This window comes from Nothoprocta perdicaria, unplaced genomic scaffold, assembly GCF_003342845.1.
Source record: "Nothoprocta perdicaria isolate Ctin4 unplaced genomic scaffold, notPer1 scaffold_132, whole genome shotgun sequence".
Lineage (NCBI taxonomy): Eukaryota > Metazoa > Chordata > Aves > Tinamiformes > Tinamidae > Nothoprocta > Nothoprocta perdicaria.
In genome coordinates this window covers 1,424,680-1,680,008 of record NW_020454450.1, presented here as the reverse complement: position 1 = coordinate 1,680,008, position 255,329 = coordinate 1,424,680, and the positions used below count along the sequence as shown (strand labels likewise).

The window sequence follows — 255,329 nt, the reverse complement described above, 5'->3', positions numbered from 1 at the left end:
AAAGAAAGAAAGAAAAAAAAAGAAAGAAACAACCCTCCTGTTTTTTTTTTTTTTTTTTTTTTCTTTCTTTTTCTTTTTTTTTTTCCAAAGGATCTGTCTCAGGAATTTAAAGCACATTTAAGACACACACACACTCACATAGCATAAGGAGGGGGGGAAAGCCTCTTCCCCTCCCCTTCTTGCAGAAAGCATGGAAGAAAGCTCCAGTTCTCCTGTTTCCCCTGTGGATAGCTTGGGGACCAGCGAAGAGGAGCTGGAGAGGCAGCCAAAGAGATTTGGCAGGAAGAGAAGATACAGTAAGAAATCCAGCGAAGATGGCAGCCCCAACCCAGGGAAGAGGGGGAAAAAGTCTAGCCCCAGCTCCCAGTCCTATGAAGAACTCCAGAGCCAGCGGATCCTGGCCAACGTCAGAGAGAGGCAGAGGACTCAGTCGCTCAACGAAGCCTTYGCAGCCTTGCGGAAAATCATCCCCACCTTGCCCTCCGACAAACTCAGCAAAATCCAGACCCTCAAGCTCGCCGCTCGGTATATAGACTTCCTCTACCAGGTGCTACAGAGCGACGAGATGGACAGTAAGATGACGAGCTGCAGCTACGTGGCCCACGAGCGGCTCAGCTACGCCTTCTCCGTGTGGAGGATGGAGGGCGCGTGGTCCATGTCGGCCTCCCACTAGCCACCGCCGGCGCACGCGAGCGAGCGAGGCGGCCGCCGGAGGGGTAGGTACCGCTGTCCCGCACCCCGGGGCTGCGGCACGCGGAGCCTTCGCGCCGGCGCGTGGGGCTGGGCGCCACGGGCGCGTTTGGGGATTGGGGGGGGACTGTGAAATTTGCCAGAAAGTGGTGCTTTGGGGAAGGATTTCTTAATTTTGTTCGGGAAAAAAATATATAAAAGAGGGATGGAAATGCCAAGGGTAGGAGAGCCTGCCAAAGGGATCCGGATCAGCTGCCCTAAGAAACCGAGTGTCGGGCACCCGCATCCTCGGCCGGCGGCCCCAGGGCGCTGGAGGGGGACCCGGTCCCCTCTCTGCTGCCTTCCCTTCGAGGACACGGGCTCTGYGGGCACAAAAAGCGACCAGAGGCAGCAGAAACCCCCCGTCCTGTTTCCGTCCCCTGCAGTTTCCCTTCCCCAAAGGCTCTGCTAGGCTGCACTGGGTTTCGGCTTTACTCCGAGCGCTCGGCTCTTCCTCATCCTTTTCCACTGCCGGAAAGCGACTTCCTCTTGGGCTGCTGTTTTAATGTGCTGGGGGAAAAAAAGAGGGGGTGAAAAAAAAAGGCTATAAAGCAAAGATTTTAACGACACCTCCGGCTCGTTAGGCAGAGCAGCTCTGCAGTTCATCAGGCGGCGTTGCGCCCGGTGCCTGGCTGGGGCTCGCGCGTGGGGCAGGCGCCGGCGCCCCGTCCCACACGAGGAGCGCGGGTTGCAGCTGCGGCCCCGCTACCTCGAGCTCGCCTCTCGCAGCACAGCACACGGCGCAAAAACGAGGCGAGTTCCTCGTGCGGGGGCTCAGTGCCTTAAAGCCGAAAGGAAAATTCATCCCAGCCCATCGGCCGTTTTTATAGCGTGTGTTTTTTCACTTGTGAAGAGACAAATCCATCTTTGTTTGATCCAAAATAAACGGCCCCCGGTTAGGAGCCTTGACACAATAACCGGGGGTTATTTGAAAAAAGCCAAGAAGTGTTTGAAAAAAAAATAGAAAAAGGGACTTACTGCTGGTGTAAAATGCCAGGCTAAAAATTATTCTGGAAACCACTTAAACACATATTTTTCACTCGTGTCTTGAATCATTCTGCATTTTAGGGCTGCAATAAAAGTTTCTGTGCATTCTTCTAGGAAGTCCCCAAAAGTTTAGTTTAAGTAAGAATAATAATAGTAATTACTCTAGCCATTGCATGCTTTCAGGAAATTAAAACTGTCTGCTACTTTGTTTTGTTTAAATAGGTGACTCTGCTGGCATTACTAGCGTTTTTATGGGCATTTCTAGCATTACCATTTTCTTGCACCCCATGCCCTAATTTCAAGTGTAAAAAGACCAAGTCAAGCTGCTTTTCCGAGAGATAAACTCCCTGTTTATAAAACTTAGTGCCTTTTCCCATGCTAATCTGGCTAGAAAGGCTGCAGCAAACAGATTAAAAAAAATACACGCACACAAAACCCAGGCTTCTTGTCAAAAGACAGATGTAAAATGTCCCAAACACATATTTCTTCAGTAGTTTAGATTGGCCGCATACTAAAGTGCTGTGATGGAACAACGCATTTATTCTGTTGTTTCCTAAATGATGTGCTGCCATTAGCCTTAGCATTCATTTTTTTTTTATTATTTTTTAATCTATTATCTGATACATATCTGTTCTTCTGTTTCAGACAACACTTTAGGGGCAAAAACCTGCTTTTTTTTTTTTTTTTTTTTTTTCCTAAGCACTTTTCAGAGTCACTGTCAATGGGATTACAACCAACACTGTCCTGACAAGGTGGATGTTAAATGTGGACCCTGGGAGACAGCTCCTTCATAAAAGAAACTCGGGGCAATGTTTTGGGGCATGTGAAAGCCATGAAAGAGGGGCAGACCCRGACGTGCTTTCCGCCTGCCCGGTGGGAAATTGCTATTTGGTGCCTTTTCTGAAGCACAGCTCCCAACCCGCTGGATGGAGGTGTGTTTTCGCGGGGTGTTTGCCCTCCCGCTTAGGGAGCGGGGTGTCCCCTTGCGTCACCCCGAGCCCCCCGATGTGCCCCGCTCACCTCGTCGTCCTCGGCGCCCGGGCGCGCGTGCACCGCGCGTGCGGTCGCGCTGTTGAAAACGCTGTTGACAAATGGCCTGGTGCGGTGCGGTGGGGTGTCAAATTCTCTCGCCTATGGCAGTGGGAAGCGCGGCCGCCGGCGGGGGAAAAATGGGTGAGAAACGCACGGAAAGGGGTGAGCGGTGTCACGGGGGTGGCCGGTGCTTCTGCACCCAGCGGCGCCTTTGGGAGAGGGGATCTGACCCTGGCTGGGGTGGCAAAAAATCCTTTAGGAAGTGGTTGCGTGAATTCAGGAATTCCTGCGCTTCTTAGGCATCGGCAAATGCCATGAATTTGGGGTGCGTGCAAARCAATGGGGATTTCCTTGGGGTTTTTTTGGAAGGAAAGTGGCAAGGGAGGATTTCTCTTGGACGGGGCTGTCATTGCCATTCAGCCGAAAAATCAGAGCAGCTCTTTGAGTAGAAAAATCAGAGTCTGGGAACTGGTAAAACACTGCCCGACCTCCGGCAATGCTAGTAGGCAACTGGTGCTCACCTCTGTGCAGGCAGAAGCTTTCCTGTTCTGCCCTGGGTAGGTAAAGACGCCCTGAATCCTGCTGTTTCYAGAGGACAGGCACAACTCCTCACTTCCATTCGCGCACCAGGCGGTCAGATGCTCCAGCGAATGCCTCCCCGTGCTTCTTTTCCCCRTCTCTGCCTCCTCGCCTCCAGCACCTGCGCTCCTTGCCTCGYAGCCGCCCTTTCCATTCCCTTCCGTATGTTCAAATCCTCTCAGCTGCACAAATATCGGGATAACAGAAAACAGGGATTTTGTCTTGCCTTGTGCCCCGCACTAAGGAAAAGCCGCCTCTAATCAGGATGCCAGGGACGRCGGGCGTAAAAGCCGGCACCAGAAGGAGCAAAGCTGCGGAAGCGGCAGCAAAGCGCGAATAGTGACGGAGCACGAGACCGGCCGGGCCAGCAGAACCCGTTTTCCATTTGCGCTGCTGTCCGTAGGCTTTGCAAGGAGCTCTAGGCTTTCCATGAGCTGGTACTTGGGTAAATTTTGCCATCGTTCTGCCTTTGGGGAGGCGAGGGCAACGCACGCGTGCGGGATGCGGCGTTCCTAGAACCGTYCCTTAAGAGATCCAGGGCCTTTTCCAGAACAAAACATTAGCATCCTATTTCATTTTATCCTCAAAGAAGCAAACAGATGTTATCTTTGCTGGCCCTGGGAACAACCTAATTCTATAGTTTATGAGAGGACTAGAGTTAGCTGGGGGTGTTGTGACACTGGAAATAAGCCCTTTTTTTGTCCCCAAAGCCCTATTTTTTTATACGCATCCTTCGAAAATGTAAATATGCTTCCTTGACTGGAAGGATTGTAAAGTTTGGTATTTACATTAATAGGTTTATAGCATGGGTTTCTTTCTTTTTTTTTTTTTTCATCTCAGTGCATTTAAAAGCCCAGCAAAATGCATTTCGGATCTTCTGTTTACGTTCCTGTCTTTTCCTGGGAAAGGATAAATCTGTCGCACAGCGCACACCAAACGCGTAGCGCTCAGCCAGCAAAAGCTCGAGCTCAGAGACCCTTGAAAGAGAGGGTGCAAGGAAAATTCTCGAGAGGAAACCCAAATGCAAAAGGCAAATCCGCTATGGACTATAGGCACATAAACTGATTGCCGATCGGAGGCGGTTAGAGGCACGCATGGAGCCTGAAACGCTGGATCAGAACTAAAGGATCATGCAGAGGAGCGGCAGAAACATGTTGTTACTTAATGCGCCGCAGCCAGCGCGGTGGTAAAAGTCCTGTCGTGACAGATGTGCATTGAAGGGTCATTAAGGGAACAGTAAATGCATACATTTTAGCTAAGTAGACCTAATTTGTCTCCAAATTAGTCATCTCCACGCTGGTCGCCTGCGCGGAGCAGCTCCAATTCTAAGAGCTTGGGAGCTTCGGTGTTAAAATCAAAGGGATGGTTGCAGCTCCTTCTGAGCAGCCACTGCCCTTTGCATCCCTACGTATAGGGCGTCAGGTGTATTTTACACAGGCACAAGTAATGGTAATAAATTAGCCTTAAAGATCTACTACAGCTTCTTACAGAGCAGGGACAGACCCTGCAACCACAGCTGAAATCTCTTCTGGGGACATTCCTTGTCACTCTTTCCTCCTGGCAATGTAATTATTTTTATAGCCATACTTTCTGAGAATCATTTCCATGTGGTTCGGCAGGACTTTGAAATCCCCGAGCCTAAAGCCTGCAGAATTTATGCCTCGCTGCAAGCCTTAGGAGCAGTTTGATGAGGCCGTGAACATGTAAGGGAACGCCACGACAGCGCCGAGCACAAAGCAGGCTCCGCATGCAATCAGGGAGTTACAGCTGCTGCACGGGCAAAGCAAACATTTTTGGTAGCTTTTTTCCCCCCATCCAGGCTTCACAGAAGATTAAGGGCGGAGGGAGGGGAGGAAATGATTAAAAAAATACCGTGCCATGAAAAGTGTGCTGGGTCCGATCGGCTGCTGGCTTGGAGCAGCCCTGCTGGTAGTCACTGGCTGCTGGTCCCACCAGGCATCTCAGTGGGTCACTTGAAGAGGCTTGGAGAGCGCTGCACACCAGCGCTCCTGATTCACTTCTTGGATGCAAGGAAAAACACCACATCCTCCAGCTGCATCCTAACAGCATCGCGCTAATTAACCACTAGGTCTCAAGAATTAAACTGTAAAAATATTTGCCAGAGGGGAAAAAATAAAATAAAATAAAATAAAATAAAAGCCCTCTGGGCTTGTCAGAGATGACCGCTCAGCATCAACAGCTGATCACATACGAGTAGATTAACTCAGCCAGCCAGCAAGCCCCAGCACCACGGCCCTTAACCGTGCTCCTCATCTCCCTGTCCTTAACCGTGTCCCCCAGGGACCCGCAGCCCCCAAGAAGCCCCCAGCATTCACAGTGGGTCTCCCAGGCGGCATCGCCGTGGGGCTGCAGCACTGCTGCGTGAAGAAAGCGGCGCCTCCAACTCCGTTTTAAGCCCCACAGAGTTTGGCCACTGCTCTAGTCCTGGTCCTACTGTGGGGCTCCTCTGGCCACAGGAGACTCCTCGCGTGGTCAAGGCTGCCCGATCTAGGCCAGGTTTTGTGATGGGCACGTCCTGCTCTGCGAGGGGAGCCCGTCTTGCCTTCCTCACTGCGCCAGGACGGGGCTTCTGCTGGGCAGAATCCTGTAGAACGGGGTAGCTGAGCAGAAAACCCCCTCTCCTCCAGCAAACACCCTGGCAGCTTCTTGTTATGTTCCTCTCGGTCTCACTAGTGTCACGGGTCCTTGCGTTTTCTCTGCACAAGTGTGTCCAGGAGAGAGCAGGGTGACGCTAGGCTCTTGTGTACATGTATCTTCAATGTTACCAAAGGAATTTGGGGGGGAATTTGATTTTAGTTTCTTGCGCTATGTACCGCAATGAGAGAAAAATAAAAAAACAAGGAGCATTTTGACTTATGCGGGGCAAATCCACCTTTCCCCCCTAAAAAGACGTTCGGCATAACCGCCCGGACCTCGCCAGGCAGAAGGCTGGGCTTCTACAACCCCCTGTCCGTCAGCGGGCGCTTTCCCTGCGCAGGGCTCGCGCAATTCGGGTGCAGCCTGGCCACGCTCGGAGGCGAGCGGCACCCTGCTCCTCTCGGGACACMTTCTGCAGCCATTAAAGCAATCTGCAATTATTTTTCTGGCTTCTGCCGCGTCTCCCTTAGCTCAAAGCGTCTCACTTGGGCGGGCTGCAGCGCAAGCAGCACCTTGGAAATCCTTGCTGCCCAAGGAGGCGGCCGCTAGATCGGCCCTGTTCCGCACAGCTTGCAAAAGTGACTGGACATCAAAAAGAAAATAACCCTTTTGCCCTGCACTATACATCGGAGCTGGAAATGAGCAATAGTCCCTCCTCTCCCTCCCGTTTCCTTCTCCTCCCAAGTTCTTCTCCTTTCCATCTTTTAACCACAGCTTGGAAAGAAGAAAGAGGGGGAAAAAAAAAAAAAAGAAAAAAGGTCTACTCGTTCAGCTTGATATATATTTACTGGAAGAGGTCCAGTGAGTCTGCACTAGCTTTAATTGAACTCTTARTAAGATAGTTTGCCTTTTTAACTGCTACCCCCAAGAAGAAACTTTACCATTTCCTTAAGAGATATAAGACTTGCCAAACGCATGCTCTAAAAATATATGAATTAGGCTTCTGATGATTTTGGCCACCAAAAATCCTCATGTAGTCGTTTATGTGATTATGCCTCCTCTTTAAGCGGTTCGGACCTCCTTGAAAAATCATATGTTTGTGCTTAAATCTAAATAAACCTAATTGCTGCAGCTAGGAGAGATGGAGCGATCGCAGCTTCCCTAGGACTCGTGGGAAGTGTCTGCTCCCCGAGCTTGGAGCACTTGGCAGGGGCAGGGGAGGTTGGACGGAGCAAGACGCGGGTTTGACGCCCAGTGTYGGAGTGCGGCGTTTGGGGCTGCTCRGGGGCAGACGGGCACCCAGGCAGCCCGACGCCGCCTTCGCCACGCTCGCGGGGCTGCCCCGTCCACGTCTCCACGGCATCCTGGYCGCTCGAGGTAACCCTGCCGGGCTCAGCAAAGCCCCGGCGGTCCCCGAYGGAGCTCCTGGGCTCTCTCGATGCTTCTTCCCTGCCTCCCCAAGGAATTTCAGCACCAGCTGATGCTGCGTGCAGTAGTCCCTCCACATTAGCCTCTTGGAGGCATCGCAAAGCGAGGAAACCTTCTACGCTCGCATGAGCACAAGCAAGCCCGGTTCCGACTGACCACATTCGATGCGTCCCGTGCGATCTCGTGATGTATCCTAGCAGCAAGTTGGGGCTCCCAGGAAGAAATCCCCAGTCAGGAAGAGATGCTAGGAAAGTACCATGGTCAYGTTACGAGGAAAGGGGAGTGGGCACACGGATTTCTTTACTGATTCTCTGTGTTTTATTGCTGTCCTGATGGCCTGATGCCTGATTCCTGGCTCATGCCAGCTTGGGACAGGATCCCCATTCACAGGCAATGTCTAAACTAACCCTTATTCTGAGCAGGACTGCTTTTATAATCTATGTCACTATTGCAAATGTAGCTGCCGTAGCAGAGGGCCCCTGCTGCAATGCGCCACGTCCAGGCGCGTGGGGAGCCCGGCGGGCCGAGCTGCAAACTCCAACGCGCGCATTTGGACGGCAAAGGGAAAAGGAAAAGGTGCCCTCAGGCTCCCCCGAGCAATCGGCACGGCCCAGGAAGTGCAGGGTTGCAGGACAGAGCCCCAGCATGGCACTTCGCTTGCTTCTGCCGGGTTGGCTTTGGGCTACACACCCATTTGTGGTGGGATTGCATTAGGAGGGCCGGTGGTGGCCTCGCAATTCCAAGACAGACTCTGTCGTAGAGCCCTGAGACCCCTGAGACTCCTGGTACCTAGTGCCACACGAAGCACTCCGGCTGATCTCACTCAACGCCTACAAGCATCTGATGCTGCCCAAGTGTTGGAGATGCCCCCACCCAAGCACGGCTGCAGACCAGGGTGCCGTCTTCCAGGGCAGACCATTCCTAAAGGCCAACAATACAGCCTCATCTCGGCAAACCTGCACGCCCAGTGGGGTCACTGCGAGAACGACAGTTTAGGGGCGCAACCTAATGTCCAAGTGAAAGAATTAGCCTAGAGGAAAGATATATTTTCAGCATGCCCAGCTCATCTCCCCTCTCTTTGTTGCTCCCTATCTTGCACAATCCTACCCTGATAACCAGACCCACCTTGGTGCTTTCTGAGCGACACGCACACAGGTTTCCATCACCCAAGTACCTTTTGCAAACTCTTGCCAGGCATTAAATCTTTTTTTCCTCTTCTGATGTGCACCAGCCCCGCGGGCAGCAGCTGTAGGAGGCAGGAAAGCGTCAGGCTACCTCTGTACGGGGTGGGTGATCTTCCACTGAGGTGCCATGGAGCATTCGAGACCATCTGCAGGGCACGGGAACGGGCGTTGCAAGTGCAGCATTGCTGTTTGGAGGGTCAGGAAAAAGCACCATGAACATTTTGCAAAAAGATACTGAGCCATAACATGATGCAATAAAATCASAGCAGACAAGATATATTAGCTTAAATAAATATAATGTATATTTATAAATATATATAATTCTAAAATGCGTTAGTATATATTTTTATTRATTTTAAGTGTGGAAAATGGGTATTCCACATGCACTAAGGCAATTTATTATTTTGTCTGAGGAGCTCAGGAAACTTCTAATACCACCTAGGTCCATTTTGCTTTAATTGTTAGCACAAGACTTCAGGCACAACCAGGCAATTTCCGTGCTCAAAGCTCTCCCCCAGCTCAGTGGGGTTTTACACACTGAGCAACCAGATATTTTGCAAGAGGTTTTTCATCCTTTGCCACRAGAAGGGCTGTTTAATAGATTCCTGTTATTACCAACACTAAATAATCTCTCTACTGCGTAGGTATCTGAAGCGTTCATGGTTGGGAGAGGAGCTGGAACACAGCTCAGGCTCTGCTTTCCAACCGCCTTCCCTGTAGGGAAGGAGCAAAATTGTACTTGTGTTTTGGTGCCACGAGGTGGTTGAGAACATCGGCGTTTGAGGCGCCCAAGCTGCAGTTTATGTCCCAAGCAAAAATAAGCTCAGGGTCTCTCTTCCCAGCAAGCAGCCCTCAAAAATTTTAAACTCACAATGTAGGGATCTACATCAGCACAATAACTAAAGGCGTGCGTGGTAGTAGCTCCTCGCTGGTTTAGGTCTTCATGCTGGGGAAATGACTGCGCAAGAAGACCCTATTGCCCTCAAATACATTTCTGATGGCCACTCTGGCCAGAAAACATTATCCACCTAAGCTGTGTGCGGGCAAGTGGGAACATCGGGCAGCATTTTCAGAATCAAATCGGGAGCTGAAAACGCACTGCAATGGGACTGAGTTAATTTGAAGGCTTTTTTCTTAAGTGTTTGGGTTTATTTATTTTATATTTTCTAAATCAGGCAATACCTTCGTTCCCAGAAGGCAGCAAAAAATAACTACTTCAAGGTGACTCAGTTGACTAAGGACAGACTCTCAAACACGTCTTTGATGCTCTTGAAAATTGCAGTCCTTGATTCTTAACAATAAATTATTTCAGAATTCAAGAGCAATATCTAGTTTAAAAAGACATAGTCTTCAAATGCATTTCTATGTGAATGTTCTGAAATAAGTCAAGCTCACAGCCCATTTTCTGGACTGTTTCCTAGCTCCACAACTTCCCCAGCCGTACAAATGGGCTGTGTTGCACTTCTGCTCCTCCGTGCCCTTTTTTTCTTCATCTTCACGTTTAACAGCCCTTGCATGCGCTTTCTGTGCGACGGCGCCTGAGAGATATTTGCATTTTTCCTTTCTTTCTAATGCAAAAGCTCTTTCTAGATAGGGAAGCCAGGAATCACCCGCACTCCGCCACCGCACCGCTCACCGCATGTCAGGCCTTGCTTATTTCAGGAGCCTCCCGAGAACAGCCTATGGAGCCCAAGTGCTCCAAAGGGACCAGAAAAGCAGGGCCAGGACGGGTGCCTCTCCCGCACCTCCCAAGGGCAGGGGGCAATGGGTGAGGGAGGGACCTGTCTCCTGCACAGCCTCAGGCTCCTCCACAACCTCGGCCGCTCACGGCTGCAACGCCACAGGACTTTTATCCCAGCAGGTCCAGAAGTTCTTGGAGAGGGCCAGCGGGCAGGCGAGGCCATTCCTCCAAGCTTAATTTTCTTAGGAAACTAAGCAAAATTAAAAAAAAAAAAAAGGGAGAGAGGAAGAAAAATGATATTTGGCAGCGCGCGGAGGGCGGGGATCCCTGCCAAGGCCTGGACAGCTGTACCTTCTTCGCTAGCAAGCTGTGGGATCAGCTGAAGGCTGCGCTCCACGCCAATGGGAGTTACCATAGCTGCCACATCGCACTGCGCTGATCCTCCCGCTGGGAGACACCTTAAAGAAACAAACCCAGCCTAACGGCTAGGCGAGCGCTCGCGCTTTGCAGTGCGAGCGCAGGAAAACTATGAGTGACCTCCTAGATGCTGCTTTTTTTCTTCTTCTTCTTCTGCTTTGCAGCCTCCCCTTTCCAAATGGCAGCRTTTGACGGCTGATGTCTCACCCAAAAGAGGGGCCAGGGCGGGAGGCGGTTTCTCCTGGGCTTGGTTTTGCTCTGCGCAACCCCGCTCACGTCGGGCCCCCTTCCCGCTCCCGGCTGCGGCCGGCTCCCTTCCTGCCGTCCCGAAATAGCCCAGGAAATGGTGCAAAGGCGCCGGCAGGCTGCGCGGGGCCGCAGCGGGCACCGTCCCGCGCCGCGCGTCCCGCTCCGAGGCCTCCCGCGCTCCTTGCGCAGGGACCCGGGAGCAGCAGGGAGGCGACCRGCGCCACAAAGCCAGACGCTCCCACATGATGTCTCTTTAAGCAGCTAAAGAAAACTGTCCTTATGTGTTTTTCAACAGCTTATTTAGTGTTTTCGCTTCTTTAGCTATTCCTCACCTGACATTCAAGCAGTCTTCTCGGGGCTCCAAGATTTTTCGCTTTCAGYAGAACCCCAGAAGCTCAACAAGAACCCACTGTGCGGGTTTTTGTTCTCCTTATGATGCCCGTTTCCCTTGAAGCCCTCTCCCGTAAAGACTTACGGRCGAGCCGTGCTTCTCCTGGGGCCCCCTGTGAGGAACTTCCTTGGGAGCAGGTCTGAGACATCCTGGCTGCTTTCCCCAGTGCCTCCTTAGGGCTCTTTAGGTGCACGATGCACAAACGGAGGCGCAGGCATCCCACTGACCAACGTATCCAGCTGCTCCCGGTTTTCCAGCAGCTCAGCACGACGTGCTTGCCCGGCTTGACAGCCCAGCAAAAGAGTCCGCTGGAGGAGCGAGGCTGGTGGAAAGCCAGGTCCTGCCCCGGGATCCGGCTGGCCCAGCACCTGCTGGCACTAGAGGGCAGGACACACTGCAGGAATGAGGGCCAGGCTCCGAGATAGCATCCCAAGGGCACATCAGCCAGCCGRGAGCAAAGCAGCCCTCATCCTGCCATCCTCAGCACAACAAGTTTCCCTGTTGCTTGGTTTAGGGTCAGGCTACCAAATGTCTCCTGGGGTGGGTATACTTTTGCTTTGTCTTTTTTTCTTTTTTTTTTTTTAATTAAAGTATTTCATTACTTTCTGCACCTCTGGCATTTTTCTTCTTTGTTTCCAATTAAGCCTCTATTGCTCTCTTTTCTTAAGAGGAGATTTTAGAGCAGCTCCCAGCAGAACAAGGAGAGATATTCTCCATTCCCGTAGCGGCAGCCACTTCTGACAAGTAGTCGGTATTTACCCATGTCGTGATAGGTGTCCTAGAGCGGCGCTCAGTGTGCAATGCTGCCACCAGCAAAATCCAGACAGGGATGGCTTGGGGAGAAAGGTAATCCTGTGGCTTGAGCAAGAAACCTCCTGGGATGTCAGGGGCCCCRTGCAGCCAGGCGCCGATCTTGTGATGCACACGAGTGTGGAAAACACTGCGGGCCGGCAAAGAAAGGTAGGGGAGGCAGCCGGCCCCAACTGAGGGGCTGAGCTCCTTTCACATGGAAGGATGCGGATGGATGCTGCCCACCTGAGCACCAGAGAGCTGCTGCGCCCAGCTGATGTGCTGCACTAGTGCAGCCCGTGGCCAGAGCCAGCGTGCCAAGGAAACTCGGCATTTTGGGGTTGAGGGACCTAAAAGCGGCTTTTGTGCRGCCCTAGGAGAACCTTTCAGGACCAAACTCAAGCAGGAAAGGACAAAATCCAAATATGCCAGTTCAAAAAGTTCTTATTTTGTTTCTTTTGTTGTTTTTGTTGTTTTCAACTGCACTTTGAGGATGGAGCCATCTTAGCTGTGTCGCTAGAGAGGAAGGGGAACGTCTGTAGCATCATCCTCAGCTGCCAGGAAACGGGGTCTTTCAAAGGATGGCAAGTTAGGGATCCTCTGCAAAATCGTTGGTTAGCGAAGAAGCTCCCGTGCTTGCCCCTCTTTGCCAAAATTCCCGTCTTTCCTGTGCTGCTTCAGCCTGGCTGGAGCAGGCTGATGTCGGAGCACTCCCTGGGTGCCACGGGGATTTTYGTCTAGTTTGGGGCTGGCAAGCTAAGGTTGGTTGCAGCTGCATTCCTTTTGTAGCAGATGTGTCCTAGGTGAGGGAGACTGTTCAGACCAGACTTGTGCCTGCAGCTTCGGGCAGCGCTTGGTGCCTCAGTTTCCCCGCCGGCACAGGGGAGCTGCTAAAGCTTTTCCTTCCAGTGCTCCTGTTTGCCTGCGCTGCTTGCAAGCTCTCCCTGAGACAAGACCTTCCTTCCTGCAGGGGAAATGTAGAAAAGGGACCCTACAGGCAACAGTCAGGTTTTATTGGCACTGAGCCCCGTTTTTCTGCTCAGACCTACGCCTTACCAGACAGAAAGTCCTTCTTGCTGAGTGTCCTTCTGTGGATAAGGACATTCCTGTGTATTTCTAGGTGCCTTTTGCAGGATCTGAGTCCTGCCAAATGGAAAACCGCTCTGCACCAGGGCCAGTCTCCGCGTAGCCTATCTGCAGCAATTTATATGCTTTTCACAGCTTCTCATTTCTGAAATCTAAATTACAGATGTGCACTTCAGATTTGGAGGGAGACAAAAAGGAAGTAAAAAGGTTAAACAGCTCTGTGAGTCACTCCAGTACGCAAGTTACTGTTGATTTAGAAACCTACCTCGGCAGTAAATACAGAATGAAGTTCTCTGAACTGTTTAACCTTTTGTATTCTGGCCAGTAAAACAAATAAGAAACCCCTCCAGAGTCAGGAAAGCAACAATCTCCAAAACACTACAGCAAAATTAGTACCGAAGAGAGCGTGACCTGAAATGAGTGACCTAAAGAAGCGGGGAGGAAAGAGAAAAGAGCAGACATGAAAGGCACGGAGACGGGCGGGCACACGAGCGGAGCAGATAGCGGAGTGAACGCCGAGTGCAGGCTGTGCTGATCCCCGGGAACGGGTCCAGCCAGCACAACGCAGCAAACAGCATGAGCAATGACTTTCCAAACAAGTGGAGGGAGACCGCACAGCCAAGCGTCCGTAATTTACGGCACCATGAAAAACAAAAAAAAAAAGCAAAAAAGAAAATACGGCCCCAAATCCTCCTTCCTGCCGACGCGCGGCTTCCATGCGAGAAGCGCAGGCACCCACTGCGCGTGAGGGGGCTTCCCTGGAGCTGCACAGACTCAATCCAGAATGCCCAGTACAATCCCGGATTGTTTGCTCAATTATTTCAGCTTTCTCGGGGCTAGAAGCACCAGGCTGAAGGGAAAACAAGCCTCAGCTGTGTAGCTCGGGAAAGGCTCCCTGTGTCACTGCAAACAGGAGCACAGTGCAGGCTGATGAGAAGCTTCGCTGGRGAGTTAGCTCCAGAGCACACAGACAGGCAAGACTTGTTATGCGCAGGGCTGCAAATGCGTTAGTGCTGAGGAAGCTCTGCAGAGGGCTGACACTAGATGCAGGGCAGGCTGCGCACTGGAAATGTCCTTATCCCGGGTTTTTTAAATTCTTGCAATTTTGGAAGACAGCTGGGGCGTGCAAACCCCGAGATCTCATTCAGTCTCTCAGCTTCCGTCTTCAAAGCACAGGGTGTAGCAACGGAAGGAGAGCTTTCCCTGGGATTTGAGGCTCTGAGTGGGAGTTTAGAGAAAGGCCAGCATCTGCTGATCTCAGGGTACCACCAAGAGAATACTGCACAAGGATCTCGAGGAGTTCACTTGGGCCGGAGCCATCCCGAGGCCGCCTGCTGGAGCAGGATTTCACTAAAAAGCCACACGAAGTGAGTGGAGGAGCCGAGGGCGCTTGAGAGTCCCAGCAGTTTTATCCTCCACCCGTCCCAGGGTGTTGGGGAYGTCTGGCTGCCTAAGAACTGGCCCCACATCCCCTGCACTTCCACTGTATACAATGCATGGTAGCAAATAGGTTGGGGCAATTGGGAGGATCCCTGACGATCAAGCCTTTAGAACGTGAGTTTTAAGGTTTCCTTAAATATTTGGGCATTTACCACAACAGGCACCATTTACCCACTGCAGCTGGGCTCTGAGCCTGCATCTGCTCTCAGGATAGGGGAGCGTGATAGTGAGGATCAAAGCTTGACAGTGCACCAGGGACCCAGCAAGAGGGCTTTTTGATGGGATGAAGCACAGAAAGGACAAAGGAGGCATCAAGGCTTTCAGATTAAAGGTGCTCTTGTGCCAGCAGCATGTTCCAGATCTGTGATTCTGTACCTTTGTCTCCCTGTTTGATTTGTTCAGGGTTTTCTTCTGTGCTGTAGCTCCCCTAACAGGGCAGTATTTACACACTGCAAAGAGCAGACGTGAAAATGTAGCCCGTTTTCTGCTGCAGCCCCGTACCAAGCGTGGTGAGGAAAGACGTGTTTTCCTGCAGTGCAACTATAGCAGAGAGCAGTGGCAGAGGGGAGTCATTCCTGGAGAATTAGGTGCCAGAGACACCCTGGGGAGTAGATGGGATAGAAGCAACAGATTCTTCCTGGGCAAGACAAATCTGCCCTGATTGCAGGGCAGGGTGAGTTTCCACAGCAAACATTACAGTGTTTGAAGCCTTGCGTGCGGGGAAGCTTTAAGAAATGAGATTAGTGAGATTGAGGGTGGGCACACAGGTAAATCTCCTTATCTGTATTAGTTGCTGGTATTTAGTTGAGCCTGACAGACAGCAAGGACCCCAGAACCAGGAGACAGCACAAAGTGGAGCTGGTGGAAGCTGAATGGAGAGCTGGGATCATCTCCTGCACCCTCCTCTTCGCTGCGCGATGGAGGAAGCACAGGGAGACGGAAGGCATCCTGCCCATGGCTCTGCACACGTGCAATGGGGCAAAGCTCCAGTCAAGGCAACAAACAGAGCTGCCCTTTGGTTACTGGTGTGTGGATGGAGCCATCCTGGTTTATATTGGAGACACCTGGGAGCACCAGTGCCTGGGTGTAAGAGAATCCCATAAGCAGAGGTGAAACAGTGAGGTGATGGCAACAGAGAGGAGGGACATCTCTGGGAGGAAAAGCGATGCCAATGATCCATTGTTGTCCGGAGCTGCTGTAATATTCCTTATTTCAGCCAGCTTTCTTACACCACCCTACTCGGTTTTGGTGGGGGGAGGAGGGAGGACAAGCAAACATTTGTAGATGAGTGCAAGTCATTTGTTCATACACATTAGGATGCTTTTCCAACATAACCTGCTCTGGAAGAAGAAGAAATCTTGTGGAATAACCCAGGACCATTTGCCAAAGAGGGAGTAAGGGGAGGGAAGCAAAGGAAGAAGAAAGTATTTAATAACTCCCAAATCATTTTTTAAAATTCATTAGCTATTATTTCAGCTGTGTGACCTCCTAAAGGGACTTTCTAGAGGTTCAGATTATGCAGTCGACTAAAAAAAAATAATAATAATAAAAATAAGTAATCTGTTCCCCCTGAAAGGGCAGAGATCTCTTTGCTCGGCCAAATCGCGTGGGATGTCGGGTTAGGTTTCCCGCAGGGGGCATGTATGTCCTTCCAGGACACAAATGTGGCCAGAACGCTACAGCAGCCTCAGCAAGCGACACGGCAGGCCCTGGGCATGGCACGAGAGAGAGAGAGAGAAGGAACAAGCATTTGCATTTATGCAGCGTGCTCCATTTGCAAGCGCTTCCTGCCAGCCCCATGGGGACTGAAGCACATCGCAAGGCCCCACAATTTCCATCTTCAGCTCAAGTGGGCTGCAACTTCAAGCATTTTACAGAGACCAACTTTCAACCAAGCATGCTAAGGGGCTTCTTYCTTCCTAGCTGAAATATTTGGGTAGGGGAAACTCTGAGGAAACTTTTTTCCCCATTTGCTTTTTTCCTATTGCTTCCTCCTCTAAGAAGAAGACCCTGTGTTCTATGAACCAGCCAATCTTCCTGAGCCATATATAAATATATACATATACACACACATCAACAAATATACATATATGTACATATACAGGCGAATGCTCTAGTATGGGTATATACAGGCACCGCTGAAGGGAGCGGTGTATGTATAGATATTCAGGCTGAGATGTGAGCATCTCATTCAACATGAGCATGCTGTCCAGAATAACTCCTTATAACAACAACTGGAGTTCAGCAGCTCCAAAAATATGTTCCTATTTATGAACCGGTGCAAACGGTAGTGGAATGAAAAAAGATCAAGTTAAATCACTCTACGCATTCTCTATTTCTCCATATCTATAGTGTATTAATACATAGAACTATGGCATCACAAATGTTGTATTTAGGCAGCATGTGTTCATAGGCCTGCATGCACAAACACACACACTTCTCTACACAGATGCCTAGGCTGATGCTTTTCCTATACAAAATCTGCAACTAGATTTCTTACTGAGCCTTGATTTCAATCACTGGACATGATGACCAGTCTTCCTCACTCGTCACAGACGGATATGTGCAATTTTAACGTGAGGCACAAGGAATTTTAGGTTAAAACTTTAAATTTCTGCAGCATTGCAAGAATAAGCTGCAGGTAGAATGCAGCTGTGGACAGCAGAAAAGCTTTTCAGTGTAAGTCACAAATCGGGGGCAAAGAGAGGAATGAGAAGCAGGATGGCAGCTATTTCGGTGAGAGGACCTGGTTCAAGGAGCACAAGCTCAGGTCGAGCACATAGTCTGCAAAGCCAAGGGCACTTACTGCTGTTTGGAGAGGAAGAGCATTGCCYAAATCAAAGCACAAAGTCGTTGCTTTGTGCACATACAGGAAGCTCTTCTCCCTCCCCTACCAAGAAAAAAAGAAGTTTGTGCCGCTGCCACAGTAATAGAGATTATTAGCTCATTGGGAACCTAGCAGGGTTCGGATTCAAAGGTTCAAATAAGTCCAGCTTGCAGCTGGCAAACCTAAATAAGACCAGCCAGCTGGTGTCGAGCTGAGTCATCCACAATAATTTGACTGCAAGTGTTGATTTAACACATTCATTTAAGCACCCAAACACAATAAAAGAAATCTGACAGCTGGAGTCAGGAATATTTACATCTGCCCTTTACAGAATGACAGGCTGGAAAAGACCATGGAAAATAACCTTTTTTTTTTTTTTTTTTTTTTCCTCCAAATAGCCTTCTGTGTGTATGTTGCTTAAATTCAACTTCTCAGTAGTCATTTGTGAGTCTATTCTGAATCAGCAAAGCATRCAACACATCTTAATGTATACATTAAAGCTCATTGACTTCAGCGGTATTAAGACACAAAGTTGAAAATCAAATGTGTAATCAAGTACTTTGCTAGAGGGAGACAAGCTGGGGACTTACTAGCTTCCTTCACTGAACTGCCCCTTTAACAAAGATATTTCATTGCAACCATGAGATCGAAAATTAGTAGCAAGGGAATCATGAACTTTTTTTTTTTTTTTTAACTTCTTACAAAGCTATAAATTCTAGAAAAGCTGTGGAAATTGAAATGAGAAGTCTAAAATGTCCTCTGGATAGCTTCCTTATACCAAAAAAACATGAAACATCAACATACAAAGGTGCTAGACAGCAACCTGAAAGTAACACCTCCCATGTGTGCATTTCCAGCCCACTGATGCCCATGAAGCACCATGTAGTAGTCTCCAGTGTAAAGGAGATTAAAGCCCCTAAGACTGCAGCTGGAGCAGGGAGAACTTGTAGCCGTGCAGCCCCSCGGAGCAAGTCTGGCTAGGATGGGGCAGCTAGCGGGCCAGCAAGGGCTCGCAGCACCATCTGACCTGACAACATGTCTCCAAAAGCRGTTCTGAGCAAGATTTTTCCCATTCCTGCTTCCCGTTACTTGCCTGCCCTCTGTCACCCCRTTAACAGCTTTAGGAAGGCTTGTAAAGCAGCCGGCCAACCCAAATCCAAATTACAAGCAATGATGCTTGTCTTACAAGTCTTGGAAAAACAGTGAATCACAGTTACTCAGCGCATGGACAGTGACTGGTGGGATACTATTATCTCTTCAGGAAACCATTCTCCTTGGGTAGGACGGTGACATCAGAAACCGCAAGAAAATAAAGATAAAATATTTCACCCGTGACGAGTCCATGAGGGAGATTAATAGCCATATTATTCACTGCAGCCACTTGATTGCTCCCYGCCTCTCCAGAAAGTCCTGTCATTGCCTTAATTAAGGTTCCTCTAGTAAACACCACAGCCCAAGGAGCATAAACAGCCCCAAGAACAACACAGACATGTACACATCTATGGGGCCAGAGCCAGCAGAGGCCAAGAGGTTTAAAGCAAAGCAAGCAACCCTGCTGAAAACTAGTGCAAAGGCAGACCCTGCAGGTGCTGGACCCCTTTTTGCTCTGCAAGTCATCTTACCTTGTGCCRCTTGTCCTGGGAAGGTCCTCCGATGCAAGCAGCAGCAGGATGGCCTGGAGGAGAAGGTGGCATCAGGGCTGCTTGTGAGCACCAGCGAGGTGGTGTATGTCAAACGTAACTCCTTCTGCATAAGGACAACACCCTATAATCCATATATTTTAAAGAGCAATTCTTGTCATWAAAAAAAAAAAAAAAAAAAAAAAAACAGAGTAGCTTTATTGAGTTCAGTGGAGTCAAGCAGGTTTATTCCAAGTGAGAATTTGGCCCCTTGACTTCCATGAATCTGCATAGATTAATCCCATATGGAGAGCTGGCCTAGTACAACCTCCTTAAAAGCCCTAGGAGATTAGTAACACATATAGTGAATCAYTGCTCGTTACTCAGAGTCTGGGTGGTTATCAAAACCCTGCACCTGCTGGGGTGCAAAATGCTGCTTGGCTTGGGCCAGGCAATTGAGAGYGCCGACTGCAGGGACCAAGGTGTGGTGAGCGAGGGCACATTCTTCTAACACTGCCTCCTGTCAGCAGGAGAGGTGCCAAAGCACCGCTCTTCTCCTCTGCAAATGTTTGTGTCAGTGATTCAGGATGCAAGTCCCCAGCTTTGCCAAAACCCAGGAACAGTGACATGCAGCTTGCTGCGCAAGCTAGCAGAAAAGGAAGTAATTCTCCGTCATGTTCTTGGCTTCTTGGGATGCTCTGTGAAGGACCTTCATGTGAAAATGGAGAGTCAAATCCTCAGGGTTCTGGGGAATCTGTCTTGGCACCACTTTGCCACTTTTGAAGAGGAAACACAGCTTCTTTCTTCACCACTCTAATACAAAAGAAAAACAAACAAACAAACAAACAAACAAACAAATAAATAAATAAATAAATAAATAAATAAATAAATAAATAAAAAGGGGGTGTTTTGCAGCAAATACCTCCAAGTCTTTCGCATGGCAGGCAAAGCTTCACTTCTCAGTGGCGTAGGAACAAGTACCAATTCTTTTTTGGGGGAATTAATCCATTTAAAGTTAAAATCACTTCACTTACATGACTGACCCTTTGCATGTGCACACACAAACACACACACACACACACACGTGTGCCTGTGGAGAGAGTTTTAAGCAGTTCYTTGTGTCGTACGGTTTAAAAACAGCAGAATAAATCTCTTCAAAGGAGGATGTTGATTTCTTTTTTAATTAAAATTTTAAAATTTAGATTTTGAAATGCAGGGTAAATAGTATGTATCCCCACACATTATTTGTGCAAAAACCTTATTCATGAACATGGGATGTCCATCCCATGACTGGCTGGAGCAGCCTCTCTTCGGCAGTGCTCTTGCACAGGGCAAGGTGACAGAAGAGAGCTCAGCATTGCGTGCAGAGGAGACACAGCATCAGTGTCAGGGTAAAAGAAATGCATAACCTTGCAATTCACTCACTCCAGATCTCTCTTCCAAGCCTTTCTGAAGTCAAGCATCTGGAATGTGATGTAATCTGAAGATTGATCATCAGCAGCACACATACAGCTGTGCACATCTGGTGCACAGGTGTTTCAGCTGCTATCTGTCAGTAACTGTATCAAACATTAAAAAGCACCCTGGGTTCATAAGGAAATCATACCTGTCCCACAGATTGTTCACAGGAGCCCATGAAATGCCATTGATTTTATGCAAACTGTCTCTGTTTTTTAATGGGTGGCCTCTACTTTTTTTTTTTTTTTTTTAATGGAATTTAAACCAGAGATGTTCTTTAAGAAGGAGGTTTCTTGCCATTGTTATTAGTTCTGCTGGCATTAGTCTCTGTAGTCTCTGTAGTTGAGCCGGTCATAATGGATGGCTGGCATCACCCATTTGCTGATTTACTCTCAGGTGCCAACCATACTACAAAGTCTCTGGGYTGCACTCCGGGCTAAAAAAAGGCTGAGACTGGTCCTCTCTGTGCACAACTATCTACAGACACATCAAGACTTGTTCCCATCCCCAAAGTACTTGATTTAAACAGGGCATGGACTGGAGGAGTGGGGAAATCAGCAAGAAGGGCCCAATCCTGAGCCAGTAAACGCTCCTCTTTCTTCACAGAGGGATGTGGTCATTCTTGAGGCTTGTAGATTGTGTTTGAATACATGCTGCAGGCAGGAAAAATACGCAGAGCAGAGCTGCTCGGTGTCAGAGGAAMAAGTGCCAGTGCTTTGGGGAAGAATAAATCCATTTCAAGTTAAAATCACTTCACTTTCACGACTGATCCTTTGSTGATGGTGCAACAGCTGAAGGCCATGTTTAAGCAAGTAGATYAGAAGCTAGAAGGGCTGTGACTCATGAAGCAGAGATATACGAGAAGGAATGTATTTAACATGAGCAAAATGACTGCACTCATCTTTGGCACTCACCTCGCTAGCGTCAGGACTATAGTTTAAGGACAGGGATGTATGTGTGCTACTCCTCCTCCCCCATCATGCATATATTTTACCTGAGGTGCAYGAGATGAAAATCTCATTCCCTTTCTTCTCCTCCCTCTTTCCTCCTTCGTTACATACTTTTCTTGCAAAGTTGAGGTCACGTTTTAGTTTATAAAGCAGCACCCCTGCTTCTGAGGAGAGGAGGAGAGATGAACACAGGGAAGCCTGTCTCAGAGGTTTCCTGTCTTTCTCTACTGCTCCATCAGCTGGGAGGGCCAGAGGTGGCCAGCTCCATCTCAGCCCCCTGCTCTGTGCATCCCGRGGCTCTCTTGTCCACTTGTCTCCCCTAGCTCCTCTCACGGTTGGGAGATGCTGCAGATGTTCCCAATTCTCGTTCTTCAGAGCCACGCGTGAGGCGGCTGCGTGGAGCCGAGGACAGAGCCTAGCYGGTCCTTTCAGATGCTGACACAGCCCTGCTTTGTCGTGCTCCAACTGCTCATTAACAGCTTCCGGCTTTTGGCAATTTCTAGACGCGCTTTCAGTGATGTCCTGCCAAGATTTTAACAAGGGGCTCCCACAAATCTGCCTCCTCCTCCGGCTGCTACGAACCCCACCGGCCCAGAGAGGCCAAYGCGTGGACTGTGGAGGAGTGCAGGGATGGGGGAACTGTTCCTTTGGGGGGTTCTTTCCTGTTTAAAGCTTTTTTTTTTTCTTTTAATTTCCTGGCAAGGGAGGGACACAGCACCTTGAAGCAAAAAAGCTTGTAGGTTCCTGTAGAGAGACAGGACATAACACAGAAACATTGGGAGTCCCAGCAGAAAAATACTCCCACTGCAGAGCTCTCCCTCCTGAAAGGCTTATCCCTTGMAATTGTTATATTTGGACTAGAATAACCAGCCACTCGCCAAGAGGCAAAAGAAGTGGTTTTCTCTGAGCATTTGGGGACCCGAAGGGGCAAGGTCCTCTGGTGGAAGTGATTGACCCCACCAGTCTATGTATATATGACAGAGGCAACCTCAGCTTTCAGACCCAGATTCTGCAGCGACATCTGCACCAGTTGGTTATGCTGATTAACATCAGGGGCAAAGCTGGTTTTGCACCATGAGGGCACCTTTGAACTTCCAGGCATTTTGTGGCTTTCAGCTTGGACTGCACCAGCCCTTCAAGCATGATCTCTCTGGTTAGCTGGGGTCGATCAGTTTGATAGAGCCTTTCAAAGTGTTATATTTCTGAAAGGTTTTTCCCCMAAAATTTATGTCAGACAGTGGACTGCTATCCCCCACCTCAAGAAAACAGTATATTAAAAAAAAAAAACCAAAAACCACACACCTCCTTGAAAGTCACATGAAATTACCACAATCCCTACTCCTTTCCAAGCGCAAATGGCTCATGTATCATGACATACTCAAATAAAGCAAAAATTAACAYGAAAAAGAACTTCCTTTTAAGAACTTAATTAAGAACTTCTTTCCTTCTTTTCTTAACAACTACTACCAGGACTATCAGGAGCCCAAGCAAGTTTYGAAACCAGAGTATGTCAGGTGTCAGATTTGTTGCGAAAGTCTTACCCTGCAGAAGTACAAGGAGATGATTCTTCCATCCGCAGGTAGCTGGGATTTGCAAGCAGCACACTTGAAGATGGGAAAACAGGAGAGCTCATTTTCCAGCTCATTTTCCAAAATCATCCCACAAAATGGAAATAAAAATAAGCAATGACAATTATTTTTCGGCATTATAAAGCTAGGCTTGAATACCTTCCAAAGCAGGCAGGTCTTCTTGAGCATCAAGCATTGCCATCTGCTCCATAGAAATAATCTATACAAGGCAAAAGGTACCAAGGAGCCTTTCTGGAGGAGAAGAATGGAAAAAAAAATCATATTTAAAGGCAGATTAATTAATTATTTTAATTAGTGCGGGTTATTTGCAGACTTTTTTTCCCTAATTTGAATCCTCTCCTTTCCTTTTTATAGTTATTTATGACAAGCACTCGTAACTTCTTCAGGCTTATCTTAGCTTTGAGTAAGGTATCAGCTTTGGCAGCTGTGCTGGTCTCAGGATTTACCTATGTCCTTCCTCCTTCTCCACTGGCTCAGACAAGAGATGGTCAGGAAGGACCAAGCTCGTGAGCTCTCCTTCTGTTTTATTTGCTGCTGTTGYTGTTTTGAGGGCCGTTTTWCACCYCTGTTTGTGCAGGACAGTGAGATGTGAGCAAGCCACATGCTTTTCTTGACAGTTGTCAGACCAGCTGCCAAAATGATTAAATCTCCTTCTAGATGGGCTGTACTTCCTCTTGCACATCCCCTTCAAACTGTTAGTTACCCTCACATTAATGGAACTGAATTACAAACCAAAGACCTTTGGGACACAGGGAGGATGTTTTGCCTTGGAGCAGCAGTGGGCAGAAAATCCTTTGAGGTCTGAAAAGCATGAGGTAAATTAGAGCAGGGGCTTTGCTCTGGCTGGTGGTGACCATGTGAAGCAGGGGGCACATGTGGCAAAAGCAGGGAGGGCTGCAGGCTCTGGACTGAGCAATTGAAATGAATAMGTTTTTAAATGGTTTCCCAGCTGTAAGATGCACATAATTGTGGCTTTCCTTCATCTGGGAGGCTTCAAGAGCGGATGGTTGATAAGGGGTTCATACCAGCAAAGGCAGAAAAACACAAGGCAGGGTATCTGGTTTCAGTCTGTCCTTACCCGCAGCATTAGATCTGATTTTGGCCTTCTCCCCCACTCCATGCACACAATTATCTGAATTCCTTTCTCCGCTGCTTCCTCCCTTCTGAAGTCTTGCAGACAGAGCCTTGTGCCTTTTACGCAAGAGCTGCAGTCACGGGTTGCTCTAGGACCAGCCGCCAACAGRAGCCTTCTCCTTTCAGGTCCACCTCTTGCCCAAGCAGCTATCTGTGCCACAGCCACAAAACCCAGCACTTTTGGGAGGGCTGGAAGCAGCCATGGCTCTCAAATAAGCTTCTCAGTCCTCCCCTTGGATTGTCACTCACTGGCTTTTCCCCCAGGAAAGTGCATGCAGCTCCTTGCTAAGAGAGGTCTTGCTGCTGCTAAGAGCTATGGTCCTTATCTTCAGAAAGTTGCACTCGGGGCCAGCCAAATAGAAAAATATTTTAAATCTCAAAGATATGCTATTGTCTACCTTGGCTCTGGGGGCAGCTGACAAATCCTTAAGATAATTTGAGAATATCCCTCTGCGAGGTGCTGATCCAGCCAATGCCTGCAGCATGTGTAGCTTTGYGTACACTGTATGCATAACAGCAGGCCCTTTCTCCCTTTGCCTTTGCTATAAAAATACTTGAGCATATAGAAAGTATGTGTAAACACACGCAAACAGAACTTATGTGTGCGTGCAGCGTTTTCCCATCCTTAAACAGAACAGATTGAAGTTTTCATAAACACACCTAAAGATTTGATAAATTCAGTTCAARCTTTCTGAGTGTTTCAATTTGATTTTAACCTTTTTGTGATAAGTTACATTTATACGTAAAAAAAAAATCAGTGTGGAAACTACAGAATTGAAAATTTCTCTGATATCAAGCCTTATATTCCCCTTAGTGGCAACCTGTTGATTGACACAGCAACAGTTTCTCTAGAAAATTGTTGAGGAGGGGTCTGTTTACRTACCTGGAAGCAAGAAAGTGATCAAATCTGAGCAAAACCAGGTACTGTTGTGGTCAAAATTTTCTGTTAGGAGATACATTTCCCACAGCTCATATTTGTTGCAGCTAGAAGCTAGTGAAGAAGGGTTGGCTGTTAAAYGTGTCTTCTGAACTGAGTTGCTTCTCATGCTCCAAGATCTTAAAAAATTAATGGSGTAGCCTGGGAAGGACAGAGAGGTCCTACATGATATGGTGTGTTTCTTCAGGCAGGAGAGAGGCATCCCACTTGGGGAGCTAAGGAGATGTGCTGGTTTGCGCTACGCTGGCAACACGGGCTCCTACCACGCTTTGAGCAAGCCTGGTTTATTTGGGTGCATCTCAGCGTGCTGCTCGGGAGTCCAGTTCCCCTACAAGAAGCCACCACGCACCTTGCATCCACCCTAGCACATTCCTGCTGCTCCATAGCGGCTGGAAGATCAGCTGGACGTAGTGGCACTAGGATAAAATCCAAGCCAAAACAATTCCTTATGCTTCCTGCCATAGGACTGCTTCATATGGCTCACAGAAGCGCTCGCCCTGTGCATGATTGGAAGACGAATTCGGGAGGCTCAGAACTAGGTCAAAACAAACTTAATTTCCTCCAGGTCCAGGTGGGATGCTGCTTTTCCAACYAGGCAATTCACATTCCGCCTTTCAGCTTTCAACCCGCGGCCATGGCAGCCTCCAACGTGCAGTCCAAGGGAAGTTTTTATCATTTTGGAGAGAGGCTGTTTTCCACTTCCCCCTGCTCCAAAACAGCTGGGCCGTTTTTGCGTAGACTCCAGAAAACAAAAACAACAAGAAAGAGGAATCACCTTCAGGCATGGAAAATTTTCAGCTCAAAAAGCACAAGTTTCAAAAGGTTATGAGCAGATAAAAAATAAAACACAGGAAGCTGGAAGGCAAAGCTTACAACCTGACCCTTAATATCATGCTTGGTACTTGCAAGATGCTTTTTAGAAGCAGCCACCGCAGAGACAGCTGGAAGCAATGGTCCCCATTCCACTGAGCTCGGAATTGGGCGAGCCTAAGGGCTGTTTTTGGGGTGCATGGTGGTAACTGCTAAAGCTAAAGCATCACATGTAGGCACCATGACCATGCTGGTAACCCCACGTTAGCCAGGTTAGATGATTTCTGTGTAACCAGCATGTCTATCCCGAGTAGCTCTGRGCCCTTCATGTTGCCAATTAGGCCTTAGTGCCCTTGGCTGGCAAATCTGGGGCTGAGCTGAATCCCAGGCCCTGGGGAGAGCAGGGACACGCTCTCGTGAGCCCAGGTGTCAGCCCCAAGCAAACCCCTGGTAACCAGGAGGCTCTTGTGGCCAGAACTAGGCCGAATTCAGGCCTTCTAGCCAAAAAATCAAGACTCTGAGATTTGTTTTCCCCACCAGATTGCCATTTCCTAGCCTAAAAAAAAGAACAATCAATTTTCAGGAGCTGTTTGCTTTAGCATTTCAAAAATTCACGTCAGGGCATGCTGACCTTTTCTCTCTGGAGGCACAAACACGKATGTCTCATGTCATGTTTTGCACTGCTTGCTCTTGTGTCCCCAAGCACAGCAATACACAGGCAGCACAAGCAGGGAGGTTGGGCTTACTGCGGGCATGACATAATACAAAAGTTCAACTCGCCACATTTATTTATTTTGGAAATTAATATGGGCAGTTGCTCCTTACTGCTGGCTGAAGCRCTTTACTGCTTTTCTGGAGCAGAGCATCCCCTTTTGTGCTGAAATCTAGTGGGGTGGACTGGGCTATTCCAAAATAACTTGCCTACATCACATCATGCCTTCTCTTTAAAAACATATAGAGAGGCTCCAGTGCTGAAAATAATATATGTAAAAACAGCTAGAGAAATTGCTGCCTCACGTTACAGAGAACCTGACATTTCTTATGCTCTGAGAAGGGGAGACTAGCTGGCCTTTATACTAGGGTGTTATCTCCAAGCCCCAAGACTCAGAAGCGTTGGTCATAAGAATCCTCAGGTGAAACCTGCTTCCTAATCCAAACAGTTACACTCCAGACACCATCAGGAAATAGGGACAGGGACTGACTGGGAGCAGAAAGCCCTGCAGCTTCTCCTAGGGCAGGCAAATTGAGTCCTGAGCTGACAGTCTTCTGGAAGGAGAAAATACTCCTACTAGTCCCTAACAGCATAAGGTCTTGATCATCAGCATGACCCAGATCTACGATGAACTAAGTAGTCTTTTGTCCTATGTTTTCCTGCATTTTTCTCTTCTGCTTAGTGTCACTTTGCAAGGATGAGCTTCCAGGTGATGGTGATGGGGACAGCAGGCTGAGTTTCTTTGGGGCTTTCTCTTGGTCTGGTTTAACATATGTTTCTTTGCTGCATGTTTAGTTCCTGGGAAGGAAGAACAATCTACCTAATCACATTAGGCATCTCTACTGCTCTCCATCCTGGCCCATGGGTACCCTCTCCATGCAAGCGACCAGAGTGTGTAGAAAAGCAGCCTCTGAAGTAAACATCTCATTAAAATGAATGGTTTGGAGACACTTACAGAGCATCATCAGCCCTTGGGAATAGATGGSAATCCCCTTGCCAGTGTGCCAACAGACAGGGATGAGGTCTCAGTTTTGATTCGTACCTTGTTCCTCTTCCCCAAGATTAAGGAGAACGAGGAGGAAACAGTCTATAAACTCAGTGACTGCAGAAATCAGTAACAGCTGATGCAGGGGCCCTGGGTGACCTGGAGCCTGGTGGCAGYGGTTTGGGCTAGCCAAAGCCTGTGTGGGTCAAGGGAGGCCAGGTCCCTTGCCCCACGCACGCCCAGCCACCCTGCAGCCTCCACATGGAGCTGCCTGTTGGGGACCCTGCTCCTCCAGGAGGTCCTGGGACCTTCCCTTGGGCTGCCAGGAGCCCCTGAGGGAGGTGCCAGCACTTGGGTGGATGCTGGAGCTTGGGCACCGTTCCAGGGAGGCAGCTGCCAGATGGGGACTGCTGCAATTCATAAAACCGGCCTTAGGCACCTCAGCTCTGCTGGGATGACATTTCAGGCAGCRGGATCCTCCCTGTACCCTGCCCGCTACCCACTGGATTGCTGGAAGCAATCTCCCTGAAAAAGAAGCTGCTCACCACAAATCAAGCATGACAGGCTTTTCTACCAGAAATAAGGAATAAGTATTTTTGACATCCCCTAACTAACTGAAAAAAAAAAAAAAAAAGAGAGAGTTTTTTTTTCTTTCTTATTCCTCTTGCACTCTTGACCATGTTATGGAAATGATTTAAACCCCTGTGTAACCAAACCCAGACCTAATCCTGTATAAGTGAGAACCTCAGGGACCTGTTGCAAAATTTCCTGTGATCGGGTCCCCGCTGTTGCTGCCGCTTTACATCAAGTCTCCTGCTCTCAGTTGCCGTGATTTCCATGCTGTTCGCCAGGTTTGGGGACCAAAGCAAAAAAATGAAGAGTGGCAGGCTCTCAATTTACTACACATGGGTCTGTGCCACCACAGAAAACAGAAAAAAAAAACAGAAAAAAAAAAAAAAAAAAAAAAAAAAAAAAAAAAAAAAANAAAAAAAAAAAAAAAAAAAAAAAAAAACACCAAACCTGTACGTGAACTGGGACTAATAATGAGTTATCAGCTCCATCCCAGCCGGTCAACTTGGAAGAGAAAGGGCTTGGAGACCAAAGGTACTCCATTTGTGGGAGGCTTTTCGCTCAGCATATCAGAGAATATTATAATTTGGAGCACATAGCAGTCGTACCTACATGGAGGACACAGCAGTCATAGGCAACTGTGTTTACAGCCTTGCAGAGCTGTCCCTCACCCCTGACTTCAGGCAGGCTTCCTGCCATGCAAGCAGGCCGCCCCCCAGCTATCGTCCCTCTCCCCACAGTGAAATCTGCTATGGGCTGTGCTGTACTTTCTTAAGAAAGCTGCCCATAAATCCATTCCTAGTCACTTAGCTGTCATAGAAAACCCACAGCAGAGCCACAACTGAGCCAGGCCTGCAGGATTTCGTTACGAAACTTGTTTGGGTCCAGCTCACAGGAGCAGAGCTGAGAAGTGCCTCAGGAGTAGCTGCCAGCTGAATATATTAGCAGGCTTTGAAGAACGCCTTGCTGAGCTCCTCTGGGATTAAAGGATCATAAACATCAAGCATGACCTTGGGAGGGTCCATCAGAGCATGAAAATAGTACAGAAAAGCTCTCTATAATTTAACAGTGCATGAAGCCAGAAGGACCCAGTTGATTCCTTTTTATAACTTCTGAGATCAACAGAGCAGTGCTTGTCCCCTTGCTGTACAGGGAGTTGGGAGATTAGAGCCAACAGGTCTGCGTGCAAGGCACTGGGTTTGTTGAGACACGTTGAGTTTGGCTTCACTCCCTACTTCTGGGCATGGCCCCCATTGCTGTAGGTACAAGTGCCCAGCTCCTCTGCCTTGAGTTGGCCTCTTCAGAAAGACAGGGCAGGAGGAAGCAGCCACTGGGAAGAATTTGCAGTGGTGCTGGCAATAGGCAAAGTGGATTAAAGACCATATTCTCAGGGCAGCATCTCTCCCCCTCATCTGAGTTAATCCTCCTCCTACAAGACTCAAAAACCGAGTCTTGCGAGCAAGCCCACACAATATCAAGGACCAGGTTTGTGAGAATCACAAGTCATATTCAGAGCACAATTTCTCCAACATACATAGCTATCTATGAAGCAAACTGAGAAGACACTAAAGTCCTCTCACCTTACTAAGCTCCATATGGGATCAGCAAAGGTTTCTAGCACTGTACTCCTCTATCTGAGGCATCTAAAGGGTGTAACTAAGAATGAGGATGGTGGGGAGATGGATGAAGACACCACTCACCTTGTTATTTCTCTGTCCGCCATCATAATCCACACCTCTTGCCATCAATGTGTGTTCCTCATGCAGCAAGGAGATGCCACCAATGCCACCAACATCTCTTAACCATTTGTGTGTTTTCAAAATTGCTGCTTACAATCAGATTCTCAGAAGAGGTCAGCATGCAACATCCTTAAGGCCAATGTAAGAAGAAACACAGGTAGTACTTCGCTGTTCTCAGTTGTGACTTCAGGATATGATTCACAAACGTACACACCAAACCCCAAATCCAAACCATACTTTCACACAGAGCAAAAGATAGAGGAGAGCAAAAGTAATAAAGGAACATTTAGCTTATTTTTTGTGCAATTATGATTGAGTCCTGTCTAAGCACTGCTGCACAAGATGGCATGTAGATCAGCTGCACCAAAAGCGAGTGGCTTTTGGGCTATTTTAAGTAATTTCCAGAGGATCTTAATGATTCCACACTATAAAAGGAGCAGAAGATAATGTTGCTTGGTCTAATTTATTAACTGCATATCACCAGAAGAAAAATATATATATAAAAAGAATCTTTCCCCGAGAGGCATATTGCCTGAGGACTCTTATCATTTACTCCCCAGGAGTATTTGATTGCATCATATCTGTTTTGAGTTAATCAATGCAGACSGGGTGCTCCTAGGGACAACAGTTCTGATTACTTACTGTGAGGGTGGAAATGACTTCCAGTGGAGAAATGGCTTTTTATTATTACTATGTACTTTTTTTTTCCTCCAAACAGTTTTTCTTTCCCCACAGTTTCACCCACAATGAGTGCACCAGTCAGCTTCATAAGAATGCAAGGTCATTTTCACAAGGAATTGTGACAATTCTGAGAGGTCCAAGAGGACAATTAAAAAAATTAATCTACACAGTTAGCAGCAGCTTGGCAGTTTGTCTCAACAGAACTGATCAGCCTTCGTTTTTGGCAGAGTTCAGTGCTGGCTCCAATTTGTGATGACTTGCCCTGCGGTCGCGGTGCAGCAGGGACCAGCAGGCCAGCAGCGCCRTCTTGGTGTGAAGAGGGCTCCCTCGGCCCAAGACAGCAGGGAGGCAACARCAAGGGCTGATCACTAGACGTTATCCAAGAGGAGACTAAAGAACAGGCACATCTGCCCACGYTTTTGCCCCTGGCAGGGCTGGATTGAAAACTTGAATTATAGGAGGAGACCTAGGAGAGCCAAGCCAGTGCCCAGGGGCCTAGCAGTAATGCTCTTGCCAGGTACACCATGCTCATTCATCTCACTGTAAGGGGGAGGCCAAAATTCCCTTTTAGCACTGAGCTACTGTGAAATTCCCATTTTTCCACTTGGCCAGAGCCAAGAGAACTGCTCGGGAACAGAAAGGAGCAGTGAGAACCAGATGCCAGCATTAGAGTAGTGGGCCAGACTCAGGTGTCTTACTCGAGGTTAAAGACTACAATTTGCAAACTGCCAGCTTTGCGCTAAGAGCAGCCTTGTCCCAAGCAAGTCTTGGATGGGGCTTTAAAAAAATTAGGAGAAATAGGTCAGCTAACTCTTAGGGCAGTTTTTATCCAATTTCAGCTTGTTTGATAAGGCAGACAGATTCAGAAAAGATCAGGACACAGCAGTTTGTTGTGCAGTTGATGGGGAGCACCTTCTCCTCCTCCTTCTTGTTGGGGAGGATTGTTTAATCCCTTAAGAACTACTGAAGCAAAAAAATCTTTTCCTGGTATCTTCCTCTGACTGTTGTCTTTCCTGAATGCCTCTCCTAGAGCTGCAGCAGTGTGAGCATTAAGAAAGGGCCAGTCGCCCATCGGGCGTGCGTATGCACAACCAGTGCTGCTCACACACAGAGAGCATTTAAGCTTTCCTAAGTGGTCCTGGGCAGCCTGTCAAGCCCTGAACTCGTCTGCAGAATGTGGTTGTAATTAGATAATTAATAACTTCGAGAAGGAAACGAAAGGAAATAAGCTAAATGGAAGCTTTCCTTAGTGGGAGGAAATAATTATATCTCCTTTTTGATATATGAGCTGAGCTGGTTTTCTGAGGGCAGAAACGGCATCTTGCATGAAAAGCCATCCCACCCCCAAGCTAGCTGGGACATCCCATGGGTGCTGCTGGGTTGCAAAGGTCCCACCAGCCCACAAAGGAGCAGCAGCAGGTTGCTGCAGACGATCGGAGCAAGCCTTGCAAATATAAAGGCTCCCAGTTGTGTAGCCTGAGTCTTGTCACATCCCAGTGAGCAGAGCRGAGTTGGAGAGGAGTGGGCTGCAAGAAGCTATATGGAAAACAGGGAGTTAGCAGAACTCAGGGGGGTCAAAGAGGCAGCTGGAAGCACATGGACTTTTTGACAGATGCGGCTACACATACAGAGCTTGAAAGCAATTGTTTAGGTTATGTTTTGGTGGGTTTTCTTTTTTTTTGGACGTGCTTAGTGTTACCCCAGGATGGAAAGAAAACATATTCATTTCCTGTGGGGTTTGCCTGATTTTGCAGGATGGGCCGAGAGCYGCTGTGGGTGGGATTTCCTGCACTGCCTCTTGGACACCTCACTGGGCTCCACGGGAGTCGGTGGGAGCTCCGTGCTAAGCGCAGCGCAGAGCTGGCAGCGCCGCTAGGACCCAACAGCCCATCTTCCCATTTTAGCTGCTAAGGAGGCCACGTGGGCTGTTTCTGCTGCTTTAGGGCTTCCCTGGCTGCCAGGGAATGAGGATGGCACAACAGGCCTTCAGCTCCACACCGAGGCAGTGCCGAAAAGCACGGCTTTGGCACCAAAAAAGCTTTGCTTTAGAAATGGCAGAGAAGGCACACGCGGAGGTCTAGCACTTACAGGGGCGAGAGAATAACTGCGCTTTTGCACATTCATCAAAAGGGAGACCTGATTTTTACCCTGTGCCTACACAGTGCTGTGACCAGGGGCAGGTTTTAGCACTCAGGCATGGGCTTTCCCAAACCGTGGCCTCAATCTGTACAGGAAAGGCGCTTATGAGAAAAGGCCGCTCAGAAAGATGTCCACTATATTTATTTTTCTTTTCTTTTCCTTTGTTTTCCTCCAGACTGTCCAGTGTCTGAGACTGAAGTGGAATTGGGATGTATCCAAGCTTGTAGCTTCTGAAACCTTAACAACCTCAAGTAAACTGGTCCAAAAGACCCCTCTTGACCTCCCGAGCTCTGAACTCCTGCAGAGCACTCAGACTGAGCAGAAAAGCAGCACCGACGCTAACGGTCTGAAACTTTGCAACATCTCTCCCCAAGTGACTGACCAAAGAGAAAAGAGAAGCAACATTCCTGGTCTTCGTTGTTGTTGCGTGTGTTTTTGTCCATGTGTTTGGTTTTATTTCTATTTCTTTTTCTGAAAAATCTTAATTCAGGAATACATTTAAGAGAAATCTTTGGGTTCGGATTTTACTTTTCCTTAGCTGTATACTTTTTTTTTTCCTATTTTTTTTTTAACATTAAAAACCTGATTTCCTGTACAGTAATGTCAAAACTGGACCAAGGCTCTCAGAGAGAAAAAAAAAAAAAAAGAAAAAAAAAAAGGCAAAGGAAAAACCCATGGTGTCCCCAGCTCCCTGCATGATTTGTTTCAAGTAAAGCCTGGATTACAGACTACCCTCCACACTCTTCCTCTTCCTTATTGCTCCATGACTTGCTACCGCTAACTCCCCCTTTTTCTTTTTTTTTTTTTTTTCCTATTCCAGTGTATATGTTGCTTATTTGTTTTATTTATTGAGATATTTTTAACGAGCTAAGAGACTGCAATGTCGCTGTGTATACTGCTTCTCTTGCCAATAAAAATAAAGATGTCATGCAGCTACTGGGGGTTATTTGATTTACATTCTGACTGCAAAGCTCGGAGCAGAAGCCGCGGAGCAAAGCGACTTCCATACGCCCTGCCAACGTTTAAGCACTCACTGAGTTGACCAAAATCAACTTCCCAGGTAGGGAATGGTGCATAGCAGCATGGTGCATATCTAAAGCATATTAGATCAGATCAGCATCATTTTCTGTGCTCAGGCCTCAGCCCATTTTCAACCACGGTCTAGGGTGAGGTGGGAGTAATTGGTTCCTTGACTTGCATCACTGCTAATGAGTGATGAGGGAGTGCTGGGGGCAACATTTGCCATTCTGCAGCACTGCTGCCCTATGCCAAAAGCAGAGGGTTTTAGCTAAGCAGAAAGCCATGTTCCTCAGTGCACACGGATCCACAAGGAATCAGACAGCAGATATAAGAGAAAACAGATTTGCTGCTCTGCTCTTCCTTCCCACTCACCTTGCACCCTGGTAACAAACACTGTGGGCTCCTCTCCCGCTCGCTGACCTTCCTCCAGCGCCTTGCAGAGGCTCTTCGGACTGTCGGTAATACACATGCTGAAGCCAGGTTTCAATTTCCAGGTCATAAATAATGTGCTTAAAAAGAAATCATTCTGAAAAAGAAAAAAAAGTCCTTTAAAGAACAATCGTTGTGGATCTGGAAACATGGGGATAAATTATCCTAAATGACCTTTTGTTCTCACACTCCTTCCCTGCCGGATTAACAGCAGCCCCAGTTAACTGGAGAGCATCTGGGTTGAAACACGGGGGTGACAGAGAGAGATTGATTAAACAGCTGGCCCCTCGCGAGGGCAGTTTGGGAGCCTCCCTGTCCCCTGCAGGAATTATCRATTCCACTTTGCAAAGCGAGAGACAAACCAGATCTTTGGGAGAAAGATCCGCTCAGAAATTGGCAGGAATGAGGAATGGGAGGGCGGGAAGATGGTGAAGAGTGATCAGCGGTGGGAAAGCAAGCAACACTGGGGGGTCTGAAGCCATCAGAAAATAAATTGTATCACAACATTGAAACCAGCATCAGAGGAAAAGCATTTTAACATGCCAAACTGAGACCGTACATGTGCATATTAAATGCATTAATTGTGTGATAGGATTCAGAACTCAAAAGCCAAATGTTGCAAAGGGTAAAATAGATCAGCTCCATTAGGAGCCTTTATTTGGCTCCAGCAGAGCCAAAAATACCATTGGGGAAGGTGAATTTAATATATGTCATGCAGAATCACAGTGAACAGAACTATTTTCCTGGGGGGAGAGGGTAGGGGACATACAGCTTCTGTAGATTCTGCATTTTTGTGAACCTTTAATGAAGCTCCAGACTGCACAAGGAATGAAATTTTCCAAACATGGAAACCTACAYCCAGCTTTGGCTGCATTAGTGGCATTTCAGAGGAGCCCATCATGCTAACTTGCTCCCCCAGGACTTTCCCAGAAGCAGGAGGAGATGGTCAGACCTGCCCAAGCTACAAAGTACTTGTGTTTAGCTGCCTCTGCAATGGTTGCAGCGGAGCCACCTCACATCACTTTAGCTATCGTGTGCCTCCCTCAATGCTATGGCAGGTCATCTCAGTGCTCTGAAGCCGTGAATTTAAGGACATGTCGTGGTGGATTAAAGCATTTGCTCTGTCCGTAAAGTGCTCTCTGGGTGAAGGGCCGTAACAGAGACTCCAAATCTCTGCAATTCAGGGCACCAAAAGCCACATCCATCACTCCAGGCAAGCCTCCTCTGTGCTTCCTTGGGACATCAAATCAGGCCCCACCTAACTGGCCAACATACAAAGCAGGTTGGAGGAACAGGYCCTTCCCTTGGGGACATCCTCTGTTGTTTTCAGCCAGATGAAACCACCTCCAGAGCTGCCTCAGGTCTGCTGGAAGGCGTGCAAGGCAAAAGGGAAGACTGAGCATGGCAGAAGGCTCTGTTCCACCACCCATTCCTTCATTGCTCACATATTCACAGCACATCAAAAGTCACAGATTTACRTTGTCTCATCTTTAACCATTTATCCCACTCTTAGCAAGAAACMAATAACCATAACAATGGTATCCTAACTTCCCTGAGAGGAAAATACCATACATTGACAGAATTTCATCCATGTTTCAATTCAATAATTCAGACTGATGTAGGTTTTTCAGCTGTATCTTGATGCTTTTTGTGGTTTTGATRCCATTCTGCTTGCCTTTGTAGTCTCAGAATTTGTTTTGAGTATGGTAAAGTGCACTCAGCCTTTTTATGATTTCCTGTCTTGTTTCAGAGCCTTGCACTGAAAGACTTTAGTTGCCTCCTAAATCTTTTTCCAGAAGTCTCCTGTCACTTTAAATATTGGCCAGCATTTTGTTAGCTTCAAGACTTTGAAATAATATCAAAGTAAACCTCAAAGGAAAATAATGCCGTAAAGGGTAAGGTTGGAGCTTAATTCATATTTAAATAAAGATCTTTCACTTCATCTTGGGTTACCGTGTAAAATGACTGGGAGCAAATGGAGCTTTTAAAGGCCTTATTCCTCTGGGGCTCTATTTTAAAATGATTGGTGAGCCTACTAGGCAAGGAATGAAATTGCCTTCCCATTAAAAACTCTCTACCACTGGGAAAAAAAATAAGAGAAGTTCTCGAGAATCAAGATAGACTTTTTTCTTCCTCCCTTCCCAAGCTGGAGCCCCGGATGACATTTGTAAATAGGGCCCTCTCCCTGCAGATAGACAGGAATATTGGCATAGCCTTTACAGAAGGACACTAAGAGATAGTGGTTGATTTGCAGGTAAGAATATAGGTGCTTCTTTAATAACTTTTTTTTTTTTTTTTCTGAAATGAACAAAGAACTTCTTGAAACCTAAACAGGAAATTCCCTTCTCTTCCTCTCAAAATGCTACATTYTGGGAAAGAAAGAAGGAAATGGATGATGGTTTGCAAAAAAACTGTGCACCTGACAGCTCTTCTTGTACATTACCACCCCTCAGCCTACCCTGATCCACCTGGGGCGGTTCTGTCTGGAAGCAGACAGAACCAGAAACTGTCCAGAGAACTTCATTGCTTTTATAAAGTATTTGTACAAGGCCACAAGGACAGTACAGGCAAGATAAGTGCATTTGCAGAAGTAGCCAGGCACAGAGCTGTGTTTGATTCAGTCCAGGGAGTGTGCTTGAAATTTGCCCTCTAGCTTCATATCCTGTCTCAATAACAAGGATAAGTGGTGGTAGATTTAGCCTTCCACGTATCCCCTGCCTTTATTTCTTTATTTTCCTACTCAAGCCCCAGGAACACTGGGCGGGAAGGCTGCTTCTGCTAACGCCAGCAACTTGAGATCTGCCAAAACCCCAAACAAAGCCTGTGAGAAAAATATTTCTGCAGGAAGCATTTGCTGAAACATGATTCATTTCTTTAAGATAAGTAGTATTTCCTATGGCTAATAGTATAAAAGGCATCGCCTCCCTTACCCATATTTCAGCCTTGGTGAGTAAGGCTTAAGCAAGTGCATCCAGTTGAGTCTTTACAGTGTTGCTTTGCATTCAAGGACATGGCAGCCAAGCCTGAGTTCCTCTTGTGGCACCAAGTCATGGTGCTGGTGAAGGCTCTCCCCGCTCTTTACAGCAAGCTTTTCTTTCTCCAGCTCCTAGAAGCAATGGGCTCTGTGGGTCATTTGCAGTTCATCGTGTCTTTGAGCTGTCCGGGTAGTCACTTGAAAAAACGTTCCTGCTTAGCACATGGCCACAAGATACATAGTGAAATTTCCTAACATCCCCTATTTCAGAGACCTCTTTCAAGAGCGGTCTGCCAGGCAGTGTAGCTGCCGTTCCCGAGTTAGTGATCTGGTGGAAACTCAGCAGAGGGAAAAAAAGATCTCCTTTTTCCCTCCTCTTCCTCACCCCTCTGAACAATCAGCGGATGTTGGGGACTGTCCAGTCCCCAMCTGGACCAGTTGGGGGGGTACAAGAGGGCCCAGGTACAAGAGGGCTCTACTTTCACCAGCTGACAGGGGAGGTCCTGTCTGCAAGATCATGCTAAAGTCTCAGGCAAGGAATCTCTAAGCTGAACGAGCTGGGTCAGCCCTGGAGATCGTCACACTCAGATCAGGATGCTGTCACTATCGCATCAAGTGCCCACTGTCTGCTGCTGATCATGCCTAAGCAAAGGTGTTTTGTGCTCTCGGAAGAAGACTGACTGAAAAGAGGAGAAGCACTGGAAGGGGCAGGTCCTTCAGTGTTGGGGAAAGCAGGCTRTGCAGGAGCAGAAGGGTGGTGATAAATTTCCAGCACAGAAAAATCCTGATTTTCTGCCCTCTGAAGGGCAGAAAGGCACAAATGCCCTCTGCAAGCCCTGGCACCACCTCAGGTACCCCGTGGCCCAAGCCAGAGCAGTGATGTTCATATGGACGCAACTTTCTTCTACCCTCACAGCTCAAAACAAACTGGCAGATCTCTGTCACGGGGCCATTCAAGCATCCTGCTTACTCAGGTGCAAGTCTCATGCGCAGCCTTCCAGAGTTTCTCTATTTGGTCTGTGGGTTTTTTTTTTTTTTTTTTTTTTTTCCCTCTCTAGTTTTTCCCTAGGCACCTCTATTCCTCTCTGGTGGTCTCTACCAGATCACATTTCCTTAGACCTTTCTGCACATGAGCAGAGTTTCATGAAAACTCATGACCTATGCCACATTACTCACAGCACTCACCTGCCCCTCCTGTCACTATGTTGCTCTCCTACCAAAGTCCTTCCCATCAGATGGATGTATAAGACAAGGTCAAAACACCCAAGTGGGCTTCACGGTCTTGAGGAACATGAGGAGAACCTGACCTTAAGAAGATCTTTGAGATTTGTTGGGGATCATGCAAACCAATGCACCGCAGACAAGGTGGCCACGTGATCCTCCAAACAACCCAAATGCAACAGCTGGGATGCTGGTAAGACATGCTGATATGAGGCAGAAGAGAGAAAAGAGCATTCCTGCTCTCTTCTGCCTAGTATTCTGGCAACCAGGGAAGGGGGARTGAGGAAACAAGCACAAGTGGCTTCCAAAGCTCTTCCTGCTGCAGTGGTGAAGAACTGGGAAACTATGAAATAAATGCACATGGATGGATTCCTGCCACCCCTTACCTTAAAAAATAAAACACTTCAAGGATTAATCCTGCSCCTTTTACCACTCCTTTCCTCCTGGGGTGCCTGCCTCGATCTGTTCTCTCACAGTCATGGTTAGAAGTGGAATGGATCTGGTTTACAGAACTGCCTAAGTGCCTGCACTCAATTTTTGACATCTTGGCCATGAAGCCTGGTTAATTTCCTTCTTACTGATTTTTTTTTTCAGGGATAAATGAAAGAAGAGTTGAAGGCTGCAGAGATGTTTATAATTAGTTATCACCTGGGTCTCCATGCCGGCACGCCAAGCTCCAACACTACCCATGATGATGAGCCACAGTGAATCCACTCCTTATCAGGCCTCCATGTCCACCACCCTTGGCAATGATAGGGTCATCTTATCAGCTGTCAGGGTAAACCAAGATTTAGTAGGCAGTGCRGAAAGGAGGGTGAACAAAGACCCGCATATTGTTTGGACTGTACATAAACACTTCAATGTGTTTGCACTTCCCCTCAGACCCAATACAAAATATCATTTTCAGGTTATAATCTTATCAAACTAACCTCTCTRCTTGGCAAAATTGGGACTTCATCGCCGCCTTTGTAACCCCATGCCTTTTAATACCTCATTAAAAAATAAAATTAAATACTAGTTCATTTAGAGAAAAGAAAAATCCAAATCCAGTATTTTTAATGCAAACTTCAGGAGCAATATGTTCCCACCAAAAGAGTGAGATGACATATTATTTAAAACTGCTCTTTCCTGTCAGTCATTTGCTAACAGGAGAAATCTCCATTCCTAGGCTTTCCTGGTCCTAGAGGAGGAGAGACTTAGGGAATTTGATCCCAACCTCAGTATATAGCATTGGCCATTTTACTGCTGGTACTGCTCTGATGGCTGTAATCAGATCTTACCTTGCTGAGCCTCATGCTGTGACATGTTTATATGACCAGCCCTTTCCCCTTCATTAGTACTGGGGTCAGGAGAAGCCAAAGGTCAGGCTCAAAGCCGATGAGTTCACTTCTAAACAAAGCCATCACCTCTCTCTACCTTCCTCCTCAAAGAACTTGTCTCACAARTTTTCATTTAGTACCACTGAACTGTTTTCTTTTTTTCTCCTCCACAATCACTTTAACCACAAGGATATTTCATGCACCCAAACCAAAGCATAAACTTCTCATAAACTTACCCAGTACTTCAGCATACAAAGCGACAGGCAACTATCATGTCCAAGTACTTCCATTTACCAAGTGCCGGTAAGGATTGCTAGAAAAACACAGGTAGCAGAGATTTGATAAATGGCTCCACACGAGCTCTAATTCACCTCTCAGCCATCTTTTACCACATCTGTAATCCCATTTCCCCGTTTTAATATCTCTACCACTATTTTTTCACAGCATCACAGGCCTGTTTGACATGCAAAGAGTTGCAAAGGAGCAAATCCAAACCCCAGCAAGTCCTACAACTGTCAAAAAATGTATATACTTGCTTAGCTTTGAGGAAAAGCTCTGGGAAAAGAAAAAAAAAAGGCAGAAAATGCAGCCAGCTTTAAGTTCTGCTAGTAGATATGTTTTGATACTTACACTCAATGACATCCTGTAGTCCAGCTAAAGCTCAGCAACAAAGAGTAAACCAAATCCCATATGTCAAAGACCAAAGCATCTATGTTTCATTGGAAAACAGCAAGTCCAGAACAGTAATGCCTCTTGCTGCTAAACCTTTCTCCTCCCTTCAGGCAGGGATGTTTGAGTCTCACAAAATTCTTGGCTTTCTATTGCTTTGTAAATCCTGCATTCTCTTACCCTACCTTTTCAAACACTGCAGCAGTGCTGGTTCTTGGTACTTAATCTTCTAACATCATCCTCCTGTTTCCAGGGAAGTTTCAAAGGTGAGCTGACATGGGAAAAGGAGTTGCCATGTTGCTTTGTCCAGAAGGTTGAATGAATATAGCAACAGAGAGGCAAGCGTCACCTATACGTTACCCATCCTGTGATAGCTGCAACTGCTGACAGCAGACCTCCAAAGGGAGTTTTCCCACATGCTTATCTAATAAAAGCAACAACAGTTGAGATAAAGATCTCCCCTATGCTTGAAAGTTTAGAAGATAAAGTGAAGGGTGCCATACTTCTATTTTACCCATTGGTAAAAGAATTTTCCATTTACTATTGGGGAAATGAGACTAGAAAGCACAAAAAAAGCATCATATTTCCTCCATGACTTTTAAGACTGCTTGCCCTGATGGCATAAGCAAACTCTTGCAAAAGTTTTATCAAGGAACCTGAAGGAAGATTAGGCAGCAAATTTTGGCTAATGGCACAGGGTGGGTTCTTCACTCGAGGCTCACATCTCATGCTGGAAGGAAGGCGCATACAGTTCCCAACCTCCAACGTTCTTGCAAAACTGAAAAGCAATCTGAGCCTGGATAAAAATAAAGGGTCCATGGGGCCCTGCCACTCTGAGGTCAATTGGCGTAGTGGACGTGCAATCAAAGCTCCTTCAYGTAATCTTTCCATTGCCTTTTTCAGGCTGAATCTGAAACAGAGCCAAATGACGAGCAGGGGGATAAAGAATCATGAGTCTGGGGTTTCCTTCATACAGTCAAAATCCCAAACCAAGTTCTGCTGGCCAGGACATTCCCATCATCTGTCAGAACAGAGCATTGAACTTGGATAGGCTTCGTCCAAAACTCCATCCACAGTGATGAAGAGCAACCTACCCTGACTCAGCATTTCACACCTTACAGGAGAAGGTGGGGGAGACGAGATCTGTTCTCACAAGAAGGGGAGGCTTCAGCCAGGCGCTCCTCAACCTCCCTCTGTTCAGAAGAGTCAGTTGTGTCTCCGTGCCGACCTCCACACGTCTCCCCCACACTCTGCGCCTGTCCACCCTTGTCATGTTTTTGGCTTCTCTTAGGTTCACGCTGCCAAGATCTTTTGTCCTGGCTTTGCAAAGCATTCATAGCATTGGAGCAGAGTGACTTCCCACTCAGAGGCACTCAATCTCTGCCAGGAAGGCTCTGGAGGGGCTTTGGATCTCAGCTTAGGAAGAGCAGGCCACTGGGGACTAGCTTGGATGATGTGCGAGGGACACACAGGTGGCCAGCACACAGCCCTGAGCACCCAGACAACCCACCCTTGTGCCACGCTGGTTGYTCTGGATCAGGCCACCAGCCTGCAGCTACAGGTGGGAGTTTTTTGGTGATTCAGTCTCACTGAGCATCAGGGCACATCCACCCTTAGTTATCTGGCGCCTTGTTTGAGCCAGGTTTTGCAGCATGTAGATGATTGCATCCAAGATTCATTAATGACCCAACCCCACGTTGCTGTTTCAGATTAAATTGTTCCCAACGCTGCGCATTGTTATTTGGGAAATGTATGAATTTTTCCCATATGTCTTTGACCTATAAAATGGAACATCCCTCAAAACTGAAAGGTTATTGCCAACTACGACGTGTTTTCATTTCTGGTCTTTAAGCACATTTCATGGTTTGCCAGAACTTTTTAGGAGGCTGAAACTGAAATCCTTGACTCAGGAAAGCACTTCAAACTTGTGCCAAGTGGAACTTGCGCGCGCACTTACATTTAAGCACATGCTGCAGGCCTGAGCTTAGGCCTGCAGAGCTGAGCTGAGATGTTTTCCCAAATTGGTGCCAAAAGCATCTTCCTATTCACTAACGCCTAGATTCTCAAATTGTGTTCCCAGCCTTACTGACTATCACCTACAGGTGAAATTTGGCTTGCAGATGTGGAGGTCTCAGACTGCCGATGGAAGCTAATTATTTGGGGCTTGCTGGCTGGAGCTCAGAGAAGCCATAAAAAACATATTAAGGATAGCTGGGTGATGTCTCTCAAATGGATTTAAAAAAAAAAAAAAAAAAAAAAAGACACTACATTTTTTTTGCAGCGGTTTCACTGAGTGGTTGGTTTTGGTTTTAACAAAATTCTCACAGAAAATCAAAAAGACATATTTCCAGACTTTCTAAACTATAATACTGAAAGAATTTTAAATGAAAAAAATCCCTTGAAAAATTTTCAATCTAAAATATTCAGTGTATAAGTAAAGTATTTAATTGGGCTGACTGAAATATTTTTCTTAACTGAAGAATATGCTTTTTTTTTTTCTTTTTGGTTTGTCATAAATTCCAAAAATGTCATTTTCTGTTTATCCCAAAAGAATATTTAAAATTTTTGAAACTTCCCTCTTGAAAGACGTGTGTAGCTCCTGAGATTAATATCTCAAAGCTGGGTCCCATAAAAAAAAAATAGAAGTCTCCTTAAAATTTGTATCTTCCGTCTTTGGAAAATTTCCGCCTCCAACCTTTTTTTTTCTCACACAYGTCCTCAAGACAGAACTGAAAACAGAGCTAGACAAACGATGTCAAAGGGAGATTTTGAATTTTTCTTTGAGAACTTGCAAGTCACCCGGGAGGAATCCAAGCAATGGCAGAAACCAGGGGTATCAAAATGCAAGCAAATCTTTACTCAGCTTCCAGGAAATAAATATTTAACAGTTTCAAGGAAAAATACCAAAAGGGAACCAACTCCCTCTGAGCTTTCATCATTCCTATGTACAATTCTAAATCCCAGTCTCAAACTTTTAAGTCCTAGCAGCAGAACCCACTGCATCAAAGAAATCCCATGTTCTGTTTCAACATATTTCTGACATACTCACGTCACTGTGTTCCATGTGTGTCACACTGGACCCCCACGATGAGCTCCTTGAGGGTGCAGCCTCCCTCTTGCAAGCAGCCCTCTGCAATGGCAAGAGCAGGTCTCAACCCAACACAGTAGACAACCATGGCAAGCAGACCTTGTTTATCCTTCCCAGCTATAGAGAACACATATGTAAGTGTAGGTAGCTAATGCCCATTCCCTCCTAGTCCTATTGCTGGACCCCAGAAAGGCTGTAAGACAAAGGAGGAGAAAACGTCCAAAGCAAAAAAAGCAAAAACTTTTTTTGGTCCCTAAAAAGTTTGGACATTCCTGAAATCAAAGCTGAAGATGTTTTAATGGGAATTGAAAGCAGCAGTGAGKGGGTCACTTGTTTTTATTCTTATTATCAAATGCTAACATTATTCTCCTAATTAAGATGTCAAAAGCCTGTGAAGGAAACAAACTCCCAAAGCTCTGACTTCCCAACACCCAATCACCCATGAGATGTTCATGGACACAAGGAGATGGGCTGCACAAAGCTTGTACAGAAAAATAAATCTCCCTGAGAAGGAATCTGCCAAATTTAAGGAAAAAAGAGGTTACAAGTATTTGTGGGAAACAGTGCTAAAAGGGAATGATAAAAAAGAAAAAAAAAAAAAAAAGAAGAAGAGGAAAGAGCAAAGGGAGAAAGGACTAGGGATAGGGCTGTGCCAGTCAGGAGGGATTTGGCCGGATGATGGTTTTACTGCATTTAAATGTGTAAGATACACTTTGATTAATTTTAGTAGACTACACCAAAGTCATACATGCAAATCCCAGTGCGCTAATTAAGGCGAAGAGGCGGACAGTGACTCATGCTGGAAGCTGCCCAACTTGCAAAGAGGAAAAAAAAAAGGAGGAATCTCAGTGCTCAGGCAACCAAGATCATCTCCAGATCAGCGCAGAGAGCTGGGAGAAAGGTCAGGGCAGGCGCAGGCACGGGGAAGGAGGCTGCGGCTGAGCCGTTCCCAAGGAGGGCTGGCACGGGAAGCACCCGCAGGAAGTGCGGGACCATCTGAGGGGGCGGCAGGGAGAGGTCGGGGCGTCCGGATCTGTGGTTCGCTCTCCTGGAGCAGCCTTTGTAGTTCTGTTCTCTCTCACACCGTGAAAAAGGAGCTGCAGGAGGCCCGGGGCTGCKTGGATGCACAGATGTGGGTTACGTGGGAACGCAGGGCAACCTGCAAGATGGGGTTTCAAGCCAGATGCAGTAGGCTTGGATTTGGGTCCCCCACTAAGCCCTACCTTTTCCTTGGCCTGTGCAGGCAGGACAGTTCTTTTCCCCCAGTGCCATTTTTTGCCCAGTGGGAGCTCTCCCAGGAACCTCATTAGAGGAATGCTCCTGTACCAGCATGGGAAGACTTCAACAGGCTCTGCACTAGGCCCTGGGGAGGACATTTCTCCACCTAGATACTACGGGAAGTTAAAACCTCAGTGCAGGTATCTCTCCTGCTCCTCATCCACAGAGATCCAGGGAGAGAGGGACCTCAGTGAGGCGGATGCATTCAGAGCCCCGCTCAGCATCCCGGCCTCTGCCACATGCTCAAGCACAGTCAAGAGAGATGGGCTACAAGTTGGGCATCTTCTCCCATCTTCAAGCACCRCACTATGAATTCTCTGTTCAGGTGACCAATTCCCAGGGACACTGAGGTCCCAGTGGTTTGAGGTACAATGAGGAATGGCAAGTCACTCACTCGACCTTGTTTCTCACTCCCTCCTCTCTCACAGAGAAATTAAGTCAGTCTCATACCTCCTCACAGAGGTCTAAACCCAACTGAAGGACACAATGCAGAGAGTCTCACCTTGGGCTGCAATATCAGAAAATACTGTCCAAAAGAAAAGATCTGAAAGAYTGTGGCCGAATCACCAAAGGAAAAATAAAGTCACCATATTAAACTTCAGGGAACCCACTCAGTTTCTTCCTTGTAAAGAGCTCCCTCCCCTCTGTCCAGRCAATATTTAGCAAGGACACACACAAACACACAGATGTTTGCTTAGCTGTGATAACCACCAACTCCAGAACATCTCTCAGGACAACAGGGGAGAAACTAAGGCAGGGGGAAGAGAGGGGTACTTGCCTGATATTTATTAGCCTATCCCAACACAGAAGGCTCCATTCACATCTACTCATTTTTAACTCACTGAAAAGCTGACAGCATCAGCAACTGAAGCCAGAACATCAGATTAACAACATCTTTCTTCTTCAGTCTTTCAGATACATGTTTGAATTAGTTCAGGTCAAAAATAAAACCAAAAGCCCTTCATCTTATAGGCCTGAGATAGAGGCAGAGACGGGGGAGAGGACAGGTTTGAGGGGTAACAGCCAATTGCAAATTGATTCTGTTATCTTAGTTAACTAAGTCTTTTTTAAAATTATTTTTTAATTAAATGATTCAGCAAGAAATGAGACTGCATATCTCCTTCACGCTAGGTCACAAATCAAGCTGCAGCCTGGGAAGGCTGGAGATGCACTGCATGTGCCTGCCTTGCAGGAATGAGCCAGCCTGCAGCATCTCCACAACCAACACTAAAAATGAAACAACGGATTAAGGAGACACCACACTCAAATGCTGTGAGAATCTCTGCCTCCCCAACACTGATGTGTGCCCCGCTGGCTCCATAACCACTAGAGGGGGGTGGAAGGTAACTAGTTGTGGAGAAGATTTCCTCCAGCATGTCCTCCTAGGAAATGTGGACACCAGTGGGCTGGAGAGCTCTGTACTTGGATATTTCTCAAGATACGCCTCCAAGAGAGGCTAAGCTCAGGCTATCTGTGAAGCACGATATACTCATCCACTACACTGACAGTCTGCAGCATCTGGAAGAGGAGATATAGCACCAGCAAGCTGCTGAAGCATTCCTTAGTGTGCAAGAGCTTCATGGGCTGTCAAGCTTGCTCTCCAGAAAGGGGTCTCACAATGCTAACTTTCCATCTTGGACATGACACTAATGCAGGCTGTAGTTGGGAAAACACTTGGGGCTCAACCCCTGAAGAGGGAAGATTATCCAACCCACAGGCTGGAGACTTGTGAAAACGGCTAGAAAATGCAAAGACAGAATAACAAAGATGATGCACGAAGGAACTAAAAGCTTCCTAACCCAAAATGTGTGTGATGGCCATGACTCGGCCCAGCTCTTGAGAGGCTGCAAAACACTGGTTACATGCAAGCAGGCCTTCCTGCACAGCAAGGCTGTGGCAAGGCATTTTGTGAAGAAGGTTATTTTGGCAAGGCTCATGTTTTCTGGGAGGCAACAGAGTTAGAGAAAGCACCCGGTGGAGGGAAAAGCACTTTTGGGCATCAGGAACCAGCCACAGGGCTGGGAAAGGATGAAAGGTTGGTTCTCATTTGGGCTCACTTTACCTATCCTCCTTTGAGTGACCTGTAACAGGCTGAAGCACTAAACAAAGGAAGTCTTCTAAGAGCAAAACAAACCATTTTCATATCAGAAAATGGATCTTTTCCACATGAAGGGAAAACTTCATTAGTTCTCCCTCTCATCCAGTGGCACTGAGTAGCATCCACATAGCTCTGAATAGTGTATCAGAGACTATCACCTATGACCATATGTCTCACTAGCAGGTCTCAGCAATGCCAAGAGTCTCCATACAGCTCTTTCCCACACTGGGGAAGAGATGTGGCCTCTCCTGTCTCACTCTCATGTTAGTCAGAAGTTGTCCTAGACCATGACCACTAAGAGGAACTGAGGGACTTTGCCAAGACAGTTGACAGCAAGGGGAAGCTGGGATGAAAGTTCTGGTCCTCTCTCAGAGCAGTCACACATACAGCCCTGTGTCCCTCAGCAGGGAGGCTGTGACCAAAGATGGACAGGCAAAGAAGAGAATTTTTTCCTGAATTCAGATAGGCGATATGCTCCTGCTCTGTTTTCCCTTTTCCTGCCTTTTCCTGGTTTTCCACCTTGCTATTGCAGCTGTGGGACGGAGTGCTGATGAGACAGTATTAGGTCCAAGTCCAGACAGTCATTTCCCAGTATTTGGTTTGGGTTACCAGAGAACATACAGCAATGTTTTCTTGGGTCGCTGTTGAGTCAGGTTAGTCTCCTAACCGCAAGTATGCTGGGGAAGAAGGTGACACCAGGGTGCATGAGGTACTGAATTGTACAAAGGTAGCTCAGCTTCCTGCTCTGGAAGAAAATGTCCTGCTTTGTACAGCACTTCTGTAGTGTTTCAATCACCTAACAACATCTGCAGTGGCTGTACTTTTGTAGCATTATGGGATGTAGGCCCACAATTTCAGTGGGCTGCTCGAGTTCCTGATTTCCCAACCAACCACACCCTTGCTAACACCAAATATTCATAAGACTGTGTGTTTCCTTAAGCTCTTTGAAGTTTCTTGCAACATAATGGTGTAGATGCTACAAAAATGTGATAAAAGGCACCGGTGATTATGCTGTGCCAGCAGCCTCTATCATCTGACCCAGTCTCTACTAACCACACTTTGCATGTAGGATCATGTGTTTTATCCAGATTCTTTAAACTATGTCGTCCCGTAAAGACAGCATAACATACCTCAGTTTAGCTTTGTGCCATCATGTTCCTGAGCCTGGGTTCGAGTGAATGCCCCTTTGCCAAGGGAACTAGTGGGCTCTGGGTAGGAGTAAGACACTCTGGCTCTCTGAAACACAACAAAACAGAAAATTGTTGAGACAAGGAGAACAGAAGCATTACATAAAAGAAGCTTCTCATGGCATGTTTCAGGTGATATCCTACAGCTCCAAGCAGAGTTGATCCATGCATTTGCTCAGTCAGTGGGGTTTTGCTCCTACCTGGGGTCTTACTATAATAAATCTGCAATCTGGCAAGAAAAAAATAATGCAAACCTCAACCATAAGTCCAGCATGGAAAGCTAGTATTGTACACATCACAGGCCTTCCTTGGATCAGCAGCAATGCTCTAGAGTTGTCTTTGAGTGACTGTGTCTTTCCCAGCTAGGATCCTGGTAAACTAAGCTAGATGATGAAACCTGTACTGGAATGTATCTTATTCTGTAGATATAGGCTCTGAAAATCAAGGTAGCAAATGTACCATCGATGACTAGACATGTCTCAGAAGGATGCATTGATTACAATATACATTTTTATTAGCTGGCCACATTCAATGCTTGCTTCACTGGGATCCCAGGTCCCTCTGGATCCCAAGCAGCCTCAGTATAAAGCTGTGAGGCCAGGCAAGGTGTGGGTAACCACTTCTCTTGCGTAGGGAGAAGCAATGTTATGCCTCATAACGTTGATTTGCCTAGGCAAATTTTCATAGAATCATAGAATGCCGAAGGTTGGAAGGGACCTCAGAGGTCATCGAGTCCAACCCCCCTGCTCAAGCAGGGTCACCTAGAGCACGTGGCACAGGGCTGCATCCAAGCGGGTTTTAAAGATCTCCAAAGAAGGAGACTCCACAACCTCTCTGGGCAGCCTGTTCCAGTGCTTTGTCACCCTCACAGTGAAGAAATGCTTCCTTAAGTTCCTGTGGAACTTCCGATGCTTCAGTTTGAAGCCATTTCCTCTAGTCCTATCCCTGCCCACCACTGAAAAGAGGCCGCCCCCCTCCTCCTCACTGCCTCCCTTGAGGTATTTATACACGCTGATCAGGTCCCCCCTCAGCCTCCTCTTCTCCAGGCTGAACAGGCCCAGCTCCCTCAGCCTTTGCTCATAGGGCAGATGTTCCAGGCCCCTGATCATCCTGGTAGCCCTGCGCTGGACTCTCTCCAGCAGCTCCACATCCCTCTTGTACTGGGGAGCCCAGAACTGGACGCAGTACTCCAGATGTGGCCTCACCAGGGCTGAGTAGAGGGGGATGATCACTTCCCTCGACCTGCTGGAGACGCTTTTCTTAATGCACCCCAGGATCCCGTTGGCCTTCTTGGCCACCAGGGCACACTGCTGCCTCATGGTCAACTTGTCGTCCACCATGACACCCAGGTCCCTCTCTGCGGGGCTGCTCTCCAGCAGGTCCACCCCTAATCTGTACTGGTGTCCAGGGTTATTCCTCCCCAAGTGCAGGACCTTGCACTTGCCCTTGTTGAACCTCATGAGGTTCAACAATTCATAAATTTTGAGCATTTAGTCTTCTACTTTTCTTTTTAGCATCATAAAAAGGCATGTTTATTGAGTGCTAATTCAGCTTGGAAGCCCTTGGACTACTCTGTCTTTCTCTACAAACAAAATACCCCCGCCGCCCCAAAGACCATACAAACAAGGTCTGCCACTTAGCTCAGTGGAGAGCAAGTTTGAAGAACTGCTTTAGAAGAAAATAATGCTCTGATGTTTCCTACCAGTGATCTCACAGGAGGGCAGATAGGGTTTCCAGATATTGCTCTGGGTGGGCAAGCACTGATCAGCAATCCTGGCAAACTGGCATTTGTCAGTGCCCAACCTCGAGAGGGAAAAAAATCTTTGTCCCTCAAAAACAAACATAACCCAATGAGTTTGGGTCCACAATTTCATCATGTTTACCCCCAGTTCTTCACTTCAATGTACTCTATTTCCAAAGCAAATCACTTCTGTAAAGTTTTTTCCCCAAAAGATATTAGCATATGTCTCCATGTGTCCAAGTTGGTCCAAGCATTCCTTCTTGGATCGCAAAGCACAAATCACTTAGAAATGTTAGGGGCAGTGGGGATCAGCTCAGAAGATCTGTAATATATATAGGCAATTTACTCACTGCCAGTTCAAGTGACATAAATATTATTTCTGTTGCTCTTAGTGGGAAGTAATAATTTACTGACTTGATATGCCTGAGAATCCCCAGCCCATAATAAAGCAATCATTAATGTGCTGTGCTATTAAGATAAGGAACAAGTTAAATAGCTCAGTCGCAAAAAATGAATTAGGGAAGGGAGCTATCCAATTAACACCGTATTTTTCTGTGCCACTGCAAAATGTGGGAGCAGTTCTCATTGGAGCAACACRCTGGCACCACAAACTCAGCAGAAGCAAAGACAACAACAGCAACAAAGACAACGCTGGAGGTGGAGGAAAAGGCAGAGTTGAGTACCTGTGAGACTCCTTCCTTTGGGGAGGGTTTCCAAGAAATAAACTTTGCCTCAGAGTGCCAAAAGGTGCTGTGCTTGCACATCCCTGTCTCTGTTGATCTCCCAACACACTCTCCTTTCTAAGAAAAGCTTTGAGGAACCAACGGAAACCTCCTGGGAAAGTCAACCACAAGGAATGCAGTATTTCATGCATTAATTTTTGCATACAGACCTTTCCATCCTCCTACAGAGGAGAGGGTGCTCTTTGTCAACAGTCATGCCAGAAAGGACGTCCAATAAGGTGCTTGACTTTACCTCTGCCAAATAGGCCCATAGTTTGCGTGTGTGTGTGTGCATCCCTTGGGTCACCAGAGCATTTGCCCTACACTGAGTTTCTAGAGGTCCTGAAGAACAGCCAGCCATCCTGCTTGGTTGCAGTAGCTCAAAGCTGTGTCTTTGCAAACTACGGTATTTATCCACCCCCTGCAAAATACTCTATATATCTTCTCAAGGAGATTGGCGAGGATGCGGGTCTAATCAGACAGTTACTCCTTTTATCTCTTCCAGATCTGTCCAAGTAGCTCTGGAGTCTGTTAGCCCTGTGATGTCATATCTTGGCGCAGTGCTCGTGTGTTTGATTTTTGCCAGTATTAATCCCGTAAACACTTGCAAGAAATCACAGCGAATCCCTGGGGAAGCGCTTTTTCCTTCTGCCCTCCCTATGCTCTGCAGAAACTGCCTGTCCTGCAGCGCTCACAAGGACATGGAGCCAGGGAGGGAGAGCAGGAAAAGGGAGGCTGACGAGAAACCAGCAAGAAAGCTGGGGAAGGAGGACTCCGTACTGCTTTTCTTTTCCTGGAATGACAGAGCAGCGAGGACAGCTTCAATAGACATGGAAAATAAACAAACCCGTGGATAAAGGCGCCAGCTGGGTTCTTTGCCAGTTAGTTGATTTTTAATCCTTTATTTTCTCTGTTTATTGATGCATTTGCTGAAAATGCTTTTCCTTGATGTGTCAGTATTGCAAAGCACAGGGCAGCCAACACCCAGCTGGGACCAAACTTAACCTAGCAGTCTTGGTCTTGTTGCTTAAGCGAATGAGGCTTATGGGATTACAAGGCATGTATGTGTCTGGTTGTTTCTTTCCCCCTGCCCTCCAGATAACTTCTGATCCCATTCCTTGTTCACTGAAAAACATAATGTGATTTTCTTGAAAAATACTCCAGGAGGTATACAGGTTGTCTTAGCACATGTAGAAGGGAGCTGTCTACAGCTTGAACCCCTTGTGCGTTTTAGACACCAGAGAATCCACAAACTGCCCAGCAAAGGAAACTCCTCAGCAAGGTTCACACCTTATCCCCATTGGAGAACTCAACCAGTGTCAGCCTCAGGACACAGATGGGTCCCCACTGAGACCACCTCAGCCTCACAGCCTGTTTAAACATAAGCAAAAGTTGCTGGATGAGCAAACTCAAACTGGAGCTYTGCTCAGGTTCCTGGGGTCTGCAGGAAGTTCAGAGCAGTGTCATAGCCAGTATTCCCCACATTCCTCTGATCCCAATTGCACTTACACTACCAGGAGATGCTGTAAYGCACAGATCCAGTATTAACGATTGGAGAACCATGGTTTGAAGATGGCATAAATGTTATTCCYCAGGATCATGGCAAAGGCCTGTGGTAGAAAAGAAAGGGAAACACCAAGTCTACTGAGGCTGGAGAGACCCTGTGAATTCTATAGGACGGTTGCTTTAAGCTCCCATCCCTCCAAAGCCCTGCATGCAACCATCTTGCAAAAAAAAAAAAAAAAAACCTTACAGCACTGTAAAGATTTTATTATAAACAAACATCCTTGAGCACTTTGGGAACTGGGATGATTAACATTCCTTAACGAAGGAGGGAGGGGGGAGCAGGCATTGGAGGAGGGGAGGCACAACACCCTCCTGCAGGTCCCACCTTCCCACCTAATCCCTGCCTTGCCATCTGGCAGATTTACTGGCCCCAGTAACGTCGCTCCCACTGATATAATGAGGAATTGCAGCCTGTGCTATATTTCCTCATGAATTTCACTTCCCTGCCAGAAAAGTTCAAGGCTGGGTCAGGTTTTTATACATATTTTTACATAGAAATGTACATACATATTTCTTTTTCTTCTTTTTTTCTTTCCAGGTGATTTTCACTTTTTCCCTATCTAAGCATCCATTCATCCTCATCTTCCCTGCTTGTTTGAASCGGCTCCAAGAAAATCTCCCAAGCAGCAAAGGCTGCAACTGCCCCGTTYGGGGTTGTCTGCAGCAATGGGCCACGCTGCTGCTCTCTGCAGAAGGTCTCCGTGTCCTGCTTGCAGCCTGTGTCCCCCTGCCACCATGTAAAGCCGGGCAATGCTCACTCAGTCAAGTTCAGCCCTAGCCTAGTGGCTTGAAAAGGAGAGACACGGCTGGTTTTGGACTTCAAGAGGTCCTCTGCATCCTCCCCAACCACAGATACGGCCTGCTTTTACAGGGTCAGGATCAGAACGGGACATGGCCTGACCTCTTAAATCACTTGTTTCTTGGCCTCTACCGTGCTGACTGATCTAATGCTGGCTTTCCCAGCCCCAGACAGCCTGTTGAAAACACATGCTGGAGATTTACAGGGGATACCTGTCATCACGTACCTGCCTCTCCTCCCAGGGAAAAGCTGCCACGTTGACACTGCAGAAAGGATGGCAAACAGCCTCTGTTTCCCAGGTGTGGGGAGGGAGAGGATCCTTGGAGAAATGGATTTGCCACAGACAGACAACAAGTTATTTACCCTGCACCAGCTCTGCAATTGCTCCCTGCTGCTGCCACCACGGCTCCTACTTGGGGCTGCATGTGCCTCTACGATGAGAGGGGAGAGGAAGGAATTTCTTCTCCCCTCACTGGGATGTGGGACTGACACGCAGGGGGAGCAGACACCAAACACTGAAGCCCTCAAGGGCAGAGTGACAAAACCCTGGAGAAGCTCTGCGTGGGCTCTGCGAAGGCCCTCCCTGCGCCAGAGCAAATCATGTCTCGCATGACTTGCTCTGTGCTCTTGATTAAAACATCTCGTAGGAGGAAAGCAGACAGAAACAGGGAAGCTCACCCTGCCACTCAAACCCTGCTTCCCTCCCCACCAGCTTTGCTGTATCTACCTTAATCTTGCTTCTTTTACAAACACATTTCCCTACAAGCTACTTTTTTCCCTCTTTTCGGGGGGGGATGGGAGGGAAGCAATTATCCATGTCCAAAACATTGCTTCTCCTGGCTTCCGGATGCTAATTGGAGGCACATCCTGTATGGGAACATGCCATCCCACTGTCTAGGACGTTCCTTGCCAGTGGTGGGTATCCTAGGGCATCCTAGGTGGATGACCCTATTTTATAGCTGGGAGCGACCATTCATCAAGGAAGGCAGTTGATACCCAGGGGAAGGTGAATTCCCTGCGTGTACAGAGAGGAACATGAGACCATGAAACCAGGATAGCGCCTGCTCTGCCACGGAAGTCCAGGGATGCTCCAGATAACCCCACACAACCCCTTCCATATCTATTTCAAAAAAAAAAAAAAAATCTTCCTCTTAATAGCTTTCCTCTCCTACCTCAGCATTAACTCATTAGCTCTGAATTACTTATATTCCCTTTCCATGCTTTAGAACAGCAAAAAGAGCAGCTGAAAGCAAAATGCTCACGCCTCTCCTGCTGGTAACAGGTGATGGTGGGTTTGGGTCAGCAAGGCCAGTAAACATGTCTCATCCCCCAGGATATTTCTTGAAATCAGGAAATAAAAATGCCTGCATGATGCTAACAGGGCTTCGGCATAGGAGAGTTATAGACATTTGCAGATAAGTGTGTAATAGAGAGTGTGCTGGGAAATCAGATCTGAGCCTGCTTTGAAGCTTTTAGTCCTAATGAAGTTATGATCAACATGCAGAGCAAATAGCTTGCATACTACCCAGCTCTGCCTGGTGCAGGGATGCACGCTTATCCCAGAGGACTTTCCCATTTAAGAGCCTGTTTTCTGAACACAAACAGATTTTTGAACCTGCCTTGAAATCATCCAGAAAGGAAGTGAATGGTATGCCCTGCCATCTCACATGCAGTTCCCCTGATGGAGCTAGAGAAGAGAGAGACCTTCACATGGGATGAACATCCCACGTGATGGATGTGTCTGGACCATATCTATGCCCAGCTCCATCTCCCCACTGGAGAGCCCCAAATCATCCAACTCCTCCTGTTGGATGATTGGACCTTGGACCTTCACCCCAAACCAGTTCAACCTTGAATGCATGAGCAAGAGACACAAGACTGGAGCTTGAGAGATATTTGGTGCCCCAACAAGATGCAGCACACCGGCACTCTAAAGGTCTGGAGATCATTTCTGACAGTCAATGCTGTGCTCAGACCAACGGAAAACCTCCAGGAGGTGATAAAGGACTGTTCATGGCATCTCCTTCCTAGCACTGACACATGCTCTATTGCTGCTACCGCAGCTCCTCGCAGCACATGGGGAAGGGTTGTCATTTTGCAGCTGGGGAAATCGAGCCATGGGGCAGGGACATGTCCAGTGCAAAGTGAGAGAGGAAATCAAAGACCAGAGTTTACGGCTGGTTCCCTGGGGTAGTGTGGAAAGCTGGATCACACCATTAAGGAGGGGAAGGAAAGGCCCTGCTGTTCTCCAGCTCCTTCACGGGAGAGAGGCTTTTAAAGACACTCTTGTTAAATACAAAGCCACTCCCTGCAAAAAGCTGGAGAAGTCTTTGCCTCCCCAGACACCATCCCTGAGCAAGCCACACACCTACTCACCAAGGACTGGCTCTAAGCTGCCTTTTCCCACAATTTCAGAGGAGTTTTACAGTCAGTGTTCCTCATTTTCCATGTCATTAATCTCCATGCATCCTGGTTCCAAGCAGGCCAGAAGCCAAATCCTGCCAGACAGGTTCCAAGTGAAATCCAAGTTGTCTGGARAAAAAAAAAAAAAAAAAAAAAAAAAAAAACCACGTGAACTGAATGCTCGCTCCCACAAGCTACCCAGCAGGGCAAGCATAAGGCTTTCCAAGCCAATGGATACTTTTAGTGACAATCCCTGTATCTTCTTATCTTTTCCCACTCCATTGACTAGTGATCTCTCAGGCCAATGTATTTTTCAAAACATTTTTGCAAGGATTTTTTCATTTCCTCCATTTGGCAATTGTCTGAACTGCTCTGTCACAAAACTCTGGTTCCCCAAGGTTCCAAAGCTGAGAGAGAGGCAGACAAAACCTAACTCTCTTTCAGTCAGGGAAAGGCAAAAGTGAAAACCTGTCCTGCAGTGAGACCTTCTTATGGAAGCCAGAAGGGACCTGCTTGTGGAATAATAAAAATGCTCTCCTTCTCCCGAGGATCCCCAGAGATGTCACAGTTCCTTCCAAGACAACCATCTCTGATGCTTCTGCTGTTTGCCCAAGCCTAGAGACAGTTCGACTCTGCTCTGGTGGACAAGGCTCAGCACTGCATGGAAAACTAATATTGATCTTCCTCTCTCCTTCTGCAGGTGACTCACAGCTTGCAAATTCTTCTTGCAATTGCTGTAAATTGGAAATTTATTTTAGGCAGGAAACCTACCTGTCACTGGGAGGTCGGTCATTGACTCTTGGAGACTTCTTTACGGCAACTCCACCACAACGGGTTGAACCTTCATGTTGCAGTGTAGGATTTTTTTCTCTTTTCAGGCTGTTTAACACATGTCAAGATAAATTGGATAGCCTGGCCAGCAAGGCCAGCTACTTTTCAGAGAGGAACATATAGGCTACCTGCTGGCTGCCCTGCTAATGAACTCAGGAAACTTGCTACCCTGGACCCCAAGACAAAAATCAAGTCTCCATGTTTTTAGACTAGTGGGAGGTTGGGAGCTGTGAAGTTGCATGTTTGTATTTTTTCTCCCTCCAGAAACAAATGCCAGCACAGTTTAACTAGAGGAGTCTTATGGCACCGCACCAGGAATAAATTGTTAAACAGACCAGCAGCACCAGCACTGTGAGCTGGGATCCTTAGGAACAAGGGCTCTGACAGACCGTAGCGTGATCCATAGCATCTCCGTGCCAGCTCCCTTTGAGTGAATCTGAGATGCACTTAGGAGGGATCCTAATGAAAACTGCAGATATTTTACCGCTTTGGTTGGACTRCTCTTCCACCCCTACTCCCCCAGCCCTTCTCCCCCCTGCTCAAAGCCCCTTCAGCACACAGCTTGGAAGCAGCCTGTGACACTTAAATGCTTAAGWCCTGCCTTTCTCGACTCATAAAGGGAACCAAAAGGAATTGTTTTGAAATAACAGTGCAAATCAAATTATCCGTCACAGATAAGGGGGAAAGAGGTCAAATATGAAAAGGCTTTAGATGAAAGAAGAATTAGCCTGCAACCCACAAGGAATAACTCAATTCAAGTCTCATTTTCAGCACCCCCAGAATCTGGCGCAACAGAGGTCCCTAATGAAGCCCAGCAGATAAACCTGGCCAAGACAATTTGTTATACGGCTGAACACAGAGCCATTTAACCAACCACATGCTAAGCATCAACCGTCCCATAAAATAGGAAAAGTATATTAACATATTAGAAACCATCATCAATCAGTACAGAGGAAACCAAACAGCCCTGATCGGGTTCCAGGMCGAGCTATGGGAAGCCACTCTGTGGTTTGAGTTCACAGATATTCAGCAATCTTGTGCACATCTCTTCCCCAGCAGCATCTCTTGGAGGTRGAGGTTCAGGTCCAACTGGAAGGCATTCTCAAGGCAAATGGGCTGAAAAGAGATGGAGGGTTTGCAATGTTCTTGCATGGACCCTTTTCTGCTGCTGCATTTGCCCAGTACTCCCCACACTTGGCCCGATTTTTGATGACCTTGGGACATATCTGAGGCTCCCAGTGGAGCTTTTCCATGGCCTCCACTTCAACTTTCCTCCCTTTTGCACAAAATTGTTCTCTCTGACTTTCCCAAAGATGTATTTATCCTTTTGAGCTGGAATCTTTGCTCTCCTTGTTCTCCTGGTGTGCAGCAGAAAACAAGTGGAGACCAGAAGACTCCTCGGAGTTTTACCACATGGCCCTACCATGACTGGGCTCATAGGCTGGGCTGGGACCCTCACCATTGACAAGACCCACCTCCTGGATAAATAGGATCCAGAGCCACCCAGAAATTCCTGTTGCTTGCCACAGGATGAACCAAGCTGGCTAAAATGCAGTTATTAAGTTTGCACTGGCTATATTATTCACGGGGATTGGAAAGGATTTCAGAAACTGCTCTGCACAGCCGGAAAGAAAGTTTGCTTTTCCTTTCCTCCTCTTTTTCTTTCAAACTAAAGCACATAATTGAAGAATGACATTTTGAGAGCTGTCTCAAGGACTCTGGAKGTTTAATCCCCTTTGAAATACTCAGGAATTGCACCTTTTTCTAATTTAGTGGGAAACAGGTCCCTTGTTCTGACAGGACCATATGGAAATCTAAAAACTGTTGACCATATGATAATTGGGCCCTGATACATCGCAGACACTAATACTCTGTGATGTTGGTAAAAACATCCCCACATCCCCATCTCCTCCCAAATAAAGTAAAAAGCTTTTTTTTTTTTTTTTTTTAAATCTTTGTGGTCGGTGTATGCTGGTTCTGTGCAATCAGAACTGCACCAAGAGAAGTCTTTTCCCCACAGTCAGTGTGAACGTGATGCAGGGGAGGGCTTTGGGGAGTGTTTCTGCTTAGATATATGTAAACTCCCAGCAGAGTAGCAGCTGTGTTGCAAGACACTGAGCTACCGCAGCCGAGGAACAGCACAGGCGCTAACATTTTGTCAGGACGTAGCCCATTGCATCGTACCATTGCAACTGAACAATTCAGTACCTGTTGACTTTAGGGGAGCTGAGTGCAGGCGAGTTCAAATCCTAAAGACCCTTCACCGTGTTCACCAGCCTCAATAGCAACTGTGCTCCTCACACATGCAGCCAGCCCCAAGCCGAGCTTCAAGGTGGATAGAGAAGCACTCACGGTGACTTAGCCAGGAAAGCAGACTGGTGTCAATTCCATTGACACTGTCCAGTCCCACCAGAGATCAGGACCTTATCCTGACTGGAAACCAGAGCCTGCTAGTCCTAACTCTGAGGTGCTATGATATCTGTGTACATCTTGGTCTCACCTCCTGTGGTCCGCTGGGAGAGACAGGGACTTTTTTTGCTTTTTCAGGCCAAGGGCTCCAATGACCGCTTCAAACCTTGTACCCTCACACGGGGAGGGAGCTGCAGGACGTGTCCGGGCTGTGCTCATGGCCTCCCCTCTGCCTGACGCAGCCAGTAGGGCCATTGATGTGGGAGCCCGCRCAGCCCCGGGAGGAGGAACAGGGCAGCCCTCCACTCCTTCCTGTGCTCAGCCTCCTGGCCCCATTTCATCTCCAGCCCCATCTGTTTTCCTTTTGCAGATAAAATCTATTTTAAGCCGAAAGTATGCGTTCCGCGCTGCCTGCGGCCCGCTCCTCCGGGAGCGGGGAAGGCTGGAGCTGTGGGTGGCTGCAGCTGCGTGCTCCGGCTGCGCTCCGCTTGTGGGACCCGCGCGGGACCCGCGCTCTTCCCCACGCAGGTGGCAGAGGAGCCTCGGCCTCCACCTCTCCCCACGGTCCCTCTCCCCRGCCCTGGGGACTCGCAGGGACCATGCCAGGCCGGCCTGCTGGCAGCCCACACCTCCTGCTTCCTCGTGGCCCACTGCTCTAGTGGCTCCGGATGGGATATTTTTAACAGGGCTGGGCTGGCTGCAGACCATCACTCCCTGTATTGCTTTTGCAGGCAGCTTGTCCTGGCCAAAAAAAAAAAAAGGAATAAAAAAAAAAAAAAAAAAAAAGGTTGAAAAAGAGCTTGCATGTGAGGAGCAGCACCTTTGTAACACATCCAAGTGAGACCACCTGAAGGGCTCAAACAAACTGAGGACAACCTACGGGCTGAATTATAACCAGCCTGAGGATTTATAGGAGTCTGATTTTGAAACACTGGCACCCAGCTGGCTTCCCTGAACTCTTCATGCTGAGGAGACCAGCCTTGGCTGGCTCTTCTCCCCACACAACTAGGAGGAGGCCTCTGGGTCACTGCTCTGCCCCTGTCATGACAGGGCCCAGTGTGGTAGCAGCCAAGTTCCTCAACACTCCTGAATATCCCAGTGAGTCTCCTGGTAGCAGCCATAGCAGCATAGGCCTCACCCCACTGGAGATGACAGGCCCAAGCCAAGTGCAAAGTCCTGCCCACCAACATGCTCATGAAAACCAAGATAACCACGCACACAACACCTACCTGACTCCAGTTCTGAGCCGGCTCCTAAGTCTGCAGGTGTGGCCCTTTATGAGAAGTCTTCTGGTCAACCTCTGGTCACCTCTGCTCCAGGTCCCAGGCACTCTGGGCTTTCTTGGCTTTGAGTAGCATATGAAGGAGGATATTGATGTCTAGAAACAAGCCTCTTGGCAGAGAAGGACTTGACTGTACACGTGACACAAATAAAGGTTGGAAGATTCAGTTGTCACTAGGCTGCAAGGAGAAAAAAGTATCCCATCACAGCAAGGCATGAGGAAGTAACTTCTGAAAACACCATTTTCTCACAGGTTTTCATAGAAAGATCCCCCCTCTAAATGAGATCAAGAGTAGTAGTCTAGAMAAGACAGTCCCTAAAAGATATCACAAAGTATAAAGGGTCACAGAGTAAAAGTCATCCATCTTTGGTGCAGGTACTGGTCCAAATTGTGGATGGGAGCACTCTCTGTAGGCAACATGGGCATGCTCTCTCGGGCTACYACCCTGGAGAAACATTGGAGAAATCAGGATAGCCTCCCACAGGATCCAGGCTCACCTCCCAGGTGGCTTCCCAGATTTCCACATCCTTATAATTATACAAAAAAAAACCATAGTCAAAACCTATAAGCCCCTCAGTAAACATGGAGACCATCCCTTTTGCTCAGAGAACCTGTAATTAGATCTTCTAAGTTTACGTCTTCCCTGCAGAAGCCTTTAATTAGTGTAGCCTGTGACACATAACACTTGTACAGCTGTAACATTTGTACAGCCATGAAATATGAATATATTCTGAAACCGTGGCAGGAATTGTTGGCATTGAGTTATGCTGTCATTGTAAGTCTGACTATCATCGGAAATTGTGCATCTCTGCRTCTCTATATCTTCCACCAAATTCAGGCCAAGCTCTCCTGTTAAAAGAAAAAAAAAAATTGGACACGAGAAGGGAATGGAGAGTGACAGCTGCTGTTAAAACCCTTGTCTGCAGACAGGAGAGGAAAGCTCATTGTGAGTTTGTTTATCACCMTCTGTAGTATCTAAATTTGGGAGAGCTCAAGGTAGTTCTGGCCACCTCCTTTCCAAAACTGACAGACTCCAGCCCCACCTTGAGGGAGGATTGTAAATGCCTGATAGCACATGGAGTTGTGCAGTCCCAGAGAGAAGATGGTCTAGATCTCTTTGATCTCTGGTGGTGGTGACTATGCAGTTCAAACTGGGTGTCCCAAGACATGGGAGTACAATTTGACTTGTAAAAAGCATAGTTTTTCAAAGCTGTGAGCAACTATTGGCCTCACAATTCTGGTCACACTGAAAATCAAAAGTGCCTTGAGATCACCAATGAAAACGTTGCGCTGAATGCTTCCATAGGTCCATGCAGAGGTAGGGCTCTAGAAAGAAGCATTTTCCAGCACAAAGTTGCCTCTTCTCTGGGTTTGGGTTGACTCTAACCCTAAGCTTCGGCTATGAAGGAAAAGAAGATCACACGTGAAGAGTTGGCTGGAGTCCTCTTGCTCAGTTGACTCTCTCAACCTGCTCTAAAACATCTTATCTGGATCAGAACGACTAGGTGGTCTTGTTGAAACTCTACACAGTAACTTACCCATGAAGGAGGCTTTTTTTAAAGCTTTTAGCTCTTTCACAACTATTGAAATACATTCTGTGTTATCCCAGAATTAAAGAGCATAGCRCAGACCTCCTGAGGAGCTCTGTTTTCTGTCAGTCTCCAGAGCTTTGCCAGCTTTTGTTATTCCCCAAACAGCTCAGATTGATAACCGCACAGTACATTTGTTCAGGAGGCAAAATGACCTTGAAACTAGTAARACTGAAGCAGTCCAACCCCAAGATGCATTTCCCCACACTTCATAGGGCYGACCACTGGGGCACCTGAGTCCTAAACTGCTCTTTTCTCCCCCTCCTTGTTTGTCTGTGCTTAATCCAGCCTTAAGAGCGTCGTCCTGGGTGCTAGATGCAGTGACAAGGGCAAACTTTCGTTCTCATGCCGAAGAGCCTACCTGTGTGCCAGAGAGCTTCCATAGTGGCTTGCGAGCGCAGCTCCACAGAACATGTTTCATCAGCACCTGGATTTGTCTTGCAGCCGTGTGCCCAGAGGGATAAATGCATTTCGACTTCCTGGGATCCAGGTGACCAGTCACAGTTGGATAAGGTGACTAAGGACTGGGTTTTACATTGTCACGCATGGTTTGCCCCAAGGAAGGAGTGGAATTCTGCCAATGTGCCCGGGGTCTGTAGTTTATGAGTTTTCATAGGCTCAGGGCTTCACATTCTTCTCCCCGTCTTTGTCTGCTGCTCCTTCCATTGCCAGGAGCAACTGTGCTATTATAATACATCTGTGCCTTGGCATTGAGCCCTGTGTCAGACTGCCACCAGGCCTCCTGCGGGAACAGATTTCCTTTCAAGGATGGCTTGCCACCCATTTCCCCTGCTTTTCCTCCTTTCCCATTTTGTCTTGCAGTGCTCATTAGTGAACATTTGCTGCCCATCAGAAGTTGTGCCCTCAGTGATAGCAAGTCTTGGGCAAGCTGTGCTAAACCCACAGCAAGCAAGGCAGCATGGGCAACTCCAAACAACACACCAGGGAGTGCTGCACCAGCTCAGATGGCTTCCCTGCTGCTTGCAGAAAGCGGGTCTGAAATCTGATGGTCTCTTCCCTTCCCATAAGCCTGGAGAGCAGCCTGAAATCATGAGGTAGTTCATGTGGTTTGTAGTGAAAAGGTCTCTCCTCAGCTTCTACTCCAGGCTGGAGGAAATGTTCTGTATTTTCTTCATTTTTTTTCCCTGTTTTATTTATTTTTGGTCTATGTACGCTGGTTCTGGAAGGACCTGCATACTTCTGGCCATTAAACTGTCTCTGACTTCATGCTGTTATACACCAGTGTGATCTGATCACTTCCACACATGGCCAGCTTGAACGTTTTAGTCTAATCTCTGTAGTTGAGGCAAACTTGGAAAGCAGGTGGGTCTGTTCCTGAAGATTCTGACAGTCCTCACAGAGCAAAAGACTTGCCTGCTTGTGGTTCTTCATCTTGCACAATTTATTCTTGGGGTCATCTTAACTTTTCTTGAAACTGCCGCAGGCTTGTGGCATCMACTTCAGGGATGTTTTCCACATCTCTCCTAGATCTGTTTTTTAATGTTGAGCTGGAGACCCTGTTTTTATTCTCAGGTTCCAGAATTTTCATGTCATAATACTCTTCTAAGAAGTCAGCAATATAACACCCAAGACTCTTTCTATATGGAGGACTTCTCCATCAGGTTTCATCACTGGTTGGAAAACAAGTATTGAGTTTTGCAGATAGSCTTAAGGTTTTTACAGTAGTTTAAAAAAAAGAACTAGAAGCTTCTATGCTAAAACAGGTCTATGCCCAGGCTTGGCCAGCAGGACTTCTTCACTCCAYGTGGGAAAAACATGCATATACAAGAGCGGCTTCAAAATTATTTCAGACTTCTCCATCAAGAACCTCGCAAAACCTATTATAAAACTATTTCTCCCTCATCTAGGTCCAATAGGACTTTTCTGCAGTTCCACACAACACCTTCCTGTTTTTATTCAGTCTTACATGTGCTCAGCACCGTTCCCATGCCCATGTGCTGCACACCCCCAAGACTCTTGGCAAAACAACCTTTCCGCTAGCACCAGTGCCTGCCCATGGTGTCTTTGATCCCAGTTGGTCACTGATACGTATTCACCAGCATCCAAAACTTATCTGCAACCTCTCTTGCTGTTGGTGACATACYGGATTCCTAAGCAAAGTCAGGTAATGTGGTTTCAGAGATACCAATTGCTTCAAGAGCAAAAGTTTTGCAAGGTTTGGCCCAAATGCCTTGAATCTCTGTATGGGCTCTCAGGGCTTTTCCAAGATTTAGTGATTTTAGCACTCATGAGTACCTCTCCCAGTTGCCTGATTGCTCTGCTTGTTTTTATTGCTCTTGTTTTGTTTTGCTCACGTGCTTGTTGTATGAATCATTTGCCCCTGCTCTARCATCAGGAAGTACCCAGTTTCAGAGTGACCAATATCTATCATTATTCATCTCTTATCTTTAAATCTTTTCCTATTTGACATTTCCAYGAGGTTGAACTTGCTGGGAACAGATTTCACGCGAACCACTGCTGCCTGCAGGTGAGATAAAATCAACATCAGCATCGCCCTCCACCAGCCACCCACGTGGCTGATCTTTTTTGGGTTTGTTTTTTATTTTTTTAAATCCAACCCTGCTTCCCTCCCATGGTTTCTCTGGGTGGTCTAAAGAACACATCCTTGCTAAAATAGCACCTGCCTGTTTTGGGACAGGACTCTTGAACGCAATTCAGCCACCACACACAGGCACTGCTGTGATTCTGCCTACGTAGGATGTTGGACTGTTACTTTCCCCCAATCCTAAGCAAATCACAGCAGTCCCACCCATGGGAGCAGATTTGTGCCACCTTGCCCAGGCTGTAGCTTCTCCTCCTGTGCTCCAACAGGTATCTCCTAATTCCCGGGCACAACTTCTTACTTCTTAGGTATCACATTTTGCTCCTGAGGAAACAGCAGGCAGCACCTCCTGGCCGCCTCTCCCCACCACAGGGACATATAGTCACCTTCCTGCYCCACCTGCTGTGGGCAGAGCCATTTCCCAGAGCATCTGGCTTCTGGTGCACACACTCAGCTGTTCTGTTTTTCCAGTGCCATTGTCACCAAATCTATTTTTTTCTCCTAGAACTCCTATTACTACTTCAAGGCAAGTACATTTCAGTTCTCACTTACTGAATTTCGCTAATAATTCTTACTCTCTTAGCAACGGCTATTTTTACAGAGGAAAGCACTAAGCTGAACTTTACCTGGAAAAGAACATCCATGCCTGGTTATTTTAATTGCGTGTAAAAAGAGAGTCTTTCTGAAATACGCAGACATTACATGCAAGCCCACCTCAATCTGAGAGCAACTCGGCACTTGAGACAATTCAATAGTCAATAGTCACTGATTTTAGTCCAGACTTGTATTGGAAGTACCCCAACTACAGGTTTTATCCAATAGTGAATTACTCCCCAGTTATGGCACACAAATATTGCCCAGACATCCCTGGAAATGACTTTTTTTTTTTTTTTTTTTCTCCTTCCCCCCGTCCCTTTCCTTCCCAGTCTGCTCCAGCAGTTCCCTCTCCTCCTTGTATTTCTATCAGCCCGTTCATCCCACCTGAACCACTCACAGCCCTCCTTCCCCAGGGAAGCAATGGGGGAACAGAGCTGGGGAATCCGAGCCTCTCTTCTCCATAGGGCACATCTGACTCGTGCACGTTTGCAGAGCAGCAGGAGGGCTGAGGGCACGCAGGGCCCTGTCCTGGGGTACATGGTGTTTTGCGCGCTCTATCCAGGGCTGGGAAGCCTGGGAAGGCTGGTGACAGGCCCACAGACTCGTGCTTAACTTAGCACAGGGGATCATCTACCTCAGTTACRGCTGCCTGCCCTCCTGCAACCAGCAAAGTCATTCCCTTCGCCTGGGGAAGAAAGCAAATGACTTTGCAGGGCAGCTTTGCAGGTTATATTCGCATCCAGCCGGGGGGGGGGGAACAAATAAAATCCCCACTCCCTAAACGGGCCTTCGAGCAGCCCATAAGAGCATCAAGCATGCACCATCCCTGGGAGAAAGTTTCCACTCAGCAGAGCTCCAAATCCCATCAGGAAACATGGACATATTGTTGGCACTGGCTGAACTCTCGCCCCCTGTGCACTCAGGCTATATATTTAATACTGGACCTTATTCTTTCCCCCTGCAGCATTCCTAGCCCTAGAGAGACATTCATTTAAAGCCTAAAGCCTTGACTTCTTGCCCAGATTGAGAAACAGCCTTGTTCTCCTTTAAAAAGAGAGAAAGAGAAAAAAAAAAAAATCAAATCTCACTAAACCCAGAAAAGCCCAAGGAAATGACTTCCTTCCCCACAGAGCCAGCACCCATCCTCCAGACAACTGCAAAAAATCCCTGGCTCGGCAGCTGCCCTCTGCTCTCTGCCCAGGCAAAGGGGGATCGCAGCGCCCTGGGAACTACCGCGGAGGCTCGGGGGCACGTTAATATCGGCACAACGTTATTATCTTTAGGATTAACAGACACCGAGACATAAAAATTTCCATGGCCAGAACAACAGCTAGCGAAACCCGTTACTTAGCAGGCAGCYCCCAGGCTGGGTTAACCCTGCAGGAGACCTTTGGTTCGCAGGCCGCCGCGCACGTCGGCGCTCGAGGCAGGCAGCTGCACGCGCGGAGCGGGACCTGCAGGTCGCAACGGGGCGGCTGCCTCTGCCCAAAGCGTGTGGGAGGTGCGAGGGATGCACCGAGATGCTGCTYGTCCCAGCGCCTGCCGGACAAGCCCCCCGTGCCTCATTTGCCMGTGGTGCTACTTGCGGGTGGGTGGTCACAGCCGGTAGCTGTCCCCGCGATCCTCACGCGTCCCTGGAACAAGCGCGATGCCCTCCAGGTCTCCCTGAGCTCCGGGCTTGGGCGCTGGGACCTGATCTTCATGAAGGCAAATAGCAAGTTACGCACCGGCGAGCTCTGCCACAGAGCACCCGTGCCCCGGCGCCGCGTGCGTGAAACCACCATGTCCAAGGGGAGCAGGGACCCGGCCGTTCCGACCTTACCTGCTGCTCTGAGGGCAGGGGACTGTCGCCCCCGCTCTCCTCGAAATCCTCATCTGGAGAACTTCAGCCAACAGCTAAGGAAGAGCTAACTGCAAAAGGCAGAGTGCAGGGAGACAGAAAACGTCAACTTCTCCTCTGCATTTTCACAGCTAGGGCACTCAGCGAGGCGGGGAAAGTCCAAGGCCAGCTCTCATGGCCTCGCTGGTTGGGAATTCACTCCCCATGAGAAATCACGGGTTTTTTCTACCCTCTCCATATGCAACTCCCTGTAGACAGGCACATCTTAGAAAGGGCAGGGAAATTGTGCAGAAGGACCYACAATTTTCCCACTGGGATGAGCATGACAATAGCATGGGAATCTATTGACCACGAGGTGGTTGAGTCCCTCTCGAGTCCCAAATCGATTACACCAAGAAACTCTCCTCTTCAAAGCACGCGAGGCATCAGATGGTCAGTGCCAGGAGCGCAAGCCAGCTCTGAGCACTCACACCAGGGGCATCGGATGGACAGATCAGCGACAGAAACAAAGATAGTACTATAATTAACTTTTTTCTTTTTATTTACACCACAAGAATAACAAGTTGTCATAATGTGGTACAAAATACTGGACTCCTAATAAAGTTGAAATTGAAGTCGGTACTGTCAGAGAAAGACACCATTGGCCAGTAAAAAAACAAACAATCAAAAAAAAAGTAAAGAAAAAAATGAAAAAAAGAAATGAAACAAACCCAAAGAAAACAAACGTAAAAACAAGAATGAAAAAAAAAAATATTCCAACTCCACCAAGTAAAAGAAAGGACCATCAGAAAATTTAGCACAAAGAATGCTACCATCACTGAAAGTAGGGTCCATACAATAAGAGTGAAACTGTGTCTAAATTACATCGTAAACCGGTAGCTGCTACCAATGGTGACGTCATACTGAGCATGTATAGGTATAAAGTAGAATATAATATAGTTACAACTTTTTGATACTACATATCTGTAATAAGCTCTTGGGTGAATAATGTTTCAACCCCTCCCCCCACTTTTATATATATATTATATATATAAGTTTGTAATCCTCATAAATTGGAAAATAGCGCCTCCACTATGGAGCACAGAAAAGTGTTAATTTATTTTCTTTCAATAGGATACTTTTTCATCAATATCAAAGACAAAGTGAAGATGAGCTGAGAACGAGCTCAACTTCATGACAATGAAGAAACATGTTTTTCCTTTTTGATGTAAAGTCTCATTTTAAACCACAGTGTTGCACAGTACAGGACTGTTTAAAGTGAAACCTACCAATACATCATGTAAAAGCAACTATTTTCATTTTTTTTAAAAAAAAAGTTAACACAGCTGTGCTGAAGAGTTAACTCTTTAAAGTCCTTGCTGTTGATCTTCGCAGAATTCATGACTACATGTGTTGACAAAGAGTTGTGTCCAACCTCCCCACCCAGTGAAGAAATTAAAATACCCAACCAAATTAAAAAATAAACATAAAAAATGACACAGGCAGTTTACTGTGTGTGTTCTGCGTAGTTTTCCCTAAAAACACTGTTTCCACATAAATACAATAAACTCTATTATTGGTAAGTCACAAGTGCTAGATAAACTTCTTTTTTTCTTCTTAAATGAGAAATGTTTAAGTAGTCCTTTTTATTTATTTTTTCTTTACAATAAAAAGCACAATTTCTTATTAAGTTCAGTAAGACGCAAAAAAAAAAAAAAAAAAAATCCCACTCTCCTTCCTTTTGTGTGTATTTGTGTGAGTGCATGTGTGTTTGTGACCGAAAAACGTCCCAACCTTTGTCTCCGCAAATGCCACGAGAGGAAAAAGAAAAAGAAAAAAAAAAAAGACAATTTTTTTTTCTTTTTTTTTTCAAAGCTGCCAAGTTTGGCGTGCAAAATCTGTATACAATATAAAGACATGCCAACCTTACAGACCATGCAACCTCAAGGTGTAGGAAACTTAAAAAAATATATTCATATATATTTATATATATATTTATATATATCAATGCCCATAAAAGATGTGGGCCCAAAAAGTTTACAAAAGGAAGAATGGAATGAATACATGACGGCGACTAATAAAAAAAGGAATGTTTTGTATTGAAAGTAAAGGGGGAAAAAAAAAGGAAAAAACAAGGGAGAAAGAAAGATTAATCACGTACTGCAAACACTGGGACTCGCTTCTCTAGCCGACGATTTCCGGATGTTTTCCCTTTCCAAGCCAGGAGGAAATAATCCCTGCCACCGTGCGCCCGGCTGCTCCCGGCGCGGCGGCCCTGCAGCAGCGTCGGCTCAAGGAAGAAGCTGCCGGCTCCAAAAAGTGGGGAGAAAAAATTATAATCGTAAAGAACAGCAGAATAAACCCAGGGATCCTCTGAACGAGGGGGCCCCTTTGCTCGCCCCAGCTCCACGGCAYGCAGCCCTGGCACGCGGGGAAGCCCACCCGCCCCGGCACGGATGGCAGCAGGCGAGCGTCAAAGCCAAGGGAAAGGTGGGCGCAGCCTCCCCAAAGCAACGCGCCGGGCAGCCGCCGAGCCCCCCGACTCAAAGGGGAGCCCAGGTCGCTCGGGTGATTCCTCGGGAAGGGAAAAAAGCGTCTTCCGCAGCCACGCCGAAAAAGGGCGACTGCCAAGGAAAGCCTGCGCCGAAAGCCGCGGAGACGCGGCTGCTGCCCACGTCCTGCACAAGGCTAAGGGACTAGTCCTAGCTTAAGGTCACTAGAGTCTGGATTAAGGAACGAGACCCGTGGGGAAGCTGCGAGAGCCCCCAGGACGGCTCCGATGGCCAAAGCCAGGTGCAAGCTGAAAAAGAGCCCGGCTTTGCGGAGACGGCAGCCCGTCTTAGTGACCGCGGTGTCTCCGCAGCGGCACAAGGCCCAGCTCCCCGCACTCGCTCGTGCGGGCGGGATGCTGCAAGCTCTTCCCGCCAGGAAGCTCCGAACCGAGCAGAAAGAGACCCGGAAAACAAGCTATGGAGAAAAATAAAATAGAAGACTAATAAGAAAGGCCCTGTAGGTGGTCAGACCAACAGCACAAAACTAAAAACGTACCCCTTGGATGTGGAGACGAGGGACATGTGCTACCCTACCTCAGGGTTCGAGGAGGTTCAAGAGGTTGCACGTGTCTATTCGGACGCCTGTGAGCGACCCGGGGCGGCGCTGCTTCTCCTCCGGGCTGTTTGCCAAAGGCGACATGGGCGAGAGGGAGAATGAAAAAACCCCAAAACCACCAAGGCTGGAGCCAAAACTCGCTCGCTCTCTGAAAACTGATTTCGGAACAAGCTCTTCAAATGGCTGAAGTTGCAAATCCAGCAGTCACGGCCACTCGGAAAGGGGAGAGAGCAAGAGAGCGCGCGCGGGCACAGGAATCCTCGCCGCAACCCACCGGGAGGATGAAAGAGGCTCCCGCCGCRGGGAGGCTGCTACGTGGAAGGTAAGAAAATGCCTTAGTTTCCTTAACAGAGCTACGAGACTGCAACGGAGGAAATATACACTCGCGGGAATCACGATACAAAAGAGCCCATTGCGTTTCCCTCCTCTCCGCGAACCGCGCGCGTCCCAGAAACAGACTCCGATGGGCTGCCACAAGGCCTCAYGCCTGCAGAAAGCTGCTCACTGCACAAAAAGATCTTGTTTTGCTTTGTTTTTTAAAAGAAGAAAAGAAAAAAGAAAGAAAGAAAAAGGAAAATAACGTATAAGCAAGAAAAATTAGGGAGGAAAAAGGTTTAGACACTGTTGCCGTTCATTAAAAAAAAAAAAAAAAAAATCCACCTAAAAAAACCCAACTGCCAAATGGAAAATAAATGTCAGATCCACACAAACAAGGCTTTGGGAGGGTTCTGTGAAACATTGATATAAAAATTAACAGCAAATCCATAATCTTCGCTATAAAAACCTCATTTTGTTTTGTTGTTAGAAAAGGATCACAACTAAAAACCTTAACTTAAAATACAAATGTTTAGGGTAGTTGCCTGGTGGCTACGTGTTGGCGTTCTGAAAGCTTTCCAAAACTGTAGTTTGAAAGTACTCAAGTTTCAAACTGGATCCTTTTCCAAAAGCACCTTTACATTCCAATTCACAAATCTTTCCCTAGGGAGCTTTCAATGGCTACTATTATAGTATGCATTTATTATATATATTTTTCTATAAATGCATTATAAATATTTTATCAATAATTCATAAGAATCAGGTTTCTACGCTTGGAATACATTTGGAATATACATTATACACAATATATATATTTATACCTAACAATTTAAGCAATATCTCATGCTAGTTGCTTTTTATAAAAAGCATTCCAGTCTTAAACCTGCAGTTGTGTCTAATACATGCTTCAACAACCAAATCGAGAAGATCAATTGCTAGATAATGTAGAAGAGAAAAGGTTTGAAAATTTGCTTGAAAAAAATGGTTAAATTTCAAAGACCCAACAGTATTTGCCACTTTCTTGGCAACTACCTTAAGTTTTTTTTTTCACTTTTTTTTTGTTGTTTTTGTTTTTTTGAAACAGCAATGAAAGAAAACAAAAGAAATCCAAACTTGTAGACAGTTTTTGGAGACGCTCTATTCAGCTGATGCCTGCTTCCCACAATCATGCCAGCACAAGCCAAAAAAGTCTTCCTTCCTGATGGCAGTTCTTGGCTTTCCCAAACAGAGGAAAAATATTCACGAACTGCTGTGTTTCTTTTTCCTTTTTCTTTTTTTTTTTTGTGTGTTTTGTATTATTATTATTATTATTATTTTACTTAAGGCATTGTTCCTCAAACTTCAGAAAATCCAGCTGCACCAAATCCATCAATTAAAAAAAAAGGCACAAACTCATCTTCAGATGGCTTTGGAGATAGTAAAGCCGACTCCATCTGGGCTACCATTTCCTCTTGTGTTTCCCYCCCCCCTCGCTTTCCCTTTCCTTTAGATATAAGACTAACCTCTTTCCCTGTCCTTCCCCATTAAAAATACACCATCTCACATTGTTCTGGTTTCAACAAGAATGTCTTTGACTCACAGGCAGGCAAAAGCCATTTAAAAAATCCAAGAAAAACGAAACTACAAGATGGGTTGAGTGGTTCAAGCGGAGATTGCTGAATTGTGGGTAATCAACTTGTAAGCACCAGTTTTAAATTAAGGTTTGTTTGTTTTATTTTCGTATGTGTTGTTGAATCTTTGATTTCTACTCTTTTGGCAACTTGGCCAAAGACTTCATGGGCGCCGTTCCCCCTTCCAGCTCTAAGTGAGGATCAGAAGAAGTGCCCGGCGTGTCGGTCCTTTACTGCTCTTCACCAGCATTTCAGCAAGTATATACTGTAGACGCATATAGATATGGAGAGACTTTTCGGTTGCTTTGTTTTACACCTGGTTGTCCTTCTGTATTCTGGAAAAAACCATGACAGGACGCAGGAGTAACAAGAGAAAGCTTCTTGGCAGAGCTTCAAGACAAAGACGAACAAACAGGAGAACTCCAGCTCAAAGGTGAATGCTACAGAGGAGGTTCCTCTTCCATGGGTTCATCATCAGGTCTGGACAGGATTTCAACAGGCAGGCAAGACAGGATGAGGGAGAGAGAAAAGAGGGCTGAGTATGACCGAGTAGGACAATTTCTGATGCTCTGTGTACATCTTTTTGCACCTTCTGTTCCTATCACCTTCCCACCCAGGGCCATTTTGCTCTGTCATCTTGCCTGAAAATAAAACTTGCCCCYAAGGAGGGTTTTTGGCAGCGCTGTTTTCACTTGCACAAGATTCAATTTCTGTTTGCAGTGAAATCTGTTTCTTCTCGTGACCCTTGGCATGCTGCRCTAAGTGTACACAGGAGGTGCACAGCACTCTTGGTCTCCTTCCTTGCACAAGGTCTTCAAAGAACCCATGAAGGGTGGGAGATATAAGGAATGCACATGCAATTATTAAAAGAAGATYAACCCTGAAAATTGCTCCTTGTGGCTCCTCTTGGGTGGGTGCATTGTTCCCTGTTCCTACTACCCACTGTTTCTGGGCCTTGATGACAAAAAGGCAGCAAAGCARCTCACCTCTTCTCGGCTGGCTTCACGCCTACCGACAAGGATGCCATGGCTGTCACGGTCTCCGCTTCTTCGTTCTCACACTTCTGAGCCTCAACCAAGGAGTACCCCACCGTGGAGGCGTAACGCTGGAGTGAATGCCAATACTTGCCTGCAGCGGAGGAGAAAGGAGGCAGTTAGAGCACCTGCTCTGTAACAGGTCAAATCCCACACTCCTGCTTTCCCAGGCCTGGCAGAAGGCTGAGAACTGCTGGAGAAAGGCTCACCGTGCCTCTTCTAAGTCCTATGGAAAACGCAACCTTGCTCTGCATTCACTAYTCCTTCAACAACTTCCTCAAGGTCTCAAGTCCGTGGAAAAAAACTGTACATGGAAGCAGGTTCCTGATAACGTGTGTTAATGGAGCCCTGGTTGCASGGAGAGGACAGAAAAGCACCCAGGGCTGGGAATTTCTTCTAACCAAGATACTTCTTGGCAATAAAGGGTAAAATCCTTGCCCCATGATAGTATTAAAAATAGAGGGGATAGGTCTCCAAAGMGAGAAGCACACCAGAATCACTGAGATCCAACAGCTCTCCCCCGGGCTGAGAGATGTTGTGTACCAATGGAGAAGCATAATTTCAGTCCCAAAGGTATTGAAAGCACTGCTAAAGAATGAAATCTAGAAAATCTAAGATTTTCAGTCAAGGCTGACATGTTGTCTTATAATCAAAGATGTTATTCTMTTTCAGTTAGGAAAGAAAGGTTGAAACTGTAATGCTGACAGCATAGATACATCAAGAGCGATGGAGGTTATGGTTCCTAGCTGTACAGCATATGCCTACTTTGAAGAAGGCTCCCCTTGATAGGGTGTTCAGACCATAAAGGTAATTCCATTTTCACTTCAAAAGCTTCAGAAATTTTAGACCTAAGGAAAAATATGTGAGAGAGAAGGATGCAGCCCCTGTTTGGGCTGGACATCTGCATTAAGTTACAGCCGTCTAGTCCTGCTATGCTTTCATGGGCAAATCACCTACAGCTAAGGAAGTATAAGACACATTTATTTAGTTTGTCTTCAATTTACTGCTGATGGACACCCTTTTTTAGCAAAAGGAGTGTGGCTGGACAAGAAAGCGAAGGAGCCAGAGCACAATCAGAGGCTCTTGAGAAGAGGACAGTGATGACTGCAGAGTTAAGAGACTCCGCAGAGTTAAGAGACTTGCCTTTGATTTCTAGGCAGGAGCATGCAGAATTTGCTGGCACCCAGGAAGCCACACCAAAGCTTGAAAGAAGATCATGGTGTGATCCCCACATTCCCCRGAAACCTTCAACCATCAAGATTTTACATCTCCCCTCCCCAGGGAAACAAACCTACAATATTAGCAGCTATATGCAATACTCCGTTCATCTCTCACTCCTATCTGTTCTTAATTAARAAAGGCAACCAAACCCAACTAAATTTATGTTAACTTTAATAGCTTTTGAAGGACATCCACATGCTCATTACAGTTTTAGGAAACATTACTCTGCACTAGCTTTAATATTAATTCCTCCATCAAGATCAGGACACCTTGCTGTGTGACTGCAATCCTCTTGACTTGCTTCACCTCCATCCACACAGAAAACCCTCTGCGTTCCAACCTGCATTCAGGCTAAGCAGCTTTTCTCTAAAAAGCTTTTCTTTAAAATGACTGATCTCTGTGCATCACTTGATGCACTGCTGCATGCAAGACTACCCTGCACAAACCCAGTTCACCGCTCAGTGACCGCCTGCAAACTGGACAGGGGTAACACTGTGACCTGCTTGCACACACATGATGACCAAGAGGATGCAGAAGCCAAGCAGTCCGCTGCACRAATGTGGATATACTCACTGTGTATCTCGATGACTTTCTCCATGGAATGGACTGCGTTAGCATTTGCTCTCTGCTGGAAAACCTTCTCTGGAAGAGGGTCAAGCTGGAGAGAGAGAAGAATGCAACAGAAGTGTCATCACTAATTAGAAAAGAGGCATTAAGCATGATTTAACAAATGACTCTGCTGTGTTGCGCCTCCAGGCATCTGATTCCTTTTACCTGACTCCAGCTCAGTATCCAACACACCCAGGTTTCCTAAGTGTTCCTCTACAGCTCAGGGCAGGACCCTGAGTCCTCACTGCAGACCCCCTCACTCCAGTTTTCTCAGCCCTGACACTCCTCCACACACGTAGGACATCATAGGGGCAYGGATCACTTGTAGAACCACCACGGGTGTGAATTTACACAAGAAGCTATCAGTGATATCAGCAACAGGGGCATCAGGAAGCATCGCAGCCAGTCTTTAGCAGAATGCCTGCAGGAGGTACTGTGCACTATGTTGCAGCATTGACACACAGACATTTCATGATGGAAATTGAGTATTAAACTAAAATCATGTAAAAATAAAAAGAACTTAAAAATATAACTTATTATAACCTTTTTATTTTTTTAAATTAAAAGCTTTATATTTTTCTTCTCAGTTTGCAGCTGGGAGGCTACAACACCACGAGGTCACCTTAGTATCAGTATGGACAAATGCATTCACTGTGACCAACTGAGAACACACCTTCCCATGCATCACACTGAGCTTGTGAGGGGCTGCATCCCTGCTGAAGAGRCTCTGTAGCAACAGGGCTGAGCAGGACATGAGGGATGCAGCCAATAGCACAAGTACTGTCTTCCATAATAAGGCCCCAGGCAGTATTTTTGGTTTAAATTGTAATTATTTCTCTTTAAAAAAATAAACATAAGAAGGGAAAATGCCTTTTTCTATTGGGTTATTTCTCTCATCCTAAGACAACTGTTCTCTGAAAAGCTAAAATGTCCCCTTTGCCCTGTATGAAGTTATTTAAGTCTTGTACTTTTGCAGCTATAATGCCTGCTTTGATTCCCACTGGGAAAGAAACTTGGGCTCAAATAAAAACATCACACAGTTCTTATTAGYTGGAGAAGACCTTAAGATACATTCATCTCACTCCCGCCTGCCTTTGAAAAACAGAGCAAGGATTTTAATATTGCACAGTCGTGGCTCGGAGACACACGGAGATTGGAATAAGAGCTGCATCACACCAGGGGACCAGCACTGCTCCTTGGGAAGGGAGGTTAAATCTGCACTGCATCGCCCAAGGAAGGCGCTCGGTTTATTTGTTTTTAGCAAATGACATTCTGGAGAGCAAGGATTTCTTCGGGGACAGCAGAGACATCTGCTTGGTAGGTAATGGTGCCCAGCAGACCCGTTTTCCTTGGGTCATATACACAGCCAACTGCTTGGATTTAATTCACATGAGCACAAGGGGCCTCGCAACCAACTAAATCCTCAAGGGAAAACTTTCAACAGAGCTGATGCTCTCCAAGCCCATTCCTCTGAAAGTGTGACCTCTTTGCAAGGCTGGGCATCCAAAACCAGAAACACYTACAGCCTCTGGATGTGTCTGCTCAAGGCTCATATAGGGATCCTCCCCAACAATGGAAGCAGCAACAGTTTAATAGTTAATAAATCTACTGCAAAGCTTTGCAACTCCTGCTGAAAGCCAGTTCAGTTGCTCCAGCCAAGAGATTCGCTGACTTGAGCACATGGCAGCTATTAGGTAGGTAGTTCACAAGGATGAGAAACTGCTCCATTCCACGTTTAATAATTATGGGTTGCTTTTTTTTTTTTTTTTTTTWATTTTTTAACTGTGCTCTAAAAATAATTCTTGCAGAGACTGGTTTCTGTACGACATTAGGCGAAGGCCAACCCATTCCTGGATAARCCTTTAAATGAGGACTCTATTAATGCCTTGGGGTTTACAGAGACATAAAGCACACACAGCATCAGACAGCTTAGCTGTGTGTTATTTCACAGATGAATCGCTCCAACCGTGGGCTGCTCCTCCCAAAATAAAAGGCACAGACAACAGACTTACCCATTGCTCCACTAGGAAGCGAAGGAAATACCTCCAGGCCTGAGGCAAACATTTTAAGCAACTGTTTATTATCAACTTCTTTTTTGTGCAGGATGTCCAGAGTTTGATACTGGACACACCTTGGCTACTTCTGCATCAAAAATGTGCATGAGAGTATTTTCAGCAATTGCATGTGATGCTGCTCAGCTCCAAGGCCACATCTCCCAGGACGTGCCTCCTTTCTCCCACCACTCAGTTAGCAGCTCCTGCAACACGAGCACTGCAGCTCCTGCTCCAGGCAGCCTGCTGGCATAGCCACTTGAGTAATAACATAGCAGCAGTGTCCTACTGGGCTATATTATCTGCTCTAAACCATCATTAGGGGGCTCTTCTCTGCCTCATGCCTGCCTTTGATGKTTTTTTTGTGGCCAGTGTCATGTTAGCATTAAAAGAGTAAATATGCAATTAAAGAAATATACATATTTCCAAACGGCCTCTCACGCCGCTAGCTCGTTTGACATGGAAGCAATCTGCTGCAAAGYTACAGCTCTGTTTTAATTTCCTGGACGGTTGGGAACCACCCCGGCTCTCGCCTTTGGAACTGCGCGCACGAGGCTTTTCCAAAGCCAGGGTTTTGATCTCYGCTGGTGAACGCAGACACTTGGGGGACTGGCATCGTTCCCCTCATTTCCTACCTTCGCTATGTGCCTCGGTCAGGGCTCTTCCGCCAGCAGCTTTCCCCGTGGCTGCCGGCAGCTGGCTGCCCATGTGCGCGCACGCAAAACTGCCTCGCACGCTGTAGATCAAACTGCATCAAAGGGCCGCCAGGACAAAGCAACAGCAGCTCGCTCCAACTTCCTTGCGTTAAAAAGGTTTTATGAAAGACCTTGATAAAGCTAGTGCTTCCTGCTTTTTGATGTGCGGCTGAGGGAACGTTATCGTGGTATCTCTGCAGGCTTACGGGCCACTTAGGAAAAGTGAGAACAGGTCCATCTTGAAATACTTTGAAGATCCTTATARCTGTCCCAGTTCAGTGACAAAGGAAACTTTGAGAGAATGGCAAAAGCCCCTTATRATGTTCTTCCACCTTTAAAAATCAGCATTTGCTCTGCTAAATGAAAATACTCAGCCAGAGGACATCACCCAAGTTATCGTGAGTACTAACATCTCCCAAAGCCACACAGTTCCAAACACGTTCGTGGCTCAGAGCGAGTGCTTATTTATTGCATACAGATTCTCACACCACATTTTAGTCACCTGACTGGGCTGTTAGCAGCACATTAATGCAGAGGAATGGCATCTTTCACATGTTATTTCCTCAGCCTCTCCTCTGGTGTGAACTCTGCTGCTAGACAGGTGGCACTCAAGGTTTGCATGGACTGAAGAGATCACTTTACTGACAACACTGCCTTCTTCTTAAGAGAAGTAGGTGCTGAAATAAAAACTTTTATTGCTTGGAGGCTGATGCAGCCATTGATTCTCCAGTTTTCAGGAGTCCCACGGACTGAGCACAAGTTGGACCAGTTGTGCATGTTGAGAGCCTTWTCGGAACTGCTTGGCTACACACAAGGAACTAATACTCCCTGGACGCTTGGAAGATGGGATGCTGGATGACTGAAACAGATGCTTTTGAYGAATCCCAGCTGTTTTACGACCGACCTACTGGACTGATTAGCAAGGTTTTCTCAGACGTTGTTGTCCTCTGTGCAGTGTGAGGATATTGTAAGAAAGAGCACTTCTGCAAAAGGCTGGAAATAGCAGCAAATCTCCCTACAGATGCAATCTCTACTCCTGCTTCTTAGACTGGAGAAAAGTTGGTGGCAACACTCTGCTCAGGGCTCAGGAACATCCCTCAAAGTCAGCCCTCACTGGTGGCAGACCTAGACCYCGACCAAAACATAACTCAGCTTCTTTATGCAGCCTTGCACCTTTGGATGTTGACAGAAGGGATTCCCTCTTCTCCTGCATCGGGACTTATTCGCCAAAGGGCAGTGGTGAGACACTCTGGTCATGACCTGCAAGGCAGGTCACTCTCAGACAGGTCCTTGCTACGAAAGAGACCCTTGCCTTCTGAGGTCTGCTCTGTCACACATTGCAAGGTCATCTTGGCAGTCTCCTCGTGTCCTTTTGCTCATGTCATGTAGCTCTTTGGAGCCTACATCACCGCCCAACTTTGCTGTTGTGATTTGTATCATAAATCTTCAACAACTGTTTGGAAGAACTCCTCGGAGTTGCTGCTACATCAGGATACCGTCGGCTGACCACAACCAGGAATAGCAACTGTGACTCGAGCTTGACCAATGCGTGCTCTGTTTTACAGGATGCAGTTTTTCCTCATGGAAAATCAGCACAACTCACTTCTATTGTCTGCCAAGTCAATCTAAGATTCTGCCCTTGGACTGTAGAAAGACTCCAAATGGAGAACAGGTGTCCAAAAAGGAGTAATAAACCAGAAAAAGAAGGGAGGATGGACTCAAACGAACCTGTAACTCAAAAGCACCAGCCTACAAAATGCTTGCTGAGAACTTTTTAAATACCAATCACTTGGGAAGGAACATAACCCTCAGTCGCTCATTTGTTACCCAGTTGCAGCAGATGATAATAGTCAGGGCTGCATCAAAGATGATGGGAAAGAGGAATTTGAGTAATTCCTTCCTTTATCCCACTGACGTTAAGAACAGAGAGAAAAACTAAAGCATCTACGTCTGAAGAAAAACACTCAGACCTCCCCTAGACACCACAAACCAGATTTCCTTTGCACATTTCTCTGGCTTGCCCTTATCTTGTGATCGAACGCTACGGCCGTTCTCATCAACTTCAGTACCACAACTGGGCTTTTTCAATGCAGAAAAGTGCAGAAGTTACAGAACATCATGTAAAGAAACATGCACAAATGACAAAAATTGAAAAAAAAAGTCAAGCAAGCCACAGGATGGGGCAGGTACGCTGTACTGCTTGAGCTGCAACAGGGCTCAGGCAGTGCCTTCAGAAATGAGTTAARCTCCTCTGCTACTGCCCAAGGCTTGCACCAAGATCGCTATTAGGACAGTGAGTGAAACCAAATTGAGTTCTTACTTCAGTCCTTACAACGTGCAATGCAAAGGCTGTTAAAAAAAAATGAGTAAATGGCCCATTTTGGAGTTAGCCACCCTAATCCATGTCACCCTAGATGTAGTGCCACCCTAATCCACGCCACCCCAGGGGCGGCAAGAATCCAGGCGGACGCGGGATGACGGCCGGGATGAGGCCACCCGCGGCGCCCGCCCCGCGTGTCCCGCTCCGTACCTCATTTCCCAGCAGGGCCGAAACGCAGGCCTCGGAGGCGTCGCAGATGGCGGTCAGGTCGTGGCCTCCCTCGAGGGCCAGCACGAGGCGGCCTCCGGCCAGGCCCATGAGCTGCTTCGTCAGGTAGCCGAAGCCTGCAAGCGGGGACAGGAAACGTGGGAAGAGAGAGGCCAATGGTGGTCACCAGGCTCGGGCTCCTGGCGCGGGATCAAAGCGGCGCGGGGAGGAATTACATCATATTAAAGAAACCACAAGGGATCCGAAAGGATGGGGCACGTAATGGAAGCCAGGTTGGATGTTTTTTCATACATTTGCTTCAGGATCCCCGCTCTCTGCTCGCCCTTTGGACGGGCTCAAATAGTCCTCGCTGCATCCAGCGCCCCATCCGAGGCATCGGCATCCTCCCTATTGCCCCTCATTGCTTGGAATTAAATACAGCAGCAAATATCAGCCTTAGAGGGAGGGAAGGGGACGGCGGGAGGCTGCTTTTTGTCATTATTTCTGAGATGTGGGAAGCAAAGAAGTCATGCAGGAGGCATGGCAGGGGGAAGGGTGGAAATCCAGGGAGGGGAAGAGGTTAAGGGGAAATAAGTAAAATTGTTGCCGGTGCTTTTAGTTGTGATAGCAGCATTGCAGTGCCCCAGAGATATTTGACATCTAGTTCTTAACAGACGGTTCTTGCTGTACATAATACGCTGTAAAAATTCCTGGGGCACCCGGGGACTTTGATCATATGACACGCAATACATTTCTACCCTTTAAACAAAACAGAACCAAGCTGCAGGGATTTAAAAAACATGTCCTAAAAACCAACCCACCCCCTCAAAAAAGAAGAAAAAAAAGAAAAGAAATCCAAACTGAGAGACTGCAGTGCACTTGCAACCTTCTTCCAAATTCTCCTGCTTTTTGTTTTGCACAGAGTCCCCCAAGCGGCTTTGCAAATTGGTAAATTAGCAGCCAGATAAAAGATTTGTGACTGCACCTCGTAACACACCAGCCAACCTCTCCTTCCATGTGAGCAGCAAAGCACGGGAGATTCAACAGGCAGGTAAACCAGCCATTCTCATTAYAGGGTGTTTCTGCATGTCTTACATAGCATGTCCCTTGTAAATCTATCCCACTTCCATTCTTTCACAACGTTTATAGGTTCAGCTACCTCGTGAGGTTCTGAAGTCCACCGTGCTGAGTGTTTCCTGATGGAAACAAACTCTTCTGCTTTTGCAAGGAAAAGCTCAGAATTGCCCAGAACAGAACATTGCCACCTAAAGGCATCGTAACCAAGGTGGGTGGGCGAACTTGCAGCCCATCCTCTGTGCAGGGCAAAATGTCAAGGATCCAAAGCAAAAAACATGTTCTTGGGAGCMCGTAAAAGGTGGCAAACAAAACATAACAGCAGCAGATATCGGCTGGGGTTTTCCATTTACATCTGGCATTTCCTCTCTCTTCAATTTTTGCATTCAAACATGACTCTTTTGCCTTATTTAGGGGCTACCTTCCACAAACACCCAACTACAAAAGGCTTCTTCATAACTTACTTTCTCCAAAGGAGAAACACACAATGCTCCAAGACAAAGGCTTTAGTCAAGCCAAAGTGCAATGCTCAAGTGCGTGGAAATGCACAGAAAAATTCTAAAATTAAAGAGGTGATGACGGGTTCTAAAGAAATAAAAAAAGTGGAAAAACTCTACAGAAGTGCTTAGGACAGCAATGCAGGAACCTTGCTATTGTAAAGCCACAACTTACATTTTGCTGATAGGTTATATCCTCCAAGAGGTGTAGGATGGCCCTCCACCGCGTCAAAGCCAGACGACACCAGCACAACATCTGGGGCAAATTCATTGGCAATGGGCATCACGACCGTTCTGCAACAAAAAAATTAAAAACGGCAGATCCATTACTTAGGCTCTTGAATGAATAAAGGAAGATTTAAACCTGGAGCAAACCTAAACCTTTAAACCTTGAGCGAAMTCTTTTAAAATCTGGTGTTTTTCTGCTTCCACTGGTGCAAACCCATTTTCTCCTTCCTTAGATGATGAGATATCATGCTATTTTTTTGGTGAGGTCCGTTATTTCCATTATTCACAGCCTGATGTTTGGACAAGGGTAACAACCTGCCACACGTTGTGGTTTCTGTTTGAGGTGACATSTAACTTCACAGACATGGTCAGCCAGAGCAGAGAGACAGGAGGAGGAGAAAGGTTTAGACTGCAAAGCCACCTGCAAGACCGGTCTGATAAGGACTTCAAGGCCCGTAAAAGGACCTTATCATCCAGCTGCAGGTCTTTCTAAATATCTGGAAGGCACTTATTTTTTCCACGCTGTACTTAACCACAACTAATGGCTGAGGAGGTTGCAGTGAGCACGGGCACAGCCCAGTGCATGGCAGTGCAAAGCTTAGTCTCCATTTACTTGCTACTCAGTAAATACCTGCTTACACCAAAGGAACTTTAATATGCAAATAATCCACCCAAATATACCTTAAAGAAYGCTATTCCCTGTCCCTCTTGCTTCCCATGTCCTCTAAAAAACAGACTGAATTACTTAGCGCTGGCAAACTAATGCCTGTTAAAGTTGGCATTTCAATGAAATTAAGAGGTCAGTCCTTGTGATTTCTTGGCAAAAGGCATTTTCACATCCTTCTGTCTTTTCAAAAATCTGCACATGGTTGCAGAGCACCCCATTTCAAGAAGCCAGCTACACAAAAATGAGAAGTGCAGCAGCAAGCAAGCAACTGCTGCTTCATTTAGTGCAGAGTGGARCTGAAATTCCAGCAATGAAAAGTCTCAAAGAGGCAGAGTTTCTTAATAGACATGACACAGACACACAGAGTTCCTCCCGATTAAGCAAGGCTATAGCAAGCCCTKTGGGAGGGATACCTTCTTTTACATGCACTTTATGCCAGACATTCAGAGATTTGAGAACTGCTTGGAGTCCTTACAATGAGACAGGAACAACTGCAGACAACGGCAGAACAGCTAAGAGATATCTTAAGCTTAAAGTCACCAACTTCAGGCCCTTTATACAAAGCAGTATTTCCCAAATTAAGCAGTGGTTCTCTTAAAAATGCAGACTGTTTTTAGACGTATCTCTCTGCTGCTGCAAGATCAGGGAAATCTCAACCATGTCATCTCCTTTCTGCAAAAAGATATTCTCTTTTTCCCTATCCAAGGAGCAGCTATGGGGAAGGATAAGTTTCTAAAGCATGAACTGAAGCAGCATCTAACCCATCAAAGAGCCTCTATGGGTACAGCTGAACACCCTTCCTATGCTCTAGCCTAAGCAGATGTGGATGGCAAGGCACATCAGCTCGACACCAAAGAGTAATTTGGCCAACACTGGGCAGCCCAGGCAAAGCCTTACAACTTCATTTTCACTGGCAACAGGCCACAGCCATCTAACAGCTTCCTTCCTTCTTCCTGCTGACTACTTTGCGGGGCACACAGCCGTGTAAACAAGTGCAGAAGGCACAATCTTATTTTCTTCTTTAAAATCTATTTAGTAAAACCCACAGGCATTTTAAGTAGAAACCACCTCATTCACGGAGGACTTAAGCAGCAGTTTGGAAGCAAGTGCACGTGGCAAAGGGCTTTTTTTTTCTCCCCCCTGCACTTTGAAGTACTGCTGAGCTATTTAATTTCTAACCAGAGCAAAACTGCTAAAATCATCAGATTTTTTCCAGACGAGGTTATGGCACTGYGGGAGCTGCTTAGTACCCCAGCTGCCGGGTGGCATCACCCTAATCCACGTCGCAGAGCAAACCAAAATCAGCACCCTGGAGTTGCATGCACTGGYTGCCAGCACTGAACGACCAATGCAACCACTAATCAATCTAAGTATATATTTACATACATATATATATTTGCCAGAGAAGCTCATCTGGGTAATGCCTAAATGCTAATGCACCCACAGTATATGGTGGCTGTTTGTTAAAAAGAGATCAATCACACTTGGCAGTAGTTGGAAGAGGTTGGAGTGTCTTCTCAGTTATCTCCAGCACAGAAGGTGACTGTAGAGCTACTCCTGCACGTGGCCTCATGTCCAATTACCTGTAGTGCTCTTTAGCCAGCACAAGTTCTGGAAYGGTGATCCGATCCCCCTCCAAATATAAGAAACGTGAGGTGCAGGTTTCCTGGGTCTCCTGTCCAAGTGCCAAACACAGGATGGGCAGCCTCTCTTTCCCTACAAAATCCTGTACAGAGCCTTCTCCCACTTCACGTTTGAGTCTAGAGGACCCAAGAGTCAGATGAAATTCAGAGGAATCGCAGAAAATCATGTCATGTTTGACCCAATAAGCCAAGGATGCTTTCTAGTACACTGACTACTAGAAATTATTAACAAGTCAAAGGCAGACTCAAACTCTTTCTATCATTTGTGACTCATATCCAAGTCTTCTCCAAGTCTTCTCCAAGTCTTCTCCTTCCTGTGAGTTTCTCCAATCTGCCACATTAAAGTCAAATCCCCATGAGAAAACAGCAATTAAATTGCAACGGATACTAAAACTTTGCCCTGATCATCATACTATAAAAAAAAAAAAAAAAGAAAGCCCCACATTGAAATCACTGTTAAGAAGGTGACCACAATTCTTTGAAAGTGGATCCCTCAGCTCATGCTTAGGGGAATTACAAACTAACTGACCAAGGAAATAGAAGTTTTACAACACTGAATATTATTTCGAGCCATGTTGATTTATTAAAATACAATAGCTTGTTATACCTTGAAACTTCCTAAGTTTCTGGGATGGTTACTTTATTTCCTTAAAATAAATCACACTCAGTTTACTCAAAATACATCTAGACTGAACTGACACATTATTTAATACTGACATCTATAAACATTAGAAACTACAGACTATATTGTTCAATCATTTGGGGGAAAATAAACATATATATATATTTTTTTTTCCAGAAGAATTCATATCTTTTAGTCTACTACTAGCCAAATTGACAACTAAAATGATTAATAAATGCTAGGCCGATTAAAGTTAAACATCTTTTTTTTCCGCTGTTGAATGCTCAGTTGAAATATAAAAGATAGATTTTTTTTTGAGTTCTTTTCCTTTTTTTTTCCCACATGTTATAAAAACACTACCCACTGCTCCAAAGGCTAATCAGGCTCCTGAGGACTCTGCCCTCTGCTTCCCAAAAGAGTCACCTCCATGGTCATTTCCCAAGTCAAACCGGATTAGGAGTCTGGGCACAAAACGAGCATCGGAGAGCGTGAAATCCAAGCTTGAGAGATGACGACTCCAGGCGGAACATGGTCGGCTGCCCCCCGCCCTCTTCCCTAATTCTGAAACGTTTTATGGATGGACGGGACATAACAACCCTCCCCCCATTCCCAATTCAGCTTCCAAACTCGTTTTCCGCCCTCTGCAATCTGCCTGAGAAATCCAGGAGGAGCAGGAGGAGGAAGGCGCTTTCAAACGACAGTCCTGGCTTCCCTTCAATTTTAGAATTTTTAAATATTGTTGGATAGGGTAGGAGAAAAGTCGGATGAAAGCACACAACCCCTAGAATCACTAGGTATAATTACACRAAGTAAACTTGGAGGGAACACCACAGGCATAAGGCAATTTAATTTCACTTTGCTGTTGCTGTTCTCCTRCAATAGGAAACTTACTGCCCTGCTCACCATCTTCAGGCCAGGTTCACGTTTTGTGCTTCTGACCAACGTTTGAAACCATCACGAGGGTTCACAGAAGCAAACATCATTTCTTCTTGTGCAAGAAGCCAGGAAACAACAGGCTCTGGCCCAAAGCTAAGTTTTACAACCGCGTGCTTCTATRGCTACAGCACAACAGCAAGGGACACCAAGAACAGCCTCCGGATTTGGGGACCTTCTGAAGGATATGCCAGGCGTCGGAGTTGAGCTCGTCCTGTGCAAGATGCGACACCCACATTGCCCACGTGCTTCGGTGGTGACTGCAGCCGTGGCACAGGGGCTCAGCAGAAGGGTCTGATAAATTACAGCATCCTGCTGCCCAGGGCAGGAGCAGCTGTGGCTGCGAGAGCACGGAGGAACCATCATCCCAGCCACATTCCCAATCCACACTCTCACACCAGACACCTACTCCGGCCCGGGGTGACTCCACCTGCTCCCACCAAAGGTGACAACAGCAGCAGCATCCTCATTTCCAAGCMGACCCAAACTGCCTTTCTGCAGACCGGGGTTTTGATTCTTCAATGACTGTCAGTGGCAGAGCCCAAGGAACAGCAGTTCTGCTTAACCCTCTAAAACACCCCGTTTTTAACCCTTGGCCTCACTGCTGAAACAGTTCAGCTATCTGTAAATATTAAGAAGCTAAGATATGTCACCCAGTGCATCACTTCAGCATAAACATGGCCAGGCTGATAATCTTAGAAGAAATTCTCCATAGAAGATCTTGCTGTTCATTCCCTGGAAAGGGTRAAACGTCTCTGTTTGAAAAAAGGTTTTCAATACGGGGAAGATAAATTTCACTTGGACTCCTCTATTCACTCATCTGCAGACTAATTTATGAGGCCAATTATCCCAGTTGTTATTTCATTAGAGCGCAGGCTTTTATCAAATCCATATAGCAGCTCATTCTGAGAGAAAGCAAAAAAATGAAAAGCACGCTGCAGATTTTTCTTGCAGTGTCCTATGTATTTTCCATGGAAAGATGGTTTTCTTTCCTAAACACAGACAAGCATACTAAGAGTTAAGGCTAAAAAAAAAAAAAAAAAAGTATATCAGTATCTTTGCCTAGCTCAAAGGATTTCCACTGATTCCTCTGCAGACTTCAAAGCCTCACAGTTTGGCATTTGGACTGGTTTGAATTAAAGCTCCGTTCTCCACTGTGAGTTTCCAAGTTCATGGTGAAAATGCCTCCTGCTTCTGGAGTTCATTATGGCCAATTTTCTTATCTTTGCTTCATCTTAGGTTTGATCCCCGGCAAATGCAACGTGGCATTCGACGGGGTGGAATAACAAGGTGCTGCCTTGAAGGCATGCATTGTCTCATGGGGCTAGCACAAGAAAAGAGGGGAAAAAAAGAGGATATATGACCCCTTCCCTTCACTTTCTAACTCTCGGGGGACTATAAATTGCGAACTTCAAAGCGTTACTTTACATTAAAATCAATAAAAAGATTCAGGCAAAATGTTTCCCAGTGAATCTGGTTAAGATTTAAGAAGGTCGCTCGATAACGTATTATCATGAGCAAAATCTGGCGCGAGATTAAAAAATTGCCCAGTTTAACCTGCTGACTGGAGGTGTGCATGCTGGGGAGAGCACGGGAGCTGCTACCCGCGACRACGACTCACAGGCAACTTGCTTCTCACAACCCTGCCCAAGAAGGGCTGTGACCTTCCCCATAGGGGCTCCAAGTCCCTGGGCAAAGAGACACCAACTGCCCTATTCCGTAGCACAAGAAGAACTTGTTCTTACTGCACRGGCATGCTCTTCTCAACAGTCTTCCAGGAGCCTAGAAACTAAATTAACATTTAATGGCAGCTCTGTCACACCATTACGTGCTGCGGGCTCCTTTTAAGTGAAGAGATCAGTCTTGCTGACTGCTGGGATAAACAGACTTCCACTTTGACTAGAGCACTTGTTTTCTGGTAGCAGGGATAAAACATCGAGATGAATGGCAGTTATTTGATGATACGTTATTCTAAATTGTCTACACTGTTTGAAGGCCTTGGGATGTACGTGGAAAATGCAAAGCTCTTTTTGCTCAGTACAACATAACAGTAAAAAGTCGGCAATAAGTAAATGGGAGAAGATAACACTCCCATCCTTAACACATGCAATGTGACTCCATGAAATCAAAACTCCACCTGGGTACTTCCCAAATTGGTATCCACCAGAGACATGCTATATCTCGCCTGAAATCTGGGAGAATGATGCAAAGTTTGTGGAGGGCAGAAGACAACAAAAACAAGCAAAACCATCACTAACAAGCCCCTCTTGTGTATCAAGCAGATCGGTGAATTTTTTTTTTTTTCTCCTTGGATATAATAATAGAAAGGAGAGTGCAGTTTTTTACAGCCCACTATTGCATTGCTTGAAATTTCTCCTCTAACCCCCAAAGATTTGTATTTGTTTTAGTTTTACATTATGTTGCTTCCATAGTATCTTTTAATATCATCTTTTTTTCCATTGCTTGAAGGTCTTGGAGGGAAATGCACTCTCCAGGTTTCCAGTAAAGCCCAAAGCCGCCAGTCACCTATTTGAGCTATTCCCCTGCTGCTCAGCAGGGCATCAGATCCGTGTGCTACACCCAGGCACTTGCTGCTGGCCAAGAACTCTCTTTGCTGCAGAAAAAAATGCAGCGTTGTGGCGAGACGATGGCCTCAAGTATCTTCTTTCAGGCTCATTTCTGACAGTTTCAAACTTTTTTTTTTTCTCTCCTTTTTCTTTTTTTTTTTTTTTTTCTCTCCCTCTTTTAAAGCTGCCAAAGAAGAGCGGAAATCATGCTCACATGGAAAAAAAAAAGAGCAGTGTTTTAAATTTGATGAGTTTAAAACTTAAATATGGGTTAAATATGCCTGGGTGAGATGGAGAGGAGTCATGGGCAATGCAAACTCACTTACATGTCCAATATCCCTCTGTGCATCATTCAGGTTTTACGCCTTAGGCTGGCCACACTCTGAAACTTCGGCTCATAGCAACTTGTTGAGCTTTTCTGGGTCACCTTCCTACCATAGCTTAGGGTTTATACATTGAAATATTCACCACAAGACGGAAAGTTTCTTAGCCAATTGTAGAAAAGCTTATTCATATCAGTAGACTTTAAAGTTACACATAAACTCACTGTTCAGCAGTAATTGAAGTCAATCATTGATTCCTCTAAAGTCACAGGCCCTTTTCTTACAGCTAGAAATACTCTGCTTATCTAATCCAACTTTCAAAGTACGGTACTCTCAAAATAACTGTGGCTCTAAGAAAGTCTTCTTTCTTAAATTAGTGAGAAACTCAATATTAAGAAAGATTGCACAAGGGAAAAAAAAAAGAAAAGAAATTCAGATGCAGCAAAAAAGATGTCACGGGGCGCCTTCAACATTACCTGAAAGCAGTTAAGTATTCTGTATCTCCCATGGGTGGATCAAGGCCACCAGTAAAGGCCATGTTAACATTGAAGCCAACTCCTGCTCCTGTGCCAACCTGGAAAAGGCAAAGGGTACTTTTAATTTGCACCTAGGGAAACTGCTCATTCTGGCGACGCATCTTTCCTGGCTTTCTACTCATCCAGGTGAAGCTGCACTTTGATGTACCAACTTGGTGGAGTACTTTTTCCTCCTAGAGCACTGCCGTTCCCAAAGTGAGAGCAAAATTAAAGCCCCTCTCTTCTCCTATGTGCTCTGAACTCGATGGGAGCTTTGGACAGTCCACATTTGCTAGTTGTTGGGGAAAGCAAGCAACAAAAAAAAAAAAAACCCAAACCCACCATTAGTGTGTGGATCCTGTCCTTCCTCTGCACAAGAGTGTTTCACGTGCTACCTCCTTGAATTAATCTCTTTCCTGCTTTATTAAATTTTAGTATTAATAAGGGCATTTTATATGTATTCTACTTCCTGTTGGGGGAAACAAATCCCAGGGTTTTCATCAGGGTGAGCACCCCCTCTGCTGGGGAAAAACAAATTACTCACAGAAATCAGATTTTTGCTGGCGAAGAGGGCAYGTGTGCGGTGAAGGTGCCCCCATCCCCACCTGCACACACTGGGCATTGAGAGCAAACCATGCCCATTCTTTCTTGGATTCAGGCAGGAACAGCACACACCCTCTAAAAACTACTACAAATGCTAAACAGGATAAAACAATCTACAATTCCCTGCAACATGAGATATTTTTTAGCCCATTAGCAGCTTCAAGGGTGGGCAGAAATGGGTCTCAGAGAGGTCTAAGAGCTCATGTCTTCTGTATACTCCAAAGCAGAGATCAAGCAAACTGCAAAGTGCTGCCGTTCACCACCCCCACAGTAGTGCAGAAACAGGGTAATGAAGGAGTATCCCATTACATTTAGGTTTCTGTAGAAAGCTAAATGGAAACGTCAATATTTGCTGAGTGGGAAACACTGGAAATTCCAGGGATTTACAGTTTTAATCTGGAGCATCTCAGAGCAAATAAAATTCAGCATTTCACCTCCTTCCTCTGATCAACCACACGTGARGGACAATAACAGAGTATCTATTTGAAAGGAACCACTTCTAACTCAAATTTAAGTCAAAATATGCTGAAATGAAAATTCCATCTATCAAGCAAGATTTCATGGATTTTATATAATTCCTGGGCTGATCATTTCTATAGTATATACTCGCAACATCCTGCATTTTAATTCCTCAGGCCACTAGCTTGACACAACTCATTCCCCTGCTCCCATGAAGGAGGAACAATAAATATCATGAAAGCAGCCTGAAGGAGAAGTGCTGAGCTCATGGCAAATGTTTTCTGCCACTACAGCACATAAAGTAGTACTTTTTAATGAGGCTGGCTCACACCATGGATGGAAACGAGCTACTTTAGGCGCCTGAGTAAGCACCTATTGCAAATCTCTCTATTATCTCTACTTAGGGCAAATTGGAGGGGTGGCTTAAGACGGTGCTCACTTCCCATGCTGATTGTGTTTTCTTTGCAAAGTGTATTTTCAGAAGACAGCACTAAGCTCACTCTGGAAGAACAAGGTCTTGGCTAGAGCCTAGAAAGAAAGGACGAGACTAAAGTAGAAGCGGCTGCATGAAGGGCCAAGAAGAAAAAAATGCTTCCACTGTAACGTGCACAGCCTTTCCTTTCTGCAGCAGGCTCCGAGGAAACTACCCGTAATTGTTGGGATTTGTCCCACGGCATGAATGACTCTAGCTAAATATCCACTATCCAGACTGCTAAATGTGAACGCAGCGCTCGCCGTGAGCGGCACCTGGCCATATTGCTCTTATCCCCGCAAGGGAGGAGGTGCTGAGCTCCAAGGCGGTGCCAGGAAACCCAAGGGCTACGGTGCAGAGCTGGGGGCACAGCCACGGACAACCTGTTCCCCCCGCTCTCATCTCCCAAAACGCTTAATTCCTGCTGTGGGGAAGGCCTGAGAAGCACATCAAGTCCTGTCCTGCAGAGAAGGAGACGCCGTCTGGGACTGCTGGCAAAGGAGTCCCTTGGAACAGGTYGTCCCATCAGGGAGAGTCTAACTGCGTGAATTCATTTTTGGATCRTTTGCCAAGGGATTTTCCTCTCCTGCTGGCTTGCGTTGGCTGTTGTAAGACTTGGACAGGAAGAGGGACACCCAAAACCGGGTCAATGGGCCCAAGGTTTTTTAGACCACTTCCATCGCAACCATCAGTGGTTCCTACCAGACAGGGCAACATATTGCGAAGGTAGATGCTACTTGGATCCATGTTCTTACCTCATCGGGAGCACCACTGCCTGGGAAGAAGTTCCCATCATCATAGCGATGTAGTGAAATATAAAGAACATTAGGGTCATTGTAGAAAGCTTGCTGAGTACCATTTCCGTGGTGCACATCCTTCAGGGACAGAGATGGTATCATATGAGGAAGGTTAGTACGTTAGTAACAACGCAGAGTTAAGCCATCAGTTTGGGATGGGGAAGGGTTTGCTTTGTTGTGTTGTGTTTCTGGGCTGCTCTGGTCTCACTGAAGATGTTATTGCAAAGGAGAATAATCTACATTGCACAGCTGGCTTCATCTTATACTTTCCATTTAACAAAACAGAATAAATAGGAGTAAACACAATCTTAAGCATGTACCAAAACTGAAGWCAAAATTAATGTTCTTGTTGAGAACTGGATTCCTACACAACCTTGCAGGACAAGAGGAAGGAAGGACTATATCAGTTACCCCAGTTTTTGTGTTTTTAAACAGTCTGTAGGGTGAATACTGAAGCCAGGGCCAGCAAATTTCTTAGGATGGGTCCATCTGGGTCAAAGAGCACAAGCTCACAGTGCCACATCGGCACTTACTGCACAAACAAATCATGGACAAGGGGTATTCAAAATGCCTCTTMCTTCCAACATGAGAAACAGTCAGGGGAGGCTACACTGGCCGGGCATTGGGACCACTCAGAGAGATGGCCAAGCCATGTCAGATCCCTTGGCCYTTCTCATCACCAGTTATGACTCTTGAAAGTAGAGCTGGGATTGGTAACAGAGATTAAGCCCCATAAGCACGAGGGGAAAAAAGCAGCACAACTGGCAATATTATCCATCCCTGCAACTGTGCTGTAGTCCTGTTATGGAAGGCCTTGTTCAGGACTGCACAAAACTGGGGGCAGAAGTAAGAGTGAAATTAAAATCCTCATTTTGTTCTGAAAGCTATGTGCTCCCTAAGAAATCTTTTATTAAAAAAAAAAAAATAAAGTCAAAGGCTTTTTGGCCTGCAGACAATATGCTTTTTCATCGATTTACAAGGCGTGGGCTGCCTTTGCAAGAAAATTCAAAAAAAAAACACCCACCAGAAGAACAACTTCCATCCACTTTCTTCATGGGTAAGAAGCAACGTTTACTCACCCAGTCCACTATAAGAATTTTGCTAACATTCAATCTTTGCTGGAGCAACTTGGCTGCAATCGCCACAGAGTTAAAGTAGCAGAAACCCCTGGAGGTGACGAGAGGGAGGAGAAAGGGAGAGAGAAAAAATAAAAGAGGTGTTAATTACAGGTTTGCCTTGGTCCCAACACATCTATCATCTGAGACATAACACAGTAGGAAGAAATTCCCACTGCTTTCACTCCCCTTTCCTCCCTAAAAGATGCATATGTGCTCAATTAGGAAAGCAAAATAGCCACATGGAGCAGGTGCCTTGAGATCTCTCTGGAAACAGGGAACATTTCATGCTTTCCAAAGCCCTCTGCAACGCTGCTCCACACAAACTGCCCAAAGCACACTTACCAACTTGCTATACTAAAACCCTATAATGTGCCTGACTCCAGCTTTCCATCCTCCAGAAGGATCCATCCTCCAGAAGGATCTTTCCTTCTGCTAGAGGATTACTAGGAACTTTAAATCTAATACTCAACTGCATAGCAATCAGCACGAAATAGCAACAACACTACATGCAATAATAGACTGTTCATAATTTATAGCTGCAGATCACAYTATAGACAGACGCTGAAGCAAGTTAACCCAAGTACTTATGCATACTTACATGGGTGTGCTTTCTTCTGCATGGTGACCAGGGGGTCGAACAACAGCAAATCCATTCTACACACAAAAAGAGGAGGAGGAAGAAATGAGACAGAAAGGAACATTCACCTCACAGAGATGCAAGTAGATTTGCAGACAGAATTGCTAATTCTTTTTTTAGGGGGATTTTTTTTCCCCTGGTTATTTATTTATTTTTTCTTCTCACAAGACCACAGCAGACAGACCAGAAGACAGACCATGCTGTCTTCTTTAAGGAAGGGAAAAAATACCTACATGAATTTTATGGAAACTAGTTACTATAGTATTTCCTTCCATTCAGGAAAAAAAGCTTTCTGAATGAGATCACTTAACCAGCAAATTAGCTGGCCCAGCTGAAGCCAACAGCAAGACCCTCAGATATCCCTGGAATAATGATTTCACTTGCTGCTCTGGTTTCTTTCTTCTTTTTAATCAGCACGTAAGAACACGCACCAGGAGGCTGCTGTTCACTTGCCGATACCCTCAAAGCTTTTTATGACTAGAGCCAGATGGTGCCATTAAAATACAGCTAACTGGACCTCCTGCACAACCCAGCCAGGAACCACGTTCTGCAGATTCCTGCGCGGAGCCGGTATCAAAGCTAAGTGTTATCATCACACCAACCTTCAGTTCTCCGGTGGCTACTTTGAAAACAAGCTCAATGACACAGCCCACGGCCAGGCGAGCAGCACCAGATGAGTGAACTTCGTTCCAAATTGTGTCGCTGTCCACCTAATTGAGGCACAAAGAAACCACTTTTAGGTGCATCAAGGCTAACCACAGGAAYGGAGGCTCTCGTTTTTGCAGGGAAGTAATTCCAATATGTAAAATGCACATGTTCACACAACTGATCTCTCATGTGAACGTGCATCAGCACAGCCGTGCCAACAGGTAGTTGCAATTGGTGCAATAGCGACTCTAATGTCACTATTAGTGACTCTCATGTCACTATTCAGGACCTGTCCATGAAATGGACACTAAAACGGCACTAACGAGACAATTTTCAATAGCTCTGCGGTGCTGAATGCTCAAAGCCATTAACAAAGGCACAATTTCAGCATCTCAAGCACTGCAAATTTTCAGGTGTCTCCTACCAATATTCTTCTGAGAGGACAGTATTYCCCTGCAAATGCTGGAGTGAATGGATCCAGGGTGAAATAAAGACTTTAAAAAAAATTAAAAAAATAAAACATTGTTATTAATAAGGAGGATACAATGAAGAATGATGTTTAACACTGGACATTTTAAAAATGCCTGCCCAACGTACTCCTGACAGATTTATGTTGACAGTGACTTCCCTAGAGAATCGTAAGATAAATTCTGTCTCATTAAAGCTAACAACAGACCTTCAACATCTAGGTGCTAACTACAGACATTTACTTTAATGCCAAATATTTGACAGGCCTAGGATCAATCCCCCTTAGAAAATGTGCCACTAGACAAAAGGAAAGAAAGGAAAGGCATTCCTGAGACAGTCTTTGCTTCGTTATTATATGAGATCATGTTCTAATTTAAACAAAAAGTGAGAAGTGTTGGCTTTTACCACATTAATCTCAACAACTGTACAAAAGCAAGATTAGTTTGCAGACACATGATGAAATGCCTGCTCAATTTTAACTACAATTCTGTTGCAGGGTGCAAAAGAAGGCAGGGGGACAGRGGGATTCCGAGGGGACTGTTTAGAGGCTGACTTGTGCTGGGAAAGAGCTGCCTTGGGTCTCCTTGAAGGAAAGCACCCCCATCTGTGCCCATGCTGGCATGAAAGGGGAGCTCCTTTGCTTCTCCTTAGTCACGGTCTTTGCAAAAATCCAGCCTACTCGGACTGCCCCACGTGAGGAGAGCCTGGCTGACCAAGAACCACCAACGGGGAAGTGCAGGATTTGCCCAGTGTGAAGGATCAGCAGCTGGTTTTCCACGGAGTTCTCCACACTGAGCATATTTATGGAAATCATGGGAAAGCGGCCACGCAAGGAACAGATTGTCTCGCCTGGCATCCCGTTTCCTTGCTGAGCTCAAGGGAGATGCAAGCAACTCAAGAGGAGATGGATCCACCTTCTTCATGGATGTACAAAGGCCAGCGGAGACAACTCCAGGCCTGTTATCTGTGACAAGTTCTGCCAACATCTGTCATGAGGATGGTTTTGAAGTCACAGGATCCAGAGTCATTTTTGGTCTTGAAAGAAATGCTTCAGGCCACTGGCAGCCAAGAGATTCCCTCTCTCTCTCTTTGTCCTACCATAGCAAGCACCGGGCCCTWGCAGGGGATGCAAGGATGCATTTATTTACCATAAACCATTAGAGAAACAGAAATGCAAAAAGAGAGAGAGAGAAATTCAYATGTCATAAGTATAAGCACATCTTTATCCAGTGTAGGTAGGTCCAAAGGGATCCCCTAAGGCATCCTTAGACTTTTGTTTCTGCTAGCTTTTCCCACAAGGCATGCAAAAATCACCAAGCATCTTAGCCAAACACTGTTAAGCTGAGGCCCTTTGATGCCTGAAAAAGCCAGGCTCACATTGGCAGCATTTCAAGAAGAACAGGGAGGGCAAGACAGAGTGGTTTTGAAGAGTTATTTTTTCTGCAGAAAGAAATTAAGTTCCTAGAAAAAATATTCCACCTGTAGTTTGAGGGCCAATTCCAAAGACTGCCATGCCCTCTGCATTCAGCTGCCCAACAAGAGGAGGATTTGGTCAATAGACGTCTGTTCCCATCCACAAGTTCTCCACGGCTCCACCCTGGCCACAAACATCTCCAAGATAAGGATTTAACACCCAGCCACCTTCCCCAGAACGGATGTCTGGAGACCACTGGGCCCAGGTCCAAGGCAGCACTTCATCATCTGCTTCTCTGTAAGTGTTTGAACAGTCCCACTGAAGTCATCACTGCTTTGCAGCACAGGGGCGTAGGCTTTGCCATGCTGGAAAATGTTACTAATGTGGCCCCRAGCTGGACTGCTCTCTGACTCCAACGCTGCTGCTGTTTGGTGCACGGGCTGCTGTTGACCCCTCCATCATTCTTGAATTCTGAGCTTCGTTATAGAAGAGACATTATTTGGCTCTCCCTGCCGTGATTTCTTTGATGTAGCTGCCATCACGGGAGTTGTTGCTGGGACAGCACATCAGCCTTCCCATCTGGAAGGACTTTGCGGAGAGAGAGGCAGYAKATTTCTTGCCTTTTGTTGATCTGACAGCGTATATTTCTCTTTTTGCTCTCTTGAAGTGGACGATACAACTGTGCCTGAGTCATTCAGTCTTCTGTATCCGCTGSGTTGGGAGCAGTTTTCCTGGTCAGCACACTTGTCTTCTTGAGAACGATTCTGGTGACTTGTTATTTCCAATAAAGGAGCTGCTGTTTCAGYTACACGAGCTCTCAGGAGAGCTGAGGAGCTCCAGAAGCAGGGAGATGGAATCCAAAGCTTGTGACCTGCTGTACGGYCCTACCCTCCGTAGCACAGATGATGACTGCAAAATGATGAGGGAACGCAGGAAAGGAGGGGCCAGCAGGTTGACATGGGCTCTTTTCTACAAAGAATGCCTAGGATGTTTTAGGGTGAGGCTTGAGAGAGCTTTTCTTTCCATATAAATTTGAAGTCTTTCTCAATATACATGATGAGGTTCCTATACAGTACCGCATACTGTGCTATATAATGCAGAACTATTTCAAACTGGAGTGATGAGAATCTTATAAAAGGTTGCATTATCCTCATCTTTTCTTTAGCTGAAAAGCTGTGCACTTAAAAAAAAAAGGACTGGTAGCAACCTGTTCCGCAGCAGCTCCAGACTCTTATCAAGCCAAGGAGAACACAGGAATTCTGCTTTCCTCTCTTCATCGGCTTAAGAGTTAGCAGCACAAGCCACCCCTGCAGCCTGGGTCTAGCTCTACCAAAGTGTCTCTCCTGGTGCTCTAAAACACTGATTAATTAACCACAGTTTGCTCTCCTAAGACTTTCCAATTAGTTTCTTCTTATTTGCACTCAATGGCAGTCCATTTTGCTGTTTCTACTCCATGTTGTGCACTGCTCACCTGCACAGGTGAGCGCACACATATATACATTCACCTTTACAYATTCTACTCCAGATATTACAACGGGAGGAATAAAAACCCAACTTATTCTGCAAAAGAAAAACATTGCTACCAAGATCTGCTGAATGTGACACATGAAAGAAAACAGAAAAAGTCTGAAAATATTCAGTATCATAATATCTGGTCTTTGAACTGCTTGGAGTATTAAGATGCAAGTGTGCTTGGACTCTTTTGCAGATTCTCACAGCTCAAAGTCTCTTCTCTAAAATCTACTTCTAATTATCCTGTATTATGTAATGCCCTGGTGCATGTAAGATATTAAGAGCATGTATTATAGAGAAGGTAGTGTCTCTAAGCAAAAATATTGCAGAGTGCACTTGCAGATGTTGCTAGAGTAAAGATCAGCAGGAATAAATTACTGTTGTTTAAATCAGAGCTCACATCTGCTGATATAAGTGCTTCTGTGCTTTTTTTTTTTCGTTCCCACTAAGATCAGAATGTTTGCAGATGGGAAAAGGTTTGCTAGGGCTGGTTACTACCATGTAAAGGGTCCTCTTATAAAACAAATGAATAAGGGGAAACTCGCAAGCTTCCGAGCCCTGCAGAGCCAATTTACCCTTATCCCCTTGATTTTGTGATACCGTGATCTGGTTTTTAAAGAGCAAGGTTGAAAGGTTTCATGCAACAAACTGATTTGCATTTAACTCTTTCCYGTTTCTTTTACTTCCTCTTTTACCTTCTTTGTCATGTTCTCTAGTGAGAACTCGTGAAAATTCAGGTATTTCTCCAAACATGTAAACCAGAATGGGAACATTAGTGATATGCTGCCCCATTTCCATCGAGAGCAACAAAGCCRAACAAGGTGTCTGATTGGGACCACAAGAGCCAGTGAATAAACCACAAACTAATGGGCCAGGGAGGAGGAGAAGCAACGCTCTGTAACGTCACCGGGGACGGCCAGGTGAAAGATGTGATGTGAGAAAGTTACAGAGAAGAAAAAAGGAGAAAAATTGTAGCTGTAGCCACATTTATTTGGACAGGAGAAAAGTCATTCCCACCTCCTAGGAATAACTACAGACTTCCAAGCAGACAGACTTATCCTCAGGATCCTGCTCATCATTTTCTTCTGCCTCTTCTGCTCAGAGCTGCCAAGGACAATCTGTTTCACAAACCCAGCATGCTGAAGTCTGCAGCCTCCCCTGAATTTCTTCACTAAAAATCTACCACTGCATAGCAAACTTTGTGGACATCTCTTGCAATTCCAAAAACAGTAGAAAATAGGCTTGAAAGATGACTGCATATTCCAAAGGAGATGGTCCACACTTAACTCATCCACACGAAACACGAGTACAAAACACTCCCTGCTCAGTCTGCTGTAGCCAACCATTCTCTCCTATATACTCGTTCTCCCTATAAATACACAGTTGTTGTGCATATAATCCTAAGAAATGCACCCCAAACCTAATGACAAAATAAGAACAAAACAAGACAAGACCAAAAAACCCACCTTCTGACTATCATGGTGTTGATTACTAGCCAACAGCTGCTTTTAAAACCACATGGAAATATCCCTGGACTTTGTAAACTGTAGAAAAGTTAGCAAATGCTTTATTTAATATTTTAAGGCTACATGGAGACAAGCAATCATAAAGGTAACTGCCAACACTATCTTCAGAATATTACCAGCATATCAATAATAGCAACACGGCGTGATKCCTGCCTTGATTTCGGATTTAATGCAAGACTTCTGGGGCTGCGTCAGGCTCAGGAACTGTCTCTACTTGTTACCATTCAGTCTTCATTTGCAAATGATAATTTTTGCTTTGAATGGCATGCCTGACTGCAGGGCAGAGTAAATCCAAACCTTTTAAGCTCTAGCCAAAAATTTGCCATGAATTAGGAGACTGCAGCATATTTACAATACAAAATAAAATATCTCTACGAGTGCTTAGTGGTGGCAGTATGAATAAATGGTGATTATTCTTTTTTTTTTTTTTTTTTTTTTTTTTTTTTGACGTGAGAATTTTCAAAGCAGTGAGTTTGCAAAGGTGCACTAAGAAAACAATTTTGTTTCATTTCCATAACAGAATCCAGACCTCTAAATTCAACCTCACGAGCTACAATTATGCATAAGAACGACCACTGTGAGTTTTCAAACACAATGCCTTTTATTGTCTCTTTTCATTCTTTTCCCTTCCTGTTCACTGAGATTTTCTGTAGTGTCACCCTCCACACAAACTTGAGAGCAGAAAGTCTGACTTGAAAGGAAAACTTTCATCAAGCTTTCAAGCTTCAAAATAAAACCCAAACTTTCAACATATTTCTTTTTTTTTTTTTTCTTCAATCTTCTGAGAACAAGCAAATGAGAAAAGTCTCCCTTTTTTTAATGGGGAATCTGAACAGATGAAAACTCACGCTCAGCTACTACACGAAGGATAGACAGATATTTTAGTCACCTCTTTCAGAATGCTCATGCCTCGAGCCTCAAAAATGAAAGATCCCAAACACTAAAACCAGCAACTCCCTTGTACTGCCTAACTCATGAGCCATTTTATTCTAAAGACAATCATATAGCCCAGCCACAACTACGGTACCTTACTATTCACAGCAACTTCCCAAATATTACCCTGCAAGATCACTATTTTATTAATACCTTTTCCACCTGCACTATTAGGCAGGCGGCTCTGAAGTACAAACCTGAAGATGAAACACCTACGCAGCGCGGGCAACATGAAAAGCCCACCTTGCTCCCTGCATAGCTGCACTGCATTTCTTGTCTTCAGTGGCTGCATTAAAAAGCAGTAATCTCCGAGCCATTAAACATCCCTGCCTGGGAAATGAGTTTTTGCATCCCAAAAGCCAGAGACAAAACACGCCCCTGGATGCGGCGCACATTTCAGGACTCCAAACGGGCTCARATCTTTCATGCTGCTTTTGAAGAAAGGCACGTGAGGCCGGCGCGGCAAGCCCGCACCCCAGACAGGCTGTGTTTATGGGTAACATCTGGTGGCAATTACCCGCTTGATGGAATGCAAAGCAACAATTTCTGTTAGCCACGGGACTCGGAGAACAAACAGGACATTATTTACACATTAAAGCAAGTACTCACCCCGACACCGCCACAAGGAAGCCTGACAAACATTGACGTTAGAGAACCTGCAGAAGGAAAAATACATATATGTTTAAAAAATCCAGGAAGTCCTCAAAAATTCAAAGTTTCCCAGGTTTGCATCCAATTTTATGGCAATACTGAATTTTTTCTCAGCAGTTATGCACTTTGGTTTCATTACAATGCCCCCAAAGCCACAAATAACCCAAKTATACTTCAGTGAATACACAACACATATATGCACTTGTTCAAAGCCTTTTGCAGCACAAAAGTCCTCTATAAAGCCCATTTTTTAAATGGGGTATGTGCTGTTCTGCATTTCAGGCAACTGCCCTGGCTAAATGATTGAGATGCTACCTGTAACTGCTAAGCATGTCTCCTGAGATGAGTATTTTAACCACTTTCAACTGAAGGAGGATTGGAAATAATAAAACAAAACAAAGCCCTAATTATAAGTCTCCTACACATTCACCCCAGGATTCTGGAGCACATTAGCTTCATAAAAAGGAAAACATTAAGGAATAAACCTGAGGCAACCAAACAGGGAAGTGTTTTGACTGGAAGAGCAAAACCAGCATTAAGAATTTGAGAAACGTGGAGGAAAAGGTCTCGTTTAGTAACTGGGAGGAACAGCAACATCACTTTCTCTGCCCTTATGCCAGCAATATAATTATGTAGGCAAAAATCTGCAGGATTGCAAATTGGTGCCAGGCACCTCACCCACACACACATTGTCCTTTCACCTCAAAGCACAGTTAATGCCTCGGTATTATCAAGCTGAGCACACTTTGACTGGATCCACAGGAAAGTTCTCAGATCACTGTCTTGCACCTCCTGCCACATCTTTCACTCACAACCCACCTCTTATTTCAGTATTTATCATTCCAATGACAATTTGTGTTTGCTAGCTGCAAATTAAAAGCAGCCTCATTTGCTGAGGTTTGAATTTTGTTCAAGAAGTCCCAATGCTTTACRCTTCCAAGGAAGGGATGGATCCTGTTTTTCACCCGGAGATTTTAGCAACATTTTAAGGAGAAGGGTGATGCAACCTGTGCTGAAAACCACCACCTTCAAACCCATCTGATAAAACCTCCAGAAATCGAATCTTTGTGATGCTCAGGCTCCTCTGTGAAAGATAACTTCGATATTGATGGCAGACTTCTATAGCTCAAGTGGCTTCTCCCACTTCAGTGGGGAATAGGCACCCTTTGCATAAAGCCTCAGACTCAAAAAGAAGGCTTTACGGGACCAGAGGGAATATATAAGATAATCTTCAGAAGAATATCTATTTCGGAAGTGCGAGTATTCAGCTGGGCCACTGTATCTGAGCCAATCGACACCTGCTTATGGCACCGAGACACCCGAGCTATTTACTTCCTTCCCGCTTCCTCTTCGAGACCTGCCAGATGAAGGGACGTCCCTGTTACCACTTACAGTGAAGTGGCTTAAAGTGAAATAACCCTTGTTTTCATCTCACGGCTTGACAATTCCTTTTAGGCTGAAATTTCTCATGTTTTTCTTGCTCCTAGCAGCCTGCTGGCATATTTAAAAGCTGTCTGCAAAGCTGTTTTAAGCATTTAAGAACTTYTTAAACCCTCAAAATGAGCGGATGGCTCACTCCCCCATCCACACAAATAACCAAGCTGAGGTTTTTTCAGGGAGGTTTTCCCAGCAGTTAAGAGCTGCTGGAGAACGAAGCCTACAGGAGATCCCAGGGACTCCACCTCTTGCCTGTGGCTGCAGCCTTGGAAAGCTTGAAAGCAAATGCTTAAAAAAAAAAATAGTTGCTAGACTGCATTTTGTGCCATCACTGGAGTCCCGGTATATTCTCAGCCTAGATCTAGTCTAGACATCTGGAAATATATGAATCTCCAAACCAATTTGTCAGTAATATTGCTCAACAATTTCACCTTCTTTACAAATTACACCTAAAGAGGCAACTTTCTGTAACTGAATACCCTCATATATTAGAATTATTTCTCTTTACTAGAAGAATAAACTTAATTCCTACAGRTATTTTAAAATGAGTATTTCGTGGGTATGTGAGGACATAGAAAAGTAGAGAGCTCATGAAGGTAAAGCAAGAGCTTCTCTTTGCTCAGATTCTCTGTACGAAACAGCAGGAATGGTTCAGTGAAACTGGGCAACCTCAAGCCCGATACTCATCAAATAAAACTTTTGTTTCCCCAGATATATTGCTGTAGCCACTGATACCAAGGGAATATGGGAATGGGACGGCATTGCAAGAAGATCTGACATCTGAATGCGTAGGAAACATTCCGCACCATCAYGGATGACTGCTGTCTGGCCTAGCCTGGAAAGCCAAGGAATGAGAAACGCTAGAGGACAGCCCAGATCACACGATGGGCAACATGATCCACAGAGGGTACTCGAGACAAATTCCTGATCCTCGGCGCTACTCATTAGTCCCAGAAACGTGCAACCAAATCAATGAATGCGGAGGTGGCACACCTGCAAACGAGCTGGAGACTCCTCTGCACTGCCAGACATGCCTCACGCAAGGCAGAGCTTTACACTACCAAGGACATGACGTCACCAGTTATTTAAAGTGCATATATTAATTGCGAGATCACTCAGCCAAAGGTGTCCACCTCTCATTTCTCTACGTTTTAAAGAGGTGGTAACTTCACCATAAATACAGTGCTAATTACATGTTTAAACAACTGGCTAATAGCTTTCCTCTTTGGGGATCTRATGTACATACTGACTGTGTTGCAAATTCTTTCCAGCTCTTTTGCTGTGACTACTGCARCATGCAAACCATCAAGTTAATCCTCTTTTTATATCATGTAAAGTGAAGCTAATCCCAACATAAACTTTCTCAACTTCTAGATTCCAGAATCTGTCTTGTTCCTGACATCCACATGAGAACTTCCATGAACTGCCCCTCCAACCAATCTTACTGCTGCTAAAAGGCAAAACATGAAGGGAGAGAAAGTGTTGCCACGCATAAATTTGAGGTAAGCTGCTAAAATTCACGTGACTTGATTGCTATGGGGGCAGTTGGTTTTCTGAACAATTTTCCTCTAGGCCATTTGCAAGGAAAAGCTTAAGGCAGATGCAGACCTGTTTTAGGCAGAGCCAGGCCCCAAGCTCACACTGAAATTCAATAAATGCAGGGTTGCCTAACAGGTCTGTGCATCTTACTTGATGATTACCTACACAGACCTGACAGCTATTTGTTGATGTCTAGGAAGTTGTTTGGTGCTATATGGCTCTGTGTAGTTAGGAGGGTAATTCCAAGTCCTAATGAGGAGAGATAATCATCTAACTTGGAGAGCAGAACATCCAAAGATAAAAATAAGTATCAAGTTATCTCTCCTCATCAGAGAGGGTCTTTCCAGGTTCTAAAGTCACTAAGGAAAAGCCATTTTAGATATCCAACGTTCAGGGATTCCCCTTAAGAACGGGGATGTCTCTTGAACTACTTTCAGGCTGGCATTTAAAGCAGGTGGGATGGGTCTTCTTGAGAACTAAGTTGAGTGCAGAGGGAGTCCACCTTTCTCAGAGGTGCCCCCAAGCACTTGCCAGTGCGGGTGCTGTGGTGGCAGTGGGAATGCCTGAGGTCTGGARGGTGAGCCCTTTCCATGGGAAACTGTACCTAGAAGCTTCTTGCTGTCCAGTTTCTGCCTGTTCAGAGGGTTTGTGCCGTACAGCAGCGTGTGGGCTTCCGAGTGGACCGTCTGCAGCTCTTCTAGGGTCGCTTTTCTTCCACGGATGCACTGAAAGAGAAAAAGAAAGTGGCAATGAAATCACTAATTGCCATGCACAGCCGTCTTCTCCCCGAAGCCAGAAGGAAATCCCACTCTAGGCATATGCAATAAAGCTCTACTTAACCCACATTACAGAGCTTTTCKTTTTCCCATAGCAAATCATAAAGACAGTGAGGAAAAAAAAAAAAGCATTCTCTTGTGAAAAATTCATCTTCATGTGGAGAGATTTTGCTTTAATCCCTTATTCAAAATATTAGCTTGACATAAAAAGTCATCCTTGGACCTCTGGATGTTTATTTTAAACATATTTACCTCTGAGTGTTCTCCACGTTACACAGAGACTACTTGACTATTTAGGATTTTACTTGTAAACCATTAGAAAGAGCCTCAATGATTCACGGATGAAAACACAGCCATCCAAACCCACATGCGTTTCCCCATGGTGATTATTAAGCTAACCTCAAAAATCCTCCCGAAAACGCAGCTCTCCAACCAAACCTTCTAGCAATGGAGGGTCCTTTGAAAGTTTTCTGCTCTCCGACTGATCTTGGAAACCCTACATCCTTAAACCCTTTGCTTTCGTTACCTTGTGATGCAGGTTGGGTTGGGCAATGGGAAATATTGCAGCACGTGACATTGCAACGTCTGCCCCCTGCTCTTGCTGCCAGCTGAAGATGAGAAGGGCAACACGCTCAAGTCCTGGCTCTGCTGGAGCTTACAGCAATGCTTCTAAGGAAGTCAGGGGGAACCCAACTTCACCTCAGATTTTGGAAGTTAGAGACCTTTTCCTGTTTTTCTCCACCTTATTTGGGGGGCTTAACTTGCACACAACAGAGCCAACACATCAGCACACACCTCTGCAATGTGCTTAAAGGAAGCTCCTTCGTTGAGRTCACCCAAGCTGGAAAGTGGTGGAAAACCCGAGCTCTGCCAGAGCGCTCAGGCACCCACCGCTCGTAATTTTGCATTTCTATCCTCCAGCCCTGCTTTTCTTTCCTACATGTTCTGCTCCTCCAGCGAACATTTCTTGAGGTTAAGGAGGAGGCAAAAACGCGCCAGCCCATTAGWGATGGAATCATCGCAAAAATGCTAGACCCAGAAGGGATGGAAATACTTTGGCAAATTCCCCCTGAGGGTTTCTCCCGTCTTCCTTTCTCATTCCCAGTCAGTCTGCCCCTGTTACCTCTTTTTACATASAGAAACAGCATTTTGTATTTCTTGGCATCACAAGAACAGGCAAAGGGAAGGGTGGGTGGAGGCCAGGTCCTCCACGACCATCAACAACCTCAGCTCTGCTGGCCTCAGAAGAGCTGCTCCCRTTTAAGGCAGGTGCCCTACAAACATAGCCAAGCTCTGTGCTCACTAGGAGGGCATGGATGGCACTGGCTCCTCTGTATGTTACCCTTGATTAAAGGGAAGCTACAGATATTCAGAGAAATGTCAGAAGAAGGTTGAAGAATGATGTTTTAATAGGAGGATATGAGCCTTAAAGAGACCAGCAGTAAGAACTTCTCTCAAGCATGGCCCTGGCCCGAGGCACAACAAGCCACAAGAATTGCTYGTTTTCATAAGAAGTGGCCACCAAAGCTCCTTGCAGAGCAGCATCCGGGGACCTCCTGGCTGGGCCAGGGAGCGATTCCGCCCTCGGAGCAGCCGGAGTGGGACAGGCCGGCCCTGCCACCGGGTCCCATGTCCTCCCTGCGCAGCTGCAGCTAACCCTGGCGCTGGGAGCATTGCTCCTTCCAGTGATTGCAGCCGTCTGTTTGGGGAGAAAGAGGGTTTTTCAGATTGCCTCAATTAGGGTAATTGTTGCTTTTAAGTTCGGGGCATATCCTGGAGTAATTGCCATGTTTTATACCGCTAACTTAATTAAACAAGCCGTGCTCTAAACCACAAGCTGTCATTGCATTTGGACGACCGCTTTCACTCACAAGGGCTGTCAAACTTGTGCAAGTCTGTCAAACTTTTACCCATCTCACTGCAAATCCACTATATATYTTCCCTGTAGCTGGATATCTAAAAGTCTTTGGACAATTTCTGCAATACATATCTGCTTCACTGCTGAAAAATAGGGTAACTGGCAGCTAGCAATTTGGGTTTTTTTTAGCATGCATGTACAATAAAATATTTATCTGGTAGCCCATTTTTGGATGGGGGTATGTGTACAACAGAAGCAAGGAGTGGAAATTTCCAGTTTACAGACAGCCTCAGAACTGTCTGTACTTGCACTGAAAGCAGAAGTGCATTTCAGTGCAGCACACAACGCTTGCATTCCCGCTGCCCAGCAGCAAAAAGAGAGGATCTGCTCTTCCTGCACAATCCAGCAGGTCTTTGTGTTTCCCACTCAGCATATAAATATATTAGATACTGTGSAGGGCACTGTTTCTATCAGTGTCCAGCCACTACTTAAAGATGGCAAAATTGAACTACACACACAGACCTCAGCAACTGGATTCTTAAAGAAGCAAAGTGAAATACAAGGTTAAGGAAACATCCAAGTTTAAACTSTCCCTTTGCAAATACGAGTGGTAATTAACTCCATAACGACACCCCATTTTCACACCAGACCACCCTGTGTTTACTTAAGCAGCGTCTGATGCTTGAGGCATAGGACAATACATATGAAATGATGAAGGTAAAAGAGATTGTGCCCAAACACATTGGTCAGCATGCCAAAATGCTCCACAATTAACCTAGGATAAAGCAGGAGCTCAGCAAAAAATAAAATATATACACTAGCAAAAGTTCTGATTCCTGTGTTGCAGGTGTTGCTGCAGACTTGTTGCAGTCATAGCAGAGCTACTATTAACTCCTCAAACATCTGCCTCTGGAGAAGCAGGGCAATGCTGCATCCAGCAAGGCCAGGAGAAAAGTTATGATAAAAAAAATAGCACAGATCTGGACACCAGAGGGAAAAGCAGCAATGAAGAACATAAAAAATGACTGGGCAGTCAGGAGAGCACCTAGCTATCCCAAAATGACAGGATGCCCATTGAGAGGGAACGTAGGAGTTGAGGCAGGAAAGCTAATGTTGTGTATTTAGGGTTATGAGAAAAAGGAAGAGTTGGAGATGTGGTTGAATTTCACTACCGTTCAGAAGGGATATGGGCAGAAACGAGGYGAATGCCAAAATAACCCCAAGAGCTGTCACGAGAGAAACCTAGAATACCAAATTAAGGAAACAATTCCTATTGCAACAAAACAGCCATTGGAAAGAGACACTCAAGAACTKCACACACTGGAAGAGACCATCTCTGCCCGAAGCGCAGCAGATGCAGGAGGCAACTGGCATCCTGCCCTTAYGGCTTCTCCTGGAGCTACGACAGTGACAGGAATTCGGTTTTGTCACCCAGGATCCAATTTAACAGGTCTTTGCAGCCACAAACAGGTCTAAAACTCTTCCTCGCTCTCTTTAGTGACAAATAAGCCAATACCAGGAGAACATTAGCTAATGGCAATGCTGCCACCACGTGGAAAGATTTTCTTATTGCTCAGRAAATATTTCAAGGCAGGTTCTGGAGCAGTGCACATGTACTGTACAATTCGGTCTCCTTAGGTGACCTGAGAATCAAGGAACAAACACTACCCACTTATCATTAATGCTACTGTCGTTTATTATTAACCTTATTATTAATCACTCTTCGTCTGCTTATTTTGGTACCTAAGCTTTTCTTTTGCTTTGCTCTTAGAACATACACATCCAACAAAATTAATGTAAATCTGTTTTCATGAAAAAGTGCTTAGTGACACCCTCCAACCCTCACTCTTTCTGTAATAGCCTCGTTTTAGCTGACTTCTACTTAAAAAGGGTATTAGATTAAAAACAAATTTGCTGTTATCAAACAACAGAAATACAAAGGTGTTGGTCAGTATCTTCTCCTGTTGTGACTGAAGAGAAAAGCTATAAAAGTCAAAAAGTGGAGCACAGCAGAGAAGTCAAAGGCTGGCATGTCCTGGTAGCTGTGGAGCAGTGCAGAAGGCAGGGTTGGAAGACACATCCGCTTCCAAACTCAAATCCACGCTTGGAAAACACGCTTCCAACAAGCTGGCAGGAGAACGGCCCACGCACAGCTGCTTTTTGCTTCCCCTCCCCTGCGAAACCCTTCCGTGTGCTCCCCGTTACCTCGCACTTCCCGCGGAGTCCTGTCTCCTGGAGCCGGGACCAAATGCTCTGGATTCGCCCCGCGTGTTCCGGGTGGCTGTTGGTGTTTCCACAGGTGCACTGATGTTTCAGCATCAAGGTGTCGTACACGAGGCCTGCAGCAGACAGTACAGAATGGCTCGCACGGAATTGCAACCACATATGTAAGAGAAATATCAAAAAAAAATATATATCCATATATTTTTATCTATAGCACTCTCTATTCAACAGAGCATCTGCAGACAAAGGCTAAGTGCACTTTCCCAAGAGCCACAGACCTAGAAAAATTCAGAAATCCTGCAAGCCATAGACACAGCTTCTCTGAAACACAACCAAACCTGTGATGGTTCCCCTCACTAGAAATCCTCAAGAAAACATGGAGAAGATATTTCCTGCATCACTGGAGCTATGAGAGTGACAGAAGGAGGTGACAAATGAAAGCCTAAGAGACATGAGCGTAAATAAATCATCTGAAAAGAGACAGAGAGTTACAACTTTTCCACTTTTATAAATGCTGCTAAAGTGATTCTCAGGCTTTGAATTAAAAAACAAAAGGTCACTAGAAGGYACTCTGTTTCATAAAATAGTCCATGCTGAAGCCTTCACACCAGCATTATTTTACAACATACTAATTAAGACTATTAGAAGAGGCGTGGGAATAATTATTCAGCACCATGCATGGGTACTGAGTAGTGTTGCTTTACTYTGACATGAGAGCAGACACCTATATCCTCCATCAGTACCAAGTATTTACAGCACGATGACAGGGTAGGAGACTTCAGGTCCTGCTCCAGAGTTGTCCGGGTGCATTTTTGGAGACAGAATTAGGATTTYTGTAGCCAATAACCCCCTGTACACAACCAGTTGTTTCTCTGCAGCTATGCAGTCTTAGTGACAAAATACTTAAGCAAAAGAGATGAGGTAAACCACTTAAATTTAGTCTTCCCTTCAGCCAAAAGCTCCTGGGAATTGTATAAATGGGGAGGCAGTACAAGCGGAAAAAAAAAGGTTTCTTGTGAGAAATGTCAGGCTGAGAACACAAAGTTGTCCATCAAAGGTCCTGAAGAGAAGCCAACACTCTGGAATTAGGAGAGGATGTCCCTGAGAAGATGCATGGACACGGAGCCTGGAGCTGGGCTCCGTGCTGCTGCACCCACACCGGCTGCTCCGACTTGAGCTGGAATCGCACCTTTTCTGCCCGCATTTTGGCATGTTCTCCCACCCCAAAATTTGGCTTTTCCCCTGCATGGCAAACGCTTGCGCTGACACCTCCAGCTGCTCAGCCTTAGGGGAGGTAGCTGGCAGCTCCTCACTTTGCTGTAGGTGAGTGTGAAGGAGAAGAAAAAACCCACACTGAGTTCTCGGAAGAGAACAGAGCCCCGGCTAATGGACTGGGTTAGCCAAGGTTCAGTTAAATAAGACTGCATTATAAAGCTCCGTAAAGGTCTCCCAGGTTTGGTTCCCAGCACGCTTTATGAGAAGCGGATGGGCAGAATCAAGCATTATAAACACCATCTGAGAAGTAGCAGTCCAGTGGTAAAAGAAATTGCCCGTGAAAACTCCCCTAGAATCTCCATGCCTGCTCTTTTAAGTTCAAGCACTCTTAAATCAGTGCAAATCTGCCTTGTTCTTTGCTTGTGTCTGTTTTCATGAACCTCTCAATTTAAAACAAAATCTCATAGGTTAGAAGCCAACAAGAATCAACTAAAGATAAATGCAAAATAAAAAAAAAGGGGGGGGGGGGGTTGGATTGATCTGATATTCCTCAATTGCTCCTTGGTCTTCCTACAGCGCACCAGATTTGTCAGGTATTTCCCAGGTTTTCTGGAGATGTTTCAGTTTCAGCTCAGAACTAGGCAGTCAAGGTAATTTAGCTAGCATCGGATGAGATCTGCCAAGACAGTTGTATTTTAAGGGCAGAAGCAGGAAACAGAGCTAAATCCTCAGCCACCCACACCAGCACCTCTACATCACCCACAAGTGCTGGAAACCTACATTTATGTTTAAAATTATGTGYACATTGATAACAAAGCCTCATCCCAAGACTGTTCAAGTTAGGTAGAAAGACATCAAATGAGTCCAGAAGAGCCAGGAAATGCAGAACAGAGAAATACTTTCCCTAAAATAAATAAATAATCATATATACATATAATTTTTAATATATTATATATATTTATATATAAATTTATATATATATATATTTACATACATAAAAATATATTTTTTAATATATATATATTTTATATATATATATATATATAAGTACAATATACTACGGTGTGCATGCTTAGAGCACTTCTGGCCACCTCCCTGGAGGAACCTGGGTCTTTGAGCATAAAGGTTTTGAGAAAAGGTGGTGGTAGGCTGCCTACATGTCCCTATCGGTTAAGTTAATGGGAACTTAAGACAGAGGGGATTAAGTAATTTGGTTGAGTGATTCAGCGATAGCAGCAGTGGCTCAATGTTTTTCAACACTATAATCATGTATCAAGTTTTTTTTTTTTAAATTAGACCTTGAGAAAGAAGGGAATTGCTCCAAGGTCTTTCCTGTGGTTGGGGACACTAAAAAAAAAAAAAAAAAGACACACACAAAGCAAAGCTTTAACAATTTAAGCTTAAAATACTCAACTACATTGGCCATTATGAGTTAAATTAAGTGGTGCYGGAAGCAATACTCCTTAAGACACAAGAACAATCATTTTTAAAGGTCAGCACTAAAGCCTAACCGACTCGCTTTTCTTGGCAGAACAAACATATGATTTGAGGCTCAGATAATTATATTGCTCTGCGCGGGAGAGAATAAATGCCTTCATCATAAATGAAAAATACTTTAATGCAGAACACCAGAATAATTTGTGGAGCCATTTTTTACGGGAGATCAGACTAGATAATTGGAGCTCTGCAAATTAACGGCCTAACCTGAGGAGTCCTATTCAAATGTGTGGAACAGTGTGTGCAGCAGGATTCATTAAAGCCAAGAGGGCTGCTTTGCTGGGGAGGGCAGGTTCAAGGACTGCCTTTCTCTTCATATGCTAGTACGAAGGAAAAATTAAGTGTCGTGGTGCAGGACATAAAAGCAATGGCCTCGAAGACATCAGGAAGGGCCCTGCTCTGAGCTTGCAGGCGCAGTAACGCACGCTGTGTTTGATGGGGCCTTGTGCTGTTCTCTTCTTATACCTTCCAAGCTGCAGTTCAGGTTCATGGTCACTGCCATAGGAGGATAAATCACACATTAAACACCAGGATTTCAAGCAATCTGGCCCCAATCCCATTGACAGAAACCATTAGGATATTCTGTAGAATACTCTGAATGTAAAAATGAAGGAGAATCTCTTCTGTGTTGGACAAGAACTCATCTCATGACTGCCCTGCTTGTAGCTAGGGTGATCTTGGTTTGCTTCATTAAGGCCACCGAACAGATGACAGCAATTCAAGTCTTAATTTCTATGAAATCCAGAATATATAATTATGATAGAATTGGTCTGAAAAGCAGTTGCCTCTCAGGCAACTTTTGAGATTTTCCTTGAGAAAAAGAAGCCTAATACRCTTTGGCACTGCTGGCTTTGAAAAACAGGCGAGACTTTAATTTCCTGCCCTTCAAAGAATGGTTCAATCCTAGTGATTAGGGCCAAAAGTATCCACCTTTAAATATGCTATCTGTGATGTGTARGAGACAACTTCAAGAAGAAAGAGCCCATCTGAGCCATGCACACATGCTCAACATCTGAAACGTCTGGCTTTCCTTTCTATGCTTGTTTGCTCCTTTTTTTTTTTTTTTTCCCCAAGCCACCATAAAGAAATAGTGGTGACTATTGACTAATTAAACTACTCCTTCCTTCCTGTTGGTGGCATCTAGCAACTAGTTGTGCCTGAGAAACTCTGGCAAACACAGAGATTTCATGCCCTGAGCATGAGGAGGGATTGAAATKGACTATTTGCTTCAGCATAAAGAAAACCAAGGGGAAAAAAAAAATATATCCTTCCTGAAAACTTTCCTGCATCCAGCTTCCATGAATCTGGCAAGATTTCCATCAATCTTTCACGCTCTGCATCTTTACTAGTGTCATCTCATGGCAAAAACAAGCCCTTGCCTCCCTGATGGCATCTTATTGTCTCGTTCCTTCTCCACTCACACGGCATAAATGTGAAGGACCACACAATGGAAAAAAAAATCAATGAAAAATCAAGTCTCTGAGACTTAAYGTGGGTAAATGTTATAAAAAGAATGTTTAACAGGTTTAACAGGTGAAAGACTCTATACATTCTTCATACCCCTGAACTGGATTAAGTAAATGTCTGGTACTGTATACAAGCAACATGATATTCTGCTTTTTTACATTAAGCCACTTTTTTTTTTTTACCCTAATGCCAAGGAAAATAAATTGTAATTTTTTTTAGAAAGAGCACTCTTCAAAATCTTACTACTACATTCTTATATAATTTTTAATGAAATTCAGCAGCACATTTAATTAAAACATATATCCTCTGGTAGGAAATGCTATTGTATGTTCAAAGCCTTGCACATGATTGACAAGACAACTTAAATACCAGAGGAAGAGAAGGGAAAAGAGAAAAGGAATGAATAATCTCTTAAAGTAGGGCCAGGCTTCCTTCCTTGTTTTCAAAGCATCAAGATTTGGGGCTAAGTGTATCATATGCTCAAATTTCATTTGGTTTGATTGAAAGCCAGGGGCCTGCTTGTCTTTGTATCCTTGGCAAAAGCCAAGCTCTGGAATATCTTGTTCCTTCTGATGCTGCAACCGGTGTATTAAAAGTTCAGCTCAACAAAAGATCAGGATTTAACTATTAGCAACAAATATAGACTTGAAGGGCTGACTTTTAAAAATTAGACGCTGCTCGTGCTTGTAGAAAGCGGACTGCACACACTACCCACTCTGGACCTAACAGCTGAAGAAGAAAGTCATATGTAACATATCATTCTTAATATACCATCAGAGTCTGTAAACAAACCCAACCCACCATGCTGATTTTAATGACGCAAAAAGTATGGGGCTAAAGCAAGATTAAATGGATAAATCAAAGAGAAACAAAATCATGAGTCTCCCTTATTTAGGGCAACTTTTTTTTTCCTTCTCCTCTCCCCAGCGTGCATACCATATGGCAAAATGTTCATTCATAAAATAGAGCTTGACATTTGGAAGAGAGGACTAGAAAAGCATTGAAGACTAAAATAAGCCTAACGCCCCAACATAGCACTTGAAGAATTGCATGCAATTAACTTTTATCTGTTGCTAAAGCTACTGGAGAGACAGAAAGGATTTGGAGAAGAAAAATGTTGGTCAGAAGCCCTCGTTGATTTGGGAAGAACAATTATTCTTTGCCTTTAATTTCTGTGTAGAGATTAACACTCTCCTTCCATCTGTGCATTGCACTACAAGAGTGCAAAGTGCACTACGAGCATAATCATAGTTTTAAGACAAATTGTGCGGGGACTAGACAAAATGTGAAAACTATAGCCAACAGACACCACAGGTCCTGGTGGCAGTAGGTGTCCCAGGACSATGTGGCATGGTGACCTTTCTCAATAACATTGGCCTCTGTTCTCCTTGTATCTAGATCAGCTTCGTCGCAGTATATAACTCAACTTTTTTTCTGGAGGAACATATTTAAGTACAAAACTACATTTCTGGATGTAGGCTAAAGGATGCCTACCCCTCTCGGGAAAGAAAAAGAAGGAAAACAGCAGATAAAAAGATCAAATCTTATCCTGGAGTCTACAAATATAACTGAGATTCAGCACCTATAGATTTAACATCTACAAAACAGAAACAGTGATTTTGTATGGACACAGGACTAGAGCAGAGCTGCAAATTTGTATCGTTTTGTACCTCCCTACTGCCACTTCYGTACAATCACTGCCTGCTGTCTACAAGCAAAAAGGAAAAAGGATAATGTGAGGCAAAGCAGTCACCAAAGTCTCACCCATTAGGTGTCCAACAGCCTAAACCGTTACCTGTTGTGAACCGTGGCTTAGCGGGAGGCTCCTGCACGGACATAGGGAAGGTAGCCGAGGCAGGCGAGGACTGTGCACGGGACAGAGGCCGATGCCCTCCGAACGAGACCGGCATGCCAGCTGCCTCCAGCGACGCCTGGTAATTCCTCAGCTGGTGAATGCGCTGCTGCTCCAACAGCAGGGCTTGCTGTGGGGAAGAGATGGGGGAGCTGCTGAAAGTGTGCTGTGCGGTGCCTCCGTGAAAGTGTTTATTAAGGATTTTTAAACATTACATTAGCAGGCTTTGCCTCATTTACCTGCCAAACGAGCACAAACACATGTTATGCAGCACAGATGTGCACACTGCTGGACTGAAAGCARGCACATGGCACGACAGCATGGAGCCTCAGCCTTGTGTCTCCAACCTCAACCTTAATCAACCTTGCTATATCACTAAAAGCAGCACTGTCATCTTGCCTCTGCTCTGGTGACTTAGACCTACCCCTGTCACTGCACTGGCAATGTGGTACACAGGGTCCAGCTGAACTCTGTCCCAGGAAGGACTACATTCCACCTATAGCCTAACACGGTTCCATCTATTTACTTTTGGAAACAAAGCAATTGCAAAGAAAATACTTTTTTTCAAGATTGCTTAGGTAGGACTGCGCATCCAGGACTTGAGGGGAATTTAGAGGAATGGCTAATGATAGAACGAGCCCAACATTAGCCAAATATTAAATTCTGCTTCATTTTTTTTTTCTTACAAGGCAATAACATCTTATAAGGATGACAATGGATCCCAATAATGGTACTTACGTTGAACCCCCTCACTCAATATACTGCTGAACAACCTAACTTCAATGCTGGAGCATACAACACCCTTCTAGCTACTACCACAACATCATTGTAGCCATGGACGTAACCTTAATCTTTCATAATTGTGATGGGCGAGCAGAGAGGGGGTCCTTCCTTGACAACGTTTGGAGAGCTCACCTGACGGAAAAGCAGCTCTTGTTCGGCCTGCCTCTGCCCGGGCTCCAGCTCCTGCTGTGGCTCTGCTTCCTCCTCGTCGCTCTCAATGGGCTCCTGCTTCACTTGCACCATGTTGGCCAGGCCCGGGGCCTCCTTCTGGCTTGCGGCTCTGTCGCTGTAGGGCTCCTCAGGAAGCGCTTGGTGCTCCCGTAATTCTTCTTCTGTCTCCTCAGGGTGGCTTTCGTGCTGGCGAGCGGGCTCGTTGGGCTTGGATATGATCTGAAAGCAGCGAAAAGGTTAACTGGTAGAGCATAACCCCTCTGATTTGAAACAGACTGTGCTTCCCTCAAAGACTCAGCTTTACGAGAGCAAAAACTGTGATTACAGCTTATAAGCTACGAAAACAACAGTGCAAGAGGACAATCAGGTCAACTGTGGCAATTAGTGCTATCACAGAAATCCTGTGTCCCAAGTAATGATGCACTTGATTAAAGAAATTAGACTCTCTTAGGCCTATGCAGCAATGGAGGCTACTCCATTAGCAAATCCACAAGGGAGAAGCACAAGACCCATTTGGCAATTAAAATCCAGAAAAAGTAAATGCTAGACCAACCTTCTAAGAGGTTTTTGCTTTCTTGTTTGCCAAGTTTCTTTTTGAAATCCTCCATAAGTTCTATCTTAAAATATGAGGCGCCATTATACAAATACCTTTGAAGTCTGTAATCTTTTAACAGATTAGTTCAGAGGAAATTTAGGACACTGAATTTCAGTACAGAAATAAACTGCAAGAAGTAGAAGAGTCAATCTAACCAGATTTTCTTAACTAGAGGTAGGGAATTTCTGTGGAAATTAACTTTTCTGAAAGCACCTGCTAAAATAAAGGGTACAATATATTTTTTGCTGTAATTCACATAGGATTAAACTTTCGAAAGTTCAGCAGCAAGATAAAATTCACAGTTCTTAAGCCTCAGTCTGCTAGTGATTTTTACGTGGAGAAAAAAAATTCTGTGAACTGTTTTTACATCCAGCACAGGTAAATAATTCAATTCTTCTCTCCTTAAGAGTGCAAATGGTACCCATTTCATAGGCTTATAAACAAAATGGTTGAACTTTGAAAGTTACCAGGGTAGACCTTTAATATGGATTAGGTCATTGGTATGAAAAGCAGTACTGATTTTAAATCTAATAAAGCTAAATCAAAACACGTTTATTGAACGTATGCAGAAGGAGTGACTATTCAGAAGTTGTGTGCTAAAGAACAGTGACTTAAAACTGAAGCCAACATTTTTCCCCCTAAACTTCAGAAGAAAGCTGCTGTGATATAACTGAGATAAACCTGTATAAAGCAGAGTGAGGCATAGGGCAGTCATATAAAGGATTAAACGCATGGCACCAAGGACAGCAAATGATCCCTTGTACTGGAGCAGAGCATCTCTGCAAGAGGCTCAAAGCTTCTTTTGATATTCAAGCAYTGTGAGAACCAGAAAGGATGGAGACATCTTTTCAGCACTTTTGAGATTACTGAGTTGTGGATTTCTTGACTTCTAAGAGGGGCAGTATACAAAGAAGGGCAATACCTAGCCTAGAAGTTCAAGATAAAACCCTGTGGGGTTCACAGGACCATCCTCATACAGCTCACACCTCTTTGTAACAGTCAACAATTTTGCCCATTAATACTTATCAGAATTTCTCAGTGACCTTTGTGAGTCTTCCATTTCACTACCTAAAATACACATTGGATATCCAAGCTGCATTAACTTGAAGCACTTTCAGGCTTCCTGAATAAAATCTGTTCTAAAGAGAATTAAATTACCACGAACTAACTTCTGCTATTGTTTTTTCCTGCTTAGATTGCAAGTCTTGAGCTTTGAACTTGATATCTATTGAACTTGTGAACTATGCAAGATGAGTAATTGCTGGGAAAATAACACAATGTCATTGTCAAATTTAATGGAAATAAGAAGCAATACATTCCCTGTAAGATTTAAATTATTCCAACTTCATAAAAATGTAAGGAATGAAATGGAAAACATGTGTAAAATGCTACAGTGAAGGYGGAAAGATCAAGCGGCCAAAAAGAAAGACATGTCAACCATTTAGGTTGCTCTCCTAGTGTAAATGGAGTCTCTTGGCATGTCATTTGTCCTAGCTGCTACAGTCACTTCTCCTTCAAGCAAGATTTTGCAAAACAGGTACTCTGTTATGAACATACTCCCTATACAACATAAGGATTTGTATCCTAGATCCATTAGTGCTCCCTGAAGAGCTTCCATTCCTGGAATTCTATGAGTATGTGCTTGTGTTAAAACCAAGACAAGAGTTTAAGAGAAAAATAAAGATAATGTTAAGTGCAAGGGACTAAATATGAAGTTAAAATGACATTTAAAATGTTTACAAATAGATTTGAAATCATAAAGTTATTCAGTGCGCCATAAATAACTTCTCAAACAGCTTTAGACAGCTGGGGAGACAGCTCTGGTGACAAAAAGGAGATAAAAAGAAGATGAAGGCTTAGCTTAAAAGCATCCGAGACATCTGGACAAGAAAATACCAATGTTGAGTCAAGGAAGTGGCCAGGGATGGAGAGGTACAGGAGGAAGGTACTGTGGAAATAGGTACGTTGTTTGGGTTGTCCCAGGGGAGGAGAGCCACGAGCTGGGAGACACGAGGCCGACTGCATCCAGCCAGGAGTGGTAACACGGAGCAGCGCTGGAGGAGGAGGAGGAGGAGGACACACTGCTGAGGGCTTGCACCAACCACTCAGCAAGGCAGGCCCATCTACGCTGCCTTCTGGCTAACCAGGACAGCTGCAGCCAGGTGAGGGACCCCTTGCACAGCTGGGAATATTTAACGTTTAACCTGCATACACTGAAGAGAAACACGAGATGAGAGGGAATGGTGGCGAGGGGCAGAGCTGGGCAAAAGCCACACAGCAAGTTGGCATTTGTTCTGCGGGGGATCAAGATGGGAAAAATCTCCCTTATTGTTTTTCATGATGTGATTATACAGTGGGGAAAAAAAATAACTCTCTGAAGCAGACAATCTGCCGGAAGGCCAAGGGAAAGCCTCTCCCAAGTAAGCAGGATGACTGACTCGATTACATCGGGTGCACTTCACATGTCGCCAGATCTCCCGCAATAAATATCTTGTTGGCCAAATGGCTCCGTATCATTTATCCCATCAGTGGGGATGAAGAAATGCGCCCATAGAAAGCCCCAGCTTCTGTCCTGCTGAGCCGCATGTCACATCCCACCGAGGGAGAGACGTGCCAGGAATACCGAATGAGCCTCCCAGAAGATGTTCTCAACACTTATTGTASCCAGCATTAGGCTTGGGCTCTGCAAGACACCCAGGTCCCTGGTATTTTTGCAGGAGCTGAAAGAATGTTGTTACTATTTCAAGCAAAGAAAAGACAAAGCAAAGGGTGAAAGAAGAAAGGAAGATGTTCTGACTAATAAATGAGCGAAGGTTATTTCAAAATAGGCTTCCCTTAAACTGTTCAAAGGGTAATAGCTCTTTCTAAGTGCTAGGCAATGCAATCTAAGCCACTGTATTTTTTCAATATTGCATATTCAACATTATATATTAAAAGCTACTTCTGGAGTCATGTAAGGCTAAGTAGTTAATGCATTCCAGAAGGGGGGAGAATCAGGAAATAGCATGGTTCAATTCTAGCTGTTAATAAAAGGTATCCACCCAACACCGCGGCACCACAGACAAGTCAAGGCATACATTTGTTGCCACTGGAGAAGAAATACCACTCTTCCCAAAGATTGCTGAGAAGGGGGTTTACCCAGAATGACCATAATTTGACCACAGAAGCTGTGCTGTTCATCTGCCTAAGAGCACAATTCAGGGCTAAAAGGAAGATCAACTGTTCTGCTCCGGCTGCTGTGCATTGTACATTCAATGGACTGTAGCCAAAACACTCATCTTCACTACAGAAAGCTAAAAAGCCAAGTATTCTGGCTCAGGATTTACAGAAATCCGCTTGCATATTTCTGTTTATAGAGGTAATTGCTACTTCCAGACCTATCCCATTGAAAAGCCTGTCTTTTAACTCAGAGATGACTGAAGTCCTCTAAGAGATTACTGCTATGGGGAGTTATTTTATCTGCTCCTCAAAGGTTACCAGAATACTTTCAGGACAGAAATACCCTCCTGAATGCTAACCCACTGCACCACAGAGAACTCTGAGCAAATCCTGCTTCATCTCTTGCACATAAAAGACAACGATTTGCATCTTAAAAGAGACGGAAGTCTGCACAAAAAAACGTAATTGCTGAAGATGAGATGGTGCTGGGATTGCTGCATATATCACACAGTAGAAAAAAAGTCCTATTTCATTCCCTGCCACGCGCCTCCCCGCTCCCAGCCCCACCAAATCCCCTGCAACTATGTTAAAAGAACATTCTCGAGGTTTTGAATCTTAAATGCTGGAAAAGGTAGGAAATATAAACATTCACCTGTGACATTTCAGATCTGTTTTCTTGCACAAAGATGAAGCTTTTTCCTGCAGAACTGCAAGACTGGTTGGTATTTGTCCTTTTAGGACACACACCTCGCTCAGACCAAGGTTGCACAGCGCTCAATTAACAAGCAGTTATTTGCTACTTCATCCYGTCTTAGCTGGCATATCAAACTCTGGCTTAGGAGAAAGAGCTGCTGACACGTCCATGTGTTCAGGTAGTATGTTCATCACTGGAGTACACAAGTGCTTTGCAAATATTAACACATCTCTATTCACAACATATCCGCTCCATCAAACAAGGGGTCGAAGGAGAGATGATGCTCAAAGCATGTGCCATACTTGGAGCTCCACTTGGTATGTTGGTTTTTGTGCTTTTTGGACACAGAAGAATAGCTTTGCAGTTTCCTACCTTCCTCTCCTATCACCATTTTTACTTTTTATCTGTCCTCAAAGCAAATGAAAACAGAGTCCATAAAGACAGARCCCAGAGTCCATGTTTGCTGGGCTGGGACTCTCTTCCTTCCACGGAGACTAACCCACTGCGCCGCCCTCTCCCTCCCTCCGAAGCCATCCTCTCATTCCTCACATTTTTTCCTGTTTGACAAAACCTCCGCTCCAAAGCCTCAGGCACCAGGGCTCTACTGCAAAATTCCCGAGATTGTTATTCTTATTATTTATAATCACAAGCAAAACCACATATTTTCCTTAGCCACCTTTTTGGAAGCAGCCAGACTTGTTTGGGCTACGCTCTTCTCAAAAATTTAATCTGATGTAGACACCTAACATGGAAAGTTTAAGGCCATACACTAAAAAGTTAGAAAAAATTACAAGCCATTGAAAATAGCCTCATACTGTTTAGGGGAAATTTTAACCTTAAGAACAGACAGTGCTTTCAGCTTTACTAATAAGTAAAAGGCAGCAAACTATTATATTATTTTTAGTTGTGCCTTTACTCTCCTACACACAAGGGTCTTAAAATATCCACACGCCTGGGAAAAGACTTTTTTTCCATGTCAGCAATTGGATGCTCTCCCATGGGATAAACAGGCCACACACATACAGAGCTAKTTACTAAATGATTTCAAAACCTGTTGCTTAAAGAAATCAAATGCATGGAAATGGTCCTCATGCACTTTGTTTAATTATGCTCCCYRTGCAACTTCTCCAATGCAAGAGTGATAGGTAAGAATTGCAGCAAAGCTGAACTTCCAGCTCTGGAGGGGAGAAAGGAGGAAGATAGGGGAAAAAAATTAAAAAAAAAAAAAAATTAAATTGGCTCAAGTCATGCACAGACCTCTTGGGAGGTCTAAAGGAAAGCAGCAGTGGGTGTAGCAGGGACGTCAGAGCGAAGCCTTTGGCCGCTCGTGAGGGCTGGCAAGGGAGAGCCTTGCAAGGCCGGCGCAAGCAGCCGCGCGACTGCAGCCTCCTCGCGAGCCAGGGCGCCGCACGGAGCGCCTCGAGCCCCGTCCTAAGGTCTGTTATGCGGAGCTAAGCTCAATTCCTATGGCAACAGCGGCGTGCGCGCGGGGCAGCCCGGCGCTGGCACACGCGGTACCTAGTGGCAGGTATCCAGGAGTACATGATTGACGTCAGCGACTTGTGTAATCGGCCTGCCCCAGCTCCCTTCTATAAACTGAGGGCTTTTCTGGGGGGAGGTGAGGGTTGCTTTCTTGAAATGGTCYCTTTCGCCTTACTGGAAAGTTGTGGGTTTTTTAATTACCGGTTTTTGTTTTTCTAATGGGCCACCACACAACCAAGCGAGCCCAGCTCCCTGTACTTCCCTTTCCTCAGATGACAGGGACGGTGAAAATTCTTGCAGAAATTTCCACGAAAAATGAAACCACAGTAATCTGCAAAGGGCGCCTGCTACCTCACTTATCCTTCAGTTCAGACAGAGATCACAAAGGGTCAGGAAAATATCAGACTGATTATGACTGATTTCTCCTTCYCCAACAAGCCTTTTTATACGGCAAGACCTTAGCTGCCAAAGGCCTGGGACAAAAATCTCAGCTCGGGCAAACTGTCCTAGCTCAGTTTATATGACTTGTGATCAGATCTCTTGCACTTAAAAAGTGAGTTTTCCTTTCTGATGGATTAAACAAACAAACAAAAAAAGCAACAGGATACATTCTGTCCTTTTGAATCCATACCCATGCAATCACCTCAAAGCACTTTTTGCTTTCAGTTCAGGTATAATATTGGGATAGCTAGAGAAGTGATTTTGGCTGCACAGCAATGGCAAAACCTGTGCAATGATGAATGGCACGTTTCAATATTCACCTCAAGTTCTCCAAGTGATCTACAGAGAGCCAGATAATAAAGTGCTTTCTTTCTTCAAAGCAATTTCTGAATCATATTAATTAATCTTCAAAACAACCCATGCAGGATACACAGCAATACTGTTCCCATTTTCAGGAGCTGAAGTACGTAAGAAACTATTATGCTTTACACAGGGCCATAGTTAAAGAGAAGCGGGACTGAATATGAGCACAGCTATTCTCTTTTCAATAGTAATCCCAGTGAAAAACACTTCAGTAAATCTAACTATCTTCACCTTTAATTATTTTCTACTGTTGCCAACTTTGAAATTTCTCCCTTGGATTCATACTACTGCTCTTTCTCCCTTCAGAGCTACATATATGCACTATACATATATTCCCCAAATACCTTGATGATACGTTATTTGCTACATAGTAAGCAAAGATGCTGATGTGGATGGTGGCAATGACAACTCTGAAACGCATTCCTGGAAGGCTCCAAGTTTGGACTGTAGTGGCTTCCAGCTACCTCGACAGAGCTACTGGAACTCACCTTGGTGATGCACATCCACATCCTCACTGCTGTTTCACTCAAAATCATGACAAATGGAGGTTTAAGGACAAAGGCCAGTGGATAACAGAGATAAAGGCCACACATATCACAGCACAAGAAAAACAGCGTTGGCTACAGACGATGGCACGCGAGCACGAAACACCTTGGAAGCACCATGCCTACCTTGTTGATGTGCAGTTGCTGCTGCTGGAATTGCTGTTTGTGTTTCTCCAAAAACTGTTGGTGCTGCTGCTGGATCACTAACTGCTGGAGGGCCTGGGCGTTCTGGGGCAGGGGGGCCGACTGCGTGCGCCCCAGCGGGCGGTGCTGCCGGAGTTTGTGTATTGAAGGGGAGACCCGTTCTGCACCAACCAGAGACTGTGCGTGGAGGGGCAGGCCTGAAAGATACCAGTCTGAAGATAATACGTAGGAAAAAACAGCAGAGAAGGAAAAAAAGGAAGAAAGGAAGGGAAAAAACGGCTGTTGAGTAACAGTGATGGTGACAATGAGATATACTGCTATAATCAGCCACCTCGCCACTTATTGCTGAAGTACCCTTAAAAGAGAATAAAAATCAATTAATTACTGTTGGATGGAATAATATTTTGCTTTCTTTTGAGTTCTTTGCTTGCTTTTTTTGCTCAGAGATCCCAGGGAATGCCTCATTTCTAAAAATCAGCCATACCCCTTACAGGCCCTTGCATCTCCCAGCAAATGACAAGAACTGGCATCCTACTGGTTGTCCCTAGGGGTTTCTCAGGAAACCAGGTCCAGGAGTAATCTCAAGCTCTGTCTCGGGAAAGCACCAGCCCAAACTGGCACCCAGAGCATTCAGCCATTAAAATCTTACAGTGGACCTACTAGAAATGCTGAAGGAAGATGTATGATGATGAAGCTGCTTCTCCCTCTAAATCATACAGAGGAGCACGGTTGCTATGAGCTGCACTACACCTGCTCTGTCGAAATGACTAGGAACGAAACCTTCCACCTCAGACCAGTTGGGCCTTGGAAAAAGGCTCTCTTTTTGAGCATCTTAAGAGACAGAGAGAGAGGGAGCAATAAGGCTTCACTATGTATTTAGAAAGAAGGAGAATTAAGGGACAAGATAACAAAAAGATAAAATTGTTTCCATCACCATTGTGCATATTCATGCTGGTCGAACTGAACACATAAGGGCTATTTTGGGAGGACACATGTTGGTCTCTTGGCCTAAACAAAAATGTTTTCTTGGATGAGTGTCCTGTGAAACACCTCTCTGATCCCCAGTAAGGGCATTTGTTTAGGCTGTTCTTAGCTGTTCTCATGGTAAGTCATGAGTAAGTCTTCTTCTGCTCTCTGGAAGACATACACARAATCAAGCCCTGGAGTTGGGCAGCTGAGAACAAGTCTGCACCATGGCCAATTAATGCCTTGAGAAAGTCACCAATGCTGTGAACTGCTGTGTGTCTAACAGGGATAAGGGTGTGCAGGCGTTTAGYAAAAATATATCCTTTCATTTTACTTCTTCGCATAAATCAAAGGAAAGAGTGCTCAAGTGGTTAGTAATATTCTGATATGAGGAATCTCCAGGGTTGGAAAAGGTGTTTCTTCACTCTTTCACTTGATCTTACACCTTTAAGCATTYGTCCCAGGACACTGTCCTGAGCCCACTGATTTCTCAGAACTGCCCTGTTTGGTGGCATCAGATTCATTCTGAAGCCTCTCTTGTTGTGAGAAGATTGTCTGTGCCTCTCCCACCTTCCACTTTTCCTAAAGTTAATCAAAAGGACATCTTTTCTCTTTCTTATACAGGGCATGCACGTGAAGGATATTATCCAGAGTACCCCAAGAGCAGCAGATCTAAGGCAGCCTGCTCTAGTGGATCACACAGTCATGATGCTTTGATTTTATCATCACTTTCTACTCAAGGTAAGGTGGTCATTGAACTCCACTGAGGAGTTCTGGATCCAGCAACCAGCCCAGCAAAGCTTGTTCCCAACTCACAAAAGCAGCAAACCTCACTCCAGCAAAGACTTGTGGTTTTCCCATAGCCCTCATTCCCGACCTTCTGCACAGGAAGGTGCACTCCAAAGCTGAAGGCCACCTACAGAATATTTATCAACTCCCTTTGGCTTCCAAAAAGTTGGAAATAGCAACTATGATCCGGTAGCTAGTCTATTTGGGGCTTTTGAGTCCTAAAGAAAGAATAAAAAGAATCAACACTTCTTAAATGTCTGCAGAATATGCTTTGTCCTAATCTTTACTCTAATAATAGATACTACAGAGAGAAGTGCATTCTAGCAGATATTATTGCTTTGATTCAATGCTATTTATAGAAATAGGCTTTCCCATAGGTACTTAGTTCTGAGCGTGTAACACAGGGAGCAATTCAAAGTAATTAACATGCTGAAATTGTAACATATACAAACAAACACAATCTGTTTGAATGCAATGGGTTTTGCTGTGTGGTTTTTTTTGTCATTTATTATAATGATGAGAAAAGCCAGTATTTTAATCTGTGCTTTTGTAAATGTGCGTTTTGATTTATAGACGAAATAGAAAGCATTAGTGATAAATAGGGATGGGGATCAGTGAAATAAAGAACATTTTTATTGCCACTTTAATCTAAACTGATTATAATTTCAACTCTAAAGTTATTTTTTTATATATATGTATTTATATATATATATATATATATATAATTTTAAAAAACGGTCACTGAAAAACCCAGGCTTTCCTTGTGGAAGGAAATGATCCTTACGCTATTTACTTCTGTTTCACCAAGATGACAAAGCAACTGCTGCTTCCACAGGAAGACGTGGGCAATCTCCAATTTTGCAAATGTCACAGCTATCCATGAATCAGTGAACACATGCCACCAGGTTATCTGTTATAGTTCTACACATAAACAACATACACAGCATACAAATGACAAACGCCCTTTGTGAGACCGAGTTGACAGAAATGAAGTTATGGATGTTATATCCTCTTTCCCCCCCGGACTGGGCTTGTGCACGGTGGATTTTGGACGTTTCCTACGGAGCCCTCACCTGTGACCAGGGGAGTCTGTGCAGTCGGCTGCTCCAGCAGGACCATGTGCTGCAGGAGGGGGTTGTGCGCGGTGCCTCCGTCTCGCTCCAGCGTTGTAGTGCTCAAGTAGGGAGTGAGGTGGGTGCCRGGGAACAGGGAGATGCGCTGCTGCAAGGCGGGGAGCGCGAGCCGCTCGGCGTCCTGCTGGGCCGACCCTCCCTGCAAAGGTGGTATGAGGAGGAGCAGGAGGAGGAGGAAGAGCAGGAGGACACAGCGGGTTAAGGGGTGAAGGCAGCCGGCCGCCGGCCCCGATCCCAATCCRTGCCCCGCGCCACTTACGCTGGAAGGGCCGGTGGCGGGCAGCCCGAGCGTGATGTTGGGCAAGGAGGGCGACGTGTAGAGCGGGAGCTGGGTCACGGAGCCTTCCCGATTGACGAGCCGGTGCGCCAGGCTGGTCTGCAACCGAAGGGAGAAGGTCGCGAGGTGGAGACCAGGGATGGACACGACGCAYGGCCCCGTGCACCCCGCCAGCACACAGGGGCCCTTCCACTTCAGAGGTGCAAAAGGCTCCTCCTCAGCAAGATTTAACAGCCCTCTTTGGCAAATCACAACTTACGCTATTTATTCGTAGGTTTTAGTTTAAAGCAGACTTCAAAAAGCCTCATCAAAAAGCCTTAAGGTTGTGTTTACGCAGCTCTTTCTGGATTTTTAGGATGTAACGAAGGATGCAGTGTATTACTTTATGGCCATTTAAAGGATAAAAAATGCAAATAAAATCCATTAATTTCCAGAACAACTGGGGTAGAGAACCCATTGAAAAAATTACCTCGCTTGAAACTGCCTGCTGTCCTTGTTAGGAGATAAATGTTCTGATCACACTGAACTCTCCAGTGGGCAATTTCCCATCCAAAATGAAGTAAAAAGGTGTTTAGATTTCATGGTTTTCTACACAAATGCCTACTATTTTAACTCAGGTGTTATTGAGAAAAAAAGGATTACGCCTAAGCCAACATCATACTGTGTAACAACTGCTATCAGCCTAACAGAGCAATGCAAATAAYGGCTTTGTGCATTTTAGCCCTCATCTCACAGCCTCGTAAGCCAAAGAGACCTTGCACTTTATTTCCCTGACTGCAAAACCATCTCTGGATAATAAGGACTATTTTTCAATGACTCCAAGGTGAAACTGGGGTGTGTCTGCAAATGCAGCCATTGATGGGCCGCTAATTTCCTGCTCATTCTCTTAGCATCCAGCTGCTCCTGCATCAGAGATGCTCAGCGAGCCTGCCAACTTTCTATGCTGCTTGGCAAAAATTCACCCACAAAGTAAAACTCTTCCCATTTTACCTTCTCACTCTCTCATTACTGTCAATCAAGCCAGTGGAAAACACACCCCAGATGAGTTCTCCCTTTGAAGGAGTAAACATGTTTTTAAGAGCTCAGGTCACAATTACAGACCTGTGAATTCATACAGAGAGTGCTTAACGTTTCTGCTGCCACCAAGGAGGGAATCTGAAAAGAGCAACGCGTTTTGCTGCTGAATGGTACCTGGGGAGGGCATGYGATTGCGTGTGCCCACACACTTCTTGCAAGTAATTCTGAACACTCCTGGTAATTTTGCTCTTAACTTCAATAACGCAAAGCGTTAGCGTGGAGAATAAGGCAGTTACTGTCAGCAAGGTAATGAAATATTTTACCAATGCCACGAATGAATCAAAACTACAACCATTAACTCCTTGAGCAATCCGTAACGTGTAGCTGTGCCTCGAGCAATCTTGTGGGAATTTGTTTTAAAAACAATGAAGAGAAAAAGGCAACAGCTTGAAATTAATGGCAAATGATGTTTACCGGCATCACCATCATCATCATCACTTTAAATACACAGATCCCATCTGCGGATAGCGCACAAGCATCTATAGAATTGCACAGGAGAGCACAATTGCAGCATGCACCATTTTCGTCTGTACTGAGGTACTTTTAYAGTCGTATCAACCATGATGACAATGAATAACCTGTACCTTTGCAAAGAGGCTAACGTCTTAAGATTTAAAAGCAATAGTTAAACAACAGACTTCAGCAGGGTGGTCTTTCCGTACCCGAGGCAAGCACTTAACCTTAAATAATGCACAGAGGCCATGTTCCAGCATTTCTGAAACGGTTCAGGGGGTGACCTTCCAATAAACTGACAAGCAGAGAGACACATTTCTCACAGAAAATAAAGCAATGTGAAACACAAAGCTGGCAACATTCATTTTCTGAAAAGACGGAAACATTTCTAGTATGCAAAAGCAGAGGCATGATAAAGGACTGATCAACTGGTATCATGGATATCTTAAAAAGGCTTAGGCTGCCATATAATACTGGTAGAAGAACCCCAAGCCCTAGTTTACTCATCTTTTCCTCAAATAAACCTAGACAGTTAAAACACACATGGGTAAATGGGTCAGCTGTAACAAGCAACASGCAACCCTGGAACAAGGAAAGGATCAAATTCATTTCTCCACGAAAAGTAATGCAAAGAACTGGAACATCTGCGTTGAGTAATTTGGCAGGAGAAAGTGTTGCTGGAAAGGGTGGAGTAGAAAGCATATTCCCTATATTAWAGGACACTACATCAGAAATAAAAATGAAGTGAAAACCCGTACAAGTGAAAAAGGCCTATGCTTGCACTATAAAAAAGGGCAAAGCCATAGGATTGTAAATCAGTTCATGGTATCAGGCACCAMACTTTCATCTAATCCAGTTCCAGGCTGCTTGCATTTACACTAATCAGCTACACTTTCCTAATTCACCCTATATTGCAATACATGAGAAGAGTTCCTTCAAATTTTAAAATACTTATATTTGGACCAGGAAATGTCACGTTTTTCCTCCCTTAAACACGTTATTTTTACTATTCACTTGTACTAAAACCACTACCATTTAACACGAGCAGCTTGTGAGCTGGCTCCAGCTAGATTTAATGCACAGATAACACAGTCGGTCACGCCRCACGGAGAGGTTAAATCCCAAAGTCTGCCTCGAGTCATGATCCAGACTTTGCAGTATGATTCATATCAGTTTGTATGTTCAAACCCATAAGACTGCAAAAATGGATTAGAAAYTCAAGTGTTAAAATCTGATTAAAGAACAGCTCTGTACCTCAGCTTGAATACTCGTGACTGATCCTGCAATTCCATTCTCAGCACTTATGTTGTTGGAGCTGTTGTTTGGAGAGCTGGGACCAGATCCAGGAGCACTGTTGCATGCAGAGTCTAAAACACATCCAAAAGCAACTTTTAGAAGTGTTATGAGCAATCACTGCAATGCTCTTTACATAGATAACAACCTCCTGAGTTCGGTTTAGGAGGAAAATACCCCTCTGTTCCACAACACCCCTTTAAATCTTACCATAAAGAACTGGCAAATACACTTTGAAACCATCTCTCCAAGTACCTGTTTACCTTATTTATGTCTTTTTCTGCATGGGTATTTCCCTTTTAGGATACCAAGAACTTGAAAYATGATCAAAAGATAATAAAAAACACAGGAAGACTGAAGAGCTCACCTAAGTGTCCTACTTCATTTTATTCAAGTGCCTTCTCCAACCCTCTTCAGCCTTCAGTCCCAGCACTGCCCTCTCCACTGCACCAGACCTCACCCTCCAAAAGCAAGGCAACCTAGGCATTTTCCCCTTCTGGCACGGCTGGATTCGCAGGAAATCCAGCACAGAGACCTCATCCTTGTCTGACATGAGCGCTGAGCCTTTTTTTTTATATATATGTATAAATATATATATATATTTATGTGTGTATATATATATATACACACACACACACACACACACACACGCACTGTGATTCATAGTTCAGGCACCTGAGTTCAGGTTTTAAGCCAATGGATTAACTGCGTATCCACATCTGACAGGGGTAACTTTTATTTTACCATTTTATATAGCTTCCTGAGCAGGCCCTGGCGCAAGCACTTGCCCTTCATGCTTGGCATCCTACGTGTCAACTTAAATAATTTAATGACCCCTTGGGCACTGAGGAACATGTTCCCTCTCGCTCCCAGTGCGTAACGATGGGAAGCTGGCTCCGAGGAGTGGGAATAACTCCCTGTCATGGACACTCCTCAACTCCTTTGCTGCAAGAAAGACTGCTTTGAAAGGGATACGCAGCATTTTCTGTCCAGCTTTGGATACTGCTCTAGTGAGACACGACTAGGTGGACGGCTGGCCAAAGTCATGGACTGGGGACATTTTATGAAAATTAGGTAAAACTATACAAAGACCCAGAGACACCAAATTCGTCTCACGACTTTGCCTCCAATCAGCACGTCTTCTGTACTTGGGGAGTAAACTCTCTCTTACTGGAAAGACCCAATACAGGGTTTAAGCCCAGCAACAACACTGTTATCATGCAAAAGCTCCGAAAATCCGCCTACCTTTGCATATTTTATCAACACGCTCCCTCTGGACTCACTAGCCAGAACCACTGAGACGTTCACCTTGAAATCAAAGCCTCCCCACTAATGATACAGAAACAGTAGCAAACAAAAACAGTGCACAAGACTGCAGCAAGCAGAAAAGGAGTCTCACCCTTGCATGGAATACTTTCCCGTGTTTCCCTTTTTATTTTGGAAAGTAAATAACATTGCATTTTTTTTTCCTTGATTGCTCTCTCTCCTTAAACACAGAACTTTACCAATACCAGAAGAATCTCCTAAGAGCTGCCACAACTCAAGTCACAGCAGTCCTATAACTGCTCTAGGATGGCCAAGTAGAAATAAAATCAAGTTTCATCGTTTCAGGGATTTTTTTCTCATTGTTTCTTTTGTAACATTATTCTGTATACATTACTATGGTCTCTTAATCCATGCAATTACCACATATGCACTTCAGGAGGTTCTGCATCAAATCCCTATCAAAGAGACCAGCAACAAGCCTGCAACATACTCTGTTTATGGTATTAAGGATCTATTGAAGCCGCTCTTCTCTGGATCCCATCACACGGGCTAAATTCTCAAAGCAGAATGTCCAAGAGGCTGTGCAGAACACAGTCCCAATACCACTGCTTTAAAGTGAGCTGCCTGCTGGAGAAGCCTTGGTAGCACTGCCCTTAAATGTCAGTTTCAGGCATTCAAGGATAAAATCGCTATTTTCACTGCCATCCTCTACTCTATAAAATTATCCYATGAGGATAAATACTCTCTTCTATTATACAGATACGACCAAAACACTCATAAGAAGAGCGCACGCTACGTGGCTTCATCCACAACGTGCACACAGCTCCTCTGCAAGCACAAGGGAACTGAAGCCGATCTCTTTCTGCTGCTAATCAAACACGTTGCCCGTCCTCCCCTCGTGATCCCAACCGGCCAGGGATGAGTGCTTGGCAGGCAGAGTGCTGAGGCAGCACATGGACCTTCTGCTCATCTGAAATGTCCCTCTCGTCTCTCCCAAATAACCTCATATTTTGTGTTTGGGAAGGCAGTGCTGGGAGCCACCCCAGCTGCAGAAAACAGGCTTTCTCACTTTGGGAAAACATTTTATGCAAAAAATGAAAGCTTTCTCTCGACTCTGCATGTGGGGAGGCGTTTTGCCATCAGAAAGCCTCAGTACTGCCTAACACCCAGCTCAGCATCCAACTCTGAACTTCTCTGCAGAAAGTAACTGCAGAGGGTGCAGAGGCTTTAGAAAATATATTCTGACTGCATGGGAAATGTGTGTTCTGTTTTACAGACCATATAATTAATTATACTATATTAGATCTCATGCACAAAATCTCATATCAGATCTCTAAACAYAGGAAAAGTACTCGGCACATTCAGAATTGCGATTCTATTAATACACATTCTTCAGGGATTAAAAGTAATTTCTCCTACCTTAAGAATGATTGATCAATGTTATTTTCAACTGAGAAGTCCTGCCCAAGCACCAAGAGCCAGGACAGCTACGAGCACCAGCTGAATCCAACTCCTGCTCACCTTCATTCAGATATTTTCCTAAGCAAGCTCAGGGCTGGCAGCTCCTGGACCTGCCAGGTCCACTGAAAAGCTGGAAGGATTGCTGCTGTTTCTAAAGGCACTGCTAGGACATGGAACTGGGATAGAGACGTTAGGGTCTCTTTTATCCTAAAAAGCCCTATGACAGAAAGGGTTGTGTGGGAAGTGGCGTAAATTTAATTTTCAGAAGGGACATAAATTATGCAAGGCTGTTAAAATCATCTATTTCCTTTGCAAACAGAGAGGCTTTGATGCAAAGTAGTGCACAGCTACCCTACAATCTTGTGAAACCACGATGCTGTCTAAAGTGAGCTCATTTTGAAGTAGCTTGGATCATGAAAATATGCCTTGAAGTGGCACAAAAAGCCTGAAGCAGACACCCAGTGGTACTTACACAGAGGCATCCCTAGATGGTGCTAAGAATTAACTTTATGATAATCAACATGATCTAGTTGACTGTGATCCTTCCTTACAAACTTCATTCCCCAAAAGAATAATATTCTTCAACAACAAACTGTGAAATAAGTACTCAAAAATATCATATATATAAATATACATACACACACATGCATATATACATATATGTATGTATAAAGCCTTACACGTTTTAAAACTTCAACATAATTACTTAACAACGAACTATGGCAGTCAGCCCAAAGCCTAAAACAAACATGGCTTGCAAAGCATTTACTGCTGGAGGAAGACAGTCACGAATTGTGGTGTCCTCCATGGATATTATTATTTCTCAACCACCTGTTGCTGAAGACCATAGAAACGCTTAGAGGGAAATAATCCAAYGGTGACACATCTGCATTTACCTGCAGGATTTACACAAGAAGACACAGCATCTACAGAAGGCCCTACAGAAGGGACACTCATGCAGTGTGTGGCAGGTGACACAGCCTCTGGTTGCTTACCCGACATACCTGTGACATCCAACGGGCGCTTCTTAAGAGCAGTAACCACYGGGCCGTCTTTTCTGCGCAAGAGAGGGCTGCTCCGTCTCTCAGCCACTTTTTGCTTTAGTCTGGATCGTAGCTTCAGGTTGGGTTCGGATGCTGAACAGAAAAAGGAAAAGCCAACGCTGTAAGCAAGCAGTGTTTCAGTGCACGTTATTTTAGTCAACTTCCACTAAATGCAAGAGCTGAATTACAGTTAAGCATCTGCAGAATGCTAAATGAAATTAGTCATTTGATACTGCACGTTTGGAACGGAGACTTTGCAGCACAGTGAGCAGGTTCCAGTCTCTGATAGCTGAATGTGCTGGTAATGAGCGTCAATAGCATTTTAATTAAAAAGTAATCATCATCATCAAGGCATTCTCCAAAGTGAACATAGACACTTATAACCTGATGTGAAACTCATAAAGACCTGTTCTTGCCTCTAGCCCCACAAGCCTCCAAGTTGGTGGCAAAACTCAACTGGAGTGATTTAAGAATGACCCCAGCAATGAGCATGACAGCTGAGGTGAAGGAGGCCCCCTGAGACCAGGGTGGGGTGATACCACGTGGCCAAGACACCATCCGCGACGCGGTGCCAGAACGGGCACCTCCACACCCTGGGAACCATCCCGGCCGGGGCRCCTGGCTAAGGTGGCCAGGCTGGCAGCAAAAATCAAAGCAAACAAACACAAACCCAACCCAAGCCCCACAACAAAAAGATGAGTGTTTTCCTGCTGCTTTAGCTCCCAGAAGCATCTCATCTTGGGGTCGGGTGAGCACTAGCGTCGGTTCACGAGAAACAGCAAACGAGTGAGGCCAAAGCCAAGGCCAAAGATGAGGAGTAGATGGTTTGCTTATTTGGGGAGCCRCTTGGTTACATCATCCCAGCCACAAGGTAAGACTTGTATGTAAAATCACATCAAATCCAGGCTTGCCAAGGGTAGGTGTGTGTACACTTTGAGAGACCACAGTCTGCCTGGCTCTGGGTACAGCACCCACTTGAGATGTGCTCTCATATAAAAGTTTTGTATGTAGCCAGACCCTGAGATTTCACTTCTTCAGAAGTCCAAGTAGAACCTGGGAGCCCTTAATATCTCTGGATTAGTGACAACAGGCAACACCGAACACATTAGCACTGCACATCTTAGCAGCTTCTTATAAGTGCAATGAAGCCTTAAGCAAAGATTCYTCTTGCAAGATGATTTCCTCTGCGAACTTTGTCATCTCCTGAGCATACATGAAATACCTGCTTTAGTGCTTGAGGGCTCCTGACAGTTAGGAGATTTGGGAACTGGCCTAACGCTTTCCTTTCCTTCAGTCTCTCAGCAACTCTGTGGCTTAATCTTGACTTGATCGCTTGGATCTTGTACTCAAGAGCCAATAATCTAAACTTCTTCAGGAGACTTCAAACGGGGCTTGCAGCCTGYTTTGAATTAACTAAGTCTGGCTACAGACTTATTTCCCTACAGTTGTCTTTGACCACGAGACCATGTAAAAAAGATCAAGACCAACCATGCTAATTGCAGGGCTCAAGAAATCAAACGCTGATGAGTTCAAGATCAAATGCTCAAGGTAAAGCCATCAAAACAGCTCTTTGATGAAACTTTGGGAAGGAAAAAGAGAGAAAAGCTTTTCATAAATGTTTTGGACAGAAAAATGACAGCAAGAGATAAAGGCAGCACTGAGAAAAAAAAAGTGTCAGCCCCATCAAGATGATGCTTAAAATGCAGTATGAAGTGCATTAGCACAGGGGGAAAATCATCTTATAGGACATTTGCATATAAAATAGCAGGGGACTGAATGCAAATCTGTCATTTGCTTGGAGGACAAAAGTAGCAGAGCGCACTCGTTAAAGTATAAGTATATATTCTCACTGGCTAGGTCACAAAATTCTCCCCTGCTGAGAATTGATTTATTAAGGTTAAAAGTAATCTTCGGACACGACAACGTTCAGTACAGACGTCAATCCCCAGCTTTAATTTGCGGAAAATACAAAGTATTAGTAACCGTCCAGATGCTTGGGTCAAAACTTTAAAGAACAAATGAGAATGTGTCACAGCTAGATGCTGGTACATACATTTCTGATATATTTGGGCTGCCAACAAACAAATGAAATATAAGCCTATTCCATCGCCTTTGAAAGGATCCATCCTCTGGCAAAGAAAAACTGACAATATAAAATACACTTCGGTGAGAATTTTCTACATATGCTATTTGTTTATCTCCTGCATGGTGCCCATCTGAATCATGTTTTCTGTTGGGAACAGACAAGCTATTGTACAGCCTCAAAAATACAGAGAATCGAACTGATTAAAATACTGTATAAATAGCAGAGACAAAACAGAAGGACAGATTTGGGGGTCACAGATTAGCTATTGCTACAATATACGGCACAAATGCAATGCCACAATAAAAAAAATCCTTCTGTGGAATAGGAAACATTTGAACATGGAGAATTACTGTCTTCCAAGAGAAAGGAACTCAAGAAAAARCTATGCTTCCTGCCACAGAAAGAGACATACTGATATTTCTCAGACAAAACTATTTTCAGGTTAAAATATTCTGTATATTCCTCCTCCACTTCCTCAGCTCAAGAATCAGGTTTAGAAACATCACAATGTTATTTAAATTTCAAAGAAAAATTTAGGCTTATTTAGTTTTTTTAATATATATATATATTCCCATATAACAAAAAAAAATGGAGAGCAAAAGCATACATTATGAACTCAAGCTACAACTACTATATAACATGCACCTATTTAACTACTAGACATCCAGAACACTAATTCCCTTGTCTCTCAGGAACACCTTTTGCACTGAAACTCTCTTGAAATTCAGCCTGTCAAGTCACAGGTCCAAAGCAAAGTGGTGCTRATTAGCATGGCTTTGAAAATTTGAGACTAAATTAAAAAACGTCCCAGTCCTTAGGTGAAGGAAGTTATCACAAAGTTTGACTCCTATTTAGCAAAGAAATGGAGCGCATTCCCAAGTCTGAGTCAGCTTAAATGGAGCCAGTGGGATTTTTTAAACAGTGACATATTCCATTTGGCTGATAGCAACTATTTATCCAGAAAATATTTTGTTTTTCTCTGAGTAAATTAATAACTTGCACAAAACACAAGCCAAAAGCATTCCCTAGTTTTCAGAGACTCAAACCCAAGTTACCCCTTTTATACTTCATTTATTACGGCAGGACTCAGTGTAATCCAATTCTTCAACATTTATGTCATTCTCATTGTTTTCTTCCTGGAATTGCGTCCACTAAGCTGCTGAACTAATCTGACATTAAGTCTGTGCAAGTCAAAAGCACAAAATCCTCGGCAGAGTTTGCACTGTTCCCATTACCAAGCCACATTTATTAGGCAAAAACAAAACAAAACACACAAAATAAAGCCCTACAATGAATATGCCAACTCCTGTSCTTGTATATTTTAATTCTGTAGCTTGGCCACAGAAGAAGACTATTATTGCTTTATTTTTTAAGCCTCATACTAACACTCACCGGCCTGGCACAAGCCAACACTCCTACCTCGTCACTCTTCCAATGTCCAACTTACTCCAGGTAAACAGAAGGGAGATTAACTGGCAAAGTGGAAAGGGCAACTCTGCTCCAATACTGCGTCTTGCTATAGGACAACTGCCTGAAACCTGCATTTTTGCACAACCAGAACTCTAATAAAGATAAATTATCTTTTGCTTAAGGAGAAGGGTCCGCAGGTTCTCTGGTTTTAGTGTTAGTTCTCTGCAAATGTAGTCATGGCACCACAAGAGATCCTGCCCATCACAGGAAAGAAAGGAGGAGGTCTCCAAAAGCCATCCCAGAAGATGCAGCAGCTACAACATGATTTCATCGATACCCCTCTAAACCCCAATGGTTATTCTGCTGAYCCCTACTCTTGCTTTTCAGTAGTTGTAGGCATCAGCAGAAAGGAGGGCAAGCAGGGTACAGCTGTCCACGGATGGATCCAGGGCTCTCGGTTAATGCAGGGCAAAAGCGACAACTGAAAAACCCCAAACTAGAAAGGAAAAAAGAGAAGAAATTGAGTAGTGCCTAATTTTGTTACCATTTAGTGCCATGTCTAGATGGCATCATATGAAGTAACACATCTTTGAATCTAGATACAGCGTTGGAAAGGACTGAATAAAAATCCTGCTGGCACTTTCTTGCTCTTCTCACTCGCTGTGCTACCACAAACACAGAGCCCTGGYATTTCAGAGCTCCGTGGAAAGGCCACTTTCCTCTATTTATGGAAAATGGTGTCTTTAAAACAAAACCTTATTAATGGCTAACAGTTACCATTTTTCATCCTGAAGTTTAACAGCCTATGCATCTAAGCAGTAAAAAGGAGCCTTTAACACCCATTAAACYGAAGCCACTGCTCATGTTTTTTACTGCTTCACTATCATTTGCTTGTCTGACCATGCAAATATGCAAAACTGCTGTATTGCTRCTAAGGTTTTATAAAGTGCTTCCTGCTTACAGGTGGGGGGCTCACATGGTGCTTACAGCCTCTGGTTGCACCTGGAGCTTCCACTCGCACCAAAGGAAAAGAAAGGAATTAAATATTCCCTGCTGTGCACTTTGAGATGATTGTCAGAAGCAATGGAGGAAATAAAGAAAACATGTGCTGGGCCTCCAAGAACACTTCAGTTTGCTCTGCTCTCTAAAATTTCAATGGTGTGATGTGAAGAGCTATTCTGCAATACCAGAGCAGCAAGCCAACACCTCCTCTCACCAGGAGATGCCCCAAGGTAGGTCATGGGTCTGCAGGATTCAGAAAGAAGGACAGAAAAGCGAGACCTCCGACCACGTCAGCCATGCGGAGGACAACGTGGGTGGAAAAACAAAGATTCCCTCAAACCTAAGTGGCACTCCAGGTCACACAAAGCTCAAAGATTTTCTCTAAATTATACTCCCACACTTCACCCGGATTTCAGCCTACTCTATTTTCCTCTAAACAATCTTTRTTGTAAAACAAACCACTTAAAACACTCCAATAATCAGCATCTACGTGGCGAGGGAGTACGCCTTTCTTCATCAACCTGGTATTGCAATTTTTAACACATCCTTCTTTTAACTTCTGCTGTGTTTTAATGAGGATTGTTCCAAACAATTTTATCTGTTTAGCTGACAAGACAATTCAAGCAACCTGCGCTCCTGCAACAGTGCAAAGAAACCAACATCATCCCAGGATGCTGGGCCCTCTCCTCCCTTACGCTACTGGTTGTTCTTAATTTGCTCATTCTTGACTAGAGTCAGAAGAAAAATACGGACTTTCTTTGTCCATTAGGCTAATGGACATGAAATGTGTTTGCAGGGACAGTCAGCACAGGGCAGGCCTCTGTCAGCCTCCCTCTGCAGTCAGTCCCAAACCACTGGTGAAACCCAGGAAAAGCAGCAGCCTCCAAGTGGCATCTGTGCTGGAGTCCACCCTTTGGGACCACATACGAGGAAATACTCAATTTTTGTTGGCCCTTTCCTTTACTCCTTGAGGGAAGTCTCTACTGCAAAGGAGTACCCAAGTTACTAACGATGCTGAGCTGAACGTTTCTCCTTGGAGCTTTCCTGTCTGTTCTTAGAAGAGTGGGTTATAAAGATTAAGGACAGACTGATTTTTACCACAAGCTCTAAGATGCAGTGGTTAAGCTATAACCAATTCTTCTTCTGTCGTGACTATCTAAACACTTGTGCAGAAAGCAAGACATGTTGATGGGACAGGAGATTTTTGGGAAGGATGCTTCACGGACATATCCTTTACTGCTGAGACAGGAAATTCAGAGACTAACACTTGCCTGTCTTTGGGGCCTGGTTTAAATACAGGCACATGGATAAGGCCGTTTTTCCAGTTGACACATTCCCAGGAGTCGACCAAGCAATTCTAGCAGACATCACGTTTTGCCCAAGTTTTAAAGATTTCAACAAAACCAGACAATAACCAATCAAATCAGGTGGTTTTCACTACAAATCCCAACTAGCTTTCAAGTCCCAAAGGATGTCACGAATCCTTATTGCATCTCTTTGCGGGATCAATGGACAAGCTAGTGTCTGTCCAGTCATCACGGGACGTAAAAACAAAGAAAAAAAGTCAGAAATTCCAAAAAACAGGGAAATTCATAGTTTAAAAACCTTGTTACTGGGGAGAAAATAATTCTAGCAAGCAGCATCAGATATCCTTAGATGAACAAAACTGAAAAGCTACATTAAAAAAAATATACTTTCAGTAACTCTTAGCAACTTACTGACAAATTATTCYTAGGGACATCAAAAAAGGCTGCCCAAACCTAGATTCTGCTATCATTATAAATGCATTTTCCAGGTATTTTCTCTGAGGGCCTCAGCATGCTACTCAATGAAGCTACATTATATTTGGAAGACACCAGTCTTGATATGGGGACAGAAAAGATCACTTATGTTTTCTCAGCTCAACAGTCATAGACAAGATGCATATACTAAGGAAGTGTATATAAAAATCCTTGCATTAGTCAAGTTATTTAACAATGAAAGGACAAAAAAAAATGAAAAGCAGCCATTACTTATCATGGCAGCTTAAAAAAAAAAAAAAAGAAAAAAGTCCAAAGTGTTTTGATATGGAAAATAAAGTGCAATGCATCCAGGAGCCAGGCTGAAAACAGGATTCAACCATTTAATAACTGCCCTATTCGGCAGCCTAACAGTAAAACAATTTCATGCAGAAACCAAATGGCCAAGAAACATGAACACTGTTTAGCAAAATCTCACAAGTATAGAATTTCAGGGGACAGGATGTATTAGGAGCACGCTGCAAGTGTTTACTGCTTCACAGGCTGTATGTTTTCAAGTACTCTTTCAAGATATTATTCATGCACATATCTACTTCTACCCAAGTAAATATACCCAGCTGATTATTATATAACATTCACACTTGAGTTTTAAGACTAGCAAAATATCTCAAGGGGTGCCCAGAGAAATAGGTATAATCTGTTACTACAATGTCAGTGTGGTAAAAAATAAAAAGAAAAAAAAAAAATTAAAAAAAACAGGCGGAAGAGCGGCAGTATTATTAAAAGCCAGCACAATTATGTATTTACTCTTTCTGAACAATTTCTCAACATGCAGGTCATACTGCCAATTCCAAAAAYGCGGCTGGGAAGAAATGATCTTTTAAGCTGCCTTTTCTTCGTTCCCCAAGTCAGCCTCTCTTAACAGTGCTGGGGTTGGACTCCAGTCCTGGTAATCAGAACTGCATTGTGATGGGTTCTGTATTTGAACTGTAAACATTTAATCAAATTTAACAAAAATGGACTACATGACATGGCAGTTTTAAATTACAAACTCAAATAAAGCTGGGTTTTGGATGGTGCCAAAAATATGAAAAGCTCACTCGCAAGAAAGAACTTTGTTTAGGATGGGCTCCAGCCTTCCCTTCCTTTTGTTTACACCAGCCTGATCAGGGCTCTGCCTTCTCCAAGCAACTTAACATTCTTGGCAGTGGGATTTTTGCAGGCTAGCATCGTGCCAGAAACTGAAGTGTTGTTGTGCTGAAAGTGAAACAAAAGAAAAGAAAACAAAAAAACCCTCCCCTGAACCTTGCAAGTGCACTTACATGCATCACATACTATTCCCTCAAAGATTAATACTGGTGGCGCAAGGGCAACAAACGTCAGTGCTTCAGAAAAACAAAATCAGTTAAATACACTATTGTTTTAAAGTAACAACGATTTTGGTTGCTTCCATTTTGAATGATGTTATTATTAAATACATCTATCATTCTTAATTCGCTTTGTCTGACAGGACTCTTATTTAGCCACATTCGTACACAGAACTCAGTTTGGGCACAGAAAAATGGATGGACACAACAGCGCCAGAAGCAGGGCTTTGCATGTAACACTGGAATGTTTTCTGGAGAGGGTGGCAAGGCCATGGTGCAAATCACCTGCTCACAGCACTGAAAACTAGGTCCAAGAAGTGGARTGACAGCACCCAACCCAGACGGCCACAGAAGGAATGTGTAAGATGTGCTACGTCCCTACAGGGTTTCAGCAGGAGAGCAGCATCTAGTGCTAGAAGGGAGACCGAGACTCAGATTGAACCTCCCAAGAAAGATGCCCTAAAGTGATGAGGATTTTCGCTTCCTCCTGCGGAAATAGGTTTTCACTTCATGGAAACCCAAGAGGTTGAATCATCTGCTTGGAAATCCCTCAACTCCACGGAGGTGCTGAGGGGGACGCTGTCAAAAGGCAGGCTGGGGCTGGAATGCCTCTCCACCTTGSAAGTGACAGCAGTAGAGACTGCTGCAGCCAACTACGACTTCGGGTAGCAGGACAGGTGCTATGTTGCAGAAAGAGAGATTCCAAAAAAAGGTTTTTTTAATGCATAAAACTGCAAGGTAGGGAAGCACAGGGATGGAGCACAGAAGTGCTTTTTTCTTTCCTGTCAGATGCTGAAATCTGTACAACAACCCATCTATGCAGTAAGTTTAAAAAGGTAACTGGAATAGTGCCTATGAGAGCTGCTTCACTTCTTACTTTTAGGAGAAAAAACGTCCCGAGAATTCCCGCAACGCTTCCAGAAGGGCTCTTCTATTTCAAAGCTACAACCCACAGCTCTGCCTGCACCATGCGCTTGAGCAGCATCGCTCCCGAAATCCAGGTGAGCCCTCCAGAGCTCAGCTTTTCCCCGCAAAGGAAGCGGCAGTGGATCACACGCTAGCAAGGCTGGAGGTGGACGTTGTGCTGGCTGTGGGCACATGATACAGAGCGGAGGGCCACAGCCAACCCAAACAAGCCAGTCTGCCCAGTGCAGAGCTGAGAAATAACTGACCTGCTTAGCCACAGTGCAGGGAAAAACCTAACTGAGAAACAGCTGTCTAGGTGTGAACCAAAAGCCTTCCAGGAAGCCTCTACACTCTGACTGGCAGAAACAGGCTTATTTATTTTAAGTATAAACTTGTACATAAAGTGCAAATCCCTGCAGAAGTGAACTTTTCTTAGTACTTTTCTCACTCGGCAAAATGCAGTGATTGCAGATGTGCAAAGTGATGTTTCAACTCTGCAAAAACAACCAACTGGCAAAATCTAAGGGACAGCTATGCTGTCTTCTACACGCAGCTTTGCAAGTCTGCATAGTCAAAGGAAGAGGGAGTGCATATGAAACTGCTTTTTTGGTAACATTTTCTCTCTTTCTCTCTYTATTTTTTTTCCTTCTCGCCATGCAGCAGCAAAGACAGTGGGGAACAGAGAAAAATCGAGGTGATCTTTACCTGTTTTTCTGAGGGGGAAGTCATCTTTGGAATCGTACATGCCCAGGACAGGGTGGTTGTAGGTGCCGGATACTCCACTTTGGGGTGGGGAGCTCTGGTCCAGAGAACTGTGCTGGGTCTTCCTGCACAGACGGAAAGAGGAGAAGAGATTTTACAGAAGGGAAACCAAAAGGGAAGCACCTTCCCTGCTCTAGTCATCTTATCAGTTAGCAATACCAAGGAAAATAATTTCATACTGKTTTTCTCCTCCTAGGCACTCATGCAAACAAACAAAAAGAAAGTAAAGGATCCTTTAAAGTCTGATTTACAGGGAAGTAAATAAATGTGTGCTTAATTTTCATTATAGAAATAACCTTGCTGAGCAAGGCTCAACTTATGAAGGTGTTTAACCATAACTTTAACTTGGGTTAGGTTCTGATAAATCATGTACTCAAAGTGAAGCATGAGGGCCATTACTTTGCTCAACCACAGCACAGAATAATTTTCCTTCACTGAATAAAAACCCAGACACAGGAGTCAGCAAGTCTACGGAGGAAGCAAACCAGAAGGATGGGCACATGACAAGGTGCCAAACATCTAAGCCTCCTAACAGCATCCGTGTGGAATAGGTGGTTGTCCGCCCTTTGCTTTGCCATATCCTGACCCAAGACAGGGCCAAAGTACTCAGCACCTTTCCAGGTTCACTCCTTGACACTGTCCACGCTGCTGGAAGTAAATTACACTCCAGTGGCTAAGGATATTAACTAATGAAAGAGTTTTTGGAGCTCCCTACCAGTTTGTTGGCCATGAGAGTTTCCTACTCAATGAACCATGTCCAGTTTTTCAATATACATGACAGCCATACAACTAGCAAGCAATACCAATGAAATATTAGGAAAACATATCAATTCTATGTGATTTTATTACAAAATTTCTCATAAGTTCCTCCCCTCACTCCCCAAACACCTACGTTACAATTTCCTTACTCAGTTCTTAGCAAACAATATGATTCACTGTTGCTTTTCTAACCTGCTCCCCGTTCATATTCCAATATTCTACATACATACTAGTAAAACACCTATTCAGGCTCTGGCACAGTGTTGCATTAGCATATGCACACATCATTTACTTTCTCATATTCACACCAATAAATGCCCCCATGCACGCACAGTTTAATCATCACCTGAAATCAAAACAGCACCAAAACTGTGAAACATTTGAATCCCGAACGAAAACAGAAGGCGCCTTCTCTCCCCAGATCTGCTCCTACCAGGAGGAGGCTGCACAGAGAGATGTTTCAAAATGGGACACCTGGATGCTGAAAGTCAAGCGCCCTCAAACCCACCATGCCACACAGTGACATTTTTTGCTCTTGTCTATGTAGGCAATAGTGGTTTTCCCTTAACTGTTGGATTTAAAAAAAAAAAAAAATTTAAATCATGACTTCAGCCTGATCTACAATGAAGTTATGCTCAGGACTTGGTTAAGGGAATGCGGGTGAACTCAAGGGGCCTGTGTAGATGGACTTTGGGTTTGCCAAGTGACAGGTATTCTGCGCTGCGGACAGGAATACACCTCATTCCCGGGATCCAGCACCCTGCACTGCTTTGAGCAAAATGCATCCCTCTGCTTGCCCTCTTGAGAATTTCAAAGGCCCCGAAACAGGTAAAATTGCACACCAAATCAGGCACGCAGGCCCTTTTGAAAGTACATACCTTCCCCTAACACAGGGCCTRCTCTTTGATCTGTGAGGTCCTTCAAAAACTTGGTAAAAGCACACATGACTCTTCAAACACACTTATGTGATGTAGACTGGATATACATTCAAACATATGTATCTGTGCTAGAACGCTTTATGGACGGAGACTGCAGACACCAACATTCATAAGAACAACCTAATATATAATATATAATTACGTCTTAACATTCTACTACTCAGCTARACATTTCATTGACTGTTGCTACATTGAGTGTCTACTTCCGAAATAGGTTCCTGAGAACTTCCCAGGGAAATAATAGCCCCATTAAGTAAACCTGCCCGAGGCATCTGAGGTTCCTGTAGAGCCACTCTTGTTTATGTTAAATATCTTCAAGAGTAAACCTCCCGGGAGCAGAGCTAGCTGCCCGACAGATAGAGAAGCCACGGGAGCGACAATTCAAAAAGACCACTTCTTTGGCTGCCTGGTTAATCTAATCCAAAAATTATAGTCCACAAAGGCATTTTAAACAACTACATATAAACTGGAAGAGTATGTGATAAACAGAGCTTACAAAGTGTCTTGAATACCACCAAGCTGAAGGTTGAGCAAGACCTTGGTAAGGTCCTCCAAGAAATCTCCTCCAAGAAGCATTGCTGAACATTAGACATGGGAGGAGAAGCTCCCTTCTGTCATTAGTGGAACCCCTGGACTACAGCAGGATCTGGAAAACCCCTACAGTTTGTCCCTTCTCAGTTCAAGGGCTGACCTGCCCACATGCAAGCAATCTCAGTCTTTTCCATTTGGGATTGGATCAACCCTCCTCRTTTTTCCTCTCCATGATGCCGTGCAAGTGAGCCTCATTGCCGAGTGAAGTTGAGGTGAAGAACTGCAGGTAAAAGCATCTTTGTACCCCCCTGGACAAGCAAAATCAGGCCCAAAGGGCAAGGGGAGCAACAGATATTTTGCAAGAAAACRGCGTGTTTCCCATCAAAACCATCGATGCAAAATTGTTGTGTTGTTCAATACCCTTAAGAGGGCCGTTAATTGCAAGCCGTGCTTGCAATACTTTATTTTTAGAGGAATTCATAAACTTAATGAGACCAAAGGAAGTGCCTGAAAGCAGGCGTGACACTGAGGAGCCTATTCCAGCATCTGTTCCTACTTACTTGGTGAGCCTGCTCACAGTAGGAGCGCGAGGGATCTTCCGCGAGCGTGGCGTGTGTGCTAAACCCAAACACCACCCAATTAAATCATGTCACAAGTATGTGCAGACACCAGTATCTCTGCAACTGCACTGGTAACCTATGAGATGCAATACAAATAAATACTAATACGCCATCAGCTTAAAGGTCCTTCAAAAAACAGAATGGAAACTTAMACTCCTCAATCTGGGCTTTAACGTGTATGGGACTGCTTTTAAGAAGTCCCCATGGGGACGTAAGAGGCTGCAACTACGCAGCTTGCCCTCCATCTGCTTTCCTAAAAGCCTCTGCAGAAAGAGCTTGTGTCTGGCTGTAACTTCACACTTGAACATACCCGCAGCAGAGATTTGTGAGGCCTCTGAGGCTCTTTCTGGCATGAGACACCAGACTGCTGATCCTCTCCCCACCGCCAAGCGACCATGCGGTGAGGAGCAGGAAAGGGCAGGCCTGTTAAAGGCAGAAAAAACCCCYACACAACGGCCCCTCGTGCAAGAGCCCTGCATGTTGTCCCCAGCTGCTGGTGCCCCTTCGGCAGGACAGGGGAGGAAAGTGGGTCTTCGGATCCGTGAATGCCACAAGGAACCTTATCCACATACCTGCATTCAGCAGCAGCTGCCAGTGAGCAGGGAATGCACGGAACCCTTAAGCAGAGTTAGGATTAAATATTTCTTGCACTATGCCTGTCTCTTAAACGTATATATTTAAGGTTGCAGCTCTGAATGTTTTAATCGGTATAAGAAAGCAGTTAATTGAAACTGCAGAACATGAGCAATTCAAACAACTCCTAAATTTCCTCTTCTCTTTTCCAATAGATGAAATTCGTACACAGTGACAACTATAAGCTAGGTTTCTTTAGGGTCAAAGCATCAAAGATTTTGGAAAAAAAATCTTCACTTATTATTAATTCTATCTATTTCGTTTTAATGCCACTTGTGCCTTTAACTGACTGGAAAATGTGGAGAATAGGCTTCAACTATTTTTAACAAAAGGCGCAAATTTCTTGGTGACTCTCAATTAAGGACAATAGTGGAAAATCAGCTATCTAAAATGATAATTGTTTCCTCTTGATTGAAATTCAGTTTCTTCTGCTACTGACCTCATGGGTCTTAAACATTATCTTTGCATAAATTATCACCATCTCGCTACTTCAACCACTGCAATAGCCATACAAATTTAAAGAATCAGATTAGACAAAGCCATTTTCCCAGGCATATGAAAATTGTTCAATCTCTGAAAACTGTACTTCAACATTTCTTCACTTCCTCATAGCTAGGATATATTTCATGTATAATTTTGAYTTATTTTCTTACATTTGGAAAAATCTTCTAGCTACGACTTCATCATCCTTGGACATATTTATTTCTTAAGACTTAAAATGCTGTCAGATACTCAAACCCTATTTTCACTCCAAAAATTCCTTAGCTTTTCTCAGTGAACTCAGTGGATATAAAAAGCATCTTCCTTGTTTTATTAAAGCTCAAGTTTTTCTTACACCTGGTGGGACCAAATATAGGATGAAAAATCAGATAAATTAAGGTTGATTTAGATGCTGGAAAGTGCTAGTTTGAATAATCATGAACTACAGAAGAGAACAAACATCTGTGCATGGGAACAATGCGACCATCACAGATGATAGGAGAAATAGCCCTCTAGAAGCCCTCTGRAAAAGAAAAGCATTTTGGTTATTTTGTAAAATTAAAGTCAAGCCCTAGCTCTATTTTTATGTCACTTGACCTAGAGTCAAGAYATGAGCTCTATTCCCCACATCTCCAGCAATTGTGAAAAAAGGTGGCACCGGCTGAATCGTTCAGATGAGCCCAGCACCACTTACCCATACCAGAAGCGAGGGTCGCTCGAGATGCAGTGGTTGAGATTCCGGTGTGCCAAAGCTTTCTTCTTATTTAACACAAATTCTTGCAACTTCATCTTTACTTCTGTGCTTGCCACTGCACCTGAAATGTCAATAATAATACAAAAATAAGAAAGGTTATTTAACCTTCGGTTGAAAGCAGAGATGACTAAAAATCCACATGCTTTAAGAATCAAAAATTTCCAACAAACATCCAGAATTAAATCTTTGATTCTCAAATCAATAGAGAAGTTTTCTTTCAAAGGGAAAAAGAACAAAGTGCCTCCAATAAGGAGCTCTCCTTTTCTTTTCCTTTGGCTTTGCATATAATCACAGCCTATGTTTAAAAATGGAGATTTAATCAGAGATTTATCATTTTACTATAAAAGATTTCTGCGGAGGATTTTTACACTTGCATAAAAGTACACTTAGAATAAAGAACTTGTATTAGGTATTCTAGCTTTCTTTTAATCAAAGGTATTTAAGAAAAAGGGTCTTGTATACACTCAAATTTTAAATGTCACATCTGCAAGCAGAAGGGGAATGAGACAAATGCCTTATATGTAGGTTTTGTCTTGAAAAATCTTGTAAATAAGAACCTCTTTGTTCAAAGAATCTGTGTACAGTAAGACCTACGTAATATTCCAATTCATTTGCAAGTGTGCAATCTATTTCTTCAAATAAAAAAATCTAACAGGAAAAAAAAAGTCAGTAATTTTGAAGTGCAGAGTTAAAATGTCAGCTGTGTAATTTCTAATCATTATTTGCTCCACAATAGAGACCGCGATGTTTTTCCTGTGATGATGGATTAAAATCATCATGCAGTTGACAGAACAGATTCACGGGCAGAGCTTCTCATGAAGCAACGCACAGAAAGTTTTGGCAAGCGGCACACGCGGAAAATGACGGATCATCCACCCTGCAGTGCAAACCTAAGGAGCCCAAAGGAAAATATCTGGCCTACAAGAAAATCAAAAGAGCAGCAAAAAGGCCTGCTCTATGGGGAGTAAAAAGTTCCAAATATGACAGGGTGACCTTTTGTCTTCTGGTCTTCTGCACTCTTTTTTTTTGCATCGTCACTAAAGAAAACTGTAATGTTGCTACAAAGCACTGCATCAAGATTAAATGTTGCTCAAGCATTTAGACAGGGTTGAAAAGCTTGAAAACTAGCTTCTTTTAGAGCATCATTCATCTCACCAGTTGTGCAAAATGGAGGTTTGGGCAGCACTTGAGCAGGAATGCCAACAGAGGAGCTGTATATGAACTCACAGGAGCTTAGCAGGGCACATGACTGCACCAGAATGGGCAACAATTCCAGGAATTCACGAATAAAGGCTTTATTACTCAAAAAAGTCTCAATCTAAAATTATTCTTTAAAATAACCACATGTGCCTGGGTTATATGGGATTTGGATAAATCAGACTTTCTTTAGGAGGCTTAATGCCAAATRTTTTTGGATCCTGGGGTTTGCTAAAGCTCCACTGGCTCCTCCTCTTCTTTAATTAGAAGCTGAAGGGTCCCATGTACGCAAGGAAAGATAAAAACAGAATCATGCCAGAGCCATAGACAGAGTTGCCATGTGGGATGTTCTAACCCATGCTTAGCCCTTGACCCTTCGGTTGAGAGACTGAAAGAATAAAAAAAAGTCTAATTTGCTTTTTACATCGGTTACACTGAATTATTTTAGATCAAGTCTTATATATAGGCAGAAGCATTACACAGCTTCCAGTATGGAAGGGGGAAATCCGAGGCAAAAATGCCCAACTTGCTGCATACCCAACAGTGTATGTCTTAAGGTGTGTAAGCAAAGAGGACGACTGCAGAAATGAGACCTAAAAAATCTCTAGGTAGAGCTATAAAGTCCTCAGGTGGGAAGCAAGACATTCATTCAACCCTAACAAAGGGGCACGATATGGAAGAGTAAAACGAAGGACAAGAGCAGAGGAGCTGAAGAGCAAGAGCTCAGCGCAACAGCCTGGGCTTTGATGGGGGAAACCGCGCATGAAGAGGAGAAAAACAAACTGCAGAGCATGAATACAGCACATTCAGTTCAGTCTAGATCAAGAGAAAACAGGCTGAGCCGCATTGCTATAGCAGGGAGAAAAATAAAATATGTATTATCTCAAAGCCATATTGCAACTGAATATAGGATAAGGGAAGGGTTGGGGGAAGAGGACCAGAAGAGAGAGCACCAAGCTTCTGTGCAAAGGAGAGGCTGCACAGTGAGAGAGGTGAAAAATAAACAGGAATTAATGGGCACAGGCATCTAATGATAGTGYGGGCTGGCCATAAACAGGACAAAGTCCATCCTGAGCCACAGTCAAATGTGGCCTGAGCAACTGGRGACTTAATGCCCAGAAGGACCAGGACAGGGACAGTGCTGCGTGTCTGGAAACCCGTAGGCAGAACCTGATCTGGGCTCAGGATAACGCTGGAAAGGCAGGAACACCAACTATTGCTTATGATCCTGTATGGCACGAGGAAAGAGCCTCAGCTCCACAGACTGCTTGCTCCTTCTTCGGGAAGCCAGGCTTTGGATCAGAAGCATTATGATGGCAGATTCGGGTTCACCAGGGACAGGCTAATACTCCTGAGATGAGAAATCTAGGCGCTTGTATTATGTTGATGTAAATCTACTTGTGATTTACCTTTTAAAAGCTATAAAACAACACATTTTGGCTTCCCATGACAGTGGATGGAGGGCGAATAAACTATATTCTTTATCTATTAAATGCTCTTCATCCTTCAGATTAGGACAATTTTAGCTGTGTTATACTTAACAAAATTTTCTGAAGCGAGAAAAATAACTTAAGTATTCTTGAGAGCTTAGCTGCTCTAGTGATTATACACCATAGCACTTCTTAAATAAAAGTATTTTAAAAATAAAATTGTAGCCATGGGAACAGGATCTTTAACTTAACATCCCCGAGTTCTATTCTTTCCTCTATCCCTATATTTTTTTTTTTCCAAAAGCTGCTTCAGGCTCTTTTCTTATTTTACAGATTCCTGCATGTTTATTATTTGCAAATAATTTTAATGAGAGCAGAGATACATTTTGCAGAGCTTATCAACAAAACACTGATACAGTATCAACAAAGGAGAACAACAGGGTGAAGTGGAAATACTTAGACCTTTCATCCAGCCCAGACCTACTGCCTTTACTGAGGAAAATAACACAACATAGCCAAAGGATAAAGGAAAGCATCTGCATGGCAGCCAGCTGGACATCATAGTAGCCAACCTGCATYAGTGTCTTTCTACCATCCTCTGGCCTTTCTCCCAATATTGAAACAACAACGAGTCTGAATTCCGGTGCATTACTTCGTTAAGATTTTAGGGYTGAGTCACACTTTCCTTTATAATGAATGCAGCTTCAAAACTGTCCTTGAAAAATACATCTGCAGGGAGGGCAGAATTCAAACTTGAGCTAATTTTCTCCTAGCACACATTTACTTTTCTCCTAGAAAAGTCTTTCTTGAAACCTTATCTCATTGCTGGTCCCCAGTCAATGTCTTATCTGCTGTTGCCCTCRAGCCCTCTCAGCTTCTTCAACCACAAACTTCCTTATTTCCTTTGGAAGGAAGSACTAATGAGTTGATAGTACAACTTCACAAGGTATTTTTCCTCCAATTCTCTTCTGAAGAAAACAGAACAAGCAACCGAGTGTCTTTGATAAGGGATTTGTGAGGCTGTAATCGTTYCACTGAATCTTGTGAAGTACATAATAACCACGGAAAAGTATGCAAGAGCCAACCACAATCTATACCTCATGAAAGAATGACTTTCTGAATGAAAACACTTTAAAGCTAAAAACTGAGAACTTCGATACATCTTTAAAGAGTGAAATTAAAAAAAAAAATGAAAGGGAAAAATGCAGTGTGCATCTGGCGTATTTTATGGTTTTAATATTCCGTCTCCATTAGGAATGCTGCCAAAAATACTTTAAAAAACGTTAAATCAAATAAAGAGACGATACGCTGCCTTTCAAAATATGCTAAAATGGCAGTTAGTAAGACAAAAATGAAGATAAAGCATGGAACTACACTTTTCTTCTCCCCTCAATACCTCCTAACAGTTCACACAAGCTCCCCRTGCAGTCGAGCTCTGCAGAGAGGCTCTCGTGAAGGTTTCATTAGTTTTATAAAGCCACCAGATTGAAGTTTTATGGGTTCCATTCATCTGCTCTGCTTGTCAGTGCTGAAACAAGGGAGCTTTCGCTACTTACTCTCTTTTCCTTTCTCCTTGTTTTTTAGCTGCTGAAGTTTCTGCTCTCGGTGTTGCTTCTCCAGCTCTTGCTCCTGCCTGTGTTGCTCCAACTTCCTCTGGTGCTCCAGGAGTTCCTGCTGGTGCTTCATTGCCAGCATCTCCTGCTGCTGCTGTGGAGAAAGAAAGAGGAAAAAAGATGATCAAATTAACCCAGCCAGACTCTGCAGTGCTACAGCAGAAGTTGTCATCATCTGCCAACGATGTTGTTCAAGTCAGAGAAGCAGAAGAACATCTCCTTAGCCAGGGGACAGAGCTCCCCACAGAGGATGCATTAATAATAAATACTCTCATATGCTCATCATGTGATAGTCCTCCACCTAAGAAGTACTACCGAGCTTCCCAGGTCAGACACTTGAACCCAAATATGCCCTAATCAACACTGCTCTTTTGCAAGACCAGTTCAGTTCCCTCATACATACACTGGTCTGAGTAAGCCTTTAGTTATGTGACTGCACATTGGTTTCTCCAAAAGTCCTTGCTTTCTCTTTGCACATAGAGAAGAGTAGCCAAGGACTGGACTATCTTCTTAACTTCATCCTACACACTCAAACACAAAGTTAATGCAAAAGGACTACAGCTTCCTGTGGTCTTGTCAGCATGACTATCACCAGCTCCTGGGATTAATTGTAAAATATCTCCCAATAATCACTCAAGGAAGGATTTACCCCTGCCCCACACACACATGAATTCAGAGAAAGAACCTTCAGACAGGCAAGTCTTAGACAAGTGGGCTTTGTTGCCCAAAGGGCTGAGCCCTGACAGATCATCACAGTCATGTTCAAAGACCCAGGTGTCAAATCTGGCCACTTAGAAGCTGTGTGTATACACCAACCTTCTGCAAAATCATCTCTTAAGAAGGTCCCAGTCCAACATATCCTCTGTGGGTCCAGAAATGCTTTTCCTGGGAGCTCAGAGGAGCAGTTTGGCTCCTCTGGACCAGGGAGAGGTACCTGCTGGCACTGGAGACCGCCCTGCATTTTGATAGCAGGCCAGGAGAGAAATGTGCTGATGGGAAGCAGATGACAAATGACAAGCTGCAACAGCTTGTCGCTTCTCTAGGTGCAAATGGATCTCTGTGGGGCTTGCAACASGCAATCCCCTAGCACAGGGCTTCTCCCTTGAAAAACATCAAGCACTACCAACACAAAGCCATGCTGCTTTCATAAGAAAAATGTCAATCTGAGATTTAGGATGCCACCTTGCCCTAAGAAAAGTCCCTGCTACTCCACTGCTGCTTCCCAGTTACTCTGTGCCCTGTCCAGCGCGGCACCTTTGCAATGGAGCCACTTGGGCTGCTCTCGTTACCCTTGCAAGCCGCTCCGAGACGCAGGAGCTTCCCGGGCGGGTGCCCACGCTCCTATTTCGCCCGCCCTGCAGTCTTTACATTGGCAGCTTCTAAACCAGCAGGTTGATTGGAAGCTGGCAGCGCTCCTCTGCAAAGCCCCTGGCGCTGCGGAGGCTTCCACTGAATGGGGATCTGTGCTCCCAAACCACCCACCGCTCGAGCTCCATAAAKCCTGGAAAGGGCCTGCGCCGCTTCTGGCACGGTCAGCAGGATGGGAACCTGCCCACACTCTCCTCCCAACCTTACCACCACATGTGTACACGCAAGACTACCTAGATAGTGGTGATTCTTCTTCTCCTTTTTCCATGTTTTTTTATCTAGGTTTTTGAGAGGGATTTCTTTGTTTAATTTCTGGCATTCTCCATTCGTACCATGCAGTGTTTGAGCTGGGGATACATTAAAATTACATGATTCTATAAAAGTATACAAGGAAAAAATAGTTCAGCTGGCATTCTGCAATCTGCTGGGCTATCTGGTGGAAACACGTGACGGAGCAGGGCCTGCTGCTGGTTCAGAGAGTGCAGACTGTTGCAAAACACCACAGAGAAGACACCAGCAACTTCACCTGKGTCTCCTCTTGAATCCTATTAAATTTTACTTAAGCAACAAAAAGAAATTCAGATTATCACCACCTACAAAAGTGAAAAAACAATAAGCCCATAGAGGCAACTGGTCTTTTTTTGGGTGCATAATTAAGCAGCCGCTTCCCTAACACGTCTCCGTTTGGGGAGGGAGGCAGCATCCTTTCAGACTTCCAACAAGCCCACCACATGGTGGGCTTTTATAACTATAGGAAGTATGCAAATGAACAATATTTAATGCACAATATGTTAAAACAGGTTTTGTTTTTTTTATGAAATAAGGAGCCTTTTCTCTCCATCTGCAGTCTCTTAAGCTTTGCAGGCTATGCTCCCTGTTATGCTTTACATACATTAAGATGCTTTACAAGGAATAGCGCTTTCATTGGCATCTGTAGTGAAAARTAAATGAAAAGACAGAATTGTATCTGCACGGCTTACAGAAGTTTCGTTAAGGATGCTTTGTCTCTGCTGAATTTTGACCCCAGTTTCCATACAGAGCACCCAATAYAGCTGCAAGCCGTTCCTAACCTAGGTGAAGCAGCCTCTCTCTCACCTTGCTGGAGCCTCCAAGTAACAACTTGCTTTCAAACCTGACCCAACCTCCTACAGCAGCAGTGTTTGTCTCTGCGCTCAGGCGTGAGAACAAGCTCCACAGGCACTATTGATAGGCAATGTAYGGCTCGCACGCCAGCAAGGCGAGCCGCGACAGCGATGCGGCCGCGTGCCTGTGAGCTTGAACCTACCAGCTCCGCAACCCAGCAAGCAGCACAGATTGCACAAGGGCTTTTCCCGTCTCCCAACAAGCCTGGTTGGGGATTTGGGGTGCAAACCGAAGCTGAGACTTGCGTTGCTCATCTTTGCTGCTGTCACTATCTGTGCTGGTTTGCTTGCAGTCAGAGAGAACGGAAACATCTTCATTACATTTGCACGATTGCTCCGTGTTTTGAAAGGATAAGGTTGAAGATCTCTCTGCAAACTAAACGGCAACCTGATTTGCTTTTTAAAATGTACAATTTTTCTCATTTTCCAATGCATCTTTCTACTGATGTCTTGTTAAAATAAAACACAACAACRACAAAAAACCCTATAAACAGAAAAAAAAATGCTAAAGACTAACTAAACAGGTTAACTGCCATGTGGTTTTATTCCCCTCTCCTGCTCCACGCACCAAGCTCGGCCTGACAAGATAATACCCACACACTTTACACACTCTTTACACACTTYAGCTTTGTTCTGACATTAAACCTTCACTTGAATGGTTCTGAGTACTTCATAATTGTATTTCAAGGGGACACCTTCTCCCACTAGGCGTCTTCCAGAAATTGCCCGAGTCAGGAACTCAAAAGTTTCTCTGGAACATCACTTCACAACATACCAAAGGGTGCTTGGGTGGCTCTGAGAAGGATTATTAATTACTGAGCAGAGCTCTTATTCGCATACAGCAAAACACAGATGCTGCTGCTACAGATCTCTCTCCTTGGCAAATGCATGAGTGCCAATTCTGCAGTACTTGCACGTTAACGGTTGCGTGTCCATGCCCATGGCTGAAGCGGTAAATTTTTTCTTGACTGYAATGAAATTGAAATGTTTACGGAATACAAAGTGATAGGCCAAGAGAAATCACTTGTATCCACATGGATCCATGCATCTGCATGGAACTAATTCCAATAGCTGTTGGAGGAGCTTATCGTGCAACAAATAGGTGGTTCTGCATTGGTAAATGCGGTGGGGAACATCTGAAAAGGGTGCTCCTGCCAAAATAAATATTTGTAAATATTTAAAATAAATATTTGTAAATATTTTTAACTATAGGGATTCCTGCATATGTTTAATGTCACTGCTCCCACTATTTACGAGCGCTGCACAAATGTTCAACTGTACCTGTAGTTCACGCCTCTGGGGCTCCGTTAGCATATGTTAATCGTAGTAAATGTAGCAAGGAGAATGTAGTGCATTTTAAGGTATTTATCAATTTTCAGCAAGCCACACGGAGTCAGCAGTGCAGATTTTGCCTGTCACATTCTTCATTTCTCTTTAGTTACATCCCCAAGAAAGTCCATCAAGAATATGAAGGAAACCAATTGACAACTTTTCAGCAARTTCGCTCAAAGCTTCCAAAAAGCAGCAGTGTTTTGAGCAAAGCAGAAGCAAAACAGCTCCCTTTAGCCACTGCAGAAGAAATGTAACAGTCATGCTCTGCAATATTCCACACACATCCATGCGAAAGAAAACCAATGTCCTACTAGAAAGCACATGCTCCAGACAGCAAAAACTCCATTTAATGAAATAAATCCTCATTCTTTTTAGCAAGACATGTTATTAAGACTTGCACAACACCTCTGAGATGTGCTAGATGCATATGAAGAATGTGAATCTCTCCCAGTATCTTGCAAATACTACCTTAGTCTTTCCCCAAAAGCTGCACACAATTCTCCTGCCCATATTCCTCAGGTTTCTCCTTCCCCTACAATAGCCATCCTAATGACAGACTCAACATTAGTTCACTCAACATGGTAAAACCGATTAAAATCTGCAAAGCATGAGATGGTTTTAAATGCTAATGGCCTTCTACGTCTTTAAAATACACAWTTTGAAAACTTCATTGCAATTAGTGGTGGGCAGTGCAAAACTATCTGTACCCAGGCAACTCTTGCTTATTCATACAGCTAAAACTCATAACACGCACAAACATTTTAAGTGCAAGGCTGGGTGAAAAACAGTTGGCATAACTATTGTCAACAAAAGTCTATCGTGATCCTAAGCATCTTTTGCATCCACCTCCTTGGGCTACAGCCCAACTGAACGTGGTGGGATGTCACCCTGAGCCCCTCTGCAGCTCTTCATGTTTGAAGGCAACTCCTAAACTGACAAGAATGAGGTAGCACAGGGCAAGAAGAAGCAGGTCACTAGGGTAAGAAGAAAGGTTTTCATCTCCAAGCAAGGCCATAACCAGCACATTCTGGTTTTTGAGAGATGGTGCTTACTTATACAAACCTAGGCATATAACTTGCTGACATTATCTCCATTTGCATGTGTAGGCACGCCCTTAGCGTTGTGAAAAATAAACCATCTTGGCTTCCAGCATGAACAAAGTCACCCCCCACATCCCTTAAAGGACAGCAAGGCCTCTGATCTGGCAAAAACTTTTCCCAAGGCTTACTTCTGTCAGAAGTTAGATTTTGTGGTATCTAAACCAGAGTCCTTTAGGCCACGGAGTCAGCTAACTGTACCATAAAAATGAGAAGTCATTGAAAAATAAAAATATTAAATAAACAAACAAACAGGAAGCCATCTGGAAATAACAAAAGAGCATTTTACAACGACTTCACGCGCTAACAGGGAACAAAGCGTTCAATTTGCACCTTTTTTTTTTTTTTTTTTTTAAAAGCACTGACTAGATCCCAAACTCAGTTCTCCGACATTAATAATCCTACCAGACACCAGTTATCTCCTGGATTTTCAAGCTTCTCTTGAAAATGATGGAAACTGTCAGGAATGGGTGCAGTCTCCAGGAGGAGACAGAAATCATTTGCTTGGAAAGAAATAACATTTAACTGACCAAAATCTGTCCAGAAGTTTCCCCGAAAGGCAGTTACCTTCAGAATCAAACTTCTGGGAGTGGTGAGGGCTTCACCAAATGATTCAAAGCAACTGCCGTAGGGACTAACACCTTGGAAGCATCAGTGACTCAAGCTCAAACACTATGTTAAAGAAAAAACATGTCATTTGAAATTACAGAAACGCCACAAAACCATCTTCTCAATTCTCAATGCTGCTATATATAAAAATCCATGCCTGAAAACATTCCACTTTTTTTTTTTTTTTTAATTCATGGCATAAAGCCATCAGGCTGCACAGGATGCTGTTAAATGTAGGAAATGTCTGCGTGAAATAGAAAGAAAACTACTTCTGAATTGCTGTTTGGYGAACACCAGTGCAGATCTGAGCTGGCTTTTGTGCACAAAGGTCCAGGTGACACCATCTCCACCATCTTCTCCACCATCCTGCATACACTGCTTATGCAGTATAGTGTTCCCTGGGATACTGCTGCATATAAATAAGATTTTCTTGGATGAGAGAAATAGCATTGGATGAGGAAATTAACATCTTTGTGTGTATCCAGGCTAAGATTTCTGTTCCACGTTTAGATGCAATGTTATTGAGATGTTACCCGACTGGGGAATAACACTACCAGGACGTACTTTTTTGATGTCTACTGTCACGTGCCAATGCATCAGCTTCCTAAGGGAAGTTTCAGGCTTTGGCTGTAGGACAGTCAGAACTCCTAAGATCCCCGTCTCAGAGCCTGGGCAATAAATAGAAAGAAGAGATCATCCATGGTACCCACCACGTCCTCTGCTTCCCCACTGGGCTCGCACTGCCTGYGTCTCTCCTGCCCTTCTGTAGGCACCTCAGTGGGGCCCTTGACCAGCAGGCAAGTGGAAAACCTTTCGCTACCTTCCAGTTGATCTTGGACAGGGAAAAGGGAAAAAACACAGAGGGAAAAACCGCGGCAGTGCTTCCTTTGCAGCCAAAGGTGGAGCGAAGGGCGGGCCGGAGCTGGTGGCGCAGCCTCCCACCACCTCCCGGGCAGCCCGCCCGGGCGCCGAGCTCCCTCTCCCGCATCTGAGGCCTATAAATACCGTGGAACACCSGGCCGAGTGGGGAAAACCCATTTCCCTCAAGGCTGAGGATGAGATTTTGTCCCTCTCCAGGCGGTCCAGAGCAGCCGCGGGAGCCTCCGCGTGCAGCCGCGGGGACCGCTCTGCTCGAGCTGCTCTGTCAAGCYGCAGCAATGTGCAGAGCTGCACTGTACTTGTGAAAGACAGTTTTCTGTATTTCCATATGGCGTGAAGCCTTCCTAAGGCTGAGCTTATTTTCCCTAAATATGTCAAAGTTTTCTCGCTGCTCTCGGCAGGCAAGGATCCTTCTCCCTCGGTGAGCAGAGCTCTAACTGCTTCCATTTATACCTTCYTTCCACAAATATTATCTCACTCCGAGCTCGGCTCTCTGGCTCACATGGTCATTGGGAATTCGCTCCTTTTACATGGAGAGCAGATCTTCCAAAATGGGGATGCAAAGAAGGTTCAACAGATAGGGGCAGCTGTTGATTTTCTATTACAGCACAGACTAAATGAGGGGAAAGGATGGAAAAGGAGATCATCTACGTAGGATTAGGCCAACTTTATCTTTTCCTTCTTTCCTAGATCAGATGATTAAAATTCTGCAACTGAGATCAAATCAAGTTCTGGAAAATACAAAACCTTCAGCTTTCAACTGAAAAAAAAATATGCTTGAAAAGAAAAATAGAAAGACATGCTCACTTTTAAAGCAAATTTCATTTACTCAGGAACAGTTCAGGATGTTCCCCACATTACTGTTTTGTTCAAGGGAAAGGACATGATCATACTAAATCCCTTATACTTTATATTCACTTGATCCACTGAAAGAACAGTTTCTGTGTTCCAGTCAACAATACTATAAAAACAAATAAATAAATAATAAAAAACACTGCTACTGTTGCATAAGGCATTAACTTTTTAATAATAAGTAACCTTTTCAAAATCTTCTCAGCACTAGTTAATGTAATTCAGTAATGGCTTTACGTATTTCTGCCCAAAACATTGATTTCTCCCCAATCCTCTAACTGCATGACTTGCTTTAGCAATGCATATATTTTTATCATCAGCTATACCTGTATACTCTTGTAGGGTACTTTTAGCAGCAGATACATAGTCATTGAATCCTTTTTGACAAAACTCTTCGCTGTCTATAAGCAGAAGAGCACAAAGCTATTTAAAACTCATGTCTTTTTAAAACTGGAATCCAATGCAGTATCTGCTCTGTATATGTAACTGCAGCCAGATGTTGTTCTGCTATATCCAAAAAATACTTGCAACCCAGGAATTGTAATCCTGAGGGGGAAAAAAAATAGGAATGGCATAAAGAAAGAGTAAAGCAAAATCACTGCTTATTATTAAATAAACAAATAAAGAAATAAAAGTTTTGTAGCTCTTAATTAAATAGCTGGATATTAAACTGTAATAAAAAAACCAAGTTAGTTGATTCTAGATAGATAACCCCAAATATGTGAAACACAGTGAGATGCAGCTGTATTCCCCCACAAATACTGTACAAGGCCATCTTGTGATGTAATTAAAATACAGTAGATTGCATGTATAAATTGTACAAATTGTATCTATACAATAATATAGATATAGTATAATTGAGGCTCTGATAGCTTTCAAGGGAAATAATATCAAAGAGAACTGTTGCTTTGCTTGACATCAGCCTCATTTGCTTGACATCAGCCTCATTTGCTTGACATCACCAGTTAAGAATTTTGAAATTCACCTTTCAGATTTTGTGTGTTCTGCTGTGTTTTGAGGTGGCTTCAGACCTGAAGAGGTTCAAGCCCAAAGCAGAACTGTTGAACACAGAGGAAGGCAGCAGAGAGGTGGCCCCAGCCTTCGTGCACCCTGTCATTACATACCACCTTAATCGAGGTCTAGACTGGGCAGGGCTAGATTCCCAAAGGGCTTCTTAACCAAAGGGAAATCTCCTCTGTGCTGTGCAGGGAACCTGGAAACGTGAGCTTGCAAACAGGGAGCAAAGGCCCCAGTSCTGCAACACAGTAAAGTCAAGTTTTGGGGCCATACTTCCAGCTGAAGAACTTTAGCACTGTGTTGCTCAACTATTCCTGCATATTGAACAATTCACTTTGGAGAATAAGAGACTAACAACCTCCTTAATCCCTTCAGTGACACCATAAGCCAGTCATCAAATAAAGCTCATTTATTCCTAGCTCCCAATTGGGAAGTCAAGAGGTTGACGCRTCTTTCACAATTTTAATCTCCAGAAGCGCCGTTTGAATGAGCAGAACAGATCATAAACCACATCCTCATCCCGTGTCGCTGTGAAAGACCTGACATCTCAGRGCGATTCCATGTAGTCTGACAGCTATGAAGCATTCTGTTAAATCTGAAGCCTTTGTCAAAAAGGAGTAACAGCTAGTGAATACATTTCCTGGAAATTGTTTGCAGCTTACTTGTAAATAGATAAAAGAAATAAAGAAAGAAGGAAAGAAAAAAATTGCCTTAATTCTACTTCTATTCTTCCCAAAACATTTCTCAGTACCTTGCACATGTGACACACACTATCTTTCCCAGTATAATCTTGCTTTTCTCCTGAACAGGAGATGTGCATCTATCTCACGCATCTTTTAACAGCTCTCGGCACACAAGCCAAACCAGAGACATCCTCAGAGTATCTGCTTGGACCTTTCACATGTGGGAAGCATTTCCTTGACCCGACACCCCGACAGAGCACAAGCTTGCAGCAGTGTGCATGAACGTGCAAGCACACACAGGGAACGGGAAGTGTCCAACGCATCCTGAGCAGCTTGCATCTTTGCTCATCTTCATCCAGGGCTGAATCTATTCAGGACCAAATTTTAGCTTTCAACCCCCTAGTGCTTCACTTTTGTAGAAAGTCAGGTTATTTATTTGCTGTAATTATCTCTTTTGTCCTCCYCTCTGTTTTTAATGAGTCATAAGGCAGCTGAATAGATCGGAGTTTGTAGTTCAAATATGAGGTGACACATGTAAAGTTCTTTGGACAAAACAGCAGCTTCCTTGGACTTACAGACGACTTAAAAGTTACTAAACTTGCCCATTAAATCGGAACGACTCTTTGGTATTTTTAAGGGTGATGTATTTAAAGACAGTTGCAATTACAAGGTACTAATGGAAATACTYGTTTGTCAAAGATATTTACCATTTTCAATTCTTGCACGTATTACTGGGAACCACAAATGCTGTAACTGCTTTTGCATCAGGGAATGCATATGCATGTGTGGTTTCATGAATGTGTATAAATATATATACACACACTTACAAACACACTCATACATTTAAGCACTTTTGTCCTAAAGAGAGCACAACAGAGCTGCCTTTAGGAAAACAGGCATTTGTCATTAATCAGTCTTCAAATGGTTAGTATCTCTGTTTGAAAGTGCTGTAAATAATACAACATTAACTTTTAATCCCATCTCCCTTACTCTGACATACATTCTGTATCAAAATGAAAGTTCTGCAAGGTTGAATTGAGGTTGCTTTTTAATATTACATTAACACTATTTACCAGGCGCAGTGCTAATCCTCCTTTGCAAAGGGAGCACATTAGCAATTCTGAAAGCTGATGTTACCATAGCAATGGTCTATCACTGTGAAATATTTATATAATGTCTAAGGTTTTCACTATGCAACAGCCATCTTCTGAACGACGCTTTCTGCTCAGCCCTGCACTACCTTTCAGTCCGTACATGGTGCAAAGAGATCAGGGGTGCCTGATGTACCCCATACTCCTCAACTGGACACAAAGCAACCCACAGCTCTGCTCCCACTCTTCACGTGCATTTTCCCTACAGAATACAGAAAWGGCCACGTTTTGCATCTTGGGTTAAATTTTGCTGAAATGAGGCTACATCAATTTCCCAAATCCAGATTTACATCTTGCAAACAACGGTTGGCAGCACAGGCAAGACTCTTGAGTACATGTCTAGCTAAGGTTTAAGGTTACCCCCTGCTTCTCTATCCCTTTCCTCCTTTTTAAAGCTTAGGCCTTGACAGTCCTCTAACCAGGGACCGACCGCTCCATCCCATCTCCACTGCCAAAACCCATGAGCCCATTTGTCAGCTCTCCTCCTGGTGGCCTGATGCTTTCTGCACGCCACCCAAAGCAGGGGTGCCCATCACTTACTTTGATGTGCTCGTGCAGCTGGGCCTCGTGCTGCCGGGACAGCTGCTCGTGTTGCCTCTGAAACTCGGCTATGAGAATTTGCCTCTGGATCTGCTGCTTCTGCTTGAGCGCCAGGAGCTCCTGCTGGAGCTGCTGTTCTCGGAGAGTCGGTTCCGTCACGGGCATGGAAAACTGGTGGTCCAAGCGGAGATCCATGGGGACTGAAGTGGGCGCAACTTGCAAGGGCAGTGCCGTGGTCACATCGACTGCAACGTCAAAAGACAAGAGGAGAGACTCAAAATGGGCAACATCGTCCCGTTCTTCTAGCATCACATGAAACTGGAAGGATAAAGATTAGTTTAAGACATCACAGAAAGGATTATTTTTGGTGCAGCTGATCAACTGGTGGCCTCCCCATGGTCAAGCGCATCAGGTTCTCTTTTATGTCAAAAGAAAAAAACCCAAACCCTCAGAGGATTTGCAGGAATTGCCTCCATCAGTCAAAATTACAAGTGTTACAAACCAACATATCCAAGATGAAGGCATGGAGCAGTGGTGTGTACTTAGCATACTTAGCCTCACTGTAAGAGATCCATGCTAAAAGAAGAAAATAAGAAAATGGAAAAACAACACTTGATATTTTTTATTGGTGTAGTAAATACAAGGTTCTTTTGCTTGCATAAAAAGCATCTCCCTGAAGACAAGGAACTTGTCATAAAAATGTGGTGGCAGACGTCTACAAAATACCTTTGAGGTAACACAATCTTAGCCCTTTTCTGCTAAAAAAGAAAAAAAAAAAACTACCATCCATGAGCAACTAAATATGTCAAAACTTCAAGCCAGTCAGGGCGCCGTGTTCGATACGTGCTCAGTATGTTTGGCAGGCCGCAGGCCTCGSTCCCTAGGAAAATCACCCCTCACGCTCGGAGGGCTTCGCTAGGATGCAGCCCCAGAGGCTCCTTGCAGCCCCTATGAGGCTGCTACTGCAGCTCTGGTGCTCTGCAAAATTAAAACTCAAATAATTCAAGCTCCAGGCTGATCGTTTAGTACTGGATGCTATTTTAGCACCCTCCTCGTTAAAATGAGGCAGGGAGAGAGTCAGCTCCTCTTTAAACTCCTATGTTCTTACAGGTTCCTTCTGCTCTTCCCATCACCCTGCTGCAGCGTGCCCAGGAGAACGCTCAAGTGACACCTCGCAGACRTCCATCTACAATGTCACAGGACAGATCCGGGACGTTAATGTCACCAAACGCTCCCTGTCACCCAGGGGGGCTGTTGCAACGAGGCTTCCCCTCCACACTACTCCCCACACACGTCCCCGGCGCTCAACACTCAGCCCCTGCGGAGGAGGAGACGGCTCTTCCGGGATGGAAACATCCTCGGGAAAGGTCACGTTTCTGGAAGAGCTGCTAGCGCTCAACCCACGAGCTGGTGCCTCCGCTTCCTGGCTGCTTCCGCTGCCAGGCCCCTTCCCTGCGCTCCTGCCTCTCCCCGCTCGCCCTTCCCGGAGCGGGGATGAAGGGCTGGGATTCCCGTGCGGAACAGCGCCGGCTCCGGCACAGCAGCTCTCTGAAGCGCTGCCAGCCGCTCTGCCAAGAACACAATGTTCACATACATACGTATGAGCACGTCCACACGTATATTTTTTATATACGGACATAAAGATACATAAGTGTGCGCACACACGCACGTATGTGCACAGAGATGTACCGAAACCCCACGAGTTTTCAAGCTCTTCTCCCACAGTTTGTGCTTCCACATCCGCATGGTGCGGAGCCCCTTCCCAGGCCTGCCCACACATCATCCCTACAGCAAGTGCTTCACCAGGAAAGCTCTCCATCCCGATCCCTACCCGAGAGCAGGGTCTGACAGCTAGAAACGGGCACTGCAAASACCATCACGTTTCAGGGTTTCAGAAACGCCCCATCTGACCCAAGGCGTAAAGGCAGCGACGCTTTCAACCAGGTTCAGTCCTTCCGTGTTTTAGGGCCTTCAAATGGAAACTTGATTCCTCCAGGGCTGCACGCAAGGCAAGAGGGGGCATCCCGATGGTGTCAGAGGTCTGGAGCACTGCAGGAAGGGGCTCTGCCCTGCAGCAGGAGCACAGCTACAGACTTTTGCCCAAAAAACCCTCCTGTTAATATATTTGTTGGATCTATTGGGAAATCTGAGATGAGGAGAAAAAAAAACCATAAATTAACAGATATCTGCATGCAAACACACACACATCAAAATCTATTTTTCAAATATACCACACATAGTGGCTACTGAAAATCCAAATGAACCATTTTCATGTCAACAGGAAGGACAAAATATTCACAAGGCAGGCTATTCTAAGCCGTATACGCCACATATTATGATTTATGGCATTACTACATGCTAGGAAAGCTTCACAACAACTATTCCCAAAGCAGCAGCAATTTTATCTTGCGGTAAATCTACGGGAACTCCATTGGCTCCAACACAGTTTCTCCAGGTGCAAACAGCAAGAGTCAGATCCATGCGAAAAAGCCGCCTGGACAGATTTCTGCTAGTTCAGCTTAGCTCCACTCCACCTCATTACACTGATCCCAAGCCAGAATTATTCCCCACTTCCACCATCCCCACATGGGGCAGAGCCTGAGCAGAACTTAATGCAGATTTACTGTCGGAACAGGTAATTCCGGAGGATCCAAACTCAGACGGGTGCACGAGACACGCACTGGGGTGGACGTGGCGAAGCATGAGCTTTTTTCCAACGTGTTTCCTATCTGCATGCCCAGCTGCAGGCTCCTGACGTCAGCGACGATGCCACGGCTCTTACAAAGGCGGAACAGAGAAGGGCCCTTCTACTGCAAGGGCAGCAGTTGTTCCCCAGGCTCGAGAGCTCTCCGGGGTGATGTGCTCCTCTCGAGCATGGGGTGCTGCTTTAGCCAACGCTGTTCAGCTTCACGCAGCTTCTGTGCAAGCTGCACAGACACCTCGCAGGGCCTCAACGCTCCCGCTGTACTYGTGGCTGCTGCCTCCGCGTGCAGCGTGCAGGGACAGCCTACAAAATTCCTGCAAAACCCCACGGTCCCTGTGGCCRGCGCTAGGCGGGAAAGCATTCAATATCCATCCCCCTGCCCCCGGGAAAAGGGCCACGCTCCGTGCGGGAGCGCCAGCTGCAGCCGTTAGCGCCACAATTCCCATTCATCGGATCCACGGAGGGCTGCGTCATCCCTGCCTTCCTCCTATTTCGTCTTGGGAAAAAAAAAAAGCCAAAAAAAAAAAAAAAAGAGGGAAAACAACAACAACAAAAAAGCTGTTTGCAAAGCCCCAAGCGCCCCGAGTGCTCCTGACCCCTCGAGCCCTCCTGCCAACAATGAAACCTTCTCTGCTCGCTGAGCCCATCACTGGGTGGGAGGGGGGAAGAAAACTAAAAGAGAAAGAAATAAAGAAAGAAAAAGAAAAAAGAAAAAAAAAGCCTGTGTTCGTTCTTTGGAATATTTCAGAGTAGATGAGAAAATCGCTTTTATAGGTCCTGCCTTGGGAACGTAGCAGCGCAATCGTGACGTGGGCAGAAGCACAAAGACTATATTCAGAGTTTAATGAGAGGGGCCAAACCCATGAATTAGGAGACAAGATCTCAATTATGAAGAATAAACCATCTCGCAGCCTCCCTGTCTTTTTGCTTCATTGTAGGAACAGAAGGGAAAAACTGTGGGTTTTTTTTTTTTTTTTGACCTAGGCACGTTAAGAGATTTTTTTCACGGTCCCATTAAATGGTTAATAAAGCAAACGGAAAAGCGCATTTTTGAATTTATGTATTTCATATCAAGATCAATTCAGGTTAATTTTATGGAGAACTACACGATCAGCTAGCAGCATGCTGATCCTCTTCAGGGCCCCGACCTGAAAAATACTTTCTTGACAAGTATTAAGTATTTTGGAAGAGATTACCAAAGGGTCAATTACTTAATTACATGCATATATTATTTAAATAAAAAAAAAAAAAGAGGTAAGAGACAATAATTAATTTCTTCCCCTTTTCTGATGCATCATATTCATGTTGGTCCTTAAATGGCTAAAATAGAGAAGCATTTAAGTCCTGACACAGGCTAAACCAAAACTTCAGCACAAGGTGAACAGACGATGTTTGAAGCAGAGCCAAGAACTTGAATATCCTTTCAGGACAACCTTCACTTCTATTGTACTTTGAAAATACTTGGGGAACTACTTGTAAAATTGAGAGCTGTTGCCAAAAAGCCACTTTATTTGGCAATTCCCTTATGCTTGGAGGAAAAGATGAACCCCCCCCACCACAATATTGCGAAGAGCACAGCCACACCACTGCCTGTCGGAGCCAGAGCACCCAAAAACAAGACAAAAGAGCATTCCAGCTCATGGAGCCACCCAGGCTGCTCCGTGGCAGGCAGGGAAACGCTGCTCCGCATCCCTGCGTTTGCACTTGCAAGATGAGGATTGCCAGAAACCCTCGACTCAGCTTCTTCCTCCTCCATCTCTTGCACTCTCTGGACGTTGGCTTTATTTCCAGCTAATGAGTTTGCTTCCTAATTGCCAGCACTGCCCTCCACACGGAGGCTGCCAAAGGAGTTGTTTTCAGTGGGGAGAAAAAACAAATAAACAAAACAAAAATTGAGAAAGCAGCTGAGCATCTGCAGCATTTCAGTTACTGCCATGGGAGATGAAATAAATAAAAATAAAAATAAATAAAAATAAATAAAAATAAATAAAAATAAATAAAAATAAATAAAAATAAATAAAAATAAATAAAAATAAATATAAGAACAGGGCAAGGGTCAAGGTGTTTTGTGCCACCTAAGTCATTCCCAGCACAGCTCACCTGCTTCTCTTGGGTTTCCCTGCTTTGCAAAGCCTTGCAAGACAGCCTGTGCTCACCAAAACGAGTGTTCCAGGCTGGAAATACAGCACGTAGGGAATGAGCACGCTACACAGCAGGCTCATGGAAAGCCAGGCTGTGCCCTTTCCCAAAACCACTGCATTCATTTGCTCCAAATCATCCTGGAAACCTCGCAAGAAGGAGCCGTGTGCTCAAAGCAGAYCACGGCAGAGGGAAAACTGGCAGTGGCTTCTCCTGGAAGGAGTCTCGCCTGACGGGACATCCAGGATGTTATTTTGAAGGAGCAACGTGCTCCGTGAGGCTGCGCAGGGGCAGGGGAGCTCATCRTGCATGCAGGGCACTCGCTGCTCTTTCTGCAAATGTCAAAATTCGCTGAAAMGCTGAGAGACAGTGAGATCAGAGCTATTAATAGAAACAAGCTACTGCAGTATCCGACTGCAGAGGCAGGATAAAAGAAGCGCCGCTCCGGGTGAAGCGGAGCGGTGTGGGGCTGCTAGGCTCAAAGGTGCTCGGGAGGGTTTGACCTGCAGCCTGCCACTGCCGACGGGGCAGCCCTGCTACGGGGAGGGCTTCTCGATGAAATAACATGCGAGGGCACCAAAATAAAGCCCTTTCCCTCATGTATCCGGACTGCTCCYGCGGGCATCACTTTGCAGAGCGGCGGGTGCAACAGCAGCCGCGAGCCTCGTCTYGGAAAGGCAGATCCTAGCAAAGAGCAGCTGAGGTTTCCTAGCCCCAACGCTGCCATTCAGCATGGGCTGGAACGACTCTGGCACAGGYGAATGCTCCTCATGGACACGGCAGGAATGGGAGGCCACGTTAACCCACTGAAAGGCATCGGGCGAAGCCGCGCTGCCGGGGACCGATGGGACGGGAAGCGTCGCTCACTCAACCACGGCGCAGAAACGCGTCGCTTCCCCCATCGCTACCGAGACCTGAAGCCACAATAAGGGTAGAGTCCCGTGCAATTCCTCCCGGCAGCTCCCTCACCAAACAGGTGCTSGTTACGGGTTATCGGGGAGCTCGGCGACGGCGCCGCACGCGGCGTTATTCGTCACCGTGAGGGAACTCGGGCGTGAAGATGAGAACATTGATGCTGCTCGCTGCAGCTCRGGCTGAAAATGTTAGAAAATGGCTCCTTTGATGATACTCGGGGAAAAAAAAAATCACCTTGTTACATCAATAAAAGACAGGAAAAACAGCTCTAAAAAAATTGTACGATTTCTTCCTTATTTATAGATCTCGTGAACGAGAAACGCACAGTGTAAACGTCAATATTAATTAACCTCATTCTGTCTAAAAGTGGGATTATTAAAATTCCCTCCTGGGATCCAAGGAGAGCCTCCAAGCAGTGTATCAGTATTTGGAAAAGCACAAGCACCTCGGCTCACTATCTGTACAYTACAGTTCAGCTGTTTCTATGACGGCCCAGCCTAAAGCACTGCAAAGAAATTCAACCTCCTTGAAGAGAGCATGAAGCCCCTTGATCTCCAGATCTCCTTCCATCAATATTATATCTTCCTGCAGCAAAACGCATCTCTCACAAAACAGGGTACTAAGGACCAAGTAGTGTAATAAATATGTTCACATCAAAAAACTTGATTACAAAGGTCTTCAACAGATCAGCCTACGAAAGATAAAAAGCTACTCAGGGAGATCCTGAAGTGCCACTGCTTCCTTCTTGGTCATTATCCTGCTCCTTATCATGATCGTTTTAATCAGTAACATATTTGAAAAAYGGGTATATTGAATGATGGCAAGCCTATTACCAAAATTAAAAAGATAATGGAAGCTGAAGAGTGAGTTTGAAACCTTTCTCACTTTCAACTTCATACAACTGTGGCAAGTTTTTCCTTCTATGCTTCCCTTGCATGCTGGGGGCTGGCCAACTGCAACCCACTTGAGAATTCATGGGAAAATGTGTCTAAATCAAAAACAAAACAAAATCAAATCCTTCTTAAAATAAATCCTTCTGGGAACATAATTTTGCCTACCTCCTAATTTCAAGCACTACCCAACAACTGAACCTCTTTGATCCATGGTTGGTACAAGAAAATCCTCATCTTACTAGACACCCAAGACAAAAAGGAAGGTTAAAGAAAGATCTGATATACTTCTAAGGAAACCCACACAGATTTMTCATATGCTTCTGTCTAATCTCATCCCGAACTTCCTTCAAGGGAAAACGATATTTTAGAAAACAGAACTAAAGGCAGAGGAGATGGAGCCTGGAAAAGAACCGGAATCTAATGAGAATATATATGAAAGCAACACTCTATGAGCTAGATACGCACAACTGAGCTGAAGAACCACACAGAAAAGCTAGAATCACACACATGTCTAGACCATCTAATGGGGTTCTCTCCAGGGACTGCATAGAGCTGAACCTGTACATCACTAAGGGAAAAAAAYAGCAGATCAACCAGCTATGAAATAAAAGATCTCAAATGCCAAGAGGTAAGCGGTTCACGAGGGAAATGACTTCAGGAGGACAGYAGACATCACATCTCTGCTCCGATGTGTCAAGGAAGGACTGTTTTGCCTACTATAAATCTTGCACGCTGATGCCATTCATGAAGATTGAGGGCATCTTGGGGCTGAGTGGGCAAGATGATGTGGTGAGAGCCAAGGCGAAGGTTTAGCTTGCAAGTGGAGATGGTGCCAGCTGGTAAGGAGCCAGGCCATTATGAGGAGCTGTGTGATAAAAGCAGTTATTGCTACAGGGAAACGCTCTCAGCTTCCTAAAGACATTCAGAGAGGTAAGGAGATCAAAGTCACCTATCTGTTGCTGGGAAGGAATGCTGATCCATTGCCAAAACCACAGGGAGAAACGAAGCCAACCACCACTTTCCCGCGTCTGGTGGATCCTAGGACTTTGGGAGGCCAGAAAAAGAAGCATGATCACTAAAGGCTGAAAAAAGAGGTAGCATAAGCGTCACTAAAGGCACTAAAAGCATAAGCGTCTGAGCACCACCAAGGAACACTGCACAGCAATACGGGAGGCAACTCAACAGCCTCTGCATTGGTACTTTGGTATAAATTAAGACCCTGACCYACAGTCTTCTGTAGCTCATTCTTAGGACTTTGGCTTTACATCTTTGGCAAGATGCAGGATGTTATTTTTTCACCCGTTTAAAATGAACCAATTGAGCAGGAACAAATTCTGCCATTTTAAGAGAATATTAGGAAAAAAATAAAACAAGCAATTCTAGGGAAATTTAGATAACCTCTACATACTCAGATTTCATGATAGTTTAGACAGTGCTTCTTTCACTAAAATGCCACATTTGCACCAACAGCAATTAACTGAAGTTTGAAGCACAAGAAGAGACTTGCATTTTGAAGTAACATAAAATGCAATTGCCTCATTCAGCAGTGAGGAGTGCAGACTTGTTGCCATCTTGCTCTGGTTGCCAGGTGTAACCTAAATATAACCCCAAACCTCATCCAGCTGTGAATTATGTATCTTCTTCATCTTAGATGACATTCAACGGGTGGTCTTTAATACTAAGGGTCAAAATAAAGGTAAGGCTTTAACTTCTGCACCCAATTTTCCCTCCCTTCGTACCTGTCTTTCAACTTTTCCTTACACATTGCCAAGTTTTTGAGGGCTGGGCATTACAGAGAAGGAGATCAAAGTCTCATGAAGGAAATCTGAGGGGAACCAGGATCTCACCTGAGTATTCATCGGCATTCATCCATCCCGCTAAACAAACAAACTAAATCTCAACAACCTAGTTTCTCTAACAGCGCACCTTAGGGTAGTAAAATGCTACTCTACTCCTCCATGCTCTAACTACCTCTCACCCAACTAAGATGTGGTAGAGTCCAGGAGAGGTAAAAACACTTCTTAGCCAGGAGCTGAGAACCATCCTCAGACTCTACTCTGGGACACGGTCACTGTTAATGACCATATCTCAGTTATATCAAAATAAGCAGTATTTTATAGGCATCAGCATGGAGGCATCCCTCTCTTGCCTGCACATCAGGATTCCTGGTTTGCTCACAGGTGGTGAGAACGAGGAAGGACTCCTGGGAATCATGTGCAGAGTCAGCACTCTGGACTGGAGAATGTATTTTGGTGTCTATTATCTGCAGAGCCTATGTCTATTTTACACAAAAATAAACTCTTCCTTACCAAGGACACCACATTTTACAGCGTGTTTTATTTTTAAGCCACTTCAAGCACTGCACATCCTAAAGCTTCATCCCTCCAAATTACAAATTCCTTCCTATTTGATGTTATTCAAGATACGTTCAAACTCATTCATACAGGAGATATTTTTTGTTTTGTATAATACACAAAGCTGCCCCCAAAAGCTGCTTCTGAAAAAGCAAGCATCGCTCGCAAGAGACATGAAACAGCGCTCAGCCCTGGCTTAATTTGCCATTCTATCTACTGCCTTTCTAGCAAAACTCTCCATTAAAGAAGTCAGTGTTGTATTTTTCGTTTGTTTCTGAAGCATATCAAGTTATAAGAAATACTAACTTTTGAGTCAGAAATTTCTTCCCTGCCTCAAAGTCAATATTTTATAAAATTACACCCACTTAATGTGTAGTTGTCTCAATGTGCTGACTCATTTGAAGAGATCCTGAACTTAAGTCATCAAATATAATGCATACCCAAAGGATTACAGAAACACRAGCAATCACTGAAAAGAACACGAGGCCATTGGAAACATTTGGAGAACCCAAGAACATGTGTGAGAATGAACGAACTGTTTCTCTCTGTTAGATTATCATCATTTGAAAAGCGATGGTTGCTTAAGCTTGCTTATGAAGGGCACTAGTCAGAACTTCCAGTTCCAGTAACTGATTTTTAACATGCATGTTGAAGAATTGGAACTAGGTGACATAATGATATCTTGTGCTGTAGACCACTTAAATATAATCCCAGTCACAGGAGCGATCCCAAAATGCCAGGTTAAGGTGCTAGAAACAGCACTCCGAGGCCGCTCTCACTCCACCTTGCAGCAGAAAATGTTCACGTGCCACCTGACACAGAGGCCACGAAACCCCCGTCTCCTCTCCCCAAATAATCAGCAAAAAGAACCACTGTCTGGGCGCTCAGAGMAGACCTCTGGCACGAGGAAAAACACATGACGCTGAGATGTCATTAAGGGTTCCMGGGTTGCTCTCTGAAGCCTCCCCACAACGCCAATAAATACAACATGACTTCTCAACTCGGAAGCAGCCTCATCTAGATACTCTCTTATTTTTCTAGAGATTATTCTGTCCCTCAGTATACATCACTGGCCCAAACATCAAATCCAGTGCTTCCAGAATAGCACTTAGCATTTGCAAAATGCCATCGCTGTAACTTTCAGCAGACACACTTGTAGGATCAAATGTGATCGCCAACCCGTGTTGGTCTATGTAGCAGTCCACCCATCCTAACTACAAGAGAAATATTCAGAACTTCGAAATATTTAGAACTTATAGCATGTTAAACCCTGTGAAAGTGTCTTCCCTACCGAAGTGCTCTTAAATCACTACAGTTTAACCCTCTTATGATTGAGCATGATTCAATTTGCTTGTTTTCACTTCAGGGCTGATTTGCCTCAACTTGGCTTAGCTGCAACATAACAGGCTATCACGTGACAATATTGAATCCTTCAGGCTGATCCCACAGCTGTGAGCAGCCCATGAGACCAACTAAAGACCTTGCAAGGCTGTGCACAAAAGTACTTGCGTGTCCAAAAGTGCTCTGTGAAAACGGAGGGAATAACTAAACACCCACAGCATCCAATTTGGGGCAAACCACTGGCCGGATCACTGCCAATGCCAAACTCCTTGGACCATGACGGTCAACAGGCCAGCTGCACTGTAAAGTAGCATATGTAAAGGGACTTCTAAAGAGAAACACTATGTGCRGGCCAGAGGAGTAGCCCATTATTTAGAAAGGAATTATTTTCAGAGAAGAAAATCATTCAAACAAAGATGTTTCTTCCCCCATAAGACACTAAAGCTTTAAGACTGATACAGACAGTTTTGGAAGTTTTGCAGTAAGAACTACACTTATGGATAGATATTGCTGGATAAATTTGATCAAACAAAAGTTAACAGGAAGGAAGAAACATTAGGCCAAATACTACCAGTGTGCCTTTAGAAAGAACAAAATTCATTCTTGGCTTCAAAGTCTGCCTTCCTTGTCCAGTTATCACTTTGTAGAGAAGCATGTTCTTGGAAACTGCTGGTTAGCAGCTTGTTAAATCTTAGAGGTCACTGYTTTACCTTGATTCCTGCTTCATAAGCACACATCTCATTAAATCTCCAGCACGTACGTGATAGGACAACACCAACATCAACGAAGGTGTYGCGACCAGATGCCAATAGATTTTGCATCATCTCTGGGTAAATGCTCATGATGGATGAAAAAAAGTATTGCCAAAACCTTGCAAAAGGGCTTCACCACTAAGTGGGTTTTGTCCTTCTTCCCCCAAAGACCAACATCACTAAATCCCCCTGAGGATGCAAGCGGGGAGAGACAGAATAGTAGAGATTAGCATTGGACAGTTTATCAAAGAATTTATGGGTAACATAAGAACAGCAGTTCTGCACAGTCTATCTCTAAAAGACATTTGTGTTGTTACCTGATGGGAAGCGAAACCCCTGTCAGAAGAGATCCTGAACCACGAAGTGTTTCCTCTCCTTGCAAACTCATCCTGGATGCATAAGAAGCTTATCCAACCACACTGACAGTAACAAAAATATGCCAGTGCTACAACAGGTTGCATCATTTTGAGAGTGAAAAAACAAAAAAAAAAAAAAAGAAATTCTTCAATAAAGTTAAGATTTTATACTTCACTTGCACTTCTTTTGACCGTTGCCTCAAACATGAGAAGCAACAAACCCATCAGACACATGTCAGATCTGGAAGATCTGCTGCTTGTGAAGACAATGCCTTTGAAAATAAGCATCAAGTTAAAATCTGATTTATAAAAGCTTAAATTACATAAAAAGTTTGGTTATGTAAGCATCTTTGGCTTCTCCAAATTGGCTTAACAAAGTGTAAAACTGTACATTCTTAAACAAAAAAAAAAAGTGAAGTTAGAGAAAACCAGTGTTATATTTGGACATATTCTTAACCCATTTAAAAGCTCAGGTTTTGACTGTGCTTTAACAATAACTTATTTTATCTCRTCTGTGGGAGGCAAATAGCTTTCTGACCGCAGCTTTTCAACAGATGCATTATATGAGGAAGACTCAACAGTCCTGACATGGCAGCTCTCGCTGCTCTGCGGGGTCAGCGGTGGCTGGTAATGAGTCGAGGAGCCCAAAGCTGCCACCACATGAAGCATCACTGCGTCCATTTAGCCAAAGGACAAATTTTAAAAGGATTTAAGCTTCCTCATTATCTACGTTGTATTTAGAAGCGTCCTCAATGCTCACAGACAGCTGTATTCACTAAGTGATGCACAGCTTGATCTTTTAGATATAAAAGAAGTATTGAGATATAAAATTAGAAGGTGCAAAATAACACCATGCGTTATACTTGAACTTTTAAAGTAGCTAGCTATTTTTTGTCATATGYAAGATCCTATTTTTGAGATCAACTGGAAAACACATTTTAAACTGTATTTTAACCTTAATTTTCAACATATTCTAGGTCTACTTGGAGAAAAAATTGAAGCATTTTTCTTAATAWCACATTGAAAGATTTCATATTGCATACAATTCTTCCATTCCTTTTCTCATACATTTCATTTAAAAGTGAATTTTATGGTACAAGAATTGTGTTCTTTAAGCACCCTACCTTGACCAGCAYTGATGATATTGTTAACACATGTACACATAATCCAGATCTCTAMATTGCAGGACAAGGGGAGAAAAAAACATAAGAATGTGAGATAGAGTGCTACTGCTTTGCAGAAGTATATGAGTCTTTGTAAGTTTTAAGAATTTGGTGTTATTCAGTGATGTACAGAGACAAGTTGTCAACTGCATTTCTTCTTACTTAGTGTGGCACTGCACCAATCTTCTTCAAATTTACAAAAAAAAATTCAAACTTCTAACTCCTCCTTCTGTGCAAGACAGTACAATTTTAAAAAGAATCCAATTTACTTTTACCAAYAAAACTTTACCCTTGGGTATGAACAAGCCACATTTTTGCCCCTGAAAATATACAGCTGGCATCAGTTCAAGAATGCTTTTTAAGGGGAAAAGAAGTCAGCAGGTTGAGCATTTAAACCCAGTCCAACTTGCCTCTTTCCCTGAAGATGGAGAAACAGTCATGGCCCTACATGAGTTTGGGGAAGAACTCCCAAATTCAACCTCTTTCACCTCACAGAGGCCAAAGCTCAGAGCGGCACCTCAACATGTCCACTGAGGAGAGGAAGAGGGTGCAGGCAGCAGGGAGGAGGCACTTGCAAACCACCAAAGGAGCTCCAAACAAACCAGAAAGAGGAAGCCRTCAGGCCGAGTTCTGCTTCCCAGGCCAATGTTCATATATTTGCAATACATGATCTGGCCGTAGAAGTCAAGATACTCTTCTGCCATCAGAGTACAAACCAAGCTGCTCCTGAACACAAATTACATAACCCCAGTGTCATTACTATGAACATATAACTATATATGCTCGGCAAAAGAATTTGGTTTTCTTTTACCATCTAAGAACTCTGCTGAAGACACTGTTCTCATTTTCACAGTTAAATGCATAATTATTCCCCTTCCCCCATCTCCTTTTTTTGTTAGACTTTTTGTACTTAATTTGGTAACTACTACCCAGTATCAGAAACGAACACTTAAAAGCATGGCAGATTAATCTGTATGTTCCCAAATCGAGACAAATTGACTTTTTTTTAGAAGATTCCCCTCCAAATTCCCTAGTTGTCTGAACGAGAGGAAATTACTGCCCATCTCCCACTATGCTTCAGAACAGAAGAACAACTAACTACACATACTGCAAATTTTCATGTAAAGTTGGATGATCTTTCTGCGCTGCTTATTCTTGATACTTGAGTCAACACAACCAAAGCCTCTCTGTCTATTTTTATCCCTTTCTCTTGCCAGCACCTGTACATTGCCACGTTAGGCATCAAGGCAAACTGAAAAGCAATAGTCTAATCTGAAGTTAAATCCTCCTTCTGTTTTTCCCTGCTGTATCTCCACAATGTTAAAGGTTATTTTTTTTTTAATTCTACTATTTTTTCTTTAAAACAGATCAATAATGTATGCATTTTATGTAACCATAACTCTGTACAACTGAACGCTTCCTATGTTAATTCTAAAATGCTCATCTAGCGATATTAAAATCAGTAAMTGTTTTCACAAGGCATGCAGTCAGTAGAATTTCAAACTAGTATCTGCAACACGGAGAGTCTGAGACTGAGGAATCATTTATCATTTCTACMCCAAATGGAGACACTGAAGAATTAAGCACTGAACAGGATACGTAGCATAGCTAAAGACACATATTGGAATATACATCAAGAGAAAACGCTCTCGACAGGAAAACACAACATCCTTCCAACTTACTCATGGAGAGTTAATACTACTTGGTTGAGTAGCACTCATGAGAAATACTATTAACTGGGCCATTAAAACACACAGAAAAGTACCTCCAATGGTATGGTAAAGTTATTTGGGGTGTCCTTTTTGTGCCCCGTTAGCTTTACTTGCATCATGCAGTTCCCAAAAAAAACGTTCAAGAGAGCTGTTTTTCTTGCACACTGTGCATAAGAGCATAGACAACATATTAGCACAAGAACAAAAAAGCACCATTAGTAATGCTGAGACTTTATAAAGATATACTCCACTTTTTTTTTTTTTTTTTTTTCCGGAGTAATATGGCTTAATAGAAACTTTAAGTACTAAACAGAACACTTTCCATTCAACCTTAAATACATAGGCACTGTTACTGATGCCATAATGACTAAGTCCTTAAGTACTAATCCCATAATGACTAAGTCCTTAAGTAATTAAAAATTTCTAAGACAACACAGGGACACTGGTACATTGTGACCGAAATTAAAATTTTCTACGCAAATCCTACGAAACCCCAGGGAGATCCTAAGAATTCCAGGTACGCCAACCATCAGGCAAGTCCTCTCCTGGTTTGCACAAGGACTGCCAGAGCACAATGGAAAAGGAAATCTATCACTAATGAGAGTGTGGGCAATTCTTAGTTTCAAAGCAATTACATTTTAGCATCTAAAGAGAAACAAAGTGTTCTGACTCCAATCATTACTGTTGCCTTTCCAGATGGAAATTGTTCACCTTCTTTATCCCATTGCAACAGAGCAGCCCCAAGCTAAAAGGGTTTTTTTTTTTTTTTTTTTTTTTCTTTTTTTTTTTTTTTTTGTTTTTGCCCCAATTAATGCAAGATGCATGGAGTATCTGGCAATGTGTTTTCTTCTTACCAAAGGACTACGCAAGGCCCTATAATAAAGGATTATAGTCACATTAATTCACACTACATTAAAATTTATACATCTCTAATACAGTGGATTTTTTTTTCCGTTTAATAACACGTATATATCAGATTTGGGGATCACTCCCTCCCCTCCCAATGCTGTATCTTGGGCCAGTGTGGAAAATCATCCTTAKTGCAGATTACCCACTTCATACAAGTCAGCGGATGCCTCAGCACCTCTGTGCTGACCTAGCACGTGCCCCTGATCCAACCCTGCTGTGTGTCTGCACATGAGGGAGGCAACCAAGGGATTGGCTCCATATGTCCAAGAGCTCCCTGCTCACCAGGAACATCACAAATCCATGCTCAATGAAGGAGCACGTGTGGGCTCACGGTGGAAACCAACCTCAAGAGAGCTAGGGTGATCTTTAAGGCCAGATGGACAAAGAGCCCAATAGGAARGGCACTGAGGACAACAGTCCTGCAGCCAAGTGCGTCATTTGAGTCACTGCAGTGGGGTCAGCAGCCCTTGGCCACAAAGTGGCATCTTGGTCAGGGCCTAATTCTCAGTTTTGGGCAGTCCCTTGGTGCTCCTCACACAGGTGACACTGAGGAGCAGCTTTGCAAAAGCCAGTTCCAGGCAGACCGAGACATGTCAGTCCAGAGCTGCTGAGTTACAGCAGACCTTCTTGGTGAAGCCTTGACATAGAGGGATCCAATGTCTGCATGATCCAAATGTTCCCTCCCCTAGAGCGGCCAAACCCAGCTGGATCTTAGGTCCCGTCTGGAATCATTCTGTTGAGTCAGTCTCAATCAAATGATTAAGAGGGAAATGGCTCATGAGAGAACCGCATTTTGGCATTCCTCCTCCGCAACATGTGTGGAGAGGATTTTTCRGATGGGGGAAATGTTTACTGGAGGGAGAGAGGGGGAAAAAAATAAAAAGGAAAAAAAAAAAAGCCTGTACATTGCTAACTCAATTTAGAATGAGGAGAAAAGGACAGAAAAAGGCACTGAGGAAAGCAGAACTAGAGGATTCTGATAGGAGGAAGGGCCCTGAAGCCAAGTGCACAAGTCAAGGCAATGTTTCCTTGGACCTTTTTCAACGTCAACGCAGGTCCATGCATGTCACCACRTGSTTCCAACCTCCCCATCTCAACAAGMAGATTCAGGGTGGCTAACGATGCTTCAGAACTTGAAGCAGCAAAACTGCATTTTGCAGTAACAGTGAGCAAGCCCTGCACCTTTATTCGTCATTCCCAACAYCATGGGTGGATTTGGTAACATTTTTCTGGTGCTGATTCTCTGTCTTAATCTAAGTTACGCGGCATTCTAACTGGGATAAGCTATAATTAGGATAACTTATTGGAAATTCAACCAACGTACACACTGATTCCTGCTGCTTGAATCAGGGTACTTGAATAAAATCTAGTTTTTTCAAACTGTATTTTGCTATGATTAATCAGTCATGAAATGCAAAGCTTTAACCTATTGCTAAATAAGCTTCCAAAATAAGGAACAAGCGTAATATGTCGCTCAGGTCTCTTAAGGCGTCCACTTAAATGGCAGCAAGGTTATGGCTTCTTCAGTTAAGGATGGTACCTCCTGGGAGAGGGCCAGCCAAAGTACCATAAGTTCAAAGAAAGTGTAAGAACAAAAAATACACACAATATTGAAATAAACCCAACACCACAAATACTCAGGAACCATTGCCACTTCTCTGACATGTTCTTCTCTCTCCATCAATTCAATTTTTCCCAATATAAACTTCCTAAGGGGATGATTTTTCATGCAGAATATTCTAAATAGATYATCTTGATACTGTTACGGCTTTCATTTTCATACAATTTTTTGCAGTTCTTGTCACTCCCCCACTTAAATTTATTTTCAGCATTTTAGAAACTCAGATTATTTCCTTTAAATATTTTCTTTTCCCCCTCCATCCAGCTTATTTAGTCTTGTGACACATTATTTACTGAATAGGAACATATTATATAAGAGTTTAAAATAAAACTATAAAATGAATTACTCAACACACAACTTCACCTGACTATCTTGAAATGAAGGCCCATAAAAAAAAAGCAAGGAAATACACCAACACTCATTGCACATAAACGTTCATGCTAATACGAAAGTTTAATAAAGAACCACTGATTTTCCTAGACATAGCTCCTGAGCAGACAACAAATAATTCATGCTGCCATTATGTGAGAGAACATCAATAAATCTCTTATTTCCAAAGCACTGTTTATACAGACATGATACTTGAACTTCTCATGGTCCTCCAAGCCTAATCACCTGTGCATTTATTCTCATTGCGAAGCTTGATGAGAATAATAGGATGGTCTGTGGGTTTACGTGAGCTTTTAGTATAAAACAGTTGAAAAACATTGTAAGAGAGAGCTGCAGAGAACCTTCCTGCATCATAATTTACTGGCTTAAATATCCAAGCTCATCTCGATTTGCACAAACCACGCAACTTCTATACATCTGCTRCAAGATGATGTCTACAGAACGTCTTCTGCACATGACCTGGAAATCCCTCTGGTCTTCCCRAAAGCAAAGTCTAATACCACAGCAGACTTTAATTACTTTCACATGCTATATTCAGTACATTATCCAGGCATTTATTTGTATGTTCCTTCTGTACCTTCTAGGGACTGCCTTTTTTGTGATTGCTCAATCACAATGCATTTGCTGCATAATATCCTGTCCATGGTCCTTCTCGCAAAAATAAACTGAGCCTGAACCAAGCGCTCTGTTCCTCAGTACAGCTCAAAGTCAAGAAAAGCACCTCAGCATGTATGTTTGTCTAATGTTTTTCAAATAATTTGCCAAAATACTAAAAGTGTGGGAATAAACCATCATTAAATACCACTGTAAAGTATTTAACAGCTTCAGAGAGTTTTAGAAGAGCAAAAAATAAAGCACAAGACTAGTTTTCCCACATATTTTTAAATTTATTTTAAATACCCTATTGCAACAGCCTATTCAAGTTTCTGAAGAAATTGAAAACCAAAAAGAGCTTTGCATTTATTTCATCCAAAAAACTAGTTACATATAGGTGGAAAATTTACTACTATTATTAAAAAACTACATATGCCACTAAACCAGCGCTTTGTCCTTACAATTCCGGACTTCGAAGTCCCTCATAACATCRTGGATGTTTTTATAAACATGATTGCAAATATGTTAGGGAAGTGAAGGGGAAGTTTTGACCTAAATTTCACCCGCTCCTTGCTCTCGAGCACAACCGCTATGATTGTTTAGGAAGAATTCCTCTTTCCAATAGAAAAGGTCAGTCACTGACTTCCCTTCCAATTTCCCTTACAAAATTCTCTGCTAAGAATGGTAACAGCTTAAGAAAATTTCTAGCAAAATATCATTAATTCTGCATATTACAATCTCGGTTCCAGCTCAGTGACTCCAAAGTCTTTTATTAAATCATRAAAACTTAAGATTTCATTTCTAATGAAATCTCTATCAAATACAAATGAATCATCCAAAAGGACAGCACTCTGTGAATGAAAACCAGATGGAGCCATAGTAACGACTGAGTGGTTTAAATAAAAAGATATTAGCTAAGCCAAAGGAGCAGATATTTATCACAAGCACTCGCTTCAAGTAAAGTTAAAGGAGACAAGGACGACCTTGGGTAAAGGTAGACCTCAAATCACACCTCTTCCCTACCAAATGCAGAGGTATCATCAATCATAAAGTTCTATGAGGCCGTTTTGGTGAGAATGAACCTACTACCACATTTAATGCACAGAAAATTCACGTTTGCAGCRGTATTCTGTCTTGATCCGGCCAGTTTTGGATCACAGGAACTCTGAGCCCAGGATTCGTGCCCTTAGCAAGACAAGCTCTTGCTTTCCCTACTCTTCAGTAATTCACTCTTAAGGCTGCTTCCAAAGGCAAAGCAAGGACACAAGGACAGAAAGATGCAGGTAAGTTTAAGTGTTTACATTGCAATTCAGGTCTCAGATGATCTTTTTTTTTTTGAACATGAATCCTCACCTTTCAAGGTCTAAGCACTTAAAGTCAAAACAAGGGGAAACTGTTAAAATTGGCAGCATTCTCGCATTTACTTTCCCCAACAGCACTGCCAGCGTTGCTCATACTGGAGCAATTCAATTACAATTTTTATTTGTAGGCTTGACTTGTACCTTAGCTCTACCTGGTCTGGGCTTTCTTTTTTGTGTTTTTGTGATTATGTTTGGTGAGAGGGGGAGAGAAGAAGCAAAGAAAAGTGAGAGCAAAGGTCCATTTAATCAACAAAGAACAGCTCTTCAGACGAGCATCTGCTCATTCTTTGATGCACCAGAATCCAAGCTACACAACTGATACTCCCACCGGTGTCTGAAAACAAGGCACAGCTGAATATAGCCCTGAAAATCAATATACACCCAGGAACAACCTCAAAGATTGTGATAAATGCACCCTGCATCAGAAGAAGGAATTTCTAAACGCACGTGACCGCTGGGCACTGACCAAGTGGCATCTGCTCAACTTGCAGCAATAAGTTGCCTAGAGGTAAGCTTAGTAGGTACCCTGGGGAGCTCAGCACTACMAAATACATCTGTTAAAATAAAAATAAATAAAAAGGAACTTGGATCAAAGCAAATATRTGAGTAGTCCTCAGCTTCTGGCTAACACTCAGCTAAAATTTTCACTACYTCCTGGTAGCTACCAAAAGACAGGAGGGTTCATCATAGGGTGGGATGGGACACTCCAACAAACCCTAACAACCTTCTTCCATCTAGAAGAAACAAGATGTTTGCTACAAGCTCTAGGGTAATGGTTTTATTCTTTTCAACAGAAGGGCAGAGAGAATTAAAACCTAAAGGCTTCCTCCTAATTTTCAAGCCTCTCCAGGATTGCAGATCTGGGCAAAGCAAAAAGATCAGACACGTTAAAAACAGGACATAACAAAGCTACTAATAGATCACATCAAAAAAAATAAAAATAAAAATAAAAATAAAAATAAAAGATTTTTTTCCACTGAAAAAATACCTCAATCCGTGATCAACTTTCTCAACTTTCCATGCAATATTTAGTATTTTTTCATTCACTGCATAGTAGCGTTATTTTTAGAAAAGCCAGAGGCAACAAGAACAGATTCCTGATTAACCATTCAAGGGAGCCTCTAAATGTCAGTTCCTATCTTGCCATCACCTTCCCCTGCTAAGAAGTCTAAAATCTTAATATAAATACCATCTAAAAAATAATATTAATGCCTAAGTATAAAACTTAATACAAATGTCACACATAGGGAGGCTCTTCCCTCCGTCACCTGCTTTCACACAGTGACAAATGCATGACAAAGTTGCCTTTGGAAGGGAATCAGGGAGAAGTATTTTGAACCTAGTCCTAGATGTTCCCCAAGTGCTAACCAAATCCTGTGTGATCTACAGCTGACTGGTGTGAGTTAATAAACTGAACAAGGGAACGCAAAAACAAAGGAAAACAGCAACTGGGTCTTGCAGTAAAGAAAACTTTCGTAACAATTTGCTTTTATCCGAGAAAACAGTTCCCCTTTCACACCATTAAGATTTAACCACTGCTTCCAGCTTCTAAAAGAGAAACAAGCCATTAATAATTCATCCTACCTCCTCTCCTTAATAACCATTTGCTTGCATGTAAGGAATGAGGTGAGAGACAAATGACTTCTCCAAAACAAATCAAAAACCCACACCCAAAATAAATAAGTTCAGGAGCTCTGTGCTCCTGCTCTTGACATCCCACAGGATCGGGACAGCTACAGACCATGCTCTGGGCACTTGTCAGAGTGGTTCTGGCTCCAGCAAATGCAAGGGCATAATAAAAAGGGTTTAATYCCTTGGAGCCTTCGGCACATGGATGCTGAAGCTCATACAGTGAGTCTGGATACAGCACTAGCTGAGCCAGGGAGTCAAGTTTCAGCTTTCCTGCGATTCAAAAGGCAACTGCTAGAGACTCTAGAGGTGCCAATTCAGTCCTTCCACCTTTATAAATAGTCCCAAAATGGTTGTTTGCATTCTGTGCATTCTGTAAATATGTTTGTTTGTTTTTCCTTTTTTTAAATGGAAAAGCAACATCRGAAATAATCTGTGGAAATCCAAAAGTCAGCTCAAGCGTTACACAGCGCTGCACTATGTTCATCCCATGTAAACCAGGTTCAAATGGCCCTTGTGGAACTACGGATTGCAAGAGAACATTACTACTACTTTCAGCTGTTATGATGCTTATTGGCATTGAATGGGCTGCATTTGGTACTGTAGCCCAGGGCAAGGAGTAACCTTCTGTTCACTCCAATAGCCTCAAGACCTCTCTTTCATCAGCAGCTTTTCAGAAGCCTTGGAGAATACAGACTACATCTACAGAGAATATAGAGATGGCYCTGCAGTGTGATGAAGCTTTGCAGCAGTCCGTGACGAACAGGTCCCAGCATGAACGAGGAGGAGCGAGCTCAGGTCTGCAAAGGGGAGAGCCAGGAGCCCTGACTCCCCRCTGACCAGCCAAGGTGCTTCAAAGCACCCAGCTGCTTTGGTGACCTTCTGCAGGAGCTTCTGAAGAAACGCGCTAGAGAACCCAAGGCACTGTCTGAGAACCCCCTTCCTTTGAAGGGATAAATGAATAAAGGTGTAGTATTCTGGTCTGTGTTAGACTAACTGGACTTCCACTCCTTTCTTTTCGAAACTGGGATTAATTGGTGGTTTAAAAAGCTTTTAAATTGATGTAACAATATCAGTCTAAAGGCTCTTACAGACCATTTACTCATAAGCGCATCAGCATTATTTTTTTTCAGATGAATGTGAGACTGGATAATCAGGTGYTGCTGTTAAGGACATCGCTCAGCTCCTACCGCAGCCACCACCATCAACTCCTAACATTTGGCAGCAGATTTCCATCAACCCAACTCATTAAAATACCCCCACCACTCACCTCCCCAAATCCACGGTGCCTGGTAGGCAGCCTGCCAGACACTCAGTGGTCTGCAGATCCTCCAGGAGGACAACTCCAGGAGGACAACCCCAGCCACACAGAAGATGCCTGCCTCATCCACAGCACCTGCTATGGAGAAGACCTCATCTAAGCAGGCAAGGCAAGGACAGCTGCTTTTCTCCCTCTGCCACTCTTCTACTTTGCAGTGAGTATTTCAACACAAATCGTTGTCAGCTGCACATAACCATTGGTTAAATGCTCCAATCATCGCCCTTCCTATTATCAGAACTTGGGAATGCAGCCTTGAAAGCCAATGGAAATGCTATGGGAAAGGGTGAACTTCTTCCCAAATTCAGTAATTGGGCTGATAAATGCTTTAAGCACACAGCCAGATACCCTCAAAATCTCACATTATGTCATAATGAGCATAATGGAGAAAAAACAACAGATAAACTGAGACTGTTAGTCCTAATCTGCAGTTTTATTGAATTGAAGCTTTTAAGTTTAAAGAGGTATAGTTTCCATCACGCTCCATTTTAGCATTTTCCTTACAAATAACACATATCAAGCTGTTTTCACATTTCTAATACCAAAGAAATTGCCAAGGATTGTATTCAATTGTAACAAAATGAGCAACAATAAAGTTTATACTGACAAGAAAACTACTTCACTAAGTCTCTCCAGCTTACCTAAGGTGCCATAAACACAGCTTTTTAAAGGAATCTTACTCATTCTAACACTCCAAGCACATTTGATGCAAATTTATTTGATCCAATCTAGAGGCCGGTACTGAGAGCACAAAATGCTGTTTAAGAGGATTACGTACACGGTATCTAGAAAATTACACAGTTGAGGTCTTTAAGCGTTGGCTCCTCATTTCCACACTAGAAAAACAATTAACTACACATAATTCCTAAAAACAATAGTGGGATGATGATGATAACAGCAGCAGCTAAGGAAAAGCAGCATTTCATGATCATATTTTGACATCCTTCCTACACARGCCAAAGATGCACTAATACTCGGGGCTGCAACGAGAGAAAGCAGCTTTAACAAGTCTTACCGAATTGGCTACAATATTCCTGCGAACAACATGAGCAGGGACAGTCATTTTGTTTCTCTTTTACCAGCAGCTAAGAAATTCAGAAGCACTAGTCAAGAGACAGCAYAGTTTCAGGAAAGATATTTCCTTTTTGCAAATTAATCCCCAATTTGCACCAAAAAAAAATGAGAAATCATTTTCCTAAGCATGCACATCTGCTAGTGCCTTGCCAATAACCAAAACACATCCTACTCCAGCAAACTCACTCCTGAAAGGATTTAATGGAAAACGCTCTTAAAAGTTTAAATTGCAGAGCTGAAACACTTTTTCATGACAGAGCATGTTGTGGACTGGGGTATTTTACATCCCTTCATCGGCCTCTTGCATCAAAATAAACGCGACTCACATGAATCAATTTTTTTCCAAGGCAATTTCCTTCTCTTCATAACTGACAAAGACAGCAAAGGCTCTGGCTTTCCACAAATACTCCAAAATCATTTCATCTCAGCTTGGAAAGCAATGCTGGAGATCAAGCAGTTCTGCAACACCACAAAGAGCCTACTCCTTCACGTTTTGCCAGAAATGGGTGCTTCCAGGTTTTAATTTCCATTCTGCCAATAAGAAATACACATTTCCTCTCCATACATACACTGCAATGCTGAAGACAATAACCCAGTATGTAGCAGAAGATGCTTAAGCTCTTAGGAGGAAATATACCTGGGTTATCACTGCCCATAGACAACTACATAAAAGTCAGTCTCACCCTTTGCCCACCATCAGCACCATCAGCCTGAGCTTTCTGGCATGGAATGGGAATTCCCACAGCTCAAACGCTGGGAAAAGTCACTCGAGTCAGACAAAGACACCGCAGCCTCATTTGCTTTCTACCCACTTAACACCAAAACAGCTCTCCACTATTTTTATTGTGTTTTTAATGTGTTTTTCCCTTGTTTTATGCATTTTTTTGCTTGTTTTCAAAGTTAAGAGAGTGAAGACAAGCAATTAAAAACATTCAAAACGCAGTGCAGAAGGGACAAATTAACCTAAACGCCTCGAAGTCCCTAACACCTTGAATCCACCTCCAGCCACTTGGGGAAAACAGAGGAAACTCTGACATCAGACACCTTGAGCTGTTAACAAGCATAAGCCTTTCTCCCCAAAATATACCTACAGGAAGTACGACAGCTAACAAGCAAAGTAAAACTCCAAGAAAAAGTGAAACACAAAGAACATCACATGCATAACACTGGCTTCCTTGTCCACAGACAGAAGGAAAAAAGAGGGGAGAGGGATGTAATTCCGCTTGTACACCCAGACAAAGCCACAAAACTGAATCTAGTAAATGGAGAGAAAAACCTTTAACCTGATCTATGCTACCCTGGCAGCCTTAACAGAAGTCTGTCTTTCAAAGCTAGGAAATAGAGCATCCCTTACCTCAAGGATGGGTTTTAGAGTGTGCAGAGTGAAGAGAAACTTCACAGGAGGTGAAGCCAACCATCAGCACTGGGTAAATGATCCTCTCTTCCTTGTTTTTTCTTGCACAAAAGTTCTCCCCACTTCAAGATTTCTTTTCCCAGATATGCATTTGAGTCTGCAAAAATCTTGCTTGGGTCACAGCCTTTTTTTTTCCCCCTCCCTAATCTATTAAGCTATTTTGAATAAGCTTCGTTTACATTTTTTTCAACTTGCATTACCAGAAGGACCGAGATCTCCTGCAAGATCTCTTCCTTAATATAAGAGGGCCTAGAGGCGTTTTGGAAGGCAATGAAGACAAGAAAGCCAGGTTTCCAGAAAACTTGAACTCCTACCTGGAAAATAGACGACGCTTCATGCAACAAATCTCCATAATTATAAATACCTCTCTCTACCTCTAAACTGCAAGTCCCAGGACATGAGTTGTAGATAATTCCCAAAGTAGAATTAACTAGCACTGACCACTGACACAACAACAACAAAACTCTTAAAATAGACCCCTGATCACAGAATTTTTTTTTTTTGAGGAGAGAGGAAGAAACAAGTCGAGATCYGAACCATTTTTTTCTTTTAGATACATAYAYACACACACACACACACACATATATAGAGATATATAACCTTTCCTTGTGCAGAAGGGGAAGGAGGACAGAGGCCTTTTATGACCTCTATTGTAATCCTTCACCTTTTTAAAGTTCCCCAAACTTCTTGGCAGTGAATAAGCTCTTAGGAGCAGCCGCTGGTTTCAGAGCCATGTGTTGCTTAACTTGAGCTCAAAGGCTTTGGGGATCTAGATAAGGGGGCTTCCAAGCTGCTTGAGCCCAGACTGGGTGAAAAAGTTCACAGCTACAATGAGAGCCACTCTGAGGGCTGCTGGAAACAAAACACTCCTTTTGAGGAGAGAAGGGGGGGAATCTGAAGCAAGCAGCAGACTGCCCTCCAAAGTATTTCCTGCATTTCGGCCCAAATCACCATTTCCATGGCTGGAAGGGCTGCAGTCGTGAGCCACAAGGCCTGACTCTGCTGCACGAGGAGCAGCCAGTCTCCAGGACGGACACTGTGGGCATTGCCCTTGCTTTCCCTTCTTCACAGCAGCAACAGGACTCCAAACAACAACTACAGCAATATCATTAGAAAACAACAGCTAAGAATAATACACTTGGACCCATCTAAGCTCAGCTGTAACTTTTTTTGCTCACCTCAACCTGAGAAAATCCTTCCCTATAGGAGCAGCGGCTCGAAACACTTACTTTGCTTCAGCGTCCCTTGGAGGCTGTGCAAGGACCAGCGTGGTGCTGCTTTGTTCTGCTGTCCTCCCCTTGCTACGGAAAAGCAAGGAGCTCCAACGAGATCAGGCTCTCCCCAGCCCTTGCCAAGGGTGGGGGCTGCTTTATAGTTAAGACTCCCAAGGTGATTTTTGCTCCGTCCTCCCTCAGCTTCCCAAATCCCACTCGCTCAGCCTGGGAAAAGAGATTTCCTGCAAGTTCTGACACACTTCACTGCATCGTTTTGCATTTGCATTCTGCTACCCCACTTACAGGACAGATCTGTAGAACAGTAGACTGCCTTCCCAGAATAGGAAGAACATTTAATATTAATATTAAAAACAACAACAACAAAAAAGTTTCTTCTTACCAGAGCTAGGCATGTGGTTCACTCTAGGTGGATTCAACAGCTCTACTGGCTGGTCTCTGCCAGAAAGCCCATCTGGAAAGAGGGTGGGGGGGAAAAATAAATAAAAAAAAAAATAAAAAAACACATCATCAACTCTTTGGTTAGCTGAACTATTTTAGACATTCCAAAAAAGAAAAAAAAAAAGAAAAAAAAAACCTAGCCAATTATCAATGCAAAACAGATACACACAAATAGCACAAAGCACTTAGGAACAAGAATGCTAACAAGGCAGCTGCATAACGACTGMTTCCACTAACACAGAAAAGAAAAGATTGTCTGGATTGTGCTCAGGTCTTCCTGGTCTTTAAATTCAACTTGCCCTGATCCCAATCCAAGGAAATAAGTCACATCAGCTTGTAGAGCTTATCATGCAGGAGCTCAACAGCAACTCGCTTTTCACTTCAGGAAGGGAGTGCAGTGAAAACAGAAACTCATCCCAATGAAGCGAAGCTGAGGAATGGCTGTAATATGCTAGGAGATGTTAAAGAAGACTGGCAAATCACTGTAGGAGACTAAAATGCAGAGACATGCATAACAAGCTCCGTTTTGCATAAGTTTGGCTTTCAGAAAGGCATTAAAAACATACTTTGTAAATGATATGCAGAAACCCTTCTTGCTGAAGCAGTTTTCTATTTAAAATATTTCAAAGATTGTATCTTGCATTCAAGCAGAGTTAAAACAGAAAAACATGAGACCTACAAGTACTGTCGACTGCCAGACCAGATTTTCTAGTYGCTCATTCTCCTCCCATCTCCCCCCCACCAAAAGCTGAAGGGAAAAACATTCAGTTCAGGGACACATTACGGACATCTCACTACAGCGTGCTTACAAAGCTTCAGCTATGCTTGAATACAGAAAATCTTATCTCAAATCCATTTGTTCCACTGTAAATACCTCTACCTTTTCCAGCTATGCCTCATTTGATCTCCTTTAGCACATTTCTGTATTTTATCCTGTAAGAAACAGATATGATCAAGGCAAACCCTGTCTGAAGACATCAAAAAAGCCGCCCCGTCCCTTAAAGTAAAGGACAATTCAGGTCCATAAAAATATTAAGATGCTAGTGCAATATTATTAAAAAAGAGAAGAAATTAAAAGAAAAAGCTACCACGCGGTGTTTTCCTCTCTTTCTTTCCTCCATTCCAAAGGTTCTGGAAAGAAAGCATAATTGAGTCTTCTCCATCATTTGCACCACTGACATCAGCCAAGGATCAGCGCAGCCTCAGGCAATGTGTCAATAAAATAAGCTATAACCATAAGAAGTTTCCCTTCTGACTATTCACTTTTCAAATCTTTTGGCTTTCTATTTATCTCTTTTTTCTTTTCTTTTCCTAGAGCTAACAGAGTGGATGGGTGACATTTCACCAGCAAATCTGCTCCATCGGCAAACTGCAGTCACCAAGGAGGCAACTGGATTGAGGAGACCAAGCTAGATACTCCTATTTAAGAAAATGGCCAAATTGCCCACCAAATTCTCTGTTACAGAGCAAAGAGTACAAGTGGAGAGCAGAAAGCACAATTCTCCCCCAACAACCAGGCAGTAGCTGCTGTATGGCAGCTATTTTAGCGCTTGGAGTAAGGCACGTCCTAGAGCTACACCACCTTCTTCTCCAGGTCTCTGTAACCTTCTTCTCTCACGTGGCTGGCAAACAGCCAACCACACAGAACATCAGGTCACCAAAGACCTTGCACATGTTGACAGGCATCTCATCGCCCAATTCAAGCCACATCAGATGACTCACTGCAGGCCCATGAGCTGACCTGGGTAGCACCATCTACAAATACATTCTCAGTCTCTTGATGAAAGCCTCCAAATTACTCAAGCATAAGCCTACGTTTTGCCATAAGATGCCAGAGAGGCAGAGATGCAGCCTTTCACACCACCAGTGATCTCACAGACCAGAATTGAGCATCTCGGATACAGAATTTGCATCTGCAGCACATGCAAAGTTGACTTGTTCTACAGCTGACTCCRAGCAACCGCCACCACAAATCTGAGTCCAAAGCCAAAACACAAAACGCAGAGATCAAACACTACCATCCAAAGGGGCTATTAAAAGACATGAGTCCTAAGCTCTGTAACTTTAAAAGAAGAAAAAATATCCTTACATTTAAGTGTTAAGCCACACTGAGCATGTTGTATCATCACCCTGAAGATCAGCTAACCACCTGAGGGAATCCAAGCCTCAAGTCTCACGAAAATGCTTTTTTAGCTCCTGCCATACCGTGTTCTCTTCTTCCTATGGTTACTGGACACACTGTCTCCTAAATCAATTGCTGTGTAATTGAGCTCCGAGCTGCAAGAGGAAGCATGATGTTTTATGCCAACACTTATAAGCAAGCAGCAAGCTTAAGAGTACTCCGGGTTTGCAAATGCCAAAGTGAATACAGTCAGTAGTTTTACCCCCGCCCCGACTCCTACCTTTCCCAAGTATTCACCTCCAGCCCTCTCCAAGCTTCCACATCTATTTATAGAGGAAGCTGAGACAATTATAAAACTAAAACACAGAAGACACTAAAAATATCTGGGGCACATCCAGCTTGATGCTTTTACCCTTCTTCCTGCCCTGAAGGGATGGCAGGGCTGGTTCTGCACCCAACAGAAAGCTGGACACAGATGGTAGCAGCTGCTCCAACTGATGTGGACAGGCAGCAAAGAAGCACAAGGAGGTCAAACCATGCCATTACCTTTTGACTTGTGCAAGCCACAAATCCTGGTTACAAATAGCTGGGAYGAACCAGATTTCCTGCAAAATGCTTTCAAGTTCACTCTGCTGGCCAAGTTTTTCCTAAGCTACTAAAAATAYTGGTCAGGAACAAATGCTCTCTTGAGCTGGTTCACCATAAATACCAAAAAACAGCAGGAGTGAATTGTCCCCGTTGGATTACAGAGCCCAAACAGTGCAGGCCTGCTGCTGGCTACAGGCAGCGCAAAATGGAAATGATGCCCCCAAAGTGTCCAGTCCAAAATCCACGGAACTCAAAAGAAAAACTACCATTCCCACTCAGCCATAAACATCAGCCATAAACATCAGACAGCAGCAAGTTTAATTTATGGCTTAAGTGACTGCAAATTAAAACAAGATCCATAGCAAAGCAAAATAGATAAGTATAGCTTTATTATTTCAAGAAAGAACAAATATCAAAGGACAAGAGAAGGCTGGAGTGTTSGACGAGTTCTTTGCTTGCTTCTAGCAGAACTTATAAACATGCTTAATATCAATTAGTTTAAGAGCACAGGCCAGAACTGGGAAAGAAGGGGTGACTTCAATACTTTGTTATGTATTCTGCTCTTTCGAGTTGATGCAAATTGCCCTACTCTAATTCTCTGCATCAACTGATGAACCACCGATGGTTGGCTTTAAGAATGTACAGRAGACTGGAAAAGTTCGTAAGATGTAGAAAGTAAATCTTTAAGAAAGGGAGGAAGGAAAGCAGAAAGGGTATGGAAAACAGGAATTATTGACCAGTATGTGATTTTCAGAACGTTTTCAGATATATACCTAGCATATTGCAGCTGTCCATACTTTTCTGATGCATTGGAAAGCTCGGGTGTGACACCACACAGGACACTGAGTGCGCTGTTGTGACAGGACACACTTCGAAGCCCCGCATGGCAATTCGTGAATGGGGAATTCATGACAAGTTGCTTAGTGGTTGCAAAAAATGTAATGATAAATGAATAAATCCCTACATCTAAAGAAAAAAATTAATAGTCGGTGCAAAATTGTGGAAAGGGAAAAAAAAAAAAAAAAGGCCAAAGCACGTCACAGAAGTGAAAAAACCCACATTCTGGCAATTCTACAAGAGACAACATCTCCTTCCAGGACATATTAGCAGTCACATATGTAAGACACAGGAGGTAATTACTCAGCAATGTGACAGCCCCCTCGGTCAAAGCAGCCCTGTCCTCAGCTTAAGATACRGCGTTAGAAGATGACTGCTGAGCAGTGAGGAGGAAGATGCCGATTTTCTCAACCCCATCAAAAAAAATAGAGTTTGATTTAGAAGAAGAGACCTTGTCAATCTGCAGGACTTAGTCATTTTTTTCCAGTGTTGCTCCTTTTTATCTGTTTACACCAGGAGTTTGACACTTCTAGACCAAATATCTCTCAGGTTGTCTTTGGTCATACACTTTTTTTGGATGCAAAGCAAAGGAACACTTACCGGAAAAGACTTAACAAAATAGCAGCAATCTGGTATTTCTGGGAAGGCAGGGAATCGAACCCTCTGCAAAGGACCAGCCGCAAAGGTCTTGCTACTCGGCTCCCAACCCTTCTGCTCTACTTGCAACTCAAAGCTTCAGGCTCCTTCCCAGAGTGGCTGTGGGGGCGGGCACACAGATTGCACAGAGTCTCATCAACTTCGCACTTCTCTACACTACAGCAAGAATCAGAGCTCTGACTAATTCCAGTTATTGGAGAAAAGCAGAGCAGAGGAAAACTGCTGATATTGGATCCCCCAGCCCCAAGAGGAGCCCTTCCGCCTTCACATCTGCTTCAAGGCAGACCTGTAACCAGGAGGGCACGGTACAGCACAGAGAAAGCTACGTGACCAGCCACAAGGYCACTGCAACCCAAGAGGTCAGCTAGTATCACACACTGCCATTTGAAGACTTTGAGAACAGTGTCGACCAGACAAGTCTGCGCTAGCACTGTAGTYCGCATCAGGGCCCCATACTTTGGGGAGCATCTTGGAGCCTTCTGGGATGCAACTCCTCTGGAAACACACTCCGGACCACCCAACATGTTCCCAAGGGAATTCTATGCAGGAGGGCTGGCCTAGATTTAGTCCTAAAGCAGCTTTTCTAAAGCACACAGCCTATGGTACAGAGCATGGTACCTCTTCAGCATCATCCGGTACCTCTGCAGATCCAACCCTACCCCGATTTGCTATTTCGGTCACAGATTCYTTCTTTTGCCTTTCGCTTTCCCTCCTCCTCCTCCTCCCTGCTTAAGCCTGACTCCTGATCTACAAACCACACTTGTGATTCCTGTCAGCAGCCTAAGCTGAGGTACACCTGTAAAAGTGAGAGCTCCTCTACCTACCAGCATTGCTCAGTGAATTATGTGCTGTCTCAGTCACACCTACAAGCCCACAGCTATTTCACGGATATATACCAGGGCTAAGAACATCCTTCTTTTTCTCTGATGTCAGTATGCACGTGCCATAGTCACATTATTAAAAAAAAAAAGAAGAAAAAAAGAGGGAGAAATAAATGTTTTGAATCTTATAATCTTATACATGGGTTAGGAGGGTTTTTTTTGCTCTATAATAATGTATAAGCAGCATTCATGCACATCACTTATTGTCAGGGTTGAGGGCAGGATGGGGCATTAGTGGGTGGCTTTGGTCAGCTGTTATTACTGTCTTTCAAAGCCTTAGCATCCCAGGTAACTAAAACAGGAGATCCAAGGAAGAAAAGGCTCTTCGTCTCTGACAATTAAGCACAGTCCACTAAATGATCCTGACGCACATATTAACATCTATAGTGTATAACAATAAGTTAAAATATTAGTAATGAGAATAGTAATTATCACGGATGTATTATTTATTTGTCTACTCATTTGGAATTTACAGAGAAAAAAGGGCTTCAACATTTACAGGAAAGCAATTAAGGCAGCAAATGGATTATTTCTCTTTAAACCTATGAGAAAATGCTCAGTGCATATTTCCTCTCTAATTTGTCTGCACTCAAGAATCTATTTTTGGAACTCTCCCTAGACTGTATTGTAGCACCACATGTACTGTAATGGCATTTTAATTAGCCCAGAGAGCTGGAAGATGCACTGTGCATCCAAAAGCAGCCTGACAAAATGAGAGCATCCTTCTCTTCCCTTCTTGGAGATTTACTGCTGCTCTCAAGGAGAGATACCAGTTATGTATTCAATTGGAATTGACTGCAAATACTGTAAAAATCCCGTGCATCTCCACACGCTATAGATTGCAAAAAGAACAGATATAGTATTTAAGCACTATTTACTTGCACTTTAAAAGTCTAGGGTAAAAATAAACTGCTGCAGATTATGCTGTAAGAATAAGGGGATGCAGTAAAAGAGGTYGTAAAAGAAAAATATATGACACTTGTGTTTTAAACACATGAGCATTTGTCCTTCAAATACGATCAAGAAACAGCCACACAGATGAAATGAAAGCTGATCTAAAACTGTYTGTGTCACGGTTTGGGTTGTTCTGCTTTGTCTTTTACATCTAACACCAAAGTTGGAGACCTCTCGCTGCCAACAACTGACACAAGACAGAAGTAGCATCAGCTCAGTCTTGTGTATATTCAGTTTACTGTATGCGTATTTGATCAGCTGTAAGAGTCTTCTTTGATGCAATAAGACTAGCTCAGGCTGATGCCTACTTCTGTGCTGAAATGGTTGACACACAGAGTCTTAGATTTCCTGYACGTCCTTGACAATACCAATTACTCAGGGGACACTAATATGTCCAAATGTCACATAGGGCACACACAACATATCACTGGGGCCAGGGGCAGAGCACAGCGCTCAGCACCTTGTAAGAAAGACCAGCAAATAGCATTTTAGCTCATTTAGCTTTAGTTTTATTTTACATCATAAGATGCACAAGAAGATGCTCGAGCATTATGCCTGCAACAGCTTTGAGCTGCTGCAAAGAAGCTGGTAAAAAGAAATCCAACAGACTTTCCTCCAGTCAGYATCAAGGTACATGTAACACTCAGCAATAGTAAGAGGAAAAGCAACTCTTGAGGGTTTCTAGGAAGCTATCCTCGAAGCTAAACACCTCAAGAGCGGTGAAACAGCCGATGCTGTGGTCCTTAAGGTGTTTACAGATTAATATCCAAATGACAATACAGTACTTGAGAAATGCCAAACTGCAAAAGCGGTGTGCTCTACTTCCTACGCCTTTATTTTCCTTAATTCCTTGCAGTGGGAGGATAACGCAGTTCCTTCTAAACATGACAATCTTCAGTCACTTCAGCAGATTCAGACGGCTCGATCTGCCCCAGGTTTAAAATAAATGTAGCTTTGAGAACGCGCTGCAGTACAAAATAATCCTTTACCTATGAAGGCAGGCAACCTAAGGTCGCGTGTTAACCTGTCAAGAAGGTCAAAAAGATAGAGCGCAGTTAAAATGGCATAACACAATTACATCAAAAAAAAGAACATTTAGCTGTTTGAGCAGGCTTTTTTCCTCCCTTGTGGGCAAGAAAAGTCTGAATCCCCTACAGCCACATTTGCCCCTGTCCCTTCAAACAGGAGCACCATTAGGCATAGGGAAAGAAGAAAGAATCCTTACATGAAAGAAATACAAAGCTGCACGGTAAGCACAAAAATATCCATATTTCATGTTATTTTTCGTTTCCTCCATCTGTAACAAGTTTCAAAATTAGCTCACTTTCTCCACAGTGATTAACCACAAAGTCTGTTTTTGGGGGAAAAAAATCCTGCACTTGCACTAGAGACCAAACAGGCACCCAACGGCCCGACACGGGTGGCTGAGGAAGTCTCCCAGTCTCCTGGGTTGAAAGCTGAGAGCAAGAACCACAGAAATCTACCTGCAGCACCAAGCGTTGACCTAGTAGAGGCAGACTAGCACAAAGAAACGGGACACTGGAGCATCCCAGTGTCTCAGATGGGACACCTCAATGGTCCAGTTTGTTCATGAATGCACCTTAGGTTCCCAAAATCAGAACCAGGTTGACCCCCACTCAAGGGTCTCAACATCTCACGTGTGTAATCAGCTCCCGCACGTCATTGTCTGTCCCTCTGAACGCTCCATTTTTAGCTCTTCAGTCATACATCTTATCAGATCACCATCTTATTTGATACACACAGAGCCACTCCTAAGCATGCAACAGGAGGGAAGTACCACGCTAGAGATTATGTGCTATTTTAGGCTTATCTTACCCAAACATTTCCTGCAGTATCTCTTCTTGAGCCAACATGAGAAGGTATTTGGGGCATCACATCCAATACTCACCCTTCACCTCCAGCAGGGCAGGAGCTCAGCATCTCCACTGCAAACTCAGTGTGTGCAATGTCCCACGCACAAGCTTGCAACAATACTGCAAAAAGACACACCTCTACATAGACCCAAMATGCATGTTTCTGAATTTAAGATTTATTCTCAGCAGCTCAATGAAGTATCAAAACAAGGTGCTGAGGTAAAGTCTGGTTGTTGGAAACCAGAAGAGTAAMGGAAGGTTAAACACCTCTCTGCCCTAATGGGAGACATCTTCAGTTCCTTTTCCCACAACTGTTCAGCTATCAAAAACCAACATAACAGGATAAAGYGATATTTGCTCCTATCACTGTATAAACATTAATCTCCAAAGCTTTTGGCACTATCTTTAATTCAGTTTACAGATAAACAGCAAGGCTTAAAATCATGCAAATGAGGGTGATTAAGATAACTACATGAATACCTGGCCCTGAGAGCAATGGAAATTACAAGAACACAGAAGTTGGAGCACTGAACACTAATACTTCAGCTAGAGYTGCAAGTTTTCAGATTCTTTTTTACTGCAGATTTTAAATTTGATTAAGCAACCAAATTGGCTGAAAGCCTGGTCACTTACAAACTGCATGAACAAAAATGCTGAGCTTCCATTCATCAAGCTTCAGGAAATTTTACAGAGAGACTATTCAACTTGTACTGAACTCAAACTAGACAGATGACGYCCAGCACACAAGCAATTACATTAAGCCCCAGATTCTGACGGCTGGTCTGAATTTCAGCCTTCTGCAAGGCCATGTGACTGCTCCCACATCTGGCTCAGGAACAGTTTAATCGGACATACAGTCCTGTCCTCAGGCAGCGTGCAGGCTCACACAGTTTCTAAGCGAGCACGGCACAGTACAGAGCAGCTCACACGCTCACGTGTTGTCACCCTTGATGTCCCAGAGCACTGGGGAGACCAGGGCACTGCAAGAGTTAAATCCATGGAAGATGACATGCTGCAGGATCCATGCAGGATCTACCTGGCATTTTTGCTGAGGACTGCACTGTCATCCCAGGCCTAAATGACAGAACATCAACTACTGCCAACTCCAGGCTTCAGAAACGTTGAGATGATCTACCTGTCCTTGAGCATCGTACCTGTTGCCTATCAGGTTTTGGTATTTATACATAATATATTAATGTTAATTAATGCATTCTAACATTTGGACTTTAGATATTTTTTAATCCTGGGGAGTAGATATCACTTTCACAAACTTGGTAGAACACCATTTCCTCCTCTTTATAATTGTCACTGCTCATGACTAGGTCACTTATTACTATAAATACATTCATACATTCCTTTCCCCAGCATGATATACTTCAGTTTTAAAGGCAAGAGGATTCATCAGCTCTTGTAGATAGCATCATCCCCATCGCTTTTCTTCTGTAAATGAGTACACGCTACTGGCAAGAGTGGAGGAAGACACAATCTGCCACCATCTGCAGGGTGCTATCCATCTGAAGAGGTGTCTGTCCTTAAAAAACTAACAGAGTCCAAGTATGAAACTAAGAAACGCTACATTCAACCATCATCAGTGCAAAATGTTCCCTTTTCCTGTTACCAACATGTTTATATATATATACACATACACACCRACACACACGTATGTATAATGTATCATGCTATAATCACAGTTAAATATTTCTGCACTAAATCAGTGCTATCAATGCAAGAAGCTCAGTAYATTCAGATAGATGACATGAACTTTGGTGAACCAAAAAGAGCAAAACCCCCAGGACTTCAGCTTCAGTACGAGAGGTGCTGCTGGCATCGAGCCACTTCCCAATCACAGACTATTCAGAACATAAGAATTCACTTTTGAAAGCTATAATATTCACAGATATAATGTTACTTTTATGAAAACTAATATTTAGCCAGGTTTTAAAACACTGATTAGTAATACAAAAAAATGAAGTGAAAGAGGGGAAAAAAATCTTGAAATTATCTCCATTTGTCACCATTAAGAGATGCATGAAGCTCATTTTGAAGGCATGAGAGAAGGCTGAATAACTTGCTTAATTTTCCCTTCTCTCCAGCTGAATAAACTGTCAAGAAATCCAGCTGGGAAGTAACCTGGGTCCTCTGCAGGTTCCAAAGAGGTTCCCGCTCCTACCCACACATCCACAGAGTATTATTAGCTCCTCCTGGTTCTGCTTGCATTATACCCAAGCTAGTGAGATGCCTCTTCAAAGAAGGAAAGAGCTGCATTTTATTTGCACCAGATGCCAGTGGTGCCCTTCCCTTGGCTCCRTGTTGCACTAGCACACACTATACTCCTAACCTCAACACCAGAGTTTCCACCCAACTGACTCTTCAGCCTCCTTGAAAAGTTAATTRAAAGACACATTCTTAAGTGCTAAAACTAACTTTTTTTTTTGTGGCAGTAACTCTCCTTAAATTAGACTCCATACAACAGCAAGCAATCTGCAGAGAAGAGCATTGGCTGCAGATCCCGAAAGCCCCCGAGATGTGTAAGGACCTCTCTGCACCCAGGTAAGCAGAGAACTGAATTGCAAAGGGATTTTTTATACTGCCATCTGCTGTCATGAATACACRGGGAAAAAAGAGGCCTTTTGCTTGCTGTCAGAAAGGTAGAAATGCTATCAAAGGCACAAAGCATTTTCTGAAGTGCAAGTGCTCATGCCTGAATTTCAGCGTCAGTTCMTTCGCACAGTTCATAGGTGGCTCTTCCCACGTATCAATCTCCGACTCGCCTCAGTTCTGCTTCCCAGAGCCACCGCAGATCTTTCCCGTGGTYAAGACTGTGGAGGGCATAGTTTGGGCTTCGCATTTCATAATTTTTAAGGCTGATTTTGACACACTGATTTTCAATTCCAAGAAAGCATTGSATGTTTCCTTTTGTTGTATTAATCAGAAGCATACGCGAATTTGGCAGCAGTTTTCAAGCTAACACCAGTAACTCACAGCAAAGTCATGCAGCAGGTAAGGAATACAAGCGTCGAGAATGCTCTAGAAACAAAACATGCAAACAGGAAAATAACGGTCCTTGAACTGACCCAACACAACTGAAGGCTCCTGAGAAAGCTCCCCAATATCCCAACTGCAAACCCAGTGTGCTCCAGGAAGAGCTAAAGAACCCCAAAGCAGTCTACCTGGAAGAAGCTCATTCTTCCTTGTGCAGTCTCTTCATGACAGTAYGTGCTGTTTTAACTACAGGAGATAAAAAAAAAGGATGTTGGAGGTGGTTTTAGACCCCTGGCTAGAGTCCTGGACAAGGAGACCTTGCTTGAGCAGGGCAGGTAGATGCGGTAATTTCCAGGTSCCTTCCAATCTCAACTATTCTGTGAATTCCCTACAGAAAGAAACCCCAAGAGGAAGCAAGTAGGGCTGAACTGATAGCCAGCTGCAAAGGCACAAACCTCAAAGGTACAAAGAGCTCTCTTGGAAGACGCAGCAACGCGTGCACCAAACGTTCTTCTACATTTATTCAAAGCAGCTCTGACTCCCAGCCCTGAGATTACCACGGGCTTAACTGTGCATGTTTGCTGCTCTCGCTTATTGCTCAACGCCTGCAGATTCTTCACTGCAAATGCAAATCCACACTGGGATAAGCCATACATATTTCAGACTAGGTAAAAATCTTCATYCTTATCTCAGACCTTGTTTCCTCTTCCCCAACTTCTGCGCTGTTGGCACATCTCTCAGAGCACCTGCTGAAATCCCACACTGGATGCCCTGGTTTGTCTATACAGGGTGTTTTCCACTCATTGCCAATGGGTGGAATCGTCAATGACACATTAAAAGTATTAGCTGCTTAAAGCAGAGAAGAGTCCCAGAAACAGATTTAAGCCTAGAGTCAAGGGAGAGCCACGGTGACTCATGCAGAGGATAATTCCTCACCCTGATAATAGGGAGACTGTGGCAAGCTCAGACAGGGGAAGATGCAGCCATCCCCAAGCAAGGGCTAGAATTTGCAAACTTCTCCCTCACTAACTTGAGCAAAGCAAAGGGAATTTGCAACCTCTTGTGTGTTCACAAGTGGTTTCCAAGCCAAGAGAAGGGAGCTCGTGGTATTATCAGGTTAACCCAAGACACTTCTGCATACCATTAACATAAGCTCAGATGCCCAGTAGCYGCGATGGAGGAGTCTCGTCAACCACCCTCTCTCCCTTGCAGATTTGCACTCCACAGGGGCTGCAYAACAGCCAAAACACTTGCTGCCCATCCACTGACTGGGCCATCACACACGATCAGCGAGGATGGCAGAAGCCACCTAGCATTGGGCATCACACATTTATTTCCAGAACAACCTCAGCTCATTTCCATACAACAACAACAAAGAATTAATCTTCCATACTGCAGTAATTCAAGCAATCCCCTTCTCACCAAGAGCGATGGGAATAAATGGGATTCACAGGGTATCTGGGAGTGAAACTCGAGGAACAGCCTTTGCACACAGGTGTCTCAGCAAYGGCTCAGCCTGAGCCCATCAAGGAATTTTAAGGTGAGATCTGCAACAAGGTACTACAGCCCTGGAAGCCCTTTCCCAGTAGATGTCACTGTCTCCAACAAATAGTGAGCTGCAGACGTCTCCCATTAGCAACCAGCTACAGACCAACACGAAATTCTGCAAAAAAAGAGGTTTTTCTCTTGGGCAAAACAATTTCATTTTAAACGACCAGTAGTACTGCAAACACTGGAAGCAAATTACATGAAAGCATGGAGAATATATGCAAAAAAATAATATTTTTACTGCTATTTTAGAATTATTTGCCCAGTTGCCTTCTCTGTCTGTAGGAAAGGCATTAGGCCAGGAATCTGTGCATCCACTGCTGGGCCATGCAGCCGAAATCAAGAAAGAGCCCAGTCCTTGCACAGAGAGCCTCCTTTCACCTGAAAAACCTTCCCGCTTTGCACTCCCCAAATTCACGGCATTTCGCCAGCAAAGAGCTGTGTTAAATTTAGAAGAAAAAGAAACAAAACACACACAAGAAAAGCATCAAAAGCAATTCACACCAGCAGTGCATTAGCCAGCATCACTCGTGGAAGGTTTAATTTGCAGCGTGCAGCCTCGCAGGGGAGTGAAAGGAGGAGAGCAAGGAGCCGCTCGAGGCCGCGGGCCGCGTGTGAGCAAGCGCCACGGCCACGAGCAGCGGCGCGTGAGGCCCATCCAGAGGCGGGCAGGGCGACACCGTAAGGAATTTCAGTAGATTTTTAATGTCTGAGTGAGGCCCGAAATCCCCGAGGATTTCTCTCAAGTGACTGCATGATGAAATGTTCTTCGTGTSTTACAAAAGGGAAAGTTCCGACGAAATGCTCTGTGCAAGTCAGCACAGGGAAAAACCGCTTGCTGTRCACCTTAGCATCTGATCCGCTTCTCAACCACGAGTAGGATTTGGTTCGCTGCTGTTGCCAGGCTTGACCCTCACAAGCTGATGAGCTGTGCAGGAAAATGGGGGACAACAGACTGGGAACCACCCAAATATCTAATGAGTACCCCACAACTAGAAGTGTTAAAATAGCAGAAGTCTCAAAATAGAAAGACTAAAAGGGCAGCTGCGCTTCCCCAGCCCTGGGCAGACCATGGGAGGTGACTTAAGCAGCTCTGTGTTTTCCCATGCATCCTTCCCACCCTCCTGAATGCTGCCTTAGGGAAAAAAAATCCAAGAAGCAAATCAATGTGCTGGTTTCAAACCAAATTAGCCCAATGAGGAYAAAACACTAATAACGTTGGGGTATTTTTGCTTTAGGAGCTCCTCCCAAGCTTTCGCAGGGCAAATCCCTGTCACAAGCACCGAAAATACGGGGCGTCGCGTCACGCCGGAGCTGATGCTGCTCCTGGCGCCGGGCGCGGGCGGCACCGTCCCCTCRCGCACCGGAACGGGGCGTAAGGAAAAGGAGCAGGAACCCGATAACTGCTGCCGGAAAGGCAAGCCGCAGCATCGCAGCTATAGAGAGTTTAACAAACACGAGCCCCACCACAAGCAGGAAATTAAAAACCACAGCTAAATAAAACAAAGACTGAGAGTTGCAAGCGATGCAATAAGCCAGCTTGCAGAAAGAGCAGTGACAAGAATTACCATCCTTTGCAGTCAYCAAAAATTATCTTAAAAAATCAAGGTTCAGGGGATTTTTTTTTTTTTTAAATCATTCATTTCTCATTGACAGGTGACAGGAAGCAGAAAAGTAAATTAAAACACTGTTTCTCCTTGAGGCACCACTGGGTCAGTATTAATAAAAAAAGTCAACAGAAAATTTCAGTGTTTTGTTTTGATTTTTTTTTTTTTTTTTTATCATGTGAAGATATTTGCAGCCCACTAATCATTCGAAAGCCAGGCTCATGGCAGAGCTTCTCTCTGCCCCAAACTGAACACAAGTATCTCACAGAGGGCTGACCAGTCCATGAATGCTGATTCTGGGAAACTGAAATCTTCAGACAGAGGGAAGGAAAAAAAAATAAAACCTGAACAAATCATCAGCGGCAAATGCAGAGAGTAAGGGGGGGAAAAAACATATAAAATATCCTGAGATATAAATATAGTCTTAAGGTATATATTGATATATTTAAAAAAAATTCTAGTTTCTCATATTGTCACGGAAAAAGTCTCCCAAGGGAGAGGCGAAAGTGAACAGGTAATATCGTACTGCTGACACCCAGTGCCTTTGCAGGACAGTGACTCCTGAAAGACGTGCCAGAGAGATCTATTTCACACATACATCAGGAAGGTGACCAGCTCTCAGGGTGGGAGCGCACAGGCCAGCCCCTGCTGAGGGAACCCACTCTCATGTCCACTCCTAGCGGCAGCGTTTTTCCAGAAGGAGGGAAAACAACAAAAACTATGAAGATCCYTAAATAAACTGCTGGTCTTTAACTCTTGACACATCTTTGTTCACTCTCAATCAGACCATTCCCTAAGCTGATTTGAACCGCCCTGGGTAGAAACATGAGATGTTTCTCTTGTGCCAAGTCATTTGAAGAGACTGAGCGACACCACGGGATGGCAGGATGACAAAGCTGACACCAGTTAGCACGGTGACTATCAGCAGGTGAAGAGGAGTGCCTGACGTTCGCCACCACTCACCACACTCATTACGAGCAGTCATGTTCACCAGCCTCAGTTTCTCACTTCTCAGATGTACATTAGTCAAACAAAGAAAGAAGATGTCACACCTTGTTAAACAATAAATAAATGCCTCAATCACCTTTGGCTGTTGCTTCTGAAGTTTTACACATCCTCAAATATTTTAATTTGTATTTCAATACCTCTTTTCTCCAGCTAGTGGTGGGGGACCACCACTCTGCTGCGCTCTCAACTACTATCACACCTCACTTCACCTGCACTCAGAGACAAACTACTGAAACCAAAAATACCAATGAGCTCCCCTAAAGAAACAAGAAAAAAAAAAAGAAAGAAAAGAAAAGAATTTTGGTCCTTATTTCAATACAAAGGACACACACAACTAGCAAGAATTTCTCTTCTTCTGTACACCACAGGCAAAGCAGCAGCTGAAAACACTTAACATCTGCTACTTCTGTTACTCCAATATATGACTCCCTCAGCTCTGTAGGATTTTTTTTCAACTTCTTGAATYGAAAATTCACAAGGGCAAAGCGGGTCCGATGCAGAGCAGGCAGCTGAAGCTCACGCAGAGCAGACCTGCAGCACAGGGAAACCATTCCCCRTTGTGCATCTGCGACACATTTAACGCAACTCTGACAAACAGAAAAAAAACAAAAAGCTTCATCTGCTACGTACCCATGGACGAGTCTGTCCTGCTACGCAATAGCTGAAGTAACCAGCAGGGAAAACTGAACCCGCAGCCATTCCTCGCTCTGCATCCTGGGTTTCGCCTCCCCTCTGCGACACATCGGGAAGCCACCGAGCAACACGGGAGAAATTCTCAGCACTTTGCTCCCAATTACTCCTYGGTATCCAAAGCATGTATTCTGATAGTGCTCTCTGAATAGATACTGTTCTCGATCTACAGTTGAAAATTCATCTGGGCCRCAGCGTTGTTGTCAGCCTCTATTTCCATCTCGGGCCTACACGAGGTTTGACCTTTTCAGATTTACATTTACAACATTCAAAGTCTTTGCGAGCTCTGTTAAGTCCCATTACGGAGAAAAATGAACTGCAAGGAATTTCTGGAATGGAGACTGGAGTACTGATGTTTCCTAAGGCAAAACACATACTGCTTGTATTCGAATTTACTTGTGTGCTGGCAAACAAGAGAAAATTGGATGACAAAGGCAACCTAACTAGCTGGAATCCTCTGAAAGATGGAAAACAGACTTCTAAGTCAACCAACAGAAAGGGAGGAAAATGCAACAGCAGTTAATATTCAAGGGTAATAAACAGTAATGCTCCAAATTAAGAACGCAACAACAACAAAGCAGACCACCAAGTGTACTTGCAAATGAAAAACGTTAGGCATTTACTAACAGAATTGCTCTACTACATATCAAACCTCTTTTTCTGCAGATGCCACGTTTCTTCTCATAGCATACTTAATTTATATGGATGCCTTCTATTCAGCACCTTCAGTAGGATGTATAGTCAGCACGCTCTCCACTGTGGACCTTCTGGGTCCCCAATCCCTTCCCTCAACTAGAACAGGCCCTTTTCTCCACCACTACCCCCAAGGAGAATCCATCTAAACCATCTTCTAAACTYTTCTAGAACACTGATCACTTACAATGTATCCTCACACCTCAAAACAATGGTCTTATCAGCACTACAAGGCTACCTGACAATACTTGTGTTTCATCACACAAAAAGTCACAATCAGATTTCCTTCTCAATTCTCACCTAAKAGGAGACTTCTCCCATTTGTAGTATCTTTGGGTTGATATCCTCAGCAAAGAAACAATGGAATAGGGCCTCTTTAATCCTAGCTCTTCTCCATTGCCACAAAGCACCAACATCTGGAAGTACTTCAACTATACACAACAGAAGACACCCTCAGTCTAATATTAAGCTAAGGCATAAAAGAGTAGCAATGCTACTAATTGCAATTCAACCCTTTTCACATACTTTGGGTTTTGGTATGCTGATCATTGAAAACAAAGATGACAAATAGGGAGAATAAGCTTAGGGAATAGTAGCATTCCCCATAGACTGTCCACCAGGACTTGCCACCYCCCTTAACATGACCTTGCATCACGACAAATGCACAGAGGTTTCAGTTTTGCAGGCAGAAGAGAGGATGGGAGGAAGAATATATGGATGATCCAGGAGAAAGATGCTCATTCGGTGGACAAGAAACCCATTCTTTGAAAGTTCTGCAGGGGTTCTGGTGCACCAGCCACGTGCGAAGGTCTGAAGGCAAGGTAGAGATGACTGCAGCAGAGATGAGCACAGCATTCCAGTCAGCTGCTGACAACTTAGTTACCTTCAAATATGCCAGGACAGCTCATAAGCCAGCAGGTGAAAACATTTCMAACTCAGTTTCATAAAACATAAGTTACACTCCTATGGCTGCTTCCTCTACCTAGGTAGATGTGCTGACCTCTTCGTGCTTGATAAAAATATCAAGCCTATAAAATATTTAGTCTCATAAAATTACGTTTAAAAAAAACAAACCACAAAAACTGCCCCCCCACACACCTGCTGTAATATACAATGAACTGGAGAGATTTAAAATATTTTACTTTTCATACAAAGCCTGTAGATACTTTCTACACGGTGTACTGCACAGGAATGATACATAAATGTACATATACAATACTTTACATAAACTGCAAAACGTAATTTTTTCCTAATTTCCCCTCCCCTTACATTCTACTCCAATGCACCATCTATCCAATCCATCCTCCCACTAGTAACTCTGGAAAATTATGCTCCACAAACATCCAGAGGAAAGTCAGTCTGGCTTAAGAAGCTGATGGCTGTCTGCATAAGGAACAAAACTCAGTACACGCACAGAGATGGAGGGCAGAGGAAAGAATTGTGCAAAGGGAAATGGGAAGCCCTGGAGAACACAGCACTCCAAGAAAAGGTGCAAATAAATAGGAAAATGGGACACAATMTGCCAAAACCAGGCTTCCAGAGTCCTGGGGAATAGAAGTTGGGACTGCAAGCAGCTCGCTTTCAGAGGCCCTCAGAAAGTTTACCAGGAGATGGAAAGGGAGATTTACAAATTTCTCAAAACCTCTGAGCCAGTTGGCTCAAGCCCCGAGCACAGAGCTCTGCTGCACTGAAGAGGTGAGGACCAGGACCAAGCCGGTGCTGCAAATCCCTGGCCAGCGCTCATGGGATGCAGGGGCAGCCTTGTAAAAAGGGTCAAGTGAAAAACAGGATGCTCCCAGCAGGAATGGGAAATCCATTCCCACACCTCCTCACCTCACCACTCAACCCAGGTGCCTCTGCACTTAACATCACAGAAACAGCATTGGGTAGCATCAAAAAAAGCTCACAAAATACCCTGTTCCTTTGTTTTCAGACTGAAGATGCACCTGACTCTGTAACTAGCTGCCTCTTAGACACAAGCTTTTAGATCACACCCCAAACACCTTAATATAAACCAGATTATGCAAATACTTTAATCTGAATCCAGTGACATGCTCTAGGGCAAAACCCAAATTTCTCCTGCTGTTACACATCAGGTTGGGACCTGCAGAGCACTCCCAAAATGATATAYATAATAGGAATGCAGATATGTTTGCAATTAAAAGTGCATCTGAAGTAAGTTCAGCACTCTTTTCACAAGCGGGAAGAAAACCAAAAAAAAGTTTTTAGAAAAAGGAGTTTAGATCATTAACTAGCATCATTAACAGATCATGCAGCAAGTGCTCTAGGAATTTACTATCCTCAGAACAAGCCCCTACGTCTTTCTACAGTGAAGAATTAAAAATAACTAGCCCTTCAATCCCTACGTAACTTCTGCTTAAAGTCTAGTCTTTCCTTAGATTGTTTAGTTCCATTTGAATTGAAACAAACTGCAACCACCTCTAACTAAGAGCAATTTCACATGATTAACTCATGTGAAATTGTGAGTCCGTATCAGCAGGAGAACAGCCACAGCAGAAGATGTGAAGGTTGGAATCATTACAAGCTCCATCACAAGAGCTAAACTACTACAATTAAAGTCCTTCAGTAGCAGCTAAAGAGCAAAGAAAGGTAGAAAATCTTGCGGTTTTCTTCTCTGTAACTGCCTCCACAATAAGTGTGACCACACTGACATATCCACACCCAAGGAATTAAACAGCACTCAGAGTAACAAGCTATTAGGTAGACCTGGAAGGGCGATGTTTCAACTCTGCTGCAATTCTCACAGGCCACTTTTACTGCAAGCCCTTCAAAGTTGTCATCTTCAGCACCAGAGCACCTGTTAGACACCAAAATACTGCATACCGAACTCACCATTTTATTAACAGAAAGTTTGTTCAAATCTGCATCGCGATATGTAACATACTCTTTAAGGCTGACTTTTGCAATTGAAGTATAATTCAAAAATGCACAGGTAATTCCATACTTAGAAGTTATAATGCATGTGGCTGACTTGTGCAAAGGAAAAGTTTAGATTCATGGCTTATGTATAACAGAAAATAAACTTGTACAGACAACTGAAAAGTAGGAAAGTGCAGAAGTTGCACAGACACATTGCTGCAATCACTAACATACATACTAGCAATCTTCAGAAGAATACCTATGATCACACTACATCTATAACAAAAGTAGACCAAAAATGCATCTACTTAGATCATTTCTGTTATATCCAGACACTAAGACAATCAACACACATCTATGTATGCTGGAAAGAAGGCTCCTTAGCCCAGGACTGTTTACTTTTAAAAGAGAAGCATTTTTACTGAACTAATTGTGGAACAACAAAGCAAGAATGTGTGATATTGGACCTTCACAGCACGGCACCCTTCAAAGGCCCCCAATTTCAAAGATGATTTTATCGTGACCACTTGCTTGTTCTACAGGCAGCATAGATGCACAAATAAATAGGAGAAGGGGTAAATATTGTAAACTTTGCTTTGCTTTCTACTCGCTGGAGAGGACAGTGACCTTGACCTGCTAGAAAGCAGYTCCACGGAGAGGGACCTGGGTGTCCTGGTTGACAAGTTATCCATGCGCCAGCTACGTGCTCCTGGGGCCAAGAGGGCCAATGGAATCCTGGCTGCATGAGGAGAATGTTGCCAGCCAGTTGAGGGAAGGGATCCTGTCCCTCCGCTCAACTCTGGTGAGGCCTCACCCGGAGTACTGGGTACTGCTCTGGGCTCCTCAGGGCAAGAGGGATGTGGAAGTTCTAGAGAGGGTCCAGCAGAGAGTGATGAAGATGATTAAGGGACTGGAGCGTCTTTCTTATGAGGAAAGACTATGCTGGGCCTGCTTAGCCTGGAGAAGACTGAGAGGAGATCTGATCAATATGTGTAAGGACATGAGGGGAGAAAATGGGGAGGAAGGAGACAAACTCTTCTCAGTGGTGACCAGTGACAGGACAAGGGGCAGTGGGTATAAGTTGAAACACAGGCAGTTCCATCTCCAGGTGAGGAGGAACTTCTTAATTGTGGGGGGTGTCAGAGCCCTGGAACAGGCTGCGGAGCCTCCWTCTCTGGAGGTCTTCCAAACCCACCCTGTGCCCCGTGCTCCAGCTGTCCCCACTGGAGCAGAGCGGGGTAAATGTTATCCACAGGTCCCTTCCAACCCCAACCATTCCATGATGGTGAGACATGGCTCCCGGAGAGGCGGCACTCGGCGGATCCATGGCGCATCCAGGGCCCGGCCATTCCCGCTCCGCGCTCCCCGCACACTCGCCTCGCTCACGGGAGAGCTGATCTCYGAGCACAGGTAGCTTGGCAGCCACTCGCCGCGGGGACAGCCCCCAATCTGCTCTTACTGTATTGGCAGCCCCTGGCGCCAGCTTCCCTGAACACACAGCAAAGGAATAATGAAGCCGCGCACGGCAAATCCATTTTTACTACTGCGGACACCCCTGCAAATGCAGGCAGTCCCTCACAATACGGTGTTTTTATTATGCACATAAAATTATTATCAGTCCTCGAAAGTCGATAGTAGCTATAAAAGTCCAAGGACTTTGGACGTGCAGTTTGGAAACACACAGATCAATGGGGCTCTTGTTTGCGCCGCAGTTTAGGAATTTTCACTTTTAAGGATACACTGCACTAATTCAGCGCTGTTGTGATACGGCTGAGCTTTTACGTACRCAGCTAGGGGTTTTTCTTGGTGGCAACTTCTCCACATAAAATACCACAGGGTGGTTATGGTGAGACTGCACTACTGCACCTAACAGGCAGGCACAGCCACGCACAACATCCAGACACAACAAAACTGGTATTTTATAGCTATGCATTTGCTGTAGAGGCAAAAACAGCTCTCCTGAAAAACCTGCACAGCTGAGCTGGAAAACCCAGCAAGCAAATTTCTAAACTCAAAGCATTTCAGCTACTACACTGATGAAGCACCAAAAGGTTTTAGCAACATATATACATACATGTGTGTGTATATATATATATATATATGCATGAAGTTATCTAAAAGTCTAACTTTGCCCAGTGAAGGGTCATAAAACAAGAAGCACCAGCCCACAGATTTTGGGGAAACTCTGTAATAACAGTTTTTACTTAATATGTCCTCCTTCTGCTTAAAGGATTAAAACAAAACAAAAAAAAAAAAAAAAAAAAAAAAAAAAAAAACACACACACAACACACAACACACCATGAAGGTTAAGACTATTGCAAAGAAGCTTGGGAGGATCACAAGTAATCCCAGGACGTTGTGGAAAGCTAGAGCAGAAGAGTTAAAAGAGACCAAAAATTTCAAAGTGCAATCTCAGGTTACAGAATGACAACATAGCAGAGTACTTAACAATTTCCATTTATGTTGAGCTAACAGAAAGATTTAACACGAATTTCCACTGAATTAGTACCAAAAGCTTTCCTTTAGCTTAGGAAGGAAAAAGATATTTCCCCTTCTACTTTTTCAGATGGTCCAGGATTCACTTAGGAAAGGAGACGAAATATGAAAAAGTGCCAAAATTAAGTAGCATTTGACTGATCACAGCTTTCCCCTCGCGTTGGCTCTTTCTCAGCATGAGCTTTCTCCCTCTCCCATCTGCCGGGCCACACACCATCACAAAACCCTATGAAAATCGGCAGCTCGCCTGATTTTGGCTGCGGACTTGAAACAAATGGGATGGGATCTTGCATGAAAGGCCTCCCTTCTCCCTTCCTTCTCCCTTCCCAGGATTTGCTGGAACAGACGTATCCGCTCTCCTCCAGCRACACCTGCGACAGGACCCGCATCCTTGCTGCTCTTCCACGCCGGCACCTGGATTTGAGGGAGAAGCCGAAGCGCGGCGAGAGCGGCCGGCGGTGCCGGGAACAGGCGGCGGCTCCGCCTGTTTGCGGAGCACAAGGAGCCGGTCGGCACCTGTGCAAGCTCCCGGAGAAGCAGGATCACACCCGTGTCACCAGGGCCCTCCCTCGGCTCCCACACCTTGTCCGGAGGCTTCCCGGGGCACCGAGGAGCCCAATGGGCTTCACCACCAGGTACACGTCCTCCCTTGCCATCTGGAGCCATYCAGCACCTGCTGGATGGGGATTAACATTCCCACCTTTCAAAGCTTCCGTGCGTATACAACATATCTGGAGATGGAGCATTAAAAAGGTGACATGCAAGCAGGGGCTTAAGAAAACCTCGATTAGGCTGTTTTTGCAAGTCCTCCCTTTTTCTACGTAGAAGTCTCGGCTGCTTCAAAGTCTTTTGTAATAACTGCTGCTGTTTTACTTGCTCATTAGCAAATGGCTGCTCTTAAGGCTAATTTCGAAACACAGTTGTTCATAAATCAAAGTTCAAAAAGTGCTTAAGAACAATTCGGTCCCTGCAGCTGGTGACCGTTGATCTTTACAACTTCAGTAATTTCTTAGTGTGGAAACATCCTCCTAATGACAGCATCAATCCAGGCATATTCCCAAATACTCTTGGTTGATGGGCGAGTTATTGTGAGCATGTGAAAGTTGGTGGGATTAGGTGGCAAAACATCAGGAGAAGAACCGAGCAGCCACTTGTCAGACAAGCATGTGGCAAGAGCTGGTGCGACGGTCCCAACACTGCAGCCTTGGAAAAGTTCAAAGGAAAGGACCTCTCCAAGGCCAGCAAAGAGACCATTAAGAGACTCCACATGTGCACACCATTAAGCAGCTGGAATTTCTGAAACACCCCAGGAGCCAGAGAGGAATTTCTGCCCTAGGGGATGGTCTAACTGCAGTTGACTCTCTTGTCATGTCTCTCACCCCCCACATCTACGGCCCCACCAGATTGCCTAGCGGGATCTTCCCAAAGTGCCCCTAAAATAGCACTGGGGGGCCAGGGTTGCGATTTGCAAATGATTTCTTTCACTTAGGAAGAACTTGAAGGAAAAACAAAACCATACGAGCATCCCTATCCAGACGGAATCAATACAACATTTCAGAAGAGGACCGGGTAGGACCCATTTCTCTGCTTTCAAAAAAGGAAGCTATTTTGCATTCACCTTTTCTACACTAAAAAAAAGAATTTAATTAACAAAAAAATGATGAAAAAAGGCATCTTGATRGTAACATCATGCTACTCACCGGTCCTGTCTACTTCATAGCTCTGATATCTTTACACCAGACAGAAAGATAATCTGAACGGGGCATTCAACCAAGCTTTTTATTAATACTATATGAAGAAACAGATTTCGCAAACAAATAATCTGCAACTATTAACCAAATACATGGGCCACACCTGTGCCATCACACCCAAGACAGAGAGGGAAAGCTCAGCAAGTTGATCAGAGTCATAGCACTTGGAAGCACATCAGGATGACTGTTGCAGTAACTCTCAGCGGAGATTTGCTAAGAATAACCATGTTGCATATATATGTATATTTTACATCATATATATATATATGTATATGATGTAATGGACTGGTAAGTTTAAAAGCTGTGGGTAGTTTGTTCTCCTCTTCCCCTTAGTCCCCCCACCGGCCCCCAAAAAATACAAAACCTGACCTTGTTTTTCCTGTTTCAAGGGTATACTATTAGTTATTTTTTTGTTAGGATGTTGGTTCTCTTCCCTGCTCTGCAGTCAGCCATCCTCACACCTCAGTTATCTCCTTTCTCCATTACAGAGGATTAAGCAAAAAAAAAAAATAATAATAATAATAATAATAATAATCTCCAGCTAGCAATGATACCCATAGGCCAGGGGGGAAGAGACAGGTAGGTCTGTTGGTTTTCATTCATTCCCTGAAGGGAGAGACTTCTGGTGTCCAAGATGTGAACAGTTAAATCCAACCAAAAGTTACAGGCCGTGCATCCAGAGGAGAAAAAGCAAGGGGAAGAGGCAACAAAAGCTGTACATGTCCTAGTATTTTATCAAAATATATCGACTTTGCAAAAAGTTTGGTACAGTATGGGTAATTAATAGACTGCCATATGCCCATGTGCTGCGTCTGCTACAGCAATTTATTTTATAGTTATTTTATTAGTTTCTTTGGGAACAGAGTAAGATAGGGATCAGCATCCCGACACTTGGAAATAAATTAGCTCATTGCCATGATTGCTAGCAGGAAAGCAGGAATTAATTCTCTAATTTTACCCTTAAAACTAGCAAAAACAAGTCCAATCAAGAAGAAAAACGTTTCTAAGAGAGTTGGGGCGGGGGGAGGAGGTTAGAGAAACAGTGGCCTTATTACATTGGCAAGGCTGCAGCCCATGAGATCAATGTTTTGATGAGCACAAAGGACTGGTGCCAGAGCAGGACAGGAAGGAGGAGTAAAGACTCCAATTAGTTGCAAGCACAGGGACAGGAGGACAGGGCAGAAGAGCAGGGTGACCTAGCTGCACGGTGCGTGCAGGACGGAGGAGAGCAGACCATGCWGCTTAGGACAGAGCCAGGAGCAGCAAGGGACAGAGACGGGGCCTGAGGGCAGGGAGAGGGAGGAGAAAGGCTGCCCGCACCTCCCTGCAAGGAGGAGGGTACCAAGAGGTTTAAATAACTGAGGGGGGAGATTTGCACTGTTTCCTATGGGAGAGCAGGCACCTTGCCTATGTGCCAGCCAGCCCTTCGGAAACCCGCTTGATGAGGGCAGCAAACGCTCGACTTTTTTGTCTTGGATGATGCTGGAAGGAAGGATTCCTGCCCTTGGAGATATATAAAGAGGATTTGATATAAGTCCTTCTTAAAAAAAGAAATAATAATAATTGTGAAGCCAAATATGCATCTTTAGGCTAAAGTTACAACCCGGGGGGGAGGGGGAGGAAATGAAACAAAAATACTGCGTTTGCAGACAGAGGCCCACGCTGATCGCTTAAAATGCCGCAAGAACAACACACCACACGGCCAGGAAGGGCCTGGGGCACAGGGAGGAGAACGTGCAAACCTCACACCCCCCAGGTTAACCACAACGTCTTGCCGTGCCCGCCTCGAGGSGGGATCCGGACCACGGAAACGGAGGGAAGCGGCAGGAAGCTGCCGCCCGCCTCCCGGCCGGGGTCTCACTTTCCAAGCGGCCAACAAAGCCGCTCTCAAATGTGGTTTGATTGACGCAAATCAAGAGCTCAGCGGGTGATTCATAGTTGTCAGACCGTAACGCCTGCACAAAAACAGCATGTGGACAAACTTGCTGATGCATCCAAACGCTCGGCACATATCACGAGAGGCGTCGGCGCTGAACCCAGACCGCTCTCCGAGCATAGGGCCCTTTCATTCTTTCTTGCAAGGAGTAATTTGGATTCGCCTCGGTAACAGATAGCGCCGTAATAAATCTCGAGGCACAACTGTGTGATAAGCATTTTGCTGCATTTCCCTCCTCCTTGGAAGGGAGCAGTAGTGTGTCCAATGAAGGTAAGGGATAACCCGTAAGCCACAAACRCTCACTGCAGTTGGACAGCAGGGCAGCCTCAGCACCCACGTTCGTTTTGACCTTTTGATGCAATTTAAGCCYGTTTCCCCTTCCTTCATGACAAAGGCATTTTTCCTTCCCTTTCTGTTCTTTTCCCATAAGCTTAATGAGAGCATGAGGAAGAGCAGGGCCAGAGTGGTCAGTGCCTGGGGACGGAAACACCGAGTCCCATCCCATAGGCAAACCCTCAGGAAAGGGTCCAAAGCAGCCTCTGACCCAACCTGCCCTGAACCRGTCCCACAAAGAGAATCTCCTTCTACTTTTCCTGCACTTCATGTTGGCTCTGCACAGAATGCTCACACATGCATACAAAAGACACAGATAAAACCAGTCCTTCCATACTCCACCTGTATGTCACACTGCAATGTAGCTAGGAGAGATGGCAAGAAAGGCCAGTGTGACCCCACTGACTCCAAACTTCCATCTCCAGAGCAGTCCCGTTGGTCTTTGGTCTGGATTCACGCCAAGAGATAATTCCAGTCCCTTGGAAGAGCTGACTTCCCTCTCACAGGTCAACAGCAGCATCAAAAGCAGGCTGCTTACTCACACAAAGCCACATCTGGGCCCAAAATCAGTGGCATCCCCAGGGTTTATAWTATAGAGGCAATCAAGACCATCAGAATAAACAACTTGAAAAAGAACATAACACACTCTATGCATTTACAAGTTTGGGAGAAGAGGAGGGTGGCAGCACAGGATGCCCCATCGCTGTCTGAAGGCTTTTACTGTATTGCTGTAACACTCTCTACTGCACAGGGAGAGGACATACAAGTTTTTGCCATAACTGCTCGTGAAAATGACATTATTATGTTCCTGCAAATAAGTAYAAAAGAAAAAGCACAAAAACTGCACCAATGGCACGAAATAAGCCATGGAGCCACAGCCCTCCAGGTTCTGATGAGTTTAGATCTATCCCATCACCACCAAGGCTCCCTAACACCAGGAATTTGCACCCAGCTACCACACGGTAATCCCAAGAAAGCAGCACTGGGAGGAACGCAGCTACTAGATATCTTCCCATTGTGCAAAGCAAAGGCTAAGTGACAGAAATGTCCATCACCAGCTCATGCCTGCAGCACCTTAGAGCCCCAGGCTCACATCCTCCCATCACTTGTTCCAAGCATCATTCTCTCGGAGATGCTGGAGGACACGAAACACTGGYGGCAAGACGACAGCAGAAGGACAACTCAATACAACCCCATGCTTAAGAAGATTCAGCTTCCACTTTAGATGACTACTGCATCACGTGAACTGTTTAGAAAAACAGATGCCCCRAGGCTTTGTAAAACTAAAGGCAAAGAGTTGGAGGAGAGAGAGTAGGGAATAAAATGCAAAGCCCCCATATCACTGTCTGCTGCCCTGAGCTGCCTCCTACCCCTCTCTTCCCAGGCACTTCATCCTGGGACCAAGTCCCTTCYTGCTCACCTCACCCCTCGCTATGTCCCCTTCATGCAGCACCCTCTTCCCACACTTAAACATGGCTGTGCAGAAGTTACTGAAATAAATCTAGAACGAGCATAGTGTAAATTATAATTTTAGTTCTAGGCCTTAAGTCAATCCCCCTGCCATCTCCACAAGCCTTCCTGAGCAGTTACAGACTACTACAGATCTCAGCCCCTTTTAGGGGCAGCTTCACCAAGAAGCAGCATCTCAGAGACACTTTGCAGAGCCACTTTTTGACAGCACAAGCTGCAGCCAGGAGAATAACAAAAAGAAAGGAGTAACAGAAAGGAGATATCATATAAACAACACTGCTGCACTGCCAAGAAGATATTTTAATCTAAGGATAAAAACTGAGAGACCTTTCAGAATCACGGAACCAGAACCCTTCCGGCTGCCTCAGAAAGAGCAGGTCTGAAACACGCTCAAGGCACTAAAATCTGACATCTCACCATTACTTGGAGGCAGTTACACTAATTCACACAGTTGAGAACTCGTTCACTTTCACACTGAAACAGATTCCTTGTCAAGCTACTCCACTTTAAAAATGAACGGTCCGAGCAAGCCTCAGCATCCGACAAACCCACAGAGCATCACCGTTTAATCACACTGCACAGCCACAGGAGAAGTCCTTCCACCAACACAAGGACTTCACATCCAACCCATCAGCATTAAAGTATTTGAGGGAGTAGCAAAGAGTGAGAAAATCCCGTCAGAGGGACAAGATCATGAAAGACTGGATTATAGCAAGCTGAACGGTGGTCACTCCTGGTTAAGTCACCTTAAAGAACAAAACACGAAAAAGCAGGTAACCCTTCTGAATGTAGCTGATGAAGCACCAAAGCCTATTTGCTGGGAAGGAAATGGAAAAGCCAGGTTGAGTCAGTGTTTCTGCACTGAGTCAGTGTTTCTGGGTATAAGCAAATTCAGTGCCGTGGTGTTTAAGGACCATCTCGGGCACTCAGCCGCTATAGCTGAACGTGGTTCGGATGTGCGGCTACTACAAACTGCTGCGATAAGCTACACTCAAAAACCTCCTGGCAGCTTCTTCTTCGGAGAGTAGGTAAAAACACAAGTAAGTTGGCAGACAATTAAGTTTTCTGACAGAAATAGCTCACTTAAAAAATCCAAACCATTAAGAACTGATATTTTTCTACTTAAGGCCTCCCCATCTGAGCTCCCAGAAAACTCCCATTTCTCACTTTTTCAGTAAACGCTCTCTATGAAAACCTGCTTTTTTTGTTTTGTTTTTAAGCTAGCGCTCAGTTCTCAGATACTAGCTGCAAAYGGGTCTTTGCCCATGCAGTTACGGCAGGATTTTGTCCCCCCTCCTGTTGCGCTGGCGCCCAAGAAGCTGGCAAGCTGCGGCTTCAGCTGTGCTCTCCACGGGCAAACAACAGATCGCCTCTTATTTTTTTGGCCAAAGGAAGCGACRAAGGGATTTTCGGGCAGGACCCTGCGAGCAGCTGTCTGCAAGTGTCAGCAGCTGGAAGCTGAGACACGTCCTCCTAAAATAGAGCCCGGAGCAGAACATCAACGTGTAGAGAGTACGGGAAGGTGACAGACAAGTGAGGACGTCCTTTCACACGTGGTCCATGGGGGACCATACAGCTCCTCAGGTTTGACTTAAGGAAGCGGCGTGACTTGCATACACAAGGAGTCTAGAAATCAATTTTTACATTGTTTCTGGCTTGCTGCAGGAAATCAACTTTAATGACAACCCACAGTTAACTCTGCAGGAATTATCTCTCTGCTTCATTGACATACATGACAAGACTTGGTTAGTGGTGCTAAAATTAAAAAACAAACCATTTTTTTCCTCTCACATCAGGAAGAATTTGAACAGCAGCTACTGACACTTGCAGTAAAGAGAACAAGGAAAACCTGTTTCAAAGCATTTCCACTACCTTTTTCATATTGCAGCTTTTCCCAATATCCCAAACCAGAAGTTTCACAGTATATTTTGTACTACAGGAAGAAAAACGCAGGTGGGAAATAGATAAGAAAAAAGAGAGAGGGAAAAATATATTAAAATACAGCATGTGTGTGTGTATAAATAATGTGGTAGGAGGTTTTATTGACACTTGTTTGGGATGACCAGGATAGCTCTTACAGTTTTACCACTTTTGAATAAAGGTGACATTTAAAGACTAAAGTCAACAAAGCATGTTTGCCACATAAACATGTGCTACTAAATAGGTATATTCAGGGGGTAGATTTTGTAGGATTCCCTCTCTCTTTCCCCCCTCCTCGTAACTAACATTAAGAGTTGGCGAAAACTTGTCAAATATCAAGGGCAGAGCATAATTTATGGCCACGGTCAGTATCTTAGAGCAACAAACAAGATGACAGACGAGACAGATACTGGTGCAAGGAGCCACACAAGGAGCCACACACACCTCCGCAGAAGCTCCAAATGCATAACTTAGGATTATTAAATCAAAACTACAAGTACAGGTTTTCTTTTAAATTTTACTTTAAAAAAAGATATATATATAAAATATATATATAAAAAAACATATATTGTGGCTCAAGGCTGCAACCCTTCTGCACTTGTTGCAGCTAAAGCTTATACTGGTGTGCATGGCTTTTTGCACGAGAGGCAACACTCCCACAGAGCAGAGGCAGCCCCCTGCATACAGCGAACACTGCGGCTGCCAGCACAACAGGTATCTTCAGAGCTGACCCTGAGCACTTCCCTTACACACACAGCCTTAACCGGGGTGAAAACAACCAACTTGCGACACCCGGCATAAATCTGACAGGCATTTTCTGCAGGCTTTTGAGCTGYGGCAAGGGACTCAGACCAGTCCAACCTGGTCACTCCTTCCCAGTGCTCAAACACCAGCGCTGCAGCTGGGGAAGAACGGGGAGGGGAGACACTGCACTTTCATACGTGCAATTAGCAGTAACGAACTCGAYGATCCCTTTGCGAGGGGGAAACGGYGCAAGTCGGCAGAGCAGCTTCMCCAGTTCCTGCTGACACCARCACGAAGGCTCTGTGCAGCCCGGAGGGTCTGTGCAGCTGTGGACAGAGCCGGGCGGTCCAGGGTGTGCGGCRACGACCCGGCTCCTTTGCACGGCCACGGATCTCTACGGCACGGGTTACATTAACAGTTGTTCCCTGCTCGTTTCCACCCCGTCTGCATCTCCCCTGATGAAAATGCACTTGTCAATACGGCAGCTGCTGCCGAGCAGCAAAAACGCCAGCAGCTGCGAGGTCCTTAACGGGAAACCCTAGGTGAGTTTTGTAAAGATGTTCAGAAAATGCAGCTGCTGACGCTCTTGCACGCAGCTGTACGCACACAGAAGAGCATGCTAATGGCTTTCCAGGCTATTCTTCTGCAGTTTAAAGAACATAAAGCCAATTTTCTCAATTTCCCTAGCTATAAATCCTGCCTTAAGTATATCTGCACCGTTCACTCTGATTTTTCTTCCTGAAAACAGGATCTGGATACCAAGGTTTGCAGAAAAGACAGTCTACTCCTTATACAGTCATTGCTTCCACTTCAAGGGGTTATTTCTTCCCCAAATTTCTATGCATCTCTGCATAAAAGATACAACAACGTCGTGATGCAGAAGCCAACGTAGGGCACCCAAACCCACCAGCCTCTCCCTTTCCAGTACCCCAGGATTCACGCACGTCGCTTCGCAGGGCTGCAGACTGGCGACACTTGAGCSGTCTAGGAGGGCATCCACCCTCAGAGCTGTCGGAAGCAGCGCTGGGCTCCTGGAGACACTGGCAAGGCCACGCATTTTAAAGAGCRATTACAATTTGAAGAGGAGACCCAAGACTGGAGCTCGGCTAGCAGCTATTCAGAGCCYGGGGCCCTGAGACACCAGTTTCCATCCACAGTCAGGAGCCATGGAGAGGTGACACCACCACACACACAGTTTTCCCATTAACAATTTGCAGTTTATTTTTGCTAGCCACATGTTGCAAAACTCAGGCTTACCTGAATAGCACCTATTGAGCAATAACCTCTATAGATCTGTTGCAACCAAAGCAGAGAGAACCAGTTGATGCAGTCGGAGGAATACATCCCATCTCTTTCAAAGCTCCCTCCTCCTCACATTTTCACGGCCAAGATGACCCAGTTCTGCTTTTCAAGACCACAGAAGTGTTTTACAACCCAGAGGGTCTCAATTGACCAGTCAGCACTAGGCATCTTGCCTGTCTGGACAGAAAGATCTAGAGATCCAGCATTACACCCTTCAAATCCTCTATGTCACCACTTTTGTCATGCATACAGAAAGCTCTTCCATATCCACACCTCCAAGTGAACWCGGACTCTGCAGATACCCTGCTGCAACCTCCACATTTGTCGAGGCACATGGATGAGATGCTCCGCTCTGCACTGGAGACGCACACACAGCGACATTTAACAGCAGCAGCAACTCAGACTCATCAGGAAAACCCTTACCTGAGGCGCAGATACTGCTTCAGTTTGAGCAGACCCTTGTATTCCCTGGGCAAGCAGCTTGCAGGYGCACGAGCAAGTCATTATGACTCGTGCCTTCCTTCCCGCATCCCTTCGATGAGCTCCTGCACGAAGCTTCCCGCTGCTCGAGCACGAGTGCCCACGTGCAGCGGGGCAGCCCTGCACTCGCCTCTCTATCCTGTGCTCATGTTTGGAAGGCACTTTTTGCATCAATCACAGCATTTTTTTTTAATTTTATTTTCCCYCCTCTTCTTAAATGATGAAAGGTTCATTTATTCACAGGCTGGTTCTCCAGCTTACCTGGGAAAGCTTCCCATTCACCACAGGCTAGAGGATTTTTCAAGACATGAATGTCTGTTTTATGAACATCTGCACTCCATGAATGCTCAGAGCAAGACATTTATAAATGCAAGGGTTGTGCATGCAGGCAATACATCATATCTCTAAGAGGAAAAAAATAGATGCAAGACAGTATAAACCAGCATCGGTCAGCAATCAAACTCTCTCATCTTTTAAGATGACAACAGACCATCCCCAGCTACCCTCTCTTCCAATGTACATCAGGCACATGGTCTAAAAATCAATCACGTTCCAGGTGCTGCATGGATATGCAGAACACTACMGCCCTGTTTTGGGCAAGCCCTTCTTACCCACAGTTGAGCAACTAACCATAAGCCAACAAGGTCCTTAAGAGAAAGGCATACAGTATGTTAACCTGCATGTCCTTAGGGGCTATCTAGAAGGGGGTCCTGTTTCCTTCTTCAGTGAGAGAAAGTGCAAAGTGCCCAGCTATGATAATATGCCCAGCATTCCCTAAACAGTGCAAGGCTTGACTTGCCTCTCCTCAACTTCAAAGGCCAGGCAAAACACTGGAAATGTTGGATTTGGAGGGGGGGGGGGGGTAGGGAAGAACATGGGCGAATATAACCATGCCGAAAAAAGATTCGTTTATCAATCTCAYGGGCTGGGGGGTTTTGCTTCGTTCTGGGGAAAAAGCCCAAAGCTGTAGAAAAAAGCAGCTGCTCCATGATGGGGTATGAAACAGCCCCTCTTGCTTCTACGCCACGTTTAGCGACACAGACAACACACAATATCTAGCAGCAACAGCAAGCTAAAATGAGGTTTTTGAAGAACTATTTTTTTTTCATAGAGATACATAAAGATCAGCAGGGGACACAACACATGTATTTTCCTCAGCAGCCTTCATCTCCTATGAAGCTTAAGGGAGCCACATTGCAAACACATCACACACGGGCTGAAACCAGCMCCGATGCAGTTTCCTCCTCTATGAACAGCCCTGGACTGCGAGATGTTTAKATCCTCTGCCTCTCTTGGCAAAGGACAAGGGCCAGGCAGAAGCTATGCACAGATCACTGGGATTTATTCCCCAAGTCTGTGCCTCGGTGAACGTTGCGTAGGCATTAAACAGTTAATGCCACAGCTTCAAAAGACAGCAGCAAATCTCGTTTCTTGCTGAAGAAAGCAGGCATCAGCCACAACCTTTTTTTTCCCCAAATGAAACATGGGTTGAAATCTGTGGGAACAGACTACAGCAGCGCAGTAATAAGTGTGATAAATTGACAGTCTGCAAGGCAATTTCATTTATATCAGCCTTAACGAAGCCAGGTTCTGAGGGCTTTGGTTTATTACTCTTCCAGCGTCCAGGACAAATTAAAAGTTGCTGCAAAAACACGAAATGCTCCTAAAAAATCGACCTAAATGTTTCTGAGATTCTCCACTAGTGAAACAGATGCATCTCCACAGTGCACCTCATAAATGAGTAGAAGAGGCCACGCATGCAAGTCCAAATAATGCCACACAAGTCCAAATAATGTCATCACCGTTCAGTGGTGCATCCAGGAACACTTCCCCTACCCACAGGATTCCTTTTAGCTGCTGCCCGTCGACTTGGGCTTTCTCAAAGGCTACTCAGAGGAGGGCAGGAGCCCGACACACCGAGCTAGAGACTGGCTGCTGCAAAAATTAATGCTCCCCTGCAAGYCTGAGTAGGCAGAACCTGACAGCTCTTAAGCACCATCCAGCAGAGGAACGAGCTTTAAAAAATTGCCTCACTCAGGTCAGCAGTTGGAGTTAACAGCTCCCTTCAATAGCTGTCCTCAAAGCAATTTTCCCCCCCTACCTGTTTTTATCTCCAGTCTAGTTACAATCTACTCTGAAGATCAAGACTCATAAAGAGGCACATAACAAACATTTTTTCATTATTTTATGAGCTGAACTGACACTAAAGAATCTTTTGAACATTCTTTTCTCTTCCTTTTTAACAACTCCTTTATTATTTCCTTACACAGAGCAAATGCATTTTTATGCAGYGAGCCTCCCTTTGTTTCACAATAGTTTAGAAATCGTATGATGGAACAGAGAGTTATAGGATAAACTGAAAGGATGGAGAAGTACCTAGATATATTGCATTAATGCATCCCTCACAAATGCTAGGCATGGCAAATTAGACTTTCTTCCCTGCTTAGACTGGAGGTCTTATATTCTGGAGGTGTGCAAAACACATAGGCAGGTCTTAGTTATCTCAGGATGGGCAGCGTTCACTGCAGGTGACAGCAAAGTTCTCAGGATTAGCAGAAGGCAGCGCCCTGAAGCCTCCACCACCAAGGCACCAAGAGACATTCACATGAATTCTGTGGAGATGTCAMCTGCGGTGGCACCAAAACTACGTGACCTCAGCAAACATGGGAAAGGAGGCTGCATTYACTTTTGAACTCTGCCTTCAAAACCCAAAACCACAAAGTAACAATCGTTATATACGTGAACATATATTATTATGATATATAAACATTATATATGTGTAAAATCTTGAAGCATGGCATTGGTTATTTCTTTTTTGGAGCCYAAACTACAAACCTCACTTTGCAGGTTAAGCTACATGAGAACTCTAGCTCTGAGAAAGAGACCTGGTCTAGCTCTAGCTGTGAGCAACTATCCAGCTGTAACAGCAAAAACTTAGATACTCTGAATTCCCATTTCTTTCCAACCTCAACTTACTAATCCCTCCTTCATTTCCACTAGTTTATTTCCATGCACAGCTTTTGTTCTTCTACTCTGCAGAAGAAGCTTTTTCTTGTGGACAAGAAACAAGGAAGGTGTTGATGCTTCCTCTCTATTTTCCATCCGTATTTCAACAAGACAACAGCCCCAAGGGCTCTAAGATATTGCACTCAGTTTGCTACAGCTTAGCCACAGATTTGCCTACAGATTTGCCACAGCAAATAACCAAGTTAGAATCAAGACCTCTACACTAAAGCTTTTTACACTCTCCTTTAAGCAGGAAATGGGACTGGGACAGCTTCTTCCACCACCTCCTCAAGGATACGGGTCTCTYCATTCCTCACCATGGTCTCAACGTACTTTATACTCCTCTTGCACATCAACCTTTCCCCAAACACATAAATGCAAACAAAGTCTGGAACCGAGGRACACTCCTCGTGTTACAAAGGGAAAACAATCTGAAGACTTCCCATAGGAAAATTTAGTTTTGTCTATGGTTTTAGGCTTAAAAATCTGCCCAGATACTTCCAAAGTGACATTAGGGGAAAAATATTCAGATTCTTTTAGTGATGTTTCACAGCTATATTTGTATAAAAAGAGAGAAAAAAAATGAGCAGAGATTCTTTCAACATAATGGTATCTTCAGCCGAAAAGACTTTGTACTGAGCTTATCACTGAAATTCTTCTGGTCTACACAGAGGGGAAAAACAAGCATGCTGTCCACACGGGCATCCTACCTCCATTTTTCCCATTATCTCACAAACCTACCTCCCTCTTATTCACAGAGCAGAAATAAATAACACAGTTGCATTAAGACAGCGTTGTCCACTCCGTCCTAAAGGGCACCTGAGCCTGGCCCTACCTGATGGGGTGGCACCTGAGATGGCTTATGTATCTGACCTGAGCTCCTGCAGAGATGAGCACCGACYGCTCACAGCTGCACTTCACGTTTTTACCCTGATATTTTAGGCAGTACTGGAGAAAGTAAYAGGGCTTCACATCAAGAGTAAAGATACATAAAATGCTACTACTCCCAAATAAACACATCATCTCATGKCACAGATGTCCATCCATCTTGTCCAAAATGCTGCCCCCCAAATGACCATTTGCTGCAGACTGAAGTGCAGCTGCTTAGGAAGCTCTTCGGAGAGCAGAACCAGGACAGGCAACTGAAACACTCACCTTGGGTGTCTCAGGATTAACCACTTCTACTCGTGAGTCAGAACCCTACCACCGTACATCAAGTTTTCTGTTAAAAAACACACCATAGAGTTGTTGAATGATGACACCCGGCCTATGTAGGGTTTCACACAACTCCATCGAGTAGCAGCTCAGGAAAGGGAAACACAAGTTTGAGACAGACACAAAGCAGCTGCACTGGCAACATGCACTGGTACCAACAGGGCGACTCACAGGAAACGTAGCAGAGCAACTGCTTCTGTGCCTCTTCATTTCATCCACTTGAAACAACAGCCCCCAAGCTTACTTTTGGGGAGCCCAGTATTCCAGAAATCAGGTTTTAGAGGGAATGCTTTCAGAATAACTTTTAGATAATTCTGCTGCTGCCACGAGTGGGATTTAGGGCCGGGGAAAACTCAAACTGCTGCTCAGAGAAGAGTGGGTGAGGATCTGAGAAGTCCCAGCAGGTGACCCCCGAAGCGACATCTGCCAGACCAACTGCTTTAGCTCGGATCACACTATACAAAGCAATTTTTAACTCTGCAATACAGCAAGCTAAAATTAGTGTGAAATGCAGAAATAAGAAAAAATGAATAAAAACTAAAGTGAGCAGTGGCAGACAATTTCCCCGCTCAAAACTGTGCTGACCTGAAGCTGCTTGCTGCTTTTTGTTTGTAGTTCCCATTTTGGGGATTATTATTTGGTATGTTTCCTCGTTTACAGATTATCCATTACTCACTTATTAACAAAGCGCATTTATTGTTATCGTAATCATTAATCTAGGAGGCGATGACTGATTGAATGTTGCATTTTATGCTATACCTCTCCAATGTGGGAAAGGGTCCAGAAGCAAAGAAATAGGCTCTGCCAGTTCAGCACAGCTCCAACCATGGGCTTCTCTACAGAATCAAGCAGTTGGAGAGAAAGGCACATTTTTTGCAATAATATTAAGGGCGAAGACACGATTCAGGCAATGAAGCTCTTGCTTCCTCTTGCAGGGGACAGAAACATCCCCAATTGTGTAAATATAACCTTAGTCAACAGCATGGCAAATCCATACACAGATAAATGTCACATGCTGACGTCAGTGCCACGGCAACCTAATCAAAGTACAGCCTTCATCTATTTTTAAAACCCAGAGTTATTTTCCTCTAAAATCAACAATAAAAAGAATCTTTTAAAATATTATATATATTTTATATAAATAAAATGGAGCTCTGGTATTTATTTCTCAGTGTTACTGGAGGCATAAAAACGAAGTCCTGAAGCTAACTGCTCCATCTGATGCGTCACTGCAACTAGAAAGCAGAAGATAAGGATTCGGGAAGGCACGCACATCAGATTGGCACTCGTATGCACACTGGAAATTTACCCAGACAGGTTAAAAATAACACTGAGAACATGCACAGCCATTCTGAAGGTCGCTTTCAACAGAGCTGCTGTTTTTATAGTAAAGGTTCCTGCCTGCATGTGACTTAGCTACTGCTAGTATCTTTGTCCCCAAAAAGCAGGCGGCACAATCAGGTTCCCTTGGCTGAGAATTAAGGCCACRAACAACACGACAAATCTACAGCACCGAAATCAACTCCGCCAGCTACCTGACTGACTTGATTTTTTAGAATTAATCCTTCACCAGCTGTAAGAACATAAATATATATATATATATATCATTTTTGTCTACCAGCATGGTATAGCTAATGTGGTCATACGTTTCTAGGGTTTTTAAACCCAGTTATCGGTCCAACTTCTACAGTACAAGAGACAGTAGAAGGCAAAAAGAGGGGTTAGTTTGTACTGCTTTGGCTCAAGCTTTCTCATTTCATGGGTTTGCAGGACACCAGCCAAGGGAAAACAACAATGTTACCTGCAAAAAGGCAGCATTATCACYGATTTATAAAAATAATGTTGAATGTCTGCACTGATTGATGTTGTGGTCTCTTCTTTCTGCCCGTGATGACTCACAGGCTCTACCCAATGGTTTCCATTTTCAGAGGAACTAATCCAGAGAAAGCGTCCTGAAACGCTTAATTCAGCTCTTACTTTAAGAAGTGCTAGAGGTTCTGCAGGCTCCCTTATGGTTTTTGAAGTCTTCTGTGATTGCTCTATGAGAAGAAATTAAGYGTCTTCCACAGTGAAATCTACGGTTTAGGGACAAGCCAACAGCASGTTGTTTCATAAGCAGATAATGAATGTTTCCATGAATTCACTCAGGTTTCTTTAAAAAGAGCATAAGGAAGGGACAATTTCTCCYCTTCCCATTCCATCAGCCCTTCCATGCTATTTCCCACGCTGCAAACCAGACATTTGCTATGGGGATTCGATACAAAATGATGAAGTTTGAGTACGCATTTCTCTACAGAATGTGGAAGTGAAACGAAACAGCTTCCAGCCCTGACGTCCTCCCTCCTCTGCCCAGCAGTGCAAGTTCTCCCTCATCAAGGATGACTGCCCCATCACCACCACAGCAGGCTGTTCTTTCAGGAGATCACTCGGCTGCGCTCCAGCAGCGTGCAGAGTGCTAGGAAAGCCTTACACCCACCAACCAAGCCTGGGATCTTCCCAACATCACCACAACAGGAGAAGCTGCTACTTTCAGCTGCAGGATCCCACAAGAGCTCAACGGCGACCACGCGCCGACAGCCGCTTTCCAGACTGCGGCAACCTGCCCACGTCAGCCGCAAGCTCTCACCCTCATCTCCTATGTCCCTCTGTGCTTTAAAAAGAAGCCTGCCGTTCAAAAGCCTTAAACTTGTTGGCAGCACCTCCTTGGGCTGGCGGGCAGGGCAGGCTCAGGAGTTTCTGCAGATAAATAGGAGATTTCTGCTCCAAGAAAGACCCCCGTGCTGCTGCCCGGTGCAGACCCATGGAGCAAAGGCCCGTCCAGCATCACTGYAACACCAAGCAGCAGCCACCTGCCAGGAAAGCTCCGAGCAGTTTGCACTCGGTAGGAGGTGAAATTTAAAATAAAGAAGAAAAAAAAGTCATTTCCGAGGCCCACAGTCTGACAAGAGCAAAGCAGAGGTGGCTCCCTGGACGGACAGCACTGCTCACTGGGGACCCAACAACCTCAGCCCAGTTTATCTTAAACTGGAAATGCCCCATGTGTCTGGAGCAGCACGCAGCCCTTAATTACAYGAAGGGATGCAAGTATAAAATAACAAAGTCTTTCAGCAAGAATCRCCGAGAGCTCTGAAATCCCCCACAGCTATTTCCCAAATGCAAAACAAATAAAACTCCATGTTGGGGACAGCAGGGAGAAGAGGAATACAAAGCACACTTACTGTAATACTCATAGATGAAAAATTATAATTGCACTGTCTTGACATCTGGTTTCTATTTCACTTCCATTAGATCGGATTACATAACAAACAGATGATGCACTGGATTTACGGGGTCTTTCTGCAAGTCTTGCATGGATTTGGTGTTTACATTCTTGCTCACAAAAAATCCTAGCTATGCCACACATACAGGCATGTTTGAAGCAGGCAAAAAAAAGCAGCAAAAACAAAGGATTTGTTTTCAAAGGAAGTTAAAAAAAAAAAAAGGTTAAGACTTGGGAATGTAGGCTGGTTTGGTTTTGGTTTGTTTTTATAATGCTTGTAAAAAAGATTCCATTGCACTTTTTTTTTTCCCCTCCCCTCTCTTTTTCCAGATTTTGAGCCTGCATATCCCAGCATTTACAGCAGTGCCAGGAGTTTCTATGAATAACCCACATGGATGGCCCAAGYCTGCACCCAGGTTATGCCACCGAGCACCACATTACATGATGCACAACCAGCTTTCACCCAACCCTGTCACATACCCAGTGACGTTACCACAACACAGCAACACGCCTCAGGGACACATGGGCAACACCAGKCTCCTAATCCTGATTTGCCTGATTTCCCCCCCCCATTCCTTCCAAGTGAAGAATTTGCAGTTTAAGTCACTTCTGCCGTGACACCGATTCTGGGTGTCWTCCTTGCCAGGACCGACCAGCACATGCTAAACAGCTTTCAAAATCAGAGCTCCGCTTTGCTGACCTTGTCCCCAGACAGACACTATAAACTTTCTTCTGAGTCAACAGCACATCCTTCCTTTGCGGCAATTCAGGAAGTCATGCAGTTGATTATGAGGCTAATCCAGCCGAACGCAGGTATTCCTCCCAGGCCAGTGAGGATCCAGACTTACTTGGCAACATCRCAGGGGATTACGGATTCCTTCCCGGCAGGTGTCTGCACATGCCTCCTTCTCCAGCACTGAAAGGAAATGCTTGGAATATGCTGCCGTTCAGACCCAGGACAAAACACTGCAATCACAGATTACAGTTSTGCACGACACTCTGCAGCTTTTAARCCCTGTGCTCAACAAGGTATTTCCATTCCCCTCTCTCCTAGCTCCCAATTACAATAAAATCCCAGATTAACAAGACAGGAATATATATCCCAAAAGCTGGGAAAAACTTGCACTGGGTCGTGCAGATTTACAGCCCTGTGCTTCGCTGCCAAGCGCTCCGGTGTTTATCTGGAGCCTTTCTGCACCGTTCAGAGAAGGGGATGCACAARGAATTTGCCATGTCGGAGCGCGCAGCAAGCGCCCGCACACTCACCAGCTCCATCTCCAGCTGCATCCCTTGTATACGTCCCTTTCCTGCAAGATGCAGACAGCATATACAGGCCAGCAAAAGCACTGCAGGCTCCAGGGCACCAGAGCAGGGGGAAAAAAAAAAATCATTCCACATCTCGTGATTTCTGCTTTGTTTCCGAACTAGCCTAAAAATCTGCTACTGCTCATGATGAGAGAAAGCACTGGACTGGATACCCCTTCAGGCTGGTCATGTATTGCCGTCTTTACAACCAGATTTGCAGCTCAGGCAAAAGCCAACATCAAAGGCCACTTTCCGATTTTGACCAGCGACTGTCTTGTCACTGCGAGTTATTTTTCAGAGAAGCAGACACGGTACCTGCCGGAGCAGGAGGAGAGCACACGAGATACAGCAACGACCACTAAAGCCTGCGAGGGGAATTTCGGTTTCCTCTTGGCTTGGGAGCCTAGGGCACAGCAACTTCTACATTAATCCAGGCAGAGCAATTTCTACATTAACCCATACACCTAGGCACACGATGCTCCCTTTAGATGTATAACATGCAGCAGCCACTCCAGAATTCAATTTTTCTTTAAACAAGCCCACTCGCAGGAATTTTTGTGTCATGAGCAACCCTTTGACACCTGAGGATTTACTGAGTGAATAATACAGCAAACAACCACTTTTTCATATAGACAACTCAAAGGAGTTCGAGCAAATGCAGTGGCTGTCTCCTTTGGGCATTTGTTATCTACAGTTAACAGACCTACATGCAGCTAACATTTCAGTCAAGTGAAAGAGGGCRTTTTAAATATAGTTTTAGTGGAAATAGAGAGAAAAAAATTCTCATTTTACAGAATAAAACTGACACAGAAACTTTCACAAAGAGGATTTGCWGTTCTCCGTCTCTACCGAAATGGCTTGCAGTATCAAAAGGCCCTGGTAGACTACGGGCATACCAGATATCTGAACTGATCCAACAGGAGCCCGAATCACATCTCCCTGTTTCGTGGGATGAATGTCTGCCCAGGCTCCCCACTGATGGCRCCTCTCAGTAGACAGGTCAGTGACATTTAAGTTAGAGCCAAAAATGAAAAGAAAAAAAAAAGCATTCACGGATATCAACTTAATACTCTCCAATTTGCCAAGACTAATTATTGGCTCCCCCTCCTCTCCTTCCTCTTACATAAATCTGCACACATTCACATTACATGGTGTGCAGATGATATCAGAAATACTGGAGTCTGGCCTAGCATTAGTCACAGACAGACTAGTGAAAAGCCCATAATTTCCAGAATGTCTCGTCCTCAGGTATTGCAGGTATTTTCTTTGGGAAAGGCAAAAGCAAAAATATTTTGGCAAAACAGGGTCACTCCTAGCTTTGTCCAGACAGGTTTATCACTAAGCATTAAGTACTGAGCAAGCAATTAATAGTATTAATCCTAGAACAAAGGGACGGTACCTAAAGGGACCAGGAGGAGCTTTTTCCTTTCAACTTTTCCCCTCTAGACTACTTTCCTAGCAAGCCCAAGGAGAACAACTTGTTGAAGCAACAGCTTAAGGAGGAGTTGGGAGGGAAGCGATGCCACTTTCTATTACAAAACTCYGCTGCTTGAAATACTGAGATCTTGAAGGTGTCTAGAAAGGGCCAAGACAAGACCATGCTGAAGAGCAGCCCAAGGGAAGAGCCCCGGTAGGCCCCAGCAGGACGTTTAGAGCTGGTGGAGCAGTTCAAAGGAGCGGGTTGCTCTTTGCCCACCTCCTCCTGCTGACCTTACAAACAGCTTGAAGAGGCGGGAGGGGAAGGCTGGATGGGGCATCCTCCAAAACCAAGCCCTGAGCTGGAGTCACAACAACTCCCGGAGCGCTGCCAACAGCGCCGCGCACAGAGCAAAGGCCAGCTCAGCTTTATGCTGCATGTGGGTCTTATTTAGAACCCCGGGCTTTAAATAAAAGGGGCTAAAAGGGGCTTTAAATAAAAGGGGCTAAATAAAAGGCATCTGGATTTCTCCCAAGGCCAAAGAGTAAAGACCTTCCCTTGGCTGAACAAAAATTTTGGAAAATCATCCCCTGTTCGTTGCACACTGGTAACATGCAAAGGCGCAGCAGTGCAGGAGGCTTCAGTTTTACTGTTACAAACTGCTCTGTTTTTGCTTTCCAGCTTCGAGTACCGCAAATGCCGGGTCCTCCCTGCAGGCATCACACTCAGGAGCAACGGGGAGCACAGCAGCCCCCTGACAGGACTGGCCCGGCCCCAGCAGCTTTGCAAAGAGGTGCACGACAAAGGCTGTGGCCTGCAAAGCACGGCTGACAACACCCAGTTTGTGCTTCACGCCCAGAGCCTTCAGCCTCAAAGCCACCTTCCAGCGCAGGGAACCAAGTGCCACAACCACTCACCGTCACACAGCGCCAGACAGCTCAGGCCTCGGCTCACATCGCCTTCATTTTATTTTTATTTTTTTTATTTTTGCCCTCATCTGCTTCCACCAGCACGAAGTTTTCGCTTCTGCTCAAATGCCAGACAAAACATCTTTAAGCTGCCAACGTGCTCTCCACTGGCACAGCCAAGGGCGCTCTGGAAAGGTCAGTGGTTTGAAAAAATCTGTGCAACGTATCAGAAAGCCTTATAAACATGTGATGCTTGGAATGAAAAGCTGATCCATAATTAGATGTTTCAGTGTTTGTTATCCTGGAAAGAGTTCCACCATGACATTTCATGAGTCCAGGGATTGGGGGTGGGGGGAAAAAAAAAATAAAAGCACACAGCAGAATTTATTTTCTTGCCTTATGAATACGAGCTACTGGAAGCCAAAACCTGTAAGGCCAATAACAGACCCGTGAGCATGAGGTAGAGCTAGCTGCTTAGCCCTGTATCTCGAGAGCCTTGCAGCTCAAATACTTTCCAACACATCTGAAACAGGATGCCTGGATGCTCCAAAGCAGCAATTTTCTTATTCAAGGAGGGGAATCAGAAGGCAGCAAGGGGGAAACAGTGCAAATGCCCTGCAGACTCCACTTGGTCATAACTGTAGCAGGAAAACAAACAGAAAAAAGGGAAAAGAAAAAGAAACAGGACACTTCCTTCCCTGCAATTTCAGTTCTTTTCCAATGCTAACGTGCACAAAAATATTTTGCACAAGGGTTTGCCACTAAAGCTAACAGGGAGGTGGCAAAATGGTAAATAAAGCAGATCTAAACCCAATAAATGACCTAAAATTTAGCGATACAAAGCATGCGCAAACAAACCACAATGTTATTAACAACTTGCAAGTGTGACAAAAACAGGCAAGCGAAGAGACCTGCCGAGATCGGGACTCGAAAGAACAGCAAAAAGCTCTCCGGTCAGACAGCAACCACGGGACGTCACACCTCTTCCAAAACAGGAGCCAGGATCCGGCTGACAACCATTTCTGAACACAATTTATCCCTTTTTAGTGTAAAATACTTCCAGTTTAAGACTTAAGAGGAAAAAAAAAAAGAAAAGAAAAAAGCCACTTCAGCTCAATAACTGGTCCCTCAGCTAATTTGATTCTCTAAAAAGGAAAAAAGTTGCTAGCACAGTGAGGGYTATCGTGCAATGAGACTGTATCTGATGCTTTTATTTGCTAAAACCACCTATGCATATTTGTCCRAATTGATTACCAGCCTGGTTGTTTGGATGGAAAGTGAGCTCTTTTCTGCAGAATATGTGGGCCTGAAAAGGAAGTCCCCATAACTGAAACCCAACAGCCAGGCTCACGTCTGGCACCTCTGCTCTGAGGCTGCTGCCAACGGGCCGGCAGCTCCAGCCTACCCTGGCCACTAACAAGAGCCAGTTCTTAAGGATTCCTCTCCCACCGGCCTTTCTTGGGATGGGAGCCACCTCAGGAGAAAAGAAACTGTAAAGTGTAAGCCAAAAATAAGCAGGAATTGAGGAGATTTCAGAGCTCCCATGAGACCACTTCAAAACTCCTTCCAGAAACAAGAAGCAACGTGGTGCTGTGATACAAGGGCCCTCCGCTCTGCCCAATGCTCCCAATTAGCACACAGGCTGCAGCGTTCTGCCCTCATTACTCTTCACTACTAATTAGCTGTCATGAAGTGTATGAAGGCCACCTTAGCCTCAGGGCGAGCACAGCAAGGGTTGGAAGCATTTACTCAAGGACACTGCCGTATACCTTGACTTGGAGACCAATAAACAGAAACAACAGCTTTACCAAGCTGTTGGGCRCATGGGGCAACCTCTGCCAACCCAACCAGTTCCAACCTGCTTACCCAGTCCTAGACTTACCAAGGCTGATGTTGGTCTAGAGGTAGACCAGCCAGATAAAACCAAAAATCTAGAAGATGCTGCTTAGACTCGTTTTATTGCACTTTCTGCAGGCTGTGATGTTAGGGCAGGTATGAACAGTGTGCCAAAGGCTCCACAAATTCAKGCTCCTCAACCTTGTGCTGCAACAACAGTGAAGAAAGTTTCCAGAACGACCATGGCACTCAAGCACTGTAGCTTTGGAGACCCAAGATTAATTTCCACAGAAGTATCACAGAAATGAGAGAATGACACAAGGTAGCAGAGCTGACACAACTTGACACCATCCCACTTATTTCAGACTTCTGCTGGACCACAGGCTCAACTTCATTCTGTCATTTCTGGGGAAGGACACAAGTGTTTCTTTCCTCAGATTGGATGAACGTGCATATTTCCACTCCAGCTGTTAAAGGACCAGTTCCCAGGAAAGAGCAAAGGCAAAACAAACCTTGATTTATAGATAGACTCACTGTGCAGTTAGGAGACGTGCGCTCTCCCTGCTAGGAATTGCTCAACATCACTTCTCTTCTACACAGCATCACCCATAGCCACTTCATTTAAAGGCATGTCAGCTTTGGGTCAAAAACATGGGGAAAACATTCAAAGTCAGGCTCCCCAGGCCTTCCTTAGCACCAGGCCAGGAACATTGGCCTGGAGGAGAACTTGGACCAGKTCGGACAGGAGGAGGAGCCTGTACAGATACACAAATAGCAACACCRGGGATCCTAGCCAACCAGGAGCCCAACTTGCAGAGCTGATACCTGAACCACAAACAACCCATGCTCAACTACAAAGATCCCTTGACGACCTAAAGATGTGATAAGCAAAAAGGAGAGGRAGAGAGGGAAAAATGAATATACAAAAATGTGCAGTCTAGAGCTAACTCAAAACAATATCTGGAGCTTCCTGRCCATAACATACTCCTGAATAGTCACCTTCTGCCAAGATCTTCAAATCCAGCCTAGGAACAGGCACACATTTTGGGAATGGAGGGAAGGAGGAGGGAAGGGGGGGAAAAAAAAGAAAAGAAAGAAAAAAAAGGCACTAAGAGAGTCATCTGACTTCATCATTAAAGAAATAAGAGCCCACTCATGATCTACATGCACCAATAGTAACATCCTACAACCACTACAGCCTTTTCCGGCGGTGATCATCATCCTGTGGTTTCCCTGGCACCAGGAGGCACATCCCACATGTAGGAACAAACAAATTACACCATGAAATATTTAAAAATATATATGTTTTCACTCACAAACCTCAAGCTCTAATAGGAAGACGGGGGGGGGCTGGGGTGGGGGGGAACTCTTCTCTACACACACTAATGCATTAAACCYGACCAAAACATGTCAAAGATATCTATAAACACCAGCTTATAACTAAGGAAGCACGGGAAAGGAAAAGGAGAGTCATCTATGCTATAACTCCAAAACTTAGCACAAGATCAAGGCTCTTCTCACTCAAAAACACGGAGCTTGTCAAATCCGTACCCCGGGCTGCAAACAAGCTGCACTTTCCTTTCCAACAAGGGCAGGGTCTTAAGTGGACAGCTTTCTCATCAAACGGGCACGGATTATGTAACTGAAGCAAATTACCTGCAGGTACAAGTCAGGAGAGGGCCGGCAGCGTTCCGGCTTGCAGCAGCTGGCAYGGCACTAGCGCCGACAGATCATTCCCAAAAAGGACAAAAACAGTATTTGGAAGAGCTCACAATGAGACAATTTGCATTGATTGCAAATTTAGCTGGTCCCTCAAAACAGGTAAAAACTTCAAAAACTTCCMTCACATAGTGATCCTCTTAGGGATCCCGAAAGCATGCAGAAAGACCCGAAAGACCATGCAGAACTTTCATGAGCGCATTCCTTAAGAAACTGCTGGAGCCTCGGCACACTGGCAGCTCTTCTGCTAACCCCTGATTCACACTGACAAGCAGTTGTAACTATTATTTCAGATTCCTTTAACAGCTCTCTCATGTCTTCTCTCCAAGAATCAAAACACAAAAAGGAGCCTAAGTCTGAAGTGTCAGAYTGCAGCTAATCCAGGGTAGGAGAAGTTATCTAACCTAAGTCCATCCTTATAAACATCTCTYTAATGTGCCCCGTTCAGCAGGGCTGCATTTCACAGGACTCAGTCCCTGCCTTTTCAAACGTCTCGCCACTTTTCTTTGCTCCTTCCCTGCCTCACCGGGAGCTGGAAGCAGCACTATTAATAAACCACTGACATTTGTGATGCTTTTAACGAGAGAGTTAAGGGAGCAGAGAGACAGCTCCTCACCAGCCACTGCCACGCAGCAGAGCAGAGCTGCGGCGCTGAGCGGCACCTGGCACACGGACACGGTCTGGCCCTGCACAGGGTGCGCAGGGCCATGGGGACTGACCATCACCTTCCTCTCCTCCCTATTGGAAACCTGCTGCCGAGCAAAACTTCACTTCTCTTTGGAGGGAAAAAAAAAAATTGCACTGCTACTTCCAACCAAAGCAAAACAACTCGGAAATGAGGAAAACGCCATACTGCTGTTTTATCTTTCAGTTGTACTATTCATCTTTGTAAAGCTGAAGTTATTTATCAGGTCTGTCACCATCTACTTCTTAAAGCCTTTAGTACCTGGTTTGCACAGCGACAGCGAAAGGCTTTGTAGAAAATGTGTTTTAGCTGATTGCAAGAACATTGCAAAGATTTCAAGCAACTGTAGCCCAAGGACTCTGAGCAGCTACCCACAGAACAGCCCTTCCTCTGGCAAGACGCAACCCATACCCACCTTGGCAAAGGGAAACATTAGTTCTGCTTTGCAGATTCAGGGGAAAAAGGAGTTTCTAGCAAYGTGCTCACGAACGAGCCGTCCCGAGGGAACCAGAGCAGCACAAAACGCAGCCTCAGGTAGCAAGAGAGTAGGGGCAAGAGCCCAACCCTCAGGCTGCAAAGCAGCAGCTTCGCTGCACGCCCCCGAGCCCGCGCATCCCGCAGCCCCRCGATCCTTTGGACTTGACCCTCCTGCAGCTGCTAAATTAGCAACCTCTGGCATCCTTTCGGGCACGTTAGAGTGCGAGCGTATTTACGCTGGCAGAGACAGGCAGAGGTTGTGACGATTTACTGACGCAAGCAGCGCTTCGTGCTCCGTGCCAAACTCACTCGGTGGAGGAGGAGGAGGAAACTCTCCTGAAGCACCCAGTGAGGAACCGCTTCGGTGAACGGGCTGCAGCACAGCAGCTGAGGCCTTGCACAGCGAGCAGCAGGTTAAAAACACAGCAGTCCTGCTCGGAAGCCCTGGCAAGCTGCAGGATGCCAATGACCGGGCAGAAGCGCCAGGCACACATTTCCCACGGAAAGAAAAAAAAAAAAAAAAAAAAGAAAGAAAGAAAAAAAAAAAGAAAAGATGAATTTGGAGCATTCCCTATCTTTTGTCAGCACAAGCTGGTGCCAGGTCCTGTTCCAAGCTGTAATCCTGCATGCAAAGTAATAAAGCAAGCAAGGGAAGTCTGATGCCCGACTCCAAACAGCTGCTGTGTGACCCCCCTGCAAAGCAAAGCAGGGATTTTCAGGGAATGCTGAATGAACAGCAGCTCCACCTGCCACAGAAGCTATCACGGCACAACCTGGCAGGAGCTACAATCCCTGCAGAACAGGCTTTCCACCTGCTGAAAGGTAAACTATAAATATATACACACACACGCTACATATATAGTCACACATCTATAATGCCAATCAGATACCCGCCTCAGCAGGGAACAGATGTCCCAGCCCTTCTCTGGGGCTTGCTGAGCTCCAAGGATCACAAGCCTTCTCCTAGCAAGGGTTGTGTAAGACCACAGAGAAGAAAGTGGTTAAAAGTGGCAGGAGTTTCTCCTGAAGTGACAGATAGCAAAGAWTCAATCCTTGGAGAGACTATCGGAGTTAGGCTCATAGGTTCTGGGCATCAGTTGGTTCAGGGTTATTTTCAGATCAGCAGAGATCAGTCCACACTTTCATCTCCAATAACAGCAGCACACCTTATGAAACACTAAAAGACGGGGGAAAAGATCATGTTGTTTGTTTTTGCACCAGCTATAAAAAGGGAGGGCACAGTTACACACTTAGAAGGTTTTTTTTCCCTTTAGCTAGAAAGTGCAAATAAAAAGCAGAATATAAAAAAAAAAATTTCCATGCTCCACCTTGATGCTTTCTCTCCAGCTGATGTCTACCTGAAAACAGACAAGCTAAAAGTTTTTTCTGCCTGCAATGCTGCCAATTGATCAAAAACAGCGGGGCCAGCTTAGCAGGGGTGAAGCGCCTGCCCTCTGCTCTCTCCTCACACGAGCCTGCCAAGGGGAGGAGGGGGGTTACCCATCTCCCAGGAGCACCCAACTTCCCTTGTGTTATATCTGAAGTGACCGCGGGTACAAATAACCCTATTGATCTCGTGCTATCGATTAAAAGGGGAAACTTGACAGCAAAGAGTCATTGCACGGTGGTTCGTGGACGGTCACATCCAAGAACCCAAACGCACAACACCCGAAGCCTGCTGCCAAGAGAGGTATCAAATGCCTCCAAAACCCAAGCCGTATTTCTTCCTGCTGTATGAGATGCGATGGGGTTACATGACAACAGCAGCAGCCTTTCAGGACAAAACATTTACCTTCATAAAGCCAAGGCTGGTAGTTCAAAGCRCACAAACCAGCTCTCCTTCCCATTGCAGTTCTCCCCGTAAAGCTATTTATGTGGTTTGGCAACGCTGCAGCTCCAAACAAAAACGAGCACATAGATCCTTGAATAGTGAAAGGGTCAGGATTGATTTTTTTAAAATGATTTCTTTGAATTCATCAGTCATTTCTCCAGCAGCCTGATGCCAGCCCTACCACAGAGCGCAGCCGCAGCCCGGTAGGATTTTCCACGAGTCCTGTGCACCGCAGGCGACCGTGCTTCACCCGGCTGAGCTCGGSAGCACCGACGGAAGCGGGATCGCTGGGGGCACTGCCAGGACCCTACTTGCTCGTGTTGAATTAACCAGTGCACCAATGAAGAATTTCTCAGCGCTGGGATCCCTCAGCTCCTACCCTAATTACAACAGCACAAAACAGAAATGATGGGGTGATTTTGTACAATTTGCCTTGATTTAAAGGTGATATCCATCTGTGCCAGCACCCCAGCGCTTGCCAAGGATTGCTCGGGTGCCACAGCCATGCTCTCCAGCCAAATGGAGAGGAGGAGACCGCCTTAAAACAGCAGCTCATGCCATGCAAGATGTGAACCGCTGCCTGCTCTGCCTGGACCASCAGGCTGACCTGGCCCAGTCTTTCTTACAGATGGTGCCCAGACTTCAAGATTCAGCCCCTTGAGATAGCCCTGATTTAACTACAAAGTGAGGGAGACCAGATGGAACCACTGGGAAGCACAAGCCTGGTTTGCAGGTCCCCTTTCAAAGGCTGTTGCTCTCTTCCGAGGAGGCCTGACCACCACAGTGACCACGAGCCAGAGAGCCCACGTGTGCACATGATGTCCTGAGAACATTGAAAACTGGTGCCACTCGTGACACTGCCTTCAAGTTCACTCACTGCATCTCTGGAGATACCTGCTGACAGGGAGATACGGGGAAAACCTTTGCACTCAAACTGGAGTGCTCTGGGCATCCTTGTTCCACCACCCTGCGAGGGAACAAAGCAGGAGCCAAAGTTGCCCTCRTCTCCCTGTGCTGCTTCAGCATTTCCTGGGGACGCACACGCAGCTCAGCAGGACTTCATAAACACACTCGGCCTGCAAAACCCGTAGGGCAACTGTACTAATTGATAAATATTCCCCCTTTCATGCATTAATCCACATATTTTCATCTCGGGCTGGCACACGCGTGGGCAGGAAGCCGTGGACACGTATCCGATGGAGTCAGGTGACCGCAGCTTCCCGGCCTGCGGAAGGAGGTCGCCACTTGGACAGCACAAGAGCTGCTCTTCAGCAGGGTCTTGAATCCACTCTAGTTCCAAGGGACTTTTACAGACTTTTAACCATTACAAAATATTAAGCTTGACTTAAGCTTGAAATACCAGACAAATTCCTGAGTAGTTATCACAAATGCACATTTCTCTTTGAAAAAGTCCAAAAAAGAGCAATTTTGATCCAGTTTAGTTGGAAAGAGATTACCAGCAGACAGTAATGCAGTAACATCTCATAAAAGCCCATATGCATATTTTTCTTTTGCATGCAATTCAAACACTAGTAAGTTTAATGTTAGCTTTATCGCTTTTAAAAAGTGAAAAACATGGCTAAAAGCATCTCAACTCATYAGTTCTGTTGATGCCTGTTAAACCTAACAGCCATCGCAGGCCCCCAGCAACTTTAAAACATGTTTCTGTTAAGTATTTCAAAGTAAACAAGAGCACTGCCAGTAAAGTAGCTGATTTTCCCAGTATTCGCCTGAAAGAGTCCTATTTTTTGCACTTCTTAAAAATTCCAAGTTAACAAAAAATGAAAAAAAAAACTAATACATTATTTTAAACTTTCTTATAGTAGGAATGAACTGTATACCTCATTGCTCATTAGCTGGCACTGAAATATTAAAAAAAAAATCAAGAGAAGAAACATCCTGTTTCAATTACTTTTCCATTCCTTCTTCTCCATCAACAACATGAAAAACTTCTTATATAAAGACTGCAAAACCTCTGTCCACGTACCCTCAAAGACTAGGGCAACATTTTGTTTTGAAATAAGAGCAAATAATACATACCAAAGTGCAGGTAGTCAGGTAACAGAATTTCTAGAGTTAAAATAAAGAAATAAAAATGTGTTTACAGCTGATACCCACATAGGAATAACTGGATTTTCCACCCCTGTTCTCCAGTCATTCCACTGATTCTGAAATCTATTCAAGAGTGGCTCAAAGCTCGGTTCTGTCCCAATTGATCCGACCACATCAAAAACATGCAAACAAGTCTCACCATCATAAGAGACATGGCCCTCAGAAGACAAGTCCATTAACTTAAATACTGAGAATATGCCCCCTATTGCAGCCCTGTAACAGATTTCATTTGGGGCGAGTACACATGAGATAAAAATCACACTGAACTGAAAAACGAGTAATAAAACAGGCAAGTTTATGGACAAAGGCTCTCCACATTCAGACTGAAACACATGGTCCCATGGACTACCTTAAACATTATCACCCAGCAGCCTCAAGTACAACTTTGTCCCATCCTATTCCTCCCCTATACCTCACTGCAAACTGAGAACTCTCTCTCTCTTTCTGTCTCTCTCATTGCAAGCACCTGCTGGTCATCATTCCACTGAAGACTAAAAAAAAGAATATCCTGCTTTAGAAACAGGCTTTGAAGGAATTCTAAAGCACAAGAACTGCATTACAACACACACACACATATTTACATATATATAATATATATACACACACACTGAAATGGGAAGAATGTAGAAAGGACGCTTAGCAGGGTCACTCACCGAGAAGGAGCTTCAACTTGAACTCCAAGTTAGAGCATGGAACAATTCTTTTCTTCTTAAGATGCAGCAAAAACACTTGTGTAGAACCTCTCAACTATTTGATGGTGCAAAGAGTAAAAACTTCACAAAGTTTGAAAGGCCCTAGAAATGAGCACTCTTCCTTTTACAGGAATGCCAGAACATGGCCAGTTTACACATATATAAGGACCAGAACATAGGTGGAGCTTCTATCTATCCTGTTCCAGTTTGAAGAACCAGACAGCAAGTGGAGTCACATCCAATTCCAGGCTTCCAAGGCTCCCAAGCCTCCCAGGCCGAGCTTCTTAAGGCAGGATGGCATCATCACTGCTGGAATGGCTGGCACCTGTGCACGGAGCTGGGTCACAGGGCTTCTCATTAGGCTTAATGCACTCTGCAGAGCTGCCACCCACCACACCACAGGCCTCATGGTAACTAAACCATCAGCACAACTACCCTGCTTCACACTGCAATAGAACCAGGGCTTTCCTCCAGGTCACACCCTATGTGACAGTGTAGATATTGCTGCTTTTCACAGAGTGGCACCAGACAGAAGCACTCTAATGGGTTTGATCACGCAGCTATTTCCCACATACTGAGAAGTCTAATCTCCCGCTGATAGGAATTTTAAGTTTGCTTCCAGAGTTGGTAACTCTTCCACAGCATAAGAGTTTACAGAATATCTGCTACCTCCACAGAGCCCTCGTGCAACTTGCCTACACAGTGTTAACGCAGCTACCAAAGCCCTTCTTTGGGCAACTAAAATACCAACAGGGTAGGAATGAGCTAAGCATTATGGTTAAGAAAAACCTAAGGCACTTTAACCATGCAATTGGTTTGCTTAATATGCAATTTATCAATAAACTTTCAGAGAGAAAAACACAGCATCCTTGGGTGGGGGATTCAACATGCATGTCCTTAACTGACCAATGCCTCTCCTGAAACAAATGCAGGGGAAAATACGACAAGTATGGTGTGAAGTGGTAGCTCAAAGAAATGTTATCAGATCACAAGGTTTCTTGTTCATGGCCACAGCCTTAGACACTGCATCCAATCCAGTTCAGAAGCAGCAGTCAGTATCTCTTGCTGCTGAGGTTACTTCTCAGTAAATCCCAGTTTCCCCAGTCTTAAGGAAGAGCCACATCCCAAGTTTATTGCATGAACCACAAATGCTGAGGCAAAACCTGCATGAAAAGCAGAAGACTTGTGAGGGGGTAACTGGAATTACCAGAAGTACATCTTTTCATCCAGCTCTTTGGATGCTCATAAGCAACCGACCTCTGAAATAAAGTAATTTCGGGACTGGTTCTTACAGAAAAGATTTCCATCTTACGCAGTAGCTCTTTGGAGCAACAGAATTCCCAGCAGTGTTTGTGTAAAAAACACTATGGGAAGCGTACAGGACGAAACAGGCCATATAGCTCAGGGTAGAAGCTATGTTAAGGAGGAAGAGGATGTTATAAACTCCTGATCAAACAAGGGAAGCGCCGGCGGAGGGTCGGCTCTTTCAGGGCAGCGGGTGCCCTCCCTGCAGCCGGCGGAGCCCACACCACCGGCAGGAGGAAGAGGCAGGAGAGAGGAACAGGAAAGGGCCGTGCGGAGCYGCGGCACCCTTGTGGGATCCACAGCACCTCCACAGGGAAAAACACGAGGAGGGAAGGAACTGCAAACAGAAATCCAGAAACTAGGGGAGGAGGAAATTCCCACAGGAACCAGGAAAAACAAAAGAAAAAGATACAAATATACCAAAAAAATCTACAGCAAGTCAAGATCAATGCAAGAAATCCATGGCAGCTTCAAGAGAAAAAACTGCTTTGCATGAAAGGTTAAGAGCCAATTCCAAGAGCTCTCAATTTTTCACCAAACCTTGAATCTTCTTCCTCCAGAATTTAATAGTTAAAGAATATAATGTCAGAAGTTCTTTTCCACCTGAAGTTGGAGGGGCCTCAGTCTGTTAACCCTATACTATACTATACTCCATATACCCTATACTAACCCTATACTAAGAGAAAAGGGTCCAGGAAGAAGCAAGGTAAACAGTGTGATAGCAGCCCCATGAGGATAAGCCAACTGAAGACCAACTGGGTCCTTTAAATAAAAATATAGTAACTGACTGGTGCACTCGACCAGGGAGCATGCATCTGCACAGCTGGCTAATACAGACCCACACATGTTTGGGGTAGTTTTAAGAATTTTAGCCAATCTAGACATGAACCTTTAACAGGTGAATGTGAGAAGTATTAACCCTACTTTAGTTTTTCCCTCCATTCTAAAGAATCAGAGACCAAATGAAAATCCTGACCATTACATAGTCCAAAATAATCTTTTAGGGATCCTCTCTCATAAAATTCCTGTCCACACTGGGATCCCTAATTATGATGGGAATGAGTTTACGGCCCTCACGTGCTAGGGGATTAGGTTCCTCAACCAAATGACGCCCAGGACATTTTTACCACACACAGAACACACGGGAAGAATATTTTGTCAGCTTGGGCAGTGTAGCTGCATTTTTCAGGACACTGGGACCTCCAAGAGACCTGGCAGTGACAAATGAAAAAAKCCTGCACACCCATTGAGACTAATTTATTCTAACTACAGCTCTGACTCAACTCCAGTGACGGGGCAGAAAGGGCAGTCTGTTAACATGGGCGAGAATGGAAATAGTCGTAACCTTTCAGTTACAACTTTATCCCYGGGAAAGCAGAGCCGGTGGCCACGACATCCTCCTTAGAGCCTTTCTTCCCAGGAAAAACAGTCATATTTCAGCATCTATGTGCTGTGCAATGAGAGCAATAAGAACAAGACCGCCCCAAAGGGCCTGGTGAGCAACCCAGACACCTCCTGCACTGCCCGGTTGGAGCGCGACGTGGGGTAGTTTKGGGCACGTCGTACACGAAACTTCAATGATGCTATGAGTGGAAGCTGCTCCTGCTCCAGCGCTTTYTGTCTGCTCCGAGCGGGATGAAGCCGTGACCCAAGAGGCCGGGCCGGAGGGGATGAGCCCATCTCTGGAGACCTGCTCCCCTGCCGTGACAGCGCGCCCCACCTGACTGCTTGAAGATAAGTCAACAAGGATGGACACAATCCTTATTTGAAACCAGGATAAATAAATAAATACATAAAAGGATTCTTTTGGAGCAGGTTTCTCTGCTGAGGACGCAGCAAATACTCAGGCCATAGCTAACAAGCTTTCTCACGCTACCCGCCCGACACCAGCTTCTTCCAACGGGGAAGAACATTTCTACAACATGATGAATTGGTTGTGCTTTCACGTATTGAATCTTTGGAAGATAATATATCTACAGCTATAGCATCTACACGGGCTGAGGAGCTATTACAGGCTATTATCACTGCAGTGATTAGATAAACTATATATGARTAAAATTCCTATAGAGGTAGTATCATTGATGAAACCTCAACAAACCCTGAGTTTTCCCTAACTGAATGGAACAAATCATCTAAGTTTAAATCAACWACAGTTATTCATAATCCTAATTTCAGATGTTGATATATTGAATATTTGCTCTGTAATCCACTTGGGTTTGTAAGCAAAGGAGGATTTAATAATGTGTTCTAGAGAGATGAATCACTGTTCACACGAAGAAGGGAAGAGCCTTTAAAACTGCCAGTGTTTGAGGYTGCCATGAATAAGGACGTCTTGGTTTTGTTTGTGAAGATCAAAGCTTAGAGATTTGTAATACTTGTTTGTCACCACATCCTACCCATTCCTCCTCCTGTGCAACTGATTTAGCTACAGAGGACAGTTTCACTACAGGTTGTATCATTGAAAACTGTTTGTCAGAACTGCTAATATTTGGTTCTTGTTACTTCCAGGGAAATGCAACCAATGGCTCCTATGTCAACAGTTTAATATCTCAGTGATACATATTGCAGGTTTAGACTCCAATTTGGACAGTACAGAATATTAYGGTAAACCCTCAACTTTACCAAATTTAGCCCCTATTTCATTAAGAAGAGCTCTCAGWTGCCTGGAAGTTTTATCCCATCAGTCCAGCTTATCCCAACAGTTAGATCGGACAGGGAAAAGGGCTTTCTTGGAAGTTTTCCACAACCAGGAACAAATTTCTAGCATCACTGCTAAGAGAAGCAGGGCAGGCAACATGAGCCATGGGAGACTTTGCTCCGTTGGTCATTCTTGGCTAACCAGACGTCCTCAGTCATGCACCATCCCGTAACATCAGCTTCAATACTGTAAATCCTGAAATGCTCTGTTCTTGCAGCATCTCAGCTGGCTTGCTGCACCAAATACAGACCTGTACAGCCTGAGACCCTGACTGCTGATTGCTAATGGTTCCTCTGCTGAGCACCTCCCAGGGAGTTCGGCCAACACAGCTTTTAAGCTAAGAGCCCCTTTTTGTTCACACCTGAACATCTACRAAGACTCTAAGAACCAGGGCAGGCTTTTCACGTAGATACAGGGTCTGCACAGAGCAAAAGGGAGGACGGAGCAGAAGAGAAGGACAGACTCCAACACCACTCACCACAAAGGTAAGGACAGGTACATCCCCACTTAACTCACAGCAGCTGAAGTTAAAAAGAACTGACTAGAGATATGAGATCTTATTCGCAGGAGTTGCTGGCAATAAAAGTTTTCTGTTTTTAAGGAGCCCACTATAACAAGATACCTGCRGATACAGATTCCTGTACTTACTTCCACGAAACAMGACTGAATTTAGGAACATGCTCTGTGTGCAAGCCCTTGTGGGAGCCTGGGCTGCAGCCAGCCCTGCTGCCTACCCTCAACCTGAGAAGGTGTAAGCACCATTTGAACTCGCTTCCTCCGACCTGTTCCATGTTTTCGCCCTCGGAGTGGGAATGTGGCTCTCCTTCCCTCACCAAAGCCCTGCACGGAGCACCCCGGAGCTGCAGGGCACAGGGACACCGTGTCACAAGGAGGACGTCTGTCCCCAGGCAGCCACTACGGAGGAAGAATTAGACATCCCAACAGTGTTAAAAACAGGCAGCGCTCTTTCCTGTCATCTTCACTGTTTATAGAAAGAATGCTTCTGCTTCCAGATAACTTTTTCTAGCAGAACACTCATTACTGCCAGAAAGTAGGTCAGTGTCATTTAAAGCCCCTTTGAAATACATCTCCGCAGAAACTTTTTAATCTTTTAAAGAGAGCACATAAAATATTTATTTTATAGTGCAAAACAGCTGAGAGAATAACAGGGAAAGCTCCCATGCTTACCGCACGAAAGGGGCTTCCAAGCCTCACGGAGCAGTGGGATATRCAAGGAGAGCAGCTCCGTACACTCGGCAGATGAAACGCCACACAAAAGTACTTATTAATCCAGCAAATCACAGCACGTGACTTGCCAACTCATTTTCCCAGTGTGCTGTGATCATGAAGCTCTCTACTCCCTCTGTCCCCTCTGTTTTAATGATCCTGCCACAGACTTTTTCCATATCAGATAGGCAGCTTSTTCTCAAACTTCAACATCGTTGATTATCAAATATTCAGCATTTCAAAATGTAAATAAAATTTGCACCTCTGCAAGGGTAGCTCTGAAGACAGAATACAGTATTTGCATTCAGACTGGTTTATTCCCATAAGATAACATTTCATAAACAAAATGCCTCACTGAAAATGGAGATTATCAGGATTTTTTTTTATACAAAGGGAAGTGAACTTTAAACAAATATAAATCACTTGTGTGATTAAGGTCTTCTTCAYGTATAACTGGTATCAGAATATTCTTTACTGGTTAAATACCCAAATGAAGGAGAAACTTAAGCCTTTAGAAATTTAAGGTGGGGAGSCACAACAAGGGAGTAAGAAGTGATGTAAGGTCATGGAAAGAAGAAAACCCCCACACAGGGGGCCAACCAAGATGAGCAGCATCAGCACCACAAATTACAAAAGACAGTTTAAATTGTGGGCAACATAACAATGGAAAATGAAACAGAACACACCTCTCCCCCGCCTCAAGCTTTGTCATAGTCCTAAGCATTATCTCAATTAACTTAAATTTCTCAATCATACTTTTTTAACAGCTTCATCTACTAGAGCATCATCTCAGCATTTTTTCCAGCTTCAGCGCTGGAAGCAGCAACTCCAGTGTCAAAGGGCCAAGGGCAGGCGAGGTCTCCGAGCCTTCTCCTGACCAGATTCACACAGCATCTTCTCCCACTTTCCAAAGGGAGCCCTGCCGCAGAAGCCTCCAGCTTCAGGGTCCTTCTCCACAGCTGCCACCAAGCACGTCCACCCAAAGCAGTGCAGATCCCTGCCAAGACACCTACAGATACCTGCAGTGAAGGGACCCTCCTTCCAAAGGAGCCAGCACTGGGGGGCTGATGGGGACACGTCAGCTCCAGATGCCCTGCAAACTGCCTGCTTCTCCTGCTTCTAAAGCACAAGGGCCACTCTCCAACCTAACAGACCCACGTACACMTTTGCCTCCCATCCCCAGGCAAGCTCACCAGAGATGCCAACACCAACTCAAAGCTCATGGAAGAGACTGCTGGGTTTTTGGCCAAATGGAAAGAAACTAAAAGTCAACAACTTCCCCCTATATCTAGGGTTCAAAACAGACAGATTTACATCTGGGAAGTTCCTAAGGATTCACTTCTAGCACCAAAACGGGCATGCTTGCTTCTCCAAAGTTTCTCTTTTTCTTCCAGAAAAGTTAGCCCAAAATACAACAGAAGAAATACAAGCAATAGGGGCAGAAATCAAGTCCTATTTTTCTCAGGYTTATTAACGTTTCCTGTCTTTTTTAGCTTCATTCCATGAGGAAGTCTTTGGTTTRCACTGTTTCCTACCATCAAGGTGCTCAGGGCATGGGGACCGGACACCCTTTTCATTCTTGTGTAGTGCAACAACTTCATGGTACTGTTCTTAAAACATCCCATTAGTGATAGGCTCGGAGAACATTAGAGCAGAAAGCTCACATCCACAGAGGCAGGGTTTAATAGGCTCCTGACTTAAAGCCAGAACCTTCCCCTAAACAGTGCCCATCATTAGCAACAATTACCTCTAGCAGTATAATAAAAATAGYTATTGCATCTGACAGGAGAAGCCCAGATATCATCTTTGGCAAGGCATGGAAAAATATTTCTACCAAATATTACAAAATTGATTCTAAGAGAAATGATCGAGAAGAATTCCACAGAGTAACCCAGAAKAAAAGCCATGCTAATACACTATAAAATTTCAACCCAGCATTTGGGAATACATTCAGAATAAACCTGAGTTTAAGAATGGCACAGGCAGCCAAATCCTAGACAGCTGAAAGTGGAACTAAATCACGATGGAAGTGAGATATTGTTTGTAAATACTTTTATACAAAATGTATAAGCAGAACATCATATAAACCCCAAGATCATATTGTATGATAGAGTCTAGTACCTGTTAAATAATATCTAAGGAAGCACTTAAGGGAGATATGACAGAAGCTCAAAGCATTTTCCATTTCAAGAGTTTCTGTCAATATGGAGTCCGTGATCTATTTCTAAATGATGAAATTGCAATTATTACTTTCTTTTTCAGAAGACTAACTACAAGAGTAGTTAATACAGTCTTTCTTAGTAACTTACTTTATAGAAGACTCACACAGTAACTACCATTTAGATTCTTACACACCACCGCACATTTCCCTTTGAGGAGGTCCCAGACAAGGATCAGGGAGGTTTAGGGAACAGAAATTCAGGAGAACACACAGAGGAGCAAAGTTACCCAGCCAAGCGGCCGCTTCCTTGGTTTTTGATCTTTATGGGCTCAGCAAACGTTACTTTCAACACGCCCATTCAAGAGGGCRGACTCGAGCTGACTTTAGCAGTTCAGGTGCCCTTCTCGAGGCGCTTCCTACTCTTTCCTGGTCCTTCTCACGTGGCTCCCTGCTACGTGCCCGAGAGCTCGGGCAAGGGCAGCAGCAGCGACAGGAACCCACAGGACAGTCAGCATTGGCAGCGGGCAGGCGGCTCCGACGGCGAGCCTCGTTGCTCCTGCATCAGCAAAACAGCCAGACTGAAGGCAGGCAGCCCTCCCTCCTGATTCCCAGGCTTCCCACCTATGCTACGAACATCTGSATCGCTCCTCTTGGGGAAAAGCAGTATCAAGTCAGGTTTGTTGGCTTTTAATATAAGTACATATTTCGCAACCTACTACACAAGCGTGAGAAAAAAGCAGAAAGCYATTAGAAATACCCTCTTATTTGCATGCATTTCTGCCTTAAATAAGCACTACTCACTTATTTGGGGGACTTATTTGCCCTAACACGGCAAAAAAAAAAATATATTGCACCACAAGTGAAGAGCTATTTGCAGAACGCTCTACCCACATGTATATGCCTGGTTTCCCAACCCCTACAGCACCAGAAACAAGTCTCCAAATCTTATTATAAAGCTCTACATTATAGAAATACAGGCTCTTTTCTTCTTTTCTAAAAGACTAATAACTTTAGAGACTGCTAATGTCATCTAGGTTCTAAGCAAGGGTCAGATTTTCAGCCTCGCTGCTTGTAACCTCCAGAATCCCATGGTTACTGCAGCACTTGTGCTCAGCTTCAGAAACATCTCCTAGAAAAAAATCTGAGGCAAAAATAAAAATATTTCAAGATTTAAGAAAATGTACAGTTGTCCAAGCTCTTTGGCTGTTAACTTTGGTTTTATTTGATTGTTAGCCCAGAACCAATTCAACTGAAACCTCAAGAATAAGTTGTCAAGCCTTAGTTAAATAAGTACTTAGACATGTTTTTGTTGCTGTTAGATGACTTGCTTCCCAGTAGTCATTATTCCCTACCATAAACTGAAATGGCCAAGGCAGGCACAAAGTACAATTAAAATTCCCCCAATAAAACACAGGCCAATAAATGTCTGCCTAACACAAAGCTACCTGAAACCTGCTGGATAAAAATATTTGTGATGAGTTTAAGCTGGAATTCACACAGTCCTGTGAACCACATAGTCCTGAGCATGTACAAAACCTTCTAGCAAASTAGTTTTGTAGCAATGAATCTGCTATGAATTTGTCTGAAATACCAAAGCATGTTATTTGCAGATAAATCCCAATCAATGTTGAGTTGGAACAATTCACTTGTTCCAGCAAAACTAGTCTTTCTTATTAAAAGTACTTTAAAAGCCAAAGGGTTTTCTTCTTAAATAATTGATACAGACACATCAGCAGAATCCTGACCATTCCTTAGAGGAATGCTATGTAACATCAAGACAGAACAGCATRGATCTAACAAATTTACATCTAGTTAAGAGCTCAGAAAGCGCCCAGTGTTTCAATGATACTTAAAACAGAAATCTAAAACAGGCTGGGTTTTCTCATAATTGATAGAGTTGYGAGAACCTCAACCTTAAAAATGAAATTTAGAAGAAGGCAGGAAAGAAAGTACCACCAGGCGAGGAACTGAATTATTATTTCAACACAGTAAAGAATGTGTCACTCAACAGAACATGCTTTTATTCTGCAGTTTGGATATGGCACTTCTTTTGGCCAAGTCCAACGGTGGCTTTGCTGCTGTCATTTGATCTGAAGGGATTTTGTTCTTACCTGGATGGCTTTGGGAGCTCATTGCTGGTAACGTCTAGTCCTTTTGAGAATGGATCAGGTCTCAAGGTCAGTTTCCAGGCAAATAAAAGCAGCTCTTAAGAGCACCAATGCTTCACTAATACATAGAAGTAGGAAGTGAGAATTAAATCATGGCCACCACATAAAATCCAGGGCAAAATGACATGCTGAGCTGTGTACAAGGTAATCCAACAGGGTGGCGGGGTTTCCTCTAATGGTTTTCAAAATGGAAACCTGTAAAGAAAGAGATGGCTGTATTAGAAAATTAAGATTTACAGATGTTTAATTTAAACATTACATTGTCAAATTTTTCTCCACAAGAAAAAAAAATAAACTAAGATACAATTGAAACCATGAAGGTTCCAGAAAGAATAATTTCAGAACTACATATGCAATTTTAGTTAAYAGACATAAAAGGATGCAAACTAATAATTAACACTTAAAAAAAAAAAAAAAGGAAACAATAAAATACACAAGTCTCAGAGACCTCAACTTGCGTGTTAATTCTGATCCTTCAACAGTACCATATGAAGCCACTTCAATCCAACAGCTTCCATATTTCACAAGCCACACGTAGGAGTGGTAACTGTGCTTCACGCAGCTGTCCTCCAGAGTTCAAAGGAAGATTCCCAAATGCCAAACTGTGGTCTTGCAGCAGGAAGGAAAAGCCACGGAGGCAATTCCACTCCTACCCTGCCCAAACTTCTATCAGTAAAGAAAATGTGCATATATATATGCATATTGCCTTGAGGAAAAACCTACTATTTCCCATTATTTTAGGCTGTATATTAGAAGTAGGAAGAAGTGAAACAAGAGTTAACCCACTAACTACATTCCCCTTGCTCTCCTTGTACCCGCAACCACCCCAAAATATGGCCTGCATAGATGGTGCCTCTGATGGAGCCAGAAACACCTGCAGCATCAAAGAACCTGCTGCAAGGGCTCTTAAAGTTTGCATTTTGCTTTTTGTTGTTGTTGCTGCTGCTGTATAAAAAGCAGCATCCAGTATTTCTAGATAGCCACGTAACTGGGTTCACACCAGCCCTCCCCAAGCCACGTGAGACAGAAACCGTCCTGCTGGCAGAGGCCAACGAGTCTAACTAACACAGTTAGTTAGTTAGTTAGAGGTTAACGAGTCTAACTAATGCAGCTGGCGTGGGGCTGTGGGCACCTCCAGCAGGGAGGCAGCGACGTTCCCCGGGCAGCAGATGAGCGCGGCTTAACTAAGCCAGCACTGCTGCCTGCGCAATAAGCACCTGTCTGCCCACAATTTGTCTGTGCCATCGCGGTTCAAGTAGTCCCATCTACTCGTGGAAGAGCTCTTACCATGCTAAACTCTAATCTGCCTCCTATCATTAGATTATTTGCATTCCTTTCTAATAGGGCTGCAAAAAAAGAAGGGAGAAAGAAGAAAGAAAAGCAGGCATTAAGACTATGCTGAGTGCCACCACAGTCTCTTAATGAGGAGCTCTGCTTTATGATGGTACTTCCCTGGGTTGCAGTATAATGTCTGAGCATGCACTGCTTAACAAGGAGGCTTATTTGCTGGATTACAATAAAAAGTCCCCTTAATTGGCTGTTTCTCTCAACCCCAAGTATCTCAGCACTAATGCTCTCCAAGTTTCCCTGCCTATCTTGCATTTTTGGAGACCTGGAATGCTCTTTTATGCTCTGCATCAAATTCAGAGAAAATTACTTAAGTGTCATTTCTAATGCCTACAGGTCTCTGCTATCCCAAGCACTCAAAACTTCCAGTTCCATTAATATGCACATTCTGCTGAAAAGTGTCAAGTCCACTTAAACCAGGCATCAGCAAATGATTTATTTTGAATAAAAATTGCAGGTAATGTTATAGCATTAACAACCACAGCTACAGATTAAAAGGATTCAGAACAGAGTTARCATTTCCCAACTATTTTCACCATTTGAGTTGCAAGTACAGAGAGGGAGCAATGAGAAGATACATATTTATTCCCTGAAGAAACTGGACTGAAACAACAGCAGCAAATCCACGTAGTGGCACCACCGGTTCCCACATTCCCGCTTCCTCCCTAAATTCCCAGCTAGATTCCAGCCAGCCATGAGAGAGGTACAACATTGAGCTGCTGAGTATTTGAGGATTGTTAGTTTCTGGGCAGAGGAGAGCCCACAAAATAATCATGTTCAGATGGAAAAGCTGCAGGATAGGGTTGCCAACGGGAGCACTGCTTTCTTGCCCAAACACAGATTTCCCCCGTCTGTCCCAGAAGGGCAGGCAAGGTGTAAGCACAGCACACCTTTCCAGGACGTGACCAGCAACCACTTCCCAACTGCCTCAACAACAAACTCACCACCCTATTTTTCAAAYGCCGCTGTGCTAAAATCACACTCCRATGAGACCTTTCTGAGCAGTCAAGAATTATCTTCAGGCCCCTATTTGCAACAGTTCTTAGGCAAGTGCGAGGTTTTCCACTCTCGCAAAAAACATTTCTCAAATTAGGAGGAGGAGCAAGGTGCAGACTACCCCTATGCCTAGAACATCGAGCAGAGCCCACCCAGACACACGCCGTAGCCAGCGGGGATGTGTTTGTCTACAGCAGTGTGATCCTTTCATGTACGGTATGGGAAATATATATACATATATATATATATATATATGTATATATATACATATATATATATATGTGTGTATATATATATATATATATATAAAAATATATATAAAAGGTACTGATGGACAAGGAGTTCTCCAAAACAAACTGCATGTCCAACCTTCTGCAGGTCTCATCATCTCCTTCCTTCACTGCATGTCCATGTTAGCACTTGAACACGAATCCAGGAACAAACACAACCCCCAATTCAGTTCTAGAGTGTTCCACATACTTTCCAAGACCACTTGTTCTCTGCTGGGCACCTACCCAACAACTCAGAGATACAGCATCACACGTGACCCAGGCAGTGCAAGTAACCTGACAGCTCTCCATGGGTCTCTTCCCACTGCAACCACTCTGCAATTGCTGCAGATGTGGGGTAACCAGCAGCTGAGAGTTACGGGAGCCCTTTGCTTACAAACCTCTTCCCTCTCAGAGCCTAAACTGATGTGGTGCTTCATTCTAGATAAAAATCTTGGCCTAAGGGCAAAGCTCCAAGACTGCTTTAAGCCAAGTTAAGTTACGTTGCTTCAGGATACCTAGACATCAATGACTGCTTCATCTGCAAACCTTGTCAGGCACATTCCATCAACACCCCCGGACGGCAAGACAGGTACTCCGGAGCTGACAAAAATCACTTGAGAACGTTAGTTAAACATAAATTTTAACTGCCTGCTTACTTGATGCATTAAAACATGGCATAAATCATACATGACAACCCAAGTGATCCTTGACAAATGCTGCCTGCATCCCGACATTTCTTCAGGGCACAGCGGCATCCTCATGCTGTGGGTTCTGGCCTCCAAAAGGCATTAGCACACCTGTCTTCCAAAAAGCATCAGCCCAAACTCTCCTGCTTGACATTACAGATGAAAATGCAGATAACAAGGGAGAGAGATTAAAAAAGAAAGAAGTTATCATGGCATTGTGATTCCRACGTGCTTTGATTAATAGGGAATCAAGTTTAGCAATGCCACTCACTCCACTTAATSTAACAACAGCATCATGTCTGCTTGGATTCCTGCTCCTACTAAGCAGCCTGCAAAAAGCAGCAGCCGTGGAGGACGCAGGCGCTTTGTGCTGCTGCACAGACCTGGCTTGAATCAATTCCTCTGCCGAAGCTTATTGATCCAATCTCGCATTCGAGAGCAGCTCCAGAACTTTTCCCAGGGGAAGGAGGGGGGCAGGAGGAACTCGGCTTCTCACACGTTTGTTTTCAGAAGACTGCCAATACATAATCTATAATACGACAGAAGGTGGAGACAAGGGACAGAAAGGAAGAATATAGCTGTTTGAAAGAAGCAATAATAATACACTGCAACCACACAAATGATTATTTACATTTATGCCATGCAAACAGTCTCCGGGGCTGACTCCTCTCCGGAGGGGCCGGTCTCCAGAGCTGCCACTTGGCAAGCGGACAGCAATGATGGTGGTGGCTCCGACACCCTCTGCTTTCCCGAGCAGGGCTCGGCTTGGCAGCTTTAAGCACCGTGTCCCGYGGGACCCCGAGTCACACGCACGTGCCCGCCGCGGCGTGCCGCCTGTTTCTCACGTTCAGCAACACACAGAGCTCCCCCGGGAAACACTCGCGGGCCTCACACGCTGTCAGGTGTCTCAAGCAGCTTTAAATCACGTTTCTTTCCTTAAGCACAGAATGCAGGGGTAAGATCTTGCGATAAACAGACCGCTGTACAAAGCATAGCACCAGCTTAACACTCAGCTGCGGACAGAAAAGCGACCCGAATATAACAACTTTTATAGGAATTAGGGCATCAATTGCCTGCTGTATTAAGTCAATTCCTCCAAAAGCACGAGTATTTTGTGTAAAACTGAGCCCCTGCCCATGTGTAGCATCGTGATCAACACGAGGTAGTCACCAATCACCATTTTCCATCCATTTCTTTCACAGCAAGAAGTATTTCCATCCTTTTCCTGGGAGAAACAGAATGAAGGGTGAGTGGAGGACAGGGAAAATTGCAAGCCAATTGTAAGCCAGCATATCTTTTCCCTAGAACTTGCAAAATATTCTCACCTTTTCCATGAAAGCGCACGCTGTTCCTACACACTCGAGTGGCCAACCAACGCTGAACACACCAATGCAGATGTCACCACGTCCCAGCAAATGCTGGAATTTCCATGCCAGCCATTGCAAGCACAGTCCGCACATGACAGCCTAGAGCCCAACAAATACTGCATTTTCCTCTCTCCCTTAAACTTCTACCTCCAAATACATGCTGTGAAGATTTATTGCTGTTGTGCTCACACTCAACATTGCAACGCTGAGACAGGTTTCGTATGGTTAAGAAAGGGATTGTAGTTCAAACTGTATTTGTCCTAACTGTTAAATTAAACTGCATGTACATTAACAGTTGAAGAATAACCAACATGTACTTTGGATTTATGTGATTCCTTTGGAGGAGACTATGACATACTACTAGACAGCCCGGTTGCTTTTGGAGTGATTCTGCTGCTGCTTCAGGCAGAAGCTCACTAAGCAAATCCCCCCCTGAGCATGCACTGAAATCTGCATCCAATGTTGGAAGAAACWAGATGAAGAGAGACCACAAATGATAAGATACTGTCAACTGGGAGCTACATTATCAACACTGAAGTCATCCCAGGCTATTCCATAGCAGCATATCCATATGTATGAGATTAATTATTGCTAAGAATACATCTCAAATAAATAAATGAGAAAAAAAAAAAGAGTATTGCCTACAGTTTTTTGCATTTCTGCTTCTTATGCCGGGAGACAASATACTTTACTACAAAAGCGCAGGGCAATTTCCTTAAATAAAGGCTGATTTTCCAGGAYTTCTTTTTGGTTGTCTTCTGCAGTGAAGTCGGCTGCTACAACTCCCTGCTCTCTGCCACGGCAGCCCTTGCACTTCGGTCAGGCAAGCCCAACCACTGAGACACCAACCCAAACTTAAAACACAGAGAGAAGCGGGGTGCAAAACCCTCCTCGCCCAGTGCAAAGCTAGATCAGCACACACTGTCAGAGCTGTGAAAACTGAAGATATCTCCTGCACATCTTGGTAAGAGAAGCCTTAGGTCTTCTGGTGGACACCATGAAACCCTATTTTTTTTATATAGATCCTTTCCTTCAAAGCTAAGGGAATATGAGAGTATCAGCATTAACTCAACCTTTAAAGATTTCATAAAGGCTACTCAGATAAAATACACCACACAAGCCATCAATAGCAACGCTACTGGGAATGTGAARTACCTACTGGCATCTCCTCTATTTCTGGCCCTTCCCAAGCGTTGCTATAGAAGCAGTGCTCCATAAGGTGTCTCAAATATCCACGCAGGCAAGCAGCCAAGGCCTTGGAAACAACCAAGTGCAGACAAGTGGACCTAAATCACCTGGGGCACGGTCCAAGATCCTGAACACAGCATTATTCTTCAGGAGGCTTGAGAAATCTGGAAATACCAGCTCACGTTTAAACTGCGGAAACTCCAGCTTCCAGTGGCCAAAAGCTTGGAAAAGTTTTACATTCAAGCAGGAGGAGAGCCGCAGCTTCAGCGCGGCCACCGACTGTGCAAAACCTGGGAATACGCAGATCCGCGGGATCACAGAGCCCTCCCGACTCGCAAGACTCTGGCAGAGGGTCTGAGGRAGCAGGATGCTTCTGAGCTCCATCCAGTTTCTCAGCAAGAGCAGCAAGAACAGGCAGCCTCGCAGATGGAGCCGCGTGGGAGGGAGAAGGGAGGCCCGGCTGCCTCGGGAGGCCGCTCCAGCTGCCGCCCGGGCCTTGGAGAACGGGCGCCAGCCGGGAAGGAAAGCAGAACCACAAGGAGCCCCTCCTGCCTCGGCCCTTTCCTGAGGCGCTCTCAGCCCAGCCCCTGCTTTTTCTTCAGGATGGCACTTTGGGGTTGGAGAGAAGAGCTCAAATCAGAACATTAAAAAAAAATAATAATAAATAAA

General features: G+C 44.7%; 2 protein-coding genes and 1 pseudogene across 2 annotated transcripts; 1 reads left to right on the top strand and 2 right to left on the bottom strand.

Moving 5' to 3' along the window:
- The first annotated feature begins 190 nt into the window (after positions 1 to 190).
- TWIST2 (twist family bHLH transcription factor 2) lies at positions 191 to 33,274 on the top strand. Its single transcript, XM_026033743.1, has 2 exons — positions 191 to 716; positions 32,916 to 33,274. The coding sequence occupies exon 1, from the start codon at positions 191 to 193 to the stop codon at positions 671 to 673; it is 483 nt and encodes a 160-aa protein (XP_025889528.1). The 3' UTR covers positions 674 to 716; positions 32,916 to 33,274.
- Positions 33,275 to 66,121: 32,847 nt separating this feature from the next.
- Positions 66,122 to 68,281, bottom strand: LOC112942741 (annotated as a pseudogene).
- A 2,094-nt stretch (positions 68,282 to 70,375) lies between these two features.
- On the bottom strand, positions 70,376 to 249,314 carry HDAC4 (histone deacetylase 4). Its single transcript, XM_026033717.1, has 27 exons — positions 249,253 to 249,314; positions 248,748 to 248,999; positions 186,971 to 187,042; positions 160,718 to 160,962; positions 149,991 to 150,141; positions 145,748 to 145,868; positions 141,036 to 141,157; positions 131,782 to 131,913; positions 128,012 to 128,124; positions 125,210 to 125,326; positions 124,891 to 125,089; positions 122,045 to 122,274; positions 114,601 to 114,858; positions 113,629 to 113,815; positions 107,637 to 107,770; positions 103,402 to 103,522; positions 99,780 to 99,826; positions 93,272 to 93,379; positions 92,631 to 92,686; positions 91,994 to 92,081; positions 90,873 to 90,992; positions 88,545 to 88,642; positions 81,261 to 81,379; positions 79,518 to 79,651; positions 74,206 to 74,290; positions 72,364 to 72,505; positions 70,376 to 71,857 (listed from the first exon to the last, which is right to left on the bottom strand). The coding sequence occupies exons 2-27, from the start codon at positions 248,767 to 248,769 to the stop codon at positions 71,818 to 71,820; spliced, it is 3,261 nt and encodes a 1,086-aa protein (XP_025889502.1). The 5' UTR covers positions 248,770 to 248,999; positions 249,253 to 249,314; the 3' UTR covers positions 70,376 to 71,817.
- Positions 249,315 to 255,329: the final 6,015 nt, after the last annotated feature.